The sequence below is a fragment of the Dendrobates tinctorius genome, unplaced genomic scaffold, assembly GCF_039654945.1.
Source record: "Dendrobates tinctorius isolate UK_male_01 unplaced genomic scaffold, ASM3965494v1 ptg000095l, whole genome shotgun sequence".
Lineage (NCBI taxonomy): Eukaryota > Metazoa > Chordata > Amphibia > Anura > Dendrobatidae > Dendrobates > Dendrobates tinctorius.
In genome coordinates, this window is record NW_027361763.1 from 22,975,518 (window position 1) to 23,263,875 (window position 288,358).

The following is a 288,358-nucleotide window of genomic DNA, read 5'->3' on the forward strand; positions in this document are numbered from 1 at the left end:
CATATGCACCCCAATAACCCCAATCCCCCCTTGGAAGAAACATGGAGGAGGGCCTCTTAAAAAAAGTCCCATTAAAAAGGAGCAGGTCTCCTAGACTTGTAATGCCCATAAACTAAGTGTATGGGCTAGCAAACATTTCCCCTGTGGAAACTTTTTTCTGAACAAGCATTTTACGCTCAGCATAACCAATGACCCTTGTTAATAATTCGACACTGGCTGTAGAAGCACAGAACTCGTTAAACCTAATGGTGTTCTATTGGCAGTGGATGATGAGACGTGAAAGAAGGCCTCATTAAAAAGTAGGCCCAATGTAAATGAGTGGGTCTCCTAGACTTGGAATGCCCATACACTAAGTGTATGGGCCTGCAAACATTTCCCCTTGGGGGGTACATTTTTTTTTAAATTTGGTGATGGTCATCATAACACCCTTGCCAAAAAATAGTGACTGGAGTAAGACGGAATATGTTCATCCTGGTGTTAAAGTGGTTGTGGACGGTGAGGATGAAAAGGAGGAGGAGGAAACCAAATAGCCAAAATAAGGAAGTGAATACCCATGTTCGGATGTGAAGAGGTGCATGGGAATACACCTCCCAAAAAGACACTACATTGGAGTTGATGTTTCTCTGTCATCATTTGGTGGTGTCGAGAAGTCTGGCCCAATCCATCCCTTGTTCATTTTTGTAGGAGTCAGCCTGTCTGCATTTTCCATTGAAAGGCGAATGCACTTATCTGTGATAATTTCACCAGTGGCACTAAAAACCCACTCTGACAAAACGCTAGCGGCAGGGCAGGCCAGGACCTCCAAGTCGTAGAGAGCCAGTTCATGCCACGTGTCCAGCTTGGATACCCTATAATTAAAAGGCACTGAGGAATCACAGAGGACGTTGGTATGGTCAGCAAGGAACTCCTTCAGCATCTTAGAAAACATTGTATTCCTTGTGAGATTACCCCACACCTCAGGGCCAGGGCTATGGGAGAGTCGGAGAAAACTGTCCCAGAACTTTGCTAGTGTGCCTCTGCTGGACTGGAGTTGTGTCTCTTTCCCCTGTCCTCCTTGGTTGGCCAACAAACTGTTATCTCTGCCGCCAATGTTTTGAGTTGGGAATTTTTTAAATAATTCAGCTACAATGGCCCTCTGTTACTGCAACATTTTAGTACACCTGTCTGCCTCTGGATCAAGAGATTGAAAGCTCTCCTTACAGTGTGAGTCTAAAAGTGTCACTACCCAGTAATAACTGCTACTCAATATTTTTACAATACCAGGAACACGGGAAAGGCAGCGCACCAAAAACTCAGCCATGCGTGCAAGACTGGTAACAGGCAATCCTTCCGTGTCCTCATCAACAGGACGACTGACCAAGGTGTCCTCCTCCTCTTCCTCTTCCTCCCTGTCCTCAGGTCATCCACACTGAACAGACTGTATGACAGTTGTGTTTGTAGTACCCTCTATAGCACATGAAAGTGGCTCCTGTTCTTCCTCCTCCTCATTGTCAACCAATCCACGTTGGGATGAAATGAGGCTGGACTGTGTGTAATCACCCTGTATGGTTCCTTGATCCATGTCCTTGTGCTCCACCTGCAATGCATCCTCTTTCATTGTGAGCAGAGAGCTTTTCAGAATGTAGATGAGCGAGATGGTGATGCTAATTATGGCATCATTGCCACTCGCCATCTTGGTGAACTCCTCAAAGTTTTGGAGGATGTTACATATATCTGACATCCATGTCCACTCCAGAGGTTTTATGTGTGGAGTTAAACCTGAATAACGACAGCCTTGTTGATGCTGGTATTCAACAACTGCCCCCTTCTGCTCACAAATCCTTTCCAACATATGCAGTGTAGAGTTCCAACGCTTGGGGACATCACACATTAGTTCGTGAGCCGGAATCTGCAATCGCTGCTGAAGCACAGCAAGGGCGGCTGAAGTTGTAGCTGACTTTCCAAAATGGACACACAGGTGGCGTACTTTCACAAGTTGATCTGGCAGCTCTGGGCAGTTTTTTAGAAAACGTTGAACAACGAGGTTAAGTACATGGGCAAGGCACGGTATGTGTGTCAGTTCGCCTTGCCTCAGAGCCGCCATCAGGTTCCTGCCATTGTCACACACAACCATGCCTGGCTGGAGATTCAGCGGTATCAGCCACACATCTACCTGCTCTTTCAGAGCTGTCAACAACTCTTCAGCATTGTGCGGTTTGTCACCTAAGCAAATTAGTTTAAGCACAGCCTGTTGCCGCTTGTCTTTGGCAGTGCTGCAGTGCTTCCAGATTGTGACTGATGTGCTCATTTCGGAGATGGAGGCTGAAGAGGAGGAGGAGGTGCAGGAGTTGTACACAGTGGAGGCAACCCTGATTAACGTAGGTCCTGCAATCCTTGGCGTCGGGAGGACGTGTTCCATAGCAAGGTCTGACTGGGTCCTGGCTTCCACTATGTTATCCCAGTGTGACTACAGTGTGGTTAGGTGTACTTCCCAATAACTGCATTGTTGAGGGCACGGGTAATATAGTGGGACACGTGCATGCGTAATGCCGGGATGGCACAGCAGGAGAAATAGTGGTGGCTGGGGACTGAGTACCTTGGGACAGCCACCACCATCAGGTTGCGGAAAACTTCCGTATCCAAGAGCAAATAAGGCAGCATTTCGAGCACAAGCAGACGAGAAATATGAGAATTGAGTACTGTGGCCTGTGGGGTATTGGCTGCGTATTTACGCTTACATTCCAGTGACTGGAGTATGGACAACTGAAGGCTGCGCTGGGACAAGGACGTGGATGTGCTTGATAATGGAGCTATTTGACTGTAGGTAATGGCAGGTGCAGGGCAGGAAGCATCTTCACATGCACCGTGGAGAGGGGATTGACTTGCATGCACAACAGTGTAAGAAGCTGTGGTGTCACCCGCAGACACTGTCCCTGCAGCATGGGGTTGGGCCCACGAAGTCGGTCGCTTTGCTGCCCAGTGCCTGATCATGCTGGTGGTGGTAAAGCTGGTAGTTTTGCTACCCCTGGTGATGCTGACATGACAGGTGTTGCAAATGGCCTGTTTGGGGTTATTGGCAGAGACTTTAAAAAGCAGCCTGGGAAGACCAAACAGTTGTACTGGCAATTTCCATCATGTTGGTGTTACGGGGAATGGTTGCACGCCTTCTGTCTGCAGCCACAACACTGCTTCTTCCTTCCTGAAGTGGTGCCTCCTGCCAGGTTGGGTCGGTTACTATATTATCCACCACCTCATCTTCAACTTCCGCACCCTGGTCCTTCTCCTGACTTTCCCGCAATTGTGTCTCATCATTGTCCACCTCATGTGACCGTGGCTGCTCAAATATTTGTGCATCGCTACATGGAATATCATCTTGTCCCACTTCAAGTGGACCAGGTGAGATGCACGAACCTCCAAATGGAAAACTGAACAGCTCTTCGGAGTGTCCAAGTGTGGGATCATTGTCTCAGGGCACTCAGCATGGTGGGAGGAAGGAGGATCAGGGTAAGGATTCAAGGCTACTCTGACTTGACCATGTGGAAGACAGTGTGTTGGTGGTGGTGGATAAGTAACTAGAAGTATTATCCGCTATCCAACCAACAAATTTTTCACACTGCTCGGGCTTCAATAGTGCTGTCTTGACTCTGTTCCTTAGGACATTGTACACTAAGTTCCAGCAAGAAGATGTTGGTGTTTTTGGTGGCCCAATTTCAGCTTGGGCACGGCCTCGGCATACACCATCTCCATTACGTCCACTTCCTCGTCCCTTGCCATGCACCTTGCCCATTGTAAATGGACTAGAATATTATACACGTTCACTGCAAATGGCTGATTTGGGAGTCAGCCTGTATGTGATACGTGTGCTGAAAAACCACACTTTTACCTAACTTTACTGTAGGTAAAAAAAAATTTTGGCTTATCCGATTTGTGTCAGTAAGTAAGGTAACAGGCAAAAACACTACAATATGCAGGCCTAAAATGGCCAAATTTTTGGCACAAATAAATGAGGCCTGTTGGGAACATACCACACTGACAAATCTGTGGCCTGTATTTTTTTTCTTTTGGCTAAATAGTGCTGTATGTAAGTACAGTGACACACAGGACAAAAATGGAAAACAGGCCTAAACTAGAGCACGCACAGATATGAGCTGGCATGGAGATACCACACAGAGAAATCTTTGGCCTGTATGTTTTGCTTTTTTGGCCTAATAGTGCAGTATTTAAATACAGTGACCAACAGAAAAAAAATTGAATTTAGGGCTAAGATGACCAAAATTTTGAGCAGATGGATGGATGAGGCGTTTCACAGATATATCGCACTGTCAAATATGTGGCCGGTATGTATTTTTTTGCGGGGTTCACAAAATTGTGTCAAGAAAGTGTGTAAGACACTCAAAAAAAGATCGACTCTACCGTACCACATAAAAATTAAATATTTTTCTGCGCACTCAAAAGTGATTTTTGGGACACCTGTAAAATTGCAGGATTTTTACTCTGTGCTACTAAAAGGATCTGGCTGTATTGTGCAGTGTCAAAAAGCAAATGGAGAAAAAAAAGGGCTCTGGATTGCTTTGCAATAAAAAAAAGCTCTGTTAACCCTGGCCAATTTTTTTTTCCAAGCCAATTAGACATGGGGCTAGGTATATACGGTCAATATATCCTACAGGTAGCAGCAGCATCACCACACAGGAAGGGAATGGACCCTCTTAATGTATGCAATGATATGTATACACACACATACAGTGCCTGCAGGCCTTGCACTGATATGTATAGAGTGACGTACAATCCCCTGTCTACCTAACACTGCAATTTATATGCTCGAGAATTAGTCCTTAGAAGGACTGTTGGTTTAGTTGGATTTGAGTAGTTTACGATCATAGACTCCACACTGACTAATAAATCCCCAAATCTGACCCTATCTTGGCAGCAGCTCTCAATACACTATCTAAATCCAGAGCTGAATGCGCTGAGCAGGGCGGCCTCCTGTCTCTTATACCCCTGATGTTGCTGTGCGGCTAGCCAATCACTGCACGGCCACAACAAAGATGGCTGCGGCGTTTCATTGCCTGGCGGACAAACTCTGCATAATGATTGGGCCTCTAAAGTCCGCCAAAAAAGCTGGGTGGAGACCTGGGTTCCCGCCGTGTAATTGTGGGGAGGAGGACTCCCAGACAGTGAAGGGGCAGGTGCCCAGGGGACCGCCATCAGGGTTCCTGAAGGAACGATGCTGGGAGGACAGGAAAAGAAAAGACTTGACTGAAGTTGTCAGGGAAACAGGGGGCGGGGCAAGCTTAGCAGGAGCAGGGGGCGCGCTGAAGTGGCAGTTGATAGAGAGCCAGACTACAGACAAGAAGTCGGGTGAGACAGAGAGGACCAAGAGTGCGAACGGTGTGTTGTGGAGAGACCAACAGGGCCCTGTGAAAGGAAAGCTGCGGACTTACCGACTAGTGACACGTGAGAGCCTTGCACCGGCGGCCGCTCCCCTCATACGGTCGCATACAGACGCCCCCCGTTGTTTCCCGTCCTGCTGTGACAAGTCCACGACCTCCACTGACCGCTGCGACTATAGACCATTCCTTTACAGCGGTCAGGACACTGCCCCCCTGCCTTCTTCCACAGCTGCGGCTCTGTCATCACCGGCCCCAGGGGGCGCCACCTCGCTACAAGGGGCAGTAGAGGCCCCATCTGGTTTGCTGAGGGACTCTGGGCAGAGACTGGTGAGCGGTAGATTTAGAGACTGCGTTATCACCACGCCCCACCGGCATAATTTCTTCAGGGCCTGTTGCGCCCCACCAGCATCATTTCTTCAGGGCCTGTTGCGCCCCACCGGCATCATTTCTTCAGGGTCTGTTGCACCCCACCGGCATAATTTCTTCAGGGCCTGTTGCGCCCCGCCGGCATAACTTCTTCAGGGCCTGTTGCGCCCCACCGGCACTGTTTCTTCAGGGCCTGTTGTGCCCCACCAGCACAGATTGTTCAGGGCCTGTTGTGCCCCACCAGCACCGATTCTTCAGGGCCTGTTGTGCCCCGCCAGCTAGGATTCTTCAGGGCCTGTCGTGCCCCACCAGCACAGATCCTCTAGGGCCCATTGAACCCAAATTATCCCGGGACATCGGGGCCTCAAGGCAGCCGCATTAGCGACCTCTGAGCAGCCGCATCTGCGATCCTGAACGACGCCTGGAAGGATAAGTTCTCCATAGGAAATAAGGACCCATAGTTCGGCCGTACATGGCCTACAACACCCGGACTAGCCGGATTAGTCGCATTTAGTATAAGGAAAAGTGTTGCAAATGTTATTGAGTCCCTGCGAGGAAAGTTTGTTGTTGCCCATTTGATTTGTTCAGCACAGCCCCAGCGGCACCAATTTAAAAATATTTATTTTACCAATCACACTCAGTCTCGTGTCTCGCCACTGCATCCTGAGAACCTCTCTGAACCCTACACTTGGCGTAGTCGGCAGGATGCAGTCTCCAAGCACAGACAGTGGTGCCCCAGATCAGGGTAGAGCTGTAAACTCTACAAATGGGGAGGGTCCCTGTACCAGCATATCATTGGGGGCCATGCTGAACAACCTGCCTAGATTTTCCGGCTCCAATACTATGTTATGGAGCTGGACAGAGCGGATGCGGGGGCTCTTCTGGATGCACCCAATGACCCCTGATCTGGAGGCCGAGGTGGCACTCATGGCACTGGACAGGGAGGCGCGGAGGTCAGTGATGTTGAAACGTCCGGGGCATCGTAACACTTTGGACAAAGTGTTACAGATAGTAGAACAGACCCATGGGGACCCTACTGATTTGGGAGAATTAAGAACCCGTTTGTTTAGTCGGATGCAAGTAGAGGGGGAGACAATCACAGAGTATAAGAATGTCCTCCAAGAATTGCATACGGCTATAGAAAGAAAGGACAGGGTAGGGGCAGGACCTGTTTACATTACCCTACGTGACCTACTGGTGACTGGTTTGCGAGATCCATTAGTCAAACAGGCACTGCGGGAACAGATCAGAATGAATCCCCGAATAGATTTTTCAGAGGTGGGAAGTCAGGCACGTGCTCGAGAGCAGGAGCAAGGGATGGCGGTCCCCGTGGGGAAAGTCCGAGGTGTGGGGGCCTCCACGAATGTAGTCGAGGAGCCTCAGTGGGTGGAAGAGATGAAGCAAGAGCTGAAAAGTATTAAGGGCGAATTGGACGAAGTAAAGAGAAGAACCGAGACCGGGACAGGACGACCTAGCTTTAACCCCGGCTCCTGGGGATCACGCTCCCCGCGGGGTGATCAGCCTACACAAGCCCGGTGTTTTGAGTGTGGAGAACCAGGCCACTTTGCCCGAGAGTGTCCGCGGCATGGGAGATACCCACCTCGGCGGCCATTAAACTAAAGGGCTCCGGGCTTGGGGGACGCCGCTCAGAGCCGAAAACCACAACTAGGGGTGGTGGAAGTCCCGAAGATTTGGTAGCAAAATGTCCGGTGGTTTGGGCAGAAGTGGACGGCCGGGCCTTCCGGTGTCTGGTGGACACGGGGTCACAAGTAACCACTATGCCTGCAATGTACTTTCAACAGAACTTTCCGGAAGCAGCCAGGCCTCAGTGGGGGCCCGTGATCAGACTAGTAGCTGCCAACCAACTGCCGGTCCCAGTTGCCGGGGTGGTGTGGGTGCAAGTGATGCTGTGTGGTAAATCCCTTGGTCACAGAGGGGTGGTACTGACTCAAGGAGAAGCTGATAAGCAACACCCCGTCACCCTAGGCATGAATGTCCTACAAGAGTTCGGCAGCCTACTGCTCAATGACCCTACACAGAGGATTCTGAAGCAGTGGGGTTCTCGCACAGTCCAGGGACAGGTATTCCAGCAGCTGGTGCGGGGAGCACGGGTACATCAGGACCATCAGGAAGGCGAGGCTCTGGGTAAGGTCATCACGCCAGCGACTCCCCTGCTTGTGTTACCTCCTGGACAGACTGTGGTGGCCCTGCCCATTCGAGCCCCGATACCCTTGGAGGGTGTGGAGGTGCAGGTGGAGCCATGTCACTCAGAGCGCTTACCTCCTGGCATACTGGTGGCCCATTCCCTGGCTACTGTGCAAAAAGGAGCCGTCCTGGTGCGCTGCGTTAACCTTGAAGACCGAGACACCATTCTGAAAGCACGGTCTGTATTGGCCAAACTTGTAAGGCCTTTAGAAGAAGTGCTGCCAGCCCCTGAAGTTCAATTAAGAGTACAACCTGAGGATCCTTGGGAAGTAACAATACGAACCTTACAGGCCCACGAAGATTCGGCACAAGAGAAGGGCCGAAATATTTTGGAGCAGATGCCGGCCGCGCTTTCTGGATTAACTGCAGCCCAGCTTTCACAGATAAAAACATTGCTGGGACAGTACCATGAAGTATTTGCTAGTCATGAGGACGATTTTGGGTGTATCACCGCCATCACTCATGAAATCCCCACAGCAGGAGCGGCCCCTATCCGGGAACGATATCGACAGATTCCGCCACAACTACTATCAAGAGGTGAAAACTTTGCTGGCCCAAATGCTGCGAAAAGGGGTGATACGGGAAAGTCAAAGCCCCTGGGTGGCCCCAATCATGTTGGTCCAGAAGAAAGATGGTACACTACGATTCTGTGTGGATTATCGTAAACTGAATGCTTGCACTATTAAAGACTCATACCCACTGCCTCGCATAGAAGAATCCCTGTCCGCCTTGGGGAAGGCAACATATTTTTCGACCCTGGACTTGGCCAGTGGGTACAGGCAGGTGCCCATGTCAGAGAAAGATAGAGCCAAGACGGCGTTCATATTGCCCATGGGACTGTTTGAGTTTAATAGGATGCCGTTTGGGCTGGCCAACGCCCTCGGGACCTTTCAGCGTTTGATGGAGCGGTGTCTGGGAGATCTCAATTTTGAGGCTACGTTGATCTATCTGGACGACATCATCGTCTATGCCGCCACCTTTGAGGACCACCTGAAGCGGTTGGGACAGGTACTCAGCTGGTTGCAAAAGTACGGGTTGAAGATGAAGCCTCAGAAATGCCACCTATTTCGCTCTCAGATTGAGTATCTGGGTCATGTCGTTTCGGCGGAGGGTGTGAGGCCATCCCGGGAGAAGGTGGCTGCTATCCAGGAATGGCCTACCCCCGAGATTGTGAAAGATGTGCGGGCTTTTCTGGGGTTAGTCGGATATTACCATCGCTTCGTAAAGAATTTTGCAAGTCGAACTTGAGCCCTGCACGATCTGCTGAAGGGGGCTCCCGCTGGGGCTCATGGGCGAAAGATCCAGTGGCAACACCCTCAGGAAGAGGCCTACCGAGACCTCAAGGCTGCGCTCTCGGATGCCCCAGTGTTGGCTTATGCGGATTTCTCTCAACCGTTCATCTTGCACACTGACGGGAGTCTTCTTGGGCTGGGGGTTGTGTTATCACAGGTTCAGGATGGCCGGGAGAGAGTGATCGCATATGGAAGTCGCTCACTCCATGATTCCGAGCGTAACCCTGACAATTACAGCTCTTTTAAGCTCGAGCTCCTCGCAGTGGTGTGGGCTATAAGGAGAGATTCGCAGAGCACCTAGCGGGCTCCGAGGTGGTAGTGCGAACTGACAACAACCCGCTGGGTCATTTGGAAAACGCCAAATTGGGGGCTCTGGAACAACGATGGGTGGCCCGGATGGCGAAGTACAATTTTAAGATTATCTACAAAAGAGGGGCCGAGAATATCCATGCAGACGCCCTCTCCAGGATTCGACATACAACTCCAGGGCAGAATCGAGACGAAGAATTGGAAGGAGCGGAAATACCGTTCGCTCTCATTGCTACCGTGCTCACAACCGACAATAAAAAGATATCTTCCTCTGAGACCCCAAGGGGCATACTGGAACTATCCCGGGATAAGTGGATACAACAGCAACAAGATGAAGAGGTTGGCCTTCTCAGGCCGTGGGTCGCCGCTGGGCATTTACCCACTGACTCTCAACGGCAAAATTTGACCCAAGACCTGTTGCTTACGCTCTGACAATGGGAGAGGTTCGTTATCCGAAAGGGATTATTGTATTGTAAAATAACATCACAAACAACCTCAATGACGGTTTGGCAGGTGGTTACGCCAGGAGCCCAACTTCACGTACTGGCTCGGGAGGCTCACGAAAAAGGGGCCCATTTCAGAACAAAAAAAACTTTGCAATGGTTGCAACAGAAAGCTTACCACCTGCGCTTGCCGGCTGTTGTGGATGAAATTTGCTGGACCTGCCATCTGTGTGAACTAGCCAAACCACCCGCTCAGCGAGCCGCAACACAGACTATTGTGACCTCAGCACCCCTTGAGCTCCTGACGGTGGATTATCTTACCATTGGACCCGCATTTCAGGGATATGAACACTGTCTCGTTATGATAGATCATTTCACCAAGTTCGCTGTGGTCACCCCCACTCGGGATCAGACCGCAGAGTCAGCTGCCTCCGCAATTTGTAGAAACTTTATACAAGTATACGGCTGTCCTCAACAAATACATTCTGATCAGGGAGCATGTTTTTTGGGAAAAGTCATGGAAGAATTACATCACCTCTATGGAATTGACAAATCCCGGACCACAGCGTATCACCCGCAGGGAAATGTGGCTTGTGAACGATTTAATCGGACAGTGATTCAGATGCTGCGCACTCTGGAGAGTGACAAGAAGGCCCGTTGGCCCGAATATGTTTCCGAATTAGTTTAGGTCTATAACAATAGGGTACATCAAGTGACTGGCTATACTCCCTATTCCCTGTTGTTTGGGTGGGAAGGTAAAGGGATCACGGAGGTGGAGTTAGACCCCGAAGAGCCTCTGCCCTGGACTGGAGTGTCGTCTTGGGTCCGAAATCATCACCACCGGCTGCAAACTCTTCACCGGATTGTACACACCAAGTTCCAAGACTGGGAGCACCCAGGGAAGAATGCACCCTCGCCTCCTCACCTCCAAAGCGGGAACCGGGTGCTTGTGCTAGATCAACACCCCCAGAACAAACTGGAGCTGCGTTGGGAAGAAAGTCCTTATCGGGTCTTACGCCGTATCCTTCCTGACGGACCGGTGTACGAAATGCGACCTGAAGAGGATGAAACACTGCTCACTCGTGTTGTGCATCGTAATATGTTACGCCCATGTACTTCCTCCGACCCGAAGCAACCGAAACCTATCCCGTCGACATCTGAACCGTCTTCTGTATGTTGGGACCCGGACGACGACGAAGATTGTCTCCCAGGACCCGGAGGCCCTCCACTCAGTAATGAATCATCTGACACAATTAGCCCGCCTGCACCAACCAGCCCACCGATGTCCACCACCCCAGACGACTCTACTCCGGTTGAATTTAGACGCTCCGAGCGGTCAACAGCCAGCAAACCCCCTGAACAATATGAGCAGGATCAATTCATATGGCAACGAACATTGAAACTCCTACAGACAGAACTCAATAGACTAAAGCCCTCGCAGAGGACTGGCGAGCTTACAGGGTGGGAGAGTGTGGGGAGGAGGACTCCCAGACAGTGAAGGGGTAGGTGCCCAGGGGACCGCCATCAGGGTTCCTGAGGGAACGATGCTGGGAGGACAGTAAAAGAAAAGACTTGACAGAAGTTGTCAGGGAAACAGGGGGCGGGGCAAGCTTAACAGGAGCAGGGGGCACTTTGAAGTGGCAGTTGACAGAGAGCCAGACTACAGACAAGAAGTCGGGTGAGACAGAGAGGACCGAGGGAGCGAACGGTGTGTTGTGGAGAGACCGACAGGGCCCTGTGAAAGGAAAGCTGCGGACTTACCAACTAGTGACACGTGAGAGCCTTGCACCGGCGGCCGCTCCCCTCATACAGTGGCATACAGCCACCCACGGTGTTTCCCGTCCTGCTGTGACAAGTCCACGACCTCCACTGACTGCTGCGACTATAGACCATTCCTTTACAGCGGTCAGTACACTGCCCCCTGCCTTCTTCCTCATCTGCGGCCCTGTCACCATCGGCCCCAGGAGGGCGCCACCTCGCTACAGGCGGCAGTAGAGGCCCCCGTCTGGTTTGCTGAGGGACTCTGGGCAGAGACTGGTGAACGGTAGATTTAGAGACTGCGTCATCACTGCGCCCCACCGGCATCATTTATTCAGGGCCTGTTGTGCCCCACCAGCATCATTTCTTCAGGGCCTGCTGCGCCCCACCGGCATCATTTCTTTAGGGCTTATTGCGCCCCACCGGCATCATTTCTTCAGGGCCTGTTGCGCCCCTCCGGCATCGTTTCTTCAGTGCCTGTTGCACCCCACCGGCATCATTTCTTCAGGGCCTGTTGCGCCCCACCGGCATCATTTCTTCAGGGCCTGTTGCACCCCACCGGCATCGTTACTTCAGGGCCTGTTGCGCCCCACCGGCATCATTTCTTCAGGGCCTGTTTCGCCCCACCAGCAACGTTTCTTCAGGGCCTGTTGTGCCCCACCAGCACAGATTTTTCAGGGCCTGTTGTGCCCACCAGCACCGATTCTTCAGGGCCTGTTGTGCCCTGCCAGCTAAGATTCTTCAGGGCCTGTCGTGCCCCACCAGCACAGATGCTCCAGGGACTATTGAACCCAAATTATCCCGGGACATCGGGGCGTCAAGGCAGCCGCATCAGCGACCTCTGAAAGGCCGCATCTGCGATCCTGAACAACGCCTGGAAGGATAAGTTGTCCATAGGAAATAAGGACCCTTAGTTCGGCCGTACGTGGCCTACAACACCCGGACTAGCCAGATTAGTCGCATTTAGTATAAGGAAAAATGTTGTAAATGTTATTGAGTCCATGCGAGGACAGGTTGTTGTTGCCCATTTGATCTGTTCAGCACAGCCCCAGTGGCACCAATTTATAAATATTTATTTTACCAATCGCACTCAGTCTCGTGTCTCGTCACTGCATCCAGAGAACCTGTCTGAACCCTACATAATCCCGGAAATGCTTGGTGCTCGCCGAGTACCGTGATACTCGGGCAAGTAATGAGTAGTGGCGAGCATGTTTGCTCATCACTACCCACTCTCTTTGTATCCCATATACCAAACCATACCATCAATTATGGGTTTCAGGTCCGAGCATTCCTACATAAACAGTTTCCTGGAAAGTGGATTGGTTTTTGTGGGCCAGTTGAATGGCCAACAAGGTCACCCAAATCTGACTTTCTTAGACTTTTATCCTTGGGGGTCATCTGAAGGCAATTCTCTATGCTGTGAAGATACGAGATGTGCAGCAACTGAGACAATGGTTACTGGAAACCTGTGCTAACATTTCTTCTGTGGTTTTTCTATCAGTGTGTCAAGAGTGGGAGAAGAAGGTTTCATTGACAATTCAACACAATGGACAGCACTTTGAACACATTTTGTAAGTGGGCATTAACTTGTAAATATCTCATGAAAAAATAAAGTTGTGTTAAAACCAAGCACACCATTGTTTTTCTTGTGAAAGGCTCAATAAGTTTTATGTGTCACATGACCTCTTCCCATTGAAAAAATAAAGTTGGATCCAAAATGGCTGACTTCAAAATGGCAGCCATGGTCATCATCCATCTTGAAAATTCCCCCTCCCTCCCATATACTAATATGCCACAAACAAGAAGTTGACATCACAAACCATACCCATTTTATTTAGGTGTATCCATATAAATGGCCCACACTGAACATATAGATTAACATCATCATATGAAAATGACAAGGATACAACAATGTAAACAAAAGTATTACATCTTTCCATATAAAAGAAATTGAGGAAAAAAATTGATAAAAAAAATCTAATGAAAACACTAGTGACAAAACAGCTGAAAGTTCATATAGCGGTAAATGAAGACAAAAGAAACAACGTAAATGTGTTCATCACAAAAAGTGTATCCCAGAAATGGGTACAGGCCAGTACATAGTGAAGAACAGTGAAATGCAAGTGAAAAATACTGTATATATATAAAAAATCTAAATATCATTAGACTAGGAGTATCCACCACAGTGTGGAACCATAATACCGGAGAAAAGAAAAAATGGCTATCAATATGATAAAAGGGTAAGATTATCAAGTCTCCGTTACCCTTATGGTAATTTTATTTTTTATATATTTCATAAATTTCATGTTATCCTTTGTCTCTTACATCAGAGAGGTCCCAGACCACAAAGTTCAGAAAGTAGCAAGAAGGCAAGGTAAGTAAAAAAGTAGGAAAAAGAATAAATAAAAGATGAAAGTGAGAAAAGAAAAATTTATTAAAATAAAACAAATGAAAAAAAGAAATTAATAAAAGGAAAAAAGAAAAAAGGAAAAGAAAGGAGAAAAAAAGGAAAAAAGGGGAAGAAAGGAAAAAAATGAAGAAAATGAAAAAAAATTGAAAAAAGAAAACAATGAACAGAATGAGAAAATGAAAAAAATGAAAAAATAAAAAATGAAAACATAGTGAAATAAGGGGGATGGCCGTTTGGACACTGATCTCTATACGAAACCGACCGAAAAAAAATAGTTTATTACATTTCACCAGTTGCTACCCCCTGCATATAAAGAAATTGTAACCAAGGTCACCAGTCCATCGGGTTAATCGGATTGTCACTGACCCTACAATAAGGGGACACCGCATTCAAGATAAACATAATAAATTTACCCAATGGGGTAAATTGTTAGAAACAACAGCACAGTTGACCACATCTCAGACTGACAAACCACAGAGGGATGCCTTCATTTCTGCATGTCATCCATATATGAATGTTTTAAAAAAAAATGTATTTTGGATCATTGGCCACTCCTGGGTAAGGCAAATCCTACTATTCCTGAATTTAATGTTGCTCCTTTAATTTGCTATAAGAAACCCAAGAACATCAGGAACTTATTAGTGAAGGTGAACATTGGCTCTAGCAGACAGGCACAACACCAGATGACACTGGCATCTCAAAAACAGGGAACATTGCCCTGTTTACATTGCCCCAAGTGTTCTAATATCACTAAGGGGGACACTTTTTCTCACCCCAGGTCTGGTAAAATGTTCCCAACTAGGAGATTCTTTACTATGACATAGCTCTAAAAACCATTACTGATTGTTGAAACTTCACACCAGACCTCAAGCAACTTGGATTGTCTGTCTTTCCACTCTTTTTCCAGACTGTGGGACCTTGATTTCCAAGGACTAGTGTGAATTTCCACAATCAGTGATGGTTTGGGGAGCCATGTCATCTGCTGGTATAGGTACATTGTGTTTTATCAAGACCAAAGTCAGCGCAGCCATCTACCAGGACATTCTAGAGCACTTCATGCTTCCCTCTCCCCACAAGCTTTTTGGAGATGGAAATTTCATTCTCCAACAGGACTTGGCACCTGTCCACATTGCCAAAAGTACCTGGTTTAAAAACAACAGTATCATTATGCTTGACTAGCCAGCAAACTCGCCTGACCTTATCCCCGTAGAAAATCTATGGAGTATTGTCAAGGGGAAGATGAGAGACACCAGACCCAACAATGCAGATGAGCTGAAGGCTGCTGTCAAAGCAACCTGGGCTTCCATAACTCCTCAGCAGTGCCACAGGCTGATCTCCTCCATGCCACGCTGCATTGATGCAGTAATTGATGCCAAAGGAGCCTCGACCAAGTATTGAGTGCATTTACTGAACATACATTTCAATAGGCCAATTTTTTCGATTTTAAAATCATTTTTTCAAGCTGGTGAAATAAAGTATTCTAATTTACTGAGATAATGACTTTTGGGTTTTCATTGGCTGTAAGCCACAATCATCAACATTAACAGAAATAAACATGTGAAATAGATCACTCTGTGTGTAATGACTCCATAGAATATATGAGTTTCACTTTTTGTGCTGAATAACTGAAATAAACTAACTTTTTGATGATATTCTAATATTGTGAGATGCACCTGTATCTACTGCAACCCGGTATAGTTCTTAGAAGATATTGATCTCATAGCTGCAGCACGCCGACAGACACCCTTCACAGGTAGCTTTCTATTTATTCGGTCTTGCACTTTTGTTTCATCCTGTCAATATTTATTTCATTCCTTTTTCATTCTTTTTTCACCCCTTTCATTCAGTCGTCTTGTGCATTCTTTTCATCTTTTTCAATTTTTCCTTAGTAATTCATCTTATTTTTTTTATTTCATTTTCATTTCATTTTCATTTCATTTTCATTTTTGCATAATTTCATAATTTTTTCTCATTTTTTAAATTTTTACATTCTTTTAATTTTTTTCAACTTTATTTTCCATATTTTTTCACTATTTTCTTTTCATTTTTTTCTTTTTGCTCATTGTTTTCTTTTTCCATTTTTTCCTTTGTTCCTTCTTTCCTTTCCTCTATTACTTTCTTTTTCATTCTTTTTTCATTTTTTTCATTTTAATAAATTTTCTTTTTTCACCTTCATCTTTTATTTATTCTTTTTCCTACTTCTTTTACTTACTTTGCCTTCTTGCTACTTTTTGGACTTTGAGGTTGGGGACCTCTCTGATGTAAGAGATAAAGGATAACATGAAGTTTATAAAAAATAAAATTACCATAAGGGTAACAGAGACTTGATAATATTACCCTTTTATCGTATTGATGGCCATCTTTTCTGCATGGTCCCCTCACTCCCTTTTCGTGGTATTCATGGTCACCTCACCCTCCTTTCATGGTATGCATGGTCCCCTCACTTGGTATACATGGTCCCCTCACCTCCTTTCATGGTATGCATGGTCTCCTCACTCCCCTTTCGTGGATGCATGGTCCCATCCCTCCTCTTTCATGGTATGCATGGTCCCCTCTCTCCGCTTTTGTGGTATGCATGGTCCCCTCACCCTCCTTTCGTGGTATGCATGGTCCCCTCACCCCCTCATCCTGGTATGCATGGTCCCCTCACCCTCCTTTCTTGGTATGCATGGTCCCCTCACCCTCCTTTCTTGGTATGCATGGTCCCCTCACCCTCCTTTTGTGGTATGCATGGTCCCCTCACCCCTCCTATCCTGGTATGCATGGTCCCCTCACCTTCCTTTCCTGGTATGCATGGTCCCCTCTCTCCCCTTTCCTGGTATGTATGGTCCCCCTCACCCCTATTAAACTACACACATACAAAAAAAAACATTTATACTCTCCTTTCATTCCTGTGCTCCAGCGCTGTCACGTTCTGCTGGAGGCCGGGGGAGAAGTCTGGCGCCAGAGTACGTGCATGCCCATAGCGCTATCCAGCTCCATATTGCTGAAGACACACTGCAAATGTGTCTTCAGTAAAATGGCGCCAGATCGCGCTCTACGCATGTGCGATTCCGGCCTCACTCCCGCCTCGGTCTCCGGCCGAAGAGAAGCGCCACGGCAACGCTCCTCCCGATCAGGTAAGTATGTAAGTATGGCGCCCGAGATCGCGGTATGTACGCATACCACCATCTCCGGGCGCCATACACACTCCTCACCGCTGGATGCCTCATTCTGTCTGGAGCCAGACTGCGCAGGCACGTCGCACGTTCACAGTCTATAAAGGCTTCAGACAGAGTGATGCTTAGCCTGTTATATTATAGATACCCTTGATAAAGGCAATTGCGCCGAAACGTTGGGGAAGGACCTTTATCTGTATACCATATTTTGTCGGCTGTTAATTAAAATTGGGAATTAACTTGCAACAGAACTTCTTTGTGATTTATTGAGTGCCGAAGGTCACCGTTCTACTGTTTGACTTTATTTTCCTTCGAGCACCACCTCTTTATGTTTGGAGTGCATCAATCCTGACCGATTTAATTTTATATTGGGGTAAACCAGTCAGTTTTGTGGAGATGTTGCTCTGACAAGTTACCAGGGTGCAAGGTCCCAGGCCGGCTTTCCGCTGGCTGAGAGTAAAATCTACTTAGCAGCAATAATCGGGTTGCAGTTGGGCCCAGATGGCTCTGTAAACTTTGGCCTCTGTTCCCACAGGATGAATTTTGGTTAGCACTGGGTTGCCTACCTGTTCTAAGAGTATGGGCGTCACTAATAGGCTGTAAGCCAGATGCACTAACATCAGCATGAACACAAAAGTGGAAATGTTTCAATTTTACTTATTTAAAAATTGTATTACAACATTATGCAGCTTCAGTTTTAAATGTCCCTCCAATTTTACTCTGCCATTCCATCTCCCAAGATGAATAGAGAACCCTGTGTTATCAAGATGAACGTTTCTACTTGCTTTTGGATCTGCATTATTCAGTTATGCCTCTCCACATCCATTCTACAAATTAGATGGGGGTAGAATTGGAGGGGGACAAATTTATTATTGGAACTTACCTGCGTATATCCATACATACCCAATAACTGAGCCATTGGTAGGGTGGTGGCAGATCCTAGATCTCCAATAAAGCCAGCTACATTATCATGCTCCATACATGAATAGTTAGGAGCTGTTACTGAGTGTCCGGACATTATCTGCAGAACATCCTTTATGACTTTATTCACATTGCCGCATGAATCATACAGATGAAATCCCAGGGTGATGTTTGGAAGAATGACCGGATTACTATTAATAGCATCAATGGCAAAAATGAATGTCAAGAGATGTCTGTATTCTCTAAAGTCGGCCCTACGGAAAATTATAGGATTAAATCATAATTTTACAAATAAAATATATTTTATGTTTTCATCTGTTTTATATCATGAATTAAGGGGGGATGTTTTTGCATAGTTCATAATTTGTCCTTTAACAGTGGAGTGTTGCTCTGCATTTTTAGCTTTGAGCCTCACATTATAACCATAATTAAATAGATCATTGACCATAGGCTTTTGGATTTGTTAATTCATCACATTTTTCGTATGCAGTATACAGACAAAAATATTAGGACACACAGCTAAACCCTTGATCTTAACGTGATCAATAACTTTTTTTACAATAATCATTGGGCGAGTTTAAGAGGAAGAACACTGTTTGTGTCTATTATAGGACTTTTACTAAAAACTTAAGCCATAAAAAAGTGGCACAATAATTGGGAACCTGTGATAGCAATAATGAATAAGATTAATCCACGATTAAAATGGAAATCTTTATTACATATACATTACAAAAAACCCCTTAAGTGCCAAACTCAAAAAAAGCACCCTGTAGCCGTCTACTTATAGGCATAATGTACATTTACGCTTATACCCATATGGAATGTATCCAAGTGAGAAATAAATCACAGTGCATAATAATAATTTTATATCTATACCGCCAACATATTCCGCTGCACTTTACATTATAGAGGCGACTTGTAAAGATAATAAAATACATTAAAGAATAACAATAATCACATAAATCAACAGATACAAAGAGGAATGAGGGCCCTGCTGCTCTGAAGCTTACAATCTATAAGGAAATAGGAGAGACACGAAAGGTGGATGGTAATTGCTTTCAGTATACGGTCCAGCCATCAGTGTAATAAATAGTGTGTTCATATAATGCTGCATCAACCGGTTACCAACCAATATGTGTAAAAGTACAGACACAGAGGTCTATTAATTGTATAAAGTATGTGAGAACAGATGATACAAGGGTCCTGGTAGTGAAGAAAATTTTTCATGCTCAAAACAGGGATAGTTAGACAAGTATGTTGAGGTGAAAGGCCAAGCTGCAGAAATATGTTTTTAGAGTACGCTTAAAAATGTGGTTATGGAGAATTAATCGAATTGTCCTGTGTAGTGCATTCCAAAGGATTAGTGCAGCATGCGAGAAGTCTTGGAGATGAGTGGTTTGGATTATTGAGAATGTTAATCTTAGGTCATAGCAGAAAGGAGGGCATGGGTAGGGTGGTAGACTGAGATTTGGGAGTAGATGTAGGGTGGTGATGAAGCATGGAACACTTTGTGGGCGCGAATGATAAGTTAAAATAGAACACTGTAACAGACAGGTAACCAGTGCAATGGCAGTCACAGGGTAGAAGCATCAGTGTAATGGTTGGTGAGAAATATGTTCCTGGTTCCTGCATTCAGGACAGATTGGAGAGGGGAGAGTTTACTAAAAGGGAGATCAAATAGTAGAGAACTTGAGTGGTGACAGCTAGGGAAATGGACTGAAGGAGATGTGAGGAAATAGGGACACTGGTGTAAGTTGTAGGGTGAAAAGATGCAATGAACCTGATCACTTTTTCTTCTGTGACTGGTTCAGAGACAGAGAATGAATTAGATGCAATGTGGAAGGGAGTACAGTGCATGGTATAAAGGGTTTGGGAGAAAATTTCCTGCCTGATAAGTTATTTTTTTCTTTAAATTAATTGGCCAAATCGTCAGCACTGAGATCAGTGGTCGGGGCCTACACTTTTGGATTGAGGAGGGAATGAAAAGTGTTGGTGACTTTTAGGATTATTGGATAGTGAGGTAATGAGGGTGTTGATATAGATTTGTTTGGAGATGTGAAGGGCAGAGTTGTATGTTTTAAGCATGATAAGGGTGACGGAAGGAGGCACAAAAATGGGAATGGGTGTCAAACAAAAAGTGTATAGCTTGTTAGTTCTATCCCAGCCTGTTCCAGTCTTCCTTGCCTCATAAATTGGAATCCAAAAGTTGAGGAACGATGTTTCACTTGTCGACTTGTCCTCTAAAACCCTTTTGTATACCAGTCATTATTGTAGATAGACTAGCACAGCGATCATATACAATAGAATGTGAATCGAGGCATCCATATCAATCCACATATATCCACAAAAAGAAAATGTATCATTATATGGAAGCATCTGTGTTTCATAACATCTTTGTCAATCCACATAAATATATCAAATGTTTCAATCTGTTTCAGGAAAAGCCTAAACGTGGATATAAGAAGTTCCACAATATGAAGGTTACATATCTGAAGATACTGCGGCATATTCCATTACCAGGGAAAAGTCATAAAGAGGGACGGGAGCATGCCATTGACATGTGCAGATCTACTGAATTATAAGATATGGATGTCACGAATTCTGCTGACTCTGGAAGTGTGGGAGAGAGGCTTCCTGATCAGATATGTGGTCGGCAGCAGTCTGATGTGCAAAAGTTTCATTGATAAAGGAATACATTCTGCCAATACTCCAGTTCAATGACCCCCAAAAAACAAACAATACTTTTAAAAAAATTACAGCATAGAAAAAGGAATTTGCACCAACAGAATTGTAAGTTTTTTTCTTTGATCAATTACAAAAATTATTGTGTATACTCTTGTATAAGCTGAGTTTTTCAGCACATCTGAAACAGCTCCCTCGGCTTATAGTTGCAGCTGCCAGATTCCTGCAGTGGCCGAGCTATTGCGTGTGGCCACATGGGCGTGGAGAGCATTTCATATTCATTACCTTTAGTAGCTGGCACACATCATTGCCCAGCAGATACAGCAGCTACTTTGCCCCTATTAAAGATAAATGAGTGTTCACTGCTCTCCAAGACCATAGTCCCAGCATGGAGAGCCGTGAGTATTCCGACAGCTCTCCTCTGCTTGTAAGCTGCGCATGACATCACTGCCAAGTGCCGCTTACAAGTATAAATCAGCTACTGGAAACCAAACAGGATGCTGCGAGGGAGCGCATGAAAGTTAAGTAGTTTAGTTTATTTTTTTTAATGTTTTTCTGATGGGGCCATGCATACCAGGATGGGGATGATGAAGGTGACATGAATACCAGAATAGGGATGAGGGGGCCATGCATACAAGGATAGGGATTAGGGAACCATGCATATCAAGATGGGGATGGGGATGAGGGTGTCATGCTTACCAGGATAGGGATGAGGCGTACCATGCATACCAGGATAGGGATGAGGAGGCCAGACATACCATGATAGGGATGAGGAGGCCATGCATAAAAGGATGGTGATGAGGAGGCCATGCATACCAGGAAGGTGATGAGGAGGCCGTGCATACCAGGATGTGGATGCGGAGGCCATGCATACCAGGATGTGGATGCGGAGGCCATGCATACCAGGATGTGGATGCGGAGACCATGCATACCAGGATGGGGATGAGGAGGCCAATAGTGATGACCGAATCATAAAATATTCGGATTCGGGAAAATTGCCACAAATAATTTCTAATATCCTTGTATTCGTACCGAATAATGAATAAAATGCAAGTCAATGGGAAAGCCGAATATTTCTCTGCTGGATCAAACAAACAGGTCAGGGGGCATGAGAAAAAAGTTGAAATGGATGGGAAAGTGCTAAAACTAAATGGGAACATCATGGAGTAGATGCCTGAATGCCTTTCTGACTCACATATGGTATCTGGGAATAATGTTGCCAGACTATTGCACCAGTTATAAATATTTATAAAAAGACCTACCAAACCAATTTTTTGCTAAGAAATATTTTTTTCCTTCATAATTACATGTATAGAAAGCAAAATTAAAAAATATATATATTTAACTCCCCTTTTGCATATGTTTACATGGAGCATTTTATCTTTTGTATTTCCTTTAACATTTGTGAGGGCTCTCTCTCTTTCCAACAGTTGGGAGATCCCTCCCTCATACCAAATAGTTAGAAAGAAAGTAGAATACTTATTCCCCATCCCTTTACAATGCCAGTTAAAACATGCCCATTTGAATTTTGGGCTCTGCCCACCACAACCACTATGTCCACGCCATGTCATTATGCGGCCCAAAATTTCAATTTGCAGAGTGCCAGCAGATGCCATAAAACCTGAGTTCTGAGGTTGGTAAGAGCCCTCTGGAGTCCTTGTATCATGTATTTGTAAGAGCTCTCACGCCTACATTTGGGAGGTCCTTCCATCATGCCAAATAGTAAGCAAGATAGTGGAATACATATTCCTCATTCATTTGCAATGCCAGCTAAAACATGCCCATTTGAATTTTGGGATTTGCTCACCACCACTATGTTCACCACCATTTCATTATGTGGCCCTCACTGAAGATTTGCAGAGTCAGCAGGTACCGTGAAACCTGAGTTTGGCAAGGGTCACCCTGTATCATACGTTTGAGAGAGCTTTCAGTCCTACATTTTGGAGTTCCATTCATCAAGCCAAACAGTTATCAAGATAATGGAATAAAAATGCCATTTCAAACATGCCCATTTGAATTTTGGGTTTCGCCCACCATCACCACCACCATGTTTACTGCCATCTCATTATGGGGCCCGGCGCTCCACAATATCAGATGTTGTGCATGCTCATAAAATTTTGCCAAATTGCAGCCATGCTAACTCTGCCTTTTGAGGTGGTAGTTGTGCCACAGCTGTGTTGGTGACTTCTTTGCACTGGGGATACAGCAGGGTGGCCACTCAGTTATCTGCACTGATGACAATAAAAGCAATTTGGCTATCATTGCACAGGCACTTAAGCATTTATTGGCTCATGGTTGCCAGGCTGCCTGGAGTCAATGACAAGCTGTCCTCAGTGGGAGTTGTATCACCGAAGTCCTCATTATTACCACAGCCATGTTGGAGTTTTGCCTATGAGCTGATCTCAGTGCCACCCTGCTTTGGTCATGGCTGTTTTTCCTCCTCATTAGAGTTGAGCGATACCGTCCGATACTTCAAAATATCGGATCGGAATGGATCGGCCGATCTTTAAAAAAAGTATCGGTATCGCCGATGCCGATACCGGAAGTCCCATTCAAGTCTATGAGACTTCCGGTATCGGAATTGGAAAAACCCTTTCCTGCCCTTGTACAGCCTCTCGGGGGTCTGTATGGGCCTTCCGGGGGTCTCTGCCGGCCTGCCGGGGGTCTGTGCCGGCCTGCCGGTGGGCTGTGCGGACTGCCCGGGGTCTGTACCGGCCTGCCGGTGGTCTGTGCAGGCTCCAGGGGGCTGTGCCGGCCTGCCGGGGGGGCTGTACCGGCCTGCCGGGGGGTTTGTGCAGGCTCCGGTAGTCTGTGCAGGCATCGTCCGATGGGACTACAAGTCCCATCGGGCGATGCCTGCTACCACGACAGTGATTGACACATTAGCCAATGATGGGACAGTAGTAGTCCCATCATCCGGCTAATGTGTTAAATGTAAAAAAAAAAAAAAAAATACTACATACATACATACTACATGCATGTTACATAGATACTACATGCTACATACATAGTACATATATACTACATGCATGCTACATACATACTACATGCATGCTACATACATACTACATGCTACATATATACTACATGCATGCTACATACATGCTACATGCTATATACATACTACATACATACTACATATATACTACATGCATGCTACATACATACTGCATGCATGCTACATACATACTACATGCTACATACATACTACATACATACTACATACATACTACATGCAGGCTACATACATACTGCATGCATGCTACATACATACTACATGCTACATACATACTACATACATACATACATGCTACATACATACTACATATATACTACATGCATGCTACATACATACTGCATGCTACATACATACTACATACATACTAAATACATACTACACATATACTACATGCATGCTACATACATACTACATGCATGCTACATACATACTACATGCTACATATATACTACATACATACTACATATATACTACATGCATGCTACATACATACTACATGCATGCTACATACATACTACATGCTACATATATACTACATACATACTACATACATACTACATGCTACATACATACTACATACATACTACATATATACTACATGCATGCTACATACTACATACATACTACATGCATGCTACATACATACTACATACATACTACATACATGCTACATACATACTACATGCTACATATATACTACATACATACTACATACATACTACATATATACTACATGCATGCTACATACATACTACATGCTACATACATACTACATACATACTACATGCATGCTACATACATACTACATGCTACATACATACCACATATATACTACATATATACTACATGCATGCTACATACACACTACATGCTACATACATACTACATACATACTACATATATACTACATGCATGCTACATACATACTACATGCTACATACATACTACATGCATGCTACATACATACTACATGCTACATACATACATACTACATACATACTACATGCATGCTACATACAATACATTCATACAATACATACATAGACATACAGTACATATAACATAGAGTAACATACTTACACAGCTTTTAATATAAAGTGAGACTAGGGACTTTTTTTTTTTAAGTGGTGGAGGGATACAGTGCGGAAGGATACCTACCTTCCGTCATTGGATTCCTGCAGCCCGTAGAGAGCGGCAGCATCAGCTGATGCTGCAGTTCTCTACCCAAGATCGTCGTGGGACACACTCGTGGACTGCTTCTGATCAAGGGTGAGTATTTTTGTGGTTTGTTATGTTAATATTTATTCCGTAAAAGACAATGGCTTCGGGGAACAATGTGACAAGTATTGGTAAGTATGTTACTCTATGTTATATGTACTGTATGTCTATGTATGTATTGTATGAATGTATTGTATGTAGCATGCATGTAGTATGTATGTAGTATGTATGTAGCATGTATGTAGCATGCATGTAGTATGTATGTAGTATGTATGTAGCATGTATGTAGTATGCATGTAGCATGCATGTAGTATGTATGTAGCATGTAGTATGTATGTAGCATGCATGTAGTATATATGTAGTATATATGTGGTATGTATGTAGCATGTAGTATGTATGTAGCATGCATGTAGTATGTATGTAGTATGTATGTAGCATGTAGTATGTATGTAGCATGCATGTAGTATATATGTAGTATGTATGTAGCATGCATGTAGTATATATGTAGTATGTATGTAGTATGTATGTAGCATGTAGTATGTATGTGGCATGCATGTAGCATGTAGTATGTAGCATGCATGTAGTATGTATGTAGTATGTATGTAGCATGTAGTATGTATGTAGCATGCATGTAGCATGTAGTATGTATGTAGCATGCATGTAGTATATATGTAGTATGTATGTAGCATGTAGTATGTATGTAGCATGCATGCAGTATGTATGTAGTATGTATGTAGCATGTAGTATGTATGTAGCATGTAGTATGTATGTAGCATGCATGTAGTATATATGTAGTATGTATGTAGCATGTAGTATGTAGCATGCATGTAGCATGTAGTATGTATGTAGCATGCATGTAGTATATATGTGGTATGTATGTAGCATGTAGTATGTATGTGGCATGCATGTAGCATGTAGTATGTATGTAGCATGTAGTATGTATGTAGCATGTAGTATATATGTAGTATGTATGTAGCATGCATGTAGTATGTAGTATGTATGTAGCATGTATGTAGTATGTATGTAGCATGCATGTAGCATGTAGTATGTATGTAGCATGCATGTAGTATATATGTGGTATGTATGTAGCATGTAGTATGTATGTAGCATGCATGTAGTATGTATGTAGTATGTATGTAGCATGTAGTATGTATGTTGCATGCATGTAGTATATATGTAGTATGTATGTAGCATGCATGTAGTATATATGTAGTATGCATGTAGTATATATGTAGTATGTATGTAGCATGTAGTATGTAGCATGCATGTAGTATGCATGTAGTATATATGTGGTATGTATGTAGCATGTAGTATGTATGTGGCATGCATGTAGCATGTAGTATGTATGTAGCATGTAGTATGTATGTAGCATGTAGTATATATGTAGTATGTATGTAGCATGCATGTAGTATGTATGTAGTATGTAGTATGTATGTAGCATGCATGTAGTATATATGTAGTATGTATGTAGCATGTAGTATGTATGTAGCATGTAGTATGTATGTAGCATGCATGTAGTATATATGTAGTATGTATGTAGCATGTAGTATGTAGCATGCATGTAGTATGCATGTAGTATATATGTGGTATGTATGTAGCATGTAGTATGTATGTGGCATGCATGTAGCATGTAGTATGTATGTAGCATGTAGTATGTATGTAGCATGTAGTATATATGTAGTATGTATGTAGCATGCATGTAGCATGTAGTATGTATGTAGCATGCATGTAGTATACAGTGGGGAAAAAAAGTATTTAGTCAGTCAGCAATAGTGCAAGTTCCACCACTTAAAAAGATGAGAGGCGTCTGTAATTTACATCATAGGTAGACCTCAACTATGGGAGACAAACTGAGAAAAAAAAATCCAGAAAATCACATTGTCTGTTTTTTTTTTCATTTTATTTGCATATTATGGTGGAAAATAAGTATTTGGTCAGAAACAAAATTTCATCTCAATACTTTGTGATATATCCTTTGTTGGCAATGACAGAGGTCAAACGTTTTCTGTAAGTCTTCACAAGGTTGCCACACACTGTTGTTGGTATGTTGGCCCATTCCTCCATGCAGATCTCCTCTAGAGCAGTGATGTTTTTGGCTTTTCGCTTGGCAACACGGACTTTCAACTCCCTCCAAAGGTTTTCTATAGGGTTGAGATCTGGAGACTGGCTAGGCCACTCCAGGACCTTGAAATGCTTCTTACGAAGCCACTCCTTCATTGCCCTGGCGGTGTGCTTTGGATCATTGTCATGTTGAAAGACCCAGCCACGTTTCATCTTCAATGCCCTTGCTGATGGAAGGAGGTTTGCACTCAAAATCTCACGATACATGGCCCCATTCATTATTTCATGTACCCGGATCAGTCGTCCTGGCCCCTTTGCAGAGAAACAGCCCCAAAGCATGATGTTTCCACCACCATGCTTTACAGTAGGTATGGTGTTTGATGGATGCAACTCAGTATTCTTTTTCCTCCAAACACGACAAGTTGTGTTTCTACCAAACAGTTCCAGTTTGGTTTCATCAGACCATAGGACATTCTCCCAAAACTCCTCTGGATCATCCAAATGCTCTCTAGCAAACTTCAGACGGGCCCGGACATGTACAGGCTTAAGCAGTGGGACACGTCTGGCACTGCAGGATCTGAGTCCATGGTGGCGTAGTGTGTTACTTATGGTAGGCCTTGTTACATTGGTCCCAGCTCTCTGCAGTTCATTCACTAGGTCCCCCCGCGTGGTTCTGGGATTTTTGCTCACCGTTCTTGTGATCATTCTGACCCCACGGGGTGGGATTTTGCGTGGAGCACCAGATTGAGGGAGATTATCAGTGGTCTTGTATGTCTTCCATTTTCTAATTATTGCTCCCACAGTTGATTTCTTCACTCCAAGCTGGTTGGCTATTGCAGATTCAGTCTTCCCAGCCTGGTGCAGGGCTACAATTTTGTTTCTGGTGTCCTTTGACAGCTCTTTGGTCTTCACCATAGTGGAGTTTGGAGTCAGACTGTTTGAGGGTGTGCACAGGTGTCTTTTTATACTGATAACAAGTTTAAACAGGTGCCATTACTACAGGTAATGAGTGGAGGAAAGAGGAGACTCTTAAAGAAGAAGTTACAGGTCTGTGAGAGCCAGAAATCTTGATTGCTTGTTTCTGACCAAATACTTATTTTCCACCATAATATGCAAATAAAATGAAAAAAAAACAGACAATGTGATTTTCTGGATTTTTTTTTCTCAGTTTGTCTCCCATAGTTGAGGTCTACCTATGATGTAAATTACAGACGCCTCTCATCTTTTTAAGTGGTGGAACTTGCACTATTGCTGACTGACTAAATACTTTTTTTCCCCACTGTATATGTGGTATGTATGTAGCATGCATGTAGTATGTATGTAGTATGTATGTAGTATTTATTTTTTATTTTTTTAACATTTAACACATTAGCCGGATGATGGGACTACTACTGTCCCATCATTGGCTAATGTGTCAATCACTGTCATGGTAGCAGGCATCGCCCGATGGGACTTGTAGTCCCATCGGACGATGCCTGCACAGACCCCCGGACATCAGCACAGCCCCCCGGCAGGCCGGTACAGACCCCCACAGGGTGCACAGCCCCCCGGCAGGCCGGCACAGCCCCCCGGCAGGCCGGTACAGACCCCCACAGGGTGCACAGACCACCGGCAGGCCGGCACAGCCCCCCAGCAGGCCGGTACAGACCCCGGGCAGTCCACACAGCCCCTCGGCAGGCCGGCACAGCCCCCCGGCAGGCCGGCAGAGACCCCCGGAAGGCCCGAAATGACGGCGCATCATGATGCGCACACACCGCGCATCATGATGACGTCATTTCAGCTGTCAATCAACTTTGAACTTCCGATTCCGATGCCCGATACCGATATTGAAAAAATATCGGATGTCGGTATCGGAATTCCAGTACAGCAAGTATCGGCCGATACCCGATACTTGCGGTATCGGAATGCTCAACTCTACTCCTCATCCTTAATATCTATCACTTAGCTAGATACTTTTGTAAATGGCTACTGTTGCTACAACAACTTACCCTCCTATCCATGAGTGGAAAAATGGCCTGATGACAATGAATATGGTCCCTTTCCTTCCTGCTCCCCTTCTTCCTGCGCCACTACCTCATGCATCACTGCTTGCAGTATTGTTTCCAGCAGGCATAAAAGTGGTATTGTAGCACTGATGGTGGTGTTATCAGCGCTGGCAATATTGCTTTAATATTCAAAGGACTGCAAAACGCACATATGGAGGCCCCCTCATTGGTGATGAAGTGAGTTGTTCAGCCGAGTGACTCACTCATGCGTGCTGCATCTGAAATTCCATTATTGCTTGCTGTTGCTCACACATCCTCTGCAACATATCCTGGGTGGAGTTCCACCTTATTGTTACATTGCATATGAGGCAAGAAGACACAAATGGTGCTGCAATGCAGACAGACGAGAATCAGCAGAGTGAGATTGCTGAAAGTGTGCACAAACTGCCCGCATATTCACCAGCATATCAGACATTTCTGGGTATTTTTTGAGGAAGGCCAGCAAGACCAAATTAAGCACATATGCCAAGCAAGGTATGTGTGTCAGTCCTGCTAGGACCAGTGCTCCTACCAGATTTCACCTGTTATAGCACACCACCAGGCTGGGCTTGAGGTGCAGCATCAGCAACCACTCATATGTCTGATCTTTGATCCCCATCTGCAACTCCTGTGTGCTGTGTTATCTGTCCCCCAAACAGATCAGCTTCTGAACCTTCTGCGGTCTTTTCCCCCTGGCTGTGCTCAAGTTGATATTGAAAGTCTTACTATGAGTGGGTGATGAGGTGGTGGAGGAAGCAGAGTAGGAGGAAGAAGCACTCTGGACAGGAGAACATCCAGAAATCCTCAGTGGCCATAGGACATGGTGTACAATGCCTTCAGCTTCTGGCCCACCCACCAGTAGATTTGACCCAGTAGGGAGGTGTACCGTCACTTATTATTCTTACTGGTCCACATATCAGTTGTTATGTTGACCTTGCCACTGATGGAGTTGAACAGTGCACACTTGATTTGCACAGCCACGTGTGTGTGCAGGGCAGGGATGGCCCACCTGAAAAAGTAGTAGGGGCTGGGAACAGCATACTGTGGAGCAGCCACTGCAATCAGTTTTTTAACTGTCCATCTCCTCCAGCTGGAATGGCAGCATTTTGAAAGCCAGTAAATTTGAAATGCTGGCATTTAGGTTCATCACTCATGGGTGACTGTTAAAGTATCTCCACTTTCTATACAGGGTGTGAGGGATTGAAAGCTGAACACTTCCATGAGATGGTGTGGAGGTGCTCGTTGACACTAGTGGTGGTGGTGTCAAATTCTTTTTTTGTAGGGATGCAAGTGGCATTGTTAATTGTGAGGAAGAGGCCGAGACTGCAGTAGAAGAGGAAGCATTAGGAGGCTCAAATTTGTCATGCTTTTAAACATGTGCAGTCCATTCTAGCTTGTGCTTAGATTTCACATGACTCCTGATGCTGGTGCTGCTGAAGTTCAGAAGATTTATGCCTCGCTTCAGCCTCTGAAAATACAGCATGTAAACCACCTGTTGCTTGTCGTCAGGACATTGCCTGAATAAGTCCTATGCCAGGGTGTTCCCTTGAGCTGGTTTTGGTGTGCTCATTTCATTGGAGCGGTGGTCAGTAGCAGCCGATGTACTGGCTTAGAGCTGGCCACTGTGCTTTTCCACACTGTTCCCTGAAAAGCTGCTCTCCTGTGCCAGCGTGGCCAACCCCTCTTCCTCCAAACTAAGCATGTCACTATTATGGCCTTTGATCCATGTGGGGTCTAGGACCTCATCTTCTCTTGTATCATCTTCCACCCATTCCACACCCCTGCTCTCCTTGCCAGTTGGCACACTGCAGAAGGATGCAGTAGTTGACACTTGTGATTCCTCATTGTCAGAGATGTGCTACAGTGGTCTGCTCACTGCAGGCACTACGACATACTCATCCTTTGACATTACAAGTGGTTGGGCATCAGTGCACTCAGGCTCTTTCACTTTTAGGTCAAGGTCAGGTGAATGGGACAATGAACCCCAGCCAGCAGAGTTATCAAACAGCAGAAGAGACTGCTGCGTGACTTGCAGCTCAGATATTTTCACTGTTTTGCAAGGGGGTAAGGTGGAAGAATGATGACCATGGTCCTACGGTGCCAAATCTGTGCTTTCTGCAGTAGAAATGGTAGAAGACAATGCCAAGAAACTGCATACACTGAAGCCACTGTCAACCATCCAATCTACCACCTTTACAGCATCTTGTGTAATCACCATTTTTCAAGCATAATGAGGGCCTACAATAAGATGCCAAAAGTCCTGGGGCCTGCATGCACCAGGAAGGTATTTCAAATGGGGACATAGTAGGCACTGAACAACCATGGCCACTCACTACAGCAGCTCCACCGTCAGCAGCAGCAGCGCCACAACCACATCCCTTATTTAATACTCTCTTCATTTATTTTTAGGGCAGTAAACACCACACTGGAAGTGGACTAGGCTGTACGGGCTCAATACAACAGACTGTAAGTGAACTGTTTAACAGGCTTAAGGGGTACAGTACTCAAAGCTGGAACTTCATTGTTCACCAGGCTGAAAGGGCACTCTGTGCCCCATACCAGGGCAAGTGGGAAGAGCAAGGATAAGCATATTATTGATGTGACTGAAAGCTCTTGCTGTTAGTCTGGGAGGGGGCCAATATTCATGGCCCTTTACTAGGCTATTATTTTCAGACCCCAGATGTCTGCATAACCTTTGATGGCTATTGAGTCATTTTTTGGAGGGATCTTCCCTTTAATAACCAGTATACGCTATTCAAAGTGCTGTGAGCTGATATTAGTAGCCTGAAAACTTTGACTATTGGCTCCTTCACAGAATATTAACATCAGCCCTCTGCTGTCTTCTTTCTTTCTGCTGCTTATGAAAATAATGGTGCACCCCATGCTTTTTTTCATTTATATTTGTAATTTTTGCATAAGTACAGTAAAATGCACACTAACGTTAACCTTAGTTCACAGCCTCCAGGTGGTCCAGCAGTTGGATACTCCAGTAACCTTAAAATGTCCCTCAAAGTTACCAATGAGGTTTTCTGGGCCTTGTTGGGAAACTCTGTGGCTGAGGTTACCTGAGTTAAAGCCACCGTCTCACGATAGCTCCAGTGCTGAACTGTTTAATGCCAGAGTACGGAGTCATGGACTCGCTGGGGTTCATCAGTCCGGCACTGACACTTGCAAAACAAGAGAAAGAGTTGATGTGATGTGATGTTACCTTAGTGTTCTTGTTAATGAATTTTAAAAACTAGTAAAAAAAAATGCTTGGGTGTTCCCCTGTAATTTTCATAAGCAGCAGAGAGAAACTCAAGCGCTGATGTTAAAATTTTGGGAAGAAGGGCTATATCCAACTGTTTGGTTACCCTTTACTGGTTATTTTATGGGAGACCCCATAAAATAAACAATTTCAAACCAGCAAAGGCTAAACAGACATTTGTTGACTGATATTTACAACTCCTTGTCCCTCCTCCCACGCTAAGAACATCAGCCTTTAGTCACCCCAGAAATTGCACATCATTAAGATACACCATTTTTGGCACTTTGACTCACTCTTCCCACTTGCATTAGAGCGGTGACAAGTGGGGTAATAGTTGTGGGGTTGATGTCAGCTTTATATTGTCAGCTGACAGCATGCCAAGGGATTAATAATGTAGAGACATTTTTAAGATGCCCCCATTACTAACCCCAACGTTAATTGTAAAAAGATAGTCAGAATGAAGTCCTTAAAAGCACAGTTTTTCTCACATTACGCCTAATGCATTGAAGCCCATGTCACATGTAAAAAAACAGAAAATAATAAACAACCATAGCGCTCACCTTTATGCTTAATCCACGATGCCCATGTTCCATTGAAAAGAAGAAAAATAATAAAGAACTAAATCCCTCACCTGTCTGACGAGATGATAATCCATAATACCCCATGATAATTAGGATAATTTGGAGAGAAGTCACATCAGTGATGTGACTGCAATTCACACCAGCCGCAACACATTGAGACATGATCATGATTATGCTCCTGTAGTGTATAGTGCCGATATTATAAAGGTCACCGAAGTTCATAGCTGATGTCAGCATTTGTGAGAACTTTCTCAAGAAGCAAGCGGTGACTTCAGTGAGGTGACGGGGTTTCATTAACTCTGAACTCTGGTGACCTATCTCACATCTAAGCTAATTGCTTCTGAAGTGTCTACTGCAGAGCTGCCGTGAAAAAATTAGCTGGAGTTCCAACCTGATGAACCGCAGTGAACTCACATATGACACCTCTCTGCATGAAAAAGTTCACCTGCCAGCTCAGTGCTAGACACTGTAGGAGCGATTATGCTCCTATGTTTGTGTGTTCCAGATGGTGGGAATAGCAGTCACATCACTGTTGTGACAGCTATCAAAATCATCTGGATCGTAGTGGAACAGTATGGATGATATTCTCAATGGACAGGGAAGGCATATGGTTGCTCAATGTTTTTCTTTTTCTTACAGTGGACATGGACATCAGTGGATTAGGCGTATGGTGAGTATTATGGTTGTTTATCCTTTTTTGTCTATAACAGGTGACAGGGGCTTGAATACATTAGGCAGAAGGCTAGTATTACTGTGCTTTTTTATATAAAATAAAGGAGTCTGAGTCATTTCAATTAATGGATGTTGTTATGGCTGTGTCTTTTTTACAATCTAACTCTTATAGACATCTCTCCATTACTAACCTGTTGATTTGATGTCTAGTACCATAAAACAGCTGACTTCAATCCCACAACTATTAAACCACTTGCCACCACACCAGATCAAGTAGGAAGAGCAAGGCTAAGTGCCAGAATTGGCCCATCTAATAGAATAGTCTTTTCTGTGGAGGGTGTGAGCTGCTACTTTTAGTCTGGAGGGGGCCAATATCCATGACCCTTAGCAGTCTGAGAATGCCAGAAAAATGGGGGAACCCGAGTTGTTTTTTTTAAATTATTTATTTAAATAATTTTTAAAAAATGGTGTGGGATCGCACTATTCTTTGATAACCATGATAAAGCTGACAGCTGAGAATTGAAGCCCTGTCAGTTTTAACTGCCCTGGTTATCAAAAATAGAAGAGATCCCACTTTTTAAAAAAAATTATTTATAGCACAGGCATCGGCTGATGAATACTCCCATCTGATGTGCCTGCTTTTGCGTTATCAGCGACAGCAGGCATAGGCTATTGAGAGTAGTACTCTCTCATTATCCAAAGCCTGTAAGCTTTGTACCTCCTGTCACAGATCATGGCTCATGCAGCCATCTTATAGCATGCAAACTACAGATCTCTGACCGATACTAATGATCTTACTGACGATCAGAGACCATGTTTGCTGCACTGTCATGCATATGACAGGGTGGCAAACAATGGATGTCCTTGCCCCCCATTCATCTGAATAGGGCCTGGGTTCAGGTTTGGGTTCAGGTACTATTCTGGTACAAGAGCAAAACTTTTTTTTAGATGTTATGCAGAAACGACGGTCTCAAAGAAGACTAATTGGGCACAATTTGGCCATTTTCACTTAGGGGTGAACTCACTTTTGTTGCTTTACAATGGTTTAAACATTAATTGTTGCGTGTTGAGTCATTTTTATCTTAGCGTTATCCCATGAAAAGATATAATAAAGTATTTACAAAAATGTGAAGGGTGTACTCACTTTTTTGATGTACTGTTAGTATTGAACAAGTCACTGATTTTTAAAATATATTTCTAAAAGTGCTATAGTCAAGAAATTCTCACGAGATGTTGGTAACAACCCATCCAATCTACACAGGCAAAGAAATGTAACCATAGATGTCCATAAATTATAATGAGAAATGACACAAGGAAAAAGTATTGAACACAGGAAGAAATAGAGATGCAAAAATCCATTAAAAGTCACAACACCAGCTGAAATCTATCAGGAATTAGAGAGCAATCCTGACACTTAGTGAAAAATAATATCAGCTGGTTCAACTGATGGTCTACAAAAAGGTGTCTCATTACCAAGGTGACTCTCAAAAAACATCTCATGATGGTTCAATACTTATTTCACCTGCTGTATATTCATATTTTTGGCACAAATTATGCTAGAAGTGTCGTACGTTGAGCTTGATAAATGTGACCTATTATGTTTTCCTATCTCTGTTTTTTAATCAATTTTTGTGCACTTTTCACATTTCAAATCAAGTGATTTAATAAATATTAGCGACATGAAAACTTATCGACAGTGGAACTGAATACTAATCAAATTTTTCAAAAAATTGATTGATGACATGTCTGCAAATATTGAATCTATGAAATTTAGACTGTTACTGCTGTATAGAATTTAGAAATGAAAATGAAAAATGTAAAATGAAGGCACAAATTGGCCAATGCATTAGAAGTTCAATTTTAAAAGTATAATTTAGCTGATGCTGACAAAATTTCATAGATTCAATATTTAGAGAGGCTGCTGGTTTTTTTTTTGTATATTATGCAATCTTGGCAAATTTTACCTGTTCACGCTTGCTTTATTCTGTTCGCAGCTGCTGGTCAGTAATTTCTTTTGTAACACGGTGTTGGAGGTAATAACTAACTCCATATTTTATATGGTCTGGTTGGATTGTTACCACCCACCTTTCGTGTCTACCTTTTCCCTCATAGATTGTAAGCTTGTGAGCAGGGCCCTCATTCCTCTTGGTAAATGTTTTCATCTATGTGATTATTGCTATGCTATAATGTCTATTGTCTGTACAAGTCCCCTCTATAGTGTAAAGCTCTGCGCAATATGTTGGCACTATAGAAATAAAATTATTATTATTATTATTATTATTATTATTATTATTATTATTATTATTATTTTGAACTCTTCAACCTAAAACTGCTTTTAATTGATGCTGGATTTTATCTGCCCTTAAATTTGTAGGCTTTCAACCAGGGAAAGACGCTGTTGATAAATATTAGGTTTAGGGTTATATCAGAGTAATGTATGCCTTGCCATGGCTGGTGGGCTCTCACTAATTGGCCAATTTATGTGCTTAATTTACAAGTGTAAGCTATAGTGAAGAGTGACGCAGTCTAGTGATGAGCGAGTATACTTGTTGTTCCGGTCTCCCCGAGCACGCTCGGGTGTCCTCCGGGTATTTTGGCGTGCTCTGAGATATAGTTTTCGTCATAATATCTGCATGATTTACAACTGCTAGACAGCTTGAATACATGTGAGGAATGCCTGATTTTAGGGAATTCCCACATGTATTCAGCCTGTCTACAAGTCGCAAATAATGCAGAAAAGACAACAACAACTACATCTCTGAACACACCAAAATACTCGGAGACCACATGAGCATGCTCAGCAAAACCCGAGTAACGAGTATACTCGCTCATCACTAATGCAGTCCAGACTTCATATAATCGTGTTGATTACTTCTTCGAGCTGAGAGGCTGCTCAGTTCTTTTGCTTGTACATTAGGCTACTTTCACACATCAGTTTTTTGCCGTCAGGCAGGATCCGGCTATTTTTAGAAAAAACGGATCCGGCATAAATTTTGGAGAACTGTAGAAACGGATCTGTTTTTTTGCTGGATCCGTCTAGCAGGTTATATCTGTTCCTGGGGGCTGGCCAATTGGATCTGAGCATGCGCAGACTTAAAAAAACCGGATCCGGTGGCTGGATCCGTCTTTTTCTGGATCCGGCGCATTCCGGCGCCCATAGACTTTCATTGTAGCAAAAAGCTGGAAGCGCCGGATACGGCGCTTCCGGCTTTTTCGCCGGAGACAAAAAACGTTACAGTAGCCGTTTTTTCCAGACGCCGGAATGAGACAAGTTGCCGGATCTGGCAAAAAACGGATGAAACGCAATGCCATCCGGCACGATCCGGCACTAATGCAAGTCAATGGGGAAAAACTGGATCCGGCATTGCATTTTGCCGGATCCGGTTTTACAAAAAAAAGCCGGATCGCGCCTGAAGGCAAAAAACTGATGTGTGAAAGAGGCCTTTTATGCAGTCATAGCATTGAGCACATTTTCACACTTTCTTTATTCTGTTTGGAGATGTTGGTCAGTTTTTTTTCTCTTCTCTAAAAACCAAACAGACTTTTTGCATTTTTTGCTGCCTGAATTCAACAAAATGGTGGCCAACTACTGAAACCTTGAGGGGCTCTCTGTCCCCAGTATGGTCTTCTGTGCCTCTTCTTGCGCCACTATGTGCTGAAACCCCAGCCTGCACATGCTAAGCCGAGACTTCTGTCTACGACCTTGCCTGCTCACCATAAGGACACAATGTCATGGTGGCCAAGCATAAAGATGCTCAGGGTAACATCATGCGGCATCAAAGGGGGGACACCAAATACCGTGAGTGGCCAGATAGGTGAGCGGGGAAGGGAGCATTAATTCTTTTCTTTCTTACATTTTAAGTTTATTGTGGTCAGATGTCTGCCTCGACCCCAGAGCATAATGAAGGACATTCAATTTGTAGAAAATAAAATTGCTGTAAAATGAAATTCAAGGTAAAATCTTCACAATTTGGCATATTTAAATCTCTTTAGGTCCACTCATCTCTAAATATAATTTAACTCACATGATTTCAATGTGAAAAACAAACAATAAATCAGCAAAGCTTACTACATGCTGTCCTACAGTGTCTTTCTAGGATTATTAGACCCAAAGTCACGGTTGCTGGTAGCAAGGTTGGTGCAGTTTTGTGACTGAGGTGGTCCCCATAAGTTTCTGTGCCTGGATATCAAAGCAATCACTGTATCGTGGCATGAGCTTGTAGACTTCAATTAAGATATTAACTTAGAATTTTATGATCATTTTTTTCTAAATGTAATGACTTGTAAGGTCTGTGCCTTTATCTCTACATTTGTGGTACATTATTAAATGTGTTTTCCCCCCAAGAAAAAGGGAAAGATAGTCTACACGAGTAAAAGCACCATAAAATTCCTAAAAGAAAATGAGCCCAACGCTTACTATGCTGTATTCTTTATTCAACCCAATATCCCTTTGAGTTAGAGCTTTTTTGTGAGTAAAGTAGTAAAAAAAAACCCTTAAATTATAAATGTAAATATAATTGGGAAAAAAGTATTTAGTCAACCACCAATTGTGCAACTTCGTCCACTTAAAAAGATGATAGAGGCCTGTAATTGACATCATAGGTAGACCACAACTATGAGAGTCAAAATGAGAAAACTAATCCAAGAAATCACTTTGTCTGATTTGGCAAGACTTAGTTTTCAAAATATGGTGGAAAATAAGTATTTGGTCACCTAAAAACATGGAAGATTTCTGGCTCTCACAGACCTTCTTTAAAGGGGGTTTTACACATAGCGATATTGCTAACAATATCGCTAAAGCATCACCGATTTGGTGACGCAGCAGCGATATCGCTAGCGATATCGCTATGTGTGATGATTACCTCCGACCAGCTCCCCCGTTGTCCATCGCTGATCGCACGAGATCGCGCAGCTCCATTTTTCGTCGGGCGCTTCCTGCTGGCTCCGACGAGCGACGCGTGGACGCGGACGGGAGGATGTCAGCATCGCCTAGTCTGAAAGATAAGTAACGACCGCTAGATCTCTGCTGGATCGCTGTGAGATCTGCCTGTGTGTAAGCTCACTAGCGACCATTTAGCGATGCACCAGCGATCCTGACTGGGTCGTATCTTGGTCGGGATTGCTGGTGCATTGCTAACTGTAAAGGGGCCTTAAGAGGCTCCTCTGTTTTCTACTCATTACCTGTAGTAATGGCACCTGTTTGAACTTGTTATCAGAATAAAAGACAACTTCCACAACCTGATGCAGTCACACTCCAAACTCCACTATGGTGAAGACCAAAGAACTGTCGAAGGACACCAGAAACAAAATTGTAGCTCTGCACCAGGCTGGGAAGACTGAATCTGCAATAGACAAGCAGCTTGGTGTGATGAAATCAACTGTGGGAAGAATAATAAGAAAATAGAAGACATAAAAGACCACTGATAATCTTCCTCGATCTGGGGCTCCATGCAAGATCTCACCCCAGGGGGGTCAAAATGATCACAAGAACAGTGAGCAAAAATCCCAGAACCACACAGGGGGACCTAGTGAATGGCCTGCATAGACCTGAGACCATTGTAACAAAGGCTACCCTCAGTAACACACTACGCAGCCAGGGACACAGATCCTGCAGTGCCAGACGTGTCCCCCCTGCTTAAGCCAGTACATGTCCAGGCCCGTCTGAAGTTTGCTAGAGAGATTATCCAGGAGTATTGGGAGAATGTCATGTGGTCTGATGAAACCAAAGTAGAACTATCTGGTAGAAACAAAACTCATCATGTTTGGAGGAGACAGAATCCTGAGTTGCATCAAAACAACACCATGCCTACTGTGAAGCATGGGGGTGGCAACATCATGCTTTGGGGCTTTTTCTCTGCAAAGGGACCAGGACAACTGACCCATGTAGATGAAACAATGAATGGGGCCATGTATAGTGATAATTTGAGTGCAAACTTCCTTCCATCAGCAAGTGCATTGAAGCTGAATCATGGATGGATCTTCCCAAGCACACTGCCAGGACAACAAAGGAAAGGCTTCGTAAGAAGCATATGAAGGTCCTGGAGTGGCCTAGCAAGTCTCCAGATCTCAACCCCATAGAAAACCTTTGGAGGGATTTGAAAGTCTTTGTTGCCCAGCGACAGGCCCAAAACATCACTGCTCTAGAGGAGATCTGCATGGAGGAATGGGCCAACATACCACCAACAGTGTGTGCCAACCTTGTGAAGACTTACAGAAAGCGCTTGACCTCTGTCATTGCCAACAAAGGAAATATAACAAGATATTGAGATGAACTTTTGTTAATGACCAAATACTTATATTTTCCACCATAATTTTAAAAATAAATCTTGCCAAATCAGGCAAGGTGATTTTCTGGATTTGTTTTCTCATTGTGACTCTCATAGTTGTGGTCCACCTATGATGTCAATTACAGGCCTCTCTCATCTTTTTAAGTGGGAGAACTTGCACGATTGGTGGCTGACTAAATACTTTTTTCCCCACTGTATACCATTGATCATACACAAACTAACAGCCCAATATCTGTAAATTGTTTCTGAATTGAGATAGAGTTTCTCATATTGGCCTCCAACATTATGAACCATTTTATTGATTTAATTGTTTTGCTATGAAACAAAAAGAATATCATGATTTACAGAAAGAGGTAGGTATAGTCTACTATTTTTTTTTTTACTTACTTTGTGCAGACCATTTTGTAGAATAGTTTGCCCATTTGATGCCATTTAATTATCCATGAATGTACAGTGAAGATTCCTCCTATAATAATGTCTCCATCTTGAGAATATTTGTATTCAAATGCATAGTCTCTCATTGTTAGACGACATCCAGGAGCCGAGGTCTGAGCAGAGCAAAGCATCATGCAGAAGAGTGATATCCAGCAGAGCTTCAGTAGAAGATCCCATACAATGTACCGGGACATCAGACGATTGGTGAAGACTCTTCTTTCTGTTTCCCATCGCATGACAGATGTAAATCTAGACTGAAAAGTTCAGCTCTGCACTGACAATAGGAGGGCTTTATATCTGCTTTCAAGTCATATTTTAGACTTATATATAAATTTGTGTTTCTCAAATTGTAACAAAAATATAATAAATGAAATAAGATCAGTCACAGGTGTGAGGAAAATAATAGAATGATAAATTAAATAAATCAATAAGAATATAAAGAAGAAAACAAAAAATGCGTTCAGATATAGATGACTATGTTTTGGTACATTGCGGAGATCTGCTCTTCTATGTTTACTATTAGTGTATGTGCCCACCAGCGGACTTGTGCAGCGTCAAACCAGCAGCGGCCAGCTGTTACAGCAGAGTGGATGGGATTTTTAGAAAATATCCATTATTCATACACGAACGCCCGCAGCTCACCCACGAACACGGACATGCGGCACGTCTCTCCAGACCCCAGCATGTCTATTTCTCTTGCGGAGATGCTGGTCTCTGGAAGAGAAATTTCATGCATAGAATATATTGAATGTAGTGAATCTGCACGGTTTAGTGAACACATTCAAAAGACAGCAGCACTTTGGACGCATCAAACATGCCAAAACGCATTAAAATGGCAGTCATTAAGGGTAATGGGGAATAAGGGAATAGCGTCACCCAGCAGCATCAATTCCCGCGGATGTCAGCTGTGCATGACAGCTGACAGCCTGCAGTATCGCCTCGGAAGGTTATGTGTCCAAGTGGAGCTGATTATTCCCTTAAATACCTCTGTCAATCATGAGAATGATATATAAGTTGTTACAAGGATGTCATGTGATATGATAAGCTTGGTCTCACAGTCATTGAGACATTGTGTTAGAATCTGTTCAGTTTGTGACTATCCGCCATTTTCTTGTAGTGTTATGGCTGCTGGTCTTTCTCCTCTGGTGCTGGGTTTGTCTTTGGTTAGGTGATTGTATCATCCTTTATTAACCTGCACCTGTCTCCCTTTCCTTGCTGGACAACAGTGTTATTCCGCTCGAGTTCTGGCTTGGAGCTTTGCCTTCTGTGTGTTTAATTAGTGCAGTGATGGGTCCTCTGTTTCTGCTAGTCTTAGTTTCTGTTTTCAGTTTGTTTCTGCAGCCTTCTTTGTGTTTTCTATAAGGAGGTGACCCGTTTTTGTACCCAGTCCTTAGATCTTTCAGGAACCCCCTTCCACCTATCTATAGGTCTTCGCTTGAGATAAACTGGGATCATCGATGGGTCTATTTTCAAGGAGTTGGTGGCCCCTCCATCTTAGGGCATCAGCCTAGTCGCAGTGCATTGAACCCCAGTAACACAGGAACAAGTGTTGATTGTGCAGACGGCACTTCTGAGCAGCAACTGGCGGTGTTGGAGGCCAGGGGAAATACTAGAGACAGAGTGGAGCCAGGGGCCTAATTGGAGCAAGTTTGAAATCAGTAGTAGTGTGAATGTGGAGGCAGCAGTAGACATTGCCGGACACACAGCAGGGGAGCAGCTAGCGTTACTGAACCCCACTAACACTGGAGCATGTGTTTTTCTCTGTGCAGATGGCACTTCTGAGCAACAACTGGCAGTGTTAGAGCCCAGGGATTACAGTTCAGGTGGTAGAAACATGAACACAACAGGAGACCTGGATACTAATTCCAACCAATTATTTATTCTGGAAGAGGACTGGCAAACTCTGGCGAGATCCAGGCCTTGTTCATTTTCAGAAAAGTAAGCCGGTCAACGTTATCGGAGGATAGTCGCGTGCGACGGTCTGTTAGTACACCACCTGCGGCACTAAAGACGCGTTCCGATAATACACTAGCAGCAGGGCAAGCCAGCACCTCCAATGCATACTGGCTAAGCTCTGGCCATGTATCCAGCTTAGAGACCCAAAACTTGAAGGGGGAAGAGCCGTCTGGGAGTACACTGACAGGGCAAGAAATGTAGTCTGTCACCATCTGACGGAAACTTTGCCTCCTGCTGACTGGAGCCGTCTGTGATGGTGTAGACATTTGTGCCGGGCACACAAAACTTTGCCACATTTGGGCCATACTGGTCTTGCCTTATGCTGAGGCGCTGCCTCTGCTCCCTCTTTGTGCAGAGCTTCCTCCACTGCCTCGATGCACAGAGCTGTTTTGTAAAGGACTAGCAGCATTGCTCTCGGGTGGAATGGAGAACATGATGGAATGCACCAGTGTCTCTTGGTACTCCCGCATTTTACGCTCCCGGTTCAATGGTGTTATGAGGCTTTGTAAGTTGTCCCGGTAGCGAGGATCTAGGAGGGTGTACACCCAATAATCAGCCGTGTTGAGAATGTGGGCGATGTGGAGGTCGTTTCTCAGGCACTGCAGCATGAAGTCAACCATGTGCTGAGGACTCCCAACTGCCAAAGAAACGCTGTCCCCTGCTTGAGGCGTCATCTCTGCCTGCTCTGCATCACCCCACCCTCACTGTACATACTGACTAGAGCATTGTGTACCTCCCTCCTCTGGAGAGATGTCTTCGTCCTCCATTGACTCCTCCTCATCCTCCTCACAAAGTGTCCCATACCTAGGCCTTTGTGAGGAACCACGTAGCGCAGACTGTCTGGAAGCAGATGGCATTTGTGACTCCTCATCCTCCGCCTCTTTCAAAACCTCCTCTCTTAGTGCTTACAGTGTTTTTTGAAGCAGGCAGATAAGGGGGACAGTCATGCTGACTAGTGCATCATCTGCACTCACCATCCACGTGGATTCATCGAAGGCACGCAAAACGAGGCAGATGTCCTTCATAGAGGCCCACTCAGTGGTGCTGAAGTGTGACCGGCGCACAGTGCGACTTGTTTACGCCTGATGCAGCTGGTACTCCATTACTGCTGCCTGCTGCTCACACAACCGCTCCAACATATGTAACGTTGAATTCCACCTGGTGGGTAGGTCACATATGATGCAATGTTCCGGAAGGCAGAATCGGCGCTGCAGAGCTGCAATGCGCGATCTTGCCATGCTGGAACGCCGCAAGTGAGCGAACTCTATGCCGACCTTGTGCAGCAGTGCATCAAGATCCGGATAGTCCCTCAGAAAGCTCTGCAGAACCAAGTTTAGCACATGTGCCAGACATGGGATGTGAGTGAGGTTGCCTAGGCCAAGAGCTGCCACCACATTTCGGCCATTGTCACACACTACCAAGCCTGGCTGGAGATTCGCTGGCACAAACCACACGTCGCTCTCCTGCTTGATGGCATTCCAAAGCTCCTGTGCTGTGTGGCTTTGATTCCCCAAAGAAATTAATTTCAGTACAGCCTGTTGACATTTGGCCCGGCTGTGCTCATATCGATCATAACAGGCTCCTGCAGCGCTGATTCTGAGGAACTGGAGAATGAGGAGGAATCAATGTGTACAGACTGGATTCCTGCAATACTTGGAGTTGGCAGAACATGTACAGCGCCACTCTCAAGATCTGTACCCGGCTCCACAACATTGACCCAATGGGCAGTGAGGGAAAGGTATCGTCCTTGTTCATGGTTACTGGTCCATGCATCGGTGGTCAGGTGGACCTTGCTACTGACGGCGTTTAGTAGCGCTTGTTTAATTTTTCCCTCCACATGCTTTTGCAGGGCAGGGACGGCTTGCCTGCAGAAATAAAAGCGGCTGGGCACGATGCAATGTGGGACTGCCAATGCCATGAAGTTCCAGAAGGTGTCTGTCTCCACCAGCCTGAATGAGAGCATTTCAAGGACCAGTAGTTTGGCAATGCCAGCATTCAGAGCCTGTGCTCGGGGATGCTTTGCCGAGTATGGCCGCCTTTTCTCCTATGCCTGTGCTAGCGATGGCTGTAGAGTGGCCTGGGAGTGTGAGAATGACTTGGAACGTGGTGCTGTGGGTGGAATGTGACTGGGTCTCTGGACAATAGTGCCAGAGGTCTTTCCATGGCGATCCTGTGAGGAAGCTGAACCAGCTGTGTGTGAGCTGGAGGAAGAGGCTACAACACGAGCTGAAGAGGTGGTAGGTGGTGCTGGAGGTTGGCCTACGTCTTCAGTGTGTCTTTGTAACTCCACCACGTACTTGGTCTGCACATGTTTCCACATATTTGTGGTCTTGAGGTTGCTGACACTTTTCCCTCTTTTCACTTTCTGGTGACTCAGCTTGCATTTGACAAAGCAAATGTCATCTGCAACTGTGTCAAAAAAGGACCACGCACTGCAAGTCTTGGGAGTGCCCGTTTTGGCTTTTGGAAGAGGAATGCTCCTAACGGGTGCCGAAGTGGAGGCTACAGGCAACCAAGTCTGCCCCCTCCCTCTCCCTCCTGTTTTGGCCGTTCGGGGAAGCTCTTCCTCAGAGCTGCTCCCACCATCTTCCTGTTCCTCACGCCATGATGGGTCAAGGACCTCATCATCTACACTCCTCTCTTCAAACACTTGCTTCTCCTGGGTAGTCTCGGCAGCACCGTATGCACCAGAAAATGGCACCTGAGTCTCATCATCTGATGCATACTGAGGTGTGCTGACCATAGACACTGGCCCACCCACCTCTTCAGATTCAGAGGGACAAAGCAGTTGCGCATCACTGCATACTCCCTCTTCTTCACATTCTAGAATGCTGCTTGGCTGGCCCCCTCTTTCTAAGCCAACAGATTCAGAGAACAGAAATAGAGACTGAGATGGCTCCTGTACAAGGCTCTCTGACTGCCTGGGCAATTTGGCAGGTGGTGAAGAGACAGATGGTTGCTCTTCAGTGCTCTGGCCCTGAGAGGATGTGGAAGTCATTGAAGTCGATGCGTTAGCTGCCATCCATCTGACAACGGCTTCAATTTGTTTGTCCCGCACCAGTGGGGTACGGCGAGGTCCTACAAAGCTGCGCATAAAGGACTGTTGCCTGGTAAAACTGGGGGATGCTGACTCACTGGTGCCAGCAGCAGGCACAGAATCCCCACGTCCTCTCCCTGCTGAATCCCCACGTCCTCTCCCTGTTGAAACTCCACGTCCACGACCATGTGCCGTACTCCCTGCCTTCTTCATCTTGGTAGACTGATAAAGATAGGCAGAAAAGTACAAAGTGGGGACTTAGTGTGCTTATTCCTGGACAGCTGCTAACAGGTATAAGAAACACTATTTTTATAAAGTGTGTGGACTACACATTAATATGAGCTAATGTGGCCTACACAACTGTCAAGTGGAGTGTTTGGTGAACTTTATTTTGTTTTGTTTTTTTTAAAAAAAAAACAAAAAAGATGTGACCAAAGATGTGAAAGCGATAGTATCACAAACTTTTTGGAGCTATTACAATGCAGGAAGGTAACCTACAATGCAATAGATGAGGCTCCAAAAAATAGGGTAATACTAATCTGGCTGCGGCTGCAGGGCACAAGCCAGAAAAGAAGCTCCTCTATCAACTCCTATATAGTGTTTGCAACCAACCAATGTATATGGATACAGATGGATGCATACTAATAGGAGAATTAATGAAAAATGAGCTGCAATAAAAGAAAATATGTATGAGGCAGTGACGCACGCTGAGCGGCCTACAACCAGACGTGGCTGCAGGACACACTACGGCGTGAGCGGCACTCACACACAGAGACCTCTCAGACAGCCGTGAACAGTGCAGATAAGTGGGCACTAGCTCTGAAAGGTTGCAGAAAGGCTCAGCTGTCTACTCCTATATGTTTGCAACCAATGTATATGGATACGGATGGATGCACACTAATAGGAGAATGAAAAATGAGCTGCAATAATAGAAAAATATGTGTGAGGCAGTGACACACGCTGAGTGGCCTACAACCAGACGTAGCTGCAGGACACACAACAACGTGAGCTGCACTCACACTCAGAGACCTCTCAGACAGCCGTGAACAGTGCAGATAACTGGGCACTAGCACTGAAAGGCTGCAGAAAGGCTCCGCTGCCTACTCCTATAGTGTTTGCAACCAATGTATATGGATACGGATGGATGCACACTAATAGGAGAATAAATGAAAAATTTGCAGCAATAAAAGAAAAATATGTACGAGGCAGTGACGCACGCTGAGCGGCCTTCAATCAGACGTGGCTGCAGGACACACTACACAGCGTGAGCTGCACTCACACAGACCTTGCAGACAGCTGTGAACAGCGCTGCAAGGCAAAAGAAAGCTACACTGATTGATAATGTAGCCTGGGTAAAGCACAATATTATTTGGAAAATCGCTATCTCTAACTGTCCCTCAGAGTCTTGAACAGCAGCCTGTCCCTAACTGAATTCTCAGCATAGTGAACCCGAAATGGCGGTGGCGGCTTTTATAGTGCATTATGACATCATATCAGCAGCCAATCACAGCCATGCCATTAGTGAACATGCCTACATGCCTAACAGGATGTGCCTACACTTCTGAGGATTGTCATTGGCTGAATCAAATCAAACTGGCTCATAGCATTATGGGAACTTCCGATTCCGATATTCGATATGCAAAAAGTATCGGAACTCAGTATCGGAATTCCGATACCGCGAATATCGGCCGATACCCGATATTTGTGGTATCGGAATGCTCAACACTACTCATGACATGATCTCCCATTGGGGATCGGGAGTCACCTGCTCAGGTCCTTCTCCAGTTCTGATTGGCCCATTTGGAGGATCAGGAAGGTCCCGGAAGGGCACGGCTACAAAAAACTCGCATGGCCACCCCGGCATGCACTATGATAGACTCTGAGGCTAATGTATTTAGTGTATGTATGATGATGGATGAATGAGCCTGGTGACTGACGCATTATAATTCCACCCTCCTTGGATATTACACATGAGTTAGGGTTAGGAAATAGAGTCAGCACATTAGCTCTAACACTGCATAGCGTCGCTGTGTTACACCTCATCTACCACTAGCGCCTAGGGCATCTGCCAGTATAGGCCTCCTTGGCCACTGCTACCGCAGCGTCCGCTACAGTAGCGCCGTGCACCATGTGTGACCTTTCCAGCACCGTTGTTTGGCTGGTTAGTGGCGTCCATTAGGGCAGACACTGCACACGTTGCAAGCAGTGGTTCACACCACCGTGACTTGTGACGCTAAGGCCTCTTTCAAACTTCAGTTTTTTGCATCAGTCAAAATCCGCCAAAAGGACGGATGGCAGATCCGTTTTAGTACTGATGACAACGGATGCCACCTGTCCGTTTTTTTGACGGATCCGACAAATGAAGAATTTTAAAGGAATCGCAACCTGGAAAAAAAGAGAGAGAGAGAGAGAGAGATATTTTTGTCCGTCACCCAGAAAGAATTTCGGGCTAAATCAGTGTCTGGAGGATCCGCCAGAGAAAAAAACGTTGCAAGCTCCATTTTGAAATCTTTGAGGATGGTGACGGACAGCAACTTTTGGCGGATCCGCAAAAAAAAACGGATGCAACGGACGGCAATCCGTCACAATCCGCCAATAATGGAAGTCAATGGGGAAAAAAACGGATCCTCAAAAGAAAATTGCGGATCCGTTTTTTTCAAAACCTGGCGGATTGTGACTGATTGTAAAAAACTGAAGTGTGAAAGAGGCCTAACAGGTTGCGGTTGTTCGCCGGCTGGTACGTATTACATGAAGTAGCGGAGCTCGTGCCTGCTAGCACCGGCTCAGTGGTTACCCATTGCTTTCCTCCTACATGCCATTCCCTCATTGTTCAGCAGCAGTTGGTCACCTCTGCACGGTGGACCCGGGCTGCAAACTCTGCACCTCTTCTATTATTTCATCTTTATTTATTGGGTGCGTTCCGCCAGCCCGTAACACCGCTATTCAAACAAAACTCCAGATGAAACCACTCACTTATGAGGCAGATGGAGTCACTTTGGACTGGTCTTTTTTTCCAGAAGTTTTGCTTGTGTTTTGCATGTTTTACATATTTCCCATAAGGGATGGGGGCATTGCTCTAGAATCACTGCATTGAGAAACATGTGATGGTGTCTCCACAGTGTTGGATGTTGAACTCCATGAATTCATTCATCCTCATTTTTCACAGTCTTCTTCTAGGCATTGCTCCTACTGTCCAGTTTCCTACTCCACACTGATGAAGGGCAATTCCCCAAAACAGCTGTCTATGGATGGATACCATGTTTTGGCATAGGTGGTTTCCTTCATTGGAGACTGCCCTTCCCGTGGTTGTTCCTTAATGGGGAAAGACCTGGTTAGTCATTGCTTGCATAGAGAAACATGTGATGGTGTCTCTGCGGCTTGAGTTTTGCATATTTCCCATAAGGGATGGGGGCATTGCTCTAGAATCACTACGTTGAGAAACATGTGATGGTGTCTCCGCAGTGTTGGATGTTGATCTCCATGAGTTCATTCATCCTCATTTTTCACAGTCTTCTACTAGGCATTGCTCCTACTGGCCAGTTTCCTACTCCACACTGATGAGGGGCAATACCCCTAAACAGCTGTCTGTGGATAGATACCATGTTTTGGCATAGGTGGTTTCCTTCATTGGAGACTGCCCTTCCCGTGGTTGTTCCTTCCCGGGAAAAGACCTGGCTAGTCATTGCTTGTGTTGAGAAAAATGTGATGGTGTCTCCGCGGATTGTTTTGCATGTTTTACATATTTCCCATAAGGGATGGGGGCATTGCTCTAGAATCACTGCATTGAGAAACACGTGATGATGTCTCCGCAGTGTTGGATGTTGATCTCCATCCTCATTTTTCAAATTTTTTCCAGAAGTGTCACATCATTTTTGGCATCTTTTTAGCACACGAATGTGAGCGATCACATATCTGTCCACGCCTAAATCAAACAGACGTCAAACGGAGTAGGAAATATATCCATCTGCCTCATTACGGTGCATGGTTCAGTTGAGGGTCTCGGTTGAATCACATTTTGTGGGATTTACACAGAAACCCAGAGGCAAGTGTTCAGTGTAGAACACAAGAATGTGATAAAGCCTTATTCTGCCAGCAATCAAAAAATATAATGTACCCCAAAATGTTACCAATAAAAACGCTAATTTATCCAGCACAAAATCAGACCCCACTCACATCCATGATCTGTCATTGAAAATATTGAGAGTTCCCTCTTTACTGGTAGAACAAAGACTCTGGAAAAGCACCATGGCTTCCTCCCCATCAAATAAAATCCAGGGAATTCTGTGCTCCCAAATCCAAATGCCCCCTTTCTTCTGAGCCCCACTGGGCCTGAACAAAAGTAAGCAACCACATGTTTGGCAATATTGTAGTGGGGAGAGAGCACTTAACAATTTTTGGGGTGTGTTGCCAGAAGCAATCTGGGCACAATGTATGGGGCGCGCTATAGTATATGGGGGCTCTACACTGTATAGGGACACAATATATGGGTACCAAACTGGCAGATTTACAATTCTCCAGAAAAAAAAGCTGGTATGGATGTTACAAAATAGTCACTGTACCAGGAGATGAATTCATTGAGAGGGGCAGTTTCTACATTGAGGTCACTTTTGTTTTTTTCTGCTGTTCTGGCAACTCAAGGCCTCCACAAATGTTGCCCACAAACTATTCAACAAAATTTGTGCTCCAGAAGCCAAATGGTGCTCCTTCCTTCTCAGCCCTGATATGTGACCCAGCAGAAATTTCTGGCAACATATGGGGCTGCATTGCGTTTGGGAGATATTGTGCAATAAATTGTGAGGTCTAGTTTCACCTACTAACATGACATATTTGCAGCAAATACAAAATTTTCATTTTTACCACTAAAAGGTCATATTTCCACATCTCAATATTATAAAATTCTGTGAGGCACGTATGGGTTCACAATGCTTACTACACCCCTAGATGAATTCCTTGAAGGGTCTAATTTTCAAAATGTAGTCACTTGTGGGGGGGTTCTGCTGTTTTCATATGTCAGGAGATCATTAAATGCAACATGGCAATCAAAATCTATCAAAGGCAAAAAGCGTTCTTTCCTTTCCTAGCCATGCCATGTGCCCAATCAGAAGTTTTTGACCACATATGGGGTATAGTTGCTATTGGAACAAATTGTACAAACAATTATGGGGTCCTCTTTATGCTACTGTTCATTGTGAAAATTACAAATTTGGAGCTAAAACAATATTTTTGCGAAAAAAATGAAAATTTTAATATGACGACCAATGTTATCAAATTCTGTGTAGTACCTGTATGTTAAAAATACTCAATATACCCCTGGATAAAATCTTTGAGGGGTTTCACTATTTGGGCACATCAGAGGCTCTCCAAATGTGACATGACGCCCGCAGACTATTCCATCAAAGTCTGTGTTCCAAAACGTCACTCCTTCCTTTGTGAGCCCGGTCGTGCGCCCAAACAATGATTTTGCTGCACATGTGGGATATCGGCATACTCAGGAGAAATTGGACAAAAAATTTTTGGGTCCATTTTTTCCTGTTACCCTTGTGAAAATAAAAAAATGGGGCTAAAAGTACATATTTGTCAGTAAAATGTGATTTTGTAATTTTACAGCTCTACGTTATAAGCTTCTGTGAAACACCTGAGGGTTCAAGGTTCTTATAACACATCTAGATAAGTTTCTTGTGGGGTCTAGTTTACAAAATAGGGTCACATGTGGGGGTTTCCACTGTTTAGGCAGATCAAGGGCTCTCCAAACGTGACATGGCATCCGCTCTTGATTCCTGACGTTTTTTGATCAAAAGTCAAATGGTGAGTCTTCCCTTCCGAACCCTGCCATGCACACAGTAGCATTTTACCACATATCAGGAACAGGTATCAACGTACAGAGTAGAAAATGTACAACAAATTTTGAAGTTCATTATCTCCTGTTACTCTTGTGAAAGTGAAATAAAATGGGGCTAAAAGTACATTTTTGTGGATAAAATGTGACTTTTTCATTTTCACAGCTCTATGTTACAAACTTCTATGAAGCACCTAGGGATTCAAGGTGCTAATTACACATCTAAATAAGTTCATTAAGGGGTCTAGTTTCCAAAATGGGATCAATTGTGGGAGGTTTCCACTGTTTAGACACATCAGAGGCTCTGCAAACTTAACATGACATCGGATCTCTTTTCCAGCCACTGCTGTGTGCCCAAATGGTGGATTTTGGCTATCGACATACTCAGGAGAAATTGCACAACAAATTTTAAGGTCCATTTTCTCATGTTAACCTTGTGAAAATGACAAATTTGTATTTTTATATCTAAAGTAACATTTTTGTGAAAAAAAAGTTAAATTTTATTTTTTTTTTCCTTCCACATTACTTTAGTACCTATGAAGCAACGGAAGGCTTAAAAAAGTTCTTGAATGTGGCTTTGAGTACGTTTTGGGGTGCAGTGTTTAGAATTGTATCAATTTTGGATATTTTCTGTCATATTGGCCCCAAAGTCACTTTAAATGTGATGTAGTCACTAAAAAAATGTTTTTTTTTTAATTTTTAACCCTTCTAGTTTCCTAAAAAAAAAATAAGATGTGTCATGCTACTACAGTATAGCGCAACCTCCACACAGCGTAGCAACACTGAGCTGCAGCACAAGCACCACCAGGTGGCGAAAAAGTGGTCAGACGAGCTGATCAGCAACACTTAGAAGCAGAAGTACCAGAGGTCTCAGCAGTACACGTGGTCAGAAACAAGCCAGGAGATCAGCAATGGTTGGAAGCTGATAAGACAAAGACAAAAGACAGAGGCAGGTCCGAATGCAAGCCAAGTCAAAACAAGGTAGTCAACAAACTTACAGGGAAACAATGAGTCAGGACAGGCAGAGGGAATAAACAGACCCAGGCCAAGTCAGGGATCACAGCAGGACAAATCAGGATATACCAGAGTCAGATACACACGCCGAAGTCAGAATTATAGCTGACACCGCCTGCAGGATGCAGCAAAGCTAAATAGCAAACTTGAGACCAGACTGAGGCTGAGAAAAGTTAACCCTTGAAATGACCAGACCAGAAACATGGAAAGACAGGACTCAAAACCTGGTCTGGATCATAACAAAATGCTTAAAAAATGATGCAGATGTAAAGAAGACATATGGGAAATGTAATTTATTAACTATTTTGTGTAACATAACTTCCTGATTTAAATGCATAAGAACTGAATGTTTGAAAATTACAAAATTTTCGCCATATAGATAATTTCGAAAATAAATGCAAGTCATATCGAACAACTGTTAACACTATTATGAAGCACAATCTGTCATGAAAAAACAGTGTCAGAATCAGTGGGGGGATCTGTTGAAGTATTTCCAAGTTATCTAATATATAAAGCTCAAAGTGTGTATGTTTGTATGTATGTATGTACTAGCTGAAGAGCCCGGCGCTGCCCGGGCATAGTAACTAACTGTGGTTAGTTCTAACAAATTATAATTATCCTCCATCCCATAGTCCTGTGCCCATATACCCATCATACATCCTCCATCCCATAGGCCTGTGCCCATATACCCATCATACATATCCTCCATCCCATAGTCGAGTGCTCATATACCCATCACACATCCTCCATCCCATAGTCCCATGCCCATATACCCATCACACATCCTCCATCCCATAGTCCCATGCCCATATACCCATCATACATATTTGCCATCCCATAGTCCCGTGTCCATATACCCGTCATACATATCCTCCATTCTATAGTCCAGTGCCCATATACCCATCACACATCTTCCATCCCATAGTCCCGTGCCCATATACCCATCATACATATCGTCCATCCCATAGTCCCGTGCCCATATACCCATCATACATATCCTCCATCCCATAGTCCCGTGCCCATATACCCATCACACATCCTCCATCCCATAATCCCATGCCCATATACCCGTCATACATATCCTCCATCCCATAGTCCAGTGCCCATATACCCATCACACATCCTCCATTCCATAGTCAACCATTATGACATCACAATGAGCGTCGGGACTTGCAACCTATGGTGATATCAACTTCGCCATGGCAACCATTATGACATCACAATGAGCGGCGGGGCTTGCAACCTATGATGACATCAGCTTCGCCATGGCAACCATTGTGACATCATAATGAGGGGCGGGGCTTGATACGCACACACTGTTTCCCCAGTATGTAGATAGGGGCGCTATGACATCATAATGAGGGGTGGGGCTTGACGCACACACACTTTTTCCCCAGTATGTAGATAGGGGCAAAATTGTTTGGTGAATTGGAACGCACGGGGTTAAAATTCCGCCTCACAACATAGCTTAGGACGCTCTCGAGGTTCAGACGTGTGACTGTGCCAAATTTTGTGGCTGTAGCTGCAATGGTGCGGATGCCTATCCCGGAGGATGTGTGAAGGGCATATGGGCACTGGCCTATGGGATTGTGGATTTGTATGATGGGTATATCGGCACGGGACTATGGGATGGAGGATGTGTGATGAGTATATGGGCACAGGACTATGGGATGGAGGATGTGTGATGGGTATATGGGCACTGGACTATGGGATGGAGGATATGTATGATGAGTATATGGGCATGGGACTATGGGATGGAGGATATGTATGATGAGTATATGGGCATGGGACTATGGGATGGAGGATGTGTGATGGGTATATGGGCACTGGCCTATGGGATGGAGGATATGTATGATGAGTATATGGGCAGGGGACTATGGGATGGAGGATGTGTGATGGGTATATGGGCACGGGACTATGAGATGGAGGATATGTATGATGGGTATATGGGCATGGGACTATGGGATGGAGGATGTGTGATGGGTATATGGGCACGGGACTATGAGATGGAGGATATGTATGATGGGTATATGGGCACGGGACTATGGGATGGAGGATGTGTGATGGGTATATGGGCACGAGACTATGAGATGGAGGATATGTATGATGGGTATATGGGCATGGGACTATGGGATGGAGGATGTGTGATGGGTAGAGTTGAGCGATACCGTCCGATACTTCAAAGTATCGGATCGGAATGGATCGGCCGATCTTTAAAAAAAGTATCGGTATCGCCGATTCCGATACCGGAAGTCCCATTCAAGTCTATGGGACTTCCGGTATCGGAATAAGAAAAACCCTGTTTTTGCCTTGTACAGCCTCTCTGGGGTCTGTACGGGCCTTTCGGGGGGGGGCTGTGCCGGCCTGCCAGGGGGTCTGTGCAGGCTCCGGTGGTCTGTGCCGGCCTGCCGGGGGGCTGTGCCGGCCTGCCGGTGGTCTGTGCGGGCTCCGGTGGGCTGTGCCGGCCTGCCGGGGGGCTGTGCCGGCCTGCCGGTGGTCTGTGCAGGCTCCGGGGGGCTGTGCCGGCCTGCCGGGGGGCTGTGCCGGCCTGCCGGGGGGCTGTGCCGGCCTGCCGGTGGTCTGTGCAGGCATCGTCCGATGGGACTACAAGTCCCATCGGGCAATGCCTGCTACCATGACAGTGATTGACACATTAGCCAATGATGGGACAGTAGTAGTCCCATCATCCGGCTAATGTGTTAAATGTTAAAAAAAAAAAATACTACATACATACTACATGCATGCGACATACATACTACATGCTACATACATACTACATGCATGCTACATGCATGCTACATACATACTGCATGCTACATACATACTACATACATACTACATACATACTACATACATAATACATGCATGCTACATGCATGCTACATACATGCTACATACATGCTACATACATACTACATGCTACATACATACCACATACATACTACATACATACTACATACATACTACATGCATGCTACATACATACTACATACATACTACATACATACTACATACATACTACATGCATGCTACATGCATGCTACATACATACTACATGCTACATACATACCACATACATACTACATACATACTACATACATACTACATGCTACATACATACTACATATATACTACATGCATGCTACATACATACTACATGCTACATACATACCACATACATACTACATACATGCTACATGCTACATACATACTAAATATATACTACATGCATGCTACATACATACTGCATGCTACATGCATACTACATACATACTACATGCTACATACATACCACATATATACTACATACATACAATACATTCATACAATACATACATAGACATACAGTACATATAACATAGAGTAACATACTTACCAATACTTGTCACATTGTTCCCCGAAGCCATTGTCTTTTCCAGAATAAATATTAACATAACAAACCACAAAAATACTCACCCACGATCCGAAGCAGTCCACGAGTGTGTCCCACGACGATCTTGGGTAGAGAACTGCAGCATCAGCTGTTGCTGCCGTTCTCTACGGGCTGCAGGAATCCAATGACGGAAGGTAGGTATCCTTCCGCACTGTATTCCTCCGCCACTTAAAAAAAAAAAGTCCCTAGTCTCACTTTATGCCATTGCTGTATGTAGCATGCATGTAGTATGTATGTAGTATGTATGTAGTATGTATGTAGCATGTATGTAGTATGTATGTGGTATGTATGTAGCATGTAGTATGTATGTAGCATGCATGTAGTATATATGTAGTATGTATGTAGCATGTAGTATGTATGTAGTATGTATGTAGTATGTATGTGGTATGTATGTAGCATGTAGTATGTATGTAGCATGCATGTAGCATGCATGTAGTATGTATGTAGCATGCATGTAGTATGTATGTAGCATGCATGTAGTATGTATGTAGTATGTATGTAGCAAGCATGTAGTATGTATGTAGTATGTATGTAGTATGTATGTAGTATGTATGTAGCATGTAGCATGTATGTAGTATGTATGTGGTATGTATGTAGCATGTAGTATGTATGTAGCATGCATGTAGTATATATGTAGTATGTATGTAGTATGTATGTGGTATGCATGTAGCATGTAGTATGTATGTAGCATGCATGTAGCATGCATGTAGTATGTATGTAGCATGCATGTAGTATGTATGTATGTAGTATGTATGTAGCATGCATGTAGTATGTATGTAGTATGTATGTAGTATGTATGTAGTATGTATGTAGCATGCAGTATGTATGTAGCATGTATGTAGCATGTATGTAGTATGTATGTAGTATATATGTAGTATGTATGTAGCATGTAGTATGTATGTAGCATGCATGTAGTATATATGTAGTATGTATGTAGCATGTAGTATGTATGTAGCATGCATGTAGTATATATGTAGTATGTATGTAGCATGTAGTATGTATGTAGCATGTAGTATGTATGTAGTATGTATGTAGTATTTTTTTTTTTTTTAACATTTAACACATTAGCCGGATGATGGGACTACTACTGTCCCATCATTGGCTAATGTGTCAATCACTGTCATGGTAGCAGGCATCGCCAGATGGGACTTGTAGTCCCATCGGACGATGCTTGCACAGACCCCCGGACATCAGCACAGCCCCCCGGCAGGCCGGCACAGCCCCCCGGCAGGCCGGTACAGACCCCCACAGGGTGCACAGACCACCGGCAGGCCGGCACAGCCCCCCGGCAGGCCGGTACAGACCCCCACAGGGTGCACAGACCACCGGCAGGCCGGCAGAGACCCCCGGAAGGCCCGAAATGACGGCGCATCATGATGCGCACACACCGTGCATCATGATGACGTCAGGCCGTCAATCAACTTTGAACTTCCGATTCCGAATTCCGATATTGAAAAAATATCGGAAGTCGGTATCGGAATTCCGATACAGCAAGTATCGGCCGATACCCGATACTTGCGGTATCGGAATGCTCAACACTAGTGATGGGTATATGGGCACTGGACTATGGGATGGAGGATATGTATGATGAGTATATGGGCATGGGACTATGGGATGGAGGATGTGTGATGGGTATATGGGCACGGGACTATAGGATGCCGAATATGTATGATGGGTATATGGGCACGGGACTATGGGATGGAGGATAATTATAATTTGTTACAACTAACCGCAGTTAGTTACTATGCCCGGGCAGCGCCGGGCTCTTCAGCTAGTTACCACATAAAGCGACACTGGTCAGATTTACAAAATTTGGCTTGATCAATAAGGTCAAAATTGGTTCGGTCACTAAGGGGTTAAAGACCGTGTGGTCTTCCTTCTACAAAGGAGCAACCCTACTCTGCACAGGATTTGTAAAAGAAAAATTGTATATTTTCCAAAAGAAAAAAAATATGTCTATTGATGGCTTTAAAAATCCTTTGCTTCTACATAGACCATATCGTGATACAGCTGCTGAAGCAGAAAAAAATGTATCAAAAGGAATTTAAACTTTGTTTTATATTAAATATGAAGAAACAAGAATGAATTCACATGCAAAGGCTAAATAAAATAATTTAAGTTTATTTAACTGATAATGAGAAATATTTATAACACAATAGAAAACAAACATGATACAAAGTGTCAAAATATGTCTAAATCCACTGCTACATACAATAGCAATAAACATATATTATTCTCAGCCTTCATGCTTTCATCTAGGTGAGTTACCTTCTTGACAGTCTGAATGTAAGAACAAAATCAGTCTTTGAATCTTACAGTTTCAATTTTGACTTCAATAGGAAGTACAGTATACATTAAAGGGAATCTGTCACCCTTTTTTTTGCCCTATCAGCTGCCGGCATTGACATCAGGGGCTTATCTACAACATTCTGTAAAACTGTAGATAAGCCTGAGATGTAACCTGAAATAAAGGAAAAACTTAAAAAGATTATACTCACCCGGGGGGGGGGGCGGTCCGGTCTGTTGGGTGATGCTGGCCTTCCATCTTCATACGATGCCGTCCTCTTCTTCCCTTCCTGTAGTAGCTCCAACCCAGGCGCACTGCTCTGCCCTGTTGAGGGCAGAGCAGAGTCCTGCAGTGCGCAGGTGCCAGACTTCTCCCGACGCCTGCGCACTGCAGGACTCTGCTCTGCCCTCAACAGGGCAGAGCAGTGCGCCTGCGCTGTAGCTACTACAGGAAGGGAAGAAGAGGACGGCATCGTATGAAGATGGAAGGAGCCGGACCGCAACACCCATCGGACCGGACCACCCCCTCCGGTGAGTATAATCTAACGTGTTTTTCTTATCTTTCAGGTTACATCGGGGGCTTATCTACAGTATTACAGAATGCTGTAGATAAGCCCCTGATGTCAATGCCGGCAGCTGATAGGGCAAAAAAAGGGTGACAGATTCCCTTTAATAGGCTAGGGAAATATATGTGCAGCATTCATGTCCTAAAATTATGATTGTGATCTCATGTCCTACAATACCTGGTTTCTTATTATTAGATTTCAGTGAGTCCAAACTGAACTGTAAAACCATTAAACTGATAGGATGAACATGAGACGCGTTGAAATTCAAATTCGTCAGCTTCACCAAATTTTCACTAAATATTCAAATCTATTTGCTGTGAATAGCCTCCAATTACTCAGAAAATACACGTATAACACTCTGATGTCTCCTTAGCATATATTGAACATATTTGAGTTCTGTAATACAAACACAGCTTTTTCACTTTTTATTTGCATATACCACACATACCTATTTTAACCCATGCTGCTATGCACATGTCTGTGTTTTTACATCCGTGTGCTGTCCATGTTTAAAAATGCAAAGCATAGGTGAAGCTTTGCAATGTATTTATTTCTTTACCCATACTGGAAAAAACACTAAAGACACACTGATCGTAAAAACAGACACACACATAACACACTGATACAAAACACTGATGATACCAGTGCTGCTTTTTCATTTATGTGTTTAAGGTGTCCTTAAATTGACCAAAAATATTTAGAATTGAGAGTCCTCAGTGGTTGATACCTTTTAATGGCTAACTGAAAAGATGGTAACACATTGCAAGCTTTCGAGACTACACAGGTCTCTTCATCAGGCTAGACTAATACAAAATCTGAAGAGTCACATATTTATACACAAAACAGCACAGAAATAACAGCAATAGATAAGACAAGTGACGTGAAGCAGGATTGTCATTATGGGAGAGGGAGAAACATAAATATTGGAACAATTCATAGATAAGGAGTGTGAATGTTTTATTGCCCTCTGATTTGGGTCTGGTTCTGTGTTGTGATGACCCCAGAAGGTCTGAAGAGCAAATTCCTTATTTGATGCAAAAAGACATAAATCCATGCAATACATTCATTCCTGCACTGAGTCTGAATAAAAACATATGTGACATGCACAAGTGTAAACAAGTCGGTAAGACAATGCTCACACCACCCAATGGCTGAAACACAACAAGAAAGCACAAAATGACAAATTTGCAAAAAATACTCTGCAGTAAAAAACATGACAGTAATCAGCAAGTGCTGTATAACAAATACAGGGTATTTAGTCGATACGTTTTTTGCAAAAAATGTATACCAAGCCGCTTCACCACGTCACGGTAACCCTTCACGAAGCAGTCCCTATCTAATGTGACGTGGTGAAGCGGCTTGGTATACAATTTTTGCAAAACACATATCAACTAAATACCCTGTATTTGTTATACAGCACTTGCTGATTACTGTCATGTTTTTTACTGCAGAGTATTTTTTGCAAATTTGTCATTTTGTGCTTTCTTGTTGTGTTTCCTGCACTGCGTCTGTTAAAGGTCATCATAAATATATACTCCCAGATTCTTCTCTTCTCTGAGACTTGAAGTTAGCTTTTAATACAAGTAATTTAATGTCCATCATGCTATGACCAGGGTTACAAAAGTGTTTGTCCACAGGTAGATCCATTCTTTTTTCTCTTGTTGTGTGGCGATGAGAATTCATCCTTGTTCTCAGTTTATACCCATCTCCCCCACACACAGACCCCCAGTAGGACATTTAGTACAAATGATTAGGTACACCACATTAGATGTGATGTAGATTCGTACTAATAGATCATAAACTGAACATGAGTCATCAGTGTGATGCTGCAGAAAAATAGGCAAATGCAATTCTGGGATGTATTAACAGAAGCATACAGTCTAGATCACGTGAAGTCATTATTGCCTTGTAACCGCTTTGGTCAGACCTCATCTGGAATACTGTGTCCAGTATTAACATCACATTTTAAGGAATACATCAACAAACTGGAACAAATTCAGAGAATGGTGACCGGTCTGCAAACCCTGTCTTATGAGGAACAGTTACAGGATTTGGGAATGTTTAGCTTGAAAAAAGAAGATTGAGAGGAGACTTAATAGCTGTCTACAAATATCTAAAGGGCTGTTACATTGTAGAAGGATCAACTTTATTCTCATTTGCACAAGGAAAGACTAGAAGCAATGGGATGAAACTGAATGGGAGGAGACACAGATTAGATATTAGAAAAAACTTTTTGACAGTTAGAGTGATCAATGAGTGGAACAGGCTGCCACGAGAAGTGGTGAGTTCTCCTTCAATGGAAGTCTTCAAACAGAGGCTGGACAGACATCTGACTGGGATGATTTAGCGAATCCTGCTTTGAGCAGGGGGTTGGACCAGATGGCCCAGGAGGTCCCTTCCAACTCTACCATTCTATGATCCTATGATTCGATTAATGTCAAACCAAATGCTATGCATTAGGAACACTGCCAAAATCTTCTGCAATAGACTACAGTATAGTTGTGTGGTATACCGTGACCAAACTGGAATATTAAAATAGGTATGAGAAAAGTAATACTTGTAAAACTGTGATAGTTTTGTTTTCTTTGTATTATTTTTTAGTTTTTGATGGGTAGGGAATTGACATTTTTTATTCTAGTTTCTGTATCTTAACAAAAATTGCTTAACCAGTAAAAACAAGGCTGCTTTGTTGGCACACATATGAAAAGTAATTTGGGGCAATAATCAGCAGTATTGTTGTGTCATACAGGATGGTTAAATGCAATTAGTAATACAGTGGCAAAACCTTAACCTTTTTCTTCCCTTCATCTATTCCCCTTAAAAAAGAAAAATGCAACTTTACTTTTTGATGTAACTACACGTAGTGCTCATAAACTGAAAATGTAAATACGCCAACATCATTATTAGAGTCCAGAAGTATGACTATTAAATTGGTAATCAAAGACTAAAATGTGACATTTCTGAAAAAGAGTTAAAAAAAAAACAAGTCCAAATGACTTTACAAAATAAGATGGTTCAAGAAAAGGTAGGAAGATTCAAGTTACAAAAGCACATGCAGCAATCATCTATATTCAGGTGGTTGAATTTGCAAAGACAAGCAAATTTCAGGAAATTTGTCTAGAAGTTGAATCTCCTTGAATCGATCTGCTGATATATAATATTAACCTTTTCCTATGCATTCCACACATGGTCCTACCACTGTGCGTAAATACTATCAATAACGTTATATACTACGGTACAACTAAGGCTACTTTCAGACATCAGTTTTCTTTATCTGGCAGGATGCGATGAAATACCGGACTACCGGATCCGGCCGCAAACGCTGACACCGGATCTTTCTTTCTGCCGGATATACTCCTGGCAGAGAAGGTCTTCCGGGCATGCGCAAGGTGAAAAACCGGTCCGGCGTTTGGAAAAATCGTTGCATGCAATGGTTTTTCCAGACGCCGGACCGGCAATTCTTGCCATATCCTGCAAAAGCCGGACGCGCCGCATTGCCATCTGGCGCAATGCTTCAACAATGAAAGTGTTCGGGCAAAAAGCCGGATCCAGTCGTAACAGGCGCAAGATGTGGCTTTTACATATTTCGCCGCATCATGCCGGATAGCAAAAAACTGAAATGTGAAAGTAGCCTTAGTTCATAAAACATTTTAATGCATCAAATCAAAAATTGCAAATATTTACTAATCACAATAATTCATTACTCAAAATGTAAAATTCATGTAAAATTCATTTAAAACGTTTTATTTTACTGGTTGCTATCCATAAAACAGACTGGTAAAAAATAAGGCTTTAAAAATCTAAAACAAATTAAATATAGTGTTCTACATCGGACAAAATACAGTATATAGCAAAGCTTTGGTAGATGCAGCTCCTGATGCTTCTGTACCCGGCTACCCTAACAGCGCCATTTCGCCATGCTGGCTTCCTTCCTGTTGAGGAAGCATCAGGAGCTGCATCTATGTAAGTTTCAAGCTTTTTGCTAATACTTTTTGCACTTTATCCTGCTTTAATGGAAGTAGCATTTTTGTCAGCTAATGTGACATTTGAACTGTGCACGGAGCAAACTAATTTTCATTACATATGAACTACTTCTGATTTGTTTGGGCGCTACAGCACTTTTATTATCGCATTTAAAAATTGGCATATGCCTTGATGTCTATTTTGGATACTTTTTCATTAGCAGGTTTTTGATCCTTTGGCACTGGACACTTTTTTTATCTGAGGTCATTCTACTGCATTTCATAAGTGCTGTTTTAGTCTGCAGTAGAGTTGAGCGAAACAGGTCGGTCAGATTCAAAAGTCGCCGACTTTCGTCAAAGTCGGGTTTCATGAAACAAAACCCGACCACAGTGTGAAGTCGGCCATGCGGTCGACGACCCAAGCGCCAAAGTAGGGTTTCGCCGAATGCTTGCACGTCACTTTTTTCAGCCAATGAGAGAAGCGTAGCGTAGCGTAGTGGGAGTGTAGCTGGAGAGAGAGGGAGAGCGAGAGGGAGAGAGAGAAGAGAGAGATTTCGCCGCCTCTAGGGTTAAAATTCATGCCAGATGTGTTTACTGTCCTCCACTCACGGCCGACTTTTCTCCCCATTGACTTGCATTGGGTTTCGTCTTTCACGACTTTTTCCGACTTTTCCCTGTAGTCGGCCGATTTCGTTCGACTCGACTTTTGAGAAAGTCGGGTTTCATGAAACCCGACTCGACCCTAAAAAAGGCAAAGTCGCTCATCTCTTATCTTACCTTATTTATATATAATTTTGCCAATGATCTGAACTGATCAGAAACTGCAAGTTTCTCGTTTGCAGAAGTCAACTTTCTATTCTTTTTTTAATTCTTGGGCTGCAAAAGTCTTTTGTGAAGTAATATATATGTGACTTCACTATACCTCTTTAGTGCCTCATTCACACTTTCATGCTTAAATAAATATGTGAAAAAATGTTACCGGTGTCATCAATGGTTTAGATCATTTTGTGTTCCCAGTGTCCATTTTTACATCAGTGTGTCACCAATGTTTTTCACAAAAAGATAAATAAATAAGTATATAAATAAATTACAAAGCTTCTCTGATCCTTTGCAATGTTAAATACCCATTGTATTGCCATTTTTCATCTGTAAAACCCGGAAAAAATGGACACATTTCCTTGAGTTTTTCTTGGACACAAAGTCTGGGAAGAAGCATGGATATACACACTATATTTAGAAGGAACAAAAATATTGCAGATGTGTGTATTTTCATTTAATCTAGCTTAAGACCACTCATCAATGAGGACATTGGGGGGAGCTGCTACAAAGTAGAGTCAGTATGGGTAAATATATACGGGGAAGGCAATACAGGAAAGCTGCTAATTAGAGTTTGCTTCAAGCCTCCTAATATAGCTGAACAGGTAGAGGATGAAATGCTGCAACAAATTAAAAAGGCAGCAAATAATAATAGGGTCCTTATTATGGGGGATTTTAACTACCCAGATATTCAATGGAACATGGAATCTTCTGGTTGTGCTAAAAGCTGAAAGTTCTTTTCTGGAGTTCAGTACAATTACCTCTCTCAGCTGGTAGGTGAGCCAACCTTGGGAGATAATCTGCTGGATCTGGTCCTGACAAATAGAACAGATTCAATTTAAGATCAACAGGTCCTGGAGCATTTGGAATGCAGCCACCATAAAACAGCAAGCTTCAGTGTATTATTGAATCCAGCATTTCAAATGGGAATTGGAAAAACCTAAAACGTTAGGAAAGCTGATTTCAACAAATTAAGGGAACAGCTTAATTGTGGAGACTGGGACCGTGTCATGCTAACTGGGGATACTGACCATAAATGGGACATGTTTAAGGATATACTACTAGAATCCTGGAGAAAACGTATACTGTCTGGCAATAAAATGTTCAGGAATGAAAAAATCAGTTATGAATAAATAAGATACTACAAATATTAATAAAACAAAAAGCATTCAAAATCTTGAAGGCCGACAATACAAAAATTGCATTTCAGGTGTCTAAAGTTCTAAATATGAAATGCAAAAAAATGAAATAAAGGTAGCAAAGTTATCCACAGAGAAACAAATCGCCTGCCGCATTGAAATAAATCCACAAAAATGTAACAAATACATCAATCCCTCCAAAAAAAATGGATCGTATAGGCCCCTTAAAAGATAGTAATAGCAAGATAATCATACAGGAATAAGAAAATGCTGACATATTAAGATATTAAACAGCAACGTTTCATCCATGTTCACCAATGAACTGAAAGTTCTGTACCTGATATAACTAGTTTAACAGAAGAAGACGGTCTGTGTTTGATAAATCCCCCGCTCAGATGGCATTCATCCACATTTACTGAGAGAATTGAGCTTAGTAATTGACAGACAGCTGTGTCTTATCTTCTTAGACTCTCTTATAACAGGGGTGCTGCCATAGGATTGGAGGATAGCTGATGTGGTACCAATATTTAAGAGGTAAGAAGATGGATTTTTGCAACTACCGCCCTGTAAGTCTGACACCGGTAGTGTGCAATGTTTTTGAGGGCATTATAAGAGATGACCAGCAGAAATATATTGAAGAGAATGTTTTAATTTCCTGTTCTGTTCAGATATGAACTTTATGGACCAAGTTCTTTTTTCAACCTGTGTAAGTTTTTGTAACTTTGTAATTTGCGTGCAGTTGAAGAGAATAACACGTTAAATTTCCCAGTAAAACCTCAGATCAGCTCAAAGTTCCTGTGTCTACTTATCGTGATGTTCAGACTTCATTGTTATTGCCATTCACAACCTTTAACCTGCAGTTAAACAAACGATCACACTTGGAACAGAAGTTATTAACTTGGGCAAACAATGTAGACATGACATCTCTCAGTTCCACTTTCATCTCTTTTCATTAAAACAGAGCACAATTTAACTTCCAGGCACCTGGACCAAATGGAAAACTGACATCCAGGACAGCCCGAAGCATAAAAGCTCTGTGGTCAGAAAAAAAAGCAAAGATCCATGGAATACTTTCAACACAAGCAAAATGTCAATGCGAAATCATTGTGAGTCACTGGGGCGGCTCCAACTGTAATTAAATGAGCCAGCCCCTATGGAGCCCACAGAATCTCACAGAGATGTCTATAATACCAACGCTATATGTATTTTACAGGAAAGAATTTGTTTTATTTAATGGAACATTTAAAGTCTCCACCCAGCCATAATTGCGCTAAGCTAGGCATGAAGGATCTGGAAAACCTACAACTACTGGAGTTGTTACTAATCACCATAATGAAATGATGCTCTAGCTCAACACGATGTTGTTTAATGCCATTTTTCACCTCCTCAAAAAAAACAAAAAAAAACAATGACCTAATGGTGATCCACAATTTCAATCTTAACCCAGATTTATGGACAGCATGCAATGGGTACGGAATGTACGGAAATGTCTACATTTCTGTTTTATTTCGTCAAGATGGGGTGCAGAGTATACATTAATGAGAAAAAATGAACTTTTCTGAATTTACCAAATGGCTGTAATGAAACAAAGAGTGAAAAATGTAAAGGGGTCTGAATACTTTCCGTACACACTGTATCTAAACGAAAACCCCATTTTCAAGCAAAATCCTTGCAAAAAATCTTCTTACAGCAAATTGAGCCAATGCAAAACTATGTCCAAGGGCTTGAAGGCAGCACTTTGAGTTAAACACTTGAAGTACGGCAAAATAAATCTAAGGTCTCGCTCACTTGATTCTCTCATGCGAGATAATTGGTTCAAATTCTGATCAGTGTTTGTTAGATCTTGATGAGATTGCTCTAAAAATTCCTCATATGCACAGGAATACAAGATAATTAAAGATTGCGTCTTCGAGGAAAATGAAATTAAATTCTAATCCGGGCAAAAGACATCGGTAATCAAAAAGTTGACAATTCTATTTAAGTAATATTAGAAAACATTCAAACAATTATGAAACTCAAAAAAATAAAGGTAACACTTAAACAGCAGAATATAACTCCAAGTGAATCAAACTTCTGTGAAATCAAACTGTCCACTTAGGAAGCAACACTGATTGACAATCAATTTCACATGCTGTTGTGCAAATGGAATAGACAACAGATGGAAATTATTGGCAATTATCAAGACACCGTCAATAAAGGAGTGGTTCTGCAGGTGGGGACCACAGACCACATCTCAGTACCAATGCTTTCGGACTGATGTTTTGGTCACTTTTGAATGTTGGTTGTGCTTTCACACTCGTGGTAGCATGAGATGGACTCTACAACCCACAGAAGTGGCTCAGGGTAATGCAGCTCATCCAGGATGGCACATCAATGCGAGCTTTGGCAAGAAGGTTTGCTGTGTCTGTCAGCGTAGTGTCCAGAGAATGGAGGCGCTACCAGGAGACAGACCAGTACACCAGGAGATATGGAGGGGGTCTTTTCCTTGTCATGAGGCATTTCCACTGAAGTTGGATCAGCCTGTAATTTGATTTTCCACTTTGATTTTGAATATCATTCCAAATCCAGACATCCATGGGATATTCATTGTGATTTACATTGATAATTGTTACGTTTTATTGTTCTGAACACATTCCACTAAACAATGATTACAAATCTGCAACTGGAAAATTTCATTCAGAGATATCTAGGATGTGGTATTTTAGTGTTCCCTTTATTTTTTTGAGCAGTGTATATATTAATGAAGTAGATAAAAAGGGAAGTTTAAACTTTTTAGTGATGCTGGATTAGGCTTTCACCTGTCTATGGTATATGCTCTCAGAAACCATCTGAGATCTTCCCATGAATGGTCACCGTTATCCTCAAGTCAAACTACGCATTTATACAAATGGTGAGCTGATCTCTCTTATTTTACAATTTTCTATCACCAAAATTCTGCTGTCTATTGCCACAAGGTTGCATTCCAGTCTTCTTTTAATGTTTTTGTGTAAAGGAAATTAATTTCAGAAAAAGATGCACACAGAAAATACTACCATCTTTTTCTATAAGCGCATTTTCGGTCCTAGTGCGATTCCAAAAAGCATCAGATTGCATCCGGACCCATGATATTCTTTGGGGCTGTGCACATGTTAGATTTTATACTCAGGCAAATACATTCCAAGGGAAAAATTGCTGCATATCTGAGTTTGATCTAATATTCAGAATGCACTTGGCCATGCACGTCAATGCGTCTATGTAAAATCTTCGGACTGCAATTGAATGATGCCTGAATGTTAACTTCATCAGTTTGGTCTGTTCCTCTATTAATGATATCTATAAGACCTCATTCAAATATTCAGTAAGTGGTCAGTATTTGACATTAGTATTTGTAAGCCAAAACCAGGAGTGAAACAATCAGAGTGTTAGGATTGCCGGAATGCACCAAATAAGAAATTATAATAAGGTGCGTTCGCAAGCCCGGGTCCACCGTGTGGTGATGGAGAAACGGAAGCTAGCAAAATGGCGGAGCAAGGCTGCGAGAGAACACTTTAAGCAAATGCTTAAAACATGTTCAGCAGGATGAGGAGGAGTGGATTGAGGACGATGGCTATTTTGTCCTTTTTTGCTTCTACAGGCCATGCTGAACATGTTTTAAGCATCGCAATAAATATTGGATTTTACAGCGGTGAGTGTTACCTCTTTCTTTTTTTTAATGGACATGCACATGTTGCTAGCACACAGGCGTGCACTCCAGAAGACCTTTTATGCATACAGCTCAAGCCCAGAGAGACAGGACCTTGCCTGTGGACCAGTCAGAAGCTGCCCCATAACCAGAGCAGGTGATATCCGAGCACCAATGAGAAGGTGCCACATCCTGGACATGCTCAGTAGGCTGAAATCTGGACATAGGCTCCAGAGTACAACGCTGCATGTGTAAAGCAGTAGTCACCATAGGCTTAGCTGGAGGGCCAGCAGCAACTACATGTGCAGCATTTGCCTGGGTAAGGCGCTGAGTCCAAAGTCTATGCTGAGCAGTCATCCCAGTGCTGAGCCTGAATGGGAGGCCACAGCACCAGACAAGGCTTGAGATCCATCCCATCCAGCGGAAAAATCCCGGCGCCTAACACAAAGGAAAATAACAATAGAAACATGTCAGAACTTTTGCATTTTTCATCCGCTCCTGATTTTGGTTGTCAAATACTGACCAAATACTCACCATGGTCTATAAATTTTAATCTTTATGTCCTCAGCACTATCATAATATAGTGGATTGATATCACCGTACACAACGTAGTAACCATTTGATGATGATTACCCTTCAATGATAATCCTATCAATAAACTGGAGGATTTGCATGATGTTTAGAAGGTATAATGTGCAGATTCCAATTGTTTCTCTAGGATGCACAACAAAAACTCAAGGACAGATATGTTGGTTTTTGTAACAACCACTGGCTTATGCTTTTACGCAAGAAACATGCAGTTGTGTGCTAGGCTGTATTCTCTGACCTCCACAAATGGCTGAGAGCAGCTAGATTAAATAGGTGGCATGCATCTCTAATATCCATAGAGGGGCTGACCAAGGCTGTTACCTGGGACTCGCTGGCAAATTTTAATGTGGAGAGCAAGCACAAAGCATTCGCAAATGAGGGTAAGGCTATCCTTAGAACTTGTTCACACGTTGCGTTTTCAAATTTTTAATTGGGTAAAAAAAGGTTCCACTTTACAGTTCCAGCAGAGTGAATGAAGAAGCTGTTGTAAATGGGTAGTGTCATATACAAGACACTAAGCACACGGTCAACACTCCTACCAACATCATTGTATGATGTTGGTAGGAGTGTACATCATTGCTACCAAACAGAGGTAATCCATAGATTCTGGAGACTTAAGGCCAGGGATAGCGAGATCCTAAAGAAGAAGTGATTAACTAGATATAGTAGCTTTCTGGAGGAGTCATCAGTGGATACGATGCTGTGTCACAAATCCCTGGATTCTCAACACCAAAGTTAATGGACCTAAACAGGACTCAGTTGGTGGAACAGGTAGATTCATGGCACCAGTAGTGGGAGGAAATGTGGAAACGCCAAGTGAGTAGAAAGACATGCTGATTAGGACTGTGGCATTCAGGATATATTGTGATGATGGACGACCAAATAGTGTGTATGCAAAACCCTTGAGTAGAACTACAAAGGAACAATACTGTGTGCGAGAAAACGCTTTCTTCCGTAGATGAATGAACCATATGGCTTTGTGCCCACTATCCTTTGTATATAACCTTTGCAAAATTATCATTCAGTAAAAACTTTATGTTTAAATAATGGTCTCCTTTATAGAACTATGGAAACTGTGTTCCTAGCCTGCCCACGCTAACAGCTACATACAGTCTGCATGGGTGTAAGGCCCTCACAGCCCAAATCCACACATTCAGCCAGGACCTATGCTTTCATGCAGAGTGGCATGGTGTAAATGGAACCCTGTGCCGCTCTACATCTACACAGAGACAGAAGAGGTAAAAAGGCTCGCTTCCACCTCCAAAGCAGGAGATTGTGCATTATGGTGAGATATTCCACTGCAAGGTGCCCATGTATTGCTCTTGCACAGTGGCCTGCTTTTGTATGAGTTTGTAAATAATGTAATGATACATTTGATTCTATGTGTTAGGTTGGCAGATTGCACTAAATAAAATATAAATAAAGTGCAATCACAACCCGGGGTCCACCGTGCAGAGATGTTACCTGCTGTTAGTGTGAGCGATGATGGAATAAAACAGCCAGCGTTACCTTAAATAAACTGTGTTAGCGTCACACAATGTGATGGGAGCACTGAGTACCAAGCTCAGTTACTTTACCGAGAGGTACTGCAGAGTGTGCTAAGTGCTAAACTCCGCTGACATCACAGGGATAATAGCACATGAAAAAGCTCATGAAAAAGGCTTGCTCTGCAACTAAACTGTGCTAACCGCACAAAAGAAAGAAACAGATGCAAGCCATGCGGCTTGTTACCCCAGTCCTGACGCTACTGAACTTGTGCCTGACTTGCACCCTAAGCACGTAGCAGGATAGAGACTCAGGCATTGAGCCATGGTTACAAAACCACATAGGCGTGCTACTGCCTGCCAAAGTGTACAGTCTAAGAGCATAGGCAGACACACAAACTTGCAGACAGAGTGGTAGAGTATCCACCACACACACCAAACATGATTGACACCAGCATGCCCACGTGCACCGCTGAGAGCCTTTTATACACTAGGCACCACCCCAAACACTCACGCCCAGTTGATCAAGGTGTCACCCGCAGACCAATCCACAGCTGCCACCTCACCAGAGCAGCTAACGTCCGACCACCAATGGAAGGACGCCACATCACGGACATGCTTAGTAAGGTGATCTCTAGACTTAGACTCCAGAGCGCAAGGCTGCACCTGTATATCACTGGTTACCATAGACTTGGCTGGAGAACCAGCAGTAAGCAAACATATACCACGAGCCTGAGAAAGATGCTGGGACCAAAGTCTGGGCTAAGCAGCAACCGGACATGAATGGGAGACCGCAGGAACAGGTAATGCTTGGCATCTATCCAGATGCCTAACACTATGCACAGGGAAAAAGCAGGGACAACAGCTAATTTTCTCAACATTAATAGCAATTTCCTAACTAGGATACTTGGCGATCAACTTCATAATTTTTCTTGCTTGAGCTAAATAAAAATTGTCAAGTCCAGACAATTCATATAACTTACCTTCTAAGTGATTTTTCTAGTAAATAACTTGTTTTCGTTTCTGATTTTGCCAGTATGTTCCAAAGCTTAGGTAAGAATATACAGATCACTATCCCATTACCTGAAGCCCATATGGCAAATACTTCTACACTAACTATATTTTTTCCTTTACTGCTTACGTAAGCCGGGATGGCACAGATCCAGACACTGAAGAACACCAGCATGCTGAAGGTGATGTGCTTGGCTTCATTGTAGATGTCAGGTAATTTCCTAACCATAAAAGCCAGAATTAGACTCACAGCCGCCAGAAACCCCATATAGCCCAACATGAAATAAAAGGCCAGTCGTGAGCCCTCATTACACTGAATGATGATCTTTCCAGGATAGGAGTCCATGTCTTGCTCCTGAAATGGAGGCGAAAGCAACAACCAGAGTATTGAATTCAGAACCTGAACAGATGATAAAATCATCACTATAGAATTAGGAAGCTTAGCACCAATCCATTTTCTCCAGGAGCTGCCAGGTGTGGTGGCTTTGAAGGCAATACAAACCATGATGGTCTTGGCCAAGATTGTTGACAATACAACAGTGAAGATGATTCCAAAGGAGACATGACGGAGCATACAAGTTATATCCACTGGTTTACCAATGAAGAGGAAAATACAGAGCAAACTGAGCTTGAGAGAAACAAGCAGAATAAAGCTGAGGTTCCGATTATTAGCTCTTACAACAGGAGTATTCCAGAAAAATATAAATATTCCGATTAGTAATATAATTGTAGTAGAAGATAAAACTAACAAGAACAAGAAGACATAGGCGACTACATCAGTGTCATAAGAGAGAAACTCAATAACTTTAGGGACACACTTGTCTCTTGCATCATTTGGCCATTCAGAGTATGAACACTTTTCACAGTTTTCAGCATCTGAAATATAGAAATGTAAGTAATAGAAAACCAAAATCAAAATATTTTAAAATTGTCACTTGGAGAATATTTAATTGGATTGTATTTAAAATTAATTAACCTCATAGTAAACAACACTATATTTGGCCTTAAAGTCGTTGTCTACTACTCAGATAACCCCTTCTCAGTCACTTTATTCACCTATGTAAAACGAAAGTCTTCCTTTTCTCATCTCTAGTGCTAGTGTTTTTCCAGGAATATCAGACGTCATGGGGCTCTCATGATATCTTTATGTCAAGAGAGCCCTGCAGCCTCACTAGTCCATCACATATAATAATAGTATTCCACGAGTCTCCACATTTACTAAAGTAATGTCATTTTAGCCCCCCAAATACAGTAATAATATCCTGTGAGATCCATGTGTACATATACTCTATGTACATTATGATGCTCCTTTATCTACCTCATACATAGCATGATGCCCCCATAGCTCCCCAATACACATTGTAATGTTTTTATAGCTCTTCTATGCACAGGATAATTCTGTTACAGCTCTCATACTGTCCCCACAGCTACACTTTACATTTTATGATGTCCTCATATCACCCATGTACACAATGTGATAGCGCCCAAAGACTCCCCACAGTATGATGCCACAACTTCCCCCCTAAGTAAAGTTGGATATCATTATAACTCCGGTATGCACAGTATGTTGTCTCTATCAGCTCCCTATAAACAGTATAATGTCCCCAATGTTCACTATACACAGTATGAATGCCCAGAAATCACCCCTACACACATAATAAAGCCCTCCTCACCCTATGATGCCCCTGAGAGATTACTATACACAATATAAAGCCCCCACACTATATAATAGTCACCCACACTAGTGCTCACAAAATAATGCCCTTATAGCTCCCTTATAAATATAGGTCTCCGTTACACAGTATAATTTCTGAAAAACTGTATGATGCTCCAAAACTCCCTAGCATGCTCCCCTTCAAGACATGTGCGGTACTACTACTGCTCTGTGGGAATTGCATTCCCGCAAACAGCAGTGGTAGTATGGCGCACCGTTCTCAAGCAGCCTCACGCTGAGCACAGCGGCGATCGGGTGCGAGTGTCAGCTGTATGTGACAGCTGACAACCCACAGCAATGCCCACAAGCGGGCATTTAACCTCTCTGATGTCACTGTCAGTAGTGACAGTGACGTAGAGGGGTATCACACAAGGAGGGGGCCCCCTGCGCTCTTCCATCATAAAAACGCAATACGATCGCTTTGTCCTAGTTGTCTCCATGAAGAGTCCTGGCCGCAAGATGGCCGCAGGGTCCTTCAGGGGCCTGCAGGGAAGGGAAGCAATTTTATTCCTTTTTGTGGAAGTTGAGTAGGACATACATTTTAGAGTAATGTGATTCTATATTACTTTTTATCGTTGCTTTCAGCAACTGATAGGCTGCCAATATATGCCTGACTTTAACCTTTCCATTTATTACTTTAATAAAAGGCAATATTGCCCTTACGCATAAATTAAAACAAAATGAAAAACCATGGCAGAAATTCTGTAAAAGTTTGTAATATTTCTATATTAGACCAATAACTAACTAGATCTACATACAGTGGGGCAAAAAAGTATTTAGTCAGTCAGCAATAGTGCAAGTTCCACCACTTAAAAAGATGAGAGGCGTCTGTAATTTACATCATAGGTAGACCTCAACTATGGGAGACAAACTGAGAAAAAAAAATCCAGAAAATCACATTGTCTGTTTTTTTTTCATTTTATTTGCATATTATGGTGGAAAATAAGTATTTGGTCAGAAACAAGCAATCAAGATTTCTGGCTCTCACAGACCTGTAACTTCTTCTTTAAGAGTCTCCTCTTTCCTCCACTCATTACCTGTAGTAATGGCACCTGTTTAAACTTGTTATCAGTATAAAAAGACACCTGTGCACACCCTCAAACAGTCTGACTCCAAACTCCACTATGGTGAAGACCAAAGAGCTGTCAAAGGACACCAGAAACAAAATTGTAGCCCTGCACCAGGCTGGGAAGACTGAATCTGCAATAGCCAACCAGCTTGGAGTGAAGAAATCAACTGTGGGAGCAATAATTAGAAAATGGAAGACATACAAGACCACTGATAATCTCCCTCGATCTGGGGCTCCACGCAAAATCCCACCCCGTGGGGTCAGAATGATCACAAGAACGGTGAGCAAAAATCCCAGAACCACACGGGGGGACCTAGTAAATGAACTGCAGAGAGCTGGGACCAATGTAACAAGGCCTACTATAAGTAACACACTACGCCACCATGGACTCAGATCCTGCAGTGCCAGACGTGTCCCACTGCTTAAGCCTGTACATGTCCGGGCCCGTCTGAAGTTTGCTAGAGAGCATTTGGATGATCCAGAGGAGTTTTGGGAGAATGTCCTATGGTCTGATGAAACCAAACTGGAACTGTTTGGTAGAAACACAACTTGTCGTGTTTGGAGGAAAAAGAATACTGAGTTGCATCCATCAAACACCATACCTACTGTAAAGCATGGTGGTGGAAACATCATGCTTTGGGGCTGTTTCTCTGCAAAGGGGCCAGGACGACTGATCCGGGTACATGAAAGAATGAATGGGGCCATGTATCGTGAGATTTTGAGTGAAAACCTCCTTCCATCAGCAAGGGCATTGAATATGAAATGTGGCTGGGTCTTTCAACATGACAATGATCCAAAGCACACCGCCAGGGCAACGAAGGAGTGGCTTCGTAAGAAGCATTTCAAGGTCCTGGAGTGGCCTAGCCAGTCTCCAGATCTCAAACCTATAGAAAACCTTTGGAGGGAGTTGAAAGTCCGTGTTGCCAAGCGAAAAGCCAAAAACATCACTGCTCTAGAGGAGATCTGCATGGAGGAATGGGCCAACATACCAACAACAGTGTGTGGCAACCTTGTGAAGACTTACAGAAAACGTTTGACCTCTGTCATTGCCAACAAAGGATATATCACAAAGTATTGAGATGAAATTTTGTTTCTGACCAAATACTTATTTTCCACCATAATATGCAAATAAAATGAAAAAAAAACAGACATTGTGATTTTCTGGATTTTTTTTTCTCAGTTTGTCTCCCATAGTTGAGGTCTACCTATGATGTAAATTACAGACACCTCTCATCTTTTTAAGTGGTGGAACTTGCACTATTGCTGACTGACTAAATACTTTTTTGCCCCACTGTAACTACAAATATCATTTGACCGAATTATAGGACTCCTTCAGAATGTCTTTCTAGAACAATATTTCTGTTCTTCCCCATTTATATAAATGTGATAAATGTGTAATAGCAACTTTATTAAAGCTTGTCAGTTATATTCTTATAGTAAGTAGTTATATCTATAAGAAAGTGTGGCATTTTCACAGTAGCGCAGGGTATGAATACTTTTTCCAGGCATTGTAGCTTCAATCATAGAATCCTAGTATGTTAGAGTTGGAAGGGACCTCAGAGGCCTACACCACTCTTTTACCTACCTCATCTTAATTTACACCTAAATTCAAAGCTGTAAATGCTGGCCCAGACCCTGATACCTCATGCATGGCCCATGGCTGACTACTACTGTGTCATTATTAAATTTGTACTGTGAGTCAATTGATGCCACTTTTCTGCCTCTAATTTATACTTTTTGGGCAGCTCCCCCCCCCTCCAAAGGTCTTGTCTATGCATTTGGTTCTTTGAATTCAATGAGATTCGGATACGTTCGACGAACTGTTCGGCGAACATCGGTCTGTTCTCCAAATCCGAACCGAACTGAACCTTGACCCATTCGCTCATCTCTACACATGACTTCTGGTGCATCTACATGGGCATGAATATAATGATTTGCATCTCATGGTATAATAAGTTCAATCAGGAGAGAAGGTGAGGAAGGGTGTGTCGCAGTCACTTTATGGTGTAATAGGCTACAAAGAGAACTTCAGAACAGGCTGCTTAGAATTAGAGATAGGAAGAGTAAGGGCTAAATTATTTCATTGATACTCCAACCGGGAGATGAACTATTGCAGTGCAAAAGATGGAATAGTTGGGCAGAGACTGGCCACGTTATACGTTTTTAGAGGATGACATTCATCCACTCAATGTCGACTTTTATTTCCCATTGACTTGCATTGGGGTCGGGTTTCGGATAACTTTTTTTGCCCTAGTCGGTCCAGTGTCATCTGAAACAAATTTTTTTTTCATGAAACCCGATCCGACCAAAGTTGCTCAACTTTAGTGATGATATGTATATATTATACTATGGTTATGTAGGGAAGGTGACCTGACGGACGGACGGACTAGTCAGAGTGAAGAAAGATAGGTTTGCACAGTGTAGGTAGGAGTCAGTGATTACAGTGGGGAAACAACTAGGAAAGTGTAGTGGACGTGCAGTACCTTGGGATGACCATTAGATGGCAGGGTGGAGTGTGAGCAAAGGACTTTACAGCAGCTTAGGGCTTTAGAAACCGTTGGTCATGGGGGGTGTGGTGACAGTTAGAGTGACAGTTTCAAGGAACCGGGGGAGTTATAAATACTGAGGGAGGGTTCCAGAAAGTTCCAGTCCCCAGGGGGAGCTCAAGTGACAGGAGGACTACGACAGTCTGTGCACTCTGAGGAGAATCCAGACCAGGGGGACTGAGGAGAGAGGATGTCAGGGGGGTGGTCCTGACAGGAAAGGACCGCAGCAGAGACGAGGTACTGGGTGTAAGACACCGTATGTGACACGACGACTGAGCAGTAGAAGCGCTGTTGGTTAATGGGCCTAAGGCAGCCACAGTGACGGAACTGTCAGGAGCGTCGACAGTAAAGGAGGGGACGGTGTGTGCAGACACGTCTCCAGTGTACGGTGTGAGAAGCGGCTCTGGAAACGGAGGGCCGCGAGGTGTGCCGTCAGTCGGACGGCAAGTGAAGAAATAAACTTGGACCTGTTGCACCCAGAATCTGCCTCCATCGTGTCTCTGTTGTCATCTCTGCGCAGTATAAAAGTAGGACCACCCCCCCCAGCTCGGCACCCCACCACCGACACTACATTTGGCGTAGTCGGCAGGATGGCCGCCGCTAATACCTCATCTTCTGCGGCAGACCTGCCTCAAAGAATGGAAAAGGACTCGGACTACTCAGTTTGGATTACAATTACCGGTGGATTACGATTGGCTTACCAGTGGATTACAAATGAGGAGCGCAGTGATGAATCTGTGTGGCCAGTAGAGGATCCGGGGCGGTACCAGGGACAGTGCAGTATGGCGGTGCTCCTTCAACGCAGAGGCGAGGTCCGGGTGTTCGCAGTTGTTCAGAATGGACTGGGACCCCCTCCGACGTACCCCCGTGGACAGCAGTATGTGCCCGGAGGCCGACGTTTCCATATATTGGACCCTGACAGGTGGGTGGAGAGGCCTGCCAACGCCCCACCCCACAGAGGGAGTGACACCGAAGAAAAGCCTGGGAGCGACTGTTTGGCGCCATTCGATTGCTGCCCACCGGACGGTATGAGACGCTGCGGATGTCGGGGCATTGGCCACCTAGAATGGCAGTGGCGGCAGGAGAACGAGCTGAGACAGAAGACGTCATCTTCGGGTCCATGGGCAAGAAGAGGAATCTGTGCGGAGCCCGTGCGGAACCAGAAGGAGCGGCCGCCATTGATACCGGCGGAGAGTCTCCTCGCGGAGCCCCTGAGTCTGGAAGCTAGGCCCGCTGAACAGCGAGTTGGAGAGCGGAGGCTGCGGGATGAGCCGTGCGGTGGTGTGACGGAGGCCGTGGCGCCGGGGAAGGTGAGAGTTCCCCCGGCCCTGCCGGCGGCTTCACAAGCGGCCCCTATCATTTTGCCACAACACGCAGCCTCCAGTGTACCGGAAGGCCCGGCTGCGGAGGGCCCTATGCTATACGTGGAATTGAGCAAGGCCCTAGCTCCCGTTCCCGAGCCTTCCCGCCCGGAGTCACCAGGGCGGAGCTTATTTACAGAAGGCGCGGTTGCGCTCCCTCGGCCGGTGTCAGCCTCATCACCCGAACCGGCCGTTACTTCGGCTTTGCTGGAAGTTGTGGATGCGGCCTACCCTGCGGCCACGGTATTGCCAGTATTGGAACCGGCTAGGGTCTGTTTAACGGGCCCTGTGGACCAGCCCTCCGGAATCACGGCTGCTCCCATCCGCTACCCGTCCCCAGCGGCTGCTGGGCCACAGATATCATCGACCGCCTCTGCCCCGCGCCCCTTCTCGGCAAGGTCCCGCCCACCGGACTCTGGGACTGGCGCGGTACCCTCCGTTTGGGTTGCGGAGGTGGTAAAACAAAAGAAGGTTCGAGAGCAGGAGGTATGGAGCCTGCTTCATTCAAAAGGGGAGGCTGGCATGGCGGTGGAAAGATCCTGGGGGCGGCTGGTGTACACCAATGTGGCCCGGGGGTATGGCTTCATACGTGATCAGACTGGTCAGAAGGTATACGTGAACGTAGCCTCCATACGCCACGGCCGTGCCCTGGAAATAGGGGACTTTGTCTCTTATTATAAAGAATACTGCCCCAGCGGGTATTATGCGGTGGCGGTACTGGCGGTACCTGAGGAACGCGAACCCCCGTAAAGAGGACTGTATTGGACACTCCCTTCACCCCAGGAGTTCCACAGCTGTGGGCCCCTTGCTACCGGCCATCAGGAGATGGCCTGGACTGTCAGAGTCTGAAAGAACAGTTCTAGTTTTAAAAAAAAAAAAATGTTTTATGTGATTAAGCTGGTTTTTTTTAGAATATTCCTCTTACAGGATGTTATTTTACTGATTTGGAAACTTGACAGAACGGGGATACGAAGACAAGAGGGAGTGTTCATGTCCAAGGAAGGGGGAGGGAAAAGGAGTACTGGCGATGTTTATTGTTGAACGTTGAGTTTTAAAGCAAAAGAAAATGAAAAAAAAATAATATAAAAATGGGAACTTGTGCTATTATAAAGTTGTTTATTGTATGATATGCCAAAGTAAAATGCAACAGGTCCGGGTTAAGGGAAGGTCTGCGGGACCAAGGGAAAGTGTGAGATCCGGTAGGGATCTAAGAGTTGAGGTCTGGGAGACCGGGACGCTGACCATGACATGTAATTGAAAGAAGGAAAATGAGTGGGAAGACGTGAGAAAGACAGCCGTCCTAGGTCAGGTCCCCAACACCACGGACACCCCTGAAGAAGGAAAGGCGGGCGCCGGCAATGATCTGGTAGGTGAGTGGCCTCGATCATGGCGTACCGGATAGTGAAAGGTAACAGTAGGGGGGAGTAGGGGAAAGATACATGCCGTAGAGAGAATACGGGTGTACCTTGCCCAATTTGAAAGACGTTGTCATGTGGCGTGCGCGCTGGTGAGTAGCAGTAGGCTGCTCAGAGCATAGTGCTCCCAGTATGGTTCGGCCCCCGCAGATAGTGGGTTTGGCTCAACTTCTGGTCCGACAACAGAATGTAGGTGTAGATTCAGAACGACGAAGGCAGGGATGACGATTGTCGAGGACGACAATGGACAAAGGAAGGGGGAGTGTAGGGAAGGTGACCTGACGGACGGACGGACTAGTCAGAGTGAAGAAAGATAGGTTTGCACAGTGTAGGTAGGAGTCAGTGATTACAGTGGGGAAACAACTAGGAAAGTGTAGTGGACGTGCAGTACCTTGGGATGACCATTAGATGGCAGGGTGGAGTGTGAGCAAAGGACTTTACAGCAGCTTAGGGCTTTAGAAACCGTTGGTCATGGGGGGCGTGGTGACAGTTAGAGTGACAGTTTCAAGGAACCGGGGGAGTTATAAATACTGAGGGAGGGTTCCAGAAAGTTCCAGTCCCCAGGGGGAGCTCAAGTGACAGGAGGACTACGACAGTCTGTGCACTCTGAGGAGAATCCAGACCAGGGGGACTGAGGAGAGAGGATGTCAGGGGGGTGGTCCTGACAGGAAAGGACCGCAGCAGAGACGAGGTACTGGGTGTAAGACACCGTATGTGACACGACGACTGAGCAGTAGAAGCGCTGTTGGTTAATGGGCCTAAGGCAGCCACAGTGACGGAACTGTCAGGAGCGTCGACAGTAAAGGAGGGGACGGTGTGTGCAGACACGTCTCCAGTGTACGGTGTGAGAAGCGGCTCTGGAAACGGAGGGCCGTGAGGTGTGCCGTCAGTCGGACGGCAAGTGAAGAAATAAACTTGGACCTGTTGCACCCAGAATCTGCCTCCATCGTGTCTCTGTTGTCATCTCTGCGCGGTATAAAAGTAGGACCACCCCCCCAGCTCGGCACCCCACCACCGACACTACAGTTACAGAACATCGGATAATGTGTGATGTCTGCACAGTATACTACATACAATATTAGAAAGTAGGTAACTCTAGGTTTTCCTAGACTCGGGGCTTGAATTCAGTTTGGCGCCTCCTCCCGTTTTGAGTAGTCACCATGTGATCAATCATATATGATTTGCACACTTACGGTCAATTGCCAAAGAGATTCTTTCCTAATTCTCTCAATGGTCAGTGAAATACAGCAGCCCCTGCTTCACTGAGAGAAACAAGAAGAAAAGCTAGTCAACATGTGACTATGTATGAAAACTGTCTCAACCTGTGATGTGATGACTGAGGAAACCAGCAATCCTAGCCAAATCCTGATAGTGAGTATACTACACGCTGATAGGATTGGGCATACTACAGGGCTTTATTTTATAATTACGGGGGTTTTCCAGGTAAAAGTCTGTAGTTACTCTATGTGACTGCAGATTTCTGAATTCTCACAGCTTGTGCACTGTATAGTATCAAGATTCTCCAGTGCCGATAGCGGGCAGTCATGTGACTGTAAATACGCAATTTCCTACTTCCAGCCACATTCTGATTTAACCGCAGTGAAAATCAAGCTTCATGCCTGGTCCTCATACTCTGGTCTTCCCTTTATGGGTCAACTGTCTTCATTTTCATAGTTCTGGCTCAGACTTCAGTGCCTTTGCTGCATAGTAACACTTGCCACATCAAGATGCAAAGAACAGACAAGAAGTTTGAACATGAAGACCAAATTCTATGAAGAAAATAATGAAATGGAACTGGGAGGAATGGATAGGGAGTTGCAGAGAATAGGTGAGATCGGGAAGGCGTTAGAACATTTTCTTTTAACCCCTGAGATTTTTACACTTCGTGTTCTATAGAGATCTTAGAGCATCATAAGGCACATTCAATTTGAATTATATTCAATGTGATCTGAATTTCCCAGCTAAAATTAAAGTGAATCTGCTGAATTCAAATTTAAATTTCATCCGTAGATAAGAGATTGGGTAAGAAGTATTAGTATTATATTGAGAAACATTTTTTTTTTTTGCATTTTGTAAGACAATTTGGTGCATTCACGTATGTACTGTATATGTATGTCTATGTCATTAATGCCATTAAGATAATTTACATTTTATTTCAGAGTTGTGTGCAAAATAAGCAGTTTGATGTGGGGAAACGGTCAATAGAAAATCCTCTTATTGAGGCTTTTTCTCACACTTAGTTTTCAGTATTACTAGCTCCCTTTACCAGAATTATTGGAAACTTCTCCATTAGAGCACAAGATACAGTCGTAGCAACATATGTGTTGACCTTCTAGGACAGCTTTTCTTGATCCTGGAAAACACTCTTCTGAGCACCGGCTATATGGCATCTATGTGAAGAATAAAAATAGAAATTAATATAAGCACTCTAGAATATAAGCAAATTTAATAATTTCTGGACTTTTAGAAATGCAAAAACATATAAATAAAATAATGAAATAATACATTGTCTGAGTTGAGGTCACGTCATAAATCCTAGAATTGTCATGAAACAGTTTATAATTATTTGTGTCTGTGTGTTCTGAAGAATAATGTACAGTACATGGGTCTCCTTGGATAACCTTAAATGCTGTTGAGTTTATGATTGGTCAGAATGACTTAATAAAATATGCTATAATGTTACCATCCACCTTTCTTGTCTCCCCTTTTCCCTCATAGACTGTAAGCTTGCGAGCAGGGCCCTCATTCCTCTTGGTATCTGTTTTGATCTATGGTTATTGTTATGCTGTAATGTATATTATCTGTACAAGTCCCCTCTATAATGTAAAGTGCTGCGGAATATGTTGGCACTATAAAAATAAAATTATTATTATTATAGGAGTAATTGAGCTCAAAGAACACTGGATTTTGGCCATTGCAGCTTAAAGGAGGAAATCGGTAACCGCGCGCCTACCGTTTTTCACCACTTTCATATATCATTAACATTAAGAACATGGAAGAAGCCAGGAGTCATTTGGTGAGCTGCATCTCTTGCTACATGTTAACAAATTAACAATTTCGAAGTGCACCTGAAGAAACAGCAGAGTGGAAGCATGTGACCCAGAGAAGCAGGAGGATCGGGAGGCAGTCAGCACCCATACTTCCCAGGAATCAGTACCAGACTCTCACACAGGAGAATGATGAAGAAATACATCAGGATAAGACTTTGCCCACAAACAGCAACCTTGTACGCCCTCAGAGTTCTCCTGGATGGAGAAAGAAAAATGTTGTGAAGAAGAAACGGAGAGTGGTGGTCATGGGGGATTCCCTGTTGAGAGGAACAGAGGCCGCTATCTGCAGACCGGATATAACTTCAAGAGAAATGTACTGTCTTCCAGGTGCAAAAATTAAATATGTGTCTGACAGGATATCAGGACTTTCAGACCTACAGATGACTACCCATTCCTGCTACTACATGTGGGGACAAATGACACCACAAGAAACGACCTGGAAACCATCTGCAGAGACTTTGTAAACTTAGGTAAGAAAGTGAAAGAACTGGGAGCGCAGGTGGTCTTCTCTTCCATCCTCCCAGTGGATGGCCATGGAACAAGGAGGTGGAATAAGATTCTGCAGGTGAACAACTGGCTACGTCGATGGTGCCGTCAGCAACGATTTGGATTTCTGTATCATGGAGTGAATTACCTATACGATGGACTACTTGCTAGAGATGGGGTGCACCTTACGAAGACTGAAAACAAGTATTTGAAAGTCGCCTTGCTACACTTGTAAGGAGAGCTTTAAACTAGAACAATGTGGGAAGGGAAGCAAAAACCGGAAAAAGCCAAACACCTGACAAATGCTATTGAGAACTCTGCTATTAGAAGTGGAAAGGAAGAACAAAGACGAAAGAATCTAATTAATACAAATATTGGAGAAAGAGAAACCAATCACAAACTAAAATGTTTCTATACTAATGCACAAAGCATGGGCAACAAACAAGGAGAATTGGAACTACTAACACAGGAAAAGAAATATGATGTCATTGGAATCACTGAAACTTGGTGGGACGATACCCATGATTGGAATACAAGACTAGAAGGATACAACTTATAAATCCAAAAAAAGGAAGTAAAATGTGAACAGCTATAAGCAATAAAGGGCAAATTTTATTTAAACATTAATAAAACATTAAAATAAGGAGAAGGTTCAAAAAGGTGTCACATGGCCAGGAACACAGAAAAAACTAGGTACATAACGTGAATATCCCATAATAATTAAGAGAAGGCAGGATACAATAATGCACAATAGGTTGTGGAGTAAATAGACCCTAGAACAAAATAAACCAATGTAGCAAACATATAATTATATAATGCTAGGGTCTAAATGATCTCACAGTCTGAGGGTTACAGCAGCACTCCGGCAATATACTCAAACAGATCATTATTTACAATACTATCCATAAATCCCTAGGTTAACAGGGAATAGACCACTCATATGTATTCAGGCAAATCACTCGTAATGCAATGGAAATATATGTTAACCCACTGAGGAAGCTGACGCAAAACACGCATCGGGGTTGTCGCAACTAATTGCCATGTATTATGCATGCAACACTTTTCTCTTATTATGTCTAGTTTACAGTACATTCATGTATATTTCCATTGCATTTTGAGTGATTTGCCTGAATACATATTTATTTTATTTTTCCATGTTTTGCTTTTTTTTCAGCAGTTGATACCTCTTTTTGGAAACCCCCTGGCTTTTCCATTTAGTACCTTATCTTCCTAAGTGCATCCTTATCTGTATGGTATTTTTATGTAATTTTTTATTGAAGAAACTTTGTCTGTTATTGTACCTGTTTAACTGATTATGAAATTTTTATACTTCAATATTTGGGACTTTTTGGTCGTTTTTTCTGTGGCTCTTGCTTTTTCTAGAGAAGACAGAGGATTCAGAAAGATATAAATAAACTGGAGCAGTGGGCAGAAACTAACAGAATGGTTTTTAACAGGGAAACATGCAGAATACTACATCTGGGCAATAAAAATGAAAAAAGAATACAGAATGGGAGGAATAGGGCTAAGCAACAGCATATGTGAAAAGTGTTGGGAAAACTAATAGATCATAATCTAAACATGAGTCAAAAGTGTGATTCAGCAGCAAAAAAGGCAAATACAATTTTTGGATGTATTAAGAGAAGCATACAGTCTATATCATGTGAAGTCATTATCCCTCTCTATTCCACTTTGGTCATACCTCATCGGGAATACTGTGTCGAGTTTTGGGCACCACATTTTAAAATAGACATCAACAAACTGGCGCAAGTTCACAGAAGAGTGAACGAACAGAATGGTGACCGGTCTGCAAACCATGTCCTGTGGGGAACAGTTACACAATTTGGGAATACTTAGCTTTCAAAAAAGAAGACTGAGAGGAGACTTAATAACTGTCTACAAATATCTCAAGGGCTGTCACATTGTGGAAGGATTATCATTATTCTAATTTGTACATTTGCACAATGAAAGAATAGAAGCAATGGGATGAAACTGAATGGGAGGAGACACAGATTAGATATCAGAAAAAACTTTTTGACAGTGAGAGTGATAAATGAGTGGAACAGGCTGCCACGAGAGGTAGTGACTTCTCCATCAATGGAAGTCTTCAAACAGAGGCTGGACAGACATCTGTCTGGGATGATTTAATGAATCCTGCTTTGAGCAGGCGATTGGACCAGATGGCCCAGGAGGTCCCTTCCAACTCTACGATTCTATGATTCTATGATTCTAAGTGATGGTGGATTTTATAAAAGGGAGAGAAAAAAAATAATGAACTAAGTTGTTACAGTGGGGCAAAAAAGTATTTAGTCAGTCAGCAATAGTGCAAGTTCCACCACTTAAAAAGATGAGAGGTGTCTGTAATTTACATCATAGGTAGACCTCAACTATGGTAGACAAACTGAGAAAAAAAAATCCAGAAAATCACATTGTCTGTTTTTTTTTCATTTTATTTGCATATTATGTTGGAAAATAAGTATTTGGTCAGAAACAAAAAAAAAAGTCCCTAGTCTCACTTTATGCCATTGCTGCGTGGGAATTTCCCACACAGCAATGGCATAAAGTGAGACTAGGGACTTTTTTTTTTTTTAAGTGGCGGAGGAATACAGTGCGGAAGGATACCTACCTTCCGACATTGGATTCCTGCAGCCCGTAGAGAACGGCAGCAACAGCTGATGCTGCAGTTCTCTACCCAAGATCGTCTTGGGACACACTCGTGGACTGCTTCGGATCGTGGGTGAGTATTTTTGTGGTTTGTTATGTTAATATTTATTCCGTAAAAGACAATGGCTTCGGGGAACAATGTGACAAGTATTGGTAAGTATGTTACTCTATGTTATATGTACTGTATGTCTATGTATGTATTGTATGAATGTATTGTATGTAGTATGTATGTAGCATATATGTGGTATGTATGTAGCATGTAGTATGTATGTAGTATGTATGTAGCATGCATGTAGCATGCAGTATGTATGTAGCATGCATGTAGTATATATGTAGTATGTATGTAGCATGTAGTATGTATGTAGCATGCATGTAGTATGTATGTAGTATGTATGTAGTATATATGTAGTATGTATGTAGCATGTAGTATGTATGTAGCATGCATGTAGTATATATGTAGTATGTATGTATGTAGTATGTATGTAGTATATATGTAGCATGTAGTATGTATGTAGCATGCATGTAGTATATATGTGGTATGTATGTGGTCTGTATGTGGTATGTATGTGGTATGTATGTGGTATGTATGTAGTATGTATGTAGTATGTATGTGGTATGTATGTAGTATGTATGTAGCATGTAGTATGTATGTAGCATGCATGTAGTATGTATGTAGTATTTTTTTTTTTTTTTTAACATTTAACACATTAGCCGGATGATGGGACTACTACTGTCCCATCATTGGCTAATGTGTCAATCACTGTCATGGTAGCAGGCATCGCCAGATGGGACTTGTAGTCCCATCGGACGATGCTTGCACAGACCCCCGGACATCAGCACAGCCCCCCGGCAGGCCGGTACAGACCCCCACAGGGTGCACAGACCACCGGCAGGCCGGCACAGCCCCCCGGCAGGCCGGTACAGACCCCCACAGGGTGCACAGACCACCGGCAGGCCGGCACAGCCCCCCGGCAGGCCGGTACAGACCCCGGGCAGTCCACACAGCCCCCCGGCAGGCCGGCACAGCCCCTCGGCAGGCCGGCAGAGACCCCCGGAAGGCTCGAAATGACGGCGCATCATGATGCGCACACACCGCGTATCATGATGACGTCAGGCTTGCGGTATCGGAATGCTCAACACTAGTGATGAGCAAATTTATTCAGATTCGGTTCCGAATACGATCGGCATCGACTATTGTTTTTGTAATATTCACTGAAAACAGCGGAACATCATTAGAGTTCATGGGAGCAGAAATTACCGAATATGTTTGGAACCGATCATAAGACACACAATCGACACGAATATTGTTCAAGTGTGGCACGAATATGTCAAAATTAGATTTGGGGACAAAATCCGAACAAATTCGCTCATCTCTACTAGTAACTAAATTTTGTTTTCTAGCGGAAATAGGGAAAATGAAAATGATTAAAGGAAATCTGTCAGTAGAATCATCGCTCCTAAGATGTCTTTATGGAGATGTACAGGTGATTGTCACAAAACTGAATATCATTAAAAAGTTAATTTAGTTAAATTCTTCAGTACAAAAAGTAAAACTCACATATTACATAAAGTCATTGTAAACAGAGTGATCTATTTCAAGTGTTTATTTCTATGAATGTTGATGATTATGGCTTTCAGCCAATGAAAACACAAAAGTCATTATCTCAGTAAATTAAAATCTGAAATATTGGCCAACTGAAATGTATATTCAGTCAATGCACTAAATACTTGGTCAGGGGCTCATTTTGCCTCAATTACTGCATCAATGCAGTGTGGCATGGAGGCAATCAGCTTGTGGCACTGCTGAGGTGCTATGGAAGCCCAGGTTGCTTCGATAGAAGCATTCAACTCGTCTGCATTCTTGGGGCTGATGTCTCTTATCTTCCTCTTGACAATACCCCATAGATTCTTTATGGGGGTAAGGTCAGGTGAGTTTACTGGTCAACCAACCAGATGTTAGGCATCGAGTTCCTGTCGCTGCACAGCAGGAATCCCGAGCCTTGCATTCGGCAGTCTCCCATTCCTCTCCAGCTGCAGAGGTGGCTGCTCAGCAGACTCGTCAATCCAGATGCTCTGCTCAGACCAGCTGTGTAGGTTTGGTTGCTGCTGCCACCTCTGGTCCAGCTATAGCAACACATGCTAGTCAACAGCGATCTACTCCTGGGACTAAGTCCTCCTTTTGGTCCACTGAGCATGCCTGCGGGACGATCTCTCATTGGAGATCGGAGGTCACATGCTCAGGTCCTTCTCCAGCTCTGATTGGACCATCAGGATGGTCAGGAAGGTCCCGGAAGGACGCTGCTATCAAAGAGTCACATGGCCGCACGGCCATGCGCTAGTATAGACTCAAATGCTTATGGTGTGTATGATGATAGATGCATGTATCTGGTGACTGACTCTTTGGAAACACCTACCCTTGGTTGTGTCTGTGTTTAGGGTCTTGTGGTTAGAGTCAGCACCTGCAAGTGACTAGGCTATGAGCCACTGTGCTACCCACTCTCAGCACCACACCTAGCACCATACTGTGCCATCCAGCATGAGGCACAATTGTACTCCTTTGAGAGCAGCATCCATCCGTAACAGCGCCGTGCGCTAAATAGTGCACTTTCCTACCCTAAGCTAAGGGTGGTTAGTGGCGTCTGTCTGGTCTGTGCTGTATGCGCATCAAGTGCTCTGTCATTACTGTGGTTATTCAGGCACCGCTGTTGCAGTGCCGAATGCTTGGGGGTCTAGAAGGACTCTAACCCAGTGCCATTGGGTTAGGCTCCTGTGACCAAACCCTAGCGTTCATCCTGCGGTATTGCGGCCCTGTGATGTAACAGGGTTCGCCTTCTAGTTCACCAGGTGATGCTAACCTATGTGTATTTGCTATACCGCCAGTCAGTGTCCGCCATTACCGAGCAGCAGTTACTTACCATCTCTGCACGGTGGGCCCTGGGCTGTGAACGCGCCTAAACCCCTTCTTTATTATTTGATGCATTCCGCCAGCCCGCAACACCAGATATGATACTCTTGGCAGTGTGGACAGATGCCAAGTCCTGCTGGAGAATTACATTTCCATCTCCGAAAAGTTTTTCGGCAGAAGGAAGCATGAAGTGTTCTAAAATGTCCTGGTAGATGACTGCGCTGACTTTGGACTTGATAAAACACAGTGGACCTACACCAGCCGATGACATGGCTCCCCAAACCATCACTGATTGTGGAAACTTTGCACTAGACCTCCAGCAGCTTGGATTGTGGCCTCTCCACTCTTCCTTCAGACTCTGGGACCTTGATTTCCAAATGAAATGCAAAATTTGCATTCATCTGAAAGCAACACCTAGGACCACTGAGCAAAAGTCCAGTTATTTTTCTCCTTGGCCCTTGAAATATGCTTCTGTCATCATCTATTGGTCATTGGTGGCTTGACACAAGGAATACAACAATTGTAGCCCATGTTCTGGATACGTCTGTGTGTGGTGGCTTTTGAAGCAATGACTCCAGCAGCAGTCCACTCCTTGTGAATCTCCCTCAAATTTTTGATCAGTTTGTAGCTGAATGTACTGTAGCTTAATTACTCACTTGCTATGTGCAAATTGCCTCTTCAGAGAGGAAGAGGACTTGAACTCTATAGCGCCACCTGTTGGTAGTAGCGATCCTACAAGTCACAATCAACCCTTTAACAAGTCTTGTAATATGACTTATGATAAAAGCCAAATCAGAATCTCAATTTACAAACACAGTGTTTCGGGCTATTGGCCCTCGTCAGTGCAAAGTATGAGAACTGATTTGGCTAGGTGAGAGGCTCTGGACTGAGGTCTAAGGGGTAAGGTTTCTCCTTATGGAGAAGAGCGCCAACCTCTGGGAGGCAACACAGCAAGCCTGAGACCTCTGGTTGTTTTGTCAACTTATCGGTGACTCACGATCATGTGACAGGGATCATCAATGAGCGGATTTCCGGCACGATTGCTGGAGGCGCTTGTTAAATGCTGCTGTAAGCGTTTGGCAGTGGCCAAGCGGACTGCAAAGTATGTACTACAAGGAATGGTTAAAGGATCTGGGAATGTTTGCAAAAACGAAGGATAAGAGGAGATTTAGTAGCTGTCTTCAAATATCTGAAGGAATGTCACAGTGTAGACGGATCATCATTATTTTCATTTGGGCATGGTGACATGAGAAAAAATGGAATTAAACTGAAAGTGAGAAGATACAGATTAGATATTAGAGAAAACTTTTTCACTGTGAGGGTGATCAATGAGGGGAACAGGCTTCCACGAGAGGTGGTGAGTTCTCCTTCAATTGAAAGACATCTGTCGGAGCTGGTTTAGTGAATCCTGCATCACTGACTGGGTGGATCAGGGAAATTCGGTATATATATAGTATATCTTGACATTAGTAATGCACTTGATAAAATATCTCATACTATATTTATTAAAAAAAGGCCAAGCATGGTGTTGACAATGCTACGGTCAGGTGGATTCATAAGTGGCTCATTGATCGTACTCAAAGGGTGGCAATAAATGGTCGAACATCCAAAATCAAAGAAGAAAGCTATCAGTTGCCTTTAGTAGTCACATACAACGCAAAACTAGAGGTGTTAAGGAGAGCTGAATGATATTCCAACCTCTATCACAAAAAACACAACTAAAATCTATATTTCCAGCCCTGTGTTTTATGAAGCCCCAAAATCTAAGAAGTTTCTTTTCCAGAAGTAAAACCTGACCATTTATAATGAAAATGGACAAGATAAAAATTCCCAGCTCACATGTACCAAATATATAACTAGGGGTTTGTATGTATTTGAGATATGACAAAAGCTTAGACCAAGGATGAATTTTAATTGCCACAGAATTAAAGAAAAAATAATATATTCACCTGTTGCCAAACATATTTTCCAGCTCTGATAACAGCATCATGGACATGAAATTGCTAGCATTGAAAGGCAGCTTCAAAATTCAAAGAGACAGAGGATTTTGGACTGGAATCTTATAATTAACTTTGACACATTCAGAGTAGTAGTAATCAATGTGTCACACAGATTTATGTATTTTTACATCAATCATCCCCTTTGCGACATGCGCCGTACTAGCACTGTGCATGTCACTTCTCTTCCTTTGATGTGGGCTCCGGCGGTGAGCACACATTTTTCCAAGTACATGTCAGCTGTTCAAAACAGCTGACATGTGCCTTTAAAAGTCGTGGGTGGAATCGCGATCCACCCACGGCTATTAACCTGCTAAATGCCGCTTTCAAACTCTGACAGTGGCATTTAACGCGTGCTTCCAGCCATTAGGCTGGAAATCCGTTCACCAGTAACCCTGTCACCTGATTGTGGTTCACCATTTGGTTGGCATGATAACCAGAGGTAACATAGTAACATAGTTTTGAAGGCTGAAGGAAGACCTTATGTCCATCTAGTTCAGCCTATGTTTAGTGCAGCTGTTCTGCATTGTTGATCCTGGGGAAGGCAAAAAACCCACAGAGTAGAAGCCAATTTTCTCCATAGGGAAAAAAATTCCTTCCCCTAAGCTGGGTCAACCATCTACCTATAATATTCTGTTATTCGTAACCTTCTATACTGTTACTCACAAGAAAAGCATCCATTCCTTTCTTAAATTCATTCAGTGAGTTGGCCATCACCACTTCCTCAGGAAGAGAATTCCAGAGCCTCACTGCTCTTACCGTGAAGAACCCTCTTCTATGCTGGTGCAGAATTTGTCTTTCCTCCAAACGAAGAGAATGCCCCCTTGTTCTTGTCACAGTCCTTGGTACAAACAGTTCATTGGAGATATCTCTGTATTGCCCTCTGATATACGTGTATATATATTTTAAGTCTCCCCTAAGTCTTCTCTTTTCTAGAGTAAATAGACCTAATTTTGATAACCTTTCTGGGTATTGTAGTGAACCAACTCCATTTATCATTTTAGTAGCCCGCCTTTGAGCCCTTTCAAGTTCAGTAATGTCTTTCTTGAGCACCGGCGTCCAAAATTGCACACAATACTCCAAGTGTGGTCTGACGAGTGATTTGTACAGAGGGAGAATTATGTTTTCATCTCGTGTCTCCAGACCTCTTCTAATGCATCCCATGACCCTATTTGCTTTGGTGGCAGCTGCCTGACACTGAGCACTCCAATTTAGCTTCTTATTGACTAAGATGCCTAAGTCTTTTTCCATGTCTTATTTCCCCAGCAGTTTCCCATTTAGTAAGTAATTGTAGCATCTGTTTCTCCTTCCCATGTGCATAACCTTACACTTATCTGTGTTAAACCTCATTTGCCATTTTTCAGCCCAATTCTCCAATTTACTCAAATCTGTCTGTAGTTGCAAACTGTCCTCCTTTGTGTTAACTACCTTACATAGTTTTGTATCATCTGCAAATACTGATATTTTACTGTGTAAGCCATCCAATAGATCATTAATAAATATATTACATAGTAGGGGGCCCAATACAGAACCCTGTGGTACCCCACTAGTAACCCTGGCCCAATCTGAGGATGCACCATTAATAACCACTCTTTGTTTTCTATCACTAAGCCAGCTCCCTACCCATCTACACACATTTTCCCCTAGCCCAAGCTTTCTCATCTTACTTACCAATCTTTTATGTGGGACAATGTCAAATGCTTTAGAGAAGTCGAGATAAATGACATCCAATGATTCTCCTTGGTCCATTTGAGAGCTTACATCCTCATAGAAGCTGATCAGGTTAGTCTGACAGGAGCGATCCTTCATAAATCCATGTTGATATGGGGTTAAACATTTTTTAACATTGAGATATTCCATAATGGTATCCCTTAGAAACCCTTCAAAAATTTTACCCACAACAGATGTTAAGCTTACCGGCCTATAGTTTCCAGGTTCCCTTTTACACCCCTTTTTGAATATTGGTACCACATTTGCTTGCCGCCAATCAAAAGGAACAGACCCTGTTTCTATAGAGTCTTTAAATATAAGGAATAGAGGCCTGTCTATCACATTACTTAACTCCCTTAATACCCGAGGGTGAATGCCATCAGGGCCTGGTGATTTGTCCATTTTCATCTTACTAAGGCGGTTCTGCACTTCTTCCTGGGTTAGGCAGGTAATACTTAATGGGGAGTTTACATTATCACTCTGCATTTCCCCTGGCAAATCCTTTTCCTGTGTGAACACTGTTGAGAAAAAAGTATTTAAAACATTTGCTTTTCCTACATCGCTCTCTATGATTTCACCCTCATTGTTCTTTAAAGGGCCGACGCCATCAATTTTAATCATTTTACTGTTTATATAATTAAAGAATAGTTTGGGGTTTGTTTTACTTTCCTTAGCAATGAGTCTCTCAGTTTCCACTTTTGCTAAATGTATTTGTTTTTTACACATTTTATTTTTTCTCTATAACTTTTTAATGCTTCTTCATTGCCTTCTTGCTTTAGCTTCCTAAATGCCTTGTTCTTGTTATTTGTTGCCCTTTTTACATCCTTATTTAGCCACATTGGTGTTCTCCTGTTCCTAGCCCTTTTATTTCTGTACGGTATGGCTAGCTCGCAGTGGGTGTGTAAAACTGATTTAAATATTTCCCATTTATTTTCTGTGCTCCTATTTTTGAGGACATTGTCCCAATCAATTCGGCGAAGGTCCTCGCTAAGCTGATCACACTTTGCTTTCCTGAAATTTAGCGTTTTCGTAACCCCCTTCCAGGGCGCCTTACTGAAGGACAAGTGGAATTGTATTATATTGTGGTCACTGTTCCCTAGGTGCCCATCGACTCGGACTTCTGTTATTCTATCTGGCCTGTTGCTTAACATTAAGTCCAGAAGGGTTGTCCAACTAGTTGGGCCGTGCACAAGTGGTGACAGATAATTATCCTTGGTCACTGACAGAAATTGGTTTCCTTTCTGAGATCCGCAGGTTTCGGTTTCCCAGTCTATGTCGGGGCAGTTGAAGTCCCCCATAATAATCACCTCATTGGGATTTGCTGCTTTGTCTCTTTGTTTCAATAATACATTCTCAGTGGTTTCTGTTATATTTGGTGGCTTATAACAAACCTCTATGAGGATTTTATTACTTTTCCCTCCTTGTATCTCCACTAGAGTTGAGCGACTTTGGTCGGATCGGATTTCATGAAACAAAATTTGTTTCAGATGAAACTTGTCCGACTAGGGCAAAAAAAATCGGAGTTTCGTCTGAAACCCGACCCCCAATGCAAGTCAATGGGAAATAAAAGTCGGCATTGACCGGACGAAACTCCGACTTTTTTTGCCCTAGTCGGACGAGTTTCATCTGAAACAAATTTTGTTTCATGAAACCCGATCCGACCAAAGTCGCTCAACTCTAATCTCCACCCGTAGAGACTCCACCTCTTCATTTCCCTCTTGTATATCTTCTCCTAGTGTGGTCTTTAAAGTGGACTTTATATATAGACAGACTCCACCCCCTTTCCTTTTTTACGATCCCTCCTAAACAAATTGTATCCTTGCAAGTTAGCCGTCCAGTCATAGCTGTTGTCTAGGTTTCATGGAGAACTCTATGGATCTCACATCCGGCTTGCTTTGAACACCACCCTGTTGTTGATGCTTATAGCAAGTCAGCAATTCTGCCACATACAGGTGATCTGATCATCACCTGTATGTAGAAGAGCCGATCCGGTTATGGCTGCTTCCAGTCTCCCATGGAGACTATTGAAGCATGCCAAAAGTAAAAAAAAGTTTTTAAAATTATTAAAAGAATAAAAAAAATATAAAAGTTTAAATCACCCCCATTTTGCCCCATTCAAAATAAAAAAATTAAAAAAAATCAAACGTACACATATTTGGTAACACCGCGTTCAGAATCGCCTGATCTATCAATAAAAAAAGGATTAACCTGATCGCTAAGTGGCATGGCGAGAAAAAAGTCAAAATGCCAGAATTATGTTTTTTTGGTCGCCACGACAGTGAATTAGAATGCAATAACGGGAAATCAAAACATTGTGTCTGCATCAAAGTGGTATCAATAGAAACGTCAGCTTGACATATAAAAAAATAGCCCTCACCCAACTCAAGATAAAAAAATGGAAACACTACGTTTCTCGGAAAATGGCGCAATTTTATTTTTTTTAACAAATTTGGATTTTTTTCAGCACTTAATTAAAAATGATCCTAGAAATATTTGGTGTCTTTGAACTTGTAATGACCAGGAGAATCATAATGGCAGGTCAGTTTTAGCATTTGGTGAACATGATAAAAAAAATCCCCAAAAAACATGGTGGAATTGCACTTTTTCTGCAATTTCACCGCTCTTGGAATATTTTTCCTGTTTTCCAGTAAATGATATATGAAACACAATAGTGTCATTCAAAAATCAACGGAAAAATAAAAAGTTATGGCTCTGGTAAGAAATGGAGTGAAAAACAGAAATGCAGAAATGAAAAAGGGCTTTGTCTCAAACGGGTTAAGGAATGTGCTCCTCAGACTATTTAGGGGCATCAGAACCCTGGACCAGAAATTGTTCACACTTCTTGTCTATGATCTGTTCCAATATTTACTGTTCCACAAGTTGTTTCCTCACCTTCCAATTTGTATAGTTCTGCTTCACATTATTTGTCTCATTACAGCATTATTCTATGTCCTCTTGTGTATGAATCTGTGGTTCTTAAAATTTTGTGTCAAACTGAGCCTGATGAAGAGACCTGAATAGTCTCGAAAGCTGCAAATTATTACTATCTTTTCATTTAGCCCTTAAATGATATCAACCACTGAAGACTCTGAAATCTTTTTTTTTTATTTTTTATCTACTGGCTAACACAATAAAAAGATAAATTTTACTGTAACAATTTATAAATTTGTGTATTGATCCGGAGTTGTATATTATCTTGGTGACTTACCTTATTATTAATCCAAATTATATCTAAAGATGAAATATTCAGTTGCTGGTCAGGTGGAAGTGATCCATCAAATGTGCCAACATTTGCTGTGAGTCCTCTTAGTTTGTCTACCCTTGAAGTATTGTGATGCTGTTCAGTTATAAAATTAAGAATCTCTAATGTTTCAGGTATTTGACCTTTTTCATTAAAGCACACTTTTTCTGCTTTTGAATCATTGATGCATAATAGCTTCATGTAATGTCTCAACTATAACACAAGCACAATAATTATTTAGCAATGTTTTTGTACAAGTTCTCTAAAATAAACATAAAAACGCTAGCTATCTACTATGATACAATGATTAAAAACCCAGAAGTCGGTTTTACTACAAGACTAGAAGTTCTAAAGTATTAACGTCTATGGAAATGAAGAAGGAAGAGAAGGCAATTGGAGGATTGGATTGGAAGCAGGACATTTCAGAATTTCAGTTTTTAATGTTGAATTTAAATATAAGTTCATTGTGCTCATCCTGTAACCTAAAATGTTGAACCAAAGGAGGACAAAAAAACCCCATGAGACAGACACCAATTGCGTACTGTTAGGTCTCTTTCACACTTCCGTTTTTGACCATCAGTCAAAATCCGCCAGGATTTGAAAAAAATGGATCCACCATTTTTTTTTGCGGATCCGTTTTTTCCCCGTTGAGTTGCATTACTAGCGGATCTTGATGGATGGCCATCCGTTGGATCTGTTTTTTTGAGGATCCGCCAAATTTTTTTCCTCCGCCGGCATGCCTGGATGGACCTTGCAACGTTTTTTTTGCTGTTGGATCCGCATTTTCCATTGCGCATGCCCGGAGAAAGGAACTCAGGGAGAAAATTAACCCTGAAATCCTTTCTGGCAGAGGAAAAAAATTCTCTCTCTCTCTCTCGTCTCTCCTCTCTCCTTCCCGGCCAGCGGTTCCTTTAAAATTCTTCATTCTGAGGATCCGTCAAAAAAACGGATCCTGTGGCATCCGTTCACATCAGTTAGGAACGGATCCGCTTTTCCGCCTTTTTGGCGGATTTTAACTGACACAAAAACTGAAGTGTGAAAGAGGCCTTAAGGAAAAGGAATCCGTCACGGCTTACCAAAAGACTAGTTGTCTGGATCAATGTCCCACAACAGAATGTCTAATATCCATAACCTGTAACATTATATTTTTCTTTTCCAAAATTTTCATTAGAGTTTTACATAACAATAGGGAGGGAGGGGAAGGGGAAAGGATCGGGAGGGGAAAAGACAATAAGAGAAAGAAGGGACCAAGTTGACCTTGCACCCGATTAACAAGAAAGTAACATGTAAACTTGTACAAACATTTCGCTTACGAAGTAACTACATAGGCACTTATAACACATAGTATAAATTAACCTGGAAGTGACACAATAATGTAGTCTGTCTAGATAAACTTCTAGGGAAATAAAGATATCCAACTGGACCATTTTTTTGTGAATTTGTCGAGGTTGTCATGTACCATTGCTATTTTTTGTTCAAAGGCTTTATGAAGGGTCATTCTGTCAATAATGTCTTGAATAGTGGGAGGGTCTGGTCTCTTCCAATGAAATGCGATTAAGTTCTTTGTAACTAATAAAATGTGTATCACTAAAGGAGTGGAGGAATGTTCAATGCAATTTGAGTTTAATTATAGGAGAGCTAGTTGAGGATACAAAGTAATGGGTTTCGGAAGTAGTGAGTTAATTAAAGACAATATATCTTTCCACAGAGGTTTAATAAGGGGACAGTGCCAAAATATATGAAGTAAACTACCGTACAGGCTGCAACCTCTCCAACAGGATGAAGAGTGTTCCGGGTTAACCTTAGAAAGTCGGGCTGGCGTATAATACCAACGAGTCAGTACTTTGTAGTGGGCTTCGTGAAGTGACATAGAGATAGAAGCAGCTTATGAAATAGAGCAGGCTTGCTCCCATTCTTCCTGGCTTGGGGTTACGTGTAATTCTTATTCCCACTTTAGTAAGTTGTGGGTCTTGACAAGAAATGTAAAAGAAGGGGTGCACTACTGTCATATCTCAATCTCCAGTGGAGTGCAATGCCTAGCCTGTGAGCAGAGAAGCAAAAAAAAGGGAGAAAAAGACTAGGCTAATGATGTTATGCACATCCCAATAGAAAAAATAAAAATAAAAAAACTTTATTTCATATTGGATACAATAAGCTAAAAACATTTAAAATACAAACAAAGAACCAATAAGCCAGACACCCCCAAAAAACAGGTAATATGAACCTGAGATGTGGCCCATATTGGACTATTCATAGCCACCCATAAGCAGGCACATATCATGCAATTCTATATAACAAGACAGCCATGTACATTGTTGTTACTGGTCTTTTTCGTTGACAGTTTCACCAGGTGTCTTACCATTTAGTACATAACTGTATATTTTATTTCTTCAGTTCAAGGGCATATATATCTACATGAAACTAAGATTTCAATTTCTCAGCCCGAGCTTTTAGTTAACAGATATCCCTCTGAAATATTAAATTTTACTCCTTTGTGTTGATTACTTTGCAGAGTTTAGTGACATTGGGAAATATTGAAATTCTACATTGTATGACCTCTGCAAGGTCATTAATAAAGATGTTACAAAGAAGAGGACCCAATACAGACTTTTGTGGCAATAAACTTTTAATTGGGTCACTCTGAGTGTCTTCCATTCACAAACACCCTCTTTTTCCTATCACTGATCTAGTTGTTAAACAAAATATATATTATTTTCCCTTAGTCCTGTTGTTCTCATTTTATTAACCAATTTTTTATGTTGTAGAATATCAAATGCTTTCGAATAGTCCAAGCACATCCATGTCAATAACCTGGTCCAATCTGGAGCTAACCAGCTCATATAATCTGATAACTCTAGTTAGACTGAACCGATCGCTCAGAAAATCATGATGATGTTGGGTCATGATCAGGAGATAATTCTTAGTGACATACTCCAGGATAGCATCTCTTAGAACATCCTCAAAGATATAGCCCACAGTAGAGGTTAATTTTTCAGACCTATAATTTTTAGGCTCTGATTTTGAACCAATTTTGAATATTGGTTTCACATTTGCTATTAGCCAGCCTATGTTACAGACCATGTAATTCTGAAATCCATGGACATTAGAAATATAGGTCTGTCTATCATCTAACTCAATTAATGCAGTACTCGGGAATACATGCCATCCAGGCCTGGTGATTCGTCTACTTTAGACCTCCTTAGTGACCATCAGACCCAGCGATTAGTATTGCCAGTCTAGATGATTATTATTGGCTTCTACAGGTCATAGAATCATAGAATCGTAGAGTTGGAAGGGACCTCCTGGGCCATCTGGTCCAACCCCCTGCTCAAAGCAGGATTCGCTAAATCATCCCAGTCAGATGTCTGTCCAGCCTCTGTTTGAAGACTTCCATTGAAGGAGAACTCACCACTTCTCGTGGCAGCCTGTTCCACTCATTGATCACTCTAACTGTCAAAAAGTTTTTTCTAATATCTAATCTGTGTCTCCTCCCATTCAGTTTCATCCCATTGCTTCTAGTCTTTCCTTGTGCAAATGAGAATAAAGTTGATCCTTCTACAATGTGACAGCCCTTTAGATATTTGTAGACAGCAATTAAGTCTCCTCTCAGTCTTCTCTTTTGCAAACTAAACATTCCCAAATCCTGCAACCTTTCCTCATAAGACAGGGTTTGCAGACCGGTCACCATTCTGGTCGCTCTTTTCTGAACTTGCTCCAGTTTGTTGATGTCTTTTTTAAAATGTGGTGCCCAAAACTGGACACAATATTCCAGATGAGGTCTGACCAAAGAGGAGTAGAGGGAAATAATGACTTCACGTGATCTAGACTGTATGCTTCTGTTAATACATCCTAGAATTGCATTTGCCTTTTTTGCTGCTGCATCACACTGTTGACTCATATTCAGTCTGTGATCTATTAGTATACCCAAGTCTTTTTCACATGTGCTGTTGCTTAGACCTATTCCTCCCATTCTGTATATGCTTTTTTCATTTTTATTGCCCAGATGTAGTACTTTGCATTTCTCCCTGTTAAAAACCATTCTGTTAGTTACTGCCCACTTCTCCAGTTTATTTAAATCTTTTTGAATCCTCTCTCTCTCTTCTCTAGTATTAGCTATCCCTCCTAGCTTTGTGTCATCAGCAAATTTAATCAGTTTACCCTCAATTCCTTCATCTAAATCGTTGATAAACATGTTGAACAATACAGGGCCCAGGACAGAGCCCTGTGGTACCCCACTTGAGACATTCTTCCAACTGGATGTGCAGCCATTTACGACCACTCTTTGGGTCCGATCACTAAGTCAGCTATGAATCCACCTAACAGTTGCCTTGTCCATTCCATACTTAGTCATTTTTTCAATAAGGATTGTATGAGAGACTTTGTCAAATGCTTTGCTGAAGTCAAGATATACTATATCTACAGCATTTCCTTGATCCACCCAATCAGTGATACCGTCATAGAAGGAAATTAAGTTAGTCTGACATGACTTATTAGTTACAAACCCATGCTGACTCTGTTTGATCACTTCATTCTTATCCAGGTATTGACTTACATGTTGTTTAATAATTTGTTCAAAGATCTTTCCTGGTATAGAAGTCAGACTCACCGGCCTATAGTTGCCTGGGTCCACCTTCTTCCCCTTTTTGAAGATAGGAACAACATTTGCTCTTCTCCAGTCTTCTGGCACTTCTCCTGTTCTCCAAGAATTTTCAAAGATTATGGAGAGTGGTTCAGAAATTTCTTCTGCTATCTCCTTCAGTACTCTGGGGTGTAATTCATCTGGACCTGGAGACTTGAATTCATTTAGGTTAGCTAAGTGTTTCCTCACTATCTTTCTGTTTATAGATATCCTGGATTCTTCTATTCCCTTAATAGGACAGTGAATAACAGTTGGTGTTACATTTCCTTTCTGAGAGAAAACAGATGCAAAATAGGAATTTAAAAGTTCAGCCTTCTCAACATCCTGTCTTACCATTTCATCATTTTCATCCTGTAAAAATCCTATAGCATCTTTGACTTTTCTTTTACTTTTGACATATCCCCAAAATCCTTTATTATTGCTTTTGACATCTCTTGCAAGCCTCAATTCATTTTCAGCTTTAGGTAATCTGATTTGTGCCCTGCAGATTCTGCAGACAGCATTATATTCTTCTTTAGATATGCCTCCCTCTTTCCATTTTATAAACATTTTTTTCTTCCTTTTTAGCATGTGCTTAAGTTCTGTGTTCACCCATCCTGGTTTCCTTAAATGCTTCCTATTCTTCCCTCTTTTCGGAATTGTTAACAACTGTGCTTTGAGAATTTCATTTTTCAAGATTTCCCATCCTTCCTGGACATTTTTGTCTTTAAGGATATCCAGCCATTGGATCCCTCCAATTATCTTTCTGAATCCCTTAAAATCTGCCTTTCTGAAATCTAACCTTGTCGTCTGAGTCTTCACAGGTCTTCCGCCTCTAGTTATCCAAAATTCTAAAATAGCATGGTCGCTACCTCCTAGGGTTCCAGCCACTTTTACCTCCTCAACCATTTCCTCCCTGTTTATAAGGATTAGATCCAAGGTAGCAGTTCCCCTTGTTTTCTCCCCTACCTTTTGGAAGATAAAGTTGTCAGCAAGAGAGGATAAGAATTTCCTTGACCTGTTAGTTTTGCCTGAGAGAGATTCCCAACAAATGTCTGGATAGTTGAAATCTCCCATGACAACTATGTCATATTTTTTGGAGAACTTGGCCATTTGATGCATAAAGAGTTCATCCATATCTTCAGCTTGCACAGGCGGCCTGTAGTAAATGCCTACAATGGTGTCCTTTCCATTGTTCTGTCCTTGTATTCTTACCCAAACAGTTTCCACAGAACTCCCAGTCTCTGAAGCTTCAATCTCTGTGCAGATATATGCGTTTCTAACATACAATGCAACACCCCCTCCTCGTTTATCAAGTCTGTTTCTTGCAAATAAGTTGTATCCTTCTAGTCTTGTATTCCAATAATGTGTATCGTCCCACCAAGTTTCAGTGATTCCAATGACATCATATTTCTTTTCCTGTGTTAGTAGTTCCAATTCTCCTTGTTTGTTGCCCATGCTTTGTGCATTAGTATAGAAACATTTTAGTTTGTGAATGGTTTCTCTTTCTCCAATATTTTTATTAATTAGATTCTTTCGTCTTTGTTCTTCCTTTCCACTTCTATTAGCAGAGTTCTCAATAGCATTTGTCAGGTGTATGGCTTTTTCTGGTCTTTTGCTTCCCTTCCCATGTTGTTCTAGTTTAAAGCTCTCCTTACAAGTGTAGCAAGGCTACTTCCAAATACATGCTTTCCAGTCTTCGTAAGGTGCACCCCATCTCTAGCAAGTAGTCCATCGTATAAGTAGTTCACTCCGTGATCCAGAAATCCAAATCGTTGCTGACGGCACCATCGACGTAGCCAGTTGTTCACCTGCAGAATCTTATTCCACCTCCTTGTTCCATGGCCATCCACTGGGAGGATGGAAGAGAAGACCACCTGCGCTCCCAGTTCTTTCACTTTCTTGCCTAAGTCTTCAAAGTCTCTGCAGGTCATATAATGATCCTAGGGTACGATGGCGTATGAGATCCAGCAATGAGTCTAACAGGCACAGTCAGTGAGACACTGACAGTCTCATACACTGCTGTACACGAGTACAGCAGTGTATACGACAAGTGATCAAAATAAAAATGTTCATGTCCCAAAGTGGGACTAAGTAGAAAAGTGAAAAAAAACAAACAAATTAAACATGTAAAAAAGTAAAAAAAAACACAAATCACTAAAATCTGTTTCACCACTCAAAATGCAGTGTTTTTAATAAAACAAAAGTAAACAAAAAATTTACACATAGTTGGTATCGCCACGTCCGGAATTACCCGCTCTTTAAAACTGGCATGTTATTTACTCCATTTGGTGAACGCCTTTAAAAAAATAGAATAGAAAACATTGATGAGACACTATGATGTGCACCATCTAGGTGTACTTTGCTCAGACTGTTCTTCATGTTATCTGCCTGTTTTGTAGTTTAATTAATCATTGCCACACTGTTTTACCTTCACTCTATGTTGCCTGAGTAGCGTTATGCGTTAAAAGGACAGCAGGCGTTCGGCGGGACGATCCTTGGTCCATGCGGTTTTGCATAGCGGACCGTGGCGCCTGCTGACCCCTGTGTCTCCACAAATAGTATTAGCCCAAAGAATTTATATTTTCACATGTGGACTCTTGCCTAGACTAAAATATTATCAGCACAAATTATTTTTCTGCAGAAATGTGACCTTGTTTAAGGAGCACGGTATTAACACAATGATTTTAAATTTTCACATATGGACTCCTGCCTCACCCAAAATATATTACCAGCAAAAAATATTTTTATGCAGTAATGTGGCATTCTTTCTGGAGCATGCTATTAGAACAAACAATTTTGATTCTCAAATGTGGACTCCCGGATGGAGCAAAAGTATCTGCACAAAATTAGTAGATACTGAAATGTCCCTTGTCTTCTGAAGCACTGCATTAGAACAAACAATTTAGATTTTCAAATGTGGACTCCTGGATGGAGCAAAAATATGAGCACAAAATTATTAGTAACTGAAATATCACATGCTTTCTGGAGCACGGTATTACAACAAGCAATTTAAATTCTCAAATGGGGTCTCTTGGTACAGGCACAATGTTATCAGTACAAAAGAGATATATGCTGAAATGTGCCCTGGTGTCCCTGGTGTCTCTGAACCACACACTGAGGAAAAATGATTGATCTGCCGGAAGGTCAATTTCACAGCCACACATAATCCTGAGCTATCTGACTGATAATCGACCGCCTAGATAACTTTCTGTCTATCCAGTAGCAGCAGCAGGAGCTGCGCTGTTACATTGACAAAATGGTGCCAAAAAAGCATGTCCACTCTTTGTATGGAGATGGACATGTAACTTTCGTAGCCAATAACAGTCCTTGTGTTTGGACGTTGTGAGTGGCTTCTGCGCCCTGACCGGCTGCCGGAATCTCCACACATAAAGGTAAGGGAAAAAAAAAACAGTCCGTCGCTACTCTAACCTTTCCCTGCCACTGTCCTTCATCAAACACGTTCCCCAGCTCATCATACAGCACTACTATCCTATCTAATGTCATAACAAACGCATTAGTGGAAACATGATGATTTACTAAATGTGATCGAATTTTGACGAATTTGAAAAAAAATGCTTGGAAAACCAAACGCGTGCCCTGTGGCATTGCCACCTGAGGAAGACAGAATTACCTGTTGAAACGCATTTTGGATTTAATAAAACAAGATTGATTACTAATTTGTCCTCTGTTTTTGCGTTCCTGCGGACCGGGTTTCATCCAACTTTGCACCTCCCTTCCTCATCTGAGGCACCCGGCTGGAGCTGCATTACATCACCCAAAGCTGTGCTTTGCTGGAGCTCCCCTGTGACTGTCTTACCTTGACTGAACATACAAGGGACAGATCCGTCACACCATGTCTAGTCCACATATTACTACCATACAGTGACCAAATAATAGCACATACAAGGGACAAATTCCACCACACCATGACCAGACCACATATTACTACCACATTGTGTCTGAATACTATAATACTGATCATTAATAAAAAAAAACACTACTAATATCACCATTAGTGCCATTATACACAGGAGATCTGTAATAAGTATGCAGTGTCTGTGTATGGACACAAGAGCTGTGATAAAAAAATAAATGACAACATAGACCTTGTTGAATGTCAAACTTCCTGGCAATTTCAAAGTATTTGCTCATCAATATTCATAAGGCTGTTAGGCTCTGGTGATGTGGAGCTTCAGATTGGTCCACAGGCAAGGTCCTGTCTGTCTGGATTTGTGCGATAGTATCATGTGTGTTTGGTGGCTACTATACCACTCTGTGTGCACGTGTGCCGCTAATAGCACCACGAGTGTTTTTCTAGACAGGCAGTGTAGGGTGGGAACTCCTGCTTGAACTTAGCACCTGCACCGGGTGTCCTCTGACATGCATAGCATACTAAAGCACAGCAGGGGTCAGAGCAAGTTCAACCACCAGCTTTGTCTTCCTTGGGGGGGTTAAGTTATAGAGACCCCGATTAGTATTGTTTTTTCTATACACTTGTGCAGTCTACCAGGGTATAGTCCTTTGTGCGCTGCTGCATTGTACCACTCTGTGGCGTAACAGAGCTTGTTACTTTGTGCTCTGTGCATACTGAGTGACATTTAACTCATTGTGCTTAAAGTGTTTTCTCGCAGTTTTGCGCCGCCATTGAGCTAGCTGCGGTTTCACCATCACCGCACGGTGGACCCCCGGTTGCGAAGGCACCTTATTATTATTTTCTACTTAGTGCATTCCGCCAATCCTAACAATTGGTGTCAGTACTGTTAAGCAAACAACTATTGGTACAATACATCTGGTTAGCGGGTTTTTCGATTAAGAAATCTGTTTTTTTAATTTTTGTTGAATTGTCAGTTTAAGAACTTTTGTTTTGTTACCTTTTTTCTATATATGTTAAGCTCATTTTCTGCCTTCTTTATGCCACTCATTTGTAAGGTTTTATCCATGTCATCCAGTGCTTGAGCCATCATCAGTACAGCCGTGTACACTCGGTATGGCACGCCATCCATAAAAAAATGGCTGTGATTTGTAAAACGCTCTTGGCCAGTGCAATTATGAAGGGGATAAGAAATAGTGCGCTGTAAAAGAGAATTCTTAAGATTATTTCCTGATGCACAATGCAGTGAGGTTATCCAAAGATCTTCTAGAATTGGATCATGTGGTCGTGTGGATGGATGAAGACTTAAAATCATTTCCTGTAACCCATTTAAACTGTTCTTAAAAGGGCTAAACACAAGGCTACAATTAATCCAATGTCCATACAAATAAATGGAGTCTTGTGACCAAGATATTGAAAAGATAAAAGTTTTATTTTGGATCATTTCTGCTGAATGAGATAAAATCGTCTGAACCTGGCCGTTACTTGTCCCACAAAGTAGAATAACTTCTGCTTTTAAATTCTTTATCACAGATGAGTGTTCTATACGTGTGAGGGAAATTATTTCTTCAATACATATTCCAGATTTTCTCAGCTCTGCGCTCAGAAAGCGAAGCTCTCGTTCTCCAACATCATCATTGGTAGCAAAAATACAAACCATGTTCCAATTAAAATACAATAACAACTTCACTAAAGACACAAATTGCATCTCATTATCCTGGACTGTTCGAAAGAAATGAGGATACAATCTTCTATCACTGAGTATAGAGTCTCTTGCCCCGTAACTAATCTGAAAATTAAAAAAGGAAAGAAAATGTCCTGAAAAAAAATTGCTTCCACAAACATATTATGTAGGTTTAAGTTGATTTGTCTGCAATAGTTTGTTGTGATTAGATATGCGTAAATTACCATGAAATAAATATGAATATGATTGGCACTATTCAACCCAAAAATTAAATTCCATGAGAATTTAGTGCAAGGGTCTCCAAATGCCCTTGAAAATGCGTTAAATCACAAGAGGTTACTTTTAAAGACTACCTCTCATAGGTTTTCCTACTAACACTGCTGAAGACTGTTCTCTATTTGCTTGGCCAATCTCGTATAGTGTTCTACAACAACAAAAATAAGAAAGGAAAGACCTGAACAGGTTCATTATTAAATTAATGCAAAAGTACACAAATAAAATATGAAAGATGTCCGAAATATATGTACAATATGAGTGAGCACACTGTGATTGATGCCGGCGAGATGTACACAATTTGCTATACACCTAGAAAATGTAAGCTATTTAGACCCCAAATCATCAAATTATTTACACCAGTAAACATTGGGAAGGTTGCAAGAGGGGTTTAAAAATATTACAACTTTTAAATGCCGGTTTTGGGCAGCTCCACCAAAATTGGTATGCAGTGGTGTGAAAAAGTGTTTGCTCCCTTCCTGATTTTTTTTATCTTTTTCAAGTTTGTCATACTTAAATATGTAACACCATCAAATAAATTAAAATATTAGACAAAGATAACACAAGTGAACACAAAATGCAGTTTTTAAGTGAAGGTCTTGATTATTTAGAGAAACGTGTGTATGTGCACAGTATATACAGTGTTTAACATAAATATTGACCTGTTGATATAAAATTACCATATTTTTCGGATTATAAGATGCATTTTTCCCCCCAAATTTGTGGGGAAAATGAGGGTGCGTCTTATAATGCATATATAACTTACCATTACCGTTGCTAAAGGCCACAGGCTCGGATGATGGTGTGTCTGGCAATGCTGCGGGTGCCCGGTGGTGTTACAGGGGTGTCTGGTGGTGCTGTGGGGGCCTGGCAGTGCTGCAGGAGCTTGGTGCTGCTGCTGACGTCTACGGTGCTGCAGAGGGCTCTGCCGACATTTTATGAAAGGCCAGAGCTCCCTGCAGTTCCTTGGTTTCCTGTGCGGTCGACTCCGGGAAAATGGCTGCTGAGGGTGGCGCATGCGCAGGCAGAGATCTTGGCACCAAGATCTTGGGAGATGAAATTTCAATGTGTCAAAAATTGCATGGAGTCCCCCGCTTAGGCTTAATGCTAATTAAGTGCTTTGTGCTAATTATTTAGATTCATACAGGACACAAATAGACATGTTATTCATCCTTAGCACCTTAAGTTTATGCACAGGCACTTTCTCTGTATCTATCATTTAGGCAGATTTAGTTTGTGGGTATTTGATGATACCTTTCTGCCCTGTGTGCCTCATTACTCTGTCCACGCTTACGAGTTGCCCCGCTGCTTGCTTTGGATGCTATCTGTCTGACTTTTTGCAATATATGCTGTATATATGACATTTTTAATGATTATATTGTGAGGTAGCGCTGTTATTCAGTTAGGAGATACTCGCTCAGCAGCAACAAAAGCAGATCCGGCACAGATTTTCCATAAACTCAGTCCATGCGGTTTATTCAGCAGCTTAAACCCATAGAAGCAACATAAAGTTCATATAACAGCATAGCGTCCATGACAGAGTTTAGCTCTGTAATCCCAGTGGTCACACAAGTTTAACGTACACAGGCTTTCTAGCCTCAGATATCTCACCCACATCACGGTCACTCATGGTTCCTTTAGCATACTGCAGACGCCCATTCCCTCCAGGGAACTCCCAGGCACGTGCAGCCATTAACACAGCATTCACTTGCTGTCAGAAGGCAGCTCCATCTCCCTCAGACGGGACCTTCTACACTGGACCAACCAGGTCCCAGCATTCACCCCCATGTGACCTACCCTGGTCACATAACCACACCCACCGGGTCACATGACTATGACATCATCACAGGTCCTTCAACCACTCACACTCTTTACAACAGTGTTCTTTAAACATACCCCCTGGGTGGGTTTGTAGGTAACTGGCCAGCCCATCTCCCTAGTTACCTGGAGACTTCTCTCCTGACACATTAAAGCAGCACCTCAGCAGTATTACTGCTGATCAACATAAGTCTCCATCTCAAAGCCACCCACTTTGAGGTACATAACGGCCATTCAGTATTCTGCCATTCATCCACTCTCCTGGGACATCCAAACAGCGCCCCCTAGTGGACACAGTGGTCACTACACTACATACCTCCCCCTCTGTTCAAACTTGTGGGGTTGAACACACAACATTACACCAGGACCTTGAGACCGGGCACTCATTACACCCTGCCCTACAGGTCGAGAGATCCGTCTCCGTTCAACATACGGCCTCCCCCACCCCCAGCGGTCATAAGTCTAAGTTAAGCCTGAGTCTGACTCATTCAGCGTCTCACAGGAGCTACGGTCTCTCAATGTCCTCCTGCCAGTCGAACTACCACTTGCTAACATTCTTCGGCCCTCTGCCAAGTGACTTCTTGGCAGAACCCTTCGGGTCCTTACATATTGGGTTGAAGGTGGCCGCCACTTGGTGTTCCGAACCTCTTTATTGATTCGCCGACGGTCCAGCCTCAACTGCTCAATCTCTTGCAGGTACCCCACTTGATACTCCAAGAGCATCCGAACGTTTCTCAGGCTTTCCACGGAGCCAACTACCAGGATGGGAATCCTACCCTCTTCATTGGATACCTGGTCTTCATTATCAAGAGGGATCCTCACCCTCACCACACCGGAGCTATTTACAAGGTCTTGCATTACCTTCCCAAATCTTCCAATGATTCTCCCAATCAGACCTTTGGTAACTGGAACTACCTCTTTCCGCAAACCCAACCGATCCATAGCCTCTCTTGCTAACTCTAGGCGTCGAGTAGCTTTCATATTACTCTGCCTGACCAATTGTTTGACATGGAGACACTGCAGATGCATGTTTTTCAGGACAGCCACCCACTTTGCTGTGTCTTCCCTGGCTGACATTATCACCAACTGCCGAGTCTCAGGCGCCAGTGCACCTTACTCGCTTTGACCACCTCTTTGAAAGCTTCATGCACACGTTCATCAGCACAGGCCTCTTGCATGTCTTTTGGTACATCAATCACAAACTTGAAGGTCGTAGCCTTGCTCTCTTCCTGGGCAGGAAGCTCTGGCTTTACCACAGACACTTCCCTCACTACAGTTGACACGACCAGGTGACTGTCTTCTTCAGTTCTTAGCTCCCCAACTTCACAAGAACTCATCTCTTCAAGACCGTCTGCCAAGACGGGCACCAGCAGCTCCGTTCCACCACCAGTCGGACCCGGCCGCTGTTCATCACTGTCAAAGTTCTTCTCCCGCAGAAGACCACTTACAGTTTCTTTGAGCTCCAAGACTTCTTTCTCGAGCTCCTCAACCCTGTGCTCGGCCATTTATCTCAGGACTCTAATGTTCGAGATGTCCTTCCACTGTCTCCTTTATCAGCTGTATGAAACTGGAAGGAAAGCGGCTTGCTTATACAATGGGAACACCACAGATATAAATGATATGCACACAATTTTATTGAAAAAATCAACACAGACAAGGAAAAGCACAAATTCCATAAAAACATTTAAAAACATGTGCAAACAGAATCATAAACCATGTCATGTAGTACTGACATGATAACCCACCCACATCAAAAAATCCCACAGAAATAGACAAACAACCACATGAAATGTCTAGTATAGCATAATTTGAATGAAGTAGATCCAAAAAAGATCTAAAATGCACAATCCAAAAAAAAAAAAAAAAAAAAAAAAAAAAAGAAATGTATGCAGTTGAAAACTATTCACAGCACCATGAAAAATGTGTATGCAAAAACCTTATGGGAAGATGAGGCTGATATGTGTGCACCCCTGGTGTGATTAATAAAAGCATGCAAACCGCATGTTACCAGGAAAGTACAGCCAGTAAAAAATTGAATGCAAAAATCCATATAGGACAAAGGAGCTGGTGACTGGGCACCCCTGGTGTGCTGAGTGAGTACATGTAGACCACAAACAACCAGAAGATGCAAACAATAACCATCAATTGTACCAGAACTCCATGGATACACATATAAAAAGCGATGAAAGTGCCTAGTGCCTCTGCGAGATAAGATGGTGGGGGGGAGCAACCCCACGCGTATCGCCACCAACGAGTGGCTTTCTCAAGGGAGGGATAGAGCGCTCACCAGCTCCTTTGTCCTATATGGGTTTTTGCATTCAATTTTTTACTGGCTGTACTTTCCTGGTAACATGCGGTTTGCATGCTTTTATTAATCACACCAGGGATGCACACATATCAGCCTCATCTTCCCATAAGGTTTTTGCATACACATTTTTCATGGTGCTGTGAATAGTTTTCAACTGCATACATTTCTTTTTTTTTTTTTTTTTTTTTTTGGATTGTGCATTTTAGATCTTTTTTGGATCTACTTCATTCAAATTATGCTATACTAGTAGAGTTGAGCGAAACGGGTCGAAAAAATTCAAAAGTCGCCGACTTTTGGCAAAGTTGGGTTTCATGAAACGAAACCCAACCCTAGGATGAGGTCGGCCACGAGGTCGGCGACTTACGCGCCAAAGTCGCGTTTCAAAAGTTTGTTTTGCGCTCTTTTTCAGCCAATCAGGATCCACGGACACTGTGGGCAACGTGATGACATAGGCACGGGTCACCACCATCTTTCAGAAGGGCATGCAAGTGATTGGCTTGCTTTGGTGGGCGTCACAGGGGGTATAAAAGGGCGTGCACGCCGACCGCCATCTTACTTCTGCCGATCTTAGCATAGGGAGAGGTTGCTGCTGATTCTGTAGGGAGAGCGTTAGGCAGGGAAGAAGACAAAAAAACTGCTTCTGCTGCTAGCGATTTGGCCTGCACAACACACCAGTCACTGTGTGTGCAGTGCAAGGGGAGGCTATATAGTGGTGTATCAGTGGTGTTGGTTGTTGGGCTGCCTTCTAAGGCTTCCTGACAGGCTGGCATTGCTGTTTACCCACTGCTCCGCAAACTGCTTTTTTAAAAGCAATCCAATCTCCCTTATCCTCTAGTCACTTTGGTCACAGCTGTGCCATCGAGCCTGTCACATAGCGCTCAGATATTCATTGGGCCTCACACAATCCAAAAGTGTCCAGTGTCCAAAAGTGTGTGCAGATATTCAAAATCTCCCTTATCCTCTAGTCACTTTTGTCACAGCAGTGCCATCGAGCCTGTCACATAGCGCTGAGATATCAGTGGGCCTCACACAATCCAAAAGTGTCCAGTGTCCAAAAGTGTGTGCAGATATTCAAAATCTCCCTTATCCTCTAGTCACTTAGGTCACAGCAGTGCCATCGAGCCTGTCACATAGCGCTGAGATAACAGTGGGCCTCACACAATCCAAAAGTGTCCACTGTCCAAAAGTGTGTGCAGATATTCAAAATCTCCCTTATCCTCTAGTCACTTTTGTCACAGCAGTGCCATCGAGCCTGTCACATAGCGCTGAGATATCAGTGGGCCTCACACAATCCAAAAGTGTCCAGTGTCCAAAAGTGTGTGCAGATATTCAAAATCTCCCTTATCCTCTAGTCACTTTTGTCACAGCAGTGCCATCGAGCCTGTCACATAGCGCTGAGATATCAGTGGGCCTCACACAATCCAAAAGTGTCCAGTGTCCAAAAGTGTGTGCAGATATTCAAAATCTCCCTTATCCTCTAGTCACTTTTGTCACAGCAGTGCCATCGAGCCTGTCACATAGCGCTGAGATATCAGTGGGCCTCACACAATCCAAAAGTGTCCAGTGTCCAAAAGTGTGTGCAGATATTCAAAATCTCCCTTATCCTCTAGTCACTTTTGTCACAGCAGTGCCATCGAGCCTGTCACATAGCGCTGAGATATCAGTGGGCCTCACACAATCCAAAAGTGTCCAGTGTCCAAAAGTGTGTGCAGATATTCAAAATCTCCCTTATCCTCTGGTCACTTTTGTCACAGCAGTGCCATTGAGCCTGTCACATAGCGCTGAGATATCAGTGGGCCTCACACAATCCAAAAGTGTCCAGTGTCCAAAAGTGTGTGCAGATATTCAAAATCTCCCTTATCCTCTAGTCACTTTTGTTACAGCAGTGCCATCGAGCCTGTCACATAGCGCTGAGATATCAGTGGGCCTCACACAATCCAAAAGTGTCCAGTGTCCAAAAGTGTGTGCAGATATTCAAAATCTCCCTTATCCTCTAGTCACTTTTGTCACAGCAGTGCCATAGAGCCTGTCACATAGCGCTGAGATATCAGTGGGCCTCACACAATCCAAAAGTGTCCAGTGTCCAAAAGTGTGTGCAGATATTCAAAATCTCCCTTATCCTCTAGTCACTTAGGTCACAGCAGTGCCATCGAGCCTGTCACATAGCGCTGAGATAACAGTGGGCCTCACACAATCCAAAAGTGTCCAGTGTCCAAAAGTGTGTGCAGATATTCAAAATCTCCCTTATCCTCTGGTCACTTTTGTCACAGCTGTGCCATCGAGCCTGTCACATAGCGCTGAGATATCAGTGGGCCTCACACAATCCAAAAGTGTCCAGTGTCCAAAAGTGTGTGCAGATATTCAAAATCTCCCTTATCCTCTAGTCACTTTTGTCACAGCAGTGCCATCGAGCCTGTCACATAGCGCTCAGATATCAGTGGGCCTCACACAATCCAAAAGTGTCCAGTGTCCAAAAGTGTGTGCAGATATTCAAAATCTCCCTTATCCTCTAGTCACTTTTGTCGCAGCAGTGCCATCGAGCCTGTCACATAGCGCTCAGATATCAGTGGGCCTCACACAATCCAAAAGTGTCCAGTGTCCAAAAGTGTGTGCAGATATTCAAAATCTCCCCTGTCCTATAGACACCTTGTACCTTGTTTTACATTACTATATAGTTTGTTGGATTTTGTCTACATTTCTACCAAAAATGAGGAAGGCTGGTGGAAGAGGCCGTGGAATTGGGCGGGGGTTGGCAGCTGGTAATGATGGTGTTGGTGGTGGATCTGATGGTAGTGGCAAGAGCAAAATAGGACCGAATGCAGGAGGTGCTGACCCTGCGTCATCGTTTGGCTACATAAGGCCTCGAACGCTTAGTTTTCTAGGAGTTGGCAAACCGCTTTTAAAGCCAGAGCATCAGGAAAAAGTTTTGTCTTACATTGCTGACTCAGCCTCCAGCTCTATCGCCTCCTCTTCTTCAGTTGTAAAAAGTAAAAGCACTGAGTCGTCATTGGAGGCTCATGTTCATGAACCACACCTTTCCTTGTGTCCTTCACCCCAACCAAGATTGAAGGATGACGCAGGCCATACTACTGATTACTCCATGGAGCTGTTTTCACATACCATGCCTGGATTATCAAGTGAAATGGTGAATTACCCAGGCCAAGATGAATCTAACATGGAGTGCACTGATGCACAGCCGCTGATGGATGATTCTGCTGGTACATTCACTCAGAGCACTACATTGTCCTCGCAGTGTACAGAGCCAGATTCTGACCCTGATGAGACTCAGGTGCCCCTTCCCGCACACTATACCACCATACACGGTGACACAGAGGAAGGTGCACATGACATAGAAGAGGAGGTGATGGATGACCCAGTTGTTGACCCAGATTGGCATCCATTGGGGGAAGAGGGTGCTGCTTCCAATAGCTCAGATGAGGAGCATCCACAGCAGACATCGACATCGCAACAGCTGTTATCTGGCAGGCCCGGAGCACTCCAAAGACAGGTTCCAAACATCAAAAGAGTTGCTGGACAACTTGTCCAGAGGGTCAAAAGATCACAGCGTGCTAGGCCGCAAAATGTCTGCCAAGGTGCAGCGTGGCACTTTTTTGAACAAAATCCTCATGATCAGGCCAAGGTTATCTGTAAGAAGTGCGCAAAGACCTTTAGCCGAGGGAAAAATCTGAAAAATTTGAATACCAGTTGCATGCTTAGACATTTAACCAGCATGCACTTGCAAGCGTGGACACAACACCAAACCTCAAGTGCCACATGTGCAACTGATCACAACGAAGGTAATCAGCAATGCTACATTGTTTCCCCCACTGTAAGCCCACCGGTTAGCACAGCAGCAAATGTTGAGGTGTCGTTGCAAGACCACAGCAGTCAGGGAATCCCACTGTTATATCAACGAAAGACTGATTCCAGGCCATCAGAAAGAACACCAACTCCATCACCATCATCAACCCTCTCTCAGTCCGCCCTGTCCACCGCTACTTCCACCTTATGCAGCTCTCAAGTCCAGCTCACCCTCCCAGACACTATGAGTAGGTCAAGAAAGTACTCAGTCTCTCATCCGCGTACACTGGGTTTGAACGCCCACATTGCCAAACTAATCTCGTTTGAGATGATGCCCTTTCGGTTGGTGGAAAGCACAGCTTTCCGCGAACTCATGGCCTATGCAGTACCACGCTATGACCTACCCAGTCGCCACTTCTTCTCTCGCAAAGCCATCCCAGCCCTCCAACATCATGTGAAAGACCGCATTGTCCATGCACTCAAGCAGTCAGTGAGCGGAAAGGTGCACCTCACAACTGATGCATGGTCCAGTCGGCATGGCCAGGGCCGTTACGTGTCCATCATTGCGCACTGGGTTAATGTGGTGGATGCAGGGTCCACAGGGGACAGCGGTGGTGGGACAGTGCTGCCTAGCCCACGGTATAGGAAATGGCTGTAGGCGTTCGACCCTCCTCCAGAAGCGAAAGCTCGACCACAGAGCGCAGTCGTACGAGCACTCCATCTGCAGCTGCCACTGTTGCACACGATGTGTCCCCCTATCGAGCAGCTAGTGGAAAGCATCAGCAGGCTGTGTTGCAGATGATGTGCTTGGGCGACAGACACACCGCCGAGGTGCTGGCCGAGTACTTGAAGCGACAAACTGAGTCATGGCTGGGCAGTGTACATCTTGAGGCAGGCAAGGTAGTTAGCGATAACGGCCGTAATTTTGTGGCAACCATAGCCCTTTCAAAACTCAGCCACATACCTTGCTTGGCTCACACCTTGAACCTGGTGGTGCAGTGCTTCCTCAAAAATTATCCGGAGTTAACAGCCCTGCTCCATAAGGTGCGAAGACTGTGCGCGCACATCCTCCGGTCGCCTGTACACTCCGTTCGTATGCAGAAGCTGCAACGATTGCTCCACCTTCCCAACCACCGCCTCATTATCGACATTGCAACAAGGTGGAACTCCACCCTGCACATGGTGGAGCGGCTGTGCGAGCAGAGGCAGGCCATAATGCATTTGTGGGAGGATACACGGCCAGGCACTTTGAGAGCAGACATGGAGTTGACAGGTGTGCAGTGGTCGAAGCTGAAAGACCTTTGTAAAGTCCTTCAGTGTTTTGAGGAATGCACACGGCTGGTAAGCGCAGACGACGCCATCCTAAGCATGAGCATCCCACTTATGCGTCTGCTCATGCAAACTTTGACGCAACTTAAGGAGCAGGCGTCTGCAGCCAATGTTGATGAGGAGGAAGAGGAGGAGGGAATCCTTGATGACATTCAGCCATTGTCTGCTCAGAGACCTCTCCTGGACGAGGTGGAGGAAGAAGAGGATGATGATGGGGATGATTACTTAGGGGAGGAGGATGCATCTCGTGGGCAAGTGAAAATGTTGGTGTGGCAAGGTCTGGTACAGGGTTTGTGCGTGACTGGAGGGATGTGGATTTGCCAGAAAGTGCTCCTCCACCCAGCACTCGCAGTGCATCATTGACACCGGGAACATTGGCCCACATGTCAGATTATGCCTTGCGGATCCTAAAAAGGGACCCCCGCATTGCCAAAATGATGAACGATGACGACTACTGGTTGGCCAGCATCCTGGATCCACGCTATAAAGGCAAATTACAAAACATCATGCCACAGGAGAACCTTGACCTAATATTGGCTAATAAACAAGCAACTCTGGTAAATCGGTTGCTTGAGGCATTCCCAGCACACAGCAGCGGTGATGGTTCTCACACGAGCCTTACGGGCCGGGGGCAGCTTGGCAGAGGTGTTCGTGGTGCACACAGCAGAAGTGGCGTTGAAGACAGGGGTTTCATGACAATGTTGTGGACTGATTTTTCAAATACCGCTCACACAACTGGTAATACTGCATCGATGGAAAGTGACAGGAGACAGCAGTTGTCAACTATGGTTACAAACTACTTTTCCTCCCATATCGATGTTCTCCCACACAGGTCATTCCCCTTTGACTATTGGGCCGCTAAACTGGACACCTGGCCTGAATTGGCCCAATATGCCTTACAGGAGCTCGCTTGCCCAGCTGCAAGTGTGCTATCGGAAAGAGTCTTCAGTGCAGCTGGATCAATCCTGACAGAAAAAAGGACCCGTCTGTCAACCCAAAATGTGGATGATCTAACCTTCATTAAAATGAACCACGCATGGGTTTCCAAGGATTTTGTCCCACCTTCCCCTGATGACACATAGGGTGACAGAAAAATGGCTTGCTTTGGTCCACCTCTTCCTGGTAATTCACCTATTTCGCCTTTTGCATCAGCTGAATGTCCAACATCAACATATGCCACTTTCTAAAACTCCCTAACTGTGCTGCCTCCCCCCCCATGGCCGGGGTCACCACCTAGCGCACGACACCGTGCGAGTGCCGTTGCCCTGGACAGGTGGGTAGGCCGACTCTTGGGCACGGGCACTGGCACAGGGTCCCTCATAGTGCAATCAAGTGTCTCTGACGGTGGTGGTGCACACCCGCCGTCAGACACACCGCTGTACTATGAGGAGCCCAGTGCCAGTACCGACGCCCACGAGTGGGCCCCCCTTGCTTGGGCAGGGCCCCAGCATTTGCAATCTTTAGCTCTCCCTGCTCCTCCGCTGTGTAATCTGGGCCATCAAATCCATACTGTGCCCCGTCTGAGCCTGCCTCCTGATGTATAGACATATATTTTGAATGTGTACGCTATCCATACATGTTATCCGGGGATACGGTACCCTTTCTAACCCTTGTGCAATCACGTGCAATCCATACTGGGCCTAACACCGTTTGAGCCTGCCTCATGCTGTATAGACATATATTTTGAATGTGTACGCTATCCATACATGTTATCCGGTGATACGGTACCATTTCTAACCTTTGTGCAATCACGTGCAATCCATACTGGGCCTAACACCGTCTGAGCCTGCCTCATGCTGTATAGACATACTGTATATTTTGAATGTGTACGCTATCCATACATGTTATCCGGTGATACGGTACCCTTTTTAACCTTTGTGCAATCACGTGCAATCCATACTGGGCCTAACACCGTCTGAGCCTGCCTCATGCTGTATAGACATATATTTTGAATGTGTACGCTATCCATACATGTTATCCGGGGATACGGTACCCTTTCTAACCTTTGTGCAATCACGTGCAATCCATACTGGGCCTAACACCGTCTGAGCCTGCCTCCTGAGACATATATTTTGAATGTGTACGCTATCCATACATGTTATCTGGGGATACGGTACCCTTTCTAACCTTTGTGCAATCACGTGCAATCCATACTGGGCCTAACACCGTCTGAGCCTGCCTCATGCTGTATAGACATATATTTTGAATGTGTACGCTATCCATACATGTTATCCAGGGATGCGGTACCCTTTCTAACCTTTGTGCAATCACGTGCAATCCATACTGGGCCTAACACCGTCTGAGCCTGCCTCATGCTGTATAGACATATATTTTGAATGTGTACGCTATCCATACATGTTATCCGGGGATACGGTACCCTTTCTAACCTTTGTGCAATCACGTGCAATCCATACTGGGCCTAACACCGTCTGAGCCTGCCTCATGCTGTATAGACATATATTTTGAATGTGTACGCTATCCATACCTGTTATCCGGTGATACGGTACCCTTACTAACCTTTGTGCAATCACGTGCAATCCATACTGGGCCTAACACCGTCTGAGCCTGCCTCATGCTGTATAGACATATATTTTGAATGTGTACGCTACCCATACATGTTATCCGGTGATACGGTACTCTTTTTAACCTTTGTGCAATCACGTGCAATCCATACTGGGCCTAACACCGTCTGAGCCTGCCTCATGCTGTATAGACATATATTTTGAATGTGTACGCTATCCATACATGTTATCTGGGGATACGGTACCCTTTCTAACCTTTGTGCAATCACGTGCAATCCATACTGGGCCTAACACCGTCTGAGCCTGCCTCCTGATGTATAGACATATATTTTGAATGTGTACGCTATCCATACATGTTATCCGGTGATACGGTACCCTTTCTAACCTTTGTGCAATCACGTGCAATCCATACTGGGCCTAACACCGTCTGAGCCTGCCTCCTGAGACATATATTTTGAATGTGTACGCTATCCATACATGTTATCCAGGGATACGGTACCCTTTCTAACCTTTGTGCAATCACGTGCAATCCATACTGGGCCTAACACCGTCTGAGCCTGCCTCATGCTGTATAGACATATATTTTGAATGTGTACGCTATCCATACATGTTATCAGGGGATACGGTACCCTTTCTAACCTTTGTGCAATCACGTGCAATCCATACTGGGCCTAACACCGTCTGAGCCTGCCTCATGCTGTATAGACATATATTTTGAATGTGTACGCTATCCATACATGTTATCCGGTGATACGGTACCCTTTCTAACCTTTGTGCAATCACGTGCAATCCATACTGGGCCTAACACCGTCTGAGCCTGCCTCCTGAGACATATATTTTGAATGTGTACGCTATCCATACATGTTATCTGGTGATACGGTACCCTTTCTAACCTTTGTGCAATCACGTGCAATCCATACTGGGCCTAACACCGTCTGAGCCTGCCTCCTGAGACATATATTTTGAATGTGTACGCTATCCATACATGTTATCCAGGGATACGGTACCCTTTCTAACCTTTGTGCAATCACGTGCAATCCATACTGGGCCTAACACCGTCTGAGCCTGCCTCCTGAGACATATATTTTTAATGTGTACGCTATCCATACATGTTATCCAGGGATACGGTACCCTTTCTAACCTTTGTGCAATCACGTGCAATCCATACTGGGCGTGAGAACGGCTGGCGAGCTGTTAAGCAAGCTACAGCACCTGTCCAGACAAGTACAGGGATTCCCTAGCGAGGAGACTTATTTGATTGTTTTCAATGTTGGGACAGCAATTTTTGGGGAGCACTATACTCTGGAGAATGATAGATGGGGCCCACCATACACTGGAACATTCCAAAGGTGGACATCAGACACTGGAGCAGCATTTACAGGGCCCATTATACACTAGAGCATTAGAAATGGGGCACATTATGTTTGGAGCATTATTTGGGCCCATAAGACAGTGGAGCTTCATCCATGGGGACCAACATATACTGTAGCATTATGTGGAGCTCATCATATACTGTTTCAAACATTATATGGGACCAATGATTCTGTATGGAGAAATAGATGGGCCTCGTCATGAGATGTAAAAAGTGAGGTATTTTTCATTGGACTATACCGCTATTTCACTGCCGTATCGGAGCATGATGAGTTGTGGTATGTGTTAAAGGGGCGCTTTTTTGCCCAGGGCACATGAAAACCTGGAGCCAGCCCTCCCCCCCCACAGTTTGTAGCCAAATAACCCCCATTTTTCAGTGCGTAACTTGTATTATGAAGTTAATAAAGGTTGACAAGCTTAAGAAAGAAGAATTGATGCTTTTGGCATTCAAATGGGCACTGTAGGTGTGTTTCCTGTCCTCCTCTCACTGCCGACTTTTATTCCCCATTGACTTACATTGGGTTTCGTGTTTCGGGACGACCCCGACTTTTCCCTATAATCGGACGATCTTGCTCGACCCGACTTTTGGAAAAGTCGGGTTTCACGAAACGAAACGCGACCCTAAAAAACCAAAACTCGCTCAACTCTATATACTAGACATTTCATGTGGTTGTTTGTCTATTTCTGTGGGATTTTTTGATGTGGGTGGGTTATCATGTCAGTACTACATGACATGGTTTATGATTCTGTTTGCACATGTTTTTAAATGTTTTTATGGAATTTGTGCTTTTCCTTGTCTGTGTTGATTTTTTCAATAAAATTGTGTACATATCATTTATATCTGTGGTGTTCCCATTGTATAAGCAAGCCGCTTTCCTTCCAGTTTCATGTTTCAATTTTTGACTTGCTTTTGGTGAACCCCCCATATTTGATTTCTTTCAGCGGTGCCCTCCAATCTTCCCTCTTTGCTTTATCAGCTGTATGTCATGATCCTGTTCTCTTTTGGCCAGCACGTGTCTCACCACTACCTCTTTAATTATATTGTCAAAGGGTATCACTGGGTCAGTCCCACCAGTAGAGTGAACCCCCCAGTTACCTTCCACCACCAATGTGTCTAGCCCAGTCATCTCATCTCCCAGCCCACCATCCGTCATGTCACGAGACATCAGGTCCATCAGTTGGGCAGATGTACCCTGTCATGAATGAGTCACCGAGGAGAAAAAAATAAAAGCAAGCTAAGCCCAGAAAACCGGAGAGGTTGGTAACTAGCGGATTGCAGACCCCTGATCCTATCCACAACAACTAGCAGTAGCCGTGGAGCGTGCCTACGGTGGTCCTAGACGCCTCATCACGGCCGGAGAACTGAATAAGCCTAAAGAAAGAAAGGGAAAATCTAAACTGCCCCAGAGCAGACCCCAAAGCAATAGACAGCCCCCAACATGTATTGTCGGTGAAACAAGATGAAAACACAGACACAGGTAGAAAGATAGGCTGAGCAAACGATGGGGCCCTCGCTAACTAGAAAGGACAGGAAAGAAAAGCTTCTGTCTGCAATCACGCAAAAAACGCTGCCAAAAAGCATGTCCAACACGTCTGATAGAAAAAGGCCCTGAAGTCGCTAAATCACTATATCAGCACTCAGGTATATTTTGAAGACAGAGCAAAAGAGATCAACTGATCAGAGACAAAATGGGGATTCAGCCCAGTCCCAGCCAGGGCTGGCTGAACACAAAAACTAGTAAACCAGACAAAAACTCATATGAACAATAGCAGAGAAAACTTAGCTGTAGGAAGGCAGGAACCAAACTGGAAACCAGGAGCCACAGTCAGGAAAAATCACCAGCAAGAAACTAGGGAGTCGGCTGCCTTAAATCCAATCAGAAACTCCTGATGTCCAATCGCAGTCCTCCTCCTCACAGTTGGCACCAACTTGACATTTTACCTGAGGAAGACTCTTAGCAGTCGAAACCGGTTGTATTCTTTTTTGAATTAAAAATAAAAATCATCCTTGAATCTAAATATCTAGTTCCATCATCATCCTTCAGGAGCGCATATTGCTGGGGAAAACATTCACCAATCATTTTGTGTCAAGAGATTGTTACCTTTCTAGGTTAGTGGGAGTTCCTGGACAGATGCATTATAGATATTTCAAATCTACATCTGAGACTGAATGAATTGAGTAATGATATAGCTCGTGTTATATGTGACATTACATTGTAAAGTTTCCTGACTGCATTTGGCCAGAAAAAGGGCAAGACTCAGTTAATCACATTATACAGTTATCTGCTCTTATTGTGAAATCCCGTGATTTTGAGTTTTCCTTGTATAAATTGATTTTGATTAAGTCTAAAGAGCTATGGCATTGTTACTTTATGAAGGACACCATATTCTGATGGGAGGGGGAATAATGCCGCTGCGCGATGCGATTTCTCTTCTCCTCTGCTGAGTGTCTAATAGGAGGGGGTACGGAGAGGCGTTCAGGATTCTCTGTGGGTGTCCTTGGTGAAATACTTGCTATTAGATTTGTACATTTTAAAGCAACAGTACTTAATTGAAGTGGAATGAAATTTGTAAGTTGAAGTTGAAAGTAAAATATGGTGCCTAATTTAGAAGGAAATTGTAAGTGATTGTCTGGAAATTGTAAGTGATTGTTTGGTTATTAATGTGTTTGAACCTGCTTCTAGTTGTGTGATTGATTTGTATAGCAAATTGTGGATCAACAAAGGAGGTAGCCGACCGTATGGCTGATAAAGTAGGTTAGAGGCCTATCACACCTGGGCCTTCTTACTTTAGTTAGCGGGTTTTTTTGTTGTGGGTGAGAGGCAAAGGCAAGGAGCATTCTGGATACACCTTGGCAGGCTCACTCTGACTTGCTATATGTGGGCTGTAAGACAGAGGTCCAGACACACAGAAGGGCATTTCAGAAGAGAGATGAGCTGTCTAAGTTGAAGCAGCCTTCCCACAATCCATGGAGCTGGGCTGGAAGGAAAAAGGCCTATTCCTATTCTAGCCAGCTGATCTAACAGGTGAGAGGCAGATAGCCTTCTCGTTACATCCTGTAGGTCTACCGGGTGAGAGGCAAGGAGACTTCCCGCTACACCTTGGCAGGCTCGCTCTGACTTGCTACTTGTGGCCGCCCGTAGATAAGGTTAGGCACTAGTGTTGAGCGATACCATCCGATATCGAGAAATATCGGATCGGATCGGACCAATACCCAAAAAGTATCGGATATCGCCGATTCCGATACCGGAAACCAATGCAAGTCAATGGGACAGAAATATCGGAATTATAAAAAACCTTTCTTTCCTCGTAGGTTAATTCTACATGAAGAAAAACAACTAATAATAATGTAGAATGTATTGGGGGAGGTGGAGGAGACATTAAAGGCATAGAGGTTTAGCCCAATCAAATGGAATAGCAGGAATAATTTTTTTTTAAAGACGTTCGGAGATACAAAGATATTGACTTTGTTAACCTTTTTTATATTTTGTCAGATATGTATGTTTCACTACTTCCATACTCTTCACCTTCTTTTTTACTTCTCCCACACTTTCTCCTTCATGATCCTCAGCAGCAGCATCTTTTTCATCAACTTCTTCTTCACCTTATTCATCTTCTTCTTCTTCACCTTCTTCCAATTATTCTTTTTTTTACATTCTTCATATTCTTCTTATTCAACCATTATTCTTCTTCATATTCTACTTCTTCATCTTCTTCCTATTCTTCTTCTTCATCATATTCTTATTCGTGACAGGCATTCCTGTAGTTGTTATCTATAAAAGTTTGAAGATTACACCTTCAGTTCTGCCTGTCACAAAAGATTTACAACAGGATTTGTCCACGTTCAGTTTGGCCTTCAGCAGCAGGCATTTTCCAGGGGGACCATGAGGAGGAACGGATTCACCCCCATACACTGCTTAGTCTTCTTCTGCTTATAATTTAGATAATATCTTTTGCTCTGATTTTTAGTCTTATGCTTAATGTTCTTCTGCTTTTTGTTCTTCTGCTTCTTGGTCTTCTGCTTCTTGGTGTTCTGTCTCTTGTTTTTCTGCATCTTGGTGGTTGTCTTCATGTTCTTTGTCCTCTTGGTCATCTTTTTCAGGGTCATCTTTTTGGTCTTCTTCGGTGTGGTCTTCCGGGTCGTCGTCTTCAGGGTCATCATTTTGATGGTCGTCGTCTTCTTCGGGGTGGTCTTCAGGGTCGACGTCTTCAGGGTCGTCGTCAGGGAGATCTAGAGTGATAACTAGAGTTGAGCGATACCATCCGATACTTCAAAGTATCGTATCGGATGGTATCGGCAGATCTTTAAAAAAAGTATCGGTATCGCCGATTCCGATACCGGAAGTCCCATTCAAGTCTATGGGACTTCCGGTATCGGAATAAGAAAAACCCTTTCCTGCCCTTGTACAGCCTCTCTGGGGTCTGTACGGGCCTTTCGGGGGGCTGTGCCGGCCTGCCAGGGGGTCTGTGCAGGCTCCGGTGGTCTGTGCCGGCCTGCCGGTGGTCTGTGCAGGCTCCGGGGGGCTGTGCCGGCCTGCCGGGGGGCTGTGCCGGCCTGCCAGGGGGTCTGTGCAGGCTCCGGTGGTCTGTGCCGGCCTGCCGGTGGTCTGTGCAGGCTCCGGGGGGCTGTGCCGGCCTGCCGGGGGGCTGTGCCGGCCTGCCGGGGGGCTGTGCCGGCCTGCCGGTGGTCTGTGCAGGCTCCGGGGGTCTGTGCAGGCATCGTCCGATGGGACTACAAGTCCCATCTTGCGATGCCTGCTACCATGACAGTGATTGACACATTAGCCAATGATGGGACAGTAGTAGTCCCATCATCCGGCTAATGTGTTAAATGTAAAAAAAAAAAAAAAAAAAAATTACATGCTACATTCATACTACATACTACATACATGCTACATTCATACTACATACTACATACATGCTACATTCATACTACATGCAACATACATACTACATATATACTACATGCATGCTACATATATACTACATGCATGCTACATACATACTACATGATACATACTACATATATACTACATGCATGCTACATACATACTACATATATACTACATGCATGCTACATACATACTACATGCTACATGCATGCTACATACATACTACATGCTACATGCATGCTACATACATACTACATACATGCTACATATATACTACATACATACTACATATATACTACATGCATGCTACATATATACTACATGCATGCTACATACATACTACATATATACTACATGCATGCTACATACATACTACATGCTACATGCATGCTACATATATACTACATACATGCTACATATATACTACATACATACTACATATATACTACATGCATGCTACATACATACTACATATATACTACATGCATGCTACATACATACTACATGCTACATGCATGCTACATACATACTACATACATGCTACATATATACTACATACATACTACATATATACTACATACATACCACATACATACTACATGCATGCTACATATATACTACATGCATGCTACATACATACTACATATATACTACATGCATGCTACATACATACTACATGCTACATGCATGCTACATACATACTACATGCTACATACATACCACATATATACTACATACATACAATACATTCATACAATACATACATAGACATACAGTACATATAACATAGAGTAACATACTTACCAATACTTGTCACATTGTTCCCCGAAGCCATTGTCTTTCCGGAATAAATATTAACATAACAAACCACAAAAATACTCACCCACGATCCGAAGCAGTCCACGAGTGTGTCCCACGACGATCTTGGGTAGAGAACTGCAGCATCAGCTGATGCTGCCGTTCTCTACGGGCTGCAGGAATCCAATGACGGAAGGTAGGTATCCTTCCGCACTGTATTCCTCCGCCACTTAAAAAAAAAAAAAGTCCCTAGTCTCACTTTATGCCATTGCTGTGTGGGAATTTCCCACACAGCAATGGCATAAAGTGAGACTAGGGACTTTTTTTTTTTTAAGTGGCGGAGGAATACAGTGCGGAAGGATACCTACCTTCCGTCATTGGATTCCTGCAGCCCGTAGAGAACGGCAGCATCATCTGATGCTGCAGTTCTCTACCCAAGATCGTCGTGGGACACACTCGTGGACTGCTTCGGATCGTGGGTGAGTATTTTTGTGGTTTGTTATGTTAATATTTATTCCGGAAAGACAATGGCTTCGGGGAACAATGTGACAAGTATTGGTAAGTATGTTACTCTATGTTATATGTACTGTATGTCTATGTATGTATTGTATGAATGTATTGTATGTATGTAGTATATATGTGGTATGTATGTAGCATGTAGTATGTATGTAGTATGTATGTAGCATGCATGTAGCATGTAGTATGTATGTAGCATGCATGTAGTATATATGTAGTATGTATGTAGCATGCATGTAGTATATATGTAGCATGTATGTAGTATGTATGTGGTATGTATGTAGCATGTAGTATATATGTAGCATGCATGTAGTATATATGTAGTATGTATGTAGTATGTATGTAGCATGTATGTAGTATATATGTAGTATGTATGTAGTATATATGTAGCATGTATGTAGTATATATGTAGTATGTATGTAGTATATATGTAGCATGCATGTAGTATATATGTAGTATGTATGTAGTATATATGTAGCATGCATGTAGTATATATGTAGTATGTATGTAGTATATATGTAGCATGTATGTAGTATGTATGTAGCATGCATGTAGCATGTAGTATGTATGTAGAATGCATGTAGTATATATGTAGTATGTATGTAGCATGCATGTAGTATATATGTAGCATGCATGTAGTATGTATGTGGTATGTATGTAGCATGTAGTATATATGTAGCATGCATGTAGTATGTATGTAGTATGTATGTAGTATGTATGTAGCATGCAGTATGTATGTAGTATGTATGTAGTATATATGTAGTATGTATGTAGCATGCATGTAGTATGTATGTAGTATGTATGTAGTATGTATGTAGTATATATGTAGTATGTATGTAGCATGTAGTATGTATGTAGTATTTTTTTTTTTTTTTTTAACATTTAACACATTAGCCGGATGATGGGACTACTACTGTCCCATCATTGGCTAATGTGTCAATCACTGTCATGGTAGCAGGCATCGCCCGATGGGACTTGTAGTCCCATCGGACGATGCTTGCACAGACCCCCGGACATCAGCACAGCCCCCCGGCAGGCCGGTACAGACCCCCACAGGGTGCACAGCCCCCCGGCAGGCCGGCACAGCCCCCCGGCAGGCCGGCAGAGACCCCGGGCAGTCCACACAGCCCCCCGGCAGGCCGGCACAGCCCCCCGGCAGGCCGGCAGAGACCCCCGGAAGGCCCGAAATGACGGCGCATCATGATGCGCACACACCGCGCATCATGATGACGTCAGGCCGTCAATCAACTGAACTTCCGATTCCGATGCCGAATTCCGATATTGAAAAAATATCGGAAGTCGGTATCGGAATTCCGATACAGCAAGTATCGGCCGATACCCGATACTTGCGGTATCGAAATGCTCAACACTAGTGATAACCAAAAACCATTTCCAAAAGCTTGAACTTGGAAATGTAGCAGAAGGTACAAGAAGGCTGAGGAACTGCCGAGAACCAGCTGACGGTACTAGAACCCGGATGAGTAGCAGAAGGAACAAGAGCCAATGGCACTACCGAGAACCAGCTGACGGTGCTGGAACCTGGAGCGAAAGCAGAAGGAACAAGAGCCAATGGCACTACCGAGGACCAGCTGACGGTGCTGGAACCTGGTTACTAAGCAGGAGGTACCTGTGCTAGAAAGCACTACCAAGGACCAACAGACGTTGCTGGAACTCGGATACCGAGAAGGAGGCACCTAAGCCAAAGGCACTGCCGAGAACCAGATGATGGTGCTGGAATCCGGATGGGTAGCAGAAGCTGCAAGAGCCAATGGAACTAGCGAGGACCAGCTGACGGTGCTGGAACCCAGAGGGACAGCAGAAGGAAAAAGAGCCAATGGCACTACCGAGGACCAGCTGACGGTGCTGGAACCCGGTTACTAAGCAGGAGGTACCTGTGCTAGAAAGCACTACCAAGGACCATCAGACGTTGCTGGAACTCAGATACCGAGAAGGAGGCACCTAAGCCAAAGACATTGCCGAGAACCAGCTGACAGTACAGGAACCCGGATGGGTAGCAGAAGGTACCCATGAAAAACAAAGTTGCAAGGCCGCGAGCCGGCTGCAGTTACCGAAACCCACAGTCCTACAGGGGGTGCTTGTCCTATTGGCACTACGGAACCAGCCTTTGTTGCCAGATCCCGCAGCCCACATAGGAAGCCAATAAACTGCAGGGACCATAGACTCGCCTAACCCGACCGCAACACAACAGGACAACGTATTGGTGGCAAAGTGACGTTGACACTACCCGGAAACAGCAGGCGTGCTGGAGCCAGGCTGGGCAGGAGGGAGTACCCGTGTCAAAGACACTGCCGAGAACTGGCTGACGGTGCTGGAACACGGAGGGGGAGCAGAAGGAACAAGAGCCAATGGCACTACCAAGGACCAGCTGACGGTGCTGGAACCCGGTTACTAAGCAGGAGGTACCTGTGCTAGAAAGCACTACCAATGACCAGCGGACGTTGCTGGAACTCGGATACCGAGAAGAAGGAACCTAAGCCAAAGGCACTGCCGAGAACCAGCTGACAGTGCAGGAACCCTGATGGGTAGCAGAAGCTGCAAGAGCCAATGGAACTAGCGAGGACCAGCTGACGGTGCTGGAACCCGGATGGGTAGCAGAAGGCACCCATGAAAAACAAAGTTGCAAGGCTGCGAGACGGCCGCAGTTACCAAAACCCACAGTCCTACAGGGGGTGCTTGTCCTATTGGCACTACGGAACCAGCCTTTGTTGCCAGATCCCGCAGCCCACATAGGAAGCCCATAAACTGCAGGCACCATAGGTTCGACTAACCCGACCGCAACACGACAGGACAACATATTGGTGGCAAAGTGACATTGACACTACCCGGAAACAGCAGGCGTGCTGGAACCAGGCTGGGCAGGAGGGAGTACCTGTGCCAAAAACAATGCCGGGAAACAGCTGGCGGTGCTGGAACCCAGGGAAAATACTACAAACAGAGTGGAGACAGAGGCCTAATTGGAGCAAGTTTAAAATCTGTAGTTGTGTGAGTGTGGACAGAGCAGGAGAAATTTCCGGACACACAGCTGGGGATCAGATGACATTTCTGAACCCCAATAACACTGGAGCATATGTTGACTGTGCAGACGGCACTTCTGAGCAGCAACTGGCGATGTTGGAGCCCAGGGTCAATCAGGGTGTAGGCTGAGGCCTAATTTAATCAAGTTTAATATCTGTTGTAGACTACTACTGGTTTTAAACGTACTCCAATTAGGCCTCTGGCCTAGTAGTGGGAATGTGGACAGAGCAGGAGACATTGCCGGACACACATCAGGGGATCAGCTGACGTTACTGAACCCCAGTAACACAGGAAAAAGTGTTGATTGTGCAGATGGCACTTCTGAGCAGCAACTGGTGGTGTTGGAGGCCAGGGTAAATAGTAGAGACAGAGTGGAGCCAGAGGCCTAATTGGAGCACGTTTGAAATCAGTAGTAGTGTGAATGTGGAGGCAGCAGTAGACAATGCCGGACAAACAGCAGGGGAGCAGCTGGCGTAACTGAACCCCACTAACACTGGAGCATGTGTTTTTCTCTGTGCAGACAGCACTTCTGAGTAGCAACTGGCAGTGTTGGAGCCCAGGGTCAATCATGGAGTAGGCTGAAGCCTACTTGGAGCAAGTTTTATATCTGATGCAGTTTGAATGTGGAGGCAGCAGGAGACTTTGCCGGACACACAGCAGGGGAGCAGCTGGCGTTACTGAACCCCACTAACACAGGAGCTAGTGTTTTTCTCTGAGCAGACGGCACTTCTGAGCAACAACTGACGGTGTTGGAGCCCAGGGTCAATCATGGAGTAGGCTGAGGCCTACTTGGAGCAAGTGTAAAATCTGATGTAGTTTGAATGTGGAGGGAGCAGGAGATATTGCCGGACACACAGCAGGGGAGCAGCTGGCGTTACTGAACCCCACTAACACAGGAGCTAGTGTTTTTCTCTGTGCAGACGGCACTTCTGAGCAACAACTTGTGGTGTTGGAGCCCAGGGTCATTCATGGAGTAGGCTGAGGCCTACTTGGAGCAAGTGTAAAATCTGATGTAGTTTGAATGTGGAGGGAGCAGGATATATTGCTAGACACACAGCAGGGGAGCAGCTGGCATTACTCAACCCACTAACACAGGAGCTAGTGTTTTTCTCTGTGCAGACGGCATTTCTGAGCAACAACTGGCGGTGTTGGAGCCCAGGGATTACAGTTCAGGTGGTAGAAACATGAACACAACAAGAAACCTGAATACTGTTGCCAAGCAATTATTTATTCTGGAAGAGGACTGGCAAATTCCAGCGAGATACAGGCCTTGTTCATTTTCAGAAAAGTAAGCCGGTCAATGTTATTGGAGGATAGTGGCGTGCGACGGTCTGTTTGTACACCACCTTCGGCACTAAAGACGCGTTCCGATAATACACTAGCAGCAGGGCAAGCCAGCACCTCCAATGCATACTGGCTAAGCTCTGGCCATGTATCCAGCTTAGAGACCCAAAACTTGAAGGGGAAGAGCCGTCTTGGAGTACACTGAGAGGGCAAGACATGTAGTCTGACACCATCTGAAGGAAACGTTGCCTCCTGCTGACTAGAGCTGTCTGTGATGGTGTAGATATTTGTGGCGGGCACACAAAACTAAGCCACATTTAGGCCATACTGGTCTTGCCTTGTGCTGAGGCTCTGCCTCTGCTACCTCTTTGTGCAGAGCTTCCTCCACTGCCTTGACGCACAGAGCTGCTTTGTAAAGCACTAGCAGCACTGCTCTCGGGTGGAATGGAGAACATGATGGAATGCACCAGTGTGTCTTGGTACTCCCGCATCTTACGCTCCCATTTCAACAGTGTTATGAGGCTTTGTAAGTTGTCCCGGTAGCGAGGATCTAGGAGGGTGTACACCCAATAATCAGCCGTGTTGAGAATGTGGGCGATGCGGCGGTCGTTTCTCCTCTATCTACTCCTATATAGTGTTTGCAACCAACCAATGTAGATGGATACGGATGGATGCACACTAATAGGAGAATGAAAAATGAGCTGCAATAAAAGAAAAATATGTATGAGGCAGTGACGCACGCTGAGCGGCCTACAACCAGACGTAGCTGCAGGACATACTACTCAGCATGAGCTGCACTCACACACAGAGACCTCTCAGACAGCCGTGAACAGTGCAGAGAATTGGGCACTAGCACTGAAAGGCTGCAGAAAGGCTCCGCTGTCTACTCCTATAGTGTTTGCAACCAATGTATATGGATACGGATGGATGCACAATTGCACACTAATAGGAGAATGAAAAATGAGCAGCAATAAAAGAAAAATATGTATGAGGCAGTGACACACTGAGCGTCCTACAACCAGACATGGCTGCAGGACACACTACAGCGTGAACTGCACTCACACAGACCTTGCAGACAGCTGTGAACAGCGCTGCTGCAAGGCAAAAGAAAGCTACACTTATTGAGAATGTAGCCTGGGTAAAGCACAATATTATTTGGAAAATCGCTCTGTAACTGTCGCTAAGAGTCTTGAACAGCAGCCTGTCCCTAACTGAATTCACTGCAGAGTGAACCCTAAATGGCGGCGGCAGCGGCTTTTATAGTGCATCATGACATCATTTCAGCAGCCAATCACAGCCATGCCATTAGTTAACATGCCTACATGCCTAACAGGATGAGCCCACACTTCAGAGGATTGTCATTGGCTGAATCAAATCAAACTGGCTCATAGCATTATGGGAACTTCCGATTCCGGTATTTGTTATCCTAAAAGTATGTGAACTCAGTATCGGAATTCCGATACCGCGAATATCGGCCGATACCCGATACTTGCGGTATCGGAATGCTCAACACTAGTCAGCATGCTACACCACTGTCGAAACCGAACAAGTGTAAGAATGTTGTGGGTTGGATGGCAAAGGGTTCAGTGTGTTGACAATAAGCACCATGAAGTCTTCCACATGTTCCTGTTTCAGTAGGCAAGAGGCTGGTACTCCAAGTCCTCAACCTGGTCCTCCTTCTTCCCATGAACAGTCCCTGGAGACATTTGACCCCAGCGCTGGACATTCCGAGGAACCGTTTTTGCTCCCTTACCACGTTGGGGTAGTTCAATTAATGTCTGAAGAGGCGAAGGATAATCATGATGCACAGTTGCCATCACATCAGCCTAAAATCGCAACTCAGATGGAGGATTCGTAGAAAGAAAACAGGTAATAAGAGGTTGTGGTTTGACCAGAGGGAGAACCCGGTCAACTGTCCAGAAGATCCTCTCCCTTCAGCTAAATAAAAGGTCCACGGTGCGCTGTTCCTTAGTATGACAGTTTTATTTTCTGAAATTCCTTCAGTCAAAACAACTGTAATTTGCAGCATCTGCCATACTAAGCTAAGAAGAGGCAAGAACACTGTCAACCTAAGCATCACCAGCATGCAGAAGCACATGGCAGCCAAGCACCCCAGTAGAGGGGTGGAACACCTGAGTACAAAATCTGTGTCTGAGGGTGAAGCCACTACCCCTTCCCCGTGTTACAGCCAACCCAATCGGCTGTAGAGAAAGCAGGAGCTTATGCCTCTGGACCACAACCTGCAGTTGCACAGAGACAACAGTCAGCAACCACTTCCAGTTCAATATCCCAGTCTAGCGTTCAGTTGTCCCTGCCCCAGATGCTTCACAAGAAGCAGAAATATCCACCCACAGGCCAAAGCACTAAGCACCCTTATTGCCAGATAGCTACCGCTGGAAATATTGCCATTTCAGACTGTGGGAACCTTGCTCTGGCCAGCACAGTCACAGGGATAGCCCACCTAACCACAGAAACGTGGACAAGTTCTTGTGGACAAGGATGCTACATTTCTCTCATGACACACTGGGTGAACCTGGTGAAGTCTGGGACAGAATGAGAGAGTGGGACATCACACATCATACCCTTAACCAAGAATAGCGGGCCCAACTTCCATCAAGGTTTAAGTCTCCTCTTATTCAACTTCCTGTCTCTACGCCTCCTCATCCTGAGCGGAACTAGCTGCCCCATCATTCCCCAGCTGTGACGTCTTCAGCACTGCCTTGGCAAAGTGGCAGCATGCTCTGCTGAAGCTCATCTGTTTAGGTGATAAAGCTCACAATGCAGCAAAGTTATCATAGAATCATAGAATCATAGAATCGTAGAGTTGGAAGGGACCTCCTGGGCCATGTGGTCCAACCCCCTGCTCAAAGCAGGATTCGCTAAATCATCCCAGTCAGATGTCTGTCCAGCCTCTGTTTGAAGACTTCCATTGAAGGAGAACTCACCACTTCTCATGGCAGCCTGTTCCACTCATTGATCACTCTAACTGTCAAAAAGTTTTTTCTAATATCTAATCTGTGTCTCCTCCCATTCAGTTTCATCCCATTGCTTCTAGTCTTTCCTTGTGCAAATGAGAATAAAGTTGATCCTTCTACAATGTGACAGCCCTTTAGATATTTGTAGACAGCTATTAAGTCTCCTCTCAGTCTTCTCTTTTGCAAACTAAACATTCCCAAATCCTGCAACCTTTCCTCATAAGACAGGGTTTGCAGACCGGTCACCATTCTGGTCGCTCTTTTCTGAACTTGCTCCAGTTTGTTGATGTCTTTTTTAAAATGTGGTGCCCAAAACTGGACACAATATTCCAGATGAGGTCTGACCAAAGAGGAGTAGAGGGCAATAATGACTTCACGTGATCTAGACTGTATGCTTCTGTTAATACATCCTAGAATTGCATTTGCCTTTTTTGCTGCTGCATCACACTGTTGACTCATATTCAGTCTGTGATCTATTAGTATACCCAAGTCTTTTTCACATGTGCTGTCACTTAGCCCTATTCCTCCCATTCTATATATGCTTTTTCATTTTTATTGCCCAGATGTAGTACTTTGCATTTCTCCCTGTTAAAAACCATTCTGTTAGTTGCTGCCCACTTCTCCAGTTTATTTAAATCTTTTTGAATCCTCTCTCTCTCTTCTCTAGTATTAGCTATCCCTCCTAGCTTTGTGTCATCAGCAAATTTAATCAGTTTACCCTCAATTCCTTCATCTAAATCGTTGATAAAGATGTTGAACAATACAGGGCCCAGGACAGAGCCCTGTGGTACCCCACTTGAGACATTCTTCCAACTGGATGTGCAGCCATTTACGACCACTCTTTGGGTCCGATCACTAAGCCAGTTATGAATCCACCTAACAGTTGCCTTGTCCATTCCATACTTAGTCATTTTTTCAATAAGGATTGTATGAGAGACTTTGTCAAATGCTTTGCTGAAGTCAAGATATACTATATCTACAGCATTTCCTTGATCCACCCAATCAGAGATACCGTCATAGAAGGAAATTAAGTTAGTCTGACATGACTTATTAGTTACAAACCCATGCTGACTCTGTTTAATCACTTCATTCTTATCCAGGTATTGACATAAATGTTGTTTAATAATTTGTTCAAAGATCTTTCCTGTGTTGTTGAAAGGGATAAGACACCAGACCTTTAAGTGCCTCTCCCCGCTGAACCCCCAACCAGATTTGGTTGTGTGCGATAATGGGCGTAACTTGATGGTAGCTTTAAAGCTTGGCAAGACCAGCTTGTTCCATGCATGACTTATATGCTGAATTTGGTTGTTCAAGGCTCTTTAAAAACATACCCTGACTTGCCAGACCTACTTGCCAAGGTCCACCATGTCAGTGCCCATTTCCGAAGCTTTGAATGCCAAGCAGGTGGCTATGGAGCAAGATTTTACAGTGGCTGATACCACACAGCCCAGCTACATACAACATTCTCAGGCCACATTGGGTGATTGCGAAAAACAGGATGAAAAAGAGTTTTTGGCCTGTGCTGCAGAGGAGATTTCAAATCCCAGCTTAATGCCTGTTCAGCATGAAAGGCCTGAAGAGGAGGAGGTGATGCATCGTGAGGAGGAGAGGATTGTTGATTGTTAGTATTTGTCCAGATGAGGAAATTGAACATTTGGTTATTTGCAGGCTGCCACACATGGCACAGTTCATGTCCCGATGACTTTCCCAATACCCTTGCGTGAAACATATTTTGTCCAACATAGAATACTGGCTGTGCACCTTGCTTGACCAAATGTACAAGGAGAAATTTCCTTCTCTCATGTTGGAAGTAGACTTGCCATTTTCAGTGCATGCATGCCAGAGAGCCTTGTGAAAGACTTGCAGAAAAGATTACCCTCAGACAACGTTGCTGGGAGAGGTACCAGCTATTTTCACTATCAAGGATTACAGGGGATGGCCACAAACAACAGGTGCAACTCAGGAAGGGGGGGATGTCCACCATCTGGGCTGTTTTCATGAAACCGTCACATCAGCACAGTCTATATGTGGGTGCAACTATGACAAGGAGGGAGAAGTTGACTAAAATCGTGAAGGACTACTTAAGTGACCATACCAAAGTCCTGATTCTTCAGTGCCATTTAACTATTTATTGTTCAAGCTGCACACTTGGCCTGACCTCTCCTTGTATGCCTTGGTAGTGGCTGCTTTGCTCTGCTACAAGTTTGTTGTCTTAGCAGTTTTTTAGTTCAGCCGGTGCAATTATAACAAATAGGCACACATGCCTATCAATGGAAAATGCAGACAGGCTGACTCTTCTAAAATTGAACAAGAGCTGGATTTCCTCCGACTTTGTAAGCCCTATGGATAACAGCAACATAACGTAAATGTAGCCCAAGGTTTTTTTTTTTAAAGTTGTCTTAACGTCCATGCCTTCCCATCCAAACCTATTTTTATTTTTTTTTTTCAGGAAATCATGTCCTACTCCTCCCGCTTAAGCAACAAGTCCTTAGTGTTTATATATGTATACCCTATGTGATCAAAGTTTTTAATTTTTGGAAACCTTTATATGTTATGCAATGGTGAAACTTGTACTCTCAATCTCTACCTATTGTAATAACTCCAAAATGCTTTGCGAGTTCCCCATCACAGTCTCTTTCAGTATGTATGATACAGACCCCTTGAGGGTAATTTTTTGAAACCTTTGCACATTGTGCAATGGTGAAACTTGCAATCTCTATCTATACTCTCTATCTATACCTATTGTAATAACTGCATAGTGAATTGTGATGTCCCCTTCATGGTCTCTTTCAGCATGTATGATACAGACCCCTTGGGTAAACTTCTACTCCCTATCTCTACCTATTGTAATAACAGCAAAATGTATTGTGAGTCCCCATCATGGTCTCTTTCAACATGTATGATGCAGACCCTTGGGGTAATTTTTGGAAACCATTGTACATTGTGCAATGGACAACTTTCTAATCTCAGTCTCTATATTTTATTATTATAATATTTTAATTGTCTTACCCTTCTCACGGTCCCTTTAAATGTGTGTCTAGGAGATAGATGTAGATTTTTGGGTCTGCGCTTGGACATTTTTGAGCAGCAATTCATTAATATGCTCCATACACGTCTTCGGGTTTCAGTCTTACACAGAGTAACAATATGAATAATGAATATGTGGTGCGAATTCCAAATTCTTACCCACACATCCCTTCATAAATGGAAATTCAACTTAATATCTCTGTCAGCATACAACATATACTGCTCATATACGCAGCACCCCAGTAGGTGGGCGGTATGCCTGGGTCCAAAATCTGTGTCTGAGGGTGAATCCACTGGCCCTTCCCCTGTGTTACATCCTTCCCAATCTGCAGTCCAGGAAGGAGGAACTGACGCCTCCTGCCCACAACCTGCAGTTGCACAGACACAACAGTCAGAAACAATGTATATTGTCCATTGTTCACTGTCCCAGGGCAGCATTCAATTGTCCCTTGTCAGCATATATGTCTCTTCCCAAATTGTTAGTTAGATAGGGCGTTCATATTCATTAGCACTTTTTATTGTCCAGAGCTGGACAAACACGATAGCTGGCTTTTCCATACTCCTAAATGAGACTTGTGTCTCTTTATTAAACTGTCGCTTCCTTTATATTTTTTAAATGTGGATGCTTACAAAAAATGGTGGTGGGGTATTGGCCAGTTTCTGTACATTTTAAACATGTCTAAGAGACTGGGTTAATACGCTCCACAGACCTATTCAGGCCAGAGCATTACACATATTGGAACATGGTCATTGCCATACTAAGGCCTTTACCTGAGCTCTGTAGCACTGCCTGTCACCTGAGTAATACACTCCACAGACCTTGTCACTCTCTCGGACATACATCCCCCCCAACTCTTGTTTTATATTAACCCTACAGTGGCTTCACCCGCTATGACATTGAGTTAATTGGGATCAGGTGGCCAAAATGAACTCTGAAGCTCACAAAACTGAGGTTTCACAACATCTGCTGGCCCTCTGAAAATGTGAAGTGAGGGCAGCATAAAGACATGGCGGTGGACGTGATGGTGGTGGAGAGTGAAGCAAAAAATTAAGATAGGTATGTTTTAGCTGGTGCTGTAAAGTTATGGGGAATATGTATTTTATTATCTAGCTAACAATTTGGAATGAGGGAGGATCCTCCGAAATGTAGGAGTGAGAGCCCTCACAAATGTTTGACACAGGGCCACCTGAGGGCCCTTCCCAAACTCAGGTTTCACGGCACCTGCTGGCCCTCTGCAATCGTGAAGCGAGGGCAACATAATGACATGGCAGTGGACATAGTGGTGGAGGCAGGTGAAGACAAAATTTAAATGTGCATGTTTTAGCTGGCATTGTAAAGTGCTGTGGAATATGTATTCCACTATCTAGCTAACAATTTGGAGTGAGGGAAGGAGCTCCCAAATTTAAGAGTGAGAGCCCTCACAAAAGTTAAAAAAAAACTAAAACCAAAATGCCATGGGTGAACATATGCTTACGGGGAGGTATATATTTTTTTTATTTTTTTATTTTTATTTAGCGTTACATACATGTAATAATGAATTAAAAAAATGTTTCTCAGCATTTTTCACTTTTAAAAAATGTTTAGGTTTGGTTTGGTAGGTCTTTTTATAAATCCGTAAAACTGGTGCAATAGTCTAAAAACATTATTCCCAGATCCCATATGTAAGTCAGAAAGGCATGCCGGCATCGTCTCCATGCTGTTTCCATTTAGTTTTAGCTCTTTCCCATCCATTTCAGTTTTTTCTCAGGCCCCCAAATCCTGTTTTTTGGGTCTAGCACATAATTATTCAGCTTTTTCCCATTGACTTGCATTGGATTCGATATTCGATACGAATACACAGATATTAGAAATTATTTGTGCCGATTTTCCCGAATCCGAATATTTCACTATTCACTCATCACTTGTGGTAGCAAGACAGAAGAAGGCTAGATACCTTCAAAATGTGGTGCTGGAGAAGGATGTTATCAATACCAAGGATGGCAAGAAGAACAAAAAAAAATTGTTTTGTAACAAATCAAGACAGTCATGTCACTTGTAGCAAGGATTACCAAGTTGCAACTTGCCTATTTTGGACACATGATACAAAGAGAGCAATCACTGGAGAAGGACATCATGGTGGGAAGAATAGAAGAAACAAAGAGAAGAGGAAGTCAGGCAACTCAATGGTTTGATGTTATCAATATAACCGTGGGGAGTCCTTGGTTGACTTAAGGTACTGTCACACTTAACTATGCACCAGCGATCCCGACCAGCGATATGACGCGGTCAGGATCGCTGGTGCATCGCTAAGTGGTCGCTAGTGAGCTGCCACACAGGCAGATCTCACCAGCGACATCGCTGGGGACGGGGGTCACTACTTACCTGTCACACTAGGCGATCCTGCGTCCTCCCGCCCGGCTCCACGCTCGTCGCTCGTCTCTCCACAGGAAGCGCCGCAGGAAGCTGACGACGAGAAGCGGTCCTGAATGTTCTCGCGCGATCAGTGATAACCAGCGGGGGAGCCGGTCGTAGGTAAGTATCAGACACAGCGATATCGCTGGCAATATCGCTATAACGTCACAAGATATTGCTAGCGATATCGCTTAGTGTGACAGGCCCTTTAGAGTCATCATGGCTTGAGATTGTGACGATTGCCATTAAATAAATAAAATAAATCAGTCAATATCAAAAAGGTGTTCACTATTCAATAAATTACATGACAAGTCTGTATCAGAATTCCTGCAATATACGGTTTCACACAAATTCAAACATTCTTACACTGAATTTGCATTTAACACAGAGGCATAGAAAATAGTTATAACATGTATAATAAAACAACTCAAACACAGATAGCTATTAATAATGTTGACAATTAGAAATATATAAATATATAATTGAATCTAAAGATAAAGACAAAATGGCAAGAGTGAGCATATTTCATACGGTCACGATGGACGAAAGCACATGCAAATGCAATGTAATGTGCAAAAAAAACTGTGAAAGTTAATAATATGATGAGGGAAAGCAACCCCACGTCTATCGTCATCCAATCTGTGTCTTTCTCAGAGGTAAAGTGAGTTTGTACAGTGGGGAAAATAAGAATTTGATACCTGCTGATTTTGGAAGTTTTCTCACCTACAAAGAATGGAGAGGTCTGTAATTTTTTATCAGAGGTACACTTCACCGGTGACAAAATCTTAAAAAAAAATCCAGAAAATCAGATTGTATGACTTTTACTTAATTGGTTTGCATTTTATTGCATGAAATAAGTATCAGATACAACAGAAAAACATAACTCAATATTTGGTACACAAACCATTGTTTGCAATGACAGAGGTCAGATGTTTCCTGTAGTTCTTGGCCAAGTTTGCACACATTGTAACAGGGATTTTATCCCACTCCTCCAAACAGATCTTCTCCAGAGCTTTTATTTTTTTCCGGGGCTGCTGCTGGGCAACATTGAGTTTTAGATGACTCCAAAGATTTTCTATTTGATTCAGGTCAGGAGACTGGCTAGGCCACTCCGGGACCTTGAAATGCTTCTTACAGCCCTGGCTGCGTGTTTCAGGTCATTGTCATGCTGAAAGACTCTGCAACAACCCATCTTCAATGCTCTTACTTAGGAAAGAAGGTCGTTGGCCACAATCTTGAAATACATAACTCCATGAATCCTCCCTTCAATACGGTGAAGTCATCCTGTCTCCTTTGCAAAAAAGCATCCCCAAAAGTATGATGTTTCCCCCACCATGACTCATGGTTGTGATGATGTTCTTGGGGTTGTACTCATCCTTCTTCTTACTCCAAACAAGAGTGGAGTTGATAACAGTTCTATTTTGGTCTCATCTGACCACATTACCTTCTCCCATACCTCCTCTGGATCATCCAGATGCTCACTAGTGAACTTCAAAAGGGCCTGGACATGTGCTGGTGTGAGCAGAAGAATCCATGACAATGTAGTGTGTTACTGAGTTACTAACAGTAATGTTTGAGACTGTAGTCCCAGCTCTCTTCAGGGCATTGATCAGGTCCTCCTGTGTAGTTCTGGGCTGATTGCTGACCTTTCTCAGAATCATTCAGACCCCACGAAGTGAGATCTTGCATGGAACCCCAGACCGAGGAAGATTGACATTCATCTTGTGTTTCTTCCATTTTCTAATAACTGTGCAAACAGTTGTTGCCTTCTCACCAAGCTTCTTACCTATTAGACTGAAGCCCATGGTAGCCTTGTGGACGTCTACAATTTTGTCCATGGTGTCCTTAGACAGCCGTTTGGTCTTAGCCATAACAGACAGATTGGAGTGTGATTGATTGAGTTTATACAGGTAAGGAGTTCAAACATTTGGAATTAGTATAATTAATGAGTGCAGAGAGGAGGGCTTCTTAAGGAAAAACTAACAAGTCTGTGAGAAACAGAATTCTTGCTGGTTGGTCGGTAATCACATACTTATTTCACTCAATAAATGCAATTTAACTATTTAAAAATCATACATTGTGATTTTCAGAAATATTTTTAAAGATTTTGTCTCTCACAGGTGAAGTGCACCTACGATAACAATTACAGACCGCTCCATCCTTTGTAGGTGGGAAAGCTTGGGAAATCAGCAGAGTATCAAATACTTATTTTCCCCACTGTATATAGGCATATTGGATTAATTCAACAACATGTACGCAAAGTTATACATAAAGACACAAAAATATCAGCAACTGTAAGAATTAATGCTCTTGGATGCAGTAACCATCTAAAAAATAAATGAAATTGATGAGTAAAATGTGTATATAAATGATACAGATAAAATGCATGGGAAGGAGAGACCAGTGTATGGACATGGTGGGGAGAGAGAGCTTCCCCAGTTACCTCCCTCTTCCCACCATGTTCACACTCTGAAGGCTGGTCTGTTCTTCCCATGTATTTCAACTGTATCATTTATATACATATTTAACGTATCAATTTATTTTATTCTTTTTTATGTCCACTCCATCCATATATTTGTTGATGCTTCTGCCTCTTTGTGTTCAAGTTTATGTACATGTTGATGAATCAATTCAAGAAGCCTTTATGTCTGTGCGTCAAATGTTAGTTCTTCTAGTGTATGCACCATGTCTTCGCGCGTGCTCTGTATATATTTTTACATACTGGTTTATGTGGATGTTTCCATACATGTGCTCACGTAGTCACCACTAAGTCTACTGTGCATGCACATTCAATGCTTTCCTATATCTTTAGCCTGTATCCTGTAACCCGGGGCAATTTCCATGGGCACAGCCATCAGTTGATTGGTTTCTTCCATTGTATAATTACAAATGCATAAATCACATATTTGATGCATCTTTCTCTGGTCTGTTTGCACAGGTGCTTTCTGATATTTTAACCTACTACATTCGATTGATTATGTTCCAGTACGCACATACTATGAGTTTGTCGTAAGTTTATCGATCTGGGTTCTTTGCCCTTGTGCATCTCAACATTTCATCTAACTTTATTTGTAAATTTCTTCACGCATGCGCTCTTCATGCCTATGGACGTTGACACCACATGCTTGCTCACATCGTCTTCCCTCCGCATCTGGTAATTAGATTTATCAATTATATATGAATAAATAAAGCACACAGAATACAAACTCACTTAAAGGCCCCGTTACACATAACGATGTCCCAGTGATCCCACCAATGATTCCACATGGATGAGATCGCTGGGACATCGATAGGCTGATCGCTGGTGAGCTGTCACACAGACAGCCCCTCCAGCGATCAGGACCAGCGAGCAAGCAGGTATCCAATGTAAACATCGTGTAACTAAGAGCCGCACGGCTCTTTGATACCCACTGTTTACCCTAGATACCAGCGCCCGCTGGTATCTAGGGTAAACAGCGGGTATCCAAGAGCTGCACGGCTCTTAGTTACCCGATGTTTATGTTGGATACCAGCATCCAGCATCGCTGATTACTGGTCTCTCGCTGCCACACGCAGAGATGCGTACTGGCCAGCGGAAGACCAACGATCAAAAAATAGCCCAGGATGATCCTGGACAATCAGCGATACCCGGTAGGGGGGCCGGTCGCTGATGGATGTCACACACAGCGATATCGCTGGAGAGATCGCTGATGCGTCTCAAAATGAGCGATCTCGCTGTGTGTGACGAGGCCCTTACTCCTGCGAAAGCCACAGACTGGGTGGCGATTTGTGTGGGGTTTTTTTCACTCATCATATTGTTGCCTTTCACAGGTTCTTTCCACATTACATTGCACAAGCATGTGCATTCCCCATTCATGACCATATGAATATGTTCACTTCTACAGTGTTGATTTGTCTTTAGAATCAATAATACATTTACCTTTATTATTTGGTGATTGGTATATATTTTTAATTGTCAACATTATTAATGGCTACCATTGTTTGGTGTAATTATATTATCTGCCGATCTGTTGGCATCCTCATCTATTGGATTGCATGCATATACCATGGTTCCTCTTTGATTTTCCACCTTCTAGACATATGAGGGTAGGCGCCAGCATGAGTTGGGCACACGGCATAACTGTGCAGCAGTGTGTCATAGATAACATACTTGGAAAAAGTGACCACGTGCTACCCATCCTGGATGTTTGTCTATAAGGAAAGACCTGTCAATCTAGTGCAGTGGGTTGGGTTCTGCCTCTGACTAGTTACCAGAGATGCAATAATGCAATCAGCATCTTTCACTTTAAGTCATTATCAGTGTAAATAAAAATTAAAAAAATTATCTTTCATTATTTGTTCAACAATTGTTTTACAATTATGCAAATCCATTTCTAATTGTCTCTTCAATGTGACTCTGCCATTCGACCACTCAAACAGGCAAACCGAATTCTGAGTTGTCAAGTTGCATGTGTCCTATTGAAAAAGAACCAGTGCATTAAGTTTCATCAAAGTTATATAAATTCTTTCCATGTCGCTTTCTTATCAGAACTTACCTGCGTATATCCATACATACCCAATAACTGAGCCATTGGCAGGGTGGTGGCAGATCCTAGATCTCCAATATAGCCAGCTACATCACCATGGTCCATACATGAATAGTTAGGAGCTGTTACTGAGTGTCCGGACATTATCTGCAGAACATCCTTTAGGACTTTATTCACATTGCCGCATGAATCATACAGATGATATCCCAGGGTGATGTTTGGAAGAATGACCGGATTACTATTAATAGCATCAATGGCAAAAATGAATGTCAAGAGATGTCTGTATTCCCTAAATTTGGCACTGCGGAAAATAGAAATTAATCATCAAATTTCAAGAAAAACATATGTAATGATTCCACATGGTTCATTATCAATTGCATGTTTTTAGTTTCCAATGGAGCATTTTTGTGTATTTTTGATATATACAGTGGGGATAAAAAGTATTTAGTCAGTCACCAATGACTACCTATGATTTCAGTTACAGCCTCTCTCATCTTTTTAAGTGGGAAACTTGCTCCATTGTGGCTGATTAAATACTTTTTTCCCCACTGTAAACATTGCATTATATTCATCATGAAATAGTTCACTGACCATTACAAAGAGGGGTCTCCTTATTAGAAATGTGGGCATCAACCAAATCTTTGCAAAAGCTTGACCAAGCATGGAACACATATTATGCTGATAATACAATCAATTCACTAAGCCCAAAAAGAATTAACAATTTAGATAAAAATTAAGAATTTATCAAAACAAAATTGAATTTATAGAATTCCAAGAATTTAAATTTTAAAGGTTTGCTTTTTGTTCCCTGCCCTGTGCAAGGGATAAATCCTGCGCAGGGTGTTACTGGTGTGACAAGATGCAGGCACAATAAAATTTACTTTCTCCTAAAATTAAAATGAAGGTGAAAATGGTGAGATGAATTAAAAACTTGAAACATGGAACACAATATATTTTACTTTGTAAAGCAAATTAGCCTTTTTTTGTTTCCAATCGTGGCAGAGACACCTTTTCTTTAAAGGCAATATGTCACATCCTGGGACGTTTATCACATATTAATATGGGCATACAGGCAATAGAAGTGTTAAACTAGTCCTACCTGTATGTGTTGGCATATGCAACAGAAATGGACTTATTGTTTATGTAAAGGAGGACTTTACACTAGCCTGACAGCAGATGGGGATAGTGTAAAGTTATATGTTTGCTGTATTGTGGGGAGGGAAGCTCTGCTGTTGTTGTTACTTTTACTTTCACTTTTGAGTGTATTATGCCAGCAGCACAGGCTGTGTGCTACTGTATTCTCTTATCTCATGTTTACCCATATGAAGTAAATACTGTTTACTGAAGATAACTTGCTCAGTGAAGTTCTCCTGTGTACCTGTGATCATTATCAGAAGATATACTCTGCTACAGGTTATGGGCCCAGAACAGAGACACCCAGGACACAGAATCCCAGACGCACTGATAAGCCCAGGCAATAGAATCCCAAGCAATAACGTCAGACAGGAAGAAGCAGATAAGCTCTTTTAACAGAAGGAGATAAAACTCAGTGAGTGGAGGCTGAAAAAAAAATCCAGATACAGAGGGACAAAGGAATTTATGATCCAGGAACTGGATAACCACACACTGGAGATAATTACAGAGAATCACCACACACAGGATATACAGGAACTCTCTAACTTTATGCTAATGATTTATTCCAAACTCTGGGGCGTGTGGTGCCTGGAAGAAATTCTTACTTCCAGTCTTCATTGCAATGCTACCCCTGTCCCATGCACATCAGTTGTGGTGTCGGAATCCCACAACTGTGTCCTGCACTTCTTCAAAAATCCATACTTCTTCTTACCCGCTATGGGTATTACACTAAGGGATCTTCCATGCAAGTGTCGACGAGTCACTGCGACCTTCAGAGTACATGATGATAGGATCCTATCCCCTTTTCTCCCTGCCTAGTCAGTGCTAGGAACCATGTGTACATAGCTTGATCTTGCCCTAGGTTAGAGAAACCAAGAGGAGATGTGTTGTGATGGGTGAGCACTAAAATGCTCGTGTGCTCTTTGCTTGGGTCGAGCAAATTGGAATGCTTGGGAGCTCGACCCAAGCAAAGAGCCCAATGCAAGTCTACGGAAAGCATTTTTCCGGCAGCCCCCCAGCGGACTCCAGAGGGACTAGAAATTGTGGAACTTGTTGGGAACATTGCTCAAATGACATGGGAACTGCACGAGGAAGACCTATAGAAACATTTGCTATTTTTAAAAATTGTCAAATTTTAGATCTATTCATAAGCATATGCAAATCATAATGACCTACATTTATTTTCTTTATACTTAATTTATTATGAATAAAGAAATGCGTTATATAGATGACGTATTTATTGTATGGCAGGGAACAGAACAACAACTATGTAGCTTTATGGAGGGATTAAATCATAATCCCTTTAACATTAAACTTACTTACACTTATAGTAAGACCGAGGTGGACTTCCTAGATATTAAAATCTTGGTGGATGAAAATTTACAGTTGCAGACAGATATATATCGGAAGCCCACCTCGGTTAACTCATTGCTACATGCTACTTCCTGCCATCCGGAGGCTACTGTTAGGGCGATCCCTACAGGACAATTCTTAAGATTAAGAAGAGTTTGTTCCTCTGATTCGAGGTTTGAATACCAGGCCAGAGATCTTGAGAATAGATTTAAAATGCGCGGCTATAGCAATAGGAGTGTTAAATATGGATATATGAGAGCTAAAAAGAGTCAGCGTATTGCATTCCACGAATAGGACGAGAAAGCAAAATGAGGATCAAGTCAGATTTATCTCAAAGTTTAATGGTGAATGGTCGACCATGAAACAGTGCCTACAGCGGCATTGGAATATTCTTAAAACCGATCCATCTTTAGCTTCTTTTCTGCCTGAAAGGCCACCTATGACAGCTAGAAGAGGCTATAATTTGTCAGATAGCCTCGTACACAGTCATTATGTTCCACAAATTAACACTAGAACTACTGATGGAGTCATTTTGACTCCTTTCGTTTTTTATTTCTCTTCTGTGACTACATTTTTCAGAATTCCGGCTTGAAACTCGGTGACTTTTCCTCAAATATGATGTGAAAAAAGATTTTGTGAGAATAAATAATTTTGGTGAAAAATTTGGCGTTTTTTTCAAAATTTACCAAGAACTACTGAAAGGAGTCATTTTGACTCCCTACTATATTTTGAGGTCCTTTTGTCACTAAATGTTGCTATAAAGTTTTGTGCATAATTTTTTCACTCTGTCTTATTTACCCTGATGTTCATATAGATGTAGTTCAATTTACATGTCAACTTTTCACATTTTCCTTGTGTTTTACCTGCTTGTATTACTGTGTAATACTGAGCAAAATAGCTTGTTTACTCTAGGCTCTTATCTTATCAGATTTGATGAGAAATCTACTCGATCGGAGAGACTGCAAACGGACAAGTTTGCTCTATTTTCTACTGTGTGGGACAGGTTTATTGAAAATTGTATTGCGTGTTACAAACCTGGCCCATACATAACGGTGGATGAGCAACTTTTCCCAAGCAAAACTAGGTGTCCATTCACGCAGTACATGCCTTCCAAACCAGATAAATATGGCCACAAATATTGGCTAGCTGTTGATAAGGAGAGCAAATATCTGGCAAATGGCTTCCCTTATCTAGGCAAAAGATGACACACGCCGTGCTGAGGACCGTTTAGCTGACCATGTGGTAATGAAGTTAATGGACCCGTTTTTGAAAAAAGGTCGCAATGTTACAACCGATAATTATTTTACTTCAGTAAATTTAGCTAAACAGCTAAAAAGCAAAGGAACAACCATCGTGGGAACACTGAACAAGATAAGGCGAGAAGTGCCTAAAGAAATAAAATCCATGAAAGAGGAATTGTACAACACTAAAGTGTTTAGAAATGAAGACAATTTTACACTTACAGTATATCAAGGAAAGCCCAACAAAAATGTTGTCATTTTGAGTTCCGTCCATCCAGATGTTGTTGTTGCGTCTGATTCCGCTAAAAAAACTCCAGAAACGGTAAAGTTTTACAATGAAACAAAATATGGAGTAGATGTAGTGGATCAGATGGCACGAAAATATACCACACGAACATGCACAAGGAGATGGCCTGTTCATGCATTTGAAAATGCCTTAGACTTTGCGGGTATAAATGCATGGATAATATTCAAGGAGATTACCCACCAAAAAATGTCACGCAAGGCATTTTTGCAAACGCTTGTGAGAGAGTTGAGTGGTCCTTATGTCACAGATAGGGAAAAGGGTTCCACGTCCCAAGTTTCTACATGCTCAGAAGTGATGGTTCAAACAAAATTTTGCCAGATCAAAGAAAAGTGCAAGAAAAATAGATCTGTCGGCAATTGTAAGACTTGTGGTAAGTCTTTGTGTGGGCAATGTACTGCCATAAATCAAAGGCAATGCCTAAAATGCGAAACACCAAGTGTTTAGAAGGTGAATTCTGCGCCATATTTTCATTTTTATGCTCCTCCACCTACATTTTCTCTGCTTTTTGTTCTTCAGTTGTTGTTTATATGTGTGCACTTGAATAAAAAAAAATGTTTGAAAAACGTCTATTATAATTATTGTTATTTTCTGTAGAAAAATAAGAAAAGCAAAAAAAAAAACAATCAAAAGCATTACTGTTGGATCTCACAATAATAATACATTACAAAAAATATAATTATTAATAAATAACCACAAATGAAACTCTAAAAATAAACGAAATCAAGCTAGGAGTCAAAATGACTCCTTTCAGTAGTTCTAGGCGGGGTCACGAGTCCAGTAGTCCTAGTGTTAAAAACCCCTTTAAATCAAAGGGTCCACCACAGGGTTGCTTTCCCTGTGGTAGCTGTGTGGCCTGTAAAAATATTATGCGAACTAATACTTTTATTTCCACTGATAGTTCCAAGCAATTTTCAATTAGACAACATATTACCTGTGCCACGACACAGGTAATATATTATGCCACTTGTGGCTGTCAAAAAATCTATATTGGTTTGACCTCACGCCAACTCCGAATTCGTACAAGGGAGCATGTTCGAGACATTATGGCAGCAGCTGCCGTCACAGACCTCTCAACCTTAAAGACAATAGCAAAACACTATAAGCAATTCCACCAATGTAACCCTAAATCATTTATGACATACAGCGCTTATTAGCACAAAAGGAATGTATGTGGATTACCACCTTGGGAACAATGTCCCCTCAGGGTTTGAATGAATCCCAGGGATTCGCTTCTTTCATGTGATTGGTCTGGATCACCCCTCTTGTCCGTTTTTAATTATTGAATGTTCTCTCATTTCAGTATGAGTGTTTTCTCCTGTTCCTTAAGTTGGTTTTAAATTTGGCTTTTATTCTTTGTTGGTTTTTATCTTTTGTTTATTGTTTGTATTGTTATTTTTTTAGTGACCAACATTTTTGGCCCAGCCCTAGGTGATCCCATTGATGAGTCTCTAGCATATCCATATAGTCGTTACGGGCACAGCAATAACAAGCCTTCGGACATAATGCCTAAATTGGAGCATTTAAGCTACCGCATTATCCATGAGACATCTGTATCATGAGAATGGATCCGGATTGAATATTATATGGAGTAACTTCAATCAAGCTATGAACTAACTTTTTGTCCCATGTTTGCTTTTCATAAATTCTTGGTTTCTTTATTATTAATTTATCTCCCTTTCTTCTTTATTGATTCAACACATATGCGGGTATGTGCGCGCATGCGAGTGTGTACAAATATATGTGCACATATACATGTGTGCATGCATTTGATAAGTTGATACATACCTTTGATATGTTAGTATGTATCTATATACCGCATTTAAATAGTATTATTTCATATTTCTTATCTAATTTATCAATATTCTTTCCTCTGCCAGTTGTATTTATGGGTGCTTTCTTCCCCTTTTTTTTTTTTTTTTTTACCCGATGTCCTCATAGCGTCCTCCCTGTCTTTTGTTTGATTGTGTCGCTTGGTGACGGCCAGGCGCCGGCCGCACCACGTGACGCATCAGCTGGGCGGAAGTGACGCGCGAGTTCACGGGTATGGGGTTTACTTCCGCCCTCCAGTACTTGCACGTTCCGCTCCACAGTGTGGGCGGAAGTGACGTGTTTTACACACAACTGCTGGAGGGTGTGTTTACTGCCTTTATCTTTCGCCTACATGCGCTGATGACTATCGCTACTATTGGTTGGACTGTCACGCTCTGCTCCACATTGTGGGCGGAAGTGACGTGTCTACATACAACTGCCAGAGGATATGTCTATTGCTCTCACCTTTTGTCTATGTGCGATGATGATTGTCGCTACTATTGGTGGGATTGGGCTGTCCGCCCCTTTATTGGGTGGGAGTAACGCTTATGGGCGGTGATTAGACGCCCATTCGCGTTAATATGTCCTGGTAATTTCATTGGTTAATTAGCAAGCATGCTGGGTATTTATATGGGAACCTGGGCACATTAAAGCCACGCCCCCTGAGGAAGGTTAATACATCGAAACGTACGTCGGGGTTTGTTTCTCCTGCGCTCACATTTAGGAGCATGACGGGTAATTATTCACTCATGATGTACTATTGCTGATTGAATCGCTCCTGCTGTGCTGTCAATCTTTTTCGAATTTTATGGTGATGTCCCAGTTTCATGAGGTATCTCGGTGTCCGGTGCTCTCTTAATACATGTGATAAATTTTTAGCTTATGTACTTTCATTACTGTCATCTGGAGAGCCCTGAATAATTAGACTTAACATCATGATTGTTATTTCTGGGACTATCCAAGTTCATGTGAGATTTTTGGAGCACAGAGGCATTATTATTTTGTCCCACATGTGCCCATTGTGATAGCAGTCCACTATAGCTACATCTTAGGATATTTTGGTCACTCTTATTGTGTATGTACCCTCTTTGTACACAGTCTGTTCATTTAATTAGTGTTATCATTGTTGCACGTATTTACATGTGTCATTTTTATGTGACTAATAAAATTTGATATTTTTATAAATTAGCATAGACTCTATTTCCTCCGTTTTTTCTTCATTTATTATGAAGTACAATGTGTCACCAAAAAACAAGCTCCATATCTCTGGAATATGCTGAATAATTCCAGAGTTATTACCACATATTTGTAAAAAGACGTCAGTCAGAAATAAAAAATTTCACCTTCTCAGAAAGGTTCAAACAGGTTTTGATATGAAGTGCTTAATCAAGGGGTGCATGCATCTTAATGAATCAGATGATATGTGGAGTGGCAGACACCTCCTTATATAACTAGCAATAAATCTTATTACAGCAGCAGGATTAAGATTTGTGGTATAAGGCATCAACCACTCTGATGAATTTGACAATTGGGCGGCGTTACCATGCTTCACCATATTTCCGCTCTACTCCAGCTCCACCCACTTTGTCGGAACTAAATAAAAATCGCCAAAAAGTCCAAAGCTGCTAAATTTTTGTAGTCTCACATTAAGTAAAAAGTTTGCAACTATTCAAAATGTTTTATGGAAGTTTTCTGTCGTAAAATCTTTGATGAATCAGAACTAATGATGAGCGAGCAATAAAATGCTCAAGTACTCATTACTCAAGTTGAGCAAATCATAATGCTCGGGTGCTCAACTCGAGTAACAAGTATAATGGAAGTCAATGGGAAACGCAAGCATTTTTCTGGCAGCCTCCCTTGAGGTCTGAAGGGGTCTAAAAAATGCTGAAAAAATGGAAACAGCATGGAAATGGTATGGGAACAGCATGGAGAAGACCCCTGGAAACATCTCCGAATCACAGGTCAGTGCTAAGCACAATGCTGTTAAAGTATTATGCTGCTTTTACTCACTGGCAATAAAATACACAAAACCACAGTTAATATGGAATTGAATGGAGAAGAAAATTTGAAACATTCTTTGCAGGATAAAGACTTGTATAAAAGGCAAAATAAATAGGAAAAATATGCTCCTCCACCCCATGGGCTATGTTCACACAGTTAGGGCTGGCGGAACGCACCAAATAATAAAATAATAGTAAGGTGTGTTCGCAGCCCGGGGTCCACCATGCAGGGGGAGTATACTGCTGCTTAGTAATGGCGGAAGTATAAAGCGGTATACAAGAGGTCACACGTGGGTTAACGTCACCCAGTGTGAACAGAAGCTAACTCTGTTACGACAAAGAGCAGCGCCACTGCTGAACATAAATGCCAGAGCCTGTTAAAATCACAGCACTCGGCAAGAGAGCGCACAGTATTCAGTCACAGAACTCAGCCCCAAGGACACAAGGTCTGAGTCCCTCTAGACCTACTGAGCGCGTAGCGTTGCACCTGCGGATGCCTGTCAGGAACACCGCACTGAACTTGCTCACTGAGCCAGTGCGCATGTCCTGAGTAAAGCAAACTTTGCTCAAAGATACCTGTAGAGCGGGCAGCAGCTGAGTAGGTACGTACTTCAGAACAGCAGTACCTGAAGCACGTGACTGCTGTGGGCGTGGCCTAAACTCCAGAGAGCTAGGACCTGCAAGAGAACTCCTAGCAGGGTAACTGCGAGACAAAGTTACCAAGGGGCATAGACAGGGAGGATAGTCAGGACGTAGCCAATGAGTCATACACAGAGATAGCTGCAAGGTACAAGAGGGGCAAGCAGAGAGTAGTCAGATCACAGACAGCGAGTCATACACAGAGAGGGTAGCACAGTACAGAATCAACAGACAAACTCACAACGGGGAACAGAACCGGGTCAGAACCATATAAACAAGCTATAACAGCGAACAGGCACACAGAGGTCACCACACTCGGCCAAAGGCAAAAGTATAACTGACAGGGATTGGAGCTTACCAGGGGTTTAAGAAGCTCTCCCAGAACCAAAGAGAGGCCACAATCATTAACCCCAGGTGTGCAGGTCAAAACCTGAACTGAGCTCAAGACATTAACCCCTGACGCGCAGCTCAAAAACCTGCACTGGTATCATGACATGCCACTATAGATGCAGACTATGGTGGAGTGTTGAGCACGTGCACCGTGGCATACAGAGCCACCGGTGGACACTGATGTCAGTCTCAGACTCTGCCTTTACCTACACCTAAGCATGGGCGCTTAATAGAATCATAGAATCATAGAATCGTAGAGTTGGATGGGACCTCCTGGGCCATCTGGTCCAACCCCCTGCTCAAAGCGGGATTCGCTAAATCATCCCAGTCAGATGTCTGTCCAGCCTCTGTTTGAAGACTTCCATTGAAGGAGAACTCACCACTTCTCGTGGCAGCTTGTTCCACTCATTGATCACTCTAACTGTCAAAAAGTTTTTTCTAATATCTAATCTGTGTATCCTCCCCTTCAGTTTCATCCCATTGCTTCTAGTCTTTCCTTGTGCAAATGAGAATAAAGTTGATCCTTCTACAATGTGACAGCCCTTTAGATATTTGTAGACAGCTATTAAGTCTCCTCTCAGTCTTCTCTTTTGCAAACTAAACATTCCCAAATCCTGCAACCTTTCCTCAAAAGACAGGGGTTGCAGACCGGTCACCATTCTGGTCGCTCTTTTCTGAACTTGCTCCAGTTTGTTGATGTCTTTTTTAAAATGTGGTGCCCAAAACTGGACACAATATTCCAGATGAGGTCTGACCAAAGAGGAGTAGAGGGCAATAATGACTTGACGTGATCTAGACTGTATGCTTCTGTTAATACATCCTAGAATTGCATTTGCCTTTTTTGCTGCTGCATCACACTGTTGACTCATATTCAGTCTGTGATCTATTAGTATACCCAAGTCTTTTTCACATGTGCTGTCACTTAGCCCTATTCCTCCCATTCTGTATATGCTTTTTTCATTTTTATTGCCCATATGTAGTACTTTGCATTTCTCCCTGTTAAAAACCATTCTGTTAGTTGCTGCCCACTTCTCCAGTTTATTTATATCTTTTTGAATCCTCTCTCTCTTCTCTAGTATTAGCTATCCCTCCTAGCTTTGTGTCATCAGCAAATGTAATCAGTTTACCCTCAATTCCTTCATCTAAATCGTTGATAAAGATGTTGAACAATACAGGGCCCAGGACAGAGCCCTGTGGTACCCCACTTGAGACATTCTTCCAACTGGATGTGCAGCCATTTACGATCACTCTTTGGGTCCGATCACTAAGCCAGTTATGAATCCACCTAACAGTTGCCTTGACCATTCCATACTTAGTCATTTTTTCAATAAGGATTGTATGAGAGACTTTGTCAAATGCTTTGCTGAAGTCAAGATTTACTATATCTACAGCATTTCCTTGATCCACCCAATCAGTGATACCGTCATAGAAGGAAATTAAGTTAGTCTGACATGACTTATTAGTTACAAACCCATGCTGATTCTGTTTAGTCACTTCATTCTTATCCAGGTATTGACATACATGTTGTTTAATAATTTGTTCAAAGATCTTTCCTGGTATAGAAGTCAGACTCACCGGCCTATAGTTGCCTGGGTCCACCTTCTTCCCCTTTTTGAAGATAGGAACAACATTTGCTCTTCTCCAGTCTTCTGGGACTTCTCCTGTTCTCCAAGAATTTTCAAAGATTATGGAGAGGGGTTCAAAAATTTCTTCTGCTATCTCCTTCAGTACTCTGGGGTGTAATTCATCTGGACCTGGAGACTTGAATTCATTTAGGTTAGCTAAGTGTTTCCTCACTATCTTTCTGTTTATAGATATCCTGGATTCTTCTATTCCCTTAATAGGACAGTGAATAACAGTTGATGTTACATTTCCTTTCTGAGAGGCTAGGCTGCACAACACATTCATACCAAGGGTAGGGGTTTCAAATGAGTCAGTCACCAGAGACATTCATAGCTGCAGACAACACTCACACCTCATAGTCTGGTAATGCAGTCTATACTAGCACATGGCCGAGCGGCCATACAAACCTTTTATAGCCGCGTCCTTCCGGGACCTTCCTGACCTTTCTGATGGTCCAATCCGAGCTGGAGAAGGACCTGAGCATGTGACCTCCTATCTCCAATGAGAGATCATCCCACGGGCATGCTCAGTGGACCAAAAGGAGGACTTACTCCCTGGAGTAGCTCTCTGCTGACCACCATGCGTTGCTATAACTGGACCAGAGGTGGCAGCAGCAACCAAACCCACGGAGCTAGTCTGGGCAGAGTGCCAGAACCGACGAGTCTGCTGAGAAACCTCCTCTGCGGCTGGAGAGGAATGGGGGACCACTGGAAGCAAGGCTCGGGATTCCCACTGTGCAGTGACAGGAAACCGACGCCTAACACACCCATAGTGTTTTTGCTATGTATTTGCACATTTTCATTACTTTCAATTGTGAAAAAGCATTCACCATAAAATGTAATTTTATCATTTTAATACATTATCTGGTCATATGATGTCTGAGACATGATCAGACACATTAAAAAAGTGACAATTTTTTTTAGGGTATTAGGGCCATCAGACTGCCCTTTTCATTGTTAGAGGGCCACCAGGAGTTTTTTGGACAGATAGACCAATTTAAAGTTTCCTGGCAAAGCACATAATTCTACTGGTTACTGTAAATGGAATTAATCTTACAAATTAAAGAACACAGTAGTTGCAGTCAAATATGGTTGAGGTTCAAAGTGCCTTGACTTTGTGCCAAGCATCATGAAATGTAAAGATTCCCAAAGGATTTTTGGTTGCAATGTAATGCTCAGGGTCAGAAAGCTGGGTTTGCATCCTAGGTCATGGGTCTGCCAGCAGGAAAATGACCCTAAACATACTTCAAGAATCACCCAGAAATCGATGGAAAAAAATGCACTGGAGAATTCAGAAGTCATAATTCCAGCTCCAGTAGCACATTGTTTCCCTCCATTACCTCTTACTTACAGATAGTACAGAGAAACTGTGAACGGACACATGAAATTTTGACTGCCTTGTTGAATTTCTGAGTAAAGATCACCATAAAAAACATAAATCAATCAATGAGTGCATGGAAGAAAACAGCAGCAAGGCTTAGAATTTATTTATTTATCCCAGGCTAGATACCTGTCTTATGCTATTCCTACTGCCACAACTCACCATAGAGGAATTGCAAATAAGAGTGGTATTACTGTTGCATATAGTAGGAATTTGAACCAATACAGATTTTTTTATATATGTGGCAGAAACAAAAATGGAGTTAAAGACTTCCTTATTCAAAATCCCTTTTACCTTGTACAAGTCTCCCACTTTTCCAGCACTAAAGCAACCCCAGACCATCACATTACCTCCACCATGCTCGACAGATGGAGTCAGGCACTCTTCCAACATCTTTTCAGTTGTTCTGTGTCTCACAAATGTTCTTCTGTGTAACACCTCAAACTTGGATTCATCTGTCGATAACACTTTTTTCCAATCTTCCTCTGTCCAATGTTTGTGTTCTTTTGCCCATATTAACTTTCTCCTTTTATTAGCCAGTCTCAGATATGGCTTTTTCTCTTCCACTCTGCCCTGAAGGCCAGCATCTCGGAGTCGCCTCCTCACTGTAGACGTTGATACTGGCGTTTTGCGTGTACTATTTAATGAAGCTGCCAGTTGAGGACTTGTGAGGCGTCGATTTCTCAAACTACAGACTCTAATGAACTTGTCTTGTTGCTCAGTTGTGCAGCGGGGCCTCCCACTTCTCTTACTACTCTGGCTAGAGCCTGTTTGTGCTCTCCTCTGAAGGGAGTAGTACACACGGTTGTAGGAAATCTCTCCTCCCCTTACACAGACAGACACACAGCACCATTCACCTCTCTGCACATTCACCCATAGTGCTACGCATGCACACACACACAATACACATACATAGAGTTGAGCGACTTTTGTTTTTTTAGGGTCGAGTTTCGTTTCGTGAAACCCGACTTTTCCAAATGTCGGGTTGAGCAAGATCGGCCGATTATAGGGAAAAGTCGGGGTCGTCCCGAAACACGAAACCCAATGTAAGTCAATGGGGAATAAAAGTCGGCAGTGAGAGGAAGACAGGAAACATACCTACAGTGCCCATTTGAATGCCAAAAGCATCAATTCTTCTTACATAAGCTTGTCAACCTTAATTAACTTCATAATACAAGTTACGCACTGAAAAATGGGGGTTATTTGGCTAAAGTTGTGGGGGGGTAGGTCTGGCTCCAGGTTTTCATGTGCCCTGGGCAAAAGAGCGCCCCTTTAACACATACCACAACTCATCATGCTCCGATACGGCAGAGAAATAGTGGTATAGTACAATGAAAAATACTTCACTTTTTACATCTCATGACGAGGCCCATCTATTTCTCCATACAGAATCATTGGTCCCATATAATGTTTGAAACAGTATATGATGAGCTCCACATAATGCTACAGTATATGTTAGTCCCCATGGATGAAGCTCCACTGTCTTATGGGCCCAAATAATGCTCCAAACATAATGGGCCCCATTTCTAATGCTCTAGTGTATAATGGGCCCTGTAAATGCTGCTCCAGTTTCTGATGTCCACCTTTGGAATGTTCCAGTGTATGGTGGGCCCCATCTATCATTCTCCAGAGTATAGTGCTCCCCAAAAATTGCTGTCCCAACATTGAAAACAATCAAATAAGTCTCCTCGCTAGGGAATCCCTGTACTTGTCTGGATTCCTCGTCGTCCCCATCTTCCATCTCACTGCACAGTATTTCAACCTTGCAAGTGCTGGGATCATGAGCAAGCAGGGGGGGCCCACTCGTTGGCGACGGCACTGGCACAGGGCCCCTGATAGTACGGTGGTGTGTCTGATGGCGGGTGGGCCGAACCTGCACTTTCATCTGCAGCTTCCTCTTTGTCACCGTGTAAGATGGAACTGTATATGGGAAGGGTAACCTGAGTTTCATCAGGGTCAGATTCAGGCCGTGTAGCGTGCGAGGGGAATGAAGTGGTCTGGGTCAATGTACCAGCAGATTCATCGAGCAGTGGCTGGGCATCGGTGCACTTGTGTCGCCCCCAGGAGTACGGTCGCCACAGTGGCATTACCTTCCTCCTAGGGAGTGTGATGTCATGCTTGGAAGCAACGAAGGATCTCTCTAGCAGGTTAACTGATTGGGCGGCGTTATTCCCACGAGTCATGACCCTCCAAACAGCGTTCATGAAGGCAAAGTGTTTGTTTTACGTGGGCAGTATGGTTGCAAAGCTGAACCTTAAAGGAATGTCCAGAAGGGCACCACCTGGAGTGGAGCCTACAGTTAAATTCGACTCCACCTGGGAAATCTCAACCATGCCAGCTACAGAAAAGATGCACACATTGCAAGCTTAATTCCGTTAACGAACGAGACTCCGTCATGCCCCGCGGTCCAAGTCCGGCTTACTAGAGGGACACGTGAGGCTCTGGCACATGAGATTGGCCAATAACTGGTGTGTCATGCCCTTACATGTCCATGGCTGCATGTGCGCTACACTGAAAAGGCCAGCGTTTGTCGCTTACAGGTGCAGATAACCCGCTGAACAACGTTAGTGAAGGGGATCACTGATTACAATTATTACCCACGAACGATGATTTCCCAGTAAGTGCAGGTCAACCGCAGTTCCGGAATTAGGCCTAACCGTCATTCCTGAAAAAATGAAAAACTTACGTGTGCAAACCACAGGTGCTGTAGCTTGCTTAACAGCTCGCCAGCCGTTCTCACGCCCAGTATGGATTACACGTCATTGCAGAAAGGTGAGAAAGGGTACCGTATCCCTGGAAAACATGTATGGATAGCGTACACATTCAAAATATATGTCTATACATCAGGAGGCAGGCTCAGACGGTATTAGGCCCAGTATGGATTGCACGTGATTGCACAAAGGTGAGAAAGGGTTCCGTATCCCCGGATAACATGTATGGATAGCGTACACATTCAAAATATATGTCTATACATCAGGAGGCAGGCTCAGACGGTATCAGGCACAGTATGGATTTGACGGCCCAGACTACACAGCGAAGGAGCAGGGAGAGGTAAAGATTGCAAATGCTGGGGCCCTGCCCAAGCAAGGGGGGCCCACTTGTGGGCGTCGGTACTGGCACTGGGCCGCTCATAGTACGGCGGTGTGTCTGATGGCGGGTGTGCACCACCACCGTCAGAGACACTTGATTGCACTATGAGGGACCCTGTGCCAGTGCCCGCGCCCAAGAGTCGGCCTACCCACCTGTCCAGGGCAACGGCACTCGCACGGTGTCGTGCGCTAGGTGGTGACCCCGGCCATGGGGGGGGAGGCAGCACAGTTAGTGAGTTTTAGAAAGTGGCATATGTTGATGTTGGACATTCAGCTGATGCAAATGGCGAAATAGGTCAAGTCCCATGAAGAGGTGGACCAAAGCAAGCCATTTTTCTGTCACCCTATGTGTCATCAGGGGAAGGTGGGACAAAATCCTTGGAAACCCATGCATGGTTCATTTTAATGAAGGTTAGATCATCCACATTTTGGGTTGACAGACGGGTTCTTTTTTCTGTCAGGATTTATCCAGCTGCACTGAAGACTCTTTCCGATAGCACACTTGCAGCTGGGCAAGCGAGCTCCTGTAAGGCATATTGTGCCAATTCAGGCCAGGTGTCCAGTTTAGCGGCCCAATAGTCAAAGGGGAATGACCTGTGTGGGAGAACATCGATATGGGAGGAAAAGTAGTTTGTAACCATAGTTGACAACTGCTGTCTCCTGTCACTTTCCATCGATGCAGTATTACCAGTTGTGTGAGCGGTACTTGAAAAATCAGTCCACAACATTATCATGAAACCCCTGTCTCCAACGCCACTTCTGCTGTGTGCACCATGAACACCTCTGCCAAGCTGCCCCCGGCCCGTATGGCTCGTGTGAGAACCATCACCGCTGCTGTGTGCTGGGAATGCCTCAAGCAACCGATTTACAAGAGTTGCTTGTTTATTAGCCAATATTAGGTCAAGGTTCTCCTGTGGCATGATGTTTTGTAATTTGCCTTTATAGCGTGGATCCAGGATGCTGGCCAACCAGTAGTCGTCATCGTTCATCATTTTGGCAATGCGGGGGTCCCTTTTTAGGATCTGCAAGGCATAATCTGACATGTGGGCCAATGTTCCCGGTGTCAATGATGCACTGCGAGTGCTGGTTGGAGGAGCACTTTCTGGCAAATCCACATCCCTCCAGTCACGCACAAACCCTGTTCCAGACCTTGCCACGCCAACATTTTCACTTGCCCCGTGATATGCATCCTCCTCCCCTAAGTAATCATCTCCATCATCATCTTCCTCCTCCTCTTCTTCCTCCACCTCGTCCAGGAGAGGTCCCTGAGCAGAAAATGGCTGAATGTCATCAAGGATTCCCTCCTCCTCTTCCTCCTCATCAACATTGGCTGCAGACGCCTGCTCCTTAAGGTGCATCAAAGTTTGCATGAGCGGACGCATAAGTGGGATGCTCATGCTTAGGATGGTGTCGTCTGCGCTTACCAGCCGTGTGCATTCCTCAAAACACTGAAGGACTTTACAGAGGTGTTTCAGCTTCGACCACTGCACACCTGTCAACTCCATGTCTGCTCTCAAAGTGTCTGGCCGTGTATCCTCCCACAAATGCATTATGGCCTGCCTCTGCTCGCACAGCCGCTCCACCATGTGCAGGGTGGAGTTCCACCTTGTTGCAATGTCGATAATGAGGCGGTGGTTGGGAAGGTGGAGCAATCGCTGCGGCTTCTGCATACGAACGGAGTGTACAGGCGACCGGCGGATGTGCGCGCACAGTCTTCGCACCTTCTGGAGCAGGGCTGTTAACTCCGGATAATTTTTGAGGAAACACTGCACCACCAGGTTCAAGGTGTGAGTCAAGCAAGGTATGTGGCTGAGTTTTGAAAGGGCTATGGCTGCCACAAAATTACGGCCGTTATCACTAACTACCTTGCCTGCCTCAAGATGTACACTGACCAGCCATGACTCAGTTTGTCGCTTCAAGTACTCGGCCAGCACCTCGGCGGTGTGTCTGTCGCCCAAACACATCATCTGCAACACAGCCTGCTGATGCTTTCCACTAGCTGCTCGATAGGGGGACTCCTCGTGTGCAACAGTGACAGCTGCAGATGGAGTGCTCGTACGACTGCGCTCTGTGGACGAGCTTTCGCTTCTGGAGGAGGAGGAGGAGGGTCGAACGCCTACAGCCAACTGTTTCCTACACTGTGGGCTAGACAGCACTGTCCCACCACCGCTGTCCCCTGTGGACCCTGCATCCACCACATTAACCCAGTGCGCAGTGATGGACACGTAATGGCCCTGGCCATGCCGACTGGACCATGCATCAGTTGTGAGGTGCACCTTTCCACTCACTGACTGCTTGAGTGCATGGACAATGCGGTCTTTTACATGATGGTGGAGGGCTGGGATGGCTTTGCGAGAGAAGAAGTGGCGACTGGGTAGGTCATAGCGTGGTACTGCATAGGCCATGAGTTCACGGAAAGCTGCGCTTTACACCAACCGATAGGGCATCATCTCAAACGAGATTAGTTTGGCAATGTGGGCGTTCAAACCCAGTGTACACGGATGAGAGACTGAGTACTTTCTTGACCTACTCATAGTGTCTGGGAGGGTGAGCTGGACTTGTGAGCTGCATATGGTGGAAGTAGCGGTGGACAGGGTGGACTGAGAGAGGGTTGATGATGGTGATAGAGTTGGTGTTCTTTCTGATGGCCTAGATTCAGTATTTCGTTGATATAACAGTGGGATTCCCTGACTGCTGTGGCCTTGCAACGACACCTCAACATTTGCTGCTGTGCTAACTGGTGGGCTTACAGTGGGGGAAACAATGTAGCGTTGCTGACTACCTTCTTTGTGATCAGTTGCACATGTGGCACTTGAGGTTTGGTGTTGTGTCCACGCTTGCAAGTGCATGGTGGTTAAATATCTAAGCATGCAACTGGTATTCAAATTTTTCAGATTTTTCCCTCGGCTAAAGGTCTTTGCGCACTTCTTACAGATAACCTTGGCCTGATCATGAGGATTTTGTTCAAAAAAGTGCCACAACGCACTCTTCCTACTTTGGCAGACATTTTGCGGCCTAGCACGCTGTGATCTTTTGACCCTCTGGACAAGCTGTCCAGCAACTCTTTTGATTTTTGGAACCTGTCTTTGGAGTGCTCCGGGCCTGCCAGATAACAGCTGTTGCGATGTCGATGTCTGCTGTGGATGCTCCTCATCTGAGCTATTGGAAGCAGCACCCTCTTCCCCCAATGGATGCCAATCTGGGTCAACAACTGGGTCATCCATCACCTCCTCTTCAATGTCATGTGCACCTTCCTCTGTGTCACCGTGTATGGTGGTATAGTGTGCGGGAAGGGGCACCTGAGTCTCATCAGGGTCAGAATCTGGCTCTGTACACTGCGAGGACAATGTAGTGCTCTGAGTGAATGTACCAGCAGAATCATCTATCAGCGGCTGTGCATCAGTGCACTCCATGTCAGATTCATCTTGGCCTGGGTAATTCACCATTTCACTTGATAATCCAGGCATGGTATGTGAAAACAGCTCCATGGAGTAATCAGTAGTATGGCCTGCGTCATCCTTCAATCTTGGTTGGGGTGAAGGACACAAGGAAAGGTGTGGTTCATGAACATGAGCCTCCAATGATGACTCAGTGCTTTTACTTTTTACAACTTCAGAAGAGGAGGCGATAGAGCTGGAGGCTGAGTCAGCAATGTAAGACAAAACTTTTTCCTGATGCTCTGGCTTTAAAAGCGATTTGCCAACTCCTAGAAAACTAAGCCTTCGAAGCCTTATGGAGCCAGACGATGACACAGGCTCAACACCTCCTGCATTCGGTCCTATTTTGCTCTTGCCACTACCATCAGATTCACCACCAACACCATCATTACCAGCTGCCAACCCCCGCCCAATTCCACGGCCTCTTCCACCAGCCTTCCTCATTTTTTGCAGAAATGTAGACAAAATCCAACAAACTATATAGTAATGTAAAACAAGGTACAAGGTGTCTATAGGACAGGGGAGATTTTGAATTTCTGCACACACTTGTGGACACTGGACACTTTTGGATTGTGTGAGGCCCACTGAATATCAGAGCGCTATGTCACAGGCTCGATGGCACAGGTGTGAAAAAAGTGACTACAGGATAAGGGAGATTTTGAATTTCTGCACACACTAGTGGACACTGGACACTTTTGGATTGTGTGAGGCCCACTGAATATCAGAGCGCTATGTCACAGGCTCGATGGCACAGGTGTGAAAAAAGTGACTTGAGGATCACAGAGATTTTGAATTTCTGCACACACTAGTGGACACTGGACAATTTTGGATTATGTGAGGCCCATTGAATATCAGAGCGCTATGTCACAGGCTCGATGGCACAGGTGTGAAAAAAGTGACTACAGGATAAGGGAGATTTTGAATTTCTGCACACACTAGTGGACACTGGACACTTTTGGATTGTGTGAGGCCCACTGAATATCAGAGCGCTATGTCACAGGCTCGATGGCACAGGTGTGAAAAAAGTGACTAGAGGATAAGGGAGATTTTGAATTTCTGCACACACTAGTGGACACTGGACACTTTTGGATTGTGTGAGTCCCACTGAATATCAGAGCGCTATGTCACAGGCTCGATGGCACAGGTGTGAAAAAAGTGACTACAGGCGAATAAGTCTCCTTACCTTGACAAGCCACAGCTGGCATGTCACTCTCCGCAAGGAGAAACCTTACTTCTTAGACCCTAGTCCAGAGCCTCTCACCTTGCCAAATCAGATCTCATACTTTGCACTGACGAGAGCCAACAGCTCGAAACACCGTGTCTGCAAATTGAGATTCTGATTTGGCTTGTATCCTAAGTCATACTACAAGACTCGTTAAAGGGTTGATTGTGACTTGTAGGATCGCTACTACCAATAGGTGGCGCTGTAGAGTAAAAGTCCTCTTTCTTTCTGAAGAGGCAATTTGCATATTATTTTCCCAGAGGAGCATTGCACGGCGAATAAGTCTCCTTACCTTGACAAGCCACAGCTGGCATGTCACTCTCCGCAAGGAGAAACCTTACTTCTTAGACCCTAGTCCAGAGCCTCTCACCTTGCCAAATCAGATCTCATACTTTGCACTGACGAGAGCCAACAGCTCGAAACACCGTGTCTGCAAATTGAGATTCTGATTTGGCTTGTATCCTAAGTCATACTACAAGACTCGTTAAAGGGTTGATTGTGACTTGTAGGATCGCTACTACCAATAGGTGGTGCTGTAGAGTAAAAGTCCTCTTTCTTTCTGAAGAGGCAATTTGCATATTATTTTCCCAGAGGAGCATTGCACGGCGAATAAGTCTCCTTACCTTGACAAGCCACAGCTGGCATGTCACTCTCCGCAAGGAGAAACCTTACTTCTTAGACCCTAGTCCAGAGACTCTCACCTTGCCAAATCAGATCTCATACTTTGCACTGACGAGAGCCAACAGCTCGAAACACCGTGTCTGCAAATTGAGATTCTGATTTGGCTTGTATCCTAAGTCATAGTACAAGACTCGTTAAAGGGTTGATTGTGACTTGTAGGATCGCTACTACCAATAGGTGGCGCTGTAGAGTAAAAGTCCTCTTTCTTTCTGAAGAGGCAATTTGCATATTATTTTCCCAGAGGAGCATTGCACGGCGAATAAGTCTCCTTACCTTGACAAGCCACAGCTGGCATGTCACTCTCCGCAAGGAGAAACCTTACTTCTTAGACCCTAGTCCAGAGCCTCTCACCTTGCCAAATCAGATCTCATACTTTGCACTGACGAGAGCCAACAGCTCGAAACACCGTGTCTGCAAATTGAGATTCTGATTTGGCTTGTATTCTAAGTCATACTACAAGACTCGTTAAAGGGTTGATTGTGACTTGTAGGATCGCTACTACCAATAGGTGGCGCTGTAGAGTAAAAGTCCTCTTTCTTTCTGAAGAGGCAATTTGCATATTATTTTCCCAGAGGAGCATTGCACGGCGAATAAGTCTCCTTACCTTGACAAGCCACAGCTGGCATGTCACTCTCCGCAAGGAGAAACCTTACTTCTTAGACCCTAGTACAGGATAAGGGAGATTTTGAATTTCTGCACACACTAGTGGTCACTGGGCACTTTTGGATTGTGTGAGGCCCACTGAATATCAGAGCGCTATGTCACAGGCTCGATGGCACAGGTGTGAAAAAAGCGACTACAGGATAAGGGAGATTTTGAATTTCTGCACACACTAGTGGACACTGGACACTTTTGGATTGTGTGAGGCCCACTGAATATCAGAGCGCTATGTCACAAGCTCGATGGCACAGGTGTGAAAAAAGTGACTACAGGATAAGGGAGATTTTGAATTTCTGCACACACTAGTGGACACTGGACACTTTTGGATTGTGTGAGGCCCACTGAATATCAGAGCGCTATGTCACAGGCTCGATGGCACAGGTGTGAAAAAAGTGACTAGAGGATAAGGGAGATTTTGAATTTCTGCACACACTAGTGGACACTGGACACTTTTGGATTGTGTGAGGCCCACTGAATATCAGAGCGCTATGTCACAGGCTCGATGGCACAGGTGTGAAAAAAGTGACTACAGGATCACAGAGATTTTGAATTTCTGCACACTCTAGTGGACACTGGACACTTTTGGATTGTGTGAGGCCCACTGAATATCAGAGCGCTATGTCACAGGCTCGATGGCACAGGTGTGAAAAAAGTGACTACAGGATAACTGAGTTTGAATTTCTGCACACACTAGTGGACACTGGACACTTTTGGATTGTGTGAGGCCCACTGAATATCAGAGCGCTATGTCACAGGCAGAAATTGGCTAGTGTATCACAAACTACAAGGTGTATGTAGAATTGGGCAGAATAGGAATCTCCCTAGAGTGTAGGTCTGTAAGAACGGAACAAGTCCTCCACTTATCCTTCCACAGTGACACACAGATAGCTTCACTGTGGCCGTGATAACAGCCGTTACACGGTACTGAGAGGAGCGTGCACGTACACGGCTGTCCGGTGTACTTAAAATTGTCAAGCTCCGTGTTTTTTAAGTATATGGACTGACACACGCTGTCTCTCTATAGTTTTGAATGTGATCAAACAGCAAATATATTTAACTGTTTGAAAGCTAGACAAAACTAGTAGGTGCAGGTCTGTAAGAACGGAACATGTCCTCGACTTATTCTCACAGAGTGACACACAGATAGCTTCACTGTGGCCGTGACAACAGCCGTTACACGGTACTGAGAGGAGCGTGCACGTACACGGCTGTCCAGTGTACGTAAAATTGTCAAGCTCCGTGTTTTTTAAGTATACGGACTGACACACGCTGTCTCTCTATAGTTTTGAATGTGATCAAACAGCAAATATATTTAACTGTTTGAAAGCTAGACAAAACTAGTAGGTGCAGGTCTGTAAGAACGGAACATGTCCTCGACTTATTCTCACAGAGTGACACACAGATAGCTTCACTGTGGCTGTGATAACAGCCGTTACACGGTACTGTGTGAGGAGCGTACACCGCTGTATGGTGTGAAAAAATGCACGCTCAGTACCTCAGCAGGACAAAAAAAAAAATTGGGATTGCTTTTAAAAAAGCAGTTTGCAGAGCAGTGGGTAAACAGCAATGCAGCTGTCAGGAAGCCTTAGAAGGCAGCCTAACAACCAACACCGCTGATCCACCACAATATAGCATCCCCTTGCACTGCACACACAGTGACTGGTGTGTTGTACAGGCAAAATCGCTAGCAGCAGAAGCAGTTTTTTTTTCTTCTTCCCTGCCTAACGCTCTCCCTACAGAATCAGCAGCAGCAACCTCTCCCTATGCTAAGATCGGCAGAAGTAAGATGGCGGTCGGCGTGCACGCCCTTTTATAACCCCTGTGACGCCCACCAAAGCAAGCCAATCACTTGCATGCCCTTCTGAAAGATGGTGGTGACCCCTGCCTATGTCATCACGTTGCCCACAGTGTCCGTGGATCCTGATGGGCTGAAAAAGAGCGCAAAACAAACTTTTGAAACGCGACTTTGGCGCGTTAGTCGCCGACCTCGTGGCCGACCTCATCCTAGGGTCGGGTTTCGTTTCATGAAACCCGACTTTGCCAAAAGTCGGCGACTTTTGGAATTTTTCGACCCGTTTCGCTCAACTCTACACATACACACTCTCACACACACAAACAGCACCTCTCACCTCTCTGTGCACTCTGCCGCAGCATCACCATTGCCTTCCTCTCTCTGGCACAGTAGGCCACTGAATGATTACATTATGCTGCAGTGCTACTGTCTGTGTGTGAGGCAGCGTGGGCAGGAAGCAGGACAGAACGCTGCAGCTGTGCTCCACTGCTATTTTCTCTTGTAGGCAGCAGAGCTGGGATCTCTCCCTGCCTGCCACACATGAAGGGAAATCTGGCCAGGGGCCAAAGTGCCCTCATTATTAGCCACTCTGCAGGGCCCCCCTCCACCTCCGGGCCCCAATGCAGCCGCACAGGCTGCAGATGCAGTGTGTCCACCCATGTGCAGTGCCATGCTACAATTAGTACTGTGGGTGAATTGAGGCTACTTTCCTGGTGTCTGCCCCTAATTTGATGTGCTTTGGCAGCATTTGTGGCTATTATAAGGTGTTGTGCATGCGTTTATTTTTGCCTCCCATTGACCTGAATGGCTTTCGGTTATGTTGGGCAAATATCTGACAAATTAATTGGAGAATATTGCAAATTTGCCGATCGCAATTCGAACCGAACATTGAAATATTCGCTTATTTCTACTCTGGAGTAAAGGAAATAACGCTGCCAGCTACAATAAATTTCTGAGTCCAGATCAAAGTAAAAAACATGACTAGGTCAATGAGTGCAAGGAAAAATGCAGCAGCATGCTCTTAATATATAAGGCAATAAACCCTTACTAGATGCTTGTCATACACTATTCCTACTGTGACACCTCATGGATTGCAGTTAAGAGCAATGCACCTAGAACAGGGGAAGAGGCAGTGATGTCACCCACAGACACTGTTTCTGGATTCTGACTTTCAAACCCAACTGGTCGAGTGCTTTGCTGTCCTGCGCCTGAGCATGCTGGTGGTGGTCAGGCTGGTAGTTGTGCTGCCCCTGCTGATGCTGGCATGGCAAATACTTCAAATGGCCTTTTTTGGGTTATATGGACTGTCTTTAAAAAGAGCCAGACTTGGTAACACCTAAGCCTTGTATTGGCAATTTCACCCATGTTGGTGGTCTTGGGAACAGTTGCACACCTTATATCTCTGGTCACCCCATTGCCTCTTCCTGACTGTTCCGGTGCTGTGGATCCATCCTCCTGAAAGCTGCTGTCCTTACTCTGCAGGTCACCTTCCCAGATAGGGTAAGTGACTTCATCGTCCACCATCTCGTCTTGCACTTCCACACCCTGGACCTCCTCCTGACTTGCTGATGTAACCAAACTACTTGTTGGCAATTGTGTCTCATAATCATTTACCTCTTGCAACAGTAATTGCTTTTTCCTTCTGTAGCCTTCTTGTGAGCATGTCTGCTTAAATATTTGAGTATCATTACCTGTGATCTCCTCATCTCTTGCTTGAAGTGGTCAGGGAGAGGGGCCAGAATCTAGAAATGGAAATGTGAACAGCTCTTTGGAATGTCCAATTGTGGGATAACTTGTCTCCGCGCACTCTTCATAGTGGTAGGAAGGAGGATTAGGGTGAGGATGATGTGATCCAGAATCACAGCTACATAGACTAGACCATGAGGAAGACAGGGTGATGCTGGGAATGTAACTGGAAGCATTATCTGCTATCCATCCAACATCCTTTTCACATTGGTCAGGTTTCAAGAGTGGTGTTCCGCATCCCCTTACAAAGTGGGACAGGAAGCTAGATCAACTTGATGAGTGTGCATATTGTGCTCTCGCGGCAGGCAGTTTCACCTTGCCCACAGCCTCAGCATCTGCGCTCACCAACAGCATCACATCCACTTCCCCATCCCTCCCCATGTGGCTTGCCCATTTTAAATTATGCATGATATATCCCTGTGGAGAAAATGTTGCATTATTACAATGGCATGGGTATTGGCCCACCTTAGATGAACTTAATAGACTGCAGTATCAAAACTAGAAAGCTATTTATAACCAAATTATTTTTTTGTGTTTTGTGGCCCAACTACAGCACAAAAAATGCTGGATAAAATTACACTGTTGATGGAAATTGCAGTATTACAATGGCAGGAAAATTGGCACAAGTCAAATGGACTTATTAGACAGCACAATACAATGATATTTCTAACTAAACTTTTTTTGAGGCCCAAATGTAGCATGAAAAATGCTGCATTAAATTACGCTGCTCAAAAAATTGCAGTATTACAATGCCAGCAAAATTTGCCCAATTCAGATGAATGAATAAGACTACAATTTCAATAAAGCAATGCAATTTGTAGCCAAACAATGTTTTTGGTGTTTTGAGGCACAGCTCTAGCACAATAAATGCCAAATAAAATTTCACTGAAAAATGTCACTGAAAAAAATTTCACTGAAAAAAATTGCAGTATTCGTATTGCAGGAAATTTGCATACCTCAGATGGACTAATCACACTGCAGGTGTAATATATTGAGATCTAACCAAGTCTGACTGTATGCTTTTGAGGCACATTTGCCACAGTAAAAATGATACATAAACGGTGAAGGTGGGCTCAATGATGAAGCCCTCATCTAATGGCGGAGATGCGACATGAGCTGTAGTAGAACGGTGCATATCGCAAAGAAGTTAACTGAAATGAGCTCATTAACACTCACTAAACTCGATTTTTTTCCCTGTGAGGCTCCTCTTGGTACATTCATGCTTGTGAGTAGCATCTGGAATGTTTTTCTGAAGCATCCAACAGTAGTCTGACATCGTTGTAATGCTCCATTTTCCCTGGTATCTTCTTTCCATCTCTTTAATATCCTGGTGCAATCATTCACCTTGCTCTTCAATAACAGCGCCCAACTTTTCAGGAAAGTAGTTTATAGGATTGGCGGAATGCACCAAATAAGAAATAATAGTCAGGTGCATTCGCAACCCATGGTCCACCGTTCGGTGATGGAAAAACCGCAGCTAGCACAAAGGCAGAGCAAAGCTGCGAGAAAACACTTTAAGCACACTGAGTTAAATTTCCCTTCGTGTGCACAGAGCGCAAAGTAACAAGTTCTGTTACACCACAGAGTGGTACTATGAAGCAAAGCAAAAGATAATACCCTGTTAGACTGCACAGGAGTATAGAAAAATACTAATTGGGGTCCCTATAACTTAACCCCCCCAGGAATACTAAGCTGGTGACCCTGCTTTGACACATGGTCTACTTTAGCACACTCACCTGAGGACGCCCGGTGCAGATGCTAAGTTCAAGCAGGATTTCGTTTCTGTTGCTGTAGCTGCATGATTTGCAGCTGCTGGACAGGTTGAATACATGTGAGGAATGCCTGTTTGTTAGGAAATCCCCACATGTATTCAGGCTGTCTAGCAGCCGCAAATCATGTAGCTATAGCGACAGAAACTAAATCTCTGAGCATGCCAAATACCCTGAGATTACACGAGCATGCTTGGGAAATCTCGAGTAACAAGTATACTCGCTCATCACTAGTCACTATGGTTCTTTTGCTCTCGCTATAGAAATCTCATAACGGAAAGCTTTTTTCTTAACCTTGAACCAATTTTGGAGGTCCTCAGCACCTCATTTGCACACTTTATCAGGTGCCCAATCCTTATCTTGATCGCCAAGTTTTAAGGGCCCGTTACACATAGCGACATCGCTAGCAATATCGCTATAACGTCACTGGTTTTGTGATGTTATAGCGATATTGCTAGCGATATCGCTATGTCTGATACCTCCGACCGGCTCCCCCGCTGTCCATCGCTGATCGCGCGAGAACGTCCTGGGCCATTTCTCGTCAGCCACTTCCTGCTGGGCTTCCTGTGGCGCCGACAAGCAAAGCGTGGACGCGGGAGGGTGGACGTCAGGATCGCCGCATCTGACAGGTAAGTAGCGACCCCCGACCCTGCTATGTCGCTGGTGAGATCTGCCTGTTTGGCAGCTCACTAGCAACCACTTGGCAATGCACCAGCGATCCATATCGTTGTCGGGATCGCTGGTGCATCGCTAAGTGTAACAGTACCCTTAGTCTGACTTATGCAAAGTATACTTTATTCACAAAGTCTGTAATCTCAGCTGTTGATTCAACATTGTTTATTCACCACAAATGAAACAGAAATGGCCATGCAAATGAATACACTTTCGCAAAGCCAACAGCCAATCATACAGTTACTATTGATGTTAATGGGGAAGGAAAATAAGCTGCCTACCAAAGTCTGCAGAAGAACCTATAGGTTTGTGGCAAGTCCTGACGTTTAGGATTTTTTCAATATTTTTTTCCGCTATCAAAACACCAAAATACATGGAAATCATATGAAGATAATCAAATTGGTTTTTAGTCACTGACCTGTGTTATAAATCCACTCATCTTTAATTCTTACTTGATAGATTTTATTTGCACCTTACACTGTACTCTATATCACTTCACATGATGAGCAATGAAATGCCACAGTTGAACAACAAAGTGGAAATGGAGATACAATTAAATTTGGTAAATTAAATTCAAACATTTTTACTAAATATCTCACTTTTCCAAATTGTAGTTTTATTTCCTGTAACACTATGCAGTACAAGAGTTCCTGCTGACATCGGGGAAGGAGGAGGTGTGTAGATGGATTAACACGGAGTGGGCTCACTGATAGGTTGCAGGCAAGAAATGATGGGAAATCTAATATATAAAGCTCAAGCGTGTGTATGTGTGTGTGTGTGTGTGTGTGTATGTATGTGTGTATGTCCGGGATAGGCATCCGCACCGTCGCAGCTACAGCCACAAAATTTGGCACAGTCACACGTCTGGACCCCGAGAGCATCCTAAGCTATGTTGTGAGGTGAAATTTTAACCCCGCGCGTTCCAATTCACCAAACAATTTTGCCCCTATCTACATACTGGGGGAAAAAGTGTGTGCGTGTCAAGCCCCGCCCCTCATTGTGATGTCACAATGCCCCTATTTGCATACTGGGGAAGCAGTGTGTGTGTGCCAAGCCCCGCCCCTCATTATGATGTCACAATGGTTGCCATGGCTACGCTGATGTCATCATAGGTTGCAAGCCCCGCCGCTTATTATGATGTCATAATGGTTGACTATGGGATGGCGGATATGTATGATGGGTATATGGGCATGGGACTATGGGATGGAGGATGTGTGATGGGTATATGGGCACGGGACTATGGGATGGAGGATATGTATGATGGGTATATGGGCACTGGACTATGGGATGAGGATATATATGATGGGTATATGGGCACGGGACTATGGGATGGAGGATGTGTGATGGGTATATGGGCACGGGACTATGGGATGGAGGATATATATGATGGGTATATGGGCACGGGACTATGGGATGAGGATATATATGATGGGTATATGAGCACGGGACTATGGGATGGAGGATGTGTGATGGGTATATGGGCATGGGACTATGGGATGGCGGATATGTATATGGGCACGGGACTATGGGATGGAGGATATGTATGATGGGTATATGGGCACGGGACTATGGGATGGAGGATATGTATGATGGGTATATGGGCATGGGACTATGGGATGGAGGATATGTATGATGGGTATATGGGCACGGGACTATGGGATGGAGGATATGTATGATGGGTATATGGGCACAGGACTATGGGATGGAGGATGTGTGATGGGTATATGGGCACGGGACTATGGGATGGAGGATAATTATAATTTGCTATAACTAACCAGAGTTAGTTACTATGCCCGGGCAGTGCCAGGCTCTTCAGCTAGTGTATTTATAAAGGAGCATATGATTCTAAGGAAAAAGTGATAGAAGTCACATAAAAGCAGATGCTAAGTCGCAGGGAGTAAAGCAAAAGAGCAACAACAACAAAAAAACAAGAAGAAGAACCATAGTAGAAAAAAGTATATGGGGTTCTTAAGGTCCTTTTATCCTTAAGCACTTATATCAAAACCAGTAACTAAGTTCACGTAGTAGATATCCTCTTTAAAGGGAATCTGTCAGCAGTATTGTGCTGAGCAACCTGCAGACAGTTTCAGGTTGGCATCGTTATCTTGATTAAAATGATATCTAGTGATGAAATCCGTCTTGTGGTTATTGTTTAACCCTTATTTTCAGTTTTGAGCTAATGATATGCTCGTGCTCTGGGGCAGCCTGTTAGGGGGGTCTTCATGTGGTGCTCTGATTGGGTATATTCATCAGTACCATGATCACATGTGTAATGTTTGGTTCATGCTTTTATATAATGCTATAAATAAATTCATCAGAAAAATAGTGTTTGAAAATGGAAATGCGATCGCTGATAGCTGCTGGAGGAGGAATTTTTTTTTCTCTTGTAAGATGGTGCCGCCAGCACCTGCGCAGAAGCAGCTATCAGATCGCGGCCTGGCTGCAGGTAATTTTTTTTCAATATATACAGTATATATACAATATTCATTATGTATGCTAGGGGGAAGATTACTGAGGGATCAGAGACCTGTCAGAAGTCATACTGATAACTATCTAAGCAGAACACCACATGAAGACCCCACCACAGGTCGCTCCGGAGCACAAGCCTATCATTAACTTAAAACTGAAAATAAAGATAAAGCAACAACCACAAGAAGGATTTCATCACCAGGTATCATTGTAATCAATATAACGGCATCGACCTGACAGTGTCTGTAGGTTACTGTGCACAATCCTGCTGACAGGTTCCCTTTAGTGACCATTAGTATTGTAGCATTAAGGCCTCTTTCACACATCCGGTTTTCAGCATCAGGCGCGATGCGGCGAAAAGTGTAAAAACCGGATCCGGCGCCGGTTGCCACCGGATCCGGTTTTTCCCCCATTCAGTTTCATTATTGCCGCATCGCGCCTGATGCCTATGCGGCGTATCCGGTTTTTGCCTGATCCGGCAAAAACAGCCTGTCCGGCGTCTGGAAAAAACGTTCCATGTAACGTTTTTTTGCAGCGCCGGACCGGCTTTTTCCACAGCGCATGCCCAGACTCTGTGAATGTTAACCCCACAAGTGCCCGGCGAGAGAGAGAGAGATCTCTCTCTGTCACCCGGACACTTGTGAGAGATCTCTCTCGCCGGGCACTTGTGGGGTTAACACTCACAGTGTCTGGGTGAGAGAGAGAGATCTCTCTGTGGGGTTAACCCCACAAGTGCCCGGCAAGAGAGAGAGATTCTCTTGCCTGGACACTAATGTTAACCCCCCATGTCTCTCTCTCTCTCCACCCCCCTCCCCTCTCCTCCCCTCCCCTCTCCTCCCCTCCCCTCTCCTATCCTCTCCTCCCCTCACCTCCCTTTCAGCAGCTGTCTCATTGGCTGCCTCTGTCCTGCGGCTCCTTTAATAATGTCCGAGCCGTATCATCTCGCCGCACACACATCCGGTGTCACGGCTGCAGGCCGGATCCGGCGGCCCGGCTTTTCGCCGCACGCCGCCGGACCCCACACACCGGATGTGTGAAAGTAGCCTAATACAGTCATTAAAAACATAACACTGGCAGTTAAAATGAAGGATACTAAGAAACTGAAATTGATACAAAGCGACTTAAAGGGGAAAATTAAGAATTTCCATGAGGCGTTCTGAATTAAATTAGAAAATAACCTGTCACACAACAATTCCAAGGAAGTGTGGTCAAGCATGAAGTAGTTAACTGGGTTTAAGGCTAGGTCAGAGCGTGGGGAAGTGGATTTACCCATGACTAATGAAATGAACGAGTTCTTCAACAGATTTACCAACACATGTTCTGCTTCATCAGGAATGAGGGATAGAGCTGTGGAACGATCGGCAGCATTGACTTTGGGTGATGAACTTTCTGCTTTCACCGTCTCCCCAAGTCATGAGAGGAAACAGTTTCGTAAATCAGTCATTGGCAAAGCAGCTGGGCCTGATGGCCTCAGTCCACGTGTCATAAAAGTGTGTGCAAACCAACTGTGTAATGTCTTTCAGCTCCTGTTTAAAAGGAGCCTACAATCTCAGAGAATACCAGTGCTGTTGAAGACCACCTGCCTGGTGCCGATTCCCAAGACCACCTTTCCAACTTCCCTACACGACTATCGTCCAGTGGCCTAAACATTGCATGCTATGATGTCATTGGTGAGAATAGTACTTGCCTACTTGTGCCTGAGGGTGAGGGCCTACACTGACCGCCTGCAGTTTGCGTACCAGCAGAGATTGGAGGTGGATGATGCTATAGTGCCTCTGCTACATACAATACATTCATTCTTGGATAATGATGGCTCTGCAGTGCGCGCCATGTTCTTTGACTTCTCTAGTGCCTTCAATACCTTACAGCCGCTCTTATTATGAAATAAGTTGACTGATGGCAGTGGATGAGGGGATGGTGAACTGGATAAGCGACTACCTGACGGATAGGCCGCAGTTTGTAAGGATGGGGGAGGTGGTATCTGGCAGTGTACGGAGCAGTGTGCTGTTGCCCTTCCTCTTCACATTGTATACAGCCGACTTTCAGTATAAATCCGATTTCTGTCACCTCCAAAATTCTCAGATGACTCAGTGATCATAGGGGGTGTTGTGGGGGACCGGGGTGAGGAGGAATATAGAAGGGTGGTTTCTGACTTTATAGATTGGTGCCAGACTAACTGTCTAGAACTAAATGTTAAGAAAACCAAGGAGATGGTGGTGAGTTATAGGAGGAAAAAGGATGATTACTCACCGATCACTATCGCTGGCCAGGATGTGGAGATGGTTGAGAGCTACAAATATTTGGGGGTTCACCTTGACAGCAAACTTGATTGGAGATGTCATACAGAGATGGTTCACAAGAAGGGAATGAGCAGACTGTACTTTCTGTGGAAGCTCAGGTCATTCAATGTGTGCAGTAAAATGCTGGAAATGTTCTACCAGTCCGTTGTAGCGAGCGCCAACTTTTTTGCTCTCATTTGCTGGGGCAGTAGTGTGCGAGTATCTGACGCTAATAAGCTCAACAAACTTATGAAGAAGGCAAGTGCAGCTGTTGGCCTCCATCTTGACTCTTTTGAGGAGGTAGTGGAGGATAGGATTAAAAAGAAGTGCAGGACTATAATGAACAATAATACACACCCACTATACGAGCTATTCTGGAATCAGAAGAGCACATTCAGCAGCCGTCTAATCCCACTAAGGTGCAAGAAGGAGAAATTCAGGAAATCGTTTGTGCCTACTGCTATGGGGATGTATAACAATTCACTAAGGGTGAAAGATGGCTGCGACCTAGGGCTGGCGCACTAAGGGAAATGATCAGAGATAGTGTTGAGCATTCCGATACTGCAAATATCGGGTATCGGTCGATATTCACGTTTTCGGACTTCCGATACTGAGTTCCGATAGTTTTACAATATCGAATACCGGAATCGGAAGTTCCCATAATGCAATGAGCCAGTTGAGGATCCTAAGAAGTGTGGGCACATCCTGTTAGGCATTCTGAAATGATGAAAAACAAATATGTGACATGCACAAGTGTGAACAAGTCGGTAAGACAATGCCCACACCACCCAATGGCTGAACCACAACAAGAAAGCACAAAATGACAAATTTGCAAAAATACTCTGCAGTAAAAAACATGTTAGTAATCAGCAAGTGCTGTATAACAAATACAGGGTATTTAGTCGATACGTTTTTTACAAAAAATATATACCAAGCTGCTTCACCACGTCACGGTAACCCTTCACGAAGCAGTCCCTATCTAATGTATTTAAAACCTGAACGTGTGAACAGTGTCTAAACGAACATGATACTGACAGGCGCTTCCCAGTATATGGGCTTGTGGTGAAAGACAGCTCATTTATGTGCACGTCACACAGGAGAGGTGTGGGGTCTCCCAAACCATGCTGAGCACGGAAAAAACAGATTAAAACCAAATATGTGACATGCAACAGTTTTTTACTGCAGAGTATTTTTTGCAAATTTGTCATTTTGTGCTTTCTGGTTGTGGTTCAGCCATTGGGTGGTGTGAGCATTGTCTGACCGACTTGTTCACACTTGTGCATGTCACATATTTGTTTTTAATCCGTTTTTTCCGTGCTCAGCATGGTTTTGAGACCCCACCCCTCTCCTGTGTGACGTGCACATAAATAAGCTGTCTTTCACCACAAGCCCATATACTAGGAGGCGCCTGTCTGTATCCTGTTTGTTTAGACACTGTTCACACGTTCAGGTTTTAAATACAATAGATAGGGACTGCTTCGTGAAGGGTTACCGTGATGTGGTGAAGCAGCTTGGTATATATTTTTTGCAAAAAACGTATCGACTAAATACCCTGTATTTGTTATACAGCACTTGCTGATTACTGTCATGGTTTTTACTGCAGAGTATTTTTGCAAATTTGTCATTTTGTGCTTTCTTGTTGTGGTTCATTCTGAAATGATGTCATCATGATGTGTTATAATGGAGTGTGGGCGGTGCATTGGCGGAGACTGTGTGTCTGTGTGCGCGGGTGGGGTCTGTGCATGACCGTGGGGGGTCTGTGCGGGCCTGCTGGGGATCTGTGCAGGCCTGCCAGGGGTCTGTGCGGGCTGCCAGGACTGTAAGGGAGAAATTACATTTACCCAGCAGGCACCATTTTGCTGGACTAACCATAGCAAATAGCAACCAAAAAATTAGTACAATTCTTAAGCAAATTCTACTCACCTTGAAACAGTTCACTGATCTCCTGCAAAGGCAAAGCTTTACGAGTTGAGAGATTGCAAAACAGTCCAAAAGAGGGACAAAAAAATGAAAGAATTCATGGAACATCATAGATTACTGGTGCAAACATTAGGTCAGAATTCTTGTAAAAATTACTGTACAATTGTGGTGCATTGAGCTTTATAAAGATGTCCCACTGTGTTCTGGAACCTTTCTTTTTTTATTCTGTTTCTATACATTTATCAGATTATAAATCAGATGATTTAATAATCACTAGAGACTAGTGATTAAATTTATTTGAGTGAAATTGAATTCTACTTAAAAGTTTTAAATTCTACTTTCTCCAGAATAGAGGTTTTATTTTTGTAATTCCCTCCTCCAGAATTTGGCAAAATAGTGGTCAGTTGTGTGCAATTTTCTCAATTTTTTTCAACCATTGAGGTTATATTAACTGGCTAAAGGTCAAAAAGAAAAATCATACCGATCTCCTAATTGACAACTCTGGCCACCCTCACTGCTCCTTTTTTGTATTTTCTGAATCATCTTTTCCTGCCGTCGCTGTGGCAAGATTCCATTTCTCTTCTTTCTATGGAAAGCTACTTGTGCTTCATGTTGTGCCAGGACTCTGGCCACGACCAAGCCCTGGACATCTGTGTTCATGCGTCAGGTCGTGAACTCTTGATGGTCTAGCATAAAGATATCTCGGTGTTCGGCATGTGGCAGCAGTAACTAAAGCCACTGAGCACAGTAGAGGCGACTGCGAGCAGCATGGGTGGATGGAAACGAGAGCAGGGAGGTGAGTATAGTTTGATTTATTTCACATCTTACTATTATTGTGCTTTTGGGGTCTCAGAAAATAACGAGAGAAATTCAATTAGCAGAAAATAAATTCTCTATGAATCCAATTTCATGATAAAATACCTTCAACTTCACATATGAGTTTAGTTTGAGCAAAGAATCCAAGGTGTAATGGCAGAAATCAAGTGTGCTGTTGGGCACCTGGCTCACTCTCCCTGCTGGTGCAGTGATCACAATGAAGTTCTGTGCCTAATACTGTGAGAAATCAAAGCAGCCTCCTTTACACTTCAACTAAAACGTCAACTCAGAATGTCGTGATTAGCTTTGAATATGGAAATCAGCTGCAGTGGATAAAACTTTAATGCAAGATCCACAGCGTTTTTGATACTCTATCAAGGAGTGAGATTTTTCTATATATATAGAAAAAGCGTAGAAGAGTAAAAGCATCAAAAACTTCATAAAGAGAAATAAGCCAAAATGTACAGCATGGCGTGTGTGTAAATAAAAGCATAATGGCCAAAAAAAGTGGAAAATTGGGAGAAATACTCTATATCCCTGTTGACTTAGAGCCAAAATATGGTCTCGGTGGTTTTTGCTACAGAGGAGAGAAAGAAAGAAGTTGAAAAGAAGAAAATTTTGTGTTTTCATATAAAATCTGATCAAGCATGACAAAACTTTTCTCTTTTTGTCAAATAAAAAGACCCGTATGTCTCAACGTACAATCACTGCTCAGTACTCACATGGTTTGTTCTTTTGGAGTCAGATTGGAATTTCACACTACTTTTTGATTTTTTTATGATATATTTAAGCAAAGTTGGAAAAAAAAATAAAATGAGAAATTTACGCATACTGTTGTGGTCTAATTTGTCAAATAACAGCATACCATTTTGATAACTTTCTGAGAAAAGTTATCTCAATTAAGTGGAATACGAGAAGTTGACATGGCAAAAGCCATTGGTCTTAGAAGGGTTGTCCGGTGTTGGGGCAGACGTATAAATCCTCACACCACGCAGTGAGCGCAATGTCAGGATTCTCCGATGCCAGCACCAGGAGCAGGCGAGTGCATGACTGCAAGTATGCAAATAATGCTGACTAGAGAAACGTGTCCTTGCTGAATGCAAGAAAATTGAATGAGACCTGAAGTGTCAAAAAAGAATATGGCTTGGAGTGTGAGAATCGAATACTTGTGCTCACACCGTTGGAGAATCCTGACAGTGCTCTCACTTACTGCATTAGAGTTACTGTATACTTGTACTCCAAAGACAAAGAACCACAATTGTCAGATTATACTTTTCTGCCCTGAGATAGCCAAGTGCTAGGTTTTATTCATTCTTTTCACTAACTTTAACAAGGAAAACACTCCAACTAGCTACAATTTGTACTTTATTTTACAATGGGTCTTCAAAAACAGGAATCATCTTTTAATTTAAAATTTTTTGCTTATAAAGCCAAAAGAATAGCACACAATTCACATAAAGAGGTAGAATTGTTCTATTACGTGCTAATGTTATATACTTACAGAATGCAGAGCATTTCAGAAACAGTTTCTTTTATATACTGCCACGGTATTATCCATGAATGTACAGTGAAGATTCCACCTATAATAATATCTCCATCTTGAGAATATTTATATTCAAATGTATAGTCCTTCATTGTTAGACGACATCCAGGAGCTGAGGTCTGAGCAGAGCAAAGCATCATGCAGAAGAGTGATATCCAGCAGAGCTTCAGTAGAAGATCCCATACAATGTACCGGGACATCAGACGATTGGTGAAGACTCTTCTGATCCCAATAGCTTGACAGATGTAAACCTTTCCTGAAAAGATCAGGACTGCACTGACAATGGCAGGTTGAGGGCTTTATAGCTTCTTCCAAGTCATATTTTAGACTCAATGTATAAATTTGCATTCAGCAAAAATGAAAGAAAAAAAAGAATAAATAAAATAAGATCCGTCTCAGGTGTGAAGGAAATATTAGAATTGGAAATAAAATGAATTAAATTAAATATGATGAAACACAAGAACCAATGAGTTACGATTTAGGTCACTAATTTGTTACTTTGTAGAGATCTGCTGTTATATGTTTGGTATAAAAAATTCTGAATATCAGTCAATGTCCACAGTCAATTACAATGTCCATACATTATCACAAGAGCTGTCATCAAACCATTGTTGGGGAGCACAGCAGTTTCAAAGGGATTTCGATGACAGACCCAATGTGAAAAAGTGCCCCTTCTAAAAACCCCTATACACAGCTCATTTGGCAGCGTAAAGCACAGTCAGTCATGGAACTCAATATTCAATGTTTTTACTTGTTGTACAATGTTGCTTAACCCCTTAACCCCCAGAGCTTTTTTCTGTTTTGCTTTATCGTTTTCCGCTCCCCTCCTTCCCAGAGCCATTACTTTTTAATGTTTCCGTCAATATGGCCATGTGAGAGCTTATTTTTTGCAGGATGAGTTGCACTTTTGAATTACACCATTGGCTTTACCATGTCGAATTGTTAGGGATGCGGATCGCAATAAATACAAAATATGAGAAAGTGCGATCGCAACCCAGGGTCCACTGTGCAGAGATGGTATACTGCTGCTCGGTAATGGCAGAGTACTAATTAAACACCGGCAGGTTAACCACTGACCCGGTATGTATGGGAGCAAACTCTGTTACTTCACAGAGCTGCTGTAACAGATGCCAGATCCTGTTAACTTCACAGGACTTGGCGGAGACAGCACCTTTGTACAGTCTCAGGACTCAGCCCCAAAGACACTGGGTTAGAGTCCTTCCAGACCACTAGCGCTTGGCGCTGCAGCTGCGATGCCAGGAAGAAACTGAGCCGAAGATATAGCGCACCTAGTGAGCACAGCACAGCTCTGGCGGATGCCACTAACTACCCAAACTCAGGGCCAGGATTGCGCACGGCGCCGCACTGGCAGTTGCTGCTACTTGACGCAGTATAGTAGTGCCTTGTGCTGGATGGCACAGTTAGGCGCTAGTGTGGTGCAGAGGACTGGATGCACCGTGGCACATAGGCAATGCCACCTGTAGTTGCTGACTTAACTCCAATACCCTATACACATGCACAACCAGAGGGAGTACATAATGAGTCAGTCACCGGAAGGCATATATCCATCTTCACACACACAACTACAAAATACTGTCTAAACTAGCACATGGCCGAGCTTCCATGTGACCTTCCTGATGGTCCAATCGGAACAAGAACGGGACCTGAGCATGTGACCCCCAAACTCCAATGGGAGGTTGAGCCATGGGCATGATCAGTGGAGCGAAAAAGGGACTTAGTCCCAGGAGCTGATCGCTGCTGGCTAGTGCAGGCTGCAATAGCTGAACCAGGAATGGCAGCAGCAACCAACCTGACAGCATTAGCTTGAGCAAGGTGCCTGGAATGGCTAGACCAGATAATCCAAATTTTTGCTAATCTCTCTGGGTATTGTAGCTCCCCCACTCCCTTTATTAATTTTTGTTGCCCTCCTTTGTACTCACTCTAGTTCCATGTGTATAACCTTGCAGCGCTGGGGTCCTGGGTTCAAATCCCACCAAGGACAACATCTGCAAGGGGTTTGTATGTTCTCCCCATGTTTGCGTGGGTTTCCTCTGGGTACTCTGGTTTCCTCCCACATTCCAAAGACTTACTAATAGGGAATTTAGATTGTGAGCCCCATCAGGGAAAGCAATGATAATGTGTGTAAAGTGCTGCGGAATATGTTAGCGCTATATAAAAATAAAGATTATTATTACATTTATCATTATTACCTCCCTGGTCCACTAGAGCTAATGGTAGTTTACACACCCTGAAAATTTGGTGTCAATCAACCCCCTGGAATGAGATATGACCCCCCAAATTTGGGGGTTCATATCTCTTAGCTCCAGTGGACCAGGGTTGTAAAAATGTTGGGGGGGGGGGATCTTGAGGGCACACTAAAAGTTGTGCCCCTCAAAAATAATGCTCCACCTGCCCCATTGACCCTAAAAGTCTGAAAAAATTGCCCCACGCTCATGAACTGTTCCTCTACACTTCCTAAAATTTGAGGTCGCTAGCTCCAAACTGGGCTGAGCGGTGGCCCCTCAAAATAGCCTTGCCCAGCCATAGACTTCAATGTTATGAAGCACCTTGGGTTTTATGGTCTTCACCACACATCTTGATAAGTTCCCTGAGGAGCCCAGTTTCCAAAATCGTTTCACTTGTTTGGGTTTTCCAGTGTTTAGGCACATCAGGGGCTCTCCGAACATGACATGGCATCTGTTAATCATTCCAACCAATTTCACATTCAAATAGTCAAATGGTGCTCCTTCCCTTCAAAGCTCCAACATAGGCCCAAACAGCAGTTTTCCTTGACTTGATGTAAATGGGCATACTCAGGAGAAGTTGAACAACAAACTCTATTGTGCAATTTCTCCAGTTACCTTTATGAAAATGCAAAATTTGGAGCTGAAATCATTTTTATGGGAAAAATGTGATTTTTTTATTTTCATGGCTCAACATTATAAACTTCTGTGAAGTATCTGGGGGTTGAAGGTGTTCAGAACAAATCTAGACAAAAATAGTTTCCAAAATAGTGTCAATTATGTGGGTTTTCCACTGTTTAGGCACATCAGGTTCTCTCCAAACGCGACATGATGTTCGCTAATTATTCCAGCAAAATTTGCATTCAAAAAGTCAAATGGCGCTCCTTCTCTTCCAAGCTCTGCCGTGTGTCCAATTAGTAGTGTTCCTTCACATATTGGTATCTGCATACTAAGGAGAAACTGTGCAACAAACTATATTGTGGAATTCCTCCTGTTACCCTTATTTAAATGCAATATTTTGAGCTAAAAATCATTTTTATGGGAAAAATGCGATTTTTTTTCTTTTCACACTTCAAAGTTGCAGGCCCCGATATGCACCTAAATAATGTTTTTCTCCCCCCTATGGAGTAACGGCATGCTCAGGAGAAGTAGAAAAATATATTGTATGGTACATTTTCTCCTATTACCCTTGCAAAAATGAAAAAATTAGGTCTAAATGAACAAAATTGTGAAAAAAATTAAATATTCATTTTTTTCCTTCCACATTCCATTAATTCCTGTGAAGCACCTGGAGGGTTAATACATTTTTGGAGTGTGGTTTTGAGCACCTTGAGGGGTGCCGTTTTTAGAAAGGTGTCACTTTTGGGTATTTTCTGTCATATAGACCCCTCAAAGTCACTTCAAATTTGAAATAGTCCCTAAAAAAATTGTTTTGAAAATTTTGTTGTAAAAATGAGAAATTACTGGTGAAGTTTTAACCCTTATAAGATCCTAAAAAAAGGTTTCAAAAATTGTGCTGATGTGAATTAGACATGTGGGAAATGTTACTACTAACTCCCTGGTTTAAGGAAATTAAAATTAAAAGTTTGAAAATTGCTAAATGCTCTACATTTTTGCCAAATTGACAATTTTTTTCGCAAATAAACAGTCATATCAAAGAAATTTTACCACTTTCATAAACTCTATAGGCCAAGAAAAAGCAGTACAAGAACCAGTGGAATTCATTGAAGTGTCCCAGAGTTATGACCTCATAAAATGATGGTGGTCAGAAATGAAAAAATTGGCTTGGTCAGTAAGGTGAAAGCAGGCTTTGGCGTGAGGGGTTAAAAGAGAGAAGAGCTTCATAGAGTGGGCATAGGTGAGTACAGTCAATAAATTCAACATAATCTGCTCCACATAAGTAGTATAAACCAGAAAAATACTGTATAAGCCATTCTTTGACTGTAGTACATTACTTGTGAAGGTGCATGTAAGCATTTAAGGAAACCAGGATGGATGAACACAGAACTTAAGCACATGCTGAAAAGGAAGAAAAAAATGTTTATAAAATGGAAAGAAGGAGGCATATCTCAAGAAGAATATAATGCTGTCTGCAGAACCTGCAGGGCACAAATCAGATTTTCTAAAGCAGAAAATGAATTGAGGCTTGCAAGAGATGTCAAAAGCAATAATAAAGGATTTTGGGGATATGTCAAAAGTAAAAGAAAAGTCAAAGATGCTATAGGATTTTTACAGGATGAAAATGATGAAATGGTAAGACAGGATGTTGAGAAGGCTGAACTTTTAAATTCCTATTTTGCATCTGTTTTCTCTCAGAAAGGAAATGTAACATCAACTGTTATTCACTGTCCTATTAAGGGAATAGAAGAATCCAGGATATCTATAAACAGAAAGATAGTGAGGAAACACTTAGCTAACCTAAATGAATTCAAGTCTCCAGGTCCAGATGAATTACACCCCAGAGTACTGAAGGAGATAGCAGAAGAAATTTTTGAACCCCTCTCCATAATCTTTGAAAATTCTTGGAGAACAGGAGAAGTGCCAGAAGACTGGAGAAGAGCAAATGTTGTTCCTATCTTCAAAAAGGGGAAGAAGGTGGACCCAGGCAACTATAGGCCGGTGAGTCTGACTTCTATACCAGGAAAGATCTTTGAACAAATTATTAAACAACATTTATGTCAATACCTGGATAAGAATGATGTGATTAAACAGAGTCAGCATGGGTTTGTAACTAATAAGTCATGTCAGACTAATTTAATTTCCTTCTGTGACGGTATTACTGATTGGGTGGATCAAAGAAATGCTGTAGATATAGTATATCTTGACTTCAGCAAAGCATTTGACAAAGTCTCTCATACAATCCTTATTGAAAAAATGACTAAGTATGGAATGGACAAGGCAACTGTTAGGTGGATTCATAACTGGCTTAGTGATCGGACCCAAAGAGTGGTCGTAAATGGCTGCACATCCAGTTGGAAGAATGTCTCAAGTGGGATACCACAGGGCTCTGTCCTGGGCCCTGTATTGTTCAACATCTTTATCAACGATTTAGATGAAGGAATTGAGGGTAGACTGATTAAATTTGCTGATGACACAAAGCTAGGAGGGATAGCTAATACTAGAGAAGAGAGAGAGAGGATTCAAAAAGATTTAAATAAACTGGAGAAGTGGGCAGCAACTAACAGAATGGATTTTAACAGGGAGAAATGCAAAGTACTACATCTGGGCAATAAAAATGAAAAAAGCATATATAGAATGGGAGGAATAGGGCTAAGGTGACAGCACATGTGAAAAAGACTTGGGTATACTAATAGATCACAGACTGAATATGAGTCAACAGTGTGATGCAGCAGCAAAAAAGGCAAATGCAATTCTAGGATGTATTAACAGAAGCATACAGTCTAGATCACGTGAAGTCATTATTTCCCTCTACTCCTCTTTGGTCAGACCTCATCTGGAATATTGTGTCCAATTTTGGGCACCACATTTTAAAAAAGACATCAACAAACTGGAGCAAGTTCAGAAAAGAGCGACCAGAATGGTGACCGGTCTGCAAACCCTGTCTTATGAGGAAAGGTTGCAGGATTTGGGAATGTTTAGTTTGCAAAAGAGAAGACTGAGAGGAGACTTAATAGCTGTCTACAAATATCTAAAGGGCTGTCACATTGTAGAAGGATCAACTTTATTCTCATTTGCACAAGGAAAGACTAGAAGCAATGGGATGAAGCTGAATGGGAGGAGACACAGATTAGATATTAGAAAAAACTTTTTGACAGTTAGAGTGATCAATGAGTGGAACAGGCTGCCACGAGAAGTGGTGAGTTCTCCTTCAATGGAAGTCTTCAAACAGAGGCTGGACAGACATCTAACTGGGATGATTTAGCGAATCCTGCTTTGAGCACAAATGTGCCAAATTCATAAACAGGCAGACACTATTTTGCAAACTGTATTTTGTAAGAATTCTATATAAAATAGCTGTAGCAGGTGCCGTGCACAATCGAATTCCCCTGACGATCTTAAGCACCCCAGTGAGACACTGATCATATGCATTCATGGGGAGGTGACTCAATATTTCCAAAGATTGCCACATTTCTAGATGGCATTCATTCATTCATTCATTGGCATTCATCTTGACATTTAATCTATATTTTTAAGGTATATGGATTAGAATCTATTATATCATCACAATCACATGACATTTGAAAAAAAAAAAACAATAAAAAATAATGATAGATCTGTGTTTTTTTCACTATTTCAACCCATTTGAAAATTTCCAGTACATTTTATAGTTGCATTGTTAGGCAGCTCCAACCCCCCCAAAAAAAACAAAACTCATATGCTAGAGTTAAACAAAAAAATTAAAAGTCATAGCTCTTTGATGAAAAGGAGGGGTTAAAGGTAGGGATGGGCGAATCCTGAAATACTCGGAATCGCTAGACTCTAAAAAGTCCGACTCGGAAACTCGCTACTCTTTGCGAGTCTAGCGAATCCAATGTTAATGAATGGGGATGCGAGTATTGCAGCGATTCATGTGCTGCCATTTTTTTTGTTCCGCTTACTTCCCGCATGTGGCTGTGCACACCATGCGGAAAGTATGCAGAACAATTGCGGATGGTACCCACGGTCCGGAGGAGAGGAGACTGTCCTCCGGGCTTTGGGCACCATATCCCTGTAAAAAATAGAATTTAAAAATAAAAAATATTGTTATTCTTACCTTCTGACGTCCCGCGCAGCCTTCCCGCCTCTCCACGCATCCGTTCCCAGTAGTCCTTTGCGAAAATGCCCGCGATGGCGTCCGTTCTCGCGGGATCGCGAAGTCTCGCGGTCATTCGCGCGACGTCATCGCGAGCATTTTCGCAAAGGACTACTGGGAACGGATGCGTGGAGAGGCAGGAAGGCTGCGCGGGACGTCGGAGGGTAAGAATAACAATATTTTTTATTTTTTTTACATTTTATCTTTTACTACTGACGCTGCATAGGCAGCCTCAGTAGTAAAAAGTTGGTCACACTTGTCAAACACTATGTTTGACGAGTGTGACCAACCTGTCAATCAGTTCTCCAAGCGATGCTACAGATCGCTTGGAAAACGCTAGCATTTGCATTGGACTCGTTACTGTGCGAGTAATCGCTTGGAAACTCGCAGAGTACCGACTCCTGCGATTCCCCTATTACTCGCAGAGTAACGAGTCCTAACGAGTAGATTCACCCATCCCTAGTTAAAGGGGTAAATGTCATGATCCTGATGGGGTTTTGAGTCCTGTCTGCCCCTTTTCCTGGTCAGGTCATGTCAGGGGTTAACTTTTCCTTGCCTCGTTTTGATTTCAGGTTGGCTATTTCGCCCCGCTGCATCCTGCAGGCGATATCAGTTATATTTTCTGCCTATGGCGTGAGTATCTGACTCTGGTAGTACCCTGATTTGTCCTGCTGTGCTTACTGACTTAGCCCATATCTGTTCCTTCCTCCCTGCCCATCTTGTCTGAGTGTCTCCCTTTGTTTTTGGATTTCATGGTGTTTGACTCGGCTTTATCTCTGACCTGACTTTGTCTGTTGCTTCTGGTACTTCTGCTTTGGACTGGTTTTGATCCTCTGGCGTTCAGCTGACTCTGTGCTTGTTTTTTCCCTTTGTGATGCGTGACGATCCAGGTTTTGACTTGGCTTGTTTGACTACTCTGCTGCCACCTGGTGGTAGCCTCACTACAGTGTTGCAGATCTGCTCTGCCAGACGAGCTATCCTCCTTCCACTCTATTGTCATCTAGTGGAGCTTGCAGCTACCTTCATAGCTGCAGCGTGACAGTAAAATATGACAATTCATATCAACTGTATGTAACACTACATTTTAATTGATGCACTAAGGAATTGCATTGCCGATAATGGGTTTAGTTTATTGTAACAGCTAATCATTCTTAACCCTGATCCATGGAATTGAACTTATCATTAGACCAGCTATGAAACAAAACCAGTTTATCAAGTCACGATAACAGATACAACTTTACCATGATGTTTAGGTTTATTTTTCTAAAAATTGTCTTGTTTTTGTTCCTGATTTTGCCAGTATGTTCCAAAGCTTAGGTAAGAATATACAGATCACTATCCCGTTACCTGAAGTCCATATGGCAAAAACTTCTACACTAATCATTTTTTTCCCTTTACTGCTTATATAAGCCGGGATGGCACAGATCCAGACACTGAAGAACACCAGCATGCTGAAGGTGATGTGCTTGGCTTCATTGTAGATATCAGGTAATTTCCTAACCATAAAAGCCAGAATTAGACTCACAGCCGCCAGAAACCCCATATAGCCCAACATGAAATAAAAGGCCAGTCGTGATCCCTCATTACACTGAATGATGATCTTTCCAGGATAGGAGTCCATGTCTAGCTCCTGAAATGGAGGAGAAAACAACAACCAGAGTATTGCATTCAGGACCTGAAGAGATGATAAGATCATCACTATACAATTAGGAAGTTTAACACTGAGCCATTTTCTCCAGGAGCTGCCAGGTGTGGTGGCTTTGAAGGCAATACAAACCATGATGGTCTTGGCCAAGATTGATGACAAAACTACAGTGAAGATGATCCCAAAGGAGACATGACGGAGCATACAAGTTATATCCACTGGTTTACCAATGAAGAGGAAAATACAGAGCAAACTGAGCTTGAGAGAAACAAGGATGATGAAGCTGAGATTCCGATTATTAGCTCTGACAGCAGGAGTATTCCGGAAACGTATAAATATTCCGATTAGTAATATAATTGTAGTAGAAGATAAAACTAACAAGAACAAGAAGACATAGGCGACTACATCAGTGTCATAAGAGAGAAACTCAATAACTTTAGGGACACACTTGTCTCTTGCATCATTTGGCCATTCGGAGTATGAACACTTTTCACAGTTTTCAGCATCTGAAATATAGAAATGTAAGTAATAGAAAAGCAAAATCAAAATGTATTAAACATTTGTTTTTGTGAATGTTTAAATGTATTGTATGGGAACAACCTTACTAACTAGGCCTAAGTTGGCTTAATGGCCGAACATCTCTTTTTGTTTCTTTTTTATTGTTGCATAACTTTTAATTTTTACCTTAATATAGCTTTATTGGGCTTCTTTATCGTGGGATGAGTTGTATTTGTCAGTGGCACGATTTTGAGACTATTACTTTATTGATATCTAACATTTTCAAATTATTTAAATTTAACATTATCCTTTTGAACAGTACAACTGTGGTAAAATTATATTTATATAGTTTTGTTTACATTTTATTTCTATGCAATATGTAAAAAAAAGTTGACATATTTAGAGAGCTATATGTTTCATTATTTTTAGTCAGTTTAACTGTGGGTTCCTTTTTTGCTTGAGAAGATTAATTTAGATTGAAACTACTTTTTGATCACTTATTAGAACAATTTTTTGGAAAGTGTAACTAAATAAACAGATATTCGGGAATTTTAATGATTTCAAATCCTTAAAGGGGTTGTACAGGATTGTCACAAAAGTCTGCAGCCACTTCTGTGCCGGAGGCGAGGCCAACCGGTTATACAATCACAATTATGCAATACTAAAAATAGGCACAATGCTATTGCATCGGGAGTGACATGAACATCCGCCGGCGGGCAGCTCAGCCAATGAGCGTTGCTGCACGGAATTTGAATCCCCAGCCAAAGCCACGCGGCCCCTGGCGCTCAGTCAATGAGTGGCGCAGGATTCATATCTCCCGACCCGCCGGCTGAGCCAATGAGCGGTGCTGTGCGGGATTTGAATGCATGCATGGCCCTCTCACCCCCTATCCTGGTATACATGGTCCTCTCACCCCCCTTTCCTGGTATGTATGGCTCTCTCATCCCCCTATCCTGGTATGCATGGTCCTCTCACCCCCCATATCCTGATATGCATGGTCCCCTCACTACCCTTTTCCTGGTATGCATGGCTCTCTCACCCCCCTATCCTGGTATGCATGGTCCTCTCACTCCCCTATCTGGGTATGCATGGTCCTATCACCCCCCAATCCTGGTATACATGGTCCCCTTATCCCCTTTCCTGGTATGCATAGTCCCCTAACTCCCCAATCTTGATATGCACAGTCCCCTCACCCCCTATCCTGATATGCATGGTCCTCTCATCCCCCTATCCTGGTATGCATGGTCCCTTCAACCCCTATCCTGGTATGCATTGTCCTCTCTTGCCCTTATCCTGGTTTGCATGGTCCTCTCACTCCCCTATCCTGGTATGCATGGTCCTCTCCCCCCTATCCTGGTATGCATGGTCCCTCTCACCCCTCTTTCCTGGAATGCATGGTCCTCTCACCCCCCAATCCTGGTAATGCATGGTCATCTCACCCCCTTATCCTGGTAAGTATGATCCCCTCACCCCTATCCTAGTATGCAAGGCCCTCTCAGCCCCCTATCCTGGTATGCATGGTCCTCTCACCCCCTATCCTGGTATGCATGCTACCTCTCACCCCCCTATCCTGAAATGTATGGTCCTCTCACCCCTATTAAACTGCACACATACAAAAAAAAACATTTATACTCACCTTTCTTCCCTGTGCTCCATCCTTGTCCCGTTCTGCCGGAGGCTGAGGGAGGAACGCCGGAATACGAGCATGCCCATACCGCACTGTCCGGTGCCATATTGCTGAAGGCACACTGTGTCTTCAGTAAAATGGCGCCGGATAGCGCTATGCTCATGCACGATTCTGACACCACACTCCTGCCCCAGTCTCTGGTGAAAAGAGAAGCACAGTGGCAATACTCCTCCCGGTCAGGTAAGTATGTAAGTAAGGTATCCCCCGCCCCGCCGGCTTAGCCAATAAGTGGTACCATGTGGGATTTGAATCCCCGCCAAGCCTCAGTTGGCAGGTGGCTCAGCCAATTAACAGAGCCGCGCGGCTTTGGCTGGAGATTTTAATCCCGGGCTGCTCGTCGGGGGATTCAAATCCCACGTGGCAACGCTCATTGGCTCAGCCGGCGGGCTGGAGATTTGAATCCTGGCTACCATATCAGAATACCCATAACTTGGGTTTTCCAATATGGTGGTCGGCGTAGTTTCGGCCATGGTGGGATGTGGGATAGCGACACAATCGCCGGAAGCTGTGACCGAGCCGATTGGCAATTATATATTATATGCAAACTCCTGGCCACATTCCGACTAAATAGGTTGAGCTTTGTTTAATTTACTTGTATTCACATGTAGCTCCCATCCTTCTGAGATTTCTTTCCCTCTGCACCAGGCTGAATAGACCTAAGGAAATGTAGGTTGTAATATTGTGATGTCACACATCACAACTGTATGCAGATGACACTCAGATCTACCTCTCTGGCCCAGATGTCATCTCTCTGCTGTCCAGAATCCCGGAGTGTCTATCAGCCATATACTCCTTTTTCACCTCTCGCTTACTAAAACTCAACGTAGACAAAACTGAACTCATTATCTATCCTCCATCTCACGTATCTTCCCTACCCAATCTATCTATTATGGTAAACGGCATCACGCTCTCTCCCGCACCTGAAATCTGCTGCCTCGGAGTAACTCTCGACTCTGCCATGTCCTTCAAACCACACGTCCAAACTCTTGCCACCTCCTGTCGCCTCCAACTCAAAAATATTTCCAGAATCCTTCCCTTCCTCAGTCCTCAGTCTAAAACTCTTGTACATGCCCTCATCATCTCCCGCCTTGACTACTGCAACACTCTCCTCTGTGGCCTCCCTGCCAACTCTCTTGCACCACTCCAGTCTGTCCTCAATTCTGCTGCCCTACTAATCCACCTCTCTCCTCGCTACTCCCCTGTCTCTCCCCTCTGCAAATACCTCCATTGGCTCCCAATTCCCAACGAATCCAGTTCAAACTACTAACACTGACCAACAAAGCCATCCACAACCTATCCCCTCCCTATATCTCTGAACTAATCTCCCAATATCTTCCCCCACGTAATCTTCGATCCTCCCAAGACCTCCTACTCTCCTCCACACTTATTCGTTCCTCATACAACCGCCTCCAAGATTTCTCTTAAATAACCCCTATCCTCTGGAATACCATTCCTCAACACATCCGATTATCCACCACCCTCGGATCCTTCAAACGGAACCTGAAAACCCATCTTTTCAGGAAAGCTTACAGCCTGCAATAACCATTCTGCCGCCTCACCACCGCCTGAGCTGCTGCACCCCCGACTTTCTGTCTCTTCCCCACTTTCCTGTAGAATGTAAGTCCGCAAGGACAGGGTCCTCACCCCTCTGTACCAGTCCATTATTGTAAATTTGTTTACTGTTAAAGATATCTATAACTTTGTATGTAACAATATCTATATATTTGTATGTAACCCTCTTCCCATGTACAGCACCATGGAATTAATGGTGCTATATAAATTAATAATAATAATAATAATAATAATAATAAGCATGTTGAACCGCTCTGATGTTGGCAATTCTCACCATGCAAAATATCATCTACTCAGCTCAGTGCTTAGAGGGGTGAGCTATGTTTTCATGAATATGCTGGGTTCAGAAAGGAGTATTTCAGGATTAGATTGCACTCCCGACTAAGGAAGCACTATGCTTTTACTTTTGACAATTCGCTAGAAAACACCTCAGCAGCGCTTCATACACATAAACACAATCACCTCTGTTAGCAAATATCTACAAAGCTGGATACAAAATTGTTTTCTTAGTAGTGGTAGTCTGTAGTGACGTCTTTCTGTAGCTAAGACACTTTCGTGGTTTATTTACACAGATATGATGTAATAAAGTAATAAAGTTCATAATTTGGTGCATGCGCTCTAAATAAATAACTTAAAAAAATCTCATGAGTCCACCTGCATTTTTGATAACCAGCCAGGGCAAAACTGACAGATATGGGCTGCAACCCTTAGATTTCAGCTTTAGCAAAGTTGGTTATCCAGAATAGAGGGGTCCCCACAGTTTTTTTTTAAATTATTTAAATAAATATTTTTTAAGAAATGGCGTGGAGACCGTGGTAATCTCAGTCTGGTAAGGGGACATGGATATTGACCCCCATAACCTAAAAATAGCGGGCCACAGCCGCCCAGAAAAGGTACATCTATTAGATGCGCCAACTCTGGCACTGTGACCATCTGTTTCCACTTGCATTTGTACAGTGACATCAAGCCTTCGAGTTAGTAATCGATAGTAGAGATGAGCAAACCTTTCAAGGTTTGGTTCTGTTCGGATTTGACGAATGAAACTCCATTTGCCAAACAGTTTGCCAAACGGTTCATCGAATGTACCCAAACCCTGCTACATTCAATGAGAGACAAAACCAAAGGTATTAAAAACACTTTCAGGAGTGACAAAAAGCTTCCCAAACAGCTAAAATTAGGATTAGGCATCATGAAAAGTGTTGTCAATTGACCCACAGTAGAAATTTGCAAATGGCACACAAGCAGTCAGCCATAGGCCATGCATGAGGTATCATGGTCTGGCCCAGCATGAAATTGGAGTTTGAATGAGGACCTGGTGGTTAAGACAGCTGTGTAAGCCTTCTTAGCTGGGAGACCTAACACCTCATGCAACACCTCCATTTTTTTATTCCAGCCACACTCAGATGGCACAAACATCAGTTTCATAAACAACTATTGATAGAAAAATATAAGAAGAGTTACTAATTGACTGATCAATTGACCCACTGTAGAACCTGTTATAATGGCACACAAGCAGTCAGCCTTGGACCATGCATGAGGTATCAGGGTCTGGCCCAGCATTCAAAACTTGGAATTGAAGTTTTCATGAGGAACAGGTGGTTAAGGGAGCGGTGAAAGACTTTTTAGCTTGGAGACCTCACACCTCATTCAACACCTTAAATTTTTTTTCCAGCCGCACTCAGATGGCACAAGCATCAGTTTCATAGACTACTATTGATTGATTGAATGTAACAATAGTAGCACAGGTATTTGACTGATCAATAGTGTTGAGCATTCCGATACCGCAAATATCGGGTATCGGCCGATATTTGCTGTATCGGAATTCCGATACCGAGTACCGATATTTTTTTCAATATCGGATACCGGGATCAGAAGTCCCCATAATGCAATGAGCCTCTGTTGTGGCTGTGATTGGCTGCTGAAATGATGTCATCATGATGCGCGGTCTGTGCGGGCCTGCCGGCGGTCTGTGCGGGTCTTCCGGCGGTCTGTGCGGGCCTCTCGGGGGTCTGTACGGGCCTGATGGGGGTCTGTGCGGGCCTTCCGGCGGTCTGTGCGGGCCTCTCGGGGGTCTGTACGGGCCTGATGGGGGTCTGTGCGGGCCTTCCGGCGGTCTGTGCGGGCCTCTCGGGGGTCTGTATGGGCCTGATGGGGGTCTGTGCGGGCCCTCCGGCGGTCTGTGCGGGCCTCTCGGGGGTCTGTACAGGCCTGCCGGGGTCTGTGCCGGTTGACGGGGGTCTGTGTAGACTGCCAGTGGTCTGTGTGGGCCTGCCGGGGGTCTTCTGTATGTGCAGGCATCGTCCGATGGGACTACAAGTCCCATCGGGCGATGCCTGCTACAATGACAGTGATTGACACATTAGCCAATGATGGGACAGTAGTAGTCTCATCATCCGGCTAATGTGTTGAATGTTAAAAAAAAAAAAAAAAATACTACATACATACTACATATATACAACATTCATACAACATACATACATACATACTACATGCATACTTTATATATACACTGTGTTCCAAATTATTATGCAAAACATATTTCCTCATATTTTCTCTACATTACGTATATGAATTGCAGTCATTGTTATTTTCCAGTCATCTAATATTCTAGTGTAATTGCAATGTTTTTGAACAAACTGCCCATGAAAACAGTATATTTTTAAAAATAAGAAACACTCAAAATGCATGTTCCAAATTATTATGCACAGCAGAGTTTTCAACCTTTTTATTTTTATTTTGAACAAAAAAATGGTGAATTGTGGAATGATAAGCATTATCAGCTTATTACAAAATGAAATCAAACAGTTTTCAAGTCAAAACTTTATTCTAGGCGATGTTACATTTGCACATAGGACCCCTTGTTCTAAAGAAGCTTCTGAACTCTCTCGTCCATTGAATTTGTCAGTTTTTGGATGGTTTGTGCTTCAATTGTTTTGCATGTGGACAGAATCCCCTCCCAGAGCTGTTGCTTAGATGTGAGCTGCGTCCCACCATCATAGACACTTCTTTTGATGATGCTCCAGAGGTTCTCAATGGGGTTGAGGTCAGGGGAAGATGGGAAGTATCTTGATTGCTTGTTTCTGACTAAATACTTATTTTCCACCATAATATGCAAATACCATGAAAAAAAAACAGACAATGTGATTTTCTGGATTTTTTTTTCTCAGTTTGTCTCCCATAGTTGAGGTCTACCTATGATGTAAATTACAGACGCCTCTCATCTTTTTAAGTGGTGGAACTTGCACTATTGCTGACTGACTAAATACTTTTTTTCCCCACTGTACATACATACTACATATATACTACATTCATACAACATACATACTGCATATATACTACATACAATACATTCATACAATACATACATATAGAAATACAGTACATATAACATAGAGTACATACTCACCATTACTTGTCACTTTGTTCCCCGAAGCCAGTGTCATCTATGAAAAATATTAGAAAATAACAAACAAACATGCTACAGACATACAACATACATACATACTACACACATACTACATACATACGACATATATACAACATTCATACAACATACATACTACATGCATACTTCATATATACTACATTCATACAACATACATAAATAGTGCATACATCATATATACTACATTCATACAACATACATACATACTACATATATACAACATTCATACAACATATATACATACTACATATATACAACATTCATACAACATACATACTGTACATACTACATACTTCATATATAGTATACTATATTTATGCAACATACATACATACTACATATATACTACATTCATACAACATACATACTACATGTATACTACATTCATACAGCATACATACATACATACTACATACATACTACATATATACTACATTCATACAATATACATACATACATACTACATACATACTACATACATACAACATGCTACAAAAATACGTAGTATGTATGTAGTATGTAGTATGCATGTATGTATGTTGTATGCATATAGTATATATGTAGTATATATGTATGTTGTATGAATGTAGTATATATTAAGTATGTATGTAGTATGTATGTATGTTGTATGAATGTTGTATATATGTAGTATGTATCTATGTTGTATGATTGTAGTATATTTAGTATGTATGTAGTATGTATGTATGTATGCTGTATGAATGTAGTATATACTGTATGTAGCATGTATGTATGTTGTATGAATGTAGTATATATGAATTATGCATGTAGTATGTATGAATGTTGTATATATGTATTATGTATCTATGTTGTATGATTGTAGTATATTTAGTATGTATGTAGTATGTATGTATGCTGTATGAATGTAGTATATATGTAGCATGTATGTATGTTGTATGAATGTAGTATATATGAATTATGTATGTAGTATGTATGAATGTTGTATATATGTATTATGTATCTATGTTGTATGATTGTAGTATATTTAGTATGTATGTAGTATGTATGTATGTATGCTGTATGAATGTAGTATATACTGTATGTAGCATGTATGTATGTTGTATGAATGTAGTATATATGAATTATGCATGTAGTATGTATGAATGTTGTATATATGTATTATGTATCTATGTTGTATGATTGTAGTATATTTAGTATGTATGTAGTATGTATGTATGCTGTATGAATGTAGTATATATGTAGCATGTATGTATGTTGTATGAATGTAGTATATATGAATTATGTATGTAGTATGTATGAATGTTGTATGAATGTAGTATATATGAAGAATGCATGTAGTATGTAGTATGTATGTATGTTGTATGAATTTTGTATATATGTAGTATGTATGTAGTATGTTTTTTTTTTTTTAACATTGAACACATTAGCCGGATGATGAGACTACTACTGTCCCATCATTGGCTAATGTGTCAATCCCTGTCATTGTAGCAGGCATCGCCCGATGGGACTTGTAGTCCCATCAGACGATGCCTGCACACACAGAAGACACCCGGCAGGCCTGCACAGACCACCGGCAGTCTACACAGACCCCCGTCAGCTGGCACAGACCCCCGGCAGGCTCATACAGACCCCCGAGTGGCCCGCACAGACCGCCGGAAGGCCCACACAGACCCCCATCCGCCCACGCACCGCCCACACTCTTCCCCCCTCCTGAACTGGATGTACAAGGAAAGAAAGGGTTTTTTTTTATTCCAATATTTCTGTCCCATTGACTTGAATGGGACTTCCGGTATCGGAATCGGCGATACCGATACTTTTTGGGGTATCGGTCCGACCCAATCCGATCCGATACTTCCCGATATCGGAAGGTATTGCTCAACCCTACTGATCAATTTACCCACTACAAAACATTTTGTAAATGAGACAGAAGCAGTCAGCCATAGGCTATGCATAAGGTATCAGGGTCTGGCCCAGCATTTACAGCTAGGAATTGAAGTTTTAATGAGCACCTGGTGGTTAAGTGAGCAGTAAAATCCAACTTAGCTGGAAGAACTCACGTCTCATGCAACACCTCCATTTTTTATTTTTAGTCCATCCACACTCAGATGGCACAAACATTAATTTCATAGACTACAATTGATAGAAAAATGTCAGAATAATAACCGGCAATTGACTGATCAATCGACCCACAGTTGAACCTGTTATAATGGCATATAAGCAGTAAGCCATGGGCCATGCATGATGTACCAGGGTCTGGTCTAGCATTTACAGCTTGGAATTGAAGTTATAATGAGGACATGGTGGTTAAGGGAGTCTTGTAAGGCTAGCTTCAGACTAGCGTTTTGACCCGCAGCGCGTGGCAACCGCTAAGCCCTGCCCCCTGCTGCGCCCCCTCCAGTCATCTCCTCCTAGGGTCACACATCGCTGCATGCGATCTGCAGACCCTATCTTTATCATAGGGTGCGCAGACCGTGCGCTTTTGACGGTGCGCCGACGTGCGCCGAATGCATCATGTTGCATTTTGGTGCGCTCAGAGCACCGTCAAAAGGGAGCAGCACACCCAAAATCCTACTAGCGCACGGTCTGCGCACCCTATGCTAAAGATAGGGTGTGCAGATGTGCGACACTAGGAGGAGATGACCGGAGGGGTCGCGGCACGGGGCAGGGCTTAGCGGCGGCCGTGCGCTGCGGGCCAAAGCGCTAGTCTAAAGCTAGCCTAAGCCTTCTTACCTGGGAGACCTCACACCTCATGCAACATTTCCAGTTTTTTTTTATTCCAGCCGCACTCAAATAAATTTCATACAGTAATAATGGTTGAAAAATGTAAATAAAGTAACACAGGTAATTTACTGAAAGTAAGTGCAGGACTGCCTGTCTGGGAGACCTACTTACACGGGCAACCTACCAGATGGAGATCCAACTTGGAGTCTCCACATTTCAAAACAATACTAGTCATATAGCACTAAAGTGGCATCAATTTCCACAGAGTATAAACAGTATAATAAGCCTCTCACACACCTTCTACTATAGGCAACCCACCAGATGGAAACTCAGCTTGGAGTGTCCACATTTCAAAAAATTGCTTGTAACATCAGCAGCAGTAGAAACATCAGGCACAGAAGACACCTCAAAGATGGCACATACTGCAATGATTAGAGATCAATACATGAGTCTGAAAGCGACAACATTGCTGCCTAGTCTGCTCAATCTGCGACTGATGTGAAAAAGTCATCAGAGATCCATGACTAGTTCATTTTGATGAAAGTTAGGTGGTCTACACTTTAAGGGGGCAGCTGAATGCCCTTATCCATCAGGGCACCACCAGTAGCAATCAAGACACGTTCTGAAAAATTGTTCCAAAGCGTTACAGGTGAGCTCTTTCCACAACCCCTCCTGATGGCATTGATATTGACCTACAGATACTCCTGCACCATCCTCTTCAGTCACTCATGATTAGTGTTGAGCATTCCGATACCGCAAGTATCGGGTATCGGCCGATATTAGCGGTATCGGAATTCCGATACTGACTTCCGATACTTTTGTCATATCGGATACCGGAATCGGAATCGGAAGTTCCCATCATGCTATGAGCCTGCTTGCTTTGATTAAGCCAATGGGAATCCTCAGAAGTGTGGGCACATCCTGTTAGGCATGTAGGCATGTTAACTATTGGCATGGCTGTGATTGGCTGCCGAAATGATGTCATGATGCACTATAAAAGCCACCGCAGCCGCCATTTCTGGTTCACTCTGCTGTGAATTCAGTTAGGGACAGGCTGCTGTAGAAGACTGTGAGGGACAGTTAGAAATAGCGATTCCACCAAACATCTAGTGCTTTACCCAGGCTACATAAACCACCACTGTAGCCTTCTTTGCCCTAGCAGCAGTGTTCACAGCTGTCTGCAAGGGCTGTGTGAGTGCAGCTCACGCTGTGGAGTGGGTCCTGCAGCCACATCAGGTTGTAGGCTGCCCAGCGTGCCTCACTGCTGCCTCATACATCTTTTAATTTTTGAGCTGCATTTTTTACATAATTTCAATCTAGTGTGCTTCCATCCGTATCCATATACGTTGGTTGCAAACACTAGTAGTAGACAGCGGAGCCTTTCTGCAGCCTTTCAGTGCTAGTGTCCACTTTGCTGCACTGTTCACGGCTGTCTGAGAGGTCTCTGATTGTGTGTGAGTGCAGCTCACGCTGAGTAGTGTGTCCTGCAGCTACGTCTGGTTGTAGGACGCTCAGCGTGTCACTGCCTCACACATTTTTCTTTTATTGCAGCTCATTTTTTCTTCAATTAGTGTGCATCCATCCGTCTCCATCTACGGTGGTTGCAAACACTATATAGGAGTACACAGCGGAGCCTTTCTGCAGCCTGTCAGTGCCAGTGCCCACTTAGCTGCACTGTTCACGGCTGTCTGAGAGGTCTCTGACTGTGTGTGAGTGCAGCTCACGCAGAGTAGAGTGTCCTGCAGCTACGTCTGGTTGTAGGACGCTCAACGTGCGTCACTGCCTCACACATATTTGTCTTTGAGTGCAGCTCATTTTTTCTTCTCCTATTAGTGTGCATCCATCCGTATCCATCAACATTGGTTGGTTGCAAACACTATATAGGAGTAGATAGAGGAGCCTTTTTTTCTGGCTTGTGCCCTGCCGGCGCAGCCAGATTAGTATTACCCAATTTTTTTGGAGCCTCATCTTTTGCATTGTAGGTTACCTGCCTGCATTGTAATAGCTCCAAAAAGTTGGTGATACTATCAGTTTCAATTCTTTGTTCACATACTTTGAGTTTGTTTCCAACAAAGAAACCACAAAAAAAGTTCACCAAACACTACATTTGGAACTTGTGTAGGCCACATCAGCTCCTATTAAAGTGTAGTCCACACACACACACTTCATAAAATTAGTGTTTCTTGTACCTGTAACCAGCTGTTCAGGAATAAGCACACTAAGGCCCCCCTTTGCACTTTTCTGCCTATCTTAAGCAGTCTGGCAAGATGAAGAAGGCAGGGAGTAAGGCGCGTGGGCGTGGGCGTGGGCGTGGAGTTTCAGCAGGGAGAGGATGTGGGGATTCTGCAGGGCGAGGACGTGGGGATTCTGCAGGTAGAGGACGTGGGGATTCTGGGCCTGCTGCGGGCACCAGTGGATCAGCATCCCCCAGTTTTAGCAGGCAACAGTCCTTTATGCGCAGCTTTGTAGGACCTCAACGTACCCCACTGCTGCGGGAGGAACAAATTGAAGCCGTTGTCGGATGGATGGCAGCTAACGCATCGACTTCAATTACTTCCACAGCCTCTCAGGACCAGAGCACTGAAGAGCAACCATCTGTCTCTTCACCACCTGCCAAAGTGCCCAGGCAGTCAGAGAGACATGGACAGGAGCCATCACAGTTTCTACTTCTGTTCTCGGAATCTGTTGGCTTGGAAAGAGGGGGCCAGCCAAGCAGCATTCCTGAATGTGAAGAAGAGGGAGTATGCAGTGATGCGCAACTTCTTTGTCCCTCTGAATCTGAAGAGGCGAGTGGGCCAGTGCCTATGGTCAGCACACCTCAGTACGCATCAGATGATGACGAGACTCAGTTGCCACTTTCTGGTGCGTACGGTGCTGGCGAGACAACCCCGGAGAAGCAGCTGTTTGAAGAGGGGAGGGAAGATGATGAGGTCCTTGACCCATCATGGCGTGAGGAACAGGAAGGTGGTGGGAGCAGCTCGGAGGAAGAGATTCCCCTACCAGCCAAAACAGGAGGCAGAGGGAGGGGGAAGACTTGGTTGCCTGTACCCTCCACTTCGGCACCCGTTAGGAGCATTCCTCATTCCAAAGGCAAAACGGGCGCTCCCAAGAGTTGCAGTGCATGGTCCTTTTTTGACACAGTTGCAGATGACATTTGCTTTGTCAAATGCAAGCTGTGTCATCAGATAGTCAAAAGAGGGAGAAATGTCAGCAACCTCAATACCACAAATATGTGGAAACATGTGCGCACCAAGCACGAGTTGGAGTTGCAGAGACACCCTGAAGACGTAGGCCAACGTACTGCACCACCTACCACCTCTTCAGTTCGTGTTGGGGCCTCTTCCACCAGCTCACACACTGCTGGTTTGGCTTCCTCACAGGATCGCCAAGGAAGAACCTCTGCCACTGTTGTCCGGAGACCCTGTCAGATTCCACCCATAGCCGCACGTTCCCATCCATCACAGCCATCGGTAGCACAGGCATGGGATAAAAGGCGCCCTTACTCGGCAAACCATCCCCGAGCACAGTCTCTGAATGCTGGCATTGCCAAACTTCTGGCAGTTGAAATGCTGTCATTCAGGCTGGTGGACACTGACACCTTCCGGGACTTAATGGCATTGGCAGTCCCCCAATACAACGTGCCCAGCTGCTTTTTTTTCAGCAGGTGAGCCATCCCTGCCCTGCAGAAACATGTTGAGGGCAAAATAATACATGCGCTACTAAACGCCGTTAGTAGCAAGGTCCACCTGACCACCGATGCGTGGACCAGTAACCATGGACAGGGACGATCCCTCACTGCCCACTGGGTCAATATTGTGGAGCCGGGTACAGATCTGGAGAGTGGCGCTGTACGTGTTCTTCCAACGCCACGGATTGCAGGACTCCAGTCTGTACACATAGACTCCTCCTCCTACTCAAGTTCCTCAGAAACAGCAGAGCAGGAGCCTGTTACGACCGATAAGAGCACAGCCGTGGCCAAACGTCAACAGGCTGTACTCAAATTAATTTCTTTGTGGAATCGAAGCCACACAGCGCAGGAGCTCTGGAATGCTATCAAGCTGGAGAGCGATGTGTGGTTTGGGCCAGCGAATCTCCAGCCGGGCTTGGTAGTGTGTGACAATGGCCGAAATCTGGTGGCAGCTCTTGGCCTAGGCAACCTCACACACATCCCATGTCTGGCACATGTGCTTAACTTGGTCGTGCAGAGCTTTCTGAGGGACTATCCGGATCTTGATGCACTGTTGCACAAGGTCCGCATAGAGTGCGCTCACTTGCGGCGTTCCAGCACGGCAAGATCGCGCCTCGCTGCTCTGCAGCGACGATTTGGCCTTCCGGAACATCGCATCGTATGTGACCTACCCACCCGGTGGAATTCAACGTTACATATGTTGGAGTGGTTGTGTGAGCAGCAGGCAGCAGTCATGGAGTACCAGCTGCATCAGGCGCAAACAAGTCGCACTGTGCGCCGTTCTCACTTCAGCACCATTGAGTGGGCCTCTATGAAGGACATCTGCCTCGTTTTGCGTGCCTTCGATGAATCCACGCGGATAGCGAGTGCAGATGATGCACTAGTCAGCATGACTGTCCCCCTTATCTGCCTGCTTCAACAAACACTGCAAGCACTAAGGGATGAGGTTTCGGAAGAGGTGGAGGATGAGGAGTCCCAAATGCCATCTGCTTCTGGACAGTCTGCGCTACGTGTTTCCTCACAAAGGCCTAGGCAGGGGACACTTTGTGAGGAGGATGAGGAGGAGTCGATGGAGGAGGAAGACATCTCTCCAGAGGAGGGAGGTACACAAACCTCTACTCAGTATGTACAGCGAGGGTGGGGTGATGCAGAGCAGGCCGAGGTCACGCCTCAAACAGGGGACAGCGGTTCTTTGGCAGTTGGGAGTCTGCAGCACATGGTTGATTTCATGCTGCAGTGCCTGAGAAACGACCGCCGCATCGCCCACATTCTCGTCTCGGCTGATTATTGGGTGTACACCCTCCTAGATCCTCGCTACCGGGACAGCGTACAAAGGCTCATGCCAACATTGAACCGGGAGCGTAAACTGCGGGAGTACGAAGAGTCACTGGTGCAGTCCATAATGTTTTCCATTCCACCCGACAGCATTGTTGCTAGTGCTTTACAAAGCAGCTCTGTGTGTCGAGGCAGTGGAGGAAACTCTGCACAAAGAGGGAGCAGAGGCAGCGCCGCAGAACAAGGCAAGACCACTATGGCCCAAATGTGGCAAAGTTTTGTGTGTCCACCACAATTGTCCCATAACAATTCCCATAACCAGTAGTGGGAATGAGGACAGAGCTGGCGAACTTGCCGGACAAACATCAGGGGATCAACTGACGGGACTGAGCACCAGTAACACAGGAACAAGTGTAGATTGTGCTGACGCCACTTCAGAGATGTAGCTGGAAGGGTTGGAGGCCAGGGTAAATAGTAGAGACAGTGGAGCCAGAGGCCTAAGTGGAGCATGGTTAGAATCAGTAGTAGTCAACAACCTCCATAAAAACCGCTGCCCATTGTCCTCTGCAGGCGGCATGCGTAATCCTGGGCTCCAAAAGTGACAGTTGGTGTTCAGAAGTGTCATCTCCACAGAGCCAAACACATTCGTTCAAATGTTAGTGGGGTTCAGCACTGCCAGCTGTTCCCCTGCTGTGGAGATGGCAAGTCTCCTGCTGCCTACACCTGCCAAAATCCAGTAGGCCCCAGCCTGCTCCACGCCTGATCCTGGGCTCCAACAGCGTCAGTTGGTGTTCAGAAGTGTCATCTCCACAGAGCCAAACACATTTGTTCAAGTGTTAGTGGGGTTCAGCACTGCCAGCTGTTCCCCTGCTGTGGAGATGGCAAGTCTCCTGCTGCCTTCACCTGCCAAAAGCAAAAGGCCCCAGCCTGCTCCTCGCCTAATCCTGGGCTCCAACAGCGTCAGTTGGTGTTCAGAAGTGTCATCTCCACAGAGCCAAACACATTCGTTCAAGTGTTAGTGGGGTTCAGCACTGCCAGCTGTTCCCCTGCTGTGGAGATGGCAAGTCTCCTGCTGCCTTCACCTGCCAAAAGCAACAGGCCCCAGCCTGCTCCTCGCCTAATCCTGGGCTCCAACAGCATCAGTTGGTGTTCAGAAGTGTCGTCTCCACAGAGCCAAACACATTCGTTCAAGTGTTAGTGGGGTTCAGCACTGCCAGCTGTTCCCCTGCTGTGGAGATGGCAAGTCTCCTGCTGCCTTCACCTGCCAAAAGCAACAGGCCTCAGCCTGCTCCTTACCTAATCCTGGGCTCCAACAGCGTCAGTTGGTGTTCAGAAGTGTCATCTCCACAGAGCCAAACACATTCGTTCAAGTGTTAGTGGGGTTCAGCACTGCCAGCTGTTCCCCTGCTGTGGAGATGGCAAGTCTCCTGCTGCCTTCACCTGCCAAAAGCAACAGGCCCAAGCCTGCTCCTCGCCTAATCCTGGACTCCAACAGCGTCAGTTGGTGTTCAGAAGTGTCGTCTCCACAGAGCCAAACACATTCGTTCAAGTGTTAGTGGGGTTCAGCACTGCCAGCTGTTCCCCTGCTGTGGAGATGGCAAGTCTCCTGCTGCCTTCACCTGCCAAAAGCAACAGGCCCCAGCCTGCTCCTCGCCTAATCCTGGGCTCCAACAGCGTCAGTTGGTGTTCAGAAGTGTCGTCTCCACAGAGCCAAACACATTCGTTCAAGTGTTAGTGGGGTTCAGCACTGCCAGCTGTTCCCCTGCTGTGGAGATGGCAAGTCTCCTGCTGCCTTCACCTGCCAAAAGCAACAGGCCCCAGCCTGCTCCTCACCTAATCCTGGGCTCCAACAGCGTCAGTTGGTGTTCAGAAGTGTCGTCTCCACAGAGCCAAACACATTCGTTCAAGTGTTAGTGGGGTTCAGCACTGCCAGCTGTTCCCCTGCTGTGGAGATGGCAAGTCTCCTGCTGCCTTCACCTGCCAAAAGCAACAGGCCCCAGCCTGCTCCTCGCCTAATCCTGGGCTCCAACAGCGTCAGTTGGTGTTCAGAAGTGTCATCTGCACAGAGCCAAACACATTCGTTCAAGTGTTAGTGGGGTTCAGCACTGCCAGCTGTTCCCCTGCTGTGGAGATGGCAAGTCTCCTGCTGCCTTCACCTGCCAAAAGCAACAGGCCCCAGCCTGCTCCTCGCCTAATCCTGGGCTCCAACAGCGTCAGTTGGTGTTCAGAAGTGTCATCTCCACAGAGCCAAACACATTCGTTCAAGTGTTAGTGGGGTTCAGCACTGCCAGCTGTTCCCCTGCTGTGGAGATGGCAAGTCTCCTGCTGCCTTCACCTGTCAAAATCAACAGGCCCCAGCCTGCTCCTCGCCTAATCCTGGGCTCCAACAGCGTCAGTTGGTGTTCAGAAGTGTCGTCTCCACAGAGCCAAACACATTCGTTCAAGTGTTAGTGGGGTTCAGCACTGCCAGCTGTTCCCCTGCTGTGTAGATGGCAAGTCTCCTGCTGCCTACACCTGCCAAAATCCAGTAGGCCCCAGCCTGCTCCTCGCCTAATCCTGGGCTCCAACAGCGTCAGTTGGTGTTCAGAAGTGTCATCTCCACAGAGCCAAACACATTCGTTCAAGTGTTAGTGGGGTTCAGCACTGCCAGCTGTTCCCCTGCTGTGGAGATGGCAAGTCTCCTGCTGCCTTCACCTGCCAAAAGCAACAGGCCCCAGCCTGCTCCTCGCCTAATCCTGGGCTCCAACAGCGTCAGTTGGTGTTCAGAAGTGTCGTCTCCACAGAGCCAAACACATTCGTTCAAGTGTTAGTGGGGTTCAGCACTGCCAGCTGTTCCCCTGCTGTGGAGATGGCAAGTCTCCTGTTGCCTTCACCTGCCAAAAGCAACAGGCCCCAGCCTGCTCCTCGCCTAATCCTGGGCTCCAACAACGTTAGTTGGTGTTCAGAAGTGTCATCTCCACAGAGCCAAACACATTCGTTCAAGTGTTAGTGGGGTTCAGCACTGCCAGCTGTTCCCCTGCTGTGGAGATGGCAAGTCTCCTGCTGCCTTCACCTGCCAAAAGCAACAGGCCCCAGCCTGCTCCTCGCCTAATCCTGGACTCCAACAGCGTCAGTTGGTGTTCAGAAGTGTCGTCTCCACAGAGCCAAACACATTCGTTCAAGTGTTAGTGGGGTTCAGCACTGCCAGCTGTTCCCCTGCTGTGGAGATGGCAAGTCTCCTGCTGCCTTCACCTGCCAAAAGCAACAGGCCCCAGCCTGCTACTCGCCTAATCCTGGGCTCCAACAGCGTCAGTTGGTGTTCAGAAGTGTCGTCTCCACAGAGCCAAACACATTCGTTCAAGTGTTAGTGGGGTTCAGCACTGCCAGCTGTTCCCCTGCTGTGGAGATGGCAAGTCTCCTGCTGCCTACACCTGCCAAAATCCAGTAGGCCCCAGCCTGCTCCTCGCCTAATCCTGGGCTCCAACAGCGTCAGTTGGTGTTCAGAAGTGTCATCTCCACAGAGCCAAACACATTCGTTCAAGTGTTAGTGGGGTTCAGCACTGCCAGCTGTTCCCCTGCTGTGGAGATGGCAAGTCTCCTGCTGCCTTCACCTGCCAAAAGCAACAGGCCCCAGCCTGCTCCTCGCCTAATCCTGGGCTCCAACAGCGTCAGTTGGTGTTCAGAAGTGTCATCTCCACAGAGCCAAACACATTCGTTCAAGTGTTAGTGGGGTTCAGCACTGCCAGCTGTTCCCCTGCTGTGGAGATGGCAAGTCTCCTGCTGCCTTCACCTGCCAAAAGCAACAGGCCCCAGCCTGCTCCTCGCCTAATCCTGGGCTCCAACAGCGTCAGTTGGTGTTCAGAAGTGTCGTCTCCACAGAGCCAAACACATTCGTTCAAGTGTTAGTGGGGTTCAGCACTGCCAGCTGTTCCCCTGCTGTGGAGATGGCAAGTCTCCTGCTGCCTTCACCTGCCAAAAGCAACAGGCCCCAGCCTGATCCTCGCCTAATCCTGGGCTCCAACAGCGTCAGTTGGTGTTCAGAAGTGTCATCTCCACAGAGCCAAACACATTCGTTCAAGTGTTAGTGGGGTTCAGCACTGCCAGCTGTTCCCCTGCTGTGGAGATGGCAAGTCTCCTGCTGCCTTCACCTGCCAAAAGCAACAGGCCCCAGCCTGCTCCTCGCCTAATCCTGGGCTCCAACAGCGTCAGTTGGTGTTCAGAAGTGTCATCTCCACAGAGCCAAACACATTCGTTCAAGTGTTAGTGGGGTTCAGCACTGCCAGCTGTTCCCCTGCTGTGGAGAAGGCAAGTCTCCTGCTGCCTTCACCTGTCAAAAGCAACAGGCCCCAGCCTGCTCCTCGCCTAATCCTGGGCTCCAACAGCGTCATTTGGTGTTCAGAAGTGTCGTCTCCACAGAGCCAAACACATTCGTTCAAGTGTTAGTGGGGTTCAGCACTGCCAGCTGTTCCCCTGCTGTGTAGATGGCAAGTCTCCTGCTGCCTACACCTGCCAAAATCCAGTAGGCCCCAGCCTGCTCCTCGCCTAATCCTGGGCTCCAACAGCGTCAGTTGGTGTTCAGAAGTGTCATCTCCACAGAGCCAAACACATTCGTTCAAGTGTTAGTGGGGTTCAGCACTGCCAGCTGTTCCCCTGCTGTGGAGATGGCAAGTCTCCTGCTGCCTTCACCTGCCAAACGCAACAGGCCCCAGCCTGCTCCTTGCCTAATCCTGGACTCCAACAGCGTCAGTTGGTGTTCAGAAGTGTCGTCTCCACAGAGCCAAACACATTCGTTCAAGTGTTAGAGGGGTTCAGCACTGCCAGCTGTTCCCCTGCTGTGGAGATGGCAAGTCTCCTGCTGCCTTCACCTGCCAAAAGCAACAGGCCCCAGCCTGCTCCTCGCCTAATCCTGGGCTCCAACAGCGTCAGTTGGTGTTCAGAAGTGTCATCTCCACAGAGCCAAACACATTCGTTCAAGTGTTAGTGGGGTTCAGCACTGCCAGCTGTTCCCCTGCTGTGGAGATGGCAAGTCTCCTGCTGCCTTCACCTGCCAAAAGCAACAGGCCCCAGCCTGCTCCTCGCCTAATCCTGGGCTCCAACAGCGTCAGTTGGTGTTCAGAAGTGTCATCTCCACAGAGCCAAACACATTCGTTCAAGTGTTAGTGGGGTTCAGCACTGCCAGCTGTTCCCCTGCTGTGGAGAAGGCAAGTCTCCTGCTGCCTTCACCTGTCAAAAGCAACAGGCCCCAGCCTGCTCCTCGCCTAATCCTGGGCTCCAACAGCGTCAGTTGGTGTTCAGAAGTGTCGTCTCCACAGAGCCAAACACATTCGTTCAAGTGTTAGTGGGGTTCAGCACTGCCAGCTGTTCCCCTGCTGTGTAGATGGCAAGTCTCCTGCTGCCTACACCTGCCAAAATCCAGTAGGCCCCAGCCTGCTCCTCGCCTAATCCTGGGCTCCAACAGCGTCAGTTGGTGTTCAGAAGTGTCATCTCCACAGAGCCAAACACATTCGTTCAAGTGTTAGTGGGGTTCAGCACTGCCAGCTGTTCCCCTGCTGTGGAGATGGCAAGTCTCCTGCTGCCTTCACCTGCCAAACGCAACAGGCCCCAGCCTGCTCCTTGCCTAATCCTGGACTCCAACAGCGTCAGTTGGTGTTCAGAAGTGTCGTCTCCACAGAGCCAAACACATTCGTTCAAGTGTTAGAGGGGTTCAGCACTGCCAGCTGTTCCCCTGCTGTGGAGATGGCAAGTCTCCTGCTGCCTTCACCTGCCAAAAGCAACAGGCCCCAGCCTGCTCCTCGCCTAATCCTGGGCTCCAACAGCGTCAGTTGGTGTTCAGAAGTGTCGTCTCCACAGAGCCAAACACATTCGTTCAAGTGTTAGTGGGGTTCAGCACTGCCAGCTGTTCCCCTGCTGTGGAGATGGCAAGTCTCCTGCTGCCTACACCTGCCAAAATCCAGTAGGCCCCAGCCTGCTCCTCGCCTAATCCTGGGCTCCAACAGCGTCAGTTGGTGTTCAGAAGTGTCATCTCCACAGAGCCAAACACATTCGTTCAAGTGTTAGTGGGGTTCAGCACTGCCAGCTGTTCCCCTGCTGTGGAGATGGCAAGTCTCCTGCTGCCTTCACCTGCCAAAAGCAACAGGCCCCAGCCTGCTCCTCGCCTAATCCTGGGCTCCAACAGCGTCAGTTGGTGTTCAGAAGTGTCGTCTCCACAGAGCCAAACACATTCGTTCAAGTGTTAGTGGGGTTCAGCACTGCCAGCTGTTCCCCTGCTGTGGAGATGGCAAGTCTCCTGCTGCCTTCACCTGCCAAAAGCAACAGGCCCCAGCCTGATCCTCGCCTAATCCTGGGCTCCAACAGCGTCAGTTGGTGTTCAGAAGTGTCATCTCCACAGAGCCAAACACATTCGTTCAATTGTTAGTGGGGTTCAGCACTGCCAGCTGTTCCCCTGCTGTGGAGATGGCAAGTCTCCTGCTGCCTTCACCTGCCAAAAGCAACAGGCCCCAGCCTGCTCCTCGCCTAATCCTGGGCTCCAACAGCATCAGTTGGTGTTCAGAAGTGTCATCTCCACAGAGCCAAACACATTCGTTCAAGTGTTAGTGGGGTTCAGCACTGCCAGCTGTTCCCCTGCTGTGGAGATGGCAAATCTCCTGCTGCCTTCACCTGTCAAAAGCAACAGGCCCCAGCCTGCTCCTCGCCTAATCCTGGGCTCCAACAGCGTCAGTTGGTGTTCAGAAGTGTCGTCTCCACAGAGCCAAACACATTCGTTCAAGTGTTAGTGGGGTTCAGCACTGCCAGCTGTTCCCCTGCTGTGTAGATGGCAAGTCTCCTGCTGCCTACACCTGCCAAAATCCAGTAGGCCCCAGCCTGCTCCTCGCCTAATCCTGGGCTCCAACAGCGTCAGTTGGTGTTCAGAAGTGTCATCTCCACAGAGCCAAACTCATTCGTTCAAGTGTTAGTGGGGTTCAGCACTGCCAGCTGTTCCCCTGCTGTGGAGATGGCAAGTCTCCTGCTGCCTTCACCTGCCAAAAGCAACAGGCCCCAGCCTGCTCCTCGCCTAATCCTGGGCTCCAACAGCGTCAGTTGGTGTTCAGAAGTGTCATCTCCACAGAGCCAAACACATTCGTTCAAGTGTTAGTGGGGTTCAGCACTGCCAGCTGTTCCCCTGCTGTGGAGATGGCAAGTCTCCTGCTGCCTTCACCTGCCAAAAGCAACAGGCCCCAGCCTGCTCCTCGCCTAATCCTGGGCTCCAACAGCGTCAGTTGGTGTTCAGAAGTGTCGTCTCCACAGAGCCAAACACATTCGTTCAAGTGTTAGTGGGGTTCAGCACTGCCAGCTGTTCCCCTGCTGTGGAGATGGCAAGTCTCCTGCTGCCTTCACCTGCCAAAAGCAACAGGCCCCAGCCTGCTCCTCGCCTAATCCTGGGCTCCAACAACGTCAGTTGGTGTTCAGAAGTGTCATCTCCACAGAGCCAAACACATTCGTTCAAGTGTTAGTGGGGTTCAGCACTGCCAACTGTTCCCCTGCTGTGGAGATGGCAAGTCTCCTGCTGCCTTCACCTGCCAAAAGCAACAGGCCCCAGCCTGCTCCTCGCCTAATCCTGGACTCCAACAGCGTCAGTTGGTGTTCAGAAGTGTCGTCTCCACAGAGCCAAACACATTCGTTCAAGTGTTAGTGGGGTTCAGCACTGCCAGCTGTTCCCCTGCTGTGGAGATGGCAAGTCTCCTGCTGCCTACACCTGCCAAAATCCAGTAGGCCCCAGCCTGCTCCTCGCCTAATCCTGGGCTCCAACAGCGTCAGTTGGTGTTCAGAAGTGTCATCTCCACAGAGCCAAACACATTCGTTCAATTGTTAGTGGGGTTCAGCACTGCCAGCTGTTCCCCTGCTGTGGAGATGGCAAATCTCCTGCTGCCTTCACCTGCCAAAAGCAACAGGTCCCAGCCTGCTCCTCGCCTAATCCTGGGCTCCATAACGTCAGTTGGTGTTCAGAAGTGTCGTCTCCACAGAGCCAAACACATTCGTTCAAGTGTTAGTGGGGTTCAGCACTGACAGCTGTTCCCCTGCTGTGGAGATGGCAGTCTCTCCTGCTGTCTCCGCATTCCAAAGACAGTAGGCCTCTGACTACACCCTCCTATTTCCTGGGCTTCAACACAGCCAGTTGTAGCTCGGAAGTGCCGTCCACACGGAAAGAGACACTTGCTCCCGTGTCTCAGTGGGGTTCAGTAATGTCAGCTGATCCCCTGCTGTGTGGATGGCAGTCTCTCCTGCTGTCACCACATTCCAAATACAGTAGGCCTCTGCCTACACCCTCCTATTTCCTGGGCTTCAACACAGCCAGTTGTAGCTCGGAAGTGCCGTCCACACGGAAAGAGACACTTGCTCCCGTGTCTCAGTGGGGTTCAGTAACGTCAGCTGATCCCCTGCTGTGTGGATGGCAGTCTCTCCTGCTGTCACCACATTCCAAATACAGTAGGCCTCTGCCTACACCCTCCTATTTCCTGGGCTTCAACACAGCCAGTTGTAGCTCAGAAGTGCCGTCCACACGGAAAGAGACACTTGCTCCCGTGTCTCAGTGGGGTTCAGTAACGTCAGGTGATCCCCTGCTGTGTGGATGGCAGTCTCTCCTGCTGTCACCACATTCCAAATACAGTAGGCCTCTGCCTACACCCTCCTATTTCCTGGGCTTCAACACAGCCAGTTGTAGCTCGGAAGTGCCGTCCACACGGAAAGAGACACTTGCTCCCGTGTCTCAGTGGGGTTCAGTAACATCAGCTGATCCCCTGCTGTGTGGATGGCAAAGTCTCCTGCTGCCTACACTGTCGTACTACTACTGATTTTTAACCGTGCTCCAATTAGGCCTGTGGCTCCACTGTCTCTCGTATTTCCCCTGTCCTCCAACCCTGCCAGTTACAGCTCCGAATTGGCGTCTGCACAATCCACACTTGTTCCTGTGTTACAGGTGTTCAGTCCAGTCAGTTAATCCCCTGATATGTGTCCGGCAATGTCGCCTGCTCTGTCCACATTCCCATAACTAGTTATGGGAATGTGGACAGAGCAGGCGACATTGTCGGACACATATCAGGGGATTAACTGACTGGAATGAACACCTGTAACACAGGAACAAGTGTGGATTGTGCAGACGCCACTTCGGAGCTGTAACTGGCAGGGTTGGAGGACAGGGGAAATACGAGAGACAGTGGAGCCACAGGCCTAATTGGAGCACGGTTAAAAATCAGTAGTAGTACGACTGTGTAGGCAGCAGGAGACTTAGTTATGGGAATGTGGACAGAGCAGGCGACATTGCCAGACACAAATCAGGGGATTAACTGACCGGACTGAACACCTGTAACACAGGAACAAGTGTGGATTGTGCAGACGCCACTTCGGAGCTGTAACTGGCGGGGTTGGAGGACAGGGGAAATACGAATATCAGTGAAGAAACAGGCCTAAGTGGAGCTTGGTTAAAATTAGTAGAAGTCTACAACCGATCTTAAAATTTCTTCAATGCAGCCTCAGCCTGCTCCGTGCTTGTCCCTGGGCTTCAACACAGCCAGTTGTTGCTCGGAAGTGCCGTCTTCACTGAGTAAAACACTAGCTCCTGTGTTTGTGGGGTTCAGTAACGTCAGCTGTTCCCCTGCTGTTTTGATGGCAATCTGTCCTGCTGCCTCCCACTTGACAGCACATCAGGCCTCAGCCTGCTAAGTGCTTGTCCCTGGGCTCCAACATCGCCAGTTGCTGCTCATAACTGACTTTGGCACAGGTACTCCCTCCTGCCCAGCTTGGTTCCAGCCCTGCCTGCTGTTTCCGGGAAGTGTCAATGTCAGTTTGCCACCCCAAGTTGCCATGTCGTGTTGCGGTTGGGTTAGCCGAGGCTAGGGTGCCAGCAGTTTAGGTGCTTCCTATGTGGACTGCGGGTTCTGGTAAGAAAGGCTTGTTCCGTAGTGCCAGTAGGACAAGCACCCCCTGTAGGACTGTGTGATTCGGAAACTGCGGCCAGCTTGCAGCATGCCAACTTTGCTTTTCAGGGGTAACTTCAGCTGCCCCTCCGGGTTGCAGCACCATCAGCTGGTTCTCGTCAGAGCTAGAGTTGAGCGACTTTTGGTTTTTTAGGGTCGCGTTTCGTTTTGTGAAACCCGACTTTTCCAAAAGTCGGGTCGAGCAAGATCGTCCGATTATAGGGAAAAGTCGGGGTCGTCCCAAAACACGAAACCCAATGTAAGTCAATGGGGAATAAAAGTCGGCAGTGAGAGGAGGACAGGAAACACACCTACAGTGCCCATTTGAATGCCAAAAGCATCAATTCTTCTTACTTAAGCTTGTCAACCTTAATTAACTTCATAATATAAGTTACGCACTGAAAAATGGGGGTTATTTGGCTAAAGTTGTGGGGGGGGGAGGGCTGGCTGCAGGTTTTCATGTGCCCTGGGCGAAAGAGCGCCCCTTTAACACATACCACAGCTCATCATGCTCCGATACGGCAGATAAATAGCGGTATAGTACAATGAAAAATACCTCTCTTTTTACATCTCATGACGAGGCCCATCTATTTCTCCATACAGAATCATTGGTCCCATATAATGTTTGAAACAGTATATGATGAGCTCCACATAATGCTACAGTATATGTTGGTCCCCGTGGATGAAGCTCCACTGTCTTATGGGCCCAAATAATGCTCCAAACATAATGGGCCCCATTTCTAATGCTCTAGTGTATAATGGGCCCTGTAAATGCTGCTCCAGTGTCTGATGTCCACCTTTGGAATGTTCCAGTGTATGGTGGGCCCCATCTATCATTCTCCAGAGTATAGTGCAACCCAAAAATTGCTGTCCCAACATTGAAAACAATCAAATAAGTCTCCTCGCTAGGGAATCCCTGTACTTGTCTGGACAGGTGCTGTAGCTTGCTTAACAGCTCGCCAGCCGTTCTCACGCCCAGTATGGATTGCACGTGATTGCACAAAGGTTAGAAAGGGTACCGTATCCCCGGATAACATGTATGGATTGCGTACACATTCAAAATATATGTCACAGGAGGCAGGCTCAGACGGTGTTAGGCCCAGTATGGATTGCACGTGATTGCACAAAGGTTAGAAAGGGTACCGTATCCCCGGATAACATGTATGGATAGCGTACACATTCAAAATATATGTCTCAGGAGGCAGGCTCAGACGGTGTTAGGCCCAGTATGGATTGCACATGATTGCACAAAGGTTAGAAAGGGTACCGTATCCCCGGATAACATGTATGGATAGCGTACACATTCAAAATATATGTCTCAGGAGGCAGGCTCAGATGGTGTTAGGCCCAGTATGGATTGCACAAAGGTTAGAAAGGGTACCGTATCCCCGGATAACATGTATGGATAGCGTACACATTCAAAATATATGTCTCAGGAGGCAGGCTCAGACGGTGTTAGGCCCAGTATGGATTGCACGTGATTGCACAAAGGTTAGAAAGGGTACCGTATCCTCGGATAACATGTATGGATAGCGTACACATTCAAAATATATGTCTCAGGAGGCAGGCTCAGACGGTGTTAGGCCCAGTATGGATTGCACGTGATTGCACAAAGGTTAGAAAGGGTACCGTATCCCCGGATAACATATATGGATAGCGTACACATTCAAAATATATGTCTCAGGAGGCAGGCTCAGACGGTGTTAGGCCCAGTATGGATTGCACGTGATTGCACAAAGGTTAGAAAGGGTACCGTATCCCCGGATAACATGTATGGATAGCGTACACATTCAAAATATATGTCTCAGGAGGCAGGCTCAGACGGTGTTAGGCCCAGTATGGATTGCACGTGATTGCACAAAGGTTAGAAAGGGTACCGTATCCCCGGATAACATGTATGGATAGCGTACACATTCAAAATATATGTCTCAGGAGGCAGGCTCAGACGGTGTTAGGCCCAGTATGGATTGCACATGATTGCACAAAGGTTAGAAAGGGTACCGTATCCCCGGATAACATGTATGGATAGCGTACAAATTCAAAATATATGTCTCAGGAGGCAGGCTCAGACGGTGTTAGGCCCAGTATGGATTGCACGTGATTGCACAAAGGTTAGAAAGGGTACCGTATCCCCGGATAACATGTATGGATAGCGTACACATTCAAAATATATGTCTCAGGAGGCAGGCTCAGACGGTGTTAGGCCCAGTATGGATTGCACGTGATTGCACAAAGGTTAGAAAGGGTACCGTATCCCCGGATAACATGTATGGATAGCGTACACATTCAAAATATATGTCTCAGGAGGCAGGCTCAGACGGTGTTAGGCCCAGTATGGATTGCACGTGATTGCACAAAGGTTAGAAAGGGTACCGTATCCCCGGATAACATGTATGGATAGCGTACACATTCAAAATATATGTCTCAGGAGGCAGGCTCAGACGGTGTTAGGCCCAGTATGGATTGCACGTGATTGCACAAAGGTTAGAAAGGGTACCGTATCCCCGGATAACATGTATGGATAGCGTACACATTCAAAATATATGTCTCAGGAGGCAGGCTCAGACGGTGTTAGGCCCAGTATGGATTGCACGTGATTGCACAAAGGTTAGAAAGGGTACCGTATCCCCGGATAACATATATGGATAGCGTACACATTCAAAATATATGTCTCAGGAGGCAGGCTCAGACGGTGTTAGGCCCAGTATGGATTGCACGTGATTGCACAAAGGTTAGAAAGGGTACCGTATCCCCGGATAACATGTATGGATAGCGTACACATTCAAAATATATGTCTCAGGAGGCAGGCTCAGACGGTGTTAGGCCCAGTATGGATTGCACATGATTGCACAAAGGTTAGAAAGGGTACCGTATCCCCGGATAACATGTATGGATAGCGTACACATTCAAAATATATGTCTCAGGAGGCAGGCTCAGACGGTGTTAGGCCCAGTATGGATTGCACAAAGGTTAGAAAGGGTACCGTATCCCCGGATAACATGTATGGATAGCGTACACATTCAAAATATATGTCTCAGGAGGCAGGCTCAGACGGTGTTAGGCCCAGTATGGATTGCACGTGATTGCACAAAGGTTAGAAAGGGTACCGTATCCTCGGATAACATGTATGGATAGCGTACACATTCAAAATATATGTCTCAGGAGGCAGGCTCAGACGGTGTTAGGCCCAGTATGGATTGCACGTGATTGCACAAAGGTTAGAAAGGGTACCGTATCCCCGGATAACATATATGGATAGCGTACACATTCAAAATATATGTCTCAGGAGGCAGGCTCAGACGGTGTTAGGCCCAGTATGGATTGCACGTGATTGCACAAAGGTTAGAAAGGGTACCGTATCCCCGGATAACATGTATGGATAGCGTACACATTCAAAATATATGTCTCAGGAGGCAGGCTCAGACGGTGTTAGGCCCAGTATGGATTGCACGTGATTGCACAAAGGTTAGAAAGGGTACCGTATCCCCGGATAACATGTATGGATAGCGTACACATTCAAAATATATGTCTCAGGAGGCAGGCTCAGACGGTGTTAGGCCCAGTATGGATTGCACATGATTGCACAAAGGTTAGAAAGGGTACCGTATCCCCGGATAACATGTATGGATAGCGTACACATTCAAAATATATGTCTCAGGAGGCAGGCTCAGATGGTGTTAGGCCCAGTATGGATTGCACGTGATTGCACAAAGGTTAGAAAGGGTACCGTATCCCCGGATAACATGTATGGAGAGCATACACATTCAAAATATATGTCTCAGGAGGCAGGCTCAGACGGTGTTAGGCCCAGTATGGATTGCACGTGATTGCACAAAGGTTAGAAAGGGTACCGTATCCCCGGATAACATGTATGGATAGCGTACACATTCAAAATATATGTCTCAGGAGGCAGGCTCAGACGGTGTTAGGCCCAGTATGGATTGCACGTGATTGCACAAAGGTTAGAAAGGGTACCGTATCCCCGGATAACATGTATGGATAGCGTACACATTCAAAATATATGTCTCAGGAGGCAGGCTCAGACGGTGTTAGGCCCAGTATGGATTGCACGTGATTGCACAAAGGTTAGAAAGGGTACCGTATCCCCGGATAACATGTATGGATAGCGTACACATTCAAAATATATGTCTCAGGAGGCAGGCTCAGACGGTGTTAGGCCCAGTATGGATTGCACATGATTGCACAAAGGTTAGAAAGGGTACCGTATCCCCGGATAACATGTATGGATAGCGTACACATTCAAAATATATGTCTCAGGAGGCAGGCTCAGACGGTGTTAGGCCCAGTATGGATTGCACAAAGGTTAGAAAGGGTACCGTATCCCCGGATAACATGTATGGATAGCGTACACATTCAAAATATATGTCTCAGGAGGCAGGCTCAGACGGTGTTAGGCCCAGTATGGATTGCACGTGATTGCACAAAGGTTAGAAAGGGTACCGTATCCTCGGATAACATGTATGGATAGCGTACACATTCAAAATATATGTCTCAGGAGGCAGGCTCAGACGGTGTTAGGCCCAGTATGGATTGCACGTGATTGCACAAAGGTTAGAAAGGGTACCGTATCCCCGGATAACATATATGGATAGCGTACACATTCAAAATATATGTCTCAGGAGGCAGGCTCAGACGGTGTTAGGCCCAGTATGGATTGCACGTGATTGCACAAAGGTTAGAAAGGGTACCGTATCCCCGGATAACATGTATGGATAGCGTACACATTCAAAATATATGTCTCAGGAGGCAGGCTCAGACGGTGTTAGGCCCAGTATGGATTGCACGTGATTGCACAAAGGTTAGAAAGGGTACCGTATCCCCGGATAACATGTATGGATAGCGTACACATTCAAAATATATGTCTCAGGAGGCAGGCTCAGACGGTGTTAGGCCCAGTATGGATTGCACATGATTGCACAAAGGTTAGAAAGGGTACCGTATCCCCGGATAACATGTATGGATAGCGTACACATTCAAAATATATGTCTCAGGAGGAAGGCTCAGATGGTGTTAGGCCCAGTATGGATTGCACGTGATTGCACAAAGGTTAGAAAGGGTACAGTATCCCCGGATAACATGTATGGAGAGCATACACATTCAAAATATATGTCTCAGGAGGCAGGCTCAGACGGTGTTAGGCCCAGTATGGATTGCACGTGATTGCACAAAGGTTAGAAAGGGTACCTTATCCCCGGATAACATGTATGGATAGCGTACACATTCAAAATATATGTCTCAGGAGGCAGGCTCAGACGGTGTTAGGCCCAGTATGGATTGCACGTGATTGCACAAAGGTTAGAAAGGGTACCGTATCCCCGGATAACATGTATGGATAGCGTACACATTCAAAATATATGTCTCAGGAGGCAGGCTCAGACGGTGTTAGGCCCAGTATGGATTGCACGTGATTGCACAAAGGTTAGAAAGGGTACCGTATCCCCGGATAACATGTATGGATAGCGTACACATTCAAAATATATGTCTCAGGAGGCAGGCTCAGACGGTGTTAGGCCCAGTGTGGATTGCACGTGATTGCACAAAGGTTAGAAAGGGTACCGTATCCCCGGATAACATATATGGATAGCGTACACATTTAAAATATATGTCTCAGGAGGCAGGCTCAGACGGTGTTAGGCCCAGTATTGATTGCACGTGATTGCACAAAGGTTAGAAAGGGTACCGTATCCCCGGATAACATGTATGGATAGCGTACACATTCAAAATATATGTCTCAGGAGGCAGGCTCAGACGGTGTTAGGCCCAGTATGGATTGCACGTGATTGCACAAAGGTTAGAAAGGATACCGTATCCCCGGATAACATGTATGGATAGCGTACACATTCAAAATATATGTCTCAGGAGGCAGGCTCAGACGGTGTTAGGCCCAGTATGGATTGCACGTGATTGCACAAAGGTTAGAAAGGGTACCGTATCCCCGGATAACATGTATGGATAGCGTACACATTCAAAATATATGTCTCAGGAGGCAGGCTCAGACGGTGTTAGGCCCAGTATGGATTGCACGTGATTGCACAAAGGTTAGAAAGGGTACCGTATCCCCGGATAACATGTATGGATAGCGTACACATTCAAAATATATGTCTCAGGAGGCAGGCTCAGACGGTGTTAGGCCCAGTATGGATTGCACGTGATTGCACAAAGGTTAGAAAGGGTACCGTATCCCCGATAACATGTATGGATAGCGTACACATTCAAAATATATGTCTCAGGAGGCAGGCTCAGACGGTGTTAGGCCCAGTATGGATTGCACGTGATTGCACAAAGGTTAGAAAGGGTACCGTATCCCCGGATAACATGTATGGATAGCGTACACATTCAAAATATATGTCTCAGGAGGCAGGCTAAGACGGTGTTAGGCCCAGTATGGATTGCACGTGATTGCACAAAGGTTAGAAAGGGTACCGTATCCCCGGATAACATGTATGGATAGCGTACACATTCAAAATATATGTCTCAGGAGGCAGGCTCAGACGGTGTTAGGCCCAGTATGGATTGCATGTGATTGCACAAAGGTTGAGAAAGGGTACCGTATCCCCGGATAACATGTATGGATAGTGTACACATTCAAAATGTATGTCTCAGGAGGCAGGCTCAGACGGTGTCAGGCACAGTATGGATTGCTCGTGATTGCACAAAGGTTAGAAAGGGTACCGTATCCCCGGATAACATGTATGGATAGCGTACACATTCAAAATATGTCTCAGGAGGCAGGCTCAGACGGTGTTAGGCCCAGTATGGATTGCACGTGATTGCACAAAGGTTAGAAAGGGTACCGTATCCCCGGATAACATGTATGGATAGCGTACACATTCAAAATATATGTCTCAGGAGGCAGGCTCAGACGGTGTCAGGCACAGTATGGATTTGTCGGCCCAGATTACACAGCGGAGGAGCAGGGAGAAGTAAAGATTGCAAATACTGGGGCCCTGCCCAAGCAAGGGGGGCCCACTCGTGGGCGTCGGTACTGGCACTGGGCCCCTCATAGTACAGCGGTGTGTCTGACGGCGGGTGTGCACCACCACCGTCAGAGACACTTGATTGCACTATGAGGGACCCTGTGCCAGTGCCCGCGCCCAAGAGTCGGCCTACCCACCTGTCCAGGGCAACGGCACTCGCACGGTGTCGTGCGCTAGGTGGTGACCCCGGCCATGGGGGGGGAGGCAGCACAGTTAGGGAGTTTTAGAAAGTGGCATATGTTGATGTTGGACATTCAGCTGATGCAAAAGGCGAAATAGGTGAAGTACCAGGAAGAGGTGGACCAAAGCAAGCCATTTTTCTGTCACCCTATGTGTCATCAGGGGAAGGTGGGACAAAATCCTTGGAAACCCATGCGTGGTTCATTTTAATGAAGGTTAGATCATCCACATTTTGGGTTGACAGACGGGTCCTTTTTTCTGTCAGGATTGATCCAGCTGCACTGAAGACTCTTTCCGATAGCACACTTGCAGCTGGGCAAGCGAGCTCCTGTAAGGCATATTGGGCCAATTCAGGCCAGGTGTCCAGTTTAGTGGCCCAATAGTCAAAGGGGAATGACCTGTGTGGGAGAACATCGATATGGGAGGAAAAGTAGTTTGTAACCATAGTTGACAACTGCTGTCTCCTGTCACTTTCCATCGATGCAGTATTACCAGTTGTGTGAGCGGTATTTGAAAAATCAGTCCACAACATTGTCATGAAACCCCTGTCTCCAACGCCACTTTTGCTGTGTGCACCACGAACACCTCTGCCAAGCTGCCCCCGGCCCGTACGGCTCGTGTGAGAACCATCACCGCTGCTGTGTGCTGGGAATGCCTCATGCAACCGATTTACTAGAGTTGCTTGTTTATTAGCCAATATTAGGTCAAGGTTCTCCTGTGGCATGATGTTTTGTAATTTGCCTTTATAGTGTGGATCCAGGATGCTGGCCAACCAGTAGTCGTCATCGTTCATCATTTTGGCAATGCGGGGGTCCCTTTTTAGGATCCGCAAGGCATAATCTGACATGTGGGCCAATGTTCCCGGTGTCAATGATGCACTGCGAGTGCTGGGTGGAGGAGCACTTTCTGGCAAATCCACATCCCTCCAGTCACGCACAAACCCTGTACCAGACCTTGCCACGCCAACATTTTCACTTGCCCCACGAGTTGCATCCTCCTCCCCTAAGTAATCATCCCCATCATCCTCCTCCTCCTCTTCTTCCTCCACCTCGTCCAGGAGAGGTCCCTGAGCAGACAATGGCTGAATGTCATCAAGGATTCCCTCCTCCTCTTCCTCCTCATCAACATTGGCTGCAGACGCCTGCTCCTTAAGGTGCGTCAAAGTTTGCATGAGCAGACGCATAAGTGGGATGCTCATGCTTAGGATGGCGTCGTCTGCGCTTACCAGCCGTGTGCATTCCTCAAAACACTGAAGGACTTTACAAAGGTCTTTCAGCTTCGACCACTGCACGCCTGTCAACTCCATGTCTGCTCTCAAAGTGCCTGGCCGTGTATCCTCCCACAAATGCATTATGGCCTGCCTCTCCTCGCACAGCCGCTCCACCATGTGCAGGGTGGAGTTCCACCTTGTTGCAATGTCGATAATGAGGCGGTGGTTGGGAAGGTGGAGCAATCGCTGCAGCTTCTGCATACGAACGGAGTGTACAGGCGACCGGCGGATGTGCGCGCACAGTCTTCGCACCTTCTGGAGCAGGGCTGTTAACTCCGGATAATTTTTGAGGAAGCACTGCACCACCAAGTTCAAGGTGTGAGCCAAGCAAGGTATGTGGCTGAGTTTTGAAAGGGCTATGGCTTCCACAAAATTACGCCCGTTATCACTAACTACCTTGCCTGCCTCAAGATGTACACTGCCCAGCCATGACTCAGTTTGTCGCTTCAAGTATTCGGCCAGCACCTCGGCGGTGTGTCTGTCGCCCAAACACATCATCTGCAACACAGCCTGCTGACGCTTTCCACTAGCTGCTCGATAGGGGGACACATCGTGTGCAACAGTAGCAGCTGCAGATGGAGTGCTCGTACGACTGCGCTCTGTGGACGAGCTTTCGCTTCTGGAGGAGGAGGAGGAGGGTCGAACGCCTACAGCCAACTGTTTCCTATACCATGGGCTAGGCAGCACTGTCCCACCACCGCTGTCCCCTGTGGACCCTGCATCCACCACATTAACCCAGTGCGCAGTGATGGACACGTAACGGCCCTGGCCATGCCGACTGGACCATGCATCAGTTGTGAGGTGCACCTTTCCGCTCACTGACTGCTTGAGTGCATGGACAATGCGGTCTTTCACATGATGGTGGAGGGCTGGGATGGCTTTGCGAGAGAAGAAGTGGCGACTGGGTAGGTCATAGCGTGGTACTGCATAGGCCATGAGTTCGCGGAAAGCTGTGCTTTCCACCAACCGAAAGGGCATCATCTCAAACGAGATTAGTTTGGCAATGTGGGCGTTCAAACCCAGTGTACGCGGATAAGAGACTGAGTACTTTCTTGACCTACTCATAGTGTCTGGGAGGGTGAGCTGGACTTGAGAGCTGCATATGGTGGAAGTAGCGGTGGACAGGGCGGACTGAGAGAGGGTTGATGATGGTGATGGAGTTGGTGTTCTTTCTGATAGCCTAGAATCAGTCTTTCGTTGATATAACAGTGGGATTCCCTGACTGCTGTGGCCTTGCAACGACACCTCAACATTTGCTGCTGTGCTAACCGGTGGGCTTACAGTGGGGGAAACAATGTAGCGTTGCTGACTACCTTCGTTGTGATCAGTTGCACATGTGGCACTTGAAGTTTGGTGTTGTGTCCACGCTTGCAAGTGCATGCTGGTTAAATGTCTAAGCATGCAACTGGTATTCAAATTTTTCAGATTTTTCCCTCGGCTAAAGGTCTTTGCGCACTTCTTACAGATAACCTTGGCCTGATCATGAGGATTTTGTTAAAAAAAGTGCCACACTGCACTCTTCCTACTTTGGCAGACATTTTGCGGCCTAGCACGCTGTGATCTTTTGACCCTCTGGACAAGCTGTCCAGCAACTCTTTTGATGTTTGGAACCTGTCTTTTGAGTGCTCCGGGCCTGCCAGATAACAGCTGTTGCGATGTCGATGTCTGCTGTGGATGCTCCTCATCTGAGCTATTGGAAGCAGCACCCTCTTCCCCCAATGGATGCCAATCTGGGTCAACAACTGGGTCATCCATCACCTCCTCTTCTATGTCATGTGCACCTTTCTCTGTGTCACCGTGTATGGTGGTATAGTGTGCGGGAAGGGGCACCTGAGTGTCATCAGCGTCAAAATCTGGCTCTGTACACTGCGAGGACAATGTAGTGCTCTGAGTGAATGTACCAGCAGAATCATCCATCAGCGGCTGTGCATCAGTGCACTCCATGTCAGATTCATCTTGGCCTGGGTAATTCACCATTTGACTTGATAATCCAGGCATGGTATGTGAAAACAAACAGCTCCATGGAGTAATCAGTAGTATGGCCTGCGTCATCCTTCAATCTTGGTTGGGGTGAAGGACACAAGGAAAGGTGTGGTTCATGAACATGAGCCTCCAATGACGACTCAGTGCTTTTACTTTTTACAACTGAAGAAGAGGAGGCGATAGAGCTGGAGGCTGAGTCAGCAATGTAAGACAAAACTTTTTCCTGATGCTCTGGCTTTAAAAGCGGTTTGCCAACTCCTAGAAAACTAAGCGCTCGAGGCCTTATGTAGACAGACGATGACGCAGGGTAAGCACCTCCTGCATTCGGTCCTATTTTGCTCTTGCCACTACCATCAGATCCACCACCAACACGATCATTACCAGCTGCCAACCCCCGCCCAATTCCACGGCCTCTTCCACCAGCCTTCCTCATTTTTGGTAGAAATGTAGACAAAATCCAACAAACTATATAGTAATGTAAAACAAGGTACAAGGTGTCTATAGGACAGGGGATATTTAGAATTTCTGCACACACTTGTGGACAGTGGACACTTTTGGATTGTGTGAATCCCACTGATATCTGAGCGCTATGTGACACGCTCGATGGCACAGCTGCCTGTGACCAAAGTGACGAGAGGAAAATGGAGATTTTGAATCTCTGCGCACACTTTTGGACACTGGACACTTGTGGATTGTGTGAGGCCCACTGATATCTGAGCGCTATGTGACAGGCTCGATGGCACAGCTGCCTGTGACCAAAGTGACGAGAGGATAATGGAGATTTTGAATCTCTGCCCACACTTATGGACACTGGACACTTGTGGATTGTGTGAGGCCCACTGATATCTGAGCGCTATGTGACACGCTCGATGGCACAGCTGCCTGTGACCAAAGTGACGAGAGGATAATGAAGATGTTGAATCTCTGCGCAAACTTTTGGCCACTGGACACTTGTGGATTGTGTGAGGCCCACTGATATCTGAGCGCTATGTGACACGCTCGATGGCACAGCTGCCTGTGACCAAAGTGACGAGAGGATAATGGAGATTTTGAATCTCTGCGCACACTTTTGGACACTGGACACTTGTGGATTGTGTGAGGCCCACTGATATCTGAGCGCTATGTGACACGCTCGATGGCACAGCTGCCTGTGACCAAAGTGACGAGAGGATAATGGAGATTTTGAATCTCTGCGCAAACTTTTGGACACTGGACACTTGTGGATTGTGTGAGGCCAACTGATATCTGAGCGCTATGTGACACGCTCGATGGCACAGCTGCCTGTGACCAAAGTGACGAGAGGATAATGGAGATTTTGAATCTCTGCGCACACTTTTGGACACTGGACACTTGTGGATTGTGTGAGGCCCACTGATATCTGAGCGCTATGTGACACGCTCGATGGCACAGCTGCCTGTGACCAAAGTGACGAGAGGATAATGGAGATTTTGAATCTCTGCGCACACTTTTGGACACTGGACACTTGTGGATTGTGTGAGGCCCACTGATATCTGAGCGCTATGTGACACGCTCGATGGCACAGCTGCCTGTGACCAAAGTGACGAGAGGATAATGGAGATTTTGAATCTCTGCGCACACTTTTGGACACTGGACACTTGTGGACTGTGTGAGGCCCACTGATATCTGAGCGCTATGTGACAGGCTCGATGGCACAGCTGCCTGTGACCAAAGTGACGAAAGGATAATGGAGATATTGAATCTCTGCGCACACTTTTGGACACTGGACACTTGTGGATTGTGTGAGGCCCACTGATATTTGAGCACTATGTGACACGCTCGATGGCACAGCTGCCTGTGACCAAAGTGACAAGAGGATAATGGAGATTTTGAATCTCTGCGCACACTTTTGGACACTGGACACTTGTGGATTGTGTGAGGCCCACTGATATCTGAGCGCTATGTGACACGCTCGATGGCACAGCTGCCTGTGACCAAAGTGACGAGAGGATAATGGAGATTTTGAATCTCTGCGCACACTTTTGGACACTGGACACTTGTGGATTGTGTGAGGCCCACTGATATCTGAGCGCTATGTGACACGCTCGATGGCACAGCTGCCTGTGACCAAAGTGACGAGAGGATAATGGAGATTTTGAATCTCTGCACACACTTTTGGACACTGGACACTTGTGGATTGTGTGAGGCCCACTGATATCTGAGCGCTATGTGACACGCTCGATGGCACAGCTGTGACAAAAGTGACTAGAGGATAAGGGAGATTGGATTGCTTTTAAAAAAGCAGTTTGCGGAGCAGTGGGTAAACAGCAATGCCAGCGTGTCAGGAAGCCTTAAAAGGCAGCCCAACAACCAACACCACTGATACACCACTATATAGCCTCCCCTTGCACTGCACACACAGTGACTTGTGTGTTGTGCAGGCCAATTCGCTAGCAGCAGAAGCAGTTTTTTTGTCTTCTTCCCTGCCTAACGCTCTCCCTACAGAATCAGCAGCAACCTCTCCCTATACTAAGATCGGCAGAAGTAAGATGGCGGTCGGCGTGCACGCCCTTTTATACCCCCTGTGACGCCCACCAAAGCAAGCCAATCACTTGCATGCCCTTCTGAAAGATGGTGGTGACCCGTGCCTAGGTCATCACGTTGCCCACAGTGTCCGTGGATCCTGATTGGCTGAAAAAGCGCGCAAAACAAACTTTTGAAACGCGACTTTGGCGCGTAAGTCGCCGACCTCGTGGCCGACCTCATCCTAGGGTCAGGTTTCGTTTCATGAAACCCGACTTTGCCAAAAGTCGGCGACTTTTGAATTTTTTCTACCCGTTTCGCTCAACTCTAGTCAGAGCCTTTGGCCTAGGTGCCTCCATCTCGGTATCCGAGTTCCGGCAACGTCTGCTGGTCCTTGGTAGTGCTTTGTAGCACAGGTACCTCCTGCTTAGTAACCGGGTTCCAGCACCATCAGCTGGTCCTCGGTTGTGCCATTGGCTCTTATTCCTTCTGCTGCCCCTCCGGGTGCCAGCACTGTCAGCTGGTCCTCGCTATTTCCATTTGCTCTTTCAGCTTATGCTACCCCTCCGGGTTCCAGCACCGTCAGCTGGTTCTCGTCAGAGCCTTTGGCCTAGGTGCCTCCATCTCGGTATCCGAGTTCTGGCAACGTCTGCTGGTCCTTGGTAGTGCTTTGTAGCACAGGTACCTCCTGCTTAGCAACCGGGTTCCAGCACCGTCAGCTGGTCCTCGGTTGTGCCATTGGCTCTTATTCCTTCTGCTGCCCCTCCGGGTGCCAGCACTGTCAGCTGGTCCTCGCTATTTCCATTTGCTCTTGCAGCTTATGCTACCCCTCCGGGTTCCAGCACCGTCAGTTGGTTCTCGTCAGAGCCTTTGGCCTAGGTGCCTCCATCTCGGTATCCGAGTTCCGGCAACGTCTGCTGGTCCTTGGTAGTGCTTTGTAGCACAGGTACCTCCTGCTTAGTAACCGGGTTCCAGCACCGTCAGCTGGTCCTCGGTAGTGCCACTGGCTCTTGTTCCTTCTGCTGCCCCTACGGGTGCCAGTACCGTCAGCTGGTTCAAGAGGACAAAGAACAGGAAGACAACCACCAAGATGCAGAACAACAAGAGAGAGAAGACAAAGAAGCATAAAAAAACAAAGCAGAAGAACATTAAGTATAAGACTAATACTCTGAGCAAATGATATTATCTTATTTATAAGCAGAAGAAGACTAAGCAGTGTATGGGGGTGAGTCCGTTCCTCCTCGTGGTGCCCCTGGAAAAGGCCTGCTGCTGCAGGCCAAACTGAATGCGGACAAATCCTGTTGTAAATCTTTTGTGACAGGCAGAATGGAAGGTGTAAACTTCTAACTTTTCTAGATAACAACTACAGGAATGCCTGACACAAACAAGAATATGATGAAGAAGAATAGGAAGAAGATGAAGAAGTTGAATATGTAGAATAATAATTGTTGAATAAGAAGAATATGAAGAATGTAAGAAAAGGAAGAAGAAGAAGAATGTAAAAAAAGGAAGTAGAAGAATTTAAAAAAGGAAGAAGAATGTTAGAAAAGGAATAAGAAGAAGAATGTAAAAAAATGAAGTAGAAGAATGTAAAAAAAGGAAGAAGAAGAAGAAGAATGTAAAAAAAGGAATAAGAAGAAGAAGAAGAAGGTAAAAAAGGGAGAAGAATAAGAAAGAAGAAGAAAGAAGAAAGAAGAAGAAGACATACATGTCTGGCAAAATATAAATGAGGCTAACATAGTCAATATCTTTGTAACTCCTAACGTCTTTAAAAAAAAAGTTTAATTCCTGCTATTCCATTTGATTGGGCTAAACCTCTATGGCTTTAATGTCTCCTCCACCTCCCACAATACATTCTACATTATTCTTAGTTGTTTTTCTTTATGTAGAATTAACCTACAAGGAAAGAAAGGGTTTTTTTTAATTCCGATATTTTGGCCCCATTGACTTGCATTGGTTCCCGGTATCGGAATCGGCGATACCGATACTTTTTTTTAAGATCGGCCGATCCATTCTGATCCGATATTTTCAAGTATCGGCTGGTATCGCTCAACTCTACTCATGATGTGTCAGACTGTTTTGCTGGTGCACGGGGTAGTCTAAAAATTTTGTTAAATAAATCACAGAAATTGCTTTTGACACTTACATTGCTGCTGCTGCCAATGATTTGATGATGAATCTTGAATTTGCCCGGGGATGACAATTACAACTGGGATGCACACTGTGTGCCTCACTGCTGCCTTGGGGAAGATAGTGCAGCAAAAATGTGCTCATGTGTAGAGTGCGTCCATGAGGACCAAGTCCATGCTGTGTTGGTGGCGGGGTAACACTCAAGATTGCATTCTCCATCCCGTCCCACCAACCACAGACAACCTGACTGTTGCACATCCATCATCTAGTCCTCCTCAATTTGTTCCTCGGCTCCTGCATCTTCACTAAAAGTTTGTCTGGTGCCATGAACCCCCCTTGATCACTGTGAGCCAGCTTACAATGTTACTCACATGAGCATTGATAGTCCGGAAAATTGAGATATTGTTATCCCTTCTGAATCTTCATATGCTTTCAACTCTTCGTCTGGGACCATCACCTCCTCACGCAGACTATTCAAAGTGTTCTCCAGCATGTAGATGACCAAAATAGTGATACTGATGATGGCTTCATCAGCGCTAACCATCTTAGCTGCCATTTCAAATCTGTGCAGAAAGATGAAGAGGTCCTTCACCTGTGCCCACTCCAAGTAATATTTGCACCACTTCAGGACTGCATTGTACCAGGCTATGCAAAAGGTCATACTGTACCAAGGCTCGTCGTTGCTGTCACATCCGCTGCAACATGTGCAGAGTGGAATTCCACCATGTTGGAACATTGCTAATGAATTGATTAACCGCTAGGCCAAAAGACCTCTGAAGCGATGCAAGTTGATGACCTTCAGGGTGCCACCATCGGAAGTGAGCATAAAGTGGCAGTGCTTTCTGAAGCAGCACATCTAGGCCAGGATAATGGCGCAGAAATTGCTATGCCACCAGGTTGAGGACATGAGCTATGCAAAACACATCTGAGAGGTTGCCACAGTGTAAGGCCACCATTTGGTTTGCACAGATAACTCGACCTGGATACCTGTCCACAACTCTTGCGCTGTGTGACTGCGATCTTGAAGGCATATTATTTTAAACGCTGCCTGGTTGCAGTGAACCATGGCTGCGCAGTGCGGAGGTGGGGGAGATTCTATCTGCATTGTTGGAATGTATATCTGATTAAAGGAGAGGTTGAGGGCACAGGTGGAAACCCTAGAGGAGATGGAGGATATAGAAGCCGTGAAGGAACTGTTAGATACAGAAGTTTATCCCTTAAGCCTTGAGGATTCAAAGACTTGTGGATCAGCCCCTTCACCAACTGCCTACACATTCACCAGATTCACCCAGTGCCCACTCAGCGACATGTAATGCCCCTGCCCATGTTTGCTTGTCCAGGTGTCAGTGGTGAAATGCACCCTGACAGACATAGATTTTTTCAAGCAAAGTGTGATGTTGTCGGCAACATGCTGGTTTAGCGCAGGCACAAGTTTCTTAGAGATGTATTGGAGACTAAGGAACTGGAAAATCATCTGTATCCACTAGGTGGAAAGGCAGCATTTCCAAAGTCAAGAGATGGGAGATGGTGGAGTTCAAGCTCTTAGCTTTGCCATATGTTGGCGGAAACATTAATTTATGTGACCACAACTGCAGGACCGAGAGCTGGCTGCTGTGTTGAGGCCTGAGACTTGTGTGAGAAGACCTGTAATGGTGATGGAGGAGGAAGAAGCAGCAAATGGGGTTGATGGGATGGCCAATGGTTAGCGAGGCCTGCTAGTCTGCACTTTAGCAGAGTGAGATTCCCACACTGTATTGATCAAACATGTGCTGGTTCATGTATCTCATTGTCAAATTATTGCAGTTTTTGTCTTTACTGAGTTTTTTTTTACAAATTTGACAGATAACGTGTTGAGTCTCCCTTTGAGGTCTCAAAAATGCCCAGGCTAGGCAACCTTTGCCACCCCTGTGAAATGCACACTTGTGACTGGTGCTGCCCACAGCCAGAGTTGGGGTTGAGGATGCAGTGCTTGTTGTAGTTGCATTACTTCGTGTCTGTGGGGGAAGCTGCAATGTAACCTCCTCATCTTACTCCTCCTCCAACTTCTCTGCAGAGCTAATCACCTCCATACCTTTGGGTTTACACCAAATGGGATGTGCAACCTCATCAACATCCTCTCTGTTCTTTCACTCCTCACCCTGAGAATCACCCTCCTCCTCTTCCTGCCATTACACCACAGTACAGTCCATGTGCACCTCTGGTATCTGAGTCTCATGAGGATTATGTGCATCCTTCTTGATTAACGTCTGGTGATGAGGGTTTGGATTCTGCTCGGACTCTACTTTTTCCGGCCCCGGATCCAACATGAAAAAGTTTTGGGCATCAGTGCAAATGCTTTCCTCCTCTGGATTCTGTGATTCTTCAGAGCAGAACTCTGATGCTCATGGAATACAATATGAGAGCAGCTCTTCAGAATGGCCAATCTGATGTTCTTCACAGTCAGTTGGAAATTTTTAATGCTAGAATTTTTAATGCTAGGGTCATTGTGGTGCCACCTCTGAGGACTGTACTGAGTGTAATGTTAATGTGGGAGAAGAGGAGTAGAGGCCCCTTAATTCAGCGCTTGCCAACCACTAGCGCACATGCTCCTTTATGAATCTCATCTACAAGGTGTACCACTGTGAGGCTGGCAAAGATGGGAGTCGAATAGGCCAGCCAGTAACAGATGTCAAATGTCTTTAAAAAGGACGAGACGATGTTTATTCAATTGAACTTTCATTCACATTAACATGTAACCAAACTACATGTCGAACACTAAGCCTATTCCCCCTTCCACCATGACGCTTTTTCCCACTCATGTTCTAAGTAGCATTCCCCTCTTGAACTCTGCTGTTTCACAACTTTAAGCACACAGCTGTCAGTCACATGTCACTAAATGAACAATCACTATCGATTTTCTTAGATAGTGTGCCTGAACAACACTGTTATGCCTAACAATTTTTAAGTGGATTTGCCAGTGAAACACAGTTTTAGCACAAATGATTTGGAGTAGCTAATTGGGTCTCTTTACTGCAACACTATAAAAGGCCTAACAATGTTTACATGGAAATTTGTCGTTCTGCTTTGTTACTGAATCACAGTTTTAGCACAAACAATTCGGAGTAGCAAATGTGGCTTCCGAAGACTGCCACAAAGTTTTTGCACAATCTACATCGGTGCTGGAAGATTGATATCAAACAGTATAGGATCTTATCTATTTCACTGACAAGTTCACTTTTAGCAGCACCAGTACTAGCACAGGAATGACCTCTCTGTATTGTGACACTGAGCAAATGGTGTCAGCAAAACAAGATGGCCAGGTACATGTAACTTTGGCAACCAATCACAGGAGACCTTAAATCATGACGTTGTGGATGGTTTCTGCCACCCGATTGGTTGGCGCAATCAACACGTATTAAGTTTAGGGAACAAAAAAAGCGCATGCTGCTCCTGTAAACTCTTCAGTCTTTCCTTTTACCTCTCCACACCCCCTCCTCCTGCTCATCAAACACGTCCCCTGTTCCTCCTGCTCATCAAACAGCAGCACTATCCTAGCCAAAGTAATACAAAAGTATTAGTGGATATATTATGATTTACCAAACTGTGACTGACTATTGCCGACTTTGAGTAAAAATACATGTGAAAGCGAACACAAATCTGAATGTGCTCTGATCGTGCTGAATTTGAGATTCATGATTGTTTTATAAACACGTTCGCTCATCTCTAATGGAGAGGTGTCTGTAAGACACCTCTGCACTACTAATCTTATTGTTGTATTGTAAGTAAACACACAGCTAGAATGAAGCCCTTTATTTGAAATAAAAAAGATGCACTTTAACTTTTTAAAAACAATAACAAACACAGTTATACTCACCTAATTCCCATTCCACTGAAGCCAACATCTCTTGTAAAACACATAAAATAATAAACAACAAAAATGCTCACCAAGCCATCATCTCCCTGTGAACAAAACAAAAAAACAATAAACTATATCCTTTACCTGTCTGTTGTTCTGTCCCCTTCTATAATCCATTTCTGGGGATAAACAGTTTTCAACCTGAATAGTGCAAAGTTGCGAACATTCAGGTTGTGAACCACTGAAGAAAGATCTGCTGCAAGCTCAGACTCAGTTACTAGCAGTGATGTCATTGAGATAACTGCTGTTCACTGAGGCTGCATTCCCAGTTGTGCCCCTGAACTGTGGTGAAATCACAACACAATGAGAAAAAGTCTCACGGTGCATCAGTAAGTTCACCACATTTCACCATGAAACATTTTCAAATAAACTATAGGATTAGTAATGGAGAGACATCTTATAGATGCCTCTCCACTACTAACCCATGGGTTTGATATCACCGGACAATACAAAGGTGACATTAACCCCAAAAATATGAACCCCACTTGCCACCACCACAGGGCAAGTAGGGAAGAGCTGGACAAAGCACCAGAATTGGCTCAAATAAGAGATGCACCTTTTATGGGAGGCTGTGGGCTGCTATCTTTAGACTTGGGGTTCCTATATCCATGGTCCCTTACTAGCCTAAAAAACAGCCACGAGCTGTCAGCTTTAGCTTGGATGGTTGTCAAAAATGAGGGGGACTCCAGGGCGTAATTTTAAATTAGTTATTTAAATAATTTAAATTGATTGGCTATGGGACCAATCTATTTTTGATAACCAACCTTTGCTAAAGCTGTCAGTTTTGACTGGATGTTATAAAAAATACAGGTGAATCCCCACTGTTTTTTTTTTTTTAAATATTCATTGAAAGCTCAGGCATCAGCTGATGAATATTTCCATCAGCCGCTGCCTGTTCTCGCTTTTAATAGCCGCAGTAGGCTGATAAACTTTTTTCTCAGTTCACAGCTGTGGACTCACGCTGTCATCTGACATAGAGGAAACCTCAGATCTCTGACTGGTGGTAATGATTTTACCACCGATCAGAGGCAGTGTTTTCTTCATGGTCATGCACACGACAGTGTGGTAAACACTGGATATTCGTGCACCCCAGTCAAGCGAATGGGAACCTGGTTCGGGTTTTGGTACTGTTATGGTACCTGAACCGAACCTTTTTAAACTGTTTGGCCAAATTCACGGGACTTGAAGATCCAGGGGTTCACCCATCAGTCTTGTCATGATGTTACAGTCCTCATAAACAGGTACATCTTTCTGGTTGTCTATGATGCAGTAATTCTCTTGATACTCAGCATTTAAAAACCGGTATGCCAATCCCTGTAGTAAAATTAAAAGATGTATCTATAAACCATTTTTGTGTCTCTATTATTCACTCTTATGGTGGCTAAAATTCTCCTTGATAGTAGAGACACTCTTGGCTATTAACATCTTAAAATCCACCGATATGCCTTTTAATGGTGACAATTAGGGGTGTTTATTCCTCAGCACTGATTTTTAATGGCATTGAAGAATAACGGTATAGCGTCCCCAAAGCATCAGAAAATCTCCAGGGTCTTGGTTACTGGGTGAAGCTGAGAACCTGCAAAACATGACTAGGGCTAGTTTTTATGGTCCCCTGTCACGTATTCACTGAATATTGGCGATCACAAAAAAGTCAGACTTTCAATTAATTTCTCTCTCCTCTGATATGATCTAACATATTAGAGGAGAGAGAAATGGGGGTCCCCTGAGACCCCACGGTACCTCCTCCATCCCTAGAACTTCCTTCTCTGTCCTCCGTCCATCCACGTCATCTTCCTGTAAGAACATGATGGGTGCATGTGCATTGGGCCGCCCAGTTCTTCCATCCGGTACCCGGCAACAATTGGAGATTTTTCCTATTGGTTCATTTTGATCACTGTGATAGACCCTATCAAAGTGATCAAAACAAAAAATAGTAAATAAAACTACCCTTTGTCACCCCCTTAGTTAGATAAAAAGAATAAAATAAAAAATATTTTTTTATTCCATTCTTTGCAGTTAAGGTTGGTGCTGGGGTTAAGGTTGTGTTAGGGTTGGGGTTTGGGTTGTGTTAGGATTAGGGTTGGGGTTAGGGTTATGACTAAGGTTTTAGCTGTGGTTAGGGTTGTGTTAGAGTTATGGTTGTATTAGGTTTAGGGTTAGGGTTGTGTGAGGGTTCGGGCTATGGTTGTGCTGGAGTTAAGGTGTCAGGGTTATGGGTTAAGGTTGGAGGTAGGATTTTGTTAAGTTTAGGGTTGTGTTAGGGTCAGGGTTGTGTTGGGGTTAGGGTTGTGGCTAAGATTATGGTTGAGGTGAGTGCAAGTGCTTGCTACTCGAGTTTGTATAGGGTGCTCAGGTATGCACATAATATTGCAGATTCCTGCATGTTTTTTTGGGGGGTGTTTAACATCCACAAATCTTGCAGGGCAGAGACTCAAGCATGTCACTCAAGCAACTGTTATTCTTGGTGCATATCTGAGCATCCAATGCAAACTGCAGTCGTGAACACTTGCACTCAACACTAATGACGACATATTCAATAAGACAACCTAATGTTATCAAATTCTGTGATGTACCTGTGGGTTCAACATTCTCTCTATACCCCTGGATAAAATCCTTGAGGGGTGTGGTTTCCCTAATAGTGTAACTTGTGGGTGAACTCCACTGTTTGGGCACATCACGGCGACTCCAAACGTGACATGCTGCCCACCGATTCCAGACAATCCTTCAGAGCCCTGCCATACGTCAAACAGTGGATTTACCCCACATATGGAATATCGGTGTACTTAGGAGAAATTGTAGAACATATGTCGGGGTCCATTTTCTACTTTTACCCTTGTGAAAGTAAAAAAGTTTGGGTCTGTAATAATTTTTTGTGAAAAATGTTAAATGTTACTTTATTACTTCCACATTGATTTAATTCTTGTGAAGCATCTGAAGGATTAATAAACATCTTGAAAGTGATTTTGAGCACCTTGAGGGGTGCAGTTTTTAGAATGGCATCACATTTGGGTATTTTCTATCATATAGCCCCCTCAAAGTTACTTCAAATGTGAGGTGGTTCCTAAAAAAATGGTTTTGTGTATTTTGTTGGAAAAAGGAGAAATTGATGGTCAACCCTTATAACGTCATATTGACATGTGGGAAATGTTATTTAATAACTATTTTGTGTGACAAAACTCTGATTTAAAGGCATGAAAATTAAAAGTTTGAATATTGTTAAATTTTCAAAATATTTGCCAAATTTCATTCTTTTCATAAATAAATGCTAGTCATATTGAAGAAATTTTACCTCTAACATAAAGTACAAAATGTCATGAAAAAAACAGTCTCATAATCAGTGCAATCCATTGAAGCGTCACAGAGTTATAACCACATAAAGTGACACTGCTCAGAATCGGAAGAATTTGCTTTGTCATTAGGTGAAAATTGGCTCAGTCACTAAGGGGTTAACAGTAATAGGATTCTATGTTTCTCTCAGTAGTGCCAATTTTTGCTGTCTGTTATGTTGGCTGACATACCAAAGAGTGTTTAATATTATTCTCTTACGAAGGTAGCAAAAATATTGTGAACTGTTTGGATGGTTCGGTGTCAAGTCTGAGTTAATGACAATAGGATATTTTTAATTCAAATTCATTGTTGGGCCCAAAGTAAATTTTTGGAGGTGGGAAAATGGCTATAAATGTCTACTTTAAAAAAAAAAAAAATTCAACATTTAGTTTCCAGTTCCAATAGCTTTGGTTACCAGATTTATTGGAAACTTCTCCATTAGAGCATAAGATACAGTCATAGCAACAAATGTGAGGCCCTTCTAGGACAGCTTTTCTTGATCCTGGAAAACACTCTTTCGAGCACCGACTATATGGCATCTATAGGAAGAAGAAAAAAATATATAATGGCTTTAGGGCATAAATAAATTCAGAAGTTATTTGTACCTTAAGTGCTGTAAAAGTGTATATAAAGAAATGAAAAGTCGAATTGGTTACAATCATGCGTTGTATTAGTCCTAAAATTGTCACAAGCCATTTTGTACATTTTGTGTCTGTGTGTGCTTAAGAATAATATACAGTACAAGGATCAGATTGGCCTAACAGAATATGCTATAATGAGCAGAATACTAGATGCCCAAATGCTATAAAAAGTTCTGAGTGTTGCCTGCCATGGCCCAGGACCAGGAATTGTTGGGAATTGCAGTGGATTTCAACATTACCAGCATCGTGGAAGCTGTTGCAAGTGGAACTCCCTCTTATGCCCACTTACAGCAGCATGCCAAAATTTTGGCACCCTTTAGGCTCCCTCGTCCCCTTGGTGCATGAGGACCCTGTACTATCTCCATGCAGCTATGTGTCAAGGAACACATGATTTGATGCCTTTAGCATTGGCACAGTTTCTGCACCAATATTAACGGCATAGTAAGTTTGGGGCTCCGTACTTATCAGGTTAGCAGAGAGTTGGCAATTTGTTTGCACTATTTGCTCAGCACTCACTGACCCCACACTTTGTGGTTTGGTTGCTGCAGTACTTTCCACTTTTCAATATTTCCACTTACGGTGATGGTTGATTATCTAGGAGGGAAGAAATTTGAAGAACTGACTCTTACAGTGGTCGCATTTTTTACAAAGCCAAGTTGGAATTCATTGAGCTTTTTAGAAGGGCGGCATCAGCAAACCAACTAGACGCGTTCCCACGGCAACCTAGGTCACCACGGAACAGCGACATGTGCCTCTTATTCGCACTTCCATCCGACGTATCAGGATGGAGGGGCGGTATAAGCCAGCAACGTGAACACATACCCACGGGTTACCATGGGCTTGTACACACTTTCACTCTTTTGTTGGATACCGTGGGTATGCGTTCACGTTGCTGGCTGATACTGCCCCTCCGTCCTGACACATCGGATGCAGGTGCGGCTAAGAGGCAAGTGATGCTGTTCCACGGTGACCTAGGTTGCCGTGGGATGGCATCTAGTTGGTTTTCTGATCCTGCACTTCCCCCTGACATGCCTGGTGGAGGTGTGGCTAAGTGGCACGTGACGCCTATTACGGTGATGTCACACGCTTGGTCAAGTCGTATGTGCTCAATGACTCATCACTGCTACCAATGGTATATGGGGGTATATAAGCATGGAAGGTCGACACAGCCATACAGAACAACCCCCTTAGAAGAAGCTCATGCGAAATGCGCGTCGAGGATCAGCACTTCCCTATTCAGGTCATATGCCATTTACTTATTGTTTTCATGCATTTATGGTCTCTCTTATGCATCAGATGGCCAAGTTCTCCAAAAAATATGACATAGTTGTCATGGGAGATTTCAACTATCCAGACATTTGTTGGGAATCCCTCTCAGGCAAAACTAACAGGTCAAGGAAATTCTTATCCTCTCTTGCTGACAACTTTATCTTCCAAAAGGTAAGGGAGAAAACAAGGGGAACTGCTACCTTGGATCTAATCCTTATAAACAGGGAGGAAATGGTTGAGGAGGTAAAAGTGGCTGGGACCTTAGGAGGTAGCGACCATGCTATTTTAGAATTTTGGATAACTAGAGGTGGAAGACCTGTGAAGACTCAGATGTCAAGGTTAGATTTCAGAAAGGCAGATTTTAAGGGATTCAGAAAGAGAATTGGAGGGATCCAATGGCTGGATATCCTTAAAGACAAAAATGTCCAGGAAGGATGGGAAATCTTGAAAAATAAAATTCTCAAAGCACAGTTGTTAACAATTCCAAAAAGAGGGAAGAATAGGAAGCATTTAAGGAAACCAGGATGGATGAACACAGAACTTAAGCACATGCTAAAAAGGAAGAAAAAAATGTTTATAAAATGGAAAGAGGGAGGCATATCTAAAGAAGAATATAATGCTGTCTGCAGAACCTGCAGGGCACAAATCAGATTATCTAAAGCTGAAAATGAACTGAGGCTTGCAAGAGATGTCAAAAGCAATAATAAAGGATTTTGGGGATATGTCAAAAGTAAAAGAAAAGTCAAAGATGCTATAGGATTTTTACAGGATGAAAATGATGAAATGGTAAGACAGGATGTTGAGAAGGCTGAACTTTTAAATTGCTATTTTGCATCTGTTTTCTCTCAGAAAGGAAATGCAACATCAACTGTTATTCACTGTCCTATTAAGGGAATAGAAGAATCCAGGATATCTATAAACAGAAAGATAGTGAGGAAACACTTAGCTAACCTAAATGAATTCAAGTCTCCAGGTCCAGATGAATTACACCCCAGAGTACTGAAGGAGATAGCAGAAGAAATTTTTGAACCCCTCTCCATAATCTTTGAAAATTCTTGGAGAACAGGAGAAGTGCCAGAAGACTGGAGAAGAGCAAATGTTGTTCCTATCTTCAAAAAGGGGAAGAAGGTGGACCCAGGCAACTATAGGCCGGTGAGTCTGACTTCTATACCAGGAAAGATCTTTGAACAAATTATCAAACAACATGTATGTCAGCACCTGGATAAGAATGAAGTGATTAAACAGAGTCAGCATGGGTTTGTAACTAATAAGTAGTGTTGAGCATTCCGATACCGCAAGTATCGGGTATCGGCCGATACTTGCTGTATCGGAATTCCGATACCGACTTCCGATATTTTTTCAATATCGGAAGTCGGCATCGGAATCGGAAGTTCAAAGTTGATTGACAGCCGAAATGACGTCATCATGATGCGCGGTGTGTGCGCATCATGATGCGCCGTCATTTCGGGCCTTCCGGGGGTCTCTGCCGGCCTGCCGGGGGGCTGTGCCGGCCTGCCGGGGGGCTGTGTGGACTGCCCGGGGTCTGTACCGGCCTGCCGGTGGTCTGTGCACCCTGTGGGGGGCTGTGCCGGCCTGCCGGGGGGCTGTGCTGATTTCCGGGGGTCTGTGCAAGCATCGTCCGATGGGACTACAAGTCCCATCTGGCGATGCCTGCTACCATGACAGTGATTGACACATTAGCCAATGATGGGACAGTAGTAGTCCCATCATCCGGCTAATGTGTTAAATGTTAAAAAAAAAATATATATATATATACTACATACATACTACATACATACTACATGGATGCTACATACATACTACATGCTACATACATACCACATATATACTACATGCATGCTACATACATACTACATGCTACATACATACCACATATATACTACATGCATGCTACATACATACTACATGCTACATACATACTACATATATACTACATGCATGCTACATACATACTACATGCTACATACATACTACATATATACTACATGCATGCTACATACATACTACATGCTACATACATACTACATATATACTACATGCATGCTACATACATACTACATGCTACATACATACTACATATATACTACATGCATGCTACATACATACTACATGCTACATACATAACACATATATACTACATGCATGCTACATACATACTACATGTTACATACATACCACATATATACTACATACATACTACATGCATGCTACATACATACCACATACATACTACATACATACTACATACATACTACATGCATGCTACATACATACTACATGCTACATACATAACACATATATACTACATGCATGCTGCATACATACTACATGCTACATACATACCACATACATACTACATACATACTACATACATACTACATGCATGCTACATACATACTACATGCTACATACATACTACATATATACTACATGCATGCTACATACATACTGCATGCTACATACATACTACATACATACTACATACATACTACATGCATGCTACATACATACTACATACATACTACATGCATGCTACATACATACTACATGCATGCTACATACATACCACATATATACTACATACATACTACATGCACGCTACACACATACTACATGCTACATACATACCACATATATACTACATACATACTACATGCATGCTACATACAATACATACATAGACATACAGTACATATAACATAGAGTAACATACTTACCAATACTTGTCACATTGTTCCCTGAAGCCATTGTCTTTTACGGAATAAATATTAACATAACAAACCACAAAAATACTCACCCATGATCCGAAGCAGTCCACGAGTGTGTCCCACGACGATCTTGGGTAGAGAACTGCAGCATCAGCTGATGCTGCCGTTCTCTACGGGCTGCAGGAATCCAATGACGTAAGGTAGGTATCCTTCCGCACTGTATTCCTCCGCCACTTAAAAAAAAAAAGTCCCTAGTCTCACTTTATGCCATTGCTGCGTTGGAAATTCCCACACAGCAATGGCATAAAGTGAGACTAGGGACTTTTTTTTTTTTAAGTGGCGGAGGAATACAGTGCGGAAGGATACCTACCTTCCGTCATTGTATTCCTGCAGCCCGTAGAGAACGGCAGCATCAGCTGATGCTGCAGTTCTCTACCCAAGATCGTCGTGGGACACACTCATGGACTGCTTCGGATCATGGGTGAGTATTTTTGTGGTTTGTTATGTTAATATTTATTTCGTAAAAGACAATGGCTTCGGGGAACAATGTGACAAGTATTGGTAAGTATGTTACTCTATGTTATATGTACTGTATGTCTATGTATGTATTGTATGAATGTATTGTATGTAGCATGCATGTAGTATGTATGTAGTATGTATGTAGTATGTATGTAGCATGTAGTATGTATGTAGCATGCATGTAGTATGTATGTAGCATGCATGTAGCATGTATGTAGCATGCATGTAGCATGTATGTAGTATATATGTAGCATGTAGTATGTATGTAGCATGCATGTAGTATGTATGTAGCATGTATGTAGCATGTAGTATGTATGTAGCATGCATGTAGTATATATGTAGCATGCATGTAGTATGTATGTAGCATGCATGTAGTATGTATGTAGCATGCATGTAGTATGTATGTAGTATATATGTAGCATGTAGTATGTATGTAGCATGCATGTAGTATGTATGTAGTATGTATGTAGCATGTAGTATGTATGTAGCATGCATGTAGTATATATGTAGTATGTATGTAGCATGTAGTATGTATGTAGCATGCATGTAGTATGTATGTAGCATGCATGTAGTATGTATGTAGCATGCATGTAGTATGTATGTAGTATGTATGTAGCATGCATGTAGCATGCATGTAGTATGTAGCATGTATGTAGTATGCATGTAGTATATATGTAGTATGTATGTTACATGTAGTATATATGTAGTATGCATGTTGCATGCATGTAGTATATATGTTGTATGTATGTTGCATGTAGTATATATGTAGTATGAATGTAGCATGTATGTAGTATGTAGTATGAATGTAGCATGTATGTAGTATGCATGTTGAATGTAGTATATATGTAGTATGCATGTTGTATGTATGTAGCATGTAGTATATATGTAGTATGTATGTAGTATGTATATATGTAGTATGTATGTAGCATTTAAATTTTTTTTATTTTTTTTTACATTCAACACATTAGCCGGATGATGGCCAATGTCCCATCATTGGCTAATGTGTCAATCACTGTCATGGTAGCAGGCATCGCCCGATGGGACTTGTAGTCCCATCGGACGATGCCTGCACAGACCCCCGAAGCATGCACAGCCCCCCCGGCAGGCCGGCACAGCCCCCCGGAGCCTGCACAGACCACCGGCAGGCCGGCACAGCCCCCCGGAGCCTGCACAGACCACCGGCAGGCCGGCACAGCCCCCCGGCAGGCCGGCACAGCCCACCGGAGCCTGCACAGATCCCCTGGCAGGCCGGCACAGCCCCCCGAAAGGCCAGTACAGACCCCAGAGAGGCTGTACAAGGCAAAAACAGGGTTTTTCTTATTCCGATACCGGAAGTCCCATAGACTTGAATGGGACTTCCGGTATCGGAATCGGCGATACCGATACTTTTTTTTAAGATCGGCCGATCCATTCCGATCCGATACTTTGAAGTATCGGACGGTATCGCTCAACTCTACTAATAAGTCATGTCAGATTAACTTAATTTCCTTCTATGACGGTATCACTGATTGGGTGGATCAAGGAAATGCTGTAGATATAGTATATCTTGACTTCAGCAAAGCATTTGACAAAGTCTCTCATACAATTCTTATTGAAAAAATGACTAAGTATGGAATGGACAAGGCAACTGTTAGGTGGATTCATAACTGGCTTAGTGATCGGACCCAAAGAGTGGTCGTAAATGGCTGCACATCCAGTTGCAAGAATGTCTCAAGTGGGGTACCACAGGGCTCTGTCCTGGGCCCTGTATTGTTCAACATCTTTATCAACGATTTAGATGAAGGAATTGAGGGTAAACTGATTAAATTTGCTGATGACACAAAGCTAGGAGGGATAGCTAATACTAGAGAAGAGAGAGAGAGGATTCAAAAAGATTTAAATAAACTGGAGAAGTGGGCAGCAACTAACAGAATGGTTTTTAACAGGGAGAAATGCAAAGTACTACATCTGGGCAATAAAAATGAAAAAAGCATATACAGAATGGGAGGAATAGGGCTAAGTGACAGCACATGTGAAAAAGACTTGGGTATACTAATAGATCACAGACTGAATATGAGTCAACAGTGTGATGCAGCAGCAAAAAAGGCAAATGCAATTCTAGGATGTATTAACAGAAGCATACAGTCTAGATCACATGAAGTCATTATTTCCCTCTACTCCTCTTTGGTCAGACCTCATCTGGAATATTGTGTCCAGTTTTGGGCACCACATTTTAAAAAAGACATCAACAAACTGGAGCAAGTTCAGAAAAGAGCGACCAGAATGGTGACCGGTCTGCAAACCCTGTCTTATGAGGAAAGGTTGCAGGATTTGGGAATGTTTAGTTTGCAAAAGAGAAGACTGAGAGGAGACTCAATAGCTGTCTACAAATATCTAAAGGGCTGTCACATTGTAGAAGGATCAACTTTATTCTCATTTGCACAAGGAAAGACTAGAAGCAATGGGATGAAACTGAATGGGAGGAGACACAGATTAGATATTAGAAAAAACTTTTTGACAGTTAGAGTGATCAATGAGTGGAACAGGCTGCCACGAGAAGTGGTGAGTTCTCCTTCAATGGAAGTCTTCAAACAGAGGCTGGACAGACATCTGACTGGGATGATTTAGCGAATCCTGCTTTGAGCAGGGGGTTGGACCAGATGGCCCAGGAGGTCCCTTTCAACTCTACGATTCTATGATTCTATGATTCTATGATCTGTGATTAGTGCCTCAGTGGAGATTCTTTGGGGATTGATATTACTTTAGCAACCATATATGCACGTTTGCACTTTATCTCATCAAATCTCCTTGTAGTCAGCACTGCTGCACCACAACAGGCAGTTGTGAGGTATCTATTTGTTGTTGTATTTCATGTTATGATGCACTACTGCACTTTGCATTACTGTTTATGTTTCTTCTACCCATGGGTGCATCTTTATAAACAATTGTTTCATAAAAGTATGTGGACTTAGACCACACACTTTCTGGACGGCATTTATATAAATAGACAAATATTTGTTGTAACTACTTTGATAACTGTGGGCATAGCCTTCTTTTCAATTACCCATAGCCCTTTGTCTTTAACAGGTCTGTTTTTTTGACCAATGCACATTCGGTGCTTACTTTGGGCATACAGGCCTGGTGGGCAATTTATGGATATGTTTCTCTTTTAATATGATTTTATTTCACACGTGCCACAGTTAAGTTTACTTATTTTATGGCATCTAGCTTCTGGTATCTCTTCTGATCCAGTTTCTTAATCTGTTGATGGTCAACTTTTTGGGCAGCACCAACCACAGACCAAGGCAATGTAAATTTCTAATTTAAGCATGACACACAAGTTATGGGTGTAGGGCAGGTGTGCAAAGGGCTGTGTCCTTATTTATTTACCTATAAGGCATTTAGTGGAAGCTGAACAGTGGAGATTTTGCTGCTGCAATGAAGCATTGTCCTGCATAAAAATCATGTTTTTTTCTTGAATTTGCAGACTTTTTCCTGCACCACTGCCTCATGTTGAAATGGTCCAAATAGCTCATCTTTTAATAATAACAGCCCATAGAAGTACTCCACCTACACCTTGCTGGCGTCTGAGTCAAGGTGGAGATATGGGCACGCTACCATCTGCTCCATCAAGAGACACTTTAATTTCATTAGTTCATAAATCCTTTGAACGATCTGTGTTCAGATATCTCTTAGCCCAGCCATGACATTTCACCATTTGTGTCTTCTTCAGTTGTGGTCAGGTTCAGCCTCCTTACCTTGGCCATATCTTTTAGCACTGAAGAGCTTGTACTTCTGGGCACTCAGGAGATATTGCAGTTCTGGAAAATGACAGCACTGGAGGATAATGGGCTTTGGGTCACTTTACATTGGTTCTTTTCTCAAATCTTTGCCAGATAATGTGCATCGTTTTTTCACAACACTTTTTTTGCGTCACCGCTTGCCTTTTTGCCTATTTTATGGTAGAGTGATGCTGTCCTATTAACAGTTTCAAGAGAGCTGCATGCTTTTTTTAGGTCTTTTAACATTTATTTACTTTTCAGAGTCAGTGAAATCAATCTGCTTAATGATTATGCACACCTTTATAAATGGCTTTGATATTGGTAAGCCGCAACCTCCATCATTACACACAAAGGCATTACCTGATCTGCTTCAACCCAAAAAGCCTTCAGGTTTATACAGTTTGTAAATGGAAAATCTGCATAAAAATAACGATAATGTCAAAATATTCACATGCCCAAAAAACTGTGCAGACATTGTATAGGTTTCAATACGCAACTTTTATGTGAAAAGTGACATGTATTCCAAAAGAGTAGGGAATTCTTTGACATATAAGCCAGTGTACATTTTTTACTGTGTGAAAATTTGTAATGCACATGGCTTTTACTAAAAAGTTGGATTAAAAAAAAAAAAAAAAAAAAAATTGTATATATATTGTGCTTTTATATTAGCTGAAACATCATGGTTATATGTTTGATGGAGAACTTTCCCAATGTTTTGTGCAAACTATAGTGAAGCCTTACAGTAGTCAAGCTACACTTGGACTCTCCATCAATCTGCTTCATTATCAACAAAGTAAGTAATAATGTTGCTAATATTATCATCATTAGTTGCAGTTGGGTTTGTAGCAATATCAGTAGTTAGAGATAAGCCAACCCAAACTTAAAAGCTTGGGGTTCGTACCGGACAGATGGTGTCCGGTGCTAAACGTCATACACGAACTTCTTCCCGAAGTGATTGGCATTTAGCACCAGATGCTGCATGAGAGAGAGAATTTTCCAGCTGAAAAGTTCAGATCCTCATTGTTATCAAAGTTGCTCGGTTTCTGGTTGAAGCTCATGTAAACTTCTTAACCAAACTTTGGAAAAAAGTTCGAGTAGGCTACCAGGACTTGAAATTTCATGGGTCCTCTCATTCCTATTAGTAGCATTTTATAAATATGCCTTTTGATGTTGAGACAAGCTGTTTAATATCTTGGTGACTTACGTTATTATTAATCCAAATTATATCTAAAGATGAAATATTCAGTTGCTGATCAGGTGGAAGTGATCCATCAAATGTGCCAACATTTGCTGTGAGTCCTTCTAGTAGCTCTCCTCCTGCAGTATTATTTTGCAATTTACTTATTGAATTAAGAATCTCCAATGCCTCAGGGATTTCACCTTTATCATTAAAGCACACTCTTCCTTTCTCCAGATCATTGATGCATAAAAGCTTCATGTAATGTCTCAGCTACAACATAAACACAATAATTACATAGCTGTGCTTTCATGCAAGTTCTATCAAATAAATCTATTCATTATAGGTACAGTATATTCTATGAAACAATGATAAGAAAATCAGTAATATGATTTGTTTCAAGAATTGAACTGTTGAAGCAATGTATCAAATCTCCCGAAAGAAATGAACAAATCGGATACAATAAATTTCGGGAGGTTCAATCACCTCTACCTTCTAAATGGCAAGTCTCTTTTTATGTAAAAGAAATTAAATATTAATGTTAAATTCCCAGATGGATTCCCAGATGGATTGAGCAATACTTTATTTTACAATATACAGTTGACGCAGGCTCGTATTGGCCAAACGGAACGGGAATCTCCTGGTAGGCCCCTGTGCAGGCGCGGCCCCCCAACAACAATCTATGGGCACTACTTGGCATAATTCTCATGATTTACTCTCTACAGAAATAAAAATGAGCGTCTCTTTGTTATTAACAAAACTACCTAGTTTATTACTATGTAGAGATATAGGTAAACTTGTGAACAAGGGTAGTGTAATATTTGTATGCAGGTGAAAATTGAGCCCCCAAAGTCATTGTTACTAATGGGCCCTTGGCCCCCCAGGACGACACTGAGTTGTGGCATCTCCAAGTTCAAGAAAAATATGGCACTAATATGAACATTGAATACTTTTGTTGGGGATAGTGCAATTTGAGCCGGGTGATCAATGGCTTATTGTATTTGGGCATGATGCAATATGAAAATATGCTGTTATGGGGGATTAGAGGTAATAGCAGCGGTTGGTGATTTGAGAAATGTTTATTAATGCTGTTTAAGAATACTCAGATGGTTGTATATCTGTTTTGATTGATATCTTACCCCCGTTATTTGAAACTGCCCTTGTCAAAGTACTATCACCCCGCCTACTATATATATTGAGGTGATTTTTCAGTGGCCATGAGCTAAGTTCTTACATATTTGTAAATTTTTTTTTTTTTTTTTTGGGACAGTGCAATTTTGAGCCTGAGCGATCAATGGCTCATTGTTTTGGGCATGATGCAATATGAAAAATGTGTTGTTGGGGATTAGAGGCAATAGCAGCGTTTTGTGATGTGAGAAATGTACATTAATGCTGCTTAAGAACATTTAAATGATTGTGTATCTGTTCTGATTGATATCTTACCCCCTTTATTTGCAACTGCCTTTGCTATTGCACTATTATCCCATACACTGTATACATCAGTTTGCAGATACATTTTTTTTTTTTTTTATTATTATTATTAAAACATTTTTTGTCTTTGGGGGGGATTTTTTCAGGGATAATTCTAAGTTATTACCCCTGTCTCCCTTGGCCATATGTTCTGACACCCTCTTTCCTCTTTCTGGGTGAGAAGTGTAGGGGTCAGTAAGGGTCAGCCCACGTGGAACGGGGGCACCAGAGTAACGTAGGGTGTAAAAGCTCCGCTGTCAGGCAGGGAGACACCTAAATAGGGTTATTTAGACCCCTTTTCCTCACAAAGCAAATGTTTACAAATCTGCCAAAAATTAGAGTTTTTTTCCAGTTACTATTCCTTACATTTTTGTCTGTGTGGTTTGTGGCATGGGGTTATTATCTATTATATTTTTGTCCCCGGCCATCTGTTGTACTCCAAGCTGATGTCATTTAGATAGGAGTCAACAGGGTGATTAGGGAGAGCCGCCGAGGAGCGGGGGCGCCATTTGCGTATCAAGAGGGTGCCAACCTCCGCTGTCAGGTAGGAGAGCGATATAGGGCCCTATAGGGACAAATAGGTTTGTGACCCTCTACCTGACATTGGAACGACTCTCTAGTGTTTGTGGCTGGATTTTGAAAATCAGCAATAAGCCTATTTTTGTTTGCCTGTTTTTTGAAGTTTTGAAAACTTTTTAATGACTGGTTAATAAAGTATCTTTTAAGGATTGATTTTTTTGTATATGAGCCGTTGAATAATAAATCCAGAATTATATTTATTAAGAATTTTTGTTACTTTTGTTGTCTTATTGCATTTTTTTTCTTTTGATCTTTTTTCAACCCTTTTCCGACATCGGGCGTAATAGTACACCAATGTCGGATTCCCTTGCTTTGATGTGGGCTCCGGTGCTAAGCCCACATCCTTTTTGGCACATATCAAATGTTTTGAACAGCTGACATATGCCTCTAATAGCCGCCGGTGGAATAGTGAGCCACCCACGGCTGTTAACTAGTTAAATGCAGCTGTCAATCTCTGTCAGCGGAATTTAACTCATGCTTCCAGCAAACACACCAGAAATTCCACCCATCGGTGACCCCATCACATGATTGCTGGTCACCGATGGGTTGGCATGATAACTAGAGGTTTTTAGCAGACCTCTATGGTTGTCATAGCCAGATTGTTATGAGTACCGCCAGGTGGTCGGTGCTCAAAGCAAGTGAGCATTTCTACTACATACTGGCGATCTGATCATCGACTGTATGTAGCAGAGCCGATTGGATTATGGCAGCTTCTAGTCTCCCTTGTAGACTATTAAACCATGCCAAGAGTAAAAAAAAAGTTTTAAAAAATATTAAAAAAAAATATATAAAAGTTCATATCATCCCCTTTCACCCAATTCAAAATAAAATAATAAAAAACATCAAACACATATTAGGTATTGCCACATTCAACATCGCCTGATCTATCATTTTAAAAATAATTAACCCGACTGTCAAACGGCGTAGTGAGAAACAAAGTAAAAACGCCAGAATTACGATTTTTTGGTCACTGCTACATTACATTAAAATGCAATGATGGGGGATTAAAAAATCATATCTGCACCAAAATGGTATCATTAAACACGTCAGCTTGCCATGCAAAAAATAAGCCCTCACCCAACCCGAGATCACGTAAAATGGAGATGCTACGATTTTCGGAAAATGGCACTTTTTTTTTAAACAAACTTTGGAATTTTTTTTTTACCATTTAAAGAAAACAGCCTTAGACATATTTGGTGTCTATGAACTCGTAGTGGCCTGGAGAATCATAATAGCAGGTCAGTTTTAGCTTTTAGTAAACACGGTTCAAAAACAACAACAACTATGGCATTACACTTTTTTTTGCAAATTCACAGCACTAGGATTTTTTTTTTCATTTTTGAGTACAAAACATGGTGAAACCAATGGCATCATTCATAAGTACAAAAGTAAAAGCCTGCCTTTTCATTGAGCTGGATATCAAAATTAATATCCCATGTAGGTCTGGATTTGGAAGGATACTCAAAATCAAAGTGGAAAATCAAATTTCAGTCTGATCCATCATCAGTGGAAATGCCTCAAGACAAGGAAATGATGCACAGTAGCGTGTGGAGCCTCCACGTGCCTGTTTGACCTCCCTACAACACCTGGGCATGCTACTGATGAGTCGGCGGATGTTGTCATGAGAGATAGCTGTTTATTTGTTTAGTTCTCCAACCCCTGTTGTCTAGTAGTTTAGTTATCCATCTTATGGTGTGTAGTGGTTTATTTCTCCATTCCCAAATGCCCTGAAAGCCTTGGGGATTGCAAAACTTATGTAACAGCCCCTTCCCCGGCTGCCTCAACAGGTTCCAGAGTCACCCAGTGCCCAGTCATTGATATGCAACCCCAATGTCCATGTCTGCTCGTCCAGGTGTCAAAGTTGAAATGCACCTTGGCAGATAGAATTTTTCTGGGAATGGGTGATGCTGCCTGCGATTTGATGCTGTAGTGCAAGCACATCTTTCTTAGAAAAGTAATGGAGACTGGACAACAGGTACTGGGAGACAGCAATGACCATCAGTTTTCGGAAACCTTCTGTATCCACAAGGCCGAACGGCTGCATTTCCCTCAACAACAGAGTGGCCATGCAATAGCCACAGAGATCACAGGCTGTAAGTTATTTAGAAACAAATGCAGCTGTAATCTTTGTAGTGAGTAGCTCTCAGCGGGCCCCTATCATCTAGACAAGGACACGTTTGGGTGCCGATCATCCGAGGAGGCTGCAGGCTGTTCACAATAATTAGTTCTCTGAAAAGTAATAGTGAGCATGCAGCTTATCCACCTCCAGATTAGAACGCATGGAGTATATGTATATCCCGCAGTACGATCTCTACTAACTCTTCGATAACCCTACACTCCTCTCTCCCAACAACAATCCTGTTTTTCAACTAAATAAATAAATACAGACAGATTGGATGTCATTCTTCTTTTGAGTTTCACACCATCACTGACTTGCAAAGTTATGCGGAATATGTTTGCAATATATAAATAGTTTTATTATTATTAGTAGATTGAAGATGCTGAAGTTCAAGCTGTTAGCTTTGCCTTGTGTGAGAGGAAAGAATCTTTTATGTGAGCACAACTGCACAAACGAGGGCTCGCTTCTGTGCTGACACAGAGTGGAGTAGGGTGAACATGACAAGCTGCTGGACTGTGAGAAAGGTGTAGGCAGAGATGTTACGGTGGATTGAGAAAGATGTGGGTGTGTAAGATCAGTCAAAACTAGCAGGCATGTCCACTTCCGCATCAGCTGAAAGGCTCTCAGTCACCCTATCTGTAGAGGCTAAACAAATACACTCCCTGACAGAAGATATGTCGCTTATCCATGTTATGTAAATAAAAGCTTATAACCTGACGTTAAATTCATCCATTGGTTGTATAAATTACTCTTTTGAAAGCTGAAACCCTCCGAAATGTGGTTTAGGTAAAGAAAATAAATTGACATCAATGCAGAAATATTGATCATTTAATGGACACAGAATGGTCAGGTTTTGGCAAGACAAAAGTTTTGTCGCCCACAGAAAGTAATGTGATATTCAAACAAATAATTAACTAAAAATACAAATATATGTTGCATAACATTGGTGAATGAAGTTGTGGTGCTATTAGAGTCATAGTTAATATTTTTGTGACTTCCATGACCTTGAAGGACTGCATCCATGCGGTTCAACAATGATTCATACAGTTTATTAATGAAGTCATCAGGAATAGCAAAGAATGCAGTCTTATATTCCTCCCAGAGTTCATCTAGATTCTTTGGTTTTGTCTTCCAAGCTTCCTCTTTCATCCTACCCCAGGCATGCTCAATGATGTTCATGTCTGGTGACTGGGCTGGCCAGTCCTTGAGCATCTTAATCTTTTTTCACTGGAGGAACTTTGTTGTAGAGATGGATGTATGAGATGGAGCACCATCCTGCTGCAGAATTTGACCCCTTTTATGATTTGGAATATAAGAGGTAGCTAATACTTGATATTTTAGGCTATTGATATTGCCTTCCACCTTGGAAATGTTTTGCACACCCCCATACTGAATGTAACCCCATACCATGATCTTTCCACCACCAAGTTTAACTGTTCTTTGAGTGTATTTTGGATCCATACGGGGTCCAGTAGGTCTCCTGCAGTATTTGCGGTGGCTGTGGTGTAATTCTACTGAAGATTCATCAGAGAAATACACCTTCTGCCACTTTTCCAGCATCCATATGTTTAGCAGGCTGTGAGACTTTGCAAATGCCACACTTTTTTTATTTGCCTTTTGTTTACTGCTGGCTTCTGGGCACTGATTTGACCATGGAGGCCATTTTGAGACAGAATCCTACAAACTGTTCTAGATGACACAGGGACTTGAGGTGACCAGGCCTATTGGAGCTCTGCTGCAGTGGAAGAGGAGCTTGCTTTGGATTTTCTAACCAGCAAACATTCCTCTTGAGCAGTTGTCTTGTGGGGTCTGCCGGACCTGGGCTTGTCAAACACATCTCCAGTCTCTTCAAATCTTTTTTTAATTCTTTGTACTTGACACTGAGACACATTAAAGGTGCCAGCCACCTCTGCAGTGGATCTGGTCTTCAGCCTCTTGATAATCCAGGCTTTGGTCGCAGGGTGGATTTTTGGCATGTTGTCTGAGCTCAAGTTGCAGTTCAAGAGAAGGTCTGGTGTGCTGGGTTTCTTTTTATACACACCCACTAATTAACCGATCATTTACTGAGCACAGGTGAGGATGTAAACTAGGATTGGGTGCATTATTTGACCAGGCGACAAAACTTTTGTCTTGCCAAATTGTGACCATTCTGTGTCCATTAAATAATAAATATTTCTGCATTGATGCCAATATATTTTCTTAACCTAAACCACATTTCTGAGGGTTTCAGCTTTCAAAACAGTAATTTATACAACCAATGGATGAATTTAACATCAGGTTATAAGCTTTTAATTACATAACATGGATAAGCGACATAACTTCTGTCAGGGCGTGTAGAGTCTCTGCTGCCAGAGACCTGTGTGACATCACTTGCCATGGTGAGGGAGGAGGAAGAATCAGAAGATGCTGATGATGGGCTGGACAGTGGTTGGCAATGTCCACTAGTCTGACTTTTAGGTCTGTGACATTTCCAGATTAATGCACGCTGATCGCGCATGTGCCAGTTCATGCATGTAGTACTCAAATTATTTAATTTTTTTTAAGTCTACTAAGTAGTTTTTAAAAAAAAAAGACAGATAACATGAATTTTTAGATTTTTGCTGGTTTGAAGAAAAGACCCAAGCTAGGCAACTGATGAACCATGAAGCGAATGCTGCTGTCCATTGCCATAGAAGGGGCTCATTATGCATTGGTTTTCATGGTGGCAGAACTCTGTGTCTTTGTAACCTCCCCATCTTCCTCCTTCCTCTGCTGAGCTACTCATCTGCATTCCTTTTGGTTTACACCAAGTGTGATCTACTACCTCATCGTCATCCTCTCTGTTCTCCCACTCCTCTCCCTGAGTCACCCTCCTCCTCTTCCTGCTGTGACAGCACAGTAATGTCCACGGGCGACAAGTATCTGAGACTCGTCACGAATAGATCACCTTCACCCAACATTGTTAAAGTCTGTTACCAAGGGTTTACATTATGCAGAGACCCACTTCGTCTGGCCCTTGATCAAAGTGTGAAAGATTTGGTGATCTGTGCAGATGAATTCCTCCTATTGACTCTATGAATCTTTGGAGTAACCTTCCTAAGCCCATGGCATACAATGTTTAAACAGATGTGCAGACTCAGACATCTGTGGTTCCCAACAGTCAGTTGGGCGGTTGGAGAGTTTTTATGTGGGGGAAATAAAGGTAATTGGGGTGCCACCACTGATGACAGTACTGTGTGTGATAAGGTGGAGGAAAAGGAGCAGAGGCCTCTTGATGTAGATCTTGCCATCTATTGGAGCACATGTTCCTTCTGGCCCTCATCTACAAAGCATACAGCTGTATGGCTGCCAAAAAAAGGGAATGGAGTAGCCTGTTCAGTAACAGAAGTTGTAAAAATGCTGTGAAATTTCCCCTGCAAGAAAACAAATCAAATTGTCATCTCTGGTATCATACCAGTCTTACAACCCTAAACAGCTACTCTGTACTTACCTCAATCCACCAGATCTCTCTCCTCTCATCTCAGCTGAATACTTTTCCTCACAACACGTGAACTTGACACAATAACGTTCCATCTCATTCCAAGCCTTATCACAGTCTTCATCCCAAACCTAACCCACCTCTACAGCCTTGCACTACCAACTGGTGTCTTCGCTCCTGATGGCAGCATACCTCAATCACACCCATCCTGAAAAAGCCCACCGTTGACCCATCTTCTGTGCCTAGCTATAGCCCCTTTTCATTTCTTCCTTATGCCTACAAACTACTGGAACAACATGTCCATTTTGAACTGTCCTATCTCTCCTCTTGCTCCCTCTTTGATAGCTTACAATCTGGCTTCGCACTGCACCATTCCACTGAAACTGTTCTGACTAATGTCACCTACTATCAACTAACCGCCAATTGAAAGCAATGCAAGTTTGTCCTCCTCCTTCTTCTAGACCTGGCATCTGCTTTTGACACAGTGACCCATTTCCTCTTTATATAGACTTTATGATCTGTTAACATTACAGACTTGGCCATTGGTTGGAGCTTCTCGTACCTAACAGACACGACATTCAGGGTCTCACACTCACACACCACCTCCTCATCTCACCCCCTATGTATCAGTGTCTCCCAAGGTTCTGTTGTAGGACCAGGCACTATGCTTAGAGTGTGCATGCACTCCTACCCTCTTAAAGGTACTGCCCGTGTCAACTTAAGGCATTCCCAGCCTACAGCTTGGTGACACCTTCTATTTAAGACTTCTCCTCCAATATAGAGGTTCCTGAGCTACATAGTTAGTTTGCTTTGCAAGCATGCTAGTTGTCTGGTTCCCCAGATCCTCTCATCTGCTAGTCCTCCCTATATCCATCTGTTCATATCTGTCTGTGCCCATCTGCTCGTACATGTCTTTGCTCTTCTGTCCATCAGCCGGTCCAGATCACACCAGCCGGCGCCCATCTGTCCAGCTAATTAGGAAAACTGTTCTGGAAACTGCTGATACTGTTTGGTGGGAGATTTTGATTATGCTACTCTTACTGTATAAATAAATAAATTGGGTGGAGGGAGGTTTGTGGGATCTTAAGAATTAACTCCTCGTCTGGAAGCTCTTTACTGTGCAAACTTCTCCAGGCTCTAGTGGCTTAGCTTCTTGAAAATCTTCTTGAAAACAATTTGTACACTATGCAAGATAAAATCACTCATAGCAGGAGAATGACAGCATACAGAAAAAGCATATTAATTTCATACTTCTTTATTCTAATGCTGTCTAACCATATTAATTATTTAGATAAAATGAGATTTTTCACTTAGTGGAATGAAGGTTTAACATTGTGACAGGAAAATCGTCACTATATAATTAAAATAAGATTACAAAAAAGTACAAAATTGTAGGTTTTCTCTCAAGGGATGTCAATACTACTGAACATACTACCAGTAACAGAGTGCATCTATATAAAATGGTATTTCAGTAAATATTTTCTTAATTCTGCAACTTTTTTTCAAATTGTGATTTTTTTTTTATGGACTATTATTTTCTTACCTTTCTTCTGTATACATTAGTGTCATTTCCTTCTTTGTCTGTTCCTCTCATGTGTAAGGTTCTATACATATCATCCAGTGCTTGAGCCATCATCAGTACAGCCGTGTACACTCTGTATGGCACGCCATCCACAAAATAATGGCTGTGATTAGTAAAACGCTCTTCACCAGTGCAATTATGAAGGGGATAAGAAATAGTGCGCTGTAAAAGAAAATTCTTTACATAGCTTCTTGAAACACAATGCAGTGAGGTTATCCAAAGATCTTCTAGAATTGGATCATGTGGGTGAGTGGATGGATGAAAGCTTAAAGCCATTTCCTCCAATCCATGACAACTGTACTTAAAAGGGCTAAATATGAGGCTGCAATTAATCCAATGTCCATAGACATGGAATGAGTCATGTGACCATGAAGTCGAAAAGATAAAAGTTTTATTTTTGGCAATTTGTGCTGCATGAACTCGAATAGTCTCCACCAGATCTTTACTTGTGCCACAAAGTAGAATAATTTCTGCTTTTAATTTCTTTATGACAGATGATTGTACCATTTTTCTTTGTGTTGAAATTATTATCACTTCAATACATATTCCAGATTTTCTCAGCTCTGTGCTCAGAAAGCGAAGCTCTCGTTCTCCAACATCATCATTTGTAGCAAAAATACAAACCATGTTCCAATTAAAATACATCAACAACTTCACTAAAGACACAAATTGCATCTCATTATCCTGGACTGTTCGAAAGTAGTGTGGATACAATTTTTTGTCACTGAGTATAGAGTCTCTTGCCCCGTAACTAATCTGAAAATTGAAAAAAAGCATAAAGATGTGTAATTGAAAAAATTGCTTCTGTAACCATATATATCATGTACATTTAAAATTTCAATTAAAAAGAAATAGACTTAGAATACAGTCATGACAGATAGTGTTGGTATTAGAGTTGACCGACTTTGATCGGATCGGGCTTCATGAAACAAAATTTGTTTCAGATGAAACTGGTCCGACTAGGGCAAAAAAAGTCGGAGTTTCGTCCGAAACCCGACCCCAATGCAAGTCAATGGGAAATAAAAGTCAGCATTGAGCAGATGACATTCATCCACTCAATGCCGACCTTTATTCCCCATTGACTTGCATTGGGGTCGGGTTTCGGACGAAACTCCGACTTTTTTTGCCCTAGTCGGACCAGTTTCATCTGAAACAAATTTTGTTTCATGAAACCCGATCCGACCAAAGTCGCTCAACTCTAGTTTGTATCCTTGAAATTGTTCCTGAAAATGAAGTATTTCTCCCAGAACATTATTGCAATTACATGTATGTGCTTAAACACATGTCTATTTCCTTTGTGTGCATTGTCACAAAGGAGGAAAAGAAAGACAGGGTTTTTCAATGTATCTGTGCAGACCACACAAGGACAGAAATATTTTTCATAGCTTTATTGTGCCGACACGTTTGTGGCAAAACCCTGTCTTTTTCTTCCTCCTTTGTGACATTGGTATCTACGGGATTTTGCAGCGACCACTGGTTCCTTTCACATTCTTCAAGGGGTTGTGACTGTTCACAACCTGTAAAGGTGAGTGCACTATCCATGTATTGTCACCCAAAAAAAAAATCACATTTATTGCCCTATGTGCACTCTCTTTCCTTAATTTCTCTTTGTGTGCATTGGGACAACAAAAAATAAAAAAGTGAACCGAAGGCAAATTGGATATAAAGTCACACACAACCTCAAAAATGGGTCAGACAAATTTGTTCACAGCCTCAACTTAATATTTGGTTTCATACCCTTTGGAATAAATAGCTACACTCAATTCTTCCCATAACCATCAAAAAGCTTCTTGCATCTCTGAGTTGGACCACTTTCTTTTGCAAATTGTTTGAGGTCTCTCATATTTGAAGGGTGCTATATACCAACAGCAATTTTAAGATCTTTCCACGGGTGTTCAATAGGTTTTAGATAATGACTCATTGCTGGTCATTGCATAACTCTCCAGGGATTTGATTCCACGCATTTCTGTGTGCTTCTTGAATGTAAGGGGTCATTGTATGTTTGAGGCTATTGTCCTGCTGGAACACATGACCTATGATGCTTGCCAAGTTTTACGACACTGGGCACTACATTGTGACCGAAAATATTCAGGTTTCAAGATGCCTTAAACACAGTCAAGGCACCCAGTGCTAGAGGCAGCAAAACAACCCAAAAATATCTTTGCATCTCCACCATATTTTACTGTGTGCAGATTGTTGTAGAGATTGTTGATGTTTTTTAACATTTTTGGATCTCAAGCCCTCGGACAGTTCTATTTTCCTTTCTCTACTCTCCATGCTTAGTGTGTACACACAGACACACAATGTAAAGATTGAGTCAATTTATCCCTTTTTATCCGGTTTCAGGAGTGATTTTCATATTGCCCACATTTGTTGCTTTCATAGGTTAGTTTGAACCTGCATCAATTGGTTGAAATAAAGTTGTTTACCAACATTTTTTGAAAGATGTGAACAACTTTGCCCTGCCTATTTAGGGGGTTTAGTGTGAAATTATGGTATGTTCAATTTTCCTTTCTTCTATCTATTTTTGTGTTGTTCCAATCCACAAAATGGAAATAAACTTGTAAAACCATACATGTGGAAATTGCAATAATTTTGTAATACTTACCTATGACCGGCTCCCCCGCTGGTTATCGCTGATCGTGCGAGAACGTCCTGGACCATTTCTCGTCGTCAGCTTCCTGCGGCGCTTCCTGTGGAGAGACAAGCGACGAGCGTGGAGCCGGGCGGGAGGACGTCAGGATCGCCTAGTGTGACAAGTAAGTAGCCACCCCCATCCCCAGCGATGTCGCTGGTGAGATCTGCCTGTGTGGCAGCTCACTAGCGACCACTTAGCGATGTACCAGCGATCCTGACCGCGTCATATCGCTGGTCGGGATCGCTGGTACATCGCTAAGTGTGACAGTACCTTTACCCATTACTGAGATAGGAGATGGCAGTTCTTGTGGATACAATTCTATGCAGATGAGAGAAGGGAGGTGTCAGGATTCGTACCAGGGTCTAGTCTGGTTTCCACAGCAAGTTTCGTGCCTTACTGGCTGTGCCACACAGCCAGTCGGAATATTCAGTTTCTGATCAACTAGTTCTTTTTCGTTCATCATTCTTCCCCGTTCTGGTGATTGGCTGCTTCACTGTTTCCTGTTCGTATGTCCCGCCTTCTTCCTATTTAGCACTCCTCAGGGCTTTCACTCCTTGCCGGTGATTCTTTTGTGGTACGGATTCCTGCCTTCTCCACTGCGCTGCCCGGTACAACCTCTGACAGCCTCCCGGTCTCTCTTTCGTCTGAGTACCTCTGGACTCTAGCTTTCCGCTTTGTCTTTGCTGAAAGTTTAGTACTGTTTGGTGTGTTAGTTTTGGGTCTCGTGGATTAGCCCTTCAGGTTCGTTCTCTCTTTAGTATCACTCTTGTAGTCCTCCTTGCTGCTGCTTGTCTCCCTTAGGTTGTCCAGCATTAATTCCACCCTCGGTTTACCCTCACTGTAGCTCCCTGCACTTACGCCGAGGAAGGGACCGCCGCCCAGTTGTCGCCCACCGGCTAGGGTGGGACCGGCAAGTAGGTAGGGTCAGCGGGGGGGTGGAGCTCAGTGGCACCTTCTTTCCCCGCCGTGTGGTGGAATCATAACATAGTCACCGGCCACCCAAATGGACGCTATGACCTCCTTAGTCATTCAGATGCAGGGTCTTACTCAGCTGGTGCAAGATCTTGCTGCACAGGTCCAGCGTCAGGAGCAAATTCAAGCAGCTGCCGTGGCAGGGACAACTAATTCTGAGCCTAGAGTTAACTTACCCGAGCCATTTTTCGGAGATAGAAGCCAATTTGTTTCTTTTAGAGAAAATTGTAAATTATATTTTCAATTACGACCTCTTTCTTCTGGTCCTCCAGCTCAAAGAGTCCGTATCATAATCTCTCGCTTACGGGAGGGGCCCCAAGAGTGGGCCTCTCTCTGCCGCCAGATTCAAATCTCCGTATTTCAGTAGACGACTTCTTTCAAGCCTTAGGGAATATTTATGATGAGCCTGACCAAGTAGCTCTGGCCGAGGCAAATCTCACCTCCCTGTTCCAGGGTGATCAGGAGGTAGAGATTTATTGCACCCAGTTTCGTAGATGGAGCTTAGCTACCCATTGGAATGATCCCGCCCTACGGAATCAATTTCAGCGGGGCCTTTCTCCAGCCCTAAAGGATGAACTGGTACATTACACCCTGCCCCAGTCTCTAGAGGAGCTGATGGCCTTAATGGTCAGAATTGATCGCAGGTTAAGGGCGAGGAGATCGGAGCAGGCAGCAGCGCAGGTTTCCGTTTTCTCTAGGGTCACTCCGGCTGTTCCGAGTCTGCCAGCTGCCGAACCCATGGAAGTGGGAGCCATGCAAACTACCACAGAACCTAGTCCTTGCCGTCCACGCCACGCACTTGGAACCTGTTTTTACTGCGGGGATCCTCGGCACTGGATAAAGGATTGCCCGCGGCGCCCTTGCACTCCACAAGAATCTTCTCGGAATACACCACCTAGGCCTGTGGGTGGACAGGTAATTCCTTTAAGTTCTAAGAGACTCTTAGTGCCAATTTCTATCGCTTTCTCCTCCTCTAAGGGAGAAGGAGTGGCCATGATTGATTCAGGGGCTACTGCTAATTTTATGTGTTATGAGTTTGCTGTCTCTTTGGGTATTTCTTTAATTCCACTCGCTCACCCCACTAAATTAGTTGGTATTGATAACACCCCACTAGCTAATGGGGAGATTAGTCTCTGTACTCCATTACTATCATTTCAGGTTGGTGTACTGCATGTGGAACAACTGTCATTTTTGGTTATGCATGACCTCCCAACTAGTGTCATACTGGGGCTCCCATGGCTCCAGCTCCATAATCCCTACATTAACTGGGTTTCTGGTGAATTAGAGAAGTGGGGTGCAGATTGTTCACAGAAATGCCTGTTAACACACGTTTGTGGTATCGTCTCCGTACAAGCTTCTCTTCAGAGTCTTTTGGGCCAATTTGCAGATGTCTTTTCTATGAAGGAGTCTGAGCGGTTGCCACCTCATCGCTCTTATGACTGTACTATCAATTTGGTTCCCAATTGTAAATTCCCTAAGGGACGCTTATACAATTTATCTCCTCCTGAAAGAGAAGCTTTACGTGAGTATGTACAAGAGGCTCTAAGAAAGGGGCATATTCGTCCGTCCACCTCACCCCTGGCCGCAGGTTTCTTTTTTGTCAGTAAAAAGGATGGAGGACTCAGGCCGTGTGTAGATTACCGAGGTCTTAATGAGATAACTGTCCGTAACCAATATCCACTACCGTTGATTCCGGACCTGTTTAACCAGGTTCAGGGGGCTTGATGGTTCTCGAAGTTGGACCTGAGAGGGGCGTATAATTTCATTCGTGTAAAGGCTGGCGACGAGTGGAAGACCGCCTTCAATACCCCCGAGGGCCACTTCGAGTGTCTGGTTATGCCCTTTGGGCTGTGCAATGCTCCGGCGATTTTTCAAAATTTCACCAATGATATTTTCCAACATGCTATTGGCCGCTATGTAATTGTCTATCTGGATGATATTTTGGTGTTCTCTCCTGACTGGGACTCACATTTGAATCATGTAAGGGATGTACTCCAGGTACTCCGCAATAACCAACTTTTCGCCAAGCAAGAAAAGTGTATTTTCGGGGTCCAAAGTCTATCTTTTTTGGGTCATATTTTGACACCCCAGGCCATCACAATGGAGCCGGAGAAGGTAAAAGCGGTTCTTAATTGGGGTCGTCCTGCATCTTTGAAAGCTCTTCAAAGATTTCTGGGGTTTGCCAACTTTTACCGCAAGTTTATAAAAAACTTCTCTATTGTGGTGAAACCTCTCACAGATCTTACTGTGAAAGGTTCCGACTTGGTAAACTGGAGTAAGGATGCAGTGGATGCCTTCACGTTTCTTAAGGAGAGCTTTGCCACTGCTCCTGTTCTTACCCAGCCCGATAAGGAGAGACCCTTTGTTGTTGAGGTTGACGCCTCGGAAGCGGGGGTGGGGGCAGTACTTTCACAGGGGACTTCGTCTTTGACTCATTTGAAACCCTGTGCATTCTTCTCAAAGAAGTTTTCCCCAGCGGAAAAAAACTATGATATTGGGAACAGGGAACTGCTCGCTATAAAGTTGGCCTTTGAGGAATGGCGGCATTTCCTGGAGGGGGCCAAACATCCTGTTACTGTCCTCACCGACCATAAGAATCTTGAATATCTCAAAACGGCCAAACGGCTAAATCCAAGACAGGCAAGGTGGGCGTTGTTCTTTTCACGTTTTAATTTTGTGATTTCTTTCAGACCTGGCTGCAAAAACGCCAGAGCAGACGCGCTATCTAGAAGCTTCTTGCCTGAACAACCGTCAAACATCCCACCTGTTCCCATTTTACCTGAGAAAGTGTTTTTGGCTGCTAATACCTCTGATTTGTTTGCTGAAGTTAAACAATTTCAACATTTGTCTCCGTCCGGCTCTCCTGATAATAAATGGTTCGTTCCCTGTCATTTGCGTTTGAGACTGCTGAATGAATACCACAACTCTCCTCTTTCAGGTCACCCTGGTATTTCGGGTACTATCGAGTCAATCTCCAGAAATTTTTGGTGGCCGACTTTACGCCGGGATGCCACTGTCTATGTCAAGGCATGTGACATTTGTGCCCGGTCTAAGGTTAACCGCTCACGGCCTTTGGGAGAACTATGTCCTCTACCTGTTCCCTCCAAGCCATGGACCCATCTGTCCATGGACTTTGTTACTGATTTACCTCCCTCCCTGGGAATGACTACCTTGTGGGTTGTGGTAGATCGCTTTAGTAAGATGGCGCACTTTATTCCTTTACCCAAATTACCATCCGCCAAGCAATTGGTCCCCTTGTTTCTAAATCATGTGGTGCGGCTGCATGGAATTCCTTCTAATATTGTCTCAGATAGGGGTACCCAATTTGTCTCCAAATTCTGGAGAGCTTTCTGTAGTAAAATTGGCGTTTCCCTTGCTTTCTCATCGGCCTTTCACCCGGAGACCAATGGGCAGACAGAACGGGCCAATCAAGCCCTTGAACAATTCTTACGTTGCTATGTGGCTGATAAGCAAGAGACCTGGGCATCTTTTATTGCCTTGGCAGAGTTTGCCATAAATAATAGGGTGAACTCTTCCACAGGGATGTCTCCCTTCTTCTGCAACATGGGATTTCACCCTAAATCCAGCTCTTTCTCTGAGGACCCCACGGACAGTCCTGAGGTAGAGATTGTTTCCTCTGATCTGCGGTCAGTTTGGGAGCAGGTCCAAAGCAACATCAAAAAGGCTCATGAGTCACAGTGCTGCTTTGCTAATAGGAAGCGGAGGAGAAGTCCTTCCTTTGAAGTTGGGCAGAAAGTGTGGCTTTCTACTAAAAATCTGAAACTGAGAGTCCCCTCTGGTAAACTGGCTCCCCGGTACATTGGGCCCTTTAAAATATCTCAGATAATCAACTCTGTTTCTGTCAAATTGGACCTCCCCCAGGCGATGAGAGTGCATAGGGTATTCCATGTTTCTCTCCTAAAACCTTATGTACCTCCAGTTTGTCCTGCTGACACACCTCCTGCTTCTGTTGTTGTACTTGGTCACCCCGAGTTTGAGGTAAGAAAGATCTTGGACTCCAGGAAAGTTCGTGGGGTCCTGCAGTACCTGGTGGACTGGAAGGGGTATGGCCCTGAGGAGAGGTCATGGGTGTCTCATTCCGAGGTTCATGCCCCCAGGTTGTGTAGGAGGTTCCATGTCGATTTTCCTGAGAAGCCTTCCCCGGGTGAGGGTCCGGAGGCCCCTCTTAAAGGAGGGGGTAATGTCAGGATTCGTACCGGGGTCTAGTCTGGGTTCCACAGCAAGTTTCGCTGCCTTACTGGCTGTGCCACACAGCCAGTCAGAATATTCAGTTTCTGATCAACTAGTTCTTTTTCGTTCATCATTCTTCCCCGTTCTGGTGATTGGCTGCTTCACTGTTTCCTGTTCGTATGTCCCGCCTTCTTCCTATTTAGCACTCCTCAGGGCTTTCACTCCTTGCCGGTGATTCTTTTGTGGTACGGATTCCTGCCTTCTCCACTGCGCTGCCCGGTACAACCTCTGACAGCCTCCCGGTCTCTCTTTCGTCTGAGTACCTCTGGACTCTAGCTTTCCGCTTTGTCTTTGCTGAAAGTTTAGTACTGTTTGGTGTGTTAGTTTTGGGTCTCGTGGATTAACCCTTCAGGTTAGTTCTCTCTTTAGTATCACTCTTGTAGTCCTCCTTGCTGCTGCTTGTCTCCCTTAGGTTGTCCAGCATTAATTCCACCCTCGGTTTACCCTCACTGTAGCTCCCTGCACTTACGCCGAGGAAGGGACCGCCGCCCAGTTGTCGCCCACCGGCTAGGGTGGGACCGGCAAGTAGGTAGGGTCAGCGGGGGGGTGGAGCTCAGTGGCACCTTCTTTCCCCGCCGTGTGGTGGAATCATAACATAATCTCCGGCCACCCAAATGGACGCTATGACCTCCTTAGTCAATCAGATGCAGGGTCTTACTCAGCTGGTGCAAGATCTTGCTGCGCAGGTCCAGCGTCAGGAGCAAATTCAAGCAGCTGCCGTGGCAGGGACAACTAATTCTGAGCCTAGAGTTAACTTACCCGAGCCATTTTTCCACCGTGTGGTGGAATCATAACAGGAGGACCTGGAGACAGAGCTCCTCCCTCCTCCTCTTCCTTCTATCTGGATAGAATCTTATCAGAAGCATCTGCCATCCCCGTTCTACTAAATACACTAAATACAAATTGATAACTAATCAAATCTGGCCAAGAAAGAAGCAGATTTCTCTGACATGATATATTGCAAAGTTGCTTACTTTCCTGTGTACGGTTAATTTATTGAAATAAATTAAAATCACTACAACACTTTAAGTATTGAATGCACAAGTAAATGTATAACTATACTTTTGCCAACATGTAAACTAAAACATACAGTGAGTGCGCACACTGTGATTAATAGATACATGAATATTACTTTTGCTTTTCACATAAAAAAATCAAATGGCAATTAGCAAACATTTATTAAATCTGAAAAAAAAAAAAAATCCATCCAACCATGTCAAGGTGTAGATTTTATATGGATGGGGTTTAACCTTTCTCACTCATCTCTCTATTGGCCTAGCCAGTCCTCAATTACACTAGGAAAAAATAGGAACTAGAAAAAGCTCCAAATAAGTAGAGATGAGCGAATATTTCAATGTTCGGTTCAGATTACGATCGCTGAATTTGCAAAATTCACTGATTAATTTGATGAATATTAGCTGAACATAACTGATCCCCATTCATGTCAATGGGAGGCAAAAAACAAAAGTATGCACAACAACTTATAATGGCCCTAAATGCTGCCAAAACGCATCAAATGAGGGACAGACAGCAGGAAAGTGGCCTCAATTCACCAACAGTACAAATTGTAGCATGTCACTGCAACAATTAGCTAGGCATGAGGTATCGGGGTCTGGGACAGCATTTACAGCTTTCCAATAAACATCACAGTAAGACGAAGTGGGTGAGGGACCTGTGCTGAGAGCCCTGATACCACATACAACAGCTCAACCTGATTTCATGCTCAGCCACACTCACGTGGAGCATATACCATATAAATTTTGCACACTACTATAGTCAGAAAAATCTAAGGATAGTAACACAGGTAGATGACTCCAAGTAGGTGGAGGTCTGATAGTCTTGGAGGCCGACTGCTCCACTAAGGCGCTTGGGAATGGAGAAATAAACCACTACACAGCATAAGATGGATAGCTAAACTACTAGACAACAGGGGTTGGAGAACTAAACTACTAAACAGCTAGGGATGTAGAACTAAACCACTACACACCATACGATGGATACCTAAACTAATAGACAACTAAACAAATTAACACCAGAACATGGATAACTAAACTAATAGACAACAGGGATTGGAGAACTAAATTATTAAACAGCTTGGGTTGGAGAACTAAACTAGTACACATCAGGGGATGGAGAACTAAAGCCGTAGACACCAAGGGGTCACTTGACACCAAGTCTTGGAATCCCCAGGGCTTGCTGAAGAAACCAGTGTATGTAACAATTCCTCTATGGCTTCTGCATCCTCCACCTCCTCTAGGACCTCAACTTGCGCCTTCAAACCCTGCCTTAATTAAACATATGTTCCAACACTGCAGAGAGAATCTGCACGCAGGGCCCTCACCTCCATACTCAGGGCTCACCGTAATCAGGCAGTGTTTACAATAATATGCCTTTGCGATCACAGTCATACAGCTAAACAGTTGTGGACAGCTATCCATGCCGAGTTTCAGCAATGGCTGTGTACACTTAGCCTGGAGCCAGGGAATGCCATGTGCTATAATGGTGCAAGCTTGGTGGCAGTCCTACACCGGGCCAATCTTATACATGTGCCTTGCATGGTTTGCATCCTCAACCTGATGGCATAGCAGTTCCTCCACCACTGTGCCAGCCTGGATGCGCTGCTGCAGAAGCCACTGTCATGCTGACTTCCACCATTCTATTTCAGTTGGTATAGAGATCTTTCAGACTACTGGTTAACCAGTTGATATACAATATGACCACACCATGGAATTAAACTCTGCACATGTTGCAGCGACTGTGGCAGCAGCACAGAGATTTGGTGCAGGATGACATTTTTTATAACCTGGGACAAAGCAGTACCCACGTGGTGCAATGCACACTTGAATACTGGATACAGATTAAGAACCTCTGCACCTTTCTGTACATTTACTTAATGGCTACTAAGATGGTTAGTGGTGATGATGCCATCATCAGCATCCCTATTACTGTCATCTACATGCTAGAGTCCTGGAACACAATTTAAATAGTGTGGGTGAGGAGGTGACTGTGGTTGTCCTGGTGGAAGTGGAAGAAGCAGAGGAGGATACCTTTAGGGTTAGCAATATCTAAAAGTTCAGGTCTGTCATTTCACAGACATTTGCCATGGGAGGAACAAAAGGAGAATGACCATTAAAAGGATGAGAGGGAAGAGGTGATGGATGCATAACAGTTAGGAGATGAGCACGTTAATGATTCCCTCTATGTTGTCCATGGTTGTCAGGAGGGTATGGAGGAAGAAAGTTTGAGTGTTATACCACCACCAACACACTGTGGAGTTGGAGCTCGTGAAGAAGACTGAACCATGAGCGCCTTCTTGCAGCACTATCTACAACATGTTTGTTACCCATATAGTTATGATTCCAAATAGTGCTGACTACTTGGTTGCCAGTGTGTTTTAGTCACAACACAAAAGTAAATTTTGTCTGTCTCTCCCCTCTAGAAAGGGAGGCACACATGCTGCAGTATCAAAACATACTTGAAGACAATCTTGACAGTGGTTTTCCCCAACACAGCAGTGAGGCACACAGTTTGAATCGCAGTGATAGTCTTCCGACCACGGAACCGTTCAGTTATCAATGCAAAAAATATTAGCAGTCTTGCAGCACTGTAGGCCTGTGTTAGAACCCCACCAAGGACAATGTCATGTGGCCATCAGACTTGGGGCCTGCTGTTACGGTCGCGGCCACTAGGAGGCACCGGACCGCCACTTCGCCGTCAGACTCGGGGACGGCTGTTCCTGCCTCGGCCACTGGGAGGTGTCGTGGTTCTGTTACGTCGCCGTCAGACTCAGGGCCTATTGTCCCGGCTTTAGCCACTAGGAGGCGCCGGTCTGTCACGTCGCCGTTAGATTCGGGGCCTGCTGTTTCGGTCGCGGCCACTGGGAGGCGCCGGACTGCCACCTTGCCGTCATACTTGGGGACGGCTGTTCCTGCCTCGGCCACTGGGAAGCGTCGTGGTTCGCCTGTGAGTTATGGTGGTGACAGAGAAGGGGCTCCTGCGCAGGCATCTGGTGGGCGCAGGCTCCGCCTCTCTGTCAGTCATCAGGGGGTTACTGCATCATCATCTAGCCTGGTCCTGGGGCGGTCCTAATGACATCATCAGTCCAGGAACCTGATCCCTCAAATACCTTGGGACTGGTCTTGCAAGCCGCCGGATATATTCTTGGTTCCCTGCGTGCTACTGTGTGAATTGCTATAGTTAACTTTGACCTCAGCCTGGATTTCTGACTCTGCTTCTGCCTAACGATTATTTACTTCTGCCGCCCTCCTGGTTCATGACTCGGATCCCACTACGTTTTTGGTCCTGTATTGGAACACCTCTCTGGCGACCGCCCTGCTCTGGTCCACTGCTCTTGTTCAGACAGCTACCTCCTGGGCTCTGCTATAAATCCAGATCCCTGTATAGGGTATCAGGGTTGCTCTGGGTGTTGTCTTACTGCAGCCCAGACTTGCAGACGGACGTCACGGACAGCATCTGCAAAGTTTGTATGTTCTACCCGTGTTTGTGAGGGTTTACTCCCAGTAATTATTTTTCTACCCACACTACAAAGACATAGAGACAGTAAATTTAGAATGTGAGTCCCAATAATGACAGTGCGAGTAATGTCTGTAATGCAAAATTTGAATTATTGGCACTATATAAGTGATAAACCCCCCCCCCAAAAAAAAAATGAAAGTGATGCTCAGCCACACTCAGGTGGCAGAAATATCAGTGTCATAGATTATTATTGTCAAAAAAATGTAAGGACTGTAACATGGGTAGTTGGCTCAAAGACAGTGGAGGACTGCCGGTATCAGAGGTCTACTGCTACAGGCAACACACATGAAGGAGACCCAATACGGAATCTACACATTTGCAAAAATTGAACAAATTTTGTGGTCCATTTTCTCCTGATACCCTTGTGAAAATTAAAAAAAATGTTTCCAAAGTAAATTTTTTGTGAAAAAAGTAAAATATTCATTTTTTCATTACACATTGCTTTAGTTCTTGTGAAGCACCTGAAGGGTTCATAAACTTTTTGAATGTGGTTTTGCACACCATGAGGGATGCACTTTTCAGAAAGGAGTCACTTTTGGTGTATTCTGTCTTTTAGACCCCCCCAAACTCACTTTAAATGTGAGGTGGTCTCTAAAAAATGGTTTTGTAAATTTTGTTGGAAAAATAAGAAATCACTGGTCAACTTTTAACCCTTATCACATCCTAACAAAAAAAATGTTTCCAAAATTGTGCTGATGTAAAGTAGATAAGAAGGAAATGTTATTTATTACCTTTTTTGTGTGACACTACTCTCTGATTTAAGAGTACAAAAATTAAAAGTTTGAAAATTGCAAAATTTTAAAATTTTTTGCCAAATTTCCATTTTTTTGTAAATAAATGCCAGCTATATCAAAGAAATTTTACCACTAACTTGAAGTACAAAATGTCATGAAAAAACACTTTCAGAATCAGTGGGATACGTTGAAGTGTTCCAGTGCTATAGCCTCGTAAACTGACAGTGGTCAAAATTGCACGACGAGAAAAAAACGAAAGAAACGTCCAATAAAATTAATACAATATTTATTGAAATTCAAAAATTACAAGAAATCACTAAAAAGGAGGGTGGGAGCAAAATACCAAAAGAAGTGCAACACTGGGGATCACATTGCACCTAATCTATTGCACATAGTATGGCTTTGTAAAATATGATGTAATCACAGAAAAATTCTTTTAACTAGCCAAAGGATAACAAATATGATGGTAAATATTTATATATAATGTGCAAACATATATAACATGCTTGTGCGTCATAAAATAGGCAAAAATATCATTATGTGCAAAAGACAGTATGTATACAATGTCCAAAGTTGCAAAAAGAAATGGGAACACAAGGAAAAAAGATTATTGGTAAGGCTGCAGGTGCAAATGTAAACTGCACTCAGAAAAGTAGCTCAAAGGTGCAACCGTGTATGACTAACATATGTTGTAATAAAAAAATCCATATTATAGGTATATGCTAAATTGCAACTGAAATGCTACAAAACGGACATGCCCAATAATAGAAATATGTGCTCAATGGCAAATAAAGCAATATAGGAAAGCATGTCCAACAATATACTCAGTTACTTGTGCCTTATACACTCACTGGCCACTTTATTAGGTACACCATGCTAGTAACGGGTTGGACCCCCTTTTGCCTTCAGAACTGCCTCAATTCTTCGTGGCAGAGATTCAACAAGGTGCTGGAAGCATTCCTCAGAGATTTTGGACCATATTGACATGATGGCATCACACAGTTGGCGCAGATTTGTCGGCTGCACATCCCTGATGCGAATCTCCCGTTCCACCACATCCCAAAGATGCTCTATTGGATTGAGATCTGGTGACTGAGGAGGCCATTTGAGTACAGTGAACTCATTGTCATGTTCAAGAAACCAATCTGAGATGATTCGAGCTTTATGACATGGCGCATTATCCTGCTGAAAGTAGCCATCAGATGTTGGGTACATTGTGGTCATAAAGGGATGGACATGGTCAGCAACAATACTCAGGTAGGCTGTGGCGTTGCAACGATGCTCAATTGGTACCAAGGGGCCCAAAGAGTGCCAAGAAAAAATTCCCCACACCATGACACCACCACCACCAGCCTGAACCGTTGATACAAGGCAGGATGGATCCATGCTTTCATGTTGTTTACGCCAAATTCTGACCCTACCATCCGAATGTCGCAGCAGAAATCGAGACTCATCAGACCAGGCAACGTTTTTCCAATCTTCTACTGTCCAATTTCGATGAGCTTGTGCAAATTGTAGCCTCAGTTTCCTGTTCTTAGCTGAGAGGAGTGGTACCCGGTGTGGTCTTCTGCTGCTGTAGCCCATCTGCCTCAAAGTTCGACGCACTGTGCGTTCAGAGATGCTCTTCTGCCTACCTTGGTTGTAACGGGTGGCAATTTGAGTCACTGTTGCCTTTCTATCAGCTCGAACCAGTCTGCCCATTCTCCTCTGACCTCTGGCATCAACAAGGCATTTCCGGCCACAGAACTGACGCTCACTGGATTTTTTTTCTTTTTCGGACCATTCTCTGTAAACCCTAGAGATGGTTGTGCGTGAAAATCCCAGTAGATCAGCAGTTTCTGAAATACTCAGACCAGCCCTTCTGGCACCAACAATCATGCCACGTTCAAAGGCACTCAAATCACCTTTCTTCCCCATACTGATGCTCGGTTTGAACTGCAGGAGATTGTCTTGACCATGTCTACATGCCTAAATGCACTGAGTTGCCGCCATGTGATTGGCAGATTAGAAATTAAGTCTTAACACACAGTTGGACAGGTGTACCTAATAAAGTGGCCAGTGAGTGTATATACATACATAGTACCCAGCTAGGGTGCACATGATCAGAATCAGACATGCTCGATACTACAGATATTAGCTCAATAATAAATATAGCATGTATCAATATTTCTGACAATAAGCCTGTCCAGCAATATGTCCAATACCTTGTGCTTGTGAGTGCGGGATCCCCAGGATGGGCCCGACCCCGATGCACGTTTCATCACCGGCCTCATTGATCCTTTTAGTAAATTCATTAATTCAAAAAATAGTAATTTAAAATTCACTGTTGAAAGTCATGATAAAAATGTTTCTTTTATGGACATTACCATATCAGGTGATCAGATCTCTGGATATGCTCACACTTGTCCTTTCAGAAAACGCATGAGTTGTAATATCAAACTTCTTGTTTAGAGTAAATATTCCAAGCACACCATTACCAATCATATTATGAATGAATTCTTCAGGGCAAAATGCAATTTAACTGACAATGTAGCATATAAAAGAGAGACAAACAATGTTATCCATAGACTCAAACAATGAGGTTACCAAAAAACACAGGCCAAAAAATGTCAAACATAATGTTAGGCGTCGAGTTTCCCCCACTGCACAGGGGAAATTTCAAGCCATGGCCTCTGCGGTCTCCCATTCCTCTTCGGTCACAGAGATTCCTGCTCTGCAAAGACATTGGTCCCAGCGTCTTGCCCAGGCTAATGTTAGGCATCTGGTTGCTCCTTCAGGCTCTGCTATAACACCATGCTTGAGTCATCAGCTAGCAGATCCTGCCTTTTGCCTACTGAGCATGCCCATGGGACGACCTCCCATTGGAGGTCGGAGGTCACATATGCAGGTCCCGTTCCTGCTCCGACATACGTTGGTCCACTGGGAAGGTCCCGGAAGGATGCCACTATAAAAGAGTCGCATGGCCGCTCGGTCATGCGCTAGTATAGACTCTTATGGGTAGCTGTGTGTGTGAAGATGGATGCATGAGACTGGTGACTGACTCATTATGATCCCCTCCCTTTGGTTGTGTATGGTATATGGGTTACGGAGTTAGAGTCAGCGCCAGAGTTGGCATAGTCGATGGGCCTCAGAGTATCCTGCTCTGCACACGAGCATTAGCGTCATATAGTGCAATTCAGCACAAGGCACCTCTGCACTGCAAGAGCAGCAGCGTTTCTTACAGCGGCACCGTGCGCTAGTTAAGCGCTTTCCTCCCTGCTCTGGGTGGTTAGTGGCATCTGCCAGAGTGGTGCAGTGCACACTCCATGCAATTAACATTTGTCTGTTCTCTTGCTGGCACCGCAGCTGCGGCGCCGAGCGCTAGTGGTCTAGGGGGATTCTAGCCCTGTGTCTCTGGGAAAGAGTTCTGTTACTGTTAGCTAGTGCTCGCCCAGCCGAGATCTGGGAGTATAACAGGCTCTGGCAGTTATATAAGCGGCTCTGTGAGGTAACAGAGTTAACTCCTGTGCACACCGGGTCAGCGGATACCCCTGTCGGTGTTCACTTAGTCTTCTGCCATTATGGAGAAGCAGTTTACCATCTCTGAACGGTGGACACTGGGCTGCGATTGCACTTTATTCCAACTTTATTACTTGGTGCATTCTGCAAGCCCCTGATAGGAACTGAAGGAGTTAAATTGAGTTCTGTCTATGTTGCATTCTCTTGTTTAAAACCTTATCTGTTCTTCGAGGAGATGTCTCAGACATCTCCCTTGTGAACCAAGGTCAAATACCTCTGCTTTTTCGCCTAAATGACTTTCTTTGTCTAAAACAAGTTGTAAAATCATTTGTACTGCGCATGTCTGTAAAATGTTTAAATTCTTTACTATAAAAGACGGAAGCCTAACTGATAAGCCAGAGGCGTCTTGGAGGCATCCTGAGTTGTACCATACAGCTGGTGTCTGTGTAGTTCTTCTCCACGGAGCTGATTTAATTAGAGACATATGATGCTTCACACCCAAGAACATCGGTCCTTCAGATGAAAGAGTAATCTGAGGGATCCCGACAGTTTCCTGGCGCCCGAACAGGGACCTGATATAGGCACCTCTCCAAGACTACCCGATCTACAGACCACTCCAGTTACTGATGAAATTGTGAACAGCAGACCTAAACACCTGGCCAGGTAAGAGATCAATTTTTCTCTTCTCTGCTCTTCATAATCTATCATTATAACTAAGGTCCGTATAAAGGGGAATCTAGTAGAGGAGGGGGCCGTAAAATCAGGTCCATATAAGAACTCTGAGGAAATCGGGTGTGACACGCATATGTAATTTCTGCTCGAATGAGAGGTTACTGTAGGTTCTGTGTGTGCACAGCTATTTTTAGAAAAAGAGCTGATGCAAATCAAAATGGGAGAGGTCTGACATTACGGAATATAAGGCTGGGTGAACAGTTCATACTGCGCAACCCGGACGGACAAGTTTTTCACAATAGACGGTTCCGCACTAGGAATAGAGGAGGTTGTTGAATGGCTACTTTGATTTGAAAGGTTGTGGAAAGTAGAAAAATAAGCTGCACAGTAGGTATTCGTTCAAAGAGTGGTGATATTGCCTAACTGGGCCATGTGACAGCGTCCTTTCGGGGAGGTCACCGCCTAAGCTTAAATCAACACCCTTTACGAATAAACCTTGTGACAGATAAGAGTGTGACCGAATGAGCACAGGACCGTGAAATGAGCCTGTGACAGGATATGACTGAAGAACCCCGATAGATGGACACTTTATTTACAATCCTGTGTGTTGTGGGAGTATTTCTGTTCGGATGCTACATAGCATATAAGTACACGAAACACGTAGTACACCGAGGAACAGACACTCCATTTAGCCTGTTAGCACCTTAGGAAGAAGGTAACGAGGTATAGTAGAGCCTAGTCTTGAGCTTACCCAATACACCACCTAAGGCAGGGGACTAACAGGAAGACAACAAGAGAGACAGGATAAGAATAAAAGATAAGATGGGGAACAGTCAGGGAAAGATACCTGAAGAAGGAAATCGGTTATGTGATATAATTGAGGATAGATATGGAAGTAGTGCAGCAAAGAACCTGGAAAAAGTATTAATCAAATCCAAAGTGCAAGATAGGCAGGCTGTGTGAATCCTTGTATATATGTCTATGAGAACCTCTGAATAAGATGAGAGATGAGTAATTGAGTAAAAAAAAAAAAAAAAAATCAGTGAATGAGCACGTATGAATGAATCATCACACATCATTTTTGTGTCAAGAGATTTGTGACCTTTCTAGTTGTGGTGGAATCCCGGACAGATGCGTTATAGATATTTCAAATCTACATCTGAGACTGAATGAATTGAGTAATGATATAGTTCGTGTTATATGTGGCATTGCATTGTAAAGTTTCCTGAATGCATTTGGCCAGAAAAAGGGCAAGGCATGGTTAATCTCATTATACAGTTATCTGCCCTTACGGTGAAATCCCGTGATTTTGAGTTTCTTTGTAGAAATTGATTTTGATAAGTCTAAAGAACTACAGAATTCTGTGAAGGACGACGCTGCATTCTGACGGGAGGGGGGAAGGATGGAGCTGCGCAGTTTCTTCTCCCTTCGCTCTTATCTCTGCTGAGTGTGAGCTGTGCTCAAAATTCTCTGTAATTCTATCCGTAAGGTACACGCTGAAAGATTTGTGCATTTTAAAGCAACAGTACTTAATTGAAGATTGGAAGTTAAAAGTAAGATATGGTGCCTAATTTAGAAGGGAATTGTAAGTGATTGCTTGGTCATTAATGTGTTTGAACCTGCTTCTAGTTGTGTGATTGATTTGTATAGCAAATTGTGTCAAATTACAAGAGACAGAGAAGGAAGGAAGCAGTAAAACAAGTGGGACAAATATTGAAAAAGGCAAAAATACCAGAGTGTGAATGTTTGGATGTACAAAAAGGCACAGACAAGGGAAGAAAATAGCAAGTGAATAAATGATGCTTGAGAATGTGCAGCAGTGTGGAAGGTGTATTATGAATGTTTGATTGACAAAGTGTAACCAGAGACCCAGACAAAACAGATGGACTTGTAAACACTGTGGTCAGACTCAGACAAACCCAGACTGAATAGCTACTTGTGTGACCTGTGCTACTGACCTAAGAGAATTGCACTAAATCCTATCCAGACAAGATCATAAGAAGCTGACATAATAGTGTGGATAGTGGGTAGTAGGGACATTGGCCCTTGAGGAGTAAGCTGACAGTAGACATCAGACGGCCAACCCCATCAGGACCTAGAAGTGTGACTAGAATAAGAAAGATACAGGTGTATTATCCCTGGAGCCCCTCTGACCAGCTAGCTTTGCTGAAGCAGCTGCCTGCCCCTGAAGACCAACCATTCCCGTTTTACAGACACATAAAGGAAGTACAGCAGACATATAAGTGTACCTGGGCAGACCTAGAGAGGTTGATGAGTTTAAAGGCAGGTGACGCACTAGATCATATAATTAAGACACATACAGATGTGACAAAGAATCAGGCTTGGGGCATGGATGATAAATCTGCACGATCTGGGGAGACGTACTGTGAGTCACTAAGACAATGGGCTGCAGTGGAACAATCAGAGCAGTCTGTACTCCTGACTAATGTGACACAGCAAAGAGGAGAGAGAGTAGAGATATACCTTGGACGGTTACAGCTGAAATGGGCAGACATGGGGTACATTTGCATAAACCCACTTGATGTTAGAATACTGGTGAATGCATTCATTGACGGTATGAACAAAGACTTACGAGACGCAGTACAGACAGCCAGACCTGAATGGAGACATGTAGATCCGAAAGACCTCCTTAAGGTAGCTAAAGAAATTGAGCAAACAAGGATAATAAAACGACCTGTCATGTATGCTGGAGCACAAGGAAAAAAGTGGAGACGTAATAGGAAAGGCATGTGAGATGACACATGACATCCATGCCATACTCCTACAAGTTCAACCAAAACATCTGTCTATGGCCAGACAGCTCCGACTTGAGTGTGCTCTACTAATTCCTGAGTATGTCACTCCTCAAAAGATGTAACGTTCTGAATCCAGCCACCCTCCTGCCTGTGGATTCAGAAAAGGGGGAATTGGTGACCGTATTGGCAAGTGAGGAAGGATACTTTGACATGACGCATGAACATGTCTGCATAGAACTGATGAGTCAGGAGACAGTTGGGTTTGCACACATTCATGAAAAACCTGTTCCTAATGCAGACTTTGAGTTTCTTTTTTGTAGATGGCCCCAGATACCACCAGGATGGACGATTCTACACTGGATATGCAGTAGTATCCTCACATGAGGTAATCCGAGCGGAACCACTCTCTCCTCACATGTCGGCGCAGGAGGCAGAGTTGAAGGCACTCACTGAGGCGTGTAGAGCCGCTGCAGGTAAAGTCGCTAACATTTTCACAGATTCGAAGCCCATTAAAAATGCAGAGCTGGTGAAACAATTGATGGAGGCATTGATGTTACCAGTCCAGGTTGGCATTGTCAAGGTAAAAGCACACACAAAGGTGACTCCGTGGAGGTAGAGGGCAATAGAAGGGCGAACGAGGCTGCTAAAATAGCACAAGGCGGCCTAGAGAGAGCAGTGGACGGTGGCGGGGAGTCAGCGTATTCCAGCCACATTGGGTCTAGATGTCCTGAAATCCCTCCAGCAAAAGGCTGCCCAAACAGAGAAGGTACACCGGGGGAGACTGGGAGCTGAGCTGAACTCAAATGGAGTATGGGAGAATAAGGATAAAATGTGCCCACCAAAGTCCCTGTTCCCAATCATGGCGCAAGCAGCACATGGCCCCAATCACACCTCAAAAAGTCACATGTGTGCCATGGTAGATGCCTTCTGGATCGCTCCTGGCTTCAGTTGCGCAGCCGCGAAACTTGTACAATCATGCCTCATCTGTGCACAGCACAACCCAGGTAAAACAGTAAAAGTCCCTAAGAAAGCGACACCTAGGCCTCTCTACCCGTTTCAGAGACGGCAGATTGACGACATACAGCTACCAAGGTAGGAGTGTATGCAAATATCCTAGTATGTGTAGATCTCTTCTCTGGATGGCCAGAGGCCTACCCGGTGAAAACGGCTACAGCTCGAGCCACTGCAAAGAAACTGGTGATGGAACTAGTACCACGATTCGGTGTCCCTGAAACAATTGAATCAGACAGAGGTACACACTTTACTGCTGAGGTAATGCAAAATGTAATGCAAATGATAGGTGTAGAACAAGCATTTCATACACCCTACCACCCACAGAGTTCAGGGAAGGTAGAAAGAATGAACGGGACACTGAAATTGAAAATACAGAAAACCATGGAGCAGACCCATAGACCATGGCCAGAGTGTCTCCCATTAGCATTATTCTCAGTAAGGTACACACCCACGGGGAAAACTAAACTGTCACCCTTCGAGATACTGTTTGGAAGACCACCGAACACAGGGTTGTACTACCCACAGGTCTTAACACTCAATGTGGATAATTTGACAAGTTATGTAATCCAGTTGCAAAAGCATTTAACTCAAATGCATTCTCTAGTTTTCTCTTCCACTCCAGATCCAGATAGTGTGGAAGGAATCACTGTCTACAACCTGGTGATTACGTATATGTCAAGAAACACTCCAGAAAGACCCTTGAACCCCGATATCAAGGACCTTACCAAGTACTCCTAACAACGCCTACTTCTGTTAAGTTGGAAGGACGACCAACCTGGATCCACGCATCGCATTGCAAACTAGCCACAGGAGTTAACAAAGCATAAGAGTGCATAATGTTTTGGTTTGGTTTTGTTGCATTATCTGTAATAATGGTAGCTGCGTGGGACAATCTAAATTCTCCAATGTCCTTGAATAATAAGTTTATACAACATCATGAAAAATTACTGAATGATTGGTCAAATCATTTGCTGGATCTGCACACATTCACCAGTATCGGCCACTAGTATTCCGTTCCTTGTTATTCCTATGCCACCCGAGGAATTATTTGCCTGGACCAGTTGTTCTGATACACTTGCTAATAATGCCACAAATAATGTGAAGTTATGGAACACAACTGTTGGTATACCTATTGTGGGATGGGTAGGATACCCTTGGTGGCAGGGTAATCTTTCAGGAAGTAATACATACCTTCAATATCTGGCATATAAAGGGGGGGCTTGGGTACCCAGGAATAGAACTCGATTAACCTACCTGGGGCAAATTCCAATGTATGGCCTACAAGTTAGTTTTAATGTAACTTCCCACTCTACTGATGCCTTCAAACCAATACTGCTAGAAAGAAGGTTGCATAACACGTCCTGGGAGTATTCCAATTTATTTCCCCAGGGCAATAATGAAACTTGTTTTAATATTTCAGGTAATATACCTTGCAACGAGTCATCTGGATATGAGAAAGGAACTCCCACCTGTGGAAATCCCGATGTAGGGTATTGTAGCCCTTTAGGACAACTTCCAAATTGGTGTATGCTTCAGAATGTATCTGCGTTCATAGATTTAGTTCATAGACTGGTATTACAACATTCAGCCCTATGGGACCTACCTAGTGACATGTACTGGGTATGTGGAGACAATGCATATAAATGGTTGCCAGTAGGGGTAAAAGGTGCTTGTACTCTGGGTCGTTTGACTCCAGCTACCTTTGTTATTCCGAATGACCAGTTGAATACTCAGAGCATACCTAAACACACGTTGTACAAAAGAGCTGCTGACAATACACCTCGCCTCTCTGGGAGACCACATATAGTGCAGATGAGTGTGGCTAATAAAATTGTCAGCTCTATTTTTATTTATCCTATGATTACTCAAATGTGGGCTAAATTAGTCAGGGCTACAGATTACTTAGATGACCAAATATGGGATATATTGGATATATTGAACACCACCGTTGCTGTCCAAAATCATTGTTGTTTGTATCTTTGTAATATATGTGCTATTGAAACTTGTTTTTTGGTGTATCTCTGTATGCAAGAAAAGATGTAGAAATAGATAAGGAAGTTTGACTGTAAACAACAAGAATTTAACTATTATTCCTTTGAGTCCTAGATTGACATCTCATTTCTGGCATGAAGGAGCGTACTCTTGCAATGATGGACGTGGCTTCAGTATCTGGGGGATGGAGAAGGTAGAAGACCTGTCTCCCTTGGGCAACCCGTCGGCCTGGGATAGTACCTGGTGAACGAGCCACTATCCGCTGTTGTTGCAGGATCCAGTGTTCCAGATTGTGGAAAATGAAGATGTCAAAGGGGGGAATGATAGGAACTGAAGGAGTTAAATTGAGTTCTGTCTATGTTGCATTCTCTTGTTTAAAACCTTATCTGTTCTTCGAGGAGATGTCTCAGACATCTCCCTTGTGAACCAAGGTCAAATACCTCTGCTTTTTCGCCTAAATGACTTTCTTTGTCTAAAACAAGTTGTAAAATCATTTGTACTGCGCATGTCTGTAAAATGTTTAAATTCTTTACTATAAAAGACGGAAGCCTAACTGATAAGCCAGAGGCGTCTTGGAGGCATCCTGAGTTGTACCATACAGCTGGTGTCTGTGTAGTTCTTCTCCACGGAGCTGATTTAATTAGAGACATATGATGCTTCACACCCAAGAACATCGGTCCTTCAGATGAAAGAGTAATCTGAGGGATCCCGACACCCCTGACACATAATACCTCACTTCTGTCCCCCAAAAAAGTTTCCCATGATAACATTGTTTTCTCCGCACATTACAGTGTTGACTTTATCAATAAAAAGAGAAGTGTTTTAGGCCATCTTCCAATCCTTTAACAAGGCAATTCTCCTGTATCTCTCTGCAGCATTCGACATTGTGGATCATTAGCTCCTCCTCACTATGCTCCGCTCCATCGGCCTCAAGGACACCGTTATCTCCTGGTTCTCCTCCCTGCTCTCTGACCACTCCTTCACTGTATCTTTTGCTGCCTCCTCCTCCTCTCATCTTCCACTTACTGTTGGGGATCCTCAAGGATCCGTTCTAGGCCCCCTACTATTCTCCTTGTATAATGCCCCTATTGGTCAAACATTCAGTAGATTTGGTTTCCAGTACCATCTCTATGCTGATGACACCCAATTATACGCTTCTTCTCCTGACATGATGTCTGCCTTTATAGAAAACACCAGAGATTGTCTAAACGCTGTGTCTAACATCATGTCCTCACTCTATCTGAAACTGAACCCTTGTGTTTCCTCTCTCAACTACTGTACCTATGCCCGACATTGCCATTTCGGTGTGTGGTTCCACTATTACTCCCCAGCAACATGCCCGCTGTCTTGGGGTCATACTTGACTCCAAACTTTCATTCGCCCCCACATCCGATCACTGGCTCGCTCTTGTTATATGCATCTCAAAAATATTTCCAGAATTCGATCTTTTCTTACTTTTGATTCTGCAAAAACTCTTACTGTTTCTCTTATTCATTCTCGTCTGGACTATTGTAACTCTCTACTAATGGGTCTCCCTCTTACCAAACTCTCCCCTCTCCAATCTATCCTGCAGCCAGGATCATATTCCTCACCAAACGTTACACCAATGCCTTTACCTTGTGCCAGTCCTTACACTGGTTACCCATCCACTCCAGAATCCAGTACAAACTTATTACCCTCACCCACAAAGCACTACACTGCTCAGAACCAGCCTATACACTGTGTGCAGAATTATTAGGCAAATGAGTATTTTATACATGTTGTCCTACTCCAAGCTGTATAGCCTTGAAAGCCAACTGCCAATTATGTAAATCAGGTGATTTGCATCTCTGTAATGAGGAGAGATGTGGTCTAATGACATCAAAACCCTATATAAGGTGTGCTTAATTATTAGGCAACTTCTTTTCCTTTGGCAAAATGGGTCTGAAGAAAGATTTGACGGACTCTGAAAAGTCAAAAACTGTGAGATGTCTTGCAGAGGGATGCAGCAGTCTTGAAATTGCCAAACTTTTGAAGCGTGATTGCCAAACTTTTGAAGTGTCATCACCAAACAATCAAGTGTTTCATGGCAAATAGCCAACAGGGTCGCAAGAAGCGTGTTGATAAAAAAAAGGTGCAAATTAACTGCCCATGAATTGAGGAAAATCAAGCATCAAGCTGCCAAGATGCCATTTGCCACCAGTTTTGCCATATTTCAGAGCTGCAACGTTACTGGAGTATCAAAAAGCACAATGTGTGCCATACTCAGGGACATGGCCAAGGTAAGGAAGGCTGAAAAATGACCACCTTTGAACAAGAAACATCAGATAAAACATCAAGACTGGGCCAAGAAATATCTTAAGACTGTTTTTTTCTAAGGTTTTATGGACTGATGAAATGAGAGTGACTCTTGATGGGCCAGATGGATGGGCACGAGGCTGGATCAGTAAATGGCAGAGAGCTCAACTCCGACTCAGACGCCAGCCAGGTGGAGGTGGGGTACTGGTATTGCCTGGTATCATCAAAGATGAACTTGTGGGACCTTTTCGGGTTGAGGATGGAGTGAAGCTCAACTCTCAGACCTACTGCCAGTTTCTGGAAGACACCTTCTTCAAGCAGTGGTGCAGGAAGAAGTCATTATCGTTCAAGAAAAACATGATTTTCATGCAGGACAATGCTCCATCACATGCATCCAAATACTTCACAGCATGGCCGGCCAGTAAAGGTCTCAAAAAAGAAAAAATAATGACATGGCCCCCTTGTTCATCTGATCTGAACCCCATAGAGAACCTGTGGTCCCTCATAAAATGTGAGATCTACAGGGAGTGAAAACAGTACACCTCTCCGAAGAGTGTCTGGGAGACTGTGGTGGCTGCTGCATGCAATGTTGATCGTAAACAGATCAAGCAACTGACAGAATGTATGGATGGAAGGTTTTTGAGTGTCATCATAAAGAAAGGTGGCTATATTGGTCACTGATTTTTTTTGTTTTTGAATGTCACAAATGTTTATTTCTAAATTTTGTGTTGTTATATTGGTTTACCTGGTTAAAATAAACAAGTGAGATGGGTATATATTTTGTTTTTATTAAGTTGCCTAATAATTCTGCATGGTAATATTTACCTGAAAAAACAGATATCCTCCTAAGATAGCCAAATCTAAAAAAAAACAACTCCAACTTCCTAAAATATTAAGCTTTGATATTTGAGTCTTTTGTGTTGAGAACATGCCGTATTTTTCGGACTATAAGATGCACCGGACCATAAGACTCACTCCAATTGTAAGAAGGAAAATAGGGAAAAAAATAATAATGTGTCAAATCGGGGTACGTCTTACAGTCCGAATTCAGCTTACCTGGGAAGTGATCCGGCACAGGTGGAGGAGTGGTCACAGAGGTCATTCAGTGCTCCAGGCTGGTGCAGTGCTGGGGCAGGTGGGCTGTGCTGGGGCAGGTGGGCTATGCTGGGGCAGCTTGGCTGTGCTGGGGCAGGTGGGCTGTGCCGGGGCAGTTGGGCTGTGCTGGGGCAGGTGGGCTGTGCTGTGCTGGGGCAGCTGGGCTGTGCTGGGGCAGCTGGGCTGTGCTGGGGTAGGTGGGCTGTGCTGGGCTGGGGCAGCTGTCCTGGGGCAGTTGGGCTGTGCTGAGGCAAGTGGGCTGTGCTGGGGCAGCTGGGCTGGGGCAGGTGGGCTGTACTGGGGTAGGTGGGCTGTGCTGTCCTGGGGCAACTGTCCTGGGGCAAGTGGGCTGTGCTGGGGCAAGTGGGCTGTGCTGGGGCAAGTGGGCTGTGCTGAGGCAAGTGGGCTGGGGCAGGTGGGCTGTGCTGGGGCAGGTGGACTGTGCTGGGCTGGGGCAGCTGGGCTGTGCTGGGGCTGCTGTGCTGGGGTAGGTGGGCTGTGCTGGGCTGGGGCAGCTGTCCTGGGGCAGGTGGGCTGTGCTGGGGCAAGTGGGCTGTGCTGGCGCAGCTGGGCTGGGGCAGGTGGGCTGTTCTGGGGTAGGTGGGCTGTGCTGGGCTGGGGCAACTGTCCTGGGGCAGGTGGGCTGTGCTGGGGCAAGTGGGCTGTGCTGGGGCAAGTGGGCTGTGCTGAGGCAAGTGGGCTGGGGCAGGTGGGCTGTGCTGGGCTGGTGCAGCTGGGGCAAGCAAAATCTCATCCCCCGAGATCTCGGGAAGAGATCTGAACCCGCGCATGCGCCGTCCCCGGACCGGCGGCCATCTTCCCGGCGTCCATGTTCCCGGAGGCCACCGCAACATGGCGGCAGCCATCAACGGATGTGCGGGGGCCTCTGGGCTGCGAGGAAATGCCGGCAGAGCTGCCACCCCTGCATCGGAGCACAGCCCGCTGCCACCACCGCACCGCAGAGGCCCGCGGCACCCGCACCAGCCTCCAGCCATGATTGGAGGTTAGTATATTGCGACCATAAGACTCACCTCCCACTTTCCCCCAAAATTTTGGGGGAAAAAAGTGCGTCTTATGGTCGGAAAAATACGGTAGTTGTTGTTCAATAATAGAAAGAATCCTCTCAAATACAACTTGCCTAATAATTCGGCAAGCAGTGTCTATCCTCCCTCATCTCAGTCTACCACCCTGCCCGTGCCCTCCATTCTGCTGATGACCTGAGGTTAGCATCCTCAGCAATCAGAACCTCCCACTACCTTCTCCAGTACTTTACACGCGCTGCGCCAATTCTTTGGAATGCACTACCCAGGTCAATACAATTAGTCCTCAATCCCTACAATTTTAAGCATGCCCTAAAAATGCATTTATTCAGACTGGCCTACCGCCTCAACACATTAACCTAACTATCCCTGGGTCGTCCAGTCAAAAGTTTTACCATAACCAGGTTCCCCGCATCATGTTTACACATGCTTTATGCATCTATTATCCCTCTGCGTCTGTACTGTTAAATACTCAACACTATGGCTGGACTGAACAATGAAGGCAACTGTTACCATCCATCTTTCATGTCTCTCTTTTTTCCTCATAGACTGTAAGCTTGCGAGCAGGGCCCTCATTCCTCTTGGTATCTGTTATGACCTTTGTGATTACTTCTATCGCTTTACATGTCCCCTCTGAAATGTAAAGTGCTGCGGAATATGTCAGCGCTCTAGAAATAAAATTATTATAATTATTATTATTAAGGCGAGACTTTATCCCCAATGGCTTAATGACCATGCATTTTTCCAGATGGGATGTTTCCATTGTGAACATAATCTCTCACAGTTTTTTAAAACTTGCAATATGTCTAACAATGCATGATTATCTACCAAGGACTGTTTTTCATGTGCTTCAACTGATGCAATATGTGTCAGTTAACACGCAAAGGAAAAATACTTTTTTTATTTTGTCATCCATGACAGCACCACCTGAGATAGGGGATCCGCCCTTCAGGAACAGGAAATCCTACAGATACATAAGGGCGGCACCTCTCCCACGCATCAGTTGGTTTCCTGTTCCTGGAGGACAGGATTCCCTACAGATCTTACTATCATGGACGAGGAATCCCCAGGCTGGCTGTCTGACTCAGGTAGCGGGGGGGTCTCCTACCTCGGGCAGTGCAGGGTCCCCTGGAGGCGCTAGCAGCCTGCGTGCCCCCACGCGTTCACGGAGGCCGTAAGTGACGCGGCCGGCGGGGGTGGGGCCGGTGGTGCCGGACCGGAAGTCAGATGCCGGCCGGTTTTTCTCCTATGTGGGTCGCCGGGCGTGGCGGCGCGGGTGCCGGAATAGTGGCGGGGCAGCGAGTCATAGGGGGTGGAGTCCATGGACGTCTCGGGAGGGGGAAAGAGGGAACTAAGCCCCTGGCCATGACACCTGCTAACTCGGATTTCCGGGGGGAGAATAAAAGGCCACAGAATCGCTGCAGGGCTGCTTTGGCCCATGTGCAGCAATGGATGAGCCAGAAGCTACCGTGGCCCAGCTGGACCGAGAGCAGGAACGTACCTCAGAGAGGTCCCGGACAAGCTCCCAGCAAAAGAAGAAATGGACTGGACAATCAGGCCACAGAAGTTCCTCCAGGCCGAAGGATCCAGCTTGCCCCCCCCGTGATCCGGTACCTACGCCTTCTGCTCAGGGTAAGAGATCTTCGTGAATGTGCCCTGATGCAGTGTTCCTCTTATATTTTTTTCTCCTATAGGGGAAGAAGTGCGCTGATTAAGCGAAAAACAGGGAGTGCACCCTTTGCAATTGTCCCTTGCCAGACGCCTACCCTAAAAAAACTGTGTCAGTCATGTATATGGCAGACGGTAGGAAAAAAAAAGGGAGTAGTCCCAAAAAATTACCATACATACTTCTTTACCCTTTCCCCACTCCTACAGGTGGCGGAAGAAACCCCTGACTTCACTATGAGTTTAAGGGAAATTATCAGGACGGAAGTTAAAGCTCTAAAATCCGTATCCCAAGGGGAATCATCTAAGAAAAGAAAGAGAGCAAGTTTCTCAGGGTCGGACTCCTCAGCTGGCCTTGGAGAAGATGAAGATTCCTCAGAGCCCTCGACCTCCTCCTCTGTGTCCTCTTCAGAGGAAGACGCCAGTCATTTCTGTTTGAGTCTAGAACAAGTGGATAAGTTGGTCAAAGCAGTTAGGGCCACCATGGGTGTAACAGGCGCAAAACCAGAACGGTCAGCGCAGGACCTAATGTTCGGCGGTTTAGACCCCAGGAAACGTAAATCGTTCCCGTTAAACGACAAGGTCCAAAAACTGATCAATAGGGAATGGAAAAAAACAGAAAGAAAAGGCTCCCTACCACTGTCTTTTAAGCGATGATATCCCTTTGAGGACCCCTTGGTGAACAAATGAGATAAAGCCCCAAAATTGGATGCAGAAGTGGCTAAAGCATCCAAAAAATCTGCTATTCCCTTTGATGACATGGCTTCCTTGAAAGATCCGTTGGATAAAAAGGCAGAATCCTACCTGAAAGAGACATGGGAAATGTCAGCTGGCGCCCTGAAGCCGGCAGTAGAAGTTACCTGCACAGCCAGATCTATGATGATCTGGCTGAACCAGCTGGAATCACAGTTAGAGGACAGAACCTCGAGAGAATCTATCTTGAAGACCCTACCTACCATCCAGAATGCAGCAGCCTTTTTAGCCAACGCTTCGGCAGATTCTGCAAGAATGGCGGCCAAAGCCGCAGGTCTATCAAATGCAGCCCGAAGGGCTATATGGCTGAAGTGCTGGCCCGGAGATATCCAGGCCAGATCCCAGCTTTGCTCGATCCCATGTGAGGGAGAATATCTATTTGGTCCAGTCCTAGATGAACATCTGGAGAAAGCCGGCGACTAGAGTTGAGCGAAACGGGTCGAACAATTTCAAAAGTCGCCGACTTTTGGCAAAGTCGGGTTTCATGAAACAAAACCCGACCCTAGGATGAGGTCGGCCACGAGGTCGGCGACTTAAGCGCCAAAGTCGCGTTTCAAAAGTTTGTTTTGCGCTCTTTTTCAGCCAATCAGGATCCACGGACACTGTGGGCAACGTGATGACATAGGCAGGGGTCACCACCATCTTTCAGAAGGGCATGCAAGTGATTGGCTTGCTTTGGTGGGCGTCACAGGGGGTATAAAAGGGTGTGCACGCCGACCGCCATGTTACTCATGCTGATCTCAGAATAGGGAGAGCTGCTGCTGCTGATTCTGTAGGGAGAGCGTTAGGCAGGGAAGAAGACACCAAAAACTGCTTCTGCTGCTAGCGAATTTGCCTGTACAACACACCAGTCACTGTGTGTGCAGTGCAAGTGGAGGCTATATTTTGCTGGATCAGCGGTGTTGGTTGTTAGGCTGCCTTCTAAGGCTTCCTGACGGCTGTATTGCTGTTAACCCACTGCTCTGCAAACTGCTTTTTAGAAAGCAATCCCAATTTTTTTTTTGTTCTGGTGAGGTACTGAGCATGCATTTTTTCACACCATACAGCGGTGCACACTCCTCACACAGTACCGTGTAACTGCTGTTATTACAGCCACAGTGAAGCTATCTGTGTGTCACTCTGTAAGAATAAGTCGAGGACATGTTCCGTTCTTACAGACCTGCACCTTCTAGATTTGTCTAGTTTTCAAACAGTTAAATATATTTGCTGTTTGATCACATTCAAAACTATAGAGAGACAGCGCGTGTCAGTCCGTATCCTTAAAAAACATGGAGCTTGACAATTTTACGGACACCAAACAGCCGTGTACGTGCACGCTCCTCTCTCAGTACCGTGTAACGGCTGTTATCACGGCCACAGAGAAGCTATCTGTGTGTCACTCTGTAAGAATAAGTCGAGGACTTGTTCCGTTCTTACAGACCTACACTCTAGGGAGATTCCTATTCTGCCCAATTCTATATACAATTTGTAGTTTGTCATACACTAGCCAATTTCTGCCTGTGACATAGCGCTGTGATATTCAGTGGGCCTCACACAATCCAAAAGTGTCCAGTGTCCACAAGTGTGTGCTGAAATTCAAAATCTCCCTTATCCTCAAGTGACATTTTTCACACCTGCGACATCGAGCCTGTGACATAGCGCTGTGATATTCAGTGGGCCTCACACAATCGAAAAGTGTCCAGTGTCCACAAGTGTGTGCAGAAATTCAAAATCTCCGTTATCCTCTAGTGACATTTTTCACACCTGCGACATCGAGCCTGTGACATAGCGCTGTGATATTCAGTGGGCCTCACACAATCCAAAAGTGTCCAGTGTCCAAAAGTGTGTGCAGATATTCAAAATCTCCCTTATCCTCTAGTCACTTTTGTCACAGCAGTGCCATCGAGCCTGTCACATAGTGCTGAGATATCAGTGGTGGGCCTCACACAATCCAAAAGTGTCCAGTGTCCAAAAGTGTGTGCAGATATTCAAAATCTCCCTTATCCTCTAGTCACTTTTGTCACAGCAGTGCCATCGAGCCTGTCACATAGCGCTCAGATATCAGTGGGCCTCACACAATCCAAAAGTGTCCAGTGTCCACAAGTGTGTGCTGAAATTCAAAATCTCCCTTATCCTCAAGTGACATTTTTCACACCTGCGACATCGAGCCTGTGACATAGCGCTGTGATATTCAGTGGGCCTCACACAATCGAAAAGTGTCCAGTGTCCACAAGTGTGTGCAGAAATTCAAAATCTCCGTTATCCTCTAGTGATATTTTTCACACCTGCGACATCGAGCCTGTGACATAGCGCTGTGATATTCAGTGGGCCTCACACAATCGAAAAGTGTCCAGTGTCCACAAGTGTGTGCAGAAATTCAAAATCTCCATTATCCTCTAGTGACATTTTTCACACCTGCGACATCGAGCCTGTCACATAGCGCAGTGATATTCAGTGGGCCTCACACAATCCAAAAGTGTCCAGTGTCCACAAGTGTGTGCAGAAATTCAAAACCTCCTTTATCCTCTAGTGACATTTTTCACACCTGCGACATCGAGCCTGTGACATAGCGCTGTGATATTCAGTGGGCCTCACACAATCCAAAAGTGACCAGTGTCCACAAGTGTGTGCAGAAATTCAAAATCTCCCCTGTCCTATAGACACTTTGTACCTTGTTTTACATTACTATATAGTTTGTTGGATTTTGTCTACATTTCTACCAAAAATGAGGAAGGCTGGTGGAAGAGGCCGTGGAATTGGGCGGGGGTTGGCAGCTGGTAATGATGGTGTTGGTGGTGGATCTGATGGTAGTGGCAAAGGCAAAATAGGACCGAATGCAGGAGGTGTTGAGCCTGCGTCATCGTCTGGCTCCACAAGGCCTCGAAGGCTTAGTTTTCTAGGAGTTGGCAAACCGCTTTTAAAGCCAGAGCTTCAGGAAAAAGTTTTGTCTTACATTGCTGACTCAGCCTCCAGCTCTATTGCCTCCTCTTCTGAAGTTGTAAAAAATAAAAGCACTGAGTCGTCATAGGAGGCTCATTTTCATGAACCACACCTTTCCTTGTGTCCTTCACCCCAACCAAGATTGAAGGATGACGCAGGCAATACTACTGATTACTCCATGGAGCTGTTTTCACATACCATGCCTGGATTATCAAGTGAAATGGTGATTTACCCAGGCCAAGATGAATCTGACATGGAGTGCACTGATACACAGCCACTGATAGATGATTCTGCTGGTACATTCACTCAGAGCACTACATTGTCCTCGCAGTGTACAGAGCCAGATTCTGACCCTGATGAGACTCAGGTGCCCCATCCCGCACACTATACCACCATACACGGTGACACAGAGGAAGGTGCACATGACATTGAAGAGGAGATGATGGATGACCCAGTTGTTGACCCAGATTGGCATCCATTGGGGGAAGAGGGTGCTGCTGCCAATAGCTCAGATGAGGAGGAGGAGCATCCACATCAGACATCGACATCGCAACAGCTGTTATCTAGCAGGCCCGGAGCACTCCAAAGACAGGATCCAAAAATCAAAAGAGTTGCTGGACAGCTTGTCCAAAGGGTCAAAATATCACAGCGTGCTAGGCCGCAAAATGTCTGCCAAAGTAGGAAGAGTGCAGTGTGGCACTTTTTTGAACAAAATCCTCATGATCAGGCCAAGGTTATCTGTAAGAAGTGCGCAAAGACCTTTAGCCAAGGGAAAAATCTGAAAAATTTGAATACCAGTTGCATGCTTAGTTATTTAACCAGCATGCACTTGCAAGCGTGGACACAACACCAAACCTCAAGTACCACATGTGCAACTGATCACAAAGAAGGTAGTCAGCAACACTACATTGTTTCCCCCCCTGTAAGCCCACCGGTTAGCACAGCAGCAAATGTTGAGGTGTCGTTGCAAGGCCACAGCAGTCAGGGAATCCCACTGTTATATCAACGAAAGACTGAATCTAGGCCATCAGAAAGAACACCAACTCCATCACCATCATCAACCCTCTCTCAGTCCGCCCTGTCCACCACTACTTCCACCATATGCAGCTCTCAAGTCCAGCTCACCCTCCCAGACAATATGAGTAGGTCAAGAAAGTACTCAGTTTCTCATCCGCGTACACTGGTTTTGAACGCCCACATTGCCAAACTAATCTCGTTAGAGATGATGCCCTATCGGTTGGTGGAAAGCGCAGCTTTCTGCGAACTCATGGCCTATGGAGTAGCACGCTATGACCTACCCAGTCGCCACTTCTTCTCTCGCAAAGCCATCCCAGCCCTCCACCATCATGTGAAAGACCGCATTGTCCATGCACTCAAGCAGTCAGTGAGTGGAAAGGTGCACCTCACAACTGATGCATGGTCCAGTCGGCATGGCCAGGGCGGTTACGTGTCCATCACTGCACACTTGGTTAATGTGGTGTATGCAGGGTCCACAGGGGACAGCGGTGGTGGGACAGTGCTGCCTAGCCCACGGTATAGGAAACAGTTGGCTGTAGGCGTTCGACCCTCCTCCTCCTCCTCCAGAAGCGAAAGCTGGGCCACAGAGCGCAGTCGTACGAGCACTCCATCTGCAGCTGCCACCGTTGCACACGAGGTGTCCCCCTATCGAGCAGCTAGTGGAAAGCGTCAGCAGGCTGTGTTGCAGATGATGTGTTTGGGCAAAAGACACACCGCCGAGGTGCTGGACGAGTACTTTCAGCGACAAACTGAGTCATGGCTGGGCAGTGTACATCTTAAGGCAGGCAAGGTAGTTAGTGATAACGGCTGTAATTTTGTGGCAGCCATAGCCCTTTCAAAACTCAGCCACATACTTTGCTTGGCTCACACCTTGAACCTGGTGGTGCAGTGCTTCCTCAATAATTATCCGGAGTTAACAGCCCTGCTCCAGAAGGTGCGAAGACTGTGCTCGCACATCCGCCGGTCGCCTGTACACTCCATTCGTATGCAGAAGCTGCAGCGATTGCTCCACCTTCCCAATCACCGCCTCATTTTCAACATTGCAACAAGGTGGAACTCCACCCTGCACATGGTTGAGTGGCTGTGCGAGCAGAGGCAGGCCATAATG

The 288,358-nt window shown here is 44.2% G+C and overlaps 2 protein-coding genes across 2 annotated transcripts; both read right to left on the reverse strand.

The window, feature by feature from the left end:
- Positions 1 to 16,360: 16,360 nt before the first annotated feature.
- Positions 16,361 to 166,729, reverse strand: LOC141098824 (vomeronasal type-2 receptor 26-like). Its single transcript, XM_073586797.1, has 8 exons — positions 166,599 to 166,729; positions 142,458 to 142,749; positions 104,897 to 105,685; positions 95,372 to 95,617; positions 81,618 to 81,741; positions 71,219 to 72,122; positions 18,194 to 18,485; positions 16,361 to 16,408 (listed from the first exon to the last, which is right to left on the reverse strand). The coding sequence occupies exons 1-8, from the start codon at positions 166,727 to 166,729 to the stop codon at positions 16,361 to 16,363; spliced, it is 2,826 nt and encodes a 941-aa protein (XP_073442898.1).
- A 19,941-nt stretch (positions 166,730 to 186,670) lies between these two features.
- LOC141098825 (vomeronasal type-2 receptor 26-like) lies at positions 186,671 to 231,841 on the reverse strand. Its single transcript, XM_073586798.1, has 4 exons — positions 231,752 to 231,841; positions 230,821 to 230,835; positions 187,509 to 187,566; positions 186,671 to 187,434 (listed from the first exon to the last, which is right to left on the reverse strand). Exons 1-4 carry the CDS (start codon positions 231,839 to 231,841, stop codon positions 186,671 to 186,673), a joined length of 927 nt encoding a protein of 308 aa, XP_073442899.1.
- Between the last annotated feature and the right edge of the window lie 56,517 nt (positions 231,842 to 288,358).

Bases quoted from the DNA above. Each gene is read 5' to 3' on its own strand.
- LOC141098824 (XM_073586797.1), bottom strand. From the start codon at position 166,729: ATGGTGGACGATGAAGTCACTTACCCTATCTGGGAAGGTGACCTGCAG. The intron at 142,750-166,598 runs GTGTGCAACTGT...TATTTTCCGCAG, and splicing joins GGGGTGACCAGAGATATAAG to TGCCAAATTTAGGGAATACA. The intron at 18,486-71,218 runs GTAAGTTATATG...AATTTTCCGTAG, and splicing joins CTAGAAAAATCACTTAGAAG to GGCCGACTTTAGAGAATACA.
- LOC141098825 (XM_073586798.1), bottom strand. From the start codon at position 231,841: ATGACCATGAAGAAAACACTGCCTCTGATCGGTGGTAAAATCATTACC. The intron at 187,435-187,508 runs GTGTGTCCCTAA...TGTTCTTGTTAG, and splicing joins CCAAATGATGCAAGAGACAA to TTTTATCTTCTACTACAATT.